The 271780-nt window shown below is 37.7% G+C and overlaps 46 protein-coding genes, 2 long non-coding RNA genes, 3 other non-coding genes and 3 pseudogenes across 60 annotated transcripts in view; 27 read left to right on the forward strand and 27 right to left on the reverse strand.

The window, feature by feature from the left end:
• The window catches only part of LOC141820730 (uncharacterized), a 16502-nt gene extending 14375 nt beyond the window's left edge, over positions 1-2127 (reverse strand). The window contains exons 1-3 of the mRNA XM_074708101.1: positions 1917-2127; positions 1639-1801; positions 1403-1509 (exon numbers count right to left, since the gene is read on the reverse strand). Coding sequence (XP_074564202.1) covers positions 1403-1509; positions 1639-1801; positions 1917-2051 — 405 coding nt within the window. The 5' untranslated portion in view covers positions 2052-2127. The remainder of the gene's footprint in view (positions 1-1402; positions 1510-1638; positions 1802-1916) is intronic.
• Positions 2128-4317: 2190 nt separating this feature from the next.
• On the reverse strand, positions 4318-9024 carry LOC141820707 (autophagy-related protein 18a-like). The gene is made up of 4 exons (XM_074708074.1): positions 7970-9024; positions 5563-5764; positions 5226-5352; positions 4318-4611 (listed from the first exon to the last, which is right to left on the reverse strand). Exons 1-4 carry the CDS (start codon positions 8927-8929, stop codon positions 4521-4523), a joined length of 1380 nt encoding a protein of 459 aa, XP_074564175.1. The 5' UTR covers positions 8930-9024; the 3' UTR covers positions 4318-4520.
• Positions 9025-9212: 188 nt separating this feature from the next.
• LOC141820749 (protein SRC2-like) lies at positions 9213-9765 on the reverse strand (annotated as a pseudogene).
• A 150-nt stretch (positions 9766-9915) lies between these two features.
• Positions 9916-12226, forward strand: LOC141820611 (small ribosomal subunit protein uS4y-like). The gene is made up of 3 exons (XM_074707954.1): positions 9916-10030; positions 10152-10533; positions 11894-12226. The coding sequence occupies exons 1-3, from the start codon at positions 10003-10005 to the stop codon at positions 12075-12077; spliced, it is 594 nt and encodes a 197-aa protein (XP_074564055.1). The 5' UTR covers positions 9916-10002; the 3' UTR covers positions 12078-12226.
• Positions 12227-14046: 1820 nt separating this feature from the next.
• Positions 14047-14159, reverse strand: LOC141820770 (small nucleolar RNA snoR100). Its single transcript, XR_012601161.1, has one exon. It is a non-coding gene; the product is annotated as a small nucleolar RNA snoR100 (small nucleolar RNA).
• An 88-nt stretch (positions 14160-14247) lies between these two features.
• LOC141820767 (small nucleolar RNA Z155) lies at positions 14248-14329 on the reverse strand. The gene has a single exon (XR_012601158.1). It is a non-coding gene; the product is annotated as a small nucleolar RNA Z155 (small nucleolar RNA).
• Positions 14330-14375: 46 nt separating this feature from the next.
• LOC141820765 (small nucleolar RNA R41) lies at positions 14376-14474 on the reverse strand. The gene has a single exon (XR_012601156.1). It is a non-coding gene; the product is annotated as a small nucleolar RNA R41 (small nucleolar RNA).
• Positions 14475-15560: 1086 nt separating this feature from the next.
• On the reverse strand, positions 15561-17820 carry LOC141820516 (uncharacterized). Its single transcript, XR_012601142.1, has 3 exons — positions 17521-17820; positions 16974-17084; positions 15561-15890 (listed from the first exon to the last, which is right to left on the reverse strand). It is a non-coding gene; the product is annotated as an uncharacterized LOC141820516 (long non-coding RNA).
• A 1936-nt stretch (positions 17821-19756) lies between these two features.
• On the forward strand, positions 19757-21799 carry LOC141820621 (zinc finger protein GAI-ASSOCIATED FACTOR 1-like). The gene is made up of 3 exons (XM_074707971.1): positions 19757-20070; positions 20164-20563; positions 20839-21799. The coding sequence occupies exons 1-3, from the start codon at positions 19881-19883 to the stop codon at positions 21626-21628; spliced, it is 1380 nt and encodes a 459-aa protein (XP_074564072.1). The 5' UTR covers positions 19757-19880; the 3' UTR covers positions 21629-21799.
• Positions 21800-22776: 977 nt separating this feature from the next.
• On the forward strand, positions 22777-38357 carry LOC141820623 (sucrose nonfermenting 4-like protein). Of its 3 annotated transcripts, none has more exons than XM_074707973.1 (14): positions 22777-22931; positions 23015-23504; positions 24024-24111; positions 24420-24605; positions 27896-28003; positions 28089-28148; positions 28614-28703; positions 31754-31885; positions 32691-32835; positions 32927-33100; positions 34304-34367; positions 34510-34579; positions 37821-37938; positions 38018-38357. In XM_074707973.1, the coding sequence occupies exons 2-14, from the start codon at positions 23380-23382 to the stop codon at positions 38113-38115; spliced, it is 1458 nt and encodes a 485-aa protein (XP_074564074.1). In that variant the 5' UTR covers positions 22777-22931; positions 23015-23379; the 3' UTR covers positions 38116-38357. The 3 variants fall into 3 exon arrangements, with proteins under 3 accessions (XP_074564074.1, XP_074564075.1, XP_074564076.1); XM_074707974.1 differs by having other exon boundaries at positions 23025-23504; XM_074707975.1 differs by having other exon boundaries at positions 22801-22867; positions 23025-23504.
• Positions 38358-38593: 236 nt separating this feature from the next.
• Positions 38594-39560, forward strand: LOC141820750 (protein ASPARTIC PROTEASE IN GUARD CELL 2-like). Its single transcript, XM_074708115.1, has 2 exons — positions 38594-38672; positions 39079-39560. The coding sequence occupies exons 1-2, from the start codon at positions 38594-38596 to the stop codon at positions 39558-39560; spliced, it is 561 nt and encodes a 186-aa protein (XP_074564216.1).
• Positions 39561-40212: 652 nt separating this feature from the next.
• LOC141820666 (uncharacterized) lies at positions 40213-43458 on the reverse strand. 4 transcript variants are annotated; one of them, XM_074708027.1, is made up of 3 exons: positions 43339-43458; positions 41017-41109; positions 40213-40613 (listed from the first exon to the last, which is right to left on the reverse strand). In XM_074708027.1, the coding sequence occupies exons 2-3, from the start codon at positions 41070-41072 to the stop codon at positions 40406-40408; spliced, it is 264 nt and encodes an 87-aa protein (XP_074564128.1). In that variant the 5' UTR covers positions 41073-41109; positions 43339-43458; the 3' UTR covers positions 40213-40405. The 4 variants fall into 4 exon arrangements, with proteins under 4 accessions (XP_074564128.1, XP_074564127.1, XP_074564126.1 ...); XM_074708026.1 differs by having other exon boundaries at positions 43295-43458; XM_074708025.1 differs by having other exon boundaries at positions 43269-43458.
• Positions 43459-44039: 581 nt separating this feature from the next.
• Positions 44040-49476, reverse strand: LOC141820589 (putative serine/threonine-protein kinase At1g01540). The gene is made up of 7 exons (XM_074707924.1): positions 48315-49476; positions 47968-48200; positions 45366-45492; positions 45204-45275; positions 44898-45075; positions 44664-44796; positions 44040-44536 (listed from the first exon to the last, which is right to left on the reverse strand). Exons 1-7 carry the CDS (start codon positions 48469-48471, stop codon positions 44291-44293), a joined length of 1146 nt encoding a protein of 381 aa, XP_074564025.1. The 5' UTR covers positions 48472-49476; the 3' UTR covers positions 44040-44290.
• Positions 48912-52867, reverse strand: LOC141820751 (uncharacterized; annotated as a pseudogene).
• Positions 52868-54638: 1771 nt separating this feature from the next.
• LOC141820642 (putative glutaredoxin-C14) lies at positions 54639-55184 on the forward strand. The gene has a single exon (XM_074707998.1). The coding sequence runs from the start codon at positions 54682-54684 to the stop codon at positions 54997-54999; it is 318 nt and encodes a 105-aa protein (XP_074564099.1). The 5' UTR covers positions 54639-54681; the 3' UTR covers positions 55000-55184.
• Positions 55185-57881: 2697 nt separating this feature from the next.
• On the forward strand, positions 57882-58453 carry LOC141820752 (putative chromatin-remodeling complex ATPase chain). Its single transcript, XM_074708117.1, has 2 exons — positions 57882-58149; positions 58245-58453. Exons 1-2 carry the CDS (start codon positions 57882-57884, stop codon positions 58451-58453), a joined length of 477 nt encoding a protein of 158 aa, XP_074564218.1.
• A 729-nt stretch (positions 58454-59182) lies between these two features.
• LOC141820717 (putative nucleolar protein 5-2) lies at positions 59183-64089 on the forward strand. The gene is made up of 10 exons (XM_074708085.1): positions 59183-59258; positions 59544-59636; positions 59767-59808; positions 60057-60236; positions 60311-60475; positions 60787-60987; positions 61070-61366; positions 62885-63085; positions 63167-63301; positions 63464-64089. The coding sequence occupies exons 2-10, from the start codon at positions 59559-59561 to the stop codon at positions 63893-63895; spliced, it is 1731 nt and encodes a 576-aa protein (XP_074564186.1). The 5' UTR covers positions 59183-59258; positions 59544-59558; the 3' UTR covers positions 63896-64089.
• A 514-nt stretch (positions 64090-64603) lies between these two features.
• Positions 64604-70980, forward strand: LOC141820718 (secretory carrier-associated membrane protein 3-like). The gene is made up of 12 exons (XM_074708087.1): positions 64604-64783; positions 65863-65979; positions 66281-66343; positions 66630-66663; positions 66781-66903; positions 67209-67280; positions 67376-67469; positions 68492-68537; positions 68616-68683; positions 69811-69859; positions 70212-70277; positions 70640-70980. The coding sequence occupies exons 1-12, from the start codon at positions 64724-64726 to the stop codon at positions 70724-70726; spliced, it is 879 nt and encodes a 292-aa protein (XP_074564188.1). The 5' UTR covers positions 64604-64723; the 3' UTR covers positions 70727-70980.
• Positions 70981-71355: 375 nt separating this feature from the next.
• Positions 71356-74029, forward strand: LOC141820633 (sugar transport protein MST3-like). The gene is made up of 4 exons (XM_074707987.1): positions 71356-71545; positions 71610-71932; positions 72752-73381; positions 73444-74029. Exons 1-4 carry the CDS (start codon positions 71413-71415, stop codon positions 73915-73917), a joined length of 1560 nt encoding a protein of 519 aa, XP_074564088.1. The 5' UTR covers positions 71356-71412; the 3' UTR covers positions 73918-74029.
• A 1320-nt stretch (positions 74030-75349) lies between these two features.
• LOC141820701 (protein THYLAKOID ASSEMBLY 8-like, chloroplastic) lies at positions 75350-78287 on the reverse strand. Its single transcript, XM_074708070.1, has 2 exons — positions 77822-78287; positions 75350-75897 (listed from the first exon to the last, which is right to left on the reverse strand). Exons 1-2 carry the CDS (start codon positions 78233-78235, stop codon positions 75508-75510), a joined length of 804 nt encoding a protein of 267 aa, XP_074564171.1. The 5' UTR covers positions 78236-78287; the 3' UTR covers positions 75350-75507.
• Positions 78288-78756: 469 nt separating this feature from the next.
• Positions 78757-83585, reverse strand: LOC141820634 (RNA-binding protein L-like). Of its 2 annotated transcripts, none has more exons than XM_074707990.1 (7): positions 83230-83585; positions 81641-82118; positions 80102-80157; positions 79879-80009; positions 79691-79787; positions 79457-79606; positions 78757-79005 (listed from the first exon to the last, which is right to left on the reverse strand). In XM_074707990.1, exons 1-7 carry the CDS (start codon positions 83518-83520, stop codon positions 79003-79005), a joined length of 1206 nt encoding a protein of 401 aa, XP_074564091.1. In that variant the 5' UTR covers positions 83521-83585; the 3' UTR covers positions 78757-79002. The 2 variants fall into 2 exon arrangements, with proteins under 2 accessions (XP_074564091.1, XP_074564089.1); XM_074707988.1 differs by having other exon boundaries at positions 79457-79609.
• Positions 83586-85941: 2356 nt separating this feature from the next.
• LOC141820527 (NEP1-interacting protein-like 1) lies at positions 85942-87190 on the forward strand. The gene is made up of 5 exons (XM_074707854.1): positions 85942-86011; positions 86096-86247; positions 86624-86707; positions 86795-86953; positions 87050-87190. Exons 1-5 carry the CDS (start codon positions 85942-85944, stop codon positions 87188-87190), a joined length of 606 nt encoding a protein of 201 aa, XP_074563955.1.
• Positions 87191-90286: 3096 nt separating this feature from the next.
• On the forward strand, positions 90287-91469 carry LOC141820662 (peptidyl-prolyl cis-trans isomerase FKBP17-2, chloroplastic-like). Its single transcript, XM_074708018.1, has 3 exons — positions 90287-90740; positions 90834-90878; positions 90959-91469. Exons 1-3 carry the CDS (start codon positions 90394-90396, stop codon positions 91311-91313), a joined length of 747 nt encoding a protein of 248 aa, XP_074564119.1. The 5' UTR covers positions 90287-90393; the 3' UTR covers positions 91314-91469.
• A 1510-nt stretch (positions 91470-92979) lies between these two features.
• LOC141820693 (uncharacterized) lies at positions 92980-94401 on the forward strand. Its single transcript, XM_074708060.1, has 2 exons — positions 92980-93877; positions 94089-94401. The coding sequence occupies exons 1-2, from the start codon at positions 93089-93091 to the stop codon at positions 94155-94157; spliced, it is 858 nt and encodes a 285-aa protein (XP_074564161.1). The 5' UTR covers positions 92980-93088; the 3' UTR covers positions 94158-94401.
• A 1959-nt stretch (positions 94402-96360) lies between these two features.
• On the forward strand, positions 96361-104489 carry LOC141820672 (uncharacterized). The gene is made up of 9 exons (XM_074708032.1): positions 96361-96722; positions 97765-97999; positions 98101-98267; positions 99439-99581; positions 99752-99929; positions 100064-100631; positions 101601-101713; positions 103837-104080; positions 104178-104489. The coding sequence occupies exons 1-9, from the start codon at positions 96532-96534 to the stop codon at positions 104400-104402; spliced, it is 2064 nt and encodes a 687-aa protein (XP_074564133.1). The 5' UTR covers positions 96361-96531; the 3' UTR covers positions 104403-104489.
• A 717-nt stretch (positions 104490-105206) lies between these two features.
• Positions 105207-107663, forward strand: LOC141820699 (uncharacterized). The gene is made up of 6 exons (XM_074708068.1): positions 105207-105430; positions 105539-105756; positions 105832-106218; positions 106287-106655; positions 106737-106945; positions 107043-107663. Exons 1-6 carry the CDS (start codon positions 105207-105209, stop codon positions 107286-107288), a joined length of 1653 nt encoding a protein of 550 aa, XP_074564169.1. The 3' UTR covers positions 107289-107663.
• Positions 107664-109034: 1371 nt separating this feature from the next.
• On the forward strand, positions 109035-112282 carry LOC141820689 (uncharacterized). Its single transcript, XM_074708056.1, has 3 exons — positions 109035-109336; positions 110025-110254; positions 111826-112282. The coding sequence occupies exons 2-3, from the start codon at positions 110072-110074 to the stop codon at positions 112099-112101; spliced, it is 459 nt and encodes a 152-aa protein (XP_074564157.1). The 5' UTR covers positions 109035-109336; positions 110025-110071; the 3' UTR covers positions 112102-112282.
• Positions 112283-113249: 967 nt separating this feature from the next.
• LOC141820656 (cyclic nucleotide-gated ion channel 1-like) lies at positions 113250-120558 on the forward strand. The gene is made up of 7 exons (XM_074708013.1): positions 113250-113354; positions 114663-115191; positions 116827-117039; positions 117617-117900; positions 118385-118496; positions 118966-119202; positions 119623-120558. The coding sequence occupies exons 1-7, from the start codon at positions 113338-113340 to the stop codon at positions 120301-120303; spliced, it is 2073 nt and encodes a 690-aa protein (XP_074564114.1). The 5' UTR covers positions 113250-113337; the 3' UTR covers positions 120304-120558.
• Positions 120552-122241, reverse strand: LOC141820657 (putative pentatricopeptide repeat-containing protein At5g13230, mitochondrial). The gene has a single exon (XM_074708014.1). It carries the CDS (start codon positions 122134-122136, stop codon positions 120577-120579), a length of 1560 nt encoding a protein of 519 aa, XP_074564115.1. The 5' UTR covers positions 122137-122241; the 3' UTR covers positions 120552-120576.
• LOC141820659 (uncharacterized) lies at positions 122178-123116 on the reverse strand. The gene is made up of 4 exons (XM_074708016.1): positions 123082-123116; positions 122826-122976; positions 122407-122727; positions 122178-122323 (listed from the first exon to the last, which is right to left on the reverse strand). Exons 2-4 carry the CDS (start codon positions 122923-122925, stop codon positions 122241-122243), a joined length of 504 nt encoding a protein of 167 aa, XP_074564117.1. The 5' UTR covers positions 122926-122976; positions 123082-123116; the 3' UTR covers positions 122178-122240.
• Positions 123117-123123: 7 nt separating this feature from the next.
• On the reverse strand, positions 123124-125027 carry LOC141820658 (protein JINGUBANG-like). Its single transcript, XM_074708015.1, has one exon. The coding sequence runs from the start codon at positions 124884-124886 to the stop codon at positions 123573-123575; it is 1314 nt and encodes a 437-aa protein (XP_074564116.1). The 5' UTR covers positions 124887-125027; the 3' UTR covers positions 123124-123572.
• Positions 125028-130529: 5502 nt separating this feature from the next.
• Positions 130530-131297, reverse strand: LOC141820728 (uncharacterized). Its single transcript, XM_074708099.1, has one exon. It carries the CDS (start codon positions 131169-131171, stop codon positions 130650-130652), a length of 522 nt encoding a protein of 173 aa, XP_074564200.1. The 5' UTR covers positions 131172-131297; the 3' UTR covers positions 130530-130649.
• Positions 131298-133239: 1942 nt separating this feature from the next.
• Positions 133240-135330, forward strand: LOC141820569 (protein NDH-DEPENDENT CYCLIC ELECTRON FLOW 5). The gene is made up of 4 exons (XM_074707899.1): positions 133240-133778; positions 133848-134249; positions 134329-134556; positions 134968-135330. Exons 1-3 carry the CDS (start codon positions 133284-133286, stop codon positions 134521-134523), a joined length of 1092 nt encoding a protein of 363 aa, XP_074564000.1. The 5' UTR covers positions 133240-133283; the 3' UTR covers positions 134524-134556; positions 134968-135330.
• LOC141820568 (myosin-12-like) lies at positions 134941-144479 on the reverse strand. Its single transcript, XM_074707898.1, has 37 exons — positions 144387-144479; positions 144158-144303; positions 143922-144078; positions 143763-143821; positions 143518-143677; positions 143218-143367; positions 143012-143148; positions 142787-142933; positions 142601-142702; positions 142442-142499; positions 142257-142358; positions 142118-142155; positions 141829-141955; positions 141574-141744; positions 141372-141503; positions 141195-141301; positions 141032-141092; positions 140751-140928; positions 140469-140674; positions 140251-140370; positions 140075-140173; positions 139778-139990; positions 139452-139600; positions 139232-139333; positions 139003-139117; positions 138712-138777; positions 138161-138331; positions 137898-138053; positions 137393-137599; positions 137172-137318; positions 136982-137052; positions 136806-136905; positions 136628-136684; positions 136488-136544; positions 136337-136417; positions 135166-135251; positions 134941-135070 (listed from the first exon to the last, which is right to left on the reverse strand). Exons 1-37 carry the CDS (start codon positions 144462-144464, stop codon positions 134941-134943), a joined length of 4443 nt encoding a protein of 1480 aa, XP_074563999.1. The 5' UTR covers positions 144465-144479.
• LOC141820570 (uncharacterized) lies at positions 140947-143781 on the forward strand. Its single transcript, XR_012601146.1, has 2 exons — positions 140947-141735; positions 142779-143781. It is a non-coding gene; the product is annotated as an uncharacterized LOC141820570 (long non-coding RNA).
• An 870-nt stretch (positions 144480-145349) lies between the features above and the next one.
• Positions 145350-146298, forward strand: LOC141820653 (non-specific lipid transfer protein GPI-anchored 15-like). Its single transcript, XM_074708009.1, has 2 exons — positions 145350-145798; positions 145899-146298. Exons 1-2 carry the CDS (start codon positions 145468-145470, stop codon positions 146075-146077), a joined length of 510 nt encoding a protein of 169 aa, XP_074564110.1. The 5' UTR covers positions 145350-145467; the 3' UTR covers positions 146078-146298.
• Positions 146299-146977: 679 nt separating this feature from the next.
• Positions 146978-149903, forward strand: LOC141820723 (uncharacterized). The gene is made up of 4 exons (XM_074708093.1): positions 146978-147474; positions 147654-147735; positions 149307-149521; positions 149649-149903. Exons 1-4 carry the CDS (start codon positions 146978-146980, stop codon positions 149767-149769), a joined length of 915 nt encoding a protein of 304 aa, XP_074564194.1. The 3' UTR covers positions 149770-149903.
• An 897-nt stretch (positions 149904-150800) lies between these two features.
• Positions 150801-164372, forward strand: LOC141820712 (uncharacterized). The gene is made up of 11 exons (XM_074708082.1): positions 150801-151114; positions 151990-152033; positions 152333-152447; positions 152555-152676; positions 153331-153332; positions 156461-157113; positions 161198-161459; positions 161540-161816; positions 162609-162767; positions 163428-163895; positions 163972-164372. The coding sequence occupies exons 1-11, from the start codon at positions 150925-150927 to the stop codon at positions 164227-164229; spliced, it is 2550 nt and encodes an 849-aa protein (XP_074564183.1). The 5' UTR covers positions 150801-150924; the 3' UTR covers positions 164230-164372.
• Positions 164373-169198: 4826 nt separating this feature from the next.
• On the reverse strand, positions 169199-171026 carry LOC141820646 (WRKY transcription factor 71-like). The gene is made up of 3 exons (XM_074708002.1): positions 170530-171026; positions 169824-169967; positions 169199-169745 (listed from the first exon to the last, which is right to left on the reverse strand). Exons 1-3 carry the CDS (start codon positions 171015-171017, stop codon positions 169364-169366), a joined length of 1014 nt encoding a protein of 337 aa, XP_074564103.1. The 5' UTR covers positions 171018-171026; the 3' UTR covers positions 169199-169363.
• A 2968-nt stretch (positions 171027-173994) lies between these two features.
• LOC141820678 (uncharacterized protein ycf23-like) lies at positions 173995-175609 on the forward strand. Of its 2 annotated transcripts, none has more exons than XM_074708039.1 (9): positions 173995-174177; positions 174243-174308; positions 174395-174469; positions 174537-174599; positions 174683-174742; positions 174852-174941; positions 175023-175130; positions 175193-175315; positions 175391-175609. In XM_074708039.1, exons 1-9 carry the CDS (start codon positions 173998-174000, stop codon positions 175517-175519), a joined length of 894 nt encoding a protein of 297 aa, XP_074564140.1. In that variant the 5' UTR covers positions 173995-173997; the 3' UTR covers positions 175520-175609. The 2 variants fall into 2 exon arrangements, with proteins under 2 accessions (XP_074564140.1, XP_074564141.1); XM_074708040.1 differs by having other exon boundaries at positions 175193-175310.
• A 477-nt stretch (positions 175610-176086) lies between these two features.
• LOC141820762 (uncharacterized) lies at positions 176087-182476 on the reverse strand. Its single transcript, XM_074708123.1, has 3 exons — positions 182174-182476; positions 181344-181619; positions 176087-177332 (listed from the first exon to the last, which is right to left on the reverse strand). The coding sequence occupies exons 1-3, from the start codon at positions 182315-182317 to the stop codon at positions 176208-176210; spliced, it is 1545 nt and encodes a 514-aa protein (XP_074564224.1). The 5' UTR covers positions 182318-182476; the 3' UTR covers positions 176087-176207.
• Positions 182477-185132: 2656 nt separating this feature from the next.
• Positions 185133-186114, forward strand: LOC141820753 (gibberellin 2-beta-dioxygenase 3-like). The gene is given in 2 exon segments (XM_074708118.1): positions 185133-185807; positions 185809-186114. Coding segments are annotated over 2 exon segments (981 nt in total).
• Positions 186115-186210: 96 nt separating this feature from the next.
• LOC141820763 (interactor of constitutive active ROPs 4-like) lies at positions 186211-187275 on the reverse strand (annotated as a pseudogene).
• A 1490-nt stretch (positions 187276-188765) lies between these two features.
• LOC141820594 (CBL-interacting protein kinase 19-like) lies at positions 188766-191826 on the reverse strand. Its single transcript, XM_074707933.1, has 2 exons — positions 190292-191826; positions 188766-189230 (listed from the first exon to the last, which is right to left on the reverse strand). The coding sequence occupies exon 1, from the start codon at positions 191748-191750 to the stop codon at positions 190299-190301; it is 1452 nt and encodes a 483-aa protein (XP_074564034.1). The 5' UTR covers positions 191751-191826; the 3' UTR covers positions 188766-189230; positions 190292-190298.
• Positions 191827-194816: 2990 nt separating this feature from the next.
• On the forward strand, positions 194817-200200 carry LOC141820616 (shaggy-related protein kinase iota). 2 transcript variants are annotated; one of them, XM_074707961.1, is made up of 12 exons: positions 194817-194990; positions 195909-195996; positions 196083-196142; positions 196222-196494; positions 196574-196648; positions 196732-196788; positions 198064-198204; positions 198315-198365; positions 198456-198551; positions 198753-198836; positions 199109-199210; positions 199781-200200. In XM_074707961.1, the coding sequence occupies exons 1-12, from the start codon at positions 194872-194874 to the stop codon at positions 199838-199840; spliced, it is 1206 nt and encodes a 401-aa protein (XP_074564062.1). In that variant the 5' UTR covers positions 194817-194871; the 3' UTR covers positions 199841-200200. The 2 variants fall into 2 exon arrangements, with proteins under 2 accessions (XP_074564062.1, XP_074564060.1); XM_074707959.1 differs by having other exon boundaries at positions 194893-194976.
• A 2274-nt stretch (positions 200201-202474) lies between these two features.
• Positions 202475-227398, forward strand: LOC141820617 (uncharacterized). The gene is made up of 16 exons (XM_074707962.1): positions 202475-202702; positions 207661-207728; positions 209919-210077; positions 210159-210326; positions 212740-212890; positions 214165-214244; positions 214787-215059; positions 215192-215335; positions 218586-218720; positions 220018-220116; positions 221859-221915; positions 222007-222211; positions 226367-226485; positions 226550-226618; positions 226695-226793; positions 226885-227398. Exons 1-16 carry the CDS (start codon positions 202561-202563, stop codon positions 227122-227124), a joined length of 2208 nt encoding a protein of 735 aa, XP_074564063.1. The 5' UTR covers positions 202475-202560; the 3' UTR covers positions 227125-227398.
• Positions 227399-228040: 642 nt separating this feature from the next.
• LOC141820624 (uncharacterized) lies at positions 228041-233326 on the reverse strand. Of its 2 annotated transcripts, none has more exons than XM_074707976.1 (8): positions 233213-233326; positions 233015-233143; positions 232699-232814; positions 230740-230821; positions 228961-229020; positions 228780-228887; positions 228593-228638; positions 228041-228495 (listed from the first exon to the last, which is right to left on the reverse strand). In XM_074707976.1, exons 1-8 carry the CDS (start codon positions 233279-233281, stop codon positions 228284-228286), a joined length of 822 nt encoding a protein of 273 aa, XP_074564077.1. In that variant the 5' UTR covers positions 233282-233326; the 3' UTR covers positions 228041-228283. The 2 variants fall into 2 exon arrangements, with proteins under 2 accessions (XP_074564077.1, XP_074564078.1); XM_074707977.1 differs by having other exon boundaries at positions 228320-228495; positions 228727-228887.
• Positions 233327-234049: 723 nt separating this feature from the next.
• On the reverse strand, positions 234050-238445 carry LOC141820641 (uncharacterized). Its single transcript, XM_074707997.1, is given in 11 exon segments — positions 234050-234374; positions 234377-234856; positions 234955-235035; positions 235123-235209; positions 236228-236323; positions 236418-236482; positions 237083-237139; positions 237268-237349; positions 237879-237971; positions 238072-238143; positions 238231-238445. Coding segments are annotated over 11 exon segments (1365 nt in total). The 5' UTR covers positions 238327-238445; the 3' UTR covers positions 234050-234218.
• Positions 238446-240502: 2057 nt separating this feature from the next.
• LOC141820667 (heparanase-like protein 3) lies at positions 240503-243024 on the reverse strand. The gene is made up of 9 exons (XM_074708028.1): positions 242580-243024; positions 242461-242497; positions 242209-242392; positions 241973-242121; positions 241671-241904; positions 241400-241589; positions 241206-241331; positions 241017-241122; positions 240503-240948 (listed from the first exon to the last, which is right to left on the reverse strand). Exons 1-9 carry the CDS (start codon positions 242838-242840, stop codon positions 240580-240582), a joined length of 1656 nt encoding a protein of 551 aa, XP_074564129.1. The 5' UTR covers positions 242841-243024; the 3' UTR covers positions 240503-240579.
• Positions 243025-244668: 1644 nt separating this feature from the next.
• LOC141820668 (protein CURVATURE THYLAKOID 1A, chloroplastic) lies at positions 244669-246497 on the forward strand. Its single transcript, XM_074708029.1, has 5 exons — positions 244669-244866; positions 245115-245206; positions 245284-245391; positions 245703-245774; positions 246208-246497. Exons 1-5 carry the CDS (start codon positions 244704-244706, stop codon positions 246274-246276), a joined length of 504 nt encoding a protein of 167 aa, XP_074564130.1. The 5' UTR covers positions 244669-244703; the 3' UTR covers positions 246277-246497.
• A 215-nt stretch (positions 246498-246712) lies between these two features.
• LOC141820692 (protein TRAUCO-like) lies at positions 246713-252804 on the reverse strand. Its single transcript, XM_074708059.1, has 2 exons — positions 251759-252804; positions 246713-247408 (listed from the first exon to the last, which is right to left on the reverse strand). The coding sequence occupies exons 1-2, from the start codon at positions 252795-252797 to the stop codon at positions 247134-247136; spliced, it is 1314 nt and encodes a 437-aa protein (XP_074564160.1). The 5' UTR covers positions 252798-252804; the 3' UTR covers positions 246713-247133.
• A 1365-nt stretch (positions 252805-254169) lies between these two features.
• On the reverse strand, positions 254170-255201 carry LOC141820690 (PRA1 family protein F3-like). The gene has a single exon (XM_074708057.1). The coding sequence runs from the start codon at positions 255110-255112 to the stop codon at positions 254390-254392; it is 723 nt and encodes a 240-aa protein (XP_074564158.1). The 5' UTR covers positions 255113-255201; the 3' UTR covers positions 254170-254389.
• A 1007-nt stretch (positions 255202-256208) lies between these two features.
• Positions 256209-263474, forward strand: LOC141820703 (F-box/kelch-repeat protein OR23). The gene is made up of 2 exons (XM_074708072.1): positions 256209-257261; positions 262924-263474. Exons 1-2 carry the CDS (start codon positions 256270-256272, stop codon positions 263225-263227), a joined length of 1296 nt encoding a protein of 431 aa, XP_074564173.1. The 5' UTR covers positions 256209-256269; the 3' UTR covers positions 263228-263474.
• A 1866-nt stretch (positions 263475-265340) lies between these two features.
• Positions 265341-271780, reverse strand: part of LOC141820679 (endoplasmic reticulum oxidoreductin-1-like) — an 8733-nt gene continuing 2293 nt past the window's right edge. Inside the window, exons 3-9 of the mRNA XM_074708041.1 lie at positions 270372-270627; positions 270168-270278; positions 268956-269074; positions 268749-268853; positions 266354-266556; positions 266159-266279; positions 265341-265843 (exon numbers count right to left, since the gene is read on the reverse strand). Coding sequence (XP_074564142.1) covers positions 265691-265843; positions 266159-266279; positions 266354-266556; positions 268749-268853; positions 268956-269074; positions 270168-270278; positions 270372-270627 — 1068 coding nt within the window. The 3' untranslated portion in view covers positions 265341-265690. The remainder of the gene's footprint in view (positions 265844-266158; positions 266280-266353; positions 266557-268748; positions 268854-268955; positions 269075-270167; positions 270279-270371; positions 270628-271780) is intronic.

The following is a 271780-nucleotide window of genomic DNA, read 5'->3' on the forward strand; positions in this document are numbered from 1 at the left end:
TCTTTCAAAATAAAATCCAATGATCTTTGTGGAAGAAGCAATGTTCCAAGAAAGATTAGGTCAACCTTTGCTGATACTGATCTAGCTTAAGCGATCTGTATCAATATTAGTCGATCTTAATTACAATTGTTCTACACATTACATAAGAGATCATGTGCCTTATTACATTGTGTAAGTAGTTTAGGGTGAACAAAAATCACATAGGTAGCCACTAGTCTATGAGTATGTAGCAGCATAATGCACCATTTAGACAATGTTCCTCCTACAAAGGAAGGAAACAACTAAGCTAAGTAAAGAAAGAAATTATGCAAAATAAAATCACATAAACAGATCATGAAATATTTTTCATCCAATCGTTTCCTTTTACAAGAGGAAAGAAAAAAAGAACATTTTTAGAATTTTATTCACTGATGATAAAACTAGATTTGAAAAGAAAAGATAAATAAAGTTTTAAGTATGAATTCAGCCTCCATAACATGAGAAAGGTTTCCAACCAAACCAAGTGGAAGCAATATAGAGAAAGGCAAGATTTCTCCAATATTTTCCTTTACTCCAACTTTTCCACCAAGGGAAACAAAGGAAAAATGCAACTAAGAAAATTGTTCTTAATTTTATTTCCTTCATAGCTTTCTTCTCTCGTAGGAAATTCACCCTTAGGCTTCAATCTTATTCTTTGAAAATTGTGCCACCTTTGGCAACACAAACAAAAAATATAGCATTTCAATAATAAATGGTAAGTTAGAAAATAACATAATTAGATCTATTGTACAATGAGCATCATATGGGCTTTAAAATTGGATCCTATACACTAGCAAGGTAATAGCTACTAACTCATGCTCCTATAAAAGGCTGATAGAGTAGTATTATTTATAATAATTCTCATGTTCAGAGATAGTTTTTTTACTTTAATGATTAGATTTTGCATAATTGTTACTAATTTCTTAGACTTAAGTATCTTTCTCTGTTAGGCAACTCAGTAAATGCTTGAGCAAAGACATGACCCTGCATCATGAATGCTCTACAACCTTTAATAATACTGGCATATATGGTAAAGAAGAGAAGTTCCTTTTTCATCCAAAGGCATGGTACAATGATTTTCATTAGAAGTTATAGATAAATGTGCACTAAAATGCCACTAACAGGTATATCAAAGGAGATCCATCACTTAAACACAATGAATCTGTCAGTATTTTTATGTAATACAAATAGAAATGATGAATTGACAACCATAACATTTTAAGTGTAAAAGAAATAAGATCATGAGGCAAAATATAAGATTTCATAACATGCAAAGCCATCAGTTACGGAAGCCCAAAACTCATACAGAAACCCTCTAATGAACAGCACAAAATAACTACTATGGCAAGAGCAATCAGAAAGCAAACTTATTAATCATCACGACCTGAGCGAACTGAGATACAAGCTTTCCCCATGCAACGGCCCTTGGTGCTCCTCCTTCTTCCGCATGTTTCGTCAGCAGATCCAACTGCGATGGACACTCTACATGCCCTAGCAAAAATCATTCATAGATGAACAGTTCAGACCCAGCCCCTAAATAAAGGATCGATTCTTGTATAAAACAACAAAAAAAAAATCAGAGGAGCAAAAGCGTGTGGACAAGGCGAGTCGACATCATACCTTGAACGGGCAATTCAATAGGGTTTTCCACTTCCATGTCCACCCTCAGAGCTTCATCAGGCGAGGAAGTATCAGCAATAATCCCATCTTCGCGACCCGACAACACCAGCTCCTCGTGATTCACCTGCTCCTTCTCCCTAGGCGGCAGCGCTTTCGCGTCGACCTAAAAAGATTCCAACAGAAGCCCAATCGAGAACACCCCGGCCGAAGAAGATCAGAATCCGGACACAAGGTCGAGCAGAAAGGAGATCGGCATCGTAAGGGGCCAAAGATCGCACCTTCGAGCGCTTTGCGCTGGGGGGAGCCGCCGCCGACGACGAGGAAGACGACGGGGATGGGCATCGCTTGGCAGCCGACGAGGATGGGCACCGCTTTGCAGCCGACGAGGCTGAGCTCCGTCTCGTCTCGACCATCTCCGCCTCTCGCAAGCCCTCTCCCTAACAGCTCCGATCCAAAAGTTCCACTCCGGAGAGAGAAGAGCAAGCAATAAAGAGGCGGAGAAAGAGAGAAGGGGACGAAACGGAGAAGAGTATTAATATAAACACCGCCATTTAATTAATCAATAAAATTATTTTTCCAGATAATAATAAATAAATATATATATATAATTATTATTGTGAATTAATAATTGTTGGATTTTAATTATATGTGTCGATAAAGTTAAACCAGTTGGTGGTTGGACGTGTATTTAACGCCTAATCGAACTAATTCAATTGGCACAATACAAATCAATTAGCATTTCAAAAATAAAATATCTGAATCATAATTATTATTACTTTCGGTGGAAAAAAATCCATATCTTCCTTTTTTAATATATAATTTCCTCTAATAAAGAACTATTAGTAAAAATCCCAATATTTATTTATGTCCTTTTTAACTCTTTATTTCGTAGAGAGAGAAAATAATATACGGTATGTTTAAGTTAGGTCGTGCGTTTGTTTGATTAGAGTGACCCACCAATCAAGTTGTCGCACTCGTGATTATAATTGGATAAATGGATGGTGATCGTGGATGAATGGATATCGAATATGGTTTCTTATGGCCACCACAAACTTTATAAGAAGGGGAAAAAATCTTTAAAGGGTTGCAGTTGACTTGTCCGAGAGCATTATTTGGTCCACCGTTGACCTGGTCGTTAATGTCAAGAATGAAGTAAAGGTTGTGAGGGCACTGCTCGTGGCAAAGAACTCAAACATTCTTTATTTGGGAAGAAACACTACAAGTCGTTAATGTCAACACCTCTTCTGCACTCTTACGTAAATTGTCATGTCCCTTGTATTATGATAGATGAAGTTTAATCTCGATGTGATTCAGATTGATTCGAATTGAGCTCGATTGGAAGCCGATCGACTCGATCCAAGTTCAAGCGTAAGACACCTAGTTTGACTCGAATTCCATAATGAGTCGGACAAATTGAGGGTCGGACTGAGTCATAACCTTGCCATGTGGTATCATTATCTCAGCCACATGAAATGTGAATAAAAACTATGATAAGTTTAATTATTTTTCTTTTAATTTTTTTTACATTTGAGCTAGTAAGAGTAGATGTCTAAAACTTTTTTTTAATAAAAGATTGTTTTTTCCTGAAATTGATGAACAGAGTTTGAACAAAAAATTACTACAGGAGTTATCATTTAGAAAAAGATGTTGCTCATATTAAATCTGTTCTATAATATATACTAAAAAAGTATGCGATAAATTCCAAATTATCATGCATTTTTCCACCTCATTTTTTAACTATTTTATATCATCATAATGTGCATATTTGCCCACATCCTTTTTTATTAAGGGTGATATGTATTTAGAACATAATAAAATTAATTATGTATGATCAAAACAATTGTTTTAATTCCTTTAAATGAGTTTTACTATTGAATAATCCATAAAAGAGGAAGTAGGAATATCAACGTGTTGGTCTTCCTCTATTTCTGTGCTTCAAATGCCGCACTGTTTTAGTGTTTTATACATTTATTTCTCTTGCCTTATAAAAACGATTCAACTTTATTTATTTTTTATTGATTTTTTCAAAGGTACAACTCCACCCTAATTCAATAAAAAAAAAGTATATATTTTTTGACAGGGGTAAAATAGAAAAAAAAAACCAATTGTTAACAGAGGGATAAAATAAAAATCAGGTGTGTCATTTGAAAAAAAAGAAGTTAAGTACGTCTTTTAAATATTCTTAAACTCTAAGTGTCATTTTAAAATTGTATCAAAAATATATAATGATAATTTTATTGTGTTTAATATAACTTCGATATCTGGATATTAGTTCATTTTCTAAATTTAGTATAAAATAATAAACAATATATGAATACAAAAGAACTATTAGGAATTTCAAACAAGATTTTATGTATTAAGTATCCAACTCTGTCACACCATGCCCCTGAGAGACTTTCACAAAACTACTAATGGTCAAACTAAAACGGATTCAACAAAAAGATTAATTATTATGTTTTCATATCTCGCTCGTATATTATTTTTTGAATATTAGATATTTTGTCTATCAATATAAAATTAGTAAATATCGATTGACTACTTCGTAAATATATAAGAAACAAGGTCAATGATCATAAGATTTAACACGACACAATCGTGACGCACTTTGCTAATGAGAGAATAATAAGCAATCCCAATGTGGCAATTAAACATGAGGTCTAGTAGAACCCTGCAACCATTAATTATTTTTAATTCTCGTCTGTAGGGATCAGTTAGCAACAGAATTTGCATACTAATTTACGGAGCGAACAACGAAACGTTATCTTCTAATATTCACACAAAGTTATGCCAATAGTTCAATCTATGTACAGATTTCTTAAGCCGAGATGAAATTTAGGCATGAAAATCACAGTAAATGAACCATCGAGGTCAGACACGTTCTCCTAATAGAAGGAATCTGACTTGAGGAAGTTATAGCACACCAATTGTTTCATCTCTCCGCTCGCAGCTGGGTCAAATTGGCATTGAAAGAAACTGCATGGGCAATCCAAGAAAACCATATCAAATATAAAAATCCAAGCAAACTAAAACCGACAGACAGCAGAAATAAGCCCCACGGATCAATCTCGCTATTTGTCTGTCTTGCTTCTGGGTGCTGGGTGTTCGACTAAGTGGTGGAAGTCCAGCCTGAGAATCTCAGACCATCTTCCAGGCTAGAAAACCATATCAAATATAAAATCCTAGGCAAACTAAAACCGACAGACAGCAGAAATAAGCCCCATGGGGCATGGATCAATCTCGCTGTCTGACTGTCTTACTTCTGGGTGTTGGGTGATCCACTAGGTGGTGGACGTCCAGCCTGAGAATCTCAGACCATCTTCCGGGCTAGAAAACACACACCAGCACAATCTCCTCGTGATAATTTTCATTTTGTTTTATTCTAGTCATCTTTTTTTTTTCAAACATCATCCCACATATTCAAATGTCATTTAAAATATAAAAAGGTAATATCTGGAGGGAATATTCTAAAAATAATATTAACAAGTGATCAAGTTTAAAAACACTTCATACGTGTTTAGAAATTAAATGGTAAAAATGTGAACAAAACACTCTTATGATTGCAAAGTTTGAGAAACAAGGATTCATACCTTCCATCCATACCAAGAATGATGACAGTATTCTTTTGGTGGCCAAATGCAACAATGTAATGTGTATTTTCATGCAATCGGAACTGTGCCACTGACCATTCCGAGTGGAAATATTTCGGCAACACTCCTAAACAAGGAAACAACATACGATAATGAAAATATTTTTCCAATTTATGGTAGAACCAAAAATGAAACAGATGCTAACTAGCCAAACACATCATATTATTTGTATGACTACCTAACTAGAGGCATCAAACCACTGGGATAACAAATTTGTCTGCAGTTAATAAGGTAATCAATGGTTAATCTGATATGAAATAATTAATATGCAGCTTGCCTTTGATGAAAGAAAGATGTGAACTTTGAGTTGGAGCATTTGAATCTGATGCAGGGCGAGGTTTGTCATTTGCTGTCAATCCAAGATTAACCTTGAGGCTGAAAACATGAACAGTTCCCTTGTCGCTCGAGACAGCTAACCATTGCATGTCAGAAGAGAAAGCCAAACTATATATCTCTGCTCTATCAGCACCTCTTCTTACCTAGTGTCCCAAGAAAGAAGACCATTAAAAAGCATTGAAGTGGAAAACAACGAATAAGCAAACATTGTATAAATGAATGGCATATGCTCCCAGAAACAAGCAAAAAGAAAATTCTGATGCCATACTTCAGGAAGAGAATTCAGTAAGATCCTATTTCTATAATTTAGGTTCCAAAAAAGGAAAAAGGGTTCAAGCAGTAGCTATCTACTGATGAAAACAGTTTCTTGTGCTCATCAACAACAACAATCAAACTTTTATCCCACTAAATGGGGTCGGATATATAGATCAATTTACATCATTAAGCTCGATCCTCTATTATATCCTCATGTAAATTTAAATGAATTTTATTATATTTTATCATTGCTAACCAAGTCTTCTTTTTCAATTAATGCACGTATTTGTTATAAATTCATAATACCTAATTGGGATATTTATCGGTCACCTAAATACATGCTCATACCATCTTAAATGCATTTCTAGGAGTTTTCTCTCAATAGGTGCAACTCTAGCTTTCTTTTTAATGTTCTCATTTCTTATCTTGTTAATCTTCGCATGTCCCCTTAACACATTCATCTTTGTGACTCTCAACTCTAAGTTTCTTGTACTCATCAAGTAAAAAAAAGGAATACCTCAACCATAATAAGACACTGAATTCGACAGCCTCAAGATGACACTCTATTTCCATCCTTCCATGGAATTCAGATAAATTAAGAAAAAGAAAAACCAATGCATACATATTACAGCAAAAGCAACTCCTTGAAACCACCCAAATTATTGATCTCTATTCAGCCAATAAAGGGGAAAAATAACAAATTCATCAGCGATGGAAAGACAAATAGAAATGTTTGATACTATTGATATAGTTGCATTTTTACAGAAAAAGTTGTTCTTATCGAAATGAAGCAAATATTATAGCTGTTACATGGTTACAAATCGTGTTCTTGCATGCGAAGATGGTACAGGAAGTAAACATGCAGTTGCTATGTAGATTCTGTGTAATTACAGGGTGTAGATTGCAGATATCTGTGTGGCTAAAAGTAGAGCTGACAACTTGTATAGTGGTGCGTTAATCATATTATAACTCTTAAGCTGTCATATTATTCTTGTCAATGCACAATCATACAAATAATATAAAACACCATTTTTGAAAAGTAGTAATAATTTATATGACACAAACAATGCAGACTCCTGCCAAATCTTGTTTTGTCAATAACTACTATTACAGACAATAGTCAATTCAAAGGCAATCAAACAATACCGTTGCAAATGCTACTTTGCATAAAGCATTTGCATTGGCCCATGATCAGTGTAAACTGACGACTTTATTTGTCAACACAAAAATAATTAAAAAATGCAAGGATAGGGGGAAATTCATCTTTCCTCCAAGTTAGGATACCACATTCCCAATGATGCTCCACTAAACAGTTTGAACCACAAAGTAAGGCAAATTGGCTTATATACTTCAAATCTTTGGTTGAATCAAATATTTCCTAATATTTTATCACTAATCAGTTTTACAAAATAGATCAAAAACAACTATGACAGCACATTTTATGAAATATTGGCATAAAAATACATCAATGTTATTGACTTAAGTCAATGGATACTGAATCTAGCTATATGAAGTTTTAAGCACAACATATTTTATGAAATATTGGCATAAAAATACATCAGCACTATTGACTTAAGTCAATGGATACTGAATCTGGCTAAGTGAAGTTTGAAACAGGAAACAAGGTCATAACTCATAAGCATTTTCCTTTTGAGCATTACTCATTGTAATAAGATCAAAACTAAAAGCCTTTATCCTCAAATCCTACAGCATTAATATCCATTAACAGTTTCACATTGGATTTGTTGAACCAAAGATACCTCAAGATGATATAAAATGCGAAGTAAAACAATTTACCAGTTTAAAAGAGGAAACTAAAGAGTAAGAGCTCATTTTAAGTGTTTAAACCAGAATAAAGAGAGACATAAGGTAGGCATACTGAAATTCTAATGGAAAAATGGTATAGTAAGATGCAAAAAAATTCAAAGGAACCACAATGAAGCTGCAACACAGAAAATTAATACATTGGAGTCCTTGTCTCTTGTTATATGTAGACAAAGAAAGTAAATTGATGGTAAACAATAGAATAGAACAAAGAAGATAAGGAAAAAAAATCCATATAAATGAGAACTTAATCCAATGCGAGGCCTTACTTCTTGAAGGAGAGTACCATCGACTGTGCTGAATATCCTAACAAGCGTGCCCTTGGAGCTTGCAGTTGCAATCAACCTTCCATCCTGCGACAGAGCAAAACAAGCTATCCTCGAATCGTGTGCCATAATGAACTTCGTTCGCCTCGCTCCATAATGCTCCACCCTGACCTGCCCCTTCTGACCACCTGGGCAGACCAGCACAAGCGACCCCTGTTGCTGTGAAACCGCGCACAACCCCTTGGGATTCGGCACAGTCTCAATCTGATGCATCAACTGAAGGTCCGCGAAATTATAGACGAATATCTTGTTGTCAAGAACCACAATAATTTTGTCCCTCCGGAGCCGGACGGCACGGACCTCCGAACGGAAGGCGAGCTCCCCGATGCACCGGCTCTGGTGATCATCCCAGATCATGACCTGATTGGGCGGGTACTTCGGGTTCGGCCCGCCGCCAACGAGAGCGAGGATGTTGCACCGAAACAGCATCTCCACCACGCCGATGCCCCTTCCATCAAAGTCCCGGCGGAAGATCTCGCGGAAAGGGTCACAGTTGTAGATCCGGAATCCCCTATCCGTGCCGACGGCGAAGCAACCGTGGTCCTGGTTAAAAGACAGGTGGAGAAGCAACAGCGACAGCGCGGCGTCGTTTTCCGCTACCCTAGGCGGCGAGGAGGAGGACGTGGTCGCGGGGACTGGCTGCGGCGAGGAGGAGGACGTGGTCGGCTGGGAGGTCACATCCTCGAAAGATTCATCTAGTTTCGGAGGATCGCCGATATTCGCCTCCTCCTCCTCCTCCTCCTCCTCCTCGGGATCGATCTGCGGAGGCGGGAAGGGGTTAGGGTGGATCACCGGAGAAGGGGCGACCGAAGACGAACCGGGACCGGTCACGAGATCCGAAGCCGAAGCGGAAGCATCTGAGGCGGTGGGCGAAGTAGGAAGAGGGATCGAGACGGAGGCCATGGTCGGAGGAAGGAGGGATTGGAGAAATCAGAAATTTTCACGGAATCGAAAGGGCAGCGGCCTGCGGCGGAGCGCAATGTCAAGTTCTTGCTTAGCGAATTATCTCCACAAATTTATGTTTATATTTCTGTCCAAACTTTTATAGTTTATTAAGATTTCTTTTATAGTTTATCCGTAGATATGCTTGAAAATATTTATATTATTTCAGTTTCATCGAAATTTAATTTTTATCTATTTTAATAAATTTATTTTAAAATAATCAATTGTAGTCCGGGAGTTATTATTACCCGCTGAGGCAGCAAGGCCGTTCGCCGTGGGCGTCCAAGGCCGACGGGTACGCCGGCGCCGGCGCCGCCACGCTCTCGATGAGCTTGTAAGAGAAGTTGAGCACCCCCTTGGGTTTACCCGATCCGACCGGGCAAACCTGGTAGCTGATGTGCCGGACGCTCCGCCGCCGCTCGATGCCTTCCCCGTTGAAGAGATCGGCGAGGGGCACGTGGACCTCACCGACGTCGCGATCGCAAAGCGGGCAGGCAAGCTCGGTGGGAGGAGGATGTGACTGAAGGGAGTGGCCGCCGTCGGCGGGGACAGCGAGGCGGAGAGTGATGTTCCAGCTCGGGTTGCGCCCGCCTTTGAGCGGCGAAGACGACAGTATTGACGGCCATCTTGGAGAAGAGGCTTACCTGCTTGAGGTCCTTGGCCGATCCCAATGTGATCTCGAGCGTGCGGTAATCCATGGCCGACATCAATGGAGCTTCCACGGCTGGTAACCGATCGCATGACCGACCTCGTCGGAGCTTCCAGCCTTCCACCGCCGATCGAAGAGGACAAATTGGGGAAGAGAACTCTTCGAAATCGGACTGGACCGGACAAAGAAGTCCACGTACAAATCGGGGCCCCAATTCGAGCCCGATGTGGGCCAGGACTGAAGGTGACGTCAGGACGGCATTTTTAGGGTTTTATTTTCCCTCGTTGATAAAGTCACGAAGGGAGAACCACACCTTCATTCTCAGTTCTTCGCGGCGGCGTCGTCTCCCGATCTCAGATCTTCCTCGTCTGAGGCAAAGAAGGCCATGGTTCATGTTAGTTTCTACCGCAACTGTAAGATTCTTTTGCTATCGATCTTTTCCATTTGAACTTTCATATTCTATTTTTTTCTTGGTTTTATGATTCGGGTCTGGATCTGCTTCAAAAGATGTAGTTAAAGGCTGATTTTTGACAGATGGGAAGACCTTCAAGAAGCCCCGCCGGCCGTACGAGAAGGAGCGGCTGGACGCGGAGCTGAAGCTAGTGGGCGAGTATGGCCTCCGGTGCAAGCGCGAACTGTGGAGGGTTCAGTACGCACTCAGCCGTATCCGGAACGCCGCTAGGGAACTCCTCACGCTCGACGAGAAAAACCCCCGCCGGATCTTTGAGGGCGAGGCCCTGCTCCGGAGGATGAACCGTTACGGGCTCTTGGAGGAGGGGCAGAACAAGCTCGATTACGTCCTCGCGCTTACTGTGGAGAACTTTCTGGAGCGCCGCCTTCAGACGCTCGTCTTCAAGTCTGGGATGGCCAAGTCGATCCACCATGCTCGTGTCCTGATCAGGCAGCGCCACATCAGGTGAGTTGGCTATTACGATATCCTCGACAGAGCATGTTGATGATTTACCCGATTATTTCTGTGAAAAAGGCCTAACTTTTTGCTATTACTTTCATCTTTACTTCTAGTTGAACATGATCATTTAGAATACTTGTTGGTTTAATTCATTGGATGCTATTTACAAGCGTGTACTTTCTTAAAATTTAATTCAATGAATTGCTGCAATCAATTAGCATGCTTTGAACAGTAAACATAAGTTTTAACGTAGTGAGTTACTTGTGCTACTAGTTGTAGCCAAAAGCTTGTGATCGCTTCCAATTTGCCAGACAGCATTTGAGTTCATGACGTGCTGCGGATTGTATGTTGCATCTTTATCTTAGGGATAAAGGGATTTTTTTTTCTTTGCCTGACCAACTGTTTTCAATTGTTTTTTTTTTCTGTTTCTGTAATATGCTTCTATTCTCATGTCTCGATGTTGGTTGATGAATGATCTTGTTGCTCAAGGGATTAAGAGATATTGTATCATCTATCCTCTTAGCTGAACGTCAGGTAATAAAATAACTTCTGTCCGAACAGTATTGTGGAATCATTTTGTGTTGACTTTTTTGTAAAAGAACTATAAAATTTTGTAAAACCATCTAATTTATCAATCCGACGGTCAGATATATATAATCAAATTTTGCAACAATGGGGTGAAGACAAAGGAGAGGTGTCCCTGGGGGAGGTCAGACAACAAATCATTAACATTGATTGATAAATAACCAATTATCAATTGTGACAAGATCTGCTTTTTTATCTAGTCTTAATCTACATTATTCTATATATTTAGCATCATTGTTAATCTTTTGTGATCTAACTATTTGAGATCAGTTACATCCATAACCTCTATTTTACTCTGCATATGTTTAAATTACTAGTAATGATATTGGTTTTGCATGAAAATCTGTGTTAATGGGATCTTTTGTTCTCTTGCAATTCTAGTGTGCTGGAGACATTAGATATTTAGTTTGCTAACTATTTATATGATGTAGGCTTCTATGTAAACCTATTATCACTCTCAAGGATGAACTTAGTACCATCTCTTTAAGCTATTCTTTGATCATTGCTTCCATTTTCGTGCCTTCCAGCAAGTTTTTCTCGTTTCTTTGAATGATTTTTTCAACTGTTGGTGCAATTTGGAATGCAAATGCTATAATATTGCTTATATGTAAACCTACTATCACTCTCAAGGATGAACTTAGTACCATATTCTTAAGCTTTTCTTCCATTTTTGTGCCTTTGAGCAAGACTTTCTCAATTTTTTTTAATGATTTTTTTCAACTGTTGGTGCAAGTTGGAATGCAAGTGCTATAATATTGTTTTACTTTACCCCTGATTACAGAGTTGGAAGGCAAGTTGTCAACATTCCTTCATTCATGGTTCGACTGGATTCTGCAAAGCACATTGATTTTTCATTAACTAGTCCATTTGGCGGCGGCCGCCCTGGAAGGGTAAAGAGAAAGAACCAGAAAGCTGCTGCAAAGAAGGCAGCTGGGGGAGATGGCGACGAGGATGATGAGGAATAAGCATTGTGTTTTAGTAGCTTCCGACATTTCATTTTCCCATGGAGTTCTATCTATCTATTTATTTGAGATATTCCTTTTAAATTCAGTGGTTTGATCTTACTAAACATGGAGTATGACGAATATGGTTTTGAGATTATATTTTCCTTGTTTATTAGTTTCAACTGAGGATTCTTTGAGATTTTGCCTGAAATAATAGTGGCACCGATAACCTATTATCATAAAATGTCAACCGTACAAATACGGACCCATAATGATAATTTATATAATGTATTTGGGATATTGTTTTTTTTTAAATCATAATAAATGAATTGAACGGTCAACCATATTTATTAATAAAATTTTTATTAATGTATATTAAATAATTAAAAATTTAAAATGAATATATAAATTATATTATTAAATTTAATAATTAATAAATAAATTTAAAATATAAATATTTCAAAATAAAATGGAATTGAAAATTTATAATATTTAAACGTTTGAGTTTGATTTTCAAACTTGTTAGATTGTCATAGCACCGGTTGAATTCCGACTCCAAAAAATAATGACTCACATACTTATATAAAGGATTATAATGATGGATTTAGGGTTGATCATGATTTGTGGTTATAAAAAGTCTCTCTGGATACCCAGAATACCAAAAAAAAACACACAATTAATTATTTGTTCAAAGCGAATTATTTGATCCAGATTGGAACGCACTATATATATAAAAAAGATATTTTGAATAAAATAAAATTTTAAATTTAATCCAAAATGTTGATTTTTCATAATTTTATTTTTTAACTACGATTACATATGGTCGACCAAGTGAACTCTTATTTTGATTAATTTAATATTCGTTCTGAAACATGTTTATCAAACTAAGATAGCGTGATATTAGCTAAGAATAGGCTTTTCATATTAATATCAAAGTGTTACTATTTTTCTCTTACATGACATTTCTTGCATTTATAAGGATTTTTAATGGCAAAATTTCAAAATTATTTTTTTACACTTTTGATAACAAATGTAGGAAAGGGAATTTTATTTTGCTTTTAAAATACAATTATCATTATATTACAAGTTTTTCTTTAGTTATCATCATATAATCAGTGTGGTGGATTAAAATATAATTTTTACTATAATAGAACACGATAAATATATTAACGCCTTTAGTGAAGCAGGAGCAATAACGAGACTTTATAAAAGGAAGATATTTTAATGTGCACCATTCCAATCCTTTTTTATTATAACACTTTAGGATATATTTAATTGTAATACGTAAGTATTAAAGTTAATAAAAATTATATTTTCGAAACAACGAAACTATTAATTTTCTTTTTTATATACTTCTAAAATTCAATATTATTTCATTTTAATAGTAGGGCTTTATAAGTTGTATATTTGAGCCGATATACAAGTACGAAATTAATTGATAAATATTTTTTTAAAAACTTTATATTCAATTTTCAAAAGGATAGTTTTTACTATAAAACTTAATTACGATAATTTCCAAATATAGTAATACAATTATTTCCGATGAAGCATATTAATTGCTAATTTGATTAATTTTATTTGTTGTAGAATTAAATATTCTTAATTACTAAACGAAACATGAACAACTAGTAGGTGCTAAAGTAGTAAATGAACTGGATAAACGATCTAGGGTTTGACTTCTGTGCAGATACACGAGTAGATCTTACGTACAAACCCTTATACAAGGGCGAAGCATATGTTTTTCCCCCTTTATAATCTAATAAAATTGATGATCCTATAAAACAAAGATGAAATAAATATCTTTATTATATAGAAAAATTTTAGTACCCAACTAAAATTGGTAGAGTAGTTAATATTAACAAACAGCAATCGTAGAAACATCGAATTGAAATAACAAATCTAAATTTGCAACGGCTAAAAAAGTAAGGAAATAAAAAAATATTGATCGAAAAAGGAAGCCAAATGTTAATGAAAATAGATGAAGGAAGAGCGATGTGGGTCGAATCCAGGCCCGCGAGATCAAATCCCGAAGGTATCAATGCGAGCAGACATGATGACCATTTTCGTTCGATCTCTGTGCGCCTTACCATGCTTCCTTCCTCCTCCAGTCCAGAGCATCGGCTTATTGCACACAGTTCATCAATCCACCAAAGAAAAACACCAAAACAACAAAAAAAGCGTAGACAGTCGCCGTCGATCAGATAGTTGTAGTCTGATTCATTGTAAGATCGACATGAAAAAAGATTCCGAGAAGAGAAATCATCACATCGACGGCATTTTCAAAAAAAACCGTATAAATGAAAAGAAAAATAAATAAAGAAGAGGCTCAGAAGGATCCATTGGTTCGTTGCTTAATCAGAGAGGAGAGAAGGCTCCGATCTCATATAATAGGTAGGTAATGCACATCACAGCCTCTACTTCGATCTAAACAATGGAGAAGAAGGAAAAGACTATGAAGCGTACCTGGTTCGAAGAACGGTCGGCGAATGAATGATTGAAGGAGGTGGACACAAATATATATAGAGCGGGCGAGGAACAGAGTTAAGATTAGGGTTTGGTGTCCAACATCAAATTACAAAATTAGCCACGGGCGGGTTTTATTGTAATTTCCAATATTTTTCAAAATTTTCTGTAATCCATCTTTTGAAATAATAAAAACTATTTAAAATAATAAACACCATATAATTTTCCTTTAAATATTTGTTTACGGAAATTAATAAATAATTTTATATTTTCATTTTCTAACATTTCCGTTTTGTAATTTTTGCGTTCCTATTGCATGCCATGTCCCAATAATCGACTTGAGGGCGATATAATGCCATTATTATTAATATCAAAATATATTATATAAATTTTAAAAATCATATAAGGATCCTAAACACATATATTATCTAATTTCAGAGAAATGAAAGTATTTTAGAAAATAAATGAATAAAAATTAATGAAAAAGGAGCTTGGATATAAAAACAAAAGATATTTTTTTACAAGTATTATTATCTGATTGTCTCTAAACAATTAAAAAAGAAGGCAAAATTAACTAGTTCAAAGGACCGTTGATAATGTTAAATTAACTAGTGGAAAAATCTAAGTCCTTGAGATGAAGAATCGTTAACTATTTAAATTTAATATCTGAGATATAGTTGAATTGGTTATGATGAAATAAAATTACTAAAATGGACAAGAATCGAATCTCAACAAAATCGAGGTAATGACCTTCTCTGTCATGGTCAATTGTACTTCCTGATTTATCTCCTCACAGATGATCGTAAGATTGAATGTCTAAGACCGTTGGAGTGACGGATTCATTTTTTGCTAAAGTTAACCGTCTAAATTTATCTGATGAATGAATCAGATGAAAAATCATCAGTCTCTAGGATTAATTGTGCACACGGTCTGAATACTTTGATCACAAAAAAAAACAAGTTCGTTACCTTCAAATAGTAGAAAAAACGATCAAAGATAACAGATTTGAATAAATATGTATATGATATGATATGTAGACCAAAACACATCTCATTCTACGATACAAGCATTTCTCAAACTCCCTAAACTGACTATCATCGACTAGGCAGGCGACTATGTTCGTCGAAGACTGAAGGTGCTTCTGATTTGAAGGAATTTGCTCTTTGTTAGCAGCAGCAATTATAGCAGAAGACTTTGAATCACAATCAATGTGTTTACTAACCTTCTGCTCCTGCATTTCTGTATCAGCGGTTGTAGCCTCTGCATCAGTCATTTCTTCGTCACAGTCGCTTGCAGTAGTCTCAACTCCATTTGAGACAGAAATATGTTTTTTCTCTTGGGGTGTATCATTTCCACTGCTGGAGATAGAACCTGTATAATTTGGAAAGAAACATGAACAAATGAACTGTTTCACTCTTAACTATTCCTCTTCTTGCATATTCGTGGCCTTAAGCATCTCTGAACGCCAGAAAGGCATTCTATGATGCCATATTCAATTAAATATTGATTATAGTTACATAAACACCTTGGACATCAGTGAGCTATTTCTAGCAAGTTGGAGGTACTGAGCTTGCATGTTTAAGGATTCAACTGATGTATTCCCAAGAGAAGAATAAGTAATGGAGCAGGATCCAGATTTGTACAAACAAGACTACTTGATTTTTCTAATCCAAAAAGACTCAAATTTTCTCCAAAACTCTGAATTACTATTTCCTTAGGCTTAATTTAGTCAATATATCTGTGAAGCCCATTCTGCATATTCAGCAGTCAGTACTGTTTTCAATAGCTACAAATGTCAAGGAAAAAAGAAAACTTATCAACTAGTGTTCTTCTACCTCAACCAGGTAATTCAGGTTTTAACCCATCAAATTAGCAACTGTGTTAGTTATCTCCATGTCTTTGTATTTTTCTTATGCATTCTTAACCCTTAACTTCTCCATGACTAGCAGCAGCATAGGCCATCCTGACTTAAACTTACTAACTAGAACCTGGTAAATGACATCCCCCAAAACACAAGCAATGATTTCAACAGAGTTACTTGTTGTCCTAAAGTGAATTAGAAGATGAACATGAGAATTTTTTAACTTTTCATCTCTATTTACTCCAGTACTGATATGTCCCTTCCTTTTATTCCATGTTTATTTTACTGAAAGATTATCCTTTCACATGATTTCCTTTCTTCATAGGATAAATTAACTACAAGTCTGCATTCAAACTAAAAGGAACTATGCGACTAGAAATCCTATTGTAACGGAGCACTAAATCTTACAAAAATTACAGAAAAAACATTCCACAGTTGTGAGGGATGAGCACAATAGAGTTAATTAAGGAAACATATAGCCAATGTGCAACATTTATGGATCTTTTGATGCGCAACTATCATGTTGGAAAAAGAGAAGTTTCATGGTAGAAAAAAACACTAAACCAGGTAGATAAGATGTTGCACTTACTCACAATTTGAATTTGGGGTATTCAAATTTTCTGCTGAATGATCCACATTGGCAGAACTAGTTACAAACCGTGAAGTATCTGAAATTCTATCATCCGTTGCAGTATTTGACATGGCTAAGAATAATGATATTGGAACTTGTAAGAATTAGAACAAAATAATAATAATAATAATGATAAACTAAGAAAAACAATGCCCAAACAAAAAAATCTCAATGCACTGAGTCTCGACTTCAGAACAGTCAGAAAAATAATGTATTCCACATGTTAAAAGCATATATGAAACTATCCCTAAGAAATAAGCTCCTTCGTGTACAAACCGCGAAATAATGCAAACGCATGAGTGAGCAGATCAAAAAACCAAAACAAACAAACAAAAAATAATCTTCTTTCTTTGGGTTGGAAAATAAGTCGATCCCGATCCCGACTGGCCGAGTTGAGTTGAATAATACTCGTGAAACTAAAAAAAAAAAAAAAGCAACCTGTGGCGAGATCTGCACGACTAAATCGATAATAAAGGGTATAAAGGGAGACCAAAGGAAGAGCGATTTACCTTCGATTCGAATAACGTCCCGTCCTTCCTAAATTGCACATGGCAGATTTCCTCCAACAGCATCATCAACAACCCGATCCTCCCTGCATCCATTGTCAAACAAAGCCTTATTGAATCAAGAAGTTCTTATTCCACTCTTCATGCCGCTTCTCCTGGTTCACATCGATCTTCTACTCTTTGAAATTCACACTTAGCTACCACAATGACCTCAACTCGGCCTCAACTCTTCAATATCATCCACCATCGTGATCCTTCGTTTACTCAAGAACGATCTGCGAGTTTCCATCGTCGTCGACAAAAATCAAGTATCACTTTTTTGTTCTCTAAGAAATTCCTAGAGATAATCTCGAACTGGGTTTTGAGGCACATGGGCCTCTACTGGACCTGCTCAAAAGGCCCAACACAGGCGTATTATGAATAATTCATAATTTTTTTTTCCATTTTTTAATTAATTATTCAGTAAATAACATCGTTTGTATCGTTCTCATATTTAGAGGATTCGCATCACTTTCAAGCTTGACAAAGTCTCCTAGTAATAAAACTATATGTAAAAAAATAAATAAATTTTTTTTTCTATTTTACGTGTTTGTTTCCATCCATTGATCGAGTGTGACGTGCTATTTTTATGTGAATTACAATTAAAAAAATTACCCGCGATTGACCTCTTTCAATGTCTATTTTTCTTTGTTCCTTTGCAAATTTCATAGTTAGATAACTCACTTGTAATAAGTTATGTCTTACTTAATGCCGCATAGAGAAGAATTATTCTAATTGCTTCTTGGATCTCATCGAAACTTTGTAGACACGAACAAAGAATTCGAACAAACGAGACACCTTATGCTTAGTCGTTGCACCCTCAATTTGTTTAGTAATCTAGAGGATTAACTCATAAAGTTTTTTTTATTTAAAAAAAAAAATAATACGATTGAGTTAAAATCAAATTTTAAACTAAGTGTTTTCATGTGCACAGACTATGTGAGATGTTAATGAATACCGTTTTGTGTTTGTCAAAGGGAATTTGTGTGCAATTATATATAATTATTAATTAATCCCCTTTAACTAACATTTAATTTAAAGTCTTCGATGAAAGCATTATTAGTCAGTGTCATTGTTTGGTGTGCTCCACTAAATTTAACATCACTTATTATATAATTTATTGTTTTAGATTATAGATGGAAGGTGATAGAATTTAGGCTTTGCAATTTAGAAGTCTTATTTATATTTTAAAAATCTAAAAAAATTTGGAACACAAATAAATATCATATTATAATAATTACGAATCATAATTATTATACATAAATATGATTTATTTCTATTCAATATTAATCGATATTATATTATAATAGTTATACGATAATTATTATAGAATGAAGATATTTTTTTTAAAGATTCCAATGAAGGAAGATCGTCAACGATCTATTCTCTGCCCTACAAAATTTTCCATCTCATTTTCCACGCGAAGAATTCATGCTGAACTTCTGCCATTAATGAAGGAGACATCTGAAGAACTGAAGCTCGCTAATTCATGCTTTTCCACTTTAGTTTCTATTTGATTGGTTGGATAGATCATACATCAAGGGCTGGAAATGAGTAATGAAAGAAGAGCAGCTTTTGACTTTTTGGAAACTCATAGCCTTTTAGATTCGTAGCTGAGGATAATAGAAAACATGATGATGAAGTAGATTACTAGAATCTATGAACTCAATGAGTGTTGACTATGACTGCACACCCACTTTTCCCAGGAACAATCTTGATATCATTCCATCTAATCATTCACACCAACAGTCTCAAGACATGTGAGAATATAGAAGATGAAGATTCGACGACGAAGGTGCCGAATGGGCGATGAAAATGATGATGATGATGATGATATAGTCAACATTCAAAGTTCATTGGAGGATGATTGGACAAATTCAGATTTGATCTTCGTGATAATGCCCTATATACAAAAAGTCATATTTTGAATAATTATAGTTATCTCACACATATTTGATAATTGAAGAATAAACTTGAGTGTGACTTAAATTGAATACAAACTAATTAATACATGCCTAATGAGAGAGGAGGTGATAGCAACTCCAAGAGAAATTCCAAACGCAAGAATGCAACACCACAGTTATAGAGTCTGTCTTTGATTTGATCCCTAAACTAAGTGATTAAATAAATAAACATGATTAGGCGAATAAACAAATGGCTAGCTAATCAATAAACAGACAGCTAATATGCCCCTCTTCCCTCGCCTTAAAAGGAATCCCTTTTCTCCTTACTCGAGACCTTCGCCTGCAACAAACTAATTAAAGCAGAGAAGAATTTTGAATGAAGTGTAGTCGTCGATCGATATAGAGAAGTGTATAGCAGCCATGTCGAATATCACAGGAGACGGTGGAAGCTTCTGTTCCGGGAACAAGTCAGCCGGAGAAGATGATGCCCACAAGCAAAGCTACGTGCTGTATGATCAGTCGGCGGCGGTCGCGGATGCAAGCGCCGGCGTCTCCGCGACGCTGCTGCCGCAGACAATGAAGAAGAAGAGGAATCTTCCTGGAACTCCAGGTGAATTGAATTGACAGTTAAATTGTTATATTCTTGCTCACGTACGGTTGTTGAACACCATGAATGAGGACGGCGAGGTTTGTTTAATTGCAGACCCGAACGCTGAGGTGGTCGCGTTGTCGCCGAAGACGCTGATGGCGACGAACCGGTTCGTGTGCGAGATCTGCCACAAGGGGTTTCAGCGGGACCAGAACCTGCAGCTGCACCGGCGGGGGCACAACCTGCCGTGGAAGCTCCGGCAGCGGAGCAGCAGCGAGGTGGCGAGGAAGAGGGTGTACGTGTGCCCGGAGCCGGCGTGCGTGCACCACGACCCCGGCCGGGCCCTCGGCGACCTCACCGGAATCAAGAAGCACTTCTGCCGGAAGCACGGCGAGAAGAAGTGGAAGTGCGACAAGTGCGCCAAGAAGTACGCGGTGCAGTCGGACTGGAAGGCGCACGCCAAGATCTGCGGCACCAGGGAGTACAAGTGCGATTGCGGCACCATCTTCTCCAGGTAACGGATCATCTCCTTCAACCTATCGAACGAAATTCCTTCTTTCTCTATCGTTTGATGCAGATCGAATTGACTAGCAGTAGAATTCTGACTCAAAACCTTTCAACTATGAACTTTGATTCGTAGTCTTTTTGTGCGCGTGTGGAAAAGAGTGCAAGGGAGAGTTGACCGCCGCCAATTTGTCTCCCTTAAGCTTGATGCCATCTCCCAATCCATGCATCGGCTTTCTATGCTTCATCTTCATCTAATTATTTCCTGATTTACGCAATTTCCAGGAGGGACAGCTTCATCACCCACCGGGCCTTCTGCGACGCGTTGGCCCAGGAGAATGCCAACAAGATGAACCAGCCACTCATGGCCACCATGGCGTCCAACCTTCAAGCCCAGGCCTCCTCCACCCTCATGGCCGTTAAGCCTCTCCACCTCCCCGCCGACCTCCTTGCCTACTTCCCCCGCGACTCCAAGGGCAACTCGCCGGAGCTCCGCTCGCTCGCCGACCAATTCATTCCCCCACCCGCCGACATGGCCGCCGGCATGATCTCCAGCTTCCTGCCCAACGTCCCCGGCGCTCCCCCCTCCTGCCTCCCACCCGGCCCGGTGAGCTTCTGCGGGCTGGACGCGACCGCACTCCCGAAGCCTCCGTCGGAGTCCTCGGCCCACATGTCGGCCACGGCGCTGCTGCAGAAGGCTGCCCAGATGGGCGCCACGGTGGCCGGCGGCGGCAACAGGGGCGCCCTGGCGTCGATGATGGCGGGGCCGGACCGAAGGGCGTACGGCAGCCCGATTAAGGCCCACGGGCCGTTCCAGCTCGGCCGCCAGTTCTTCGATCCCTCGGTGAGTGAAATGGTCGGGTTGGTCGCCGGCGACGGGTCGGCTCTGAAGCACATGGCCCGCTGCGGGACTGGAGATGTGACGACGGTCGACTTCCTGGGAGTCGGGGGAGAGAGCAGACTACACATGCAACAGCAGCAGCAGCAGCAGCGTAGGAGGATGGAGACTCTGCGCGGGCTGCAGCAGCAGCAGCAGATGCCTACTGAAATGGAGAACGCTCTGTGGGATCTTTAATCGATCACAAACAACCAAAATGCAATGAATTTGCAACACTGTTGTTGTTGTTGCTGCTGCTGCTTGCTCAACAGGAGAATTGAGCAGATGGACCTGTAAGAGAGAGAGAGATGAAAAACAGTTGCAGAATTGAATAAGAATGGCCATTAGTTGCTAGCTTTCACTCGATTACTTCAGCGTTTAGTTCCTTTAGAGCATCTTCAACCTCTCCGATTGGGCCATGGTGGCCGACCAGTGGTCGACCAGTGATATCTAGGTTGTCACCTAGACATCCGCAATTCATCCTCTAGCTATGACATTAAAAAAATATTTAAAAAAATTTTCCTCCAAATGGGGACTCCTCGCACTCCTCCCTCACTCTTCCACAGGATGTTGAACATCTGCGTTGGCCGAACATGTGTGCGTGTTCCCGATTTACACCTGATGATGCCGATGGAAAATTTCCATGATTTTGAACCGATCACTACAGAAGTGAGTTGAGTCAATACGACATTTTTTTTTAATTTTTAAGATTTATCATTTTTTAGAGTATCTTCAACTGCAAGAGTTCTTGAAGAGATTTTTTGAAATTTAAAAAAAATCTCATTTATTTCTTTATTATAAAAAATCCTCCGAATAACTTTTTTTTATAGATCCAATCATATTTTTTTTTCTAAACTCATTATTAAATTATAAACTAATTTTAATTTAAAAAATAAAAATAAAAAAGAGTCCTTCTAAATGATTTAAGATATCTCCTTCTAAATGATTTTTTTTATATAACCGTGATAATAAAAAAAAAACTCCCAACGAATCTCAAAATTTATTATTAATTACGTCCACGTTGTAGTTCCCGAGTGGTTGTAACGGCCTGCTGTCCGTTAACCTAGACGACCGACCAATCGGATTCTGCCACGTAGAAGACAGATTTAATCGAAGGGAAACTACGGCGGTCATGATAGGAGATGCAATATCCGCCGTACATTCTGATCGTTGCGGTCCAGATCACTCCGACGTGCTCGCGCTCCTTCGCTTTACCATTCTACTTAACTTTCTTTTTTCATCCGGATAAAAATAAATAACAAATTCCAGAAGTGGAATATAATCTTTTTGTTTAAAAAAACTCTTCCCCATTATTCTCTTTCCTACGTCTCCTTTGTTTCCTCCGCTTGCCTTTTGGTTTCCTGCGCTGCTCCGAGCGATTGATGATGGCGTTCGTCTCAGCTGCCCCTGCTTGCTCCCGTGGGAAGCCTTGATTTGGTTGTTGTTGTTGATCTATTTTGGTGGTTCAGTTTTTATTCTGACGGAAAATTAGGGTTTTTTGGTTAGTTCCGACAAAAACTGTGGTTGAATTGGTCGAGGGATTATAGTTGCATTTTTTTGACTGGATTTTTGTTCACTTGTTAGAAAATTGCAGGGTCTGGCGTCGGGTTTACTTCCCACCTGAACAAATTGAGGGTTTTTGTCATTTCTGGTTCCCTGAATTTAAAGCGAACAAAACTGCGCATTTATGGTCGTTCTTTGGCAAACCGGTGGGCAAAAGCTAACTCCGTGACTTACTGGCCATGTGAGATTGGAGGCACCTGTTACAGAAGAAATAAATTGGAGGTTTTGATTTCGATGGAGTATGTATCTGCTTCTTGCTGTATCCGTGATGTTTCTTGCAGAAGAGAAGCACTGGAGGTTAAGGCGGGTTTTCTTGGGTGATAACTTTACTTGAGATTATTCGAGGCATCTTTAACGAGACAGTGTTTTCTGAAAGTTTTAGACGGATGTTTCCTGCTGGAACCGACTGTACACAAGATGCAGGTGGGATTTCTGTTAGCGTGCGAATTCCATGGATCTTTGTTTGGCGTTATGGTGGGAATAGGGTTTCTGTGATTGGCTCATTTACAAGGTGAGCTCCTTCCTCTTGAACACTACTTTTTTTTTCCCAAACATTTTCTTCTGATTATTTGTGTTGTGTAAATCGTAGAAAATAAGAAGTTATTCCATTGACCAATTTTTAAAATTTTGCTAAAAAGATTCTGAACACTGTGCTTGATCACGTAGGGATCTACATTTCTGTCTTAAGCAGTAAACAAGCTCTTTCTTTGAACATACTAATGTTGATTTCTATGAACCATTTATATTCTGTTAAAATGGCCCCTTTGTTTATTCGTTTATTCTATGAAATCTCAAGAGTGTGGATCGTGAAGTGAAATTGTCACTAATCATAATGAACTATAATTATAAATTATATGACCGGGACAGCTAAACTGGTGCATTTATTGATGCACATTTACATGCGTATATAGTTTATTTTATTTTATTTTTTGCAAAACTTTGTAGTACAAAATGCTAAGTACAGAACTTTATCATATATGGAAATTTAGGCATTACTTTCTATTTTATCATTTTTAATTTTCAATCTCAGGTGGACTGAACGGGTAGAAATGGCCCCTGTGGAGGGAGATCCTACTGTATTTCAGGTTACGTGCAGCTTATCACCTGGCATTCATCAGGTCAGTATGAGTTTATTGTTCTTATCACTCAGCGATTTGTAATGAATTTCTTCTTATGAAGGGTAATGTTTCTTTTCTGGTCTCAATTATGTATGACTTGCATGCACCTTGATAAGAAAAACCAATAGTTTACCTTGTGTTACTGATTCTTGATGTTGATTAGTATAAATGTGTTGCACAACATTAAATTCTATGTTGCTTTGGTTATCTGTGCATGATTAAGTCTATTTAAATGCCAATCTTTAGGTGTATGAGATTCTCTTTCAATTTGTGCATTTAGCTCACATCTTTATTACCTTTCTGTGCAGTATATGTTCTTTGTTGATGGTGCATGGCGGCATGATGAACAACAGCCTCATGTGATGAGTGCTTATGGAATAGTTAACACTCTTATTCTTAATCAAGAAGCTAATCCTATACGTGCTCTTTTGCATTCTGAGGTACCTGGTAATAGAATGAACATGGATGTGGACCATGAGAACTCCCCAATTGTGGTAAGTCCACCATCACATGATTAGTATTCTAGCTATTACATCAAGAATCAATTTATGCACTCTGTATTCCAGTAGATTTTAGAGAATAAGCATGTTTAGCTTGGCATCACAAAAGCCTTAAGCAAGTTCTGCAAATCTTGAGGTGATCTATAAGCCCCTCATGAGAGTGGGAGAGTAGAGAAAAGATGATAATTACTGGGCTTTCTATCATTCATATTATATTCTGTTATTTTTATCATGCTCTATACCATCTATATCAGTGTCCCCAGTAGTAGTGTCTCTATGGCCCACAGTGACCTTTGTATGATTGGTATTGAACTTCTACCTATTCCTATCAGGTAACAAGTGCAACACTTGACAATTGCACTATCCAACTACATACCAGTCTTGATGTTTTCTAGGACCTAACTCGCTTTTGTCAAATGATATAAATGAAGAATTTTAACAGTGCCTATGCAAGTTATAATGTATGAGTTAGTGGAGCTGATTACCTTCTGTGTCCTATCCTTTGACTATCATGTGTTTCCTAGTCATATTTTGAATAGGTACTGAATCAATAATAAAAGTAACAACAGTGGAGTTATATTTTAACATAATAGTTGATACAAGATCAGAGGATAATATCTAACATGTAAAATAGATGAAAGGGATAATGCAGATGATAGAGTTGCAATTCTTTTGTCATCTCTGTTTAAGAGTGATATATTGCTTTACAAGATTTTAACTGCATAGTCGAACCTTTTACGTTGATATATTACTTAGGCAATATGAGTTGCTACAAAGTGATAGACAAGTTTCTTAAATGAATAACAATTCACCATTATTTTAAAAAGTGTTTTATGCAGTTGCACATGTCCTCATATACATATGCAATGACTCACATACATCAAGCTATATATATATATATATATATATATATATATATATATATATATATATATATATATATATATATATATATATATATATATATAAGAAGTTCATTGGAATTTAATATCTTCAAGAATAAAGTTGACAAGAAGATGATTGTTCTAATTTAGGTTTAGTTTAATCCAGGTATAAAATGTCATGGTTGTCAAAATATTTTGTTGCCTTAGATAGCCCTAAGTTGGTTTGGTATTGGCAAAGATCTATTCAATTTTTCCTGAATTATTGGGCATCTTATAATGATTAGCGTAGATGGCAAATATCTATTCAATTTGTTCTAAATCAGCAAGAAATGATTTAAATTTCACTAGAAAAGGATTGGCACCATTAAGTTTGGTCAAATCAAGTGAAAAAATGGACAATATCAGTTGAAACTTGGTCAAATTAGGATGATTTTGAAAAACTAGACAGCTCTGAATTTGACAAATTTGCACGAGGAGGAGAGAGTCTTCCTCACTTGAATTTCTTAGCCTTGGTGTATATGTAGATCGACAATTAGTTCAAAGCTCACTTGTCCATTCTTGCCGCTACTAGTATTTCACTACATAACATCTCGCTCACCTCTTTCTTACTGTTGATCACGAGCAACCCTAAAAAACTTCTATTTGAATAAAACCTGATTCAAATGTAATAAGGATCCAACTAAATCCTATGACATGGAACATTAAAGAATACTAGATTTTTATTGAAAAATATAGATGTTATTAGATAAAATTTCATTTGCCCAGGTTTACTTTTTTTTTTCATTTTGTTCCCTATATTTTAGAATATTAAATTTTACTTCTATAGTCTGCAAAATATAAATAAAATATCCCTCTTCCATCAATACTAATGGAGAGGACCTATTTATTTATGTGCAACACATGTGACAAGGCTAGGTGAGAGTTCGAAAAGGCAAAATTGTGATTTCAGTATATATTTCCTTGTTTAATTTTTGTGTGTTTCTTAAACCTTTCAAAATTTCAACTTTCTTCTTCTCAAACTGCTTTAGATCTCATCATAATCTTTTCTCAAACGAGCTGGAATCTAAAAACAACTCCGTTCTCACACATAGTATGTGTGAAAGGGATGCCCACCTTCTCCCTTCTTTTTTTTACTATTGCCATATCAATTGGTTGCATGGCATTTTTTTGTTGCATGGTCCATTAACGATCTCTAATAGAAGAACACCATAGTTGTAAACAACTCATTTCCTTGCTATAAGTGATAAATAACATTTCAAATAAAAGGAACAAATTTCTATAGTGCAAAATGCTAATCTCATTCTATTCGATTAATTAAACCATTTAAACTTAAATTTGTTGGATATGCCTTTAGTTTGTTTTCAAGCTCATGTGCTCGGGAAATCATTGTTTCCACAGGAGAAGAAAAGTAAAGTGTTAAGGTAAGGGATTTCCTTTCTATTTTTAAACTATGGGGACATATGGATGCAAAATGAAAAAGCAGGCAAACAATAAAATGAATTTATCTTATATTAATAATATGGATTTATTTAGTTATTCTTTATAATAAAGGTTAATTATTCATAATGTGATAGATATAATAAGTTATTAAATGATTCTGTCGAATAATAATAAAATTTTATCAGTGATTTCAAATACTTGATATTATGCTGATATATTTATTCTATTAATCAAATTTAATTAATTATATTATTTATTAGTTATATTATTATATTATTATTATTATTTCCATTTAGAATTATTAGTAATTTCACATATAGTGATAAAAAAATGGCTAATTCTTAAAATTGTTGAATATCTTTTGTAATCTCATTTATGGAATAATTTTATACTTTTCTTTATTGTTACTTGCCTACCAATTCTGGTTTCCAATTCTACCTATCTGATACAATGCTACAAAGATTTTTTTGACCATTCTATCTCGATACCTATTGATGACCATGGTAAAAATCAATAGAATGAGAAAGAGATTCTTTGACTAAAAAGAAAGGATGTAAACTAATTAATACAAAGGAATAATTATTTGTAAAAAAATTCTTTTTTTTTTTGCATGTAGACAACAAAAACTTGTATGCTATTTAGTAATCTCTTAATTATTATTTAAATTATATTTTGAAAGTGTAATGCTGGTTATATTTTCTCCTAAGATGCATATGCACCACTTGATAACTTGATTGCAAACCACTTACTTCTCTTTTTTAAAACCTTGTATTTTATAGTAGAAAGAAGAAATACATGCAGAATACATGCTAGGAAAAAAATTCAAAATATGCTTAAACAGGTATAATTACAATAATTAGGAAGAATAAATATCCTTAGTAGATACGAGTCTAGTGAAAGAGGTACCTAATTCTATGCAAATCTAGATCAACCATTTCATGCACAGATACTTCCTTGCAGGTGTCAAATTTGAGGATTTCAGAGGCTGATATTGGAATATCTCGTGATTGCATATCTGAATTCTTGTCCACTCGTGCTGCTTATGAGTTGCTTCCTGATTCAGGGAAGGTATACTATTATACTGTTCACTTCTATGGTGAACAAAATTAGTACACTATCCACTCCTTGATTCAGTAACTATAATATTCTGCAGGTTATAGCTCTTGAAGTCAGTTTGCCAATAAAGCAAGCATTCCATATCCTTTATGAGCAGGTAGTATCCTCTGTAGATGTGGAAACAATTTCAAGCTATAGTTTTATTCATGACTATATTTTTCTTTTTCATTTGATTATATTCATGTAATAGAGAAATCAGTTAATTAATGAGGAAACATGATCACCTGTAAGTCAGTGGTTTATTGTTACCTGAATTCATCACAAAGGTTTGGAAGAAATTAGAGATATAATTCATTGGAGCGTGTATATTCCACCCTCACTCAGAAGATGAGTAAACGGGATTCATGTATATAACTAACCAGTTAACAGAAAAACAGGGACAACCATTTGGTTTCACGCTTTGGAGTTCAAATTACTAGAATTTGCTTTTATGTCATGAACACAATGTGTATAGAGCTTCTTTTGTGGGACTATGAACATTTTTTCCATGATAGATTTGCTTGTTACTCATTGGATGTTCAATTACTGATGCATTTTTTCCTTCAAACTGCATGTTTGTCAGGGTATTCCTGTTGCTCCCTTACTGGATACTTGTAGTGGAGAATTTGTGGGAGTACTCAGTCCGTTGGATTTTATATTAATTCTAAAAGAGGTAGAGTTGAATATTGACAAATCAGGATCGTAATTTTTTCTTTTATCTAAGTGGAGCTACTTCTTGTTGAAGTTAAGTATAAGATTTGTAGGAGTTTTTTTCTTCACTGCATCTTTTTTCACTTGTTTAGGGTTCATAAATGGCATCAGTTCATTTTGGAATATTTGTTAAAACTCTCTGGTTGGATTGGTCTATCTGATTATCTATTTTTGTGTAGATTAGTATTGGCTGTTAGGTTGACTAATAGAACATTTGTCTATCGCTGTGGCAAAATGTAGATTCTAGTTTGTAATCTGCTGTTGGCTCCTTGAGAACTGAATTCCTCAGGTTCATATATATATATATATATATATATTGGAATGATAAAATCATCCATCATCTTTTTCTTTCAAATGCTCTTTCTATGTTGTCTTCTTCTGTTCTGACACTATTACTTCATCATGCACTGATTTTTGATACACCATAAAAATGTGATTCGACTCTGTATCAATGCGTAATTAGTCAGTTCATTTTTCTACCAATACACACTTCTCTGAATCAATAATGAAAATAGTAGAAGGAAAAAGGTCAAGCATTTTAATTTTAATAAATAAAGAGAAGATGTGGCATCTCAATAGTCTTCTCCAAAAAAAGGGAAAAAAAAAGGGGAACAATGTTTTCTGTATCTCTTTCATTTTTCATTTTTCTATTTGTTTTAACAACAATTAAAAAGTTGTAGTTGTTGCCGAAATTCTTGAATGATACTCCTGTTAGCCAATGTTGAAGAACTCTTGCTTTCATAATTTTCAAATTTAGCCTAGGATTATGATGAATTAAGGACAAGCATTTTTGTATACAGGCTATCACCATGATGATGAAACAATATGTGAATAAAAGATGAGAAGGAGCTAAGGACCTGCAGTGGGATAGGATCTATATTTTAATCTGAGATGTGTAGAAGTAACATCTTTTTGGGATGGATGGATTCCTAGAATTAGCATTCCATAGGGTATCTTCTTTTAAAATATTTTATCCCTGTCATATCATCTTTAAGTTTACTTTTTGATTCTTTTCACCTCATAGGCCCAAACACATTTATTACTTTTTATTTTGTGTTGACCAAAATTTATGTTGAACTTATATTGGTAATTTCTTGTATTGCTAGTTTCTCAATTCATATGTTTTTCAGTTAATTGATAAATATTTTATTTTTATATAAATATGTTGGATGCAAAAAAAAAAGAGTGAAGGAAAGACAAGTATCAGAGAACTTTGACATGACAATTCTAAAATCCATTCAATGCATGCATTTTTTAACAAAGAAATGAATTTGTTTTATATATTTATTTATTTGGGATATAATGACCGTGTGCACAAGTTGAGCTTCTAGGATATGGGATACTCGTATTGCCATGGAGCGCTAGAAAGTTGTGCTAGAATAAATATGGTGCCAGCAGTAGATAGACAATCATGGATGGCTTTAAAAGTAGGATCTTGCCATTTAAAGGAATTCTGAACATGATTGTATAATGAGGATATTTAGTTGGAAACAGGAAACTAGATCTGTGACTAAGTAGGAAAAATATTTCCAAATAAAAAAAAAGGCAGCCCGGTGCACGAAGCTCCCGCCATGCGGGGTCCGGGGAAAGGATCCATCGTACGCAGCCTTACCTTGCCTTTGGCAAGAGGCTGTTTCCAGGATTTGAACCCGTGATCTCTAGGTCACATGGCAGCAACCTTACCGTTGCGCCAAGGCTCCCCTTCAGGAAAAATATTTCCAAATATAAAATTGAAAAAGCAGTGGTGGAGATGCAGAATACACAACCTTGCAAAGGTGGATGGATTCATAGCTGAAAACAGTGACGACAGTTGCAGCAGCGGCGGCGGAGGCTGAGGATAAGATTGAGAGAGAGGAGAGGAGAGAGAGAGGGATGTTGCCAGTGGTGCATAGAGGAGGGGAGCGATGACCGGTCAGGTTGCTGGTGCTGGAAGAAGAGGGAAAGAAGAGGAAGAAGAAGGAAGAGGAGGAGGGTGAGGTGTCTAGGAAAAAGGCCGGTGTGTGGCGTGTGGAGGAGGAAGAAGATGTGTGGGAGAGAAATCACGCTATAGAAAGAGAGGAGAGATAACATTATCTCTAAATTCAAAAAATTTGTTAAATCATTATAAACCTCCACTTAAAATTTTTTGGTTCGTCCATAAATTAGCCAAAACAAGTCTAAATTAACCCCCAGTTCAAACCCACGTAACCCTAATTACCACACCTACCTAATGTGTCAATCCAAACCAATGTTCAGAATCTTGAACCTTGTCGAAGTTTCAATTTTTTACTGGAACAATGTTATTTCGGTATCGTGTTAATGTTTTGATGCATGGTATTAGTAATGGATTAGAGTTGAAGAAGGAGATGAATCATAGGAAGTAGTTTGTATCAAGCAGGTTTTAAATCTTATACTATATTGCGAAAAGATCGAAATATATCATTCTGGTAAATTATCGAAATTCGATATCACTCAACATAGATAATGTCTCTTTCTTTTGTTTCATCTCCTTCCTCCTTTAAGTTTCAATTAGTCATTGGCACCATGCATCAGTGCGTCGGCGCGATATTGGAATAATATCTTTCTTATCAAAGACTGAAACTACGACAAAGCTCCAAATTTTGAACTTTGGTGCCAAGCAGTATCGAATTTTGATGATTTACTGGAACGATACATTTCGATCATTTCGCTTAGCATGGTATGAGATTTAAAACAATGATCCAAACCCAATTCGATTTCAACTCAATGGCCAAATCTTATTTTGACAATTTGGTTTGATTTATTTTTTTATTTAACAGTTTTAGAAAAAATAAATTTAGTATGTTATTGATTCGATTTATTATTATTATTATTGTCACGGAAATTTTTTGATAAAAATTCAATATTTAAACAGCATCTATTGGCATGAAACCAATGTACATATCCCACGTGGCATTCTCACAAGTTTAGTCCTTACAGACAATAGCTTTAAAATGTACCAACTAAGATTTGTATTTTGATGTTTCATTTACTTCGTTTTTTTCTTTTTCACAGTTAAGTAGTCATGCTTCAAATTTGACAGAGGAAGAGCTTGAGACACATACTATTTCTGCCTGGAAAGAGGCAAAGCAACAGCTATCGAGTCAAATGGTTTTGCATGGACCGACTCAAAGACAGCTAATCCATGTAACTTTTCTGGCTGCTGTTTTTCTATTATTTGTCCTTTTGACATGGTGCGATAGTTGTTTTTTTAGTTCTATAAAGTAGCTTCTTCTGATTGCAACAGGTGTTCTTAAACTAACTTGAAGTAGTTAGTTTATCTCTATACATTACTAAGAGCCATTTGATTTTCAATTTTTTTTAAAATGAAGTTTCTGACTGTTCTACAAGCACACTGAGACCATTTTATTCCTATTCATAAGGATCATCTTTTCATGAACTTATGTGGAGAAAGATGAAAGACCATTTTAAAATGAGTTTTGACGATCCAATTCGAGTGAACCATAGTGCTGCAATCCAACCGTGCCAACTACGTTAGGAGGCCACGGGTTGGTCATCTACCTTGTCGGTAGTCCCGATAGTCCTTCTTCAAGACCCAAAAGGGAGGTTGGTAGCCTCGAGTTCTTCTCGTCACAGTTCGGAGGGGAATATAACTGTATTGGAGGACATAAACTAATCGTGTTGCTAGATGCTCCTTTATCATTTTCTTTGTTTGCATCACCCTTCCTTTCATGATTATGCCTGATTTTTGTTTCTCCAATCTACTTAGATGTCTTAGTTGGCTGCTTGTTAGAGTTGTTCATTTTATCATTTCACATTTGACTTTTTCTACTCTGAATTTTAGTCCTCCAAGTTGTTCTTTGTGTTATTCTCGTTTCAATCCATATGTAAATGTATTTGTCATTAATTTAGATGTGTTATCAATGTAAGTACAACTGGTTTTCACCATTCAAATTTTGAGATCACCATCAGTTAACGTCTTTTGTTTTAGGCTGGGCCTTATGATTCATTGAAAGAAGTAGCACTGAAAATATTGCAAAATCGCATCGCTACAATTCCAATAGTTCACTCATTGTTGCAAGAGGATTCCTTCCCACATTTGCTTCATCTTGCATCCCTTTCAGGAATATTAAGATGTAAGTTTTAAAATTTATTAACTACCAGAGTAGTTTACCTTAATGACGAGTAACTGATGCTTTCTCAGCAAAATTTGTCTTAAAATTTCAGGTATCTGCAGGCATTTTAGGCAATTTTCTAATTCAGTGCCCATTTTGCAACAAGCAATATGTACTATTCCTTTAGGCACATGGGTTTCAAGAGTTGGTGAATCAAATGGGAATCAGCTGGCAAAGTTGAAACCGAATGAATCACTAAGTCGTGCTTTAACATTGTTGGTGCAAGGTAAACTCAAGTCTTGGATTAAGTTTGTTAGTGGTCCAAGGTAAATTGAGTGTTGGATTAAGTTAGGTCAAGTTGATAGCCAAAGAACTATCTCAACTTTTATATGCTACACAAGTACCATTTATTCTCCCTCTCAAGTTGAAGAATATATATCATTTATTCCCAGTTTGTCACTCCTAGGTTCCACTTGTACTCCTGTGAGTCTTTAATAAGCAATTATAGTAATTGATCATGAGGACCAACAAAGTCTTAATCTCCTTGCTCACCGCCTCCACACATACAAAATGCTGGTCTAGTTCAATATGTTTGTTTCTAATGTGTGGGTACAATAAATTTTGCATTCTGACATGGTTTTAAATATGCCAAAGGGCACATTTTCTCTTGTGTTTTTTTTTCTTTTAGATATTGTAAATGCTAATGTTTTTCTTTTTAGATATTTTTGTGGGTCGAAATGTATCACTGGACAATAAGGGTACCATTAGATTTGTGAGAGTGAGTTATATTTAAATTTTTTTCTGAGTTGTTTCAGGTCATCAACCTGATTTAGCTAATTACCTTTATTGCCTTCTCATGCACAAAGTACAAAAACCTGAGCATGAGGCTTTGATGATCTTATCTAGCTGTTATTTTAACCTTCATAATGCCATAATCATTTTTTAGTATCATTGGATCAGTTTTCTATTTTCAAACTGCACTCCTGTTCCTGCTATGTTCGTAAAGTCTAAATTCTTGACTCTTTTGGATTAATTCACATATCCTCTCATCACCATGCAGGGACGTAGCTAAAATGGAGTCAGTGACCTCACTGAAATTGCCTAACAACTATGTATTAAAGAATTAAAATTATGCATCAACTTCATTTAAGTTTGTCTTTTAATTTTAATGGTCTGATTCTTTCAATCGGTTTGTTATTTTTAATTTCGTTTTTTAAATCTTACTTTACTGTTATGCCAATGTTAAATAATTGACCCATATTTATGAATATCATAAAACAAATTCATAAGTTAGGTTTTGTTATGAGCCTTCATTCATAAATAAATCTTATTCATCTTCTTTTTCATATTTAATCTATTTATTTCAGGAAATTTATGTATTTATTTATGCACATGTTCTTCTCTTTTACTTTATTTATCCCACTCTAATAGTTCTCTCAACTTCATTATCACCAAGTTAGCTTATGTTACATCACCAATTAATATGCAGCTCAAGTTAGTTCGATTCCAATAGTCGATGACAATGACCGCTTGTTGGACACATACTCTAGAAGGTATTCTATTCAAACTCAATACTGCTGTACTCTTTCAATTTATTCCGAAATTTTATACTTAACACACAAGTTAATTACATCTCGTACACCTGCAATCATCCAATTTCTTAATTAATAGTTTTGTTCTATATTGCAACTTCAGCGACATCATATCTTTGGCTAAAGACAAGGTTTATGCACGAATTCACCTGGATGAAACAAGTATTTACCAGGTAAAGTGGAAACTTTCTTGTATTGATTCCTTCTATCTTTGGAATGTCTGAATTATTATATTAATCTGAGATTAATTCAGACTTTTCTTGCAATGTGAATTTTCACTCCTTGCTTTGGAACTTCAAATCGTTACTTGGGTTTGTAGTCAGATCTATTTTTTATTCATAATCTTCTTATTGTATTTGCCCACATGAACGGTGAACATCTTATCTTATTTTTGGAACAGATGTGGTTATGTTGTGATAATATAATTATAATCCTTATGGTCTAAGGTTCCATCGATCACATTCCAAAGAACCTGCTGCTGGATAGTTTGTATGAAACTTGCCATCTGTTCACCTATTATTATTTTGAATTATGAATGCTTACTCAACTTTTCTCTTATTGTTAGGTGCGTGGTTTAAATCCTGGTCAGACTAGTTCTTACTTCTGACTACAGTTCTAACTATTTAACTATTTAGGTTGGCTAAATTGATCCTATTCTGCCATTGGACTCTTCTAGTATTTACTCTCTGTTAATTATTTTGTCCAATGACATCATGCAGTTGAATTTGTATATGATTTAATAGCTCACTACCTTACTGCCCTATAGGTTGCTAATGCCATCCTCATCAAGCTATGTCAGTTCCAACTATTTAGGGTTGGTTATTTGAATTTTTCTCCATGGAGATTTTTTCCATTGAGAGCTGAAAACAACATAGGATAACTCAAATATGTAAACAAGTCAAATAAATTGACCTAATTATTAAGTAAATTAATTTGGAAAATATTCACTGCTTTTGATGCCCCATAACTCTTTAGGAAATTAAATTAGTTTAGATTATGCAAAAAAATATTTTTTAAAAATATTCAGTATTATTATAATTTATATAGTTTTATTAGACATGAATGATATGACACAAATTGATAGTTATAATATTAATATGTTGCTATTTTATCTTTTGTTGAAGTTCTTGTCTTTGCTACATTCAATTTTTGTATATATTGTTATTATCTTATTCGACAAGGGGATGCTGATGAAGATACCATTGTTCATTAATAGGGTAAACAATGAGTGATCAAATGGTTATAAGATTGTAGTATGACCCACTATAGTGTTAGCTATTAGGAAGCAACATGTATAAAATAGTTATTGTTGTAGAGGAGAATGCTAAAATGTGTGAAGTTGTTAGATAGGTAAAACAAAAAACCATAGTTAGAGATATCAGAATATAATACAGTGGGAGATTAGAAGGTGCATGGAACATTAGTCATTGTTATAAAAAAATTGATCATTACTAATATAGCATTCGTTACATGGAGCTCAATGTTGCAATGCAATTTCTATATTTGATCCCAAATAATTAATACATTTATGGTTTTGATGATGATTGTTTCTAATTACCTAACAATTTTTATTAACAAAGTTTGCTTGGTCACATCATAATCTTAACACTGGACCTGTAGGTTGATTCTGGGATCAAGTTATTGTATGAATCAATGGTATCAAAATTGCATATGGGATACGGGTATCAAACATTGCATTTTAAATTACGATATCCTTTTATGGGATTTGTCACTCATTATTGGCAATACAATACTTAATATGGATAGTATTTTTCACCTTTGACCATGGGAAGCCATCTCATCATTTGGATTGCCATATGATGGATTTCCCACCCAATGGAATTTATAACTTGTGGTCATATAGTAGTATTTGACTTCTTTTTTCAAGTATAATCATCTAGGGTAAATTTGTATGCTGTGTATTTTATTGGATTTCCCACCCAATAAAATTAGATTTGTATGCTGTGTATAATAGTTCTTTGTTAAACCTCGGGTGAATTTGTGAACCAATGATGATAATATTATCCACATGGAGAAATCTGTAGTACATTGGTGGTAATTTATATGGTACAACCAATTTAAGAGTGCTATGCTGAGAGCAATCCTTCATACCAGGGATCTTGCATTCAAGTCAAGACTGTTGTTGGTTATACACTTATACTGGCTTATCTTTTAAAATCAGGAGGCATGTCTGTTGAGGCATTGTGTTTGCACTTAGAAATATTCCTTTTTAGATTCTCATTATCTACAACACTTTATTCATCATTATCATCCACTTACAAATGCATGATATTAATATTCTCCAAATTCTCTATGACAATAAAGCACATTGTACTCTTTTGCATCTTATCACTTGCTCTCCCGTTTCACTATTATAACTTGTGATTTTGGTGAAACACAATAGCCACTTCTACAAATCTCACACATAAATAATCTCACTTGAAAGAATCAGTACTATATTTGCAATATATAACAAAAATAGGCAAAAGATTCACATAACGCGAGCCCTTGCACTCAGCTGTGTCAGGATATTTACCTCAATGTACCCATATTGATCTAATGAACCATAATCACTTGGGAGCATGGGGTCAAAGCCCAGATTACATGGCTCAAGGTTTCACCATACCACTTTCTCTATTTCGATATAAGTAATTACACATTATTTTACTCTAGGTGTTTTTGTCTCTTTTAAAAGTTTCAATTGTTGGTTAGTTTGTTATGGAATAGTTATCTAAGGTATAATCTTGAAGAGGAACTTTAAGATAGTTATCACTAAACAAGAGTTACTGAGAAAACAACTCCCCTTGTGTCTGTGTTTCACCTACATGTATAAATCTCCCAGAGCATGATAAGATTAAGATTATATGTAGCAAAAATAGAAAATCAGCTGTGTTCCCTTATATAGCCGCAAATAACATTATTTATATCCCCATTCTAATCATTTGAGGACATTTTAGTTTCTCCTTTTGAACACTAATACAATTTATCTCAAAAGTCATTTCACAAGCTCAATTTTAAGTCATACACAAGGTAAATGACATAGAGAAGCATGTAAGAATACTTGTCTTAATCGAAGAACTCTACCTTAAGTACCTCATGGATGGTTTTACTGGTCCACTTTGAACTAGTGTCATTGGAACAGTATCCTCAAGTTACCCCGTTTATTCTTCTGTTTCTGCATTATCAACTTCACTCTTCTGTGAATATCAAATTCTATTGTTCTTGATAGTTTAAGTCTGCCTTGATATAAAAGGTGGTGACTATATAAATCTTAACAAAGTGGCATGTGGCACAGCCAGTGTGGACTAGAGGTCGTTGCACAAGTGTAAAGTTTCACCATTGTCTAGCTCCCAACAGTCCTCCTAAGCTCACTCTGACAAATGAATTGCATAATCATTTTTCATGAAATTTCAGGCATTGCAGCTCAAAAACAACGCATGTTCATCTCATGGATCTTTAACTGGGCAGCGTTTCCATACATGTCTCCGGTCTGATTCCCTGCAGAAAGTAATGGAACAATTGGCAAATCCTGGTATTTAATCACACTAAAATCTGAATTCTTCATTCTAATCGATGAACTGTGCTTGAACTATTCCTGTCAATTGATCTAGGGGTGCGCCGTGTGATTATTGTGGAAGATGCAACTAACCGCGTAGAAGGCATAATTTCCCTGAGTGATGTATTCAGGTTCTTGTTCAGCATGCCATAAGCGAACGAAGCCATTCATCAGATCATTTAACTCTGCCAAAGTTGTTTAGCCCACGGCTTTTAGAAAAGACTAATGGAATTATTTACATACATGCAGATTTTTTATCTTTTCCTCTTGATTTGTTTATCGATTCAATAGGCCTCATTGTTTAGAGCTTGGCCCCTGTTCATTGGCCACACCGAGATCTGTAGATGAGAGGAACTAATTTTGATCTCGATCTTGAAAATCATTTTCCATTCCAATTGTGCAATGCTAATGGTTCACCATACATATATCAAGAGCACATGAATGAGACAATGGAAAACCATTAATGTTATTGCCAAACAGCATTATGTTCATTATGTTATTCATCTTTTTTTTAAAAAAAAAAAATCTGTTTAAGCTCTATAGGTTGGATATTATTTGAATAATATCATTTCTATTGTGATCAACTGAAGCCTCTTGATTTCATGAAGAGCTTATTGAAGTTTTACACAACATGTCTCTGTTCATCACCTACCAAATCCATCTCTTCCTGTACATTATTATTTCAGCTACCACCTGCCATCTCATCACGGGTATCGTTGCTTCGTCGAAGTAACTTATCTCAAATGGTAAGTATGGGGACATACGTTGCTTGAGGTTTCGGATTCGAGTCATCTTAGCAACATATATTTGTTGACTGAGGTGCTATTTCAATTCAAGTTATCTTAGCAACATGTATTTGTTGGCTGAGGTACTATTTCGACAGTAGGTTCTTATCAATATTATGGTACTGTACCTCCAAAAAATTCTTTAGAGGATTTTTTGAAATGGGACTGTTTCGATGGTGGGATCGGTCACTATAAACAATTTATTCAATATAATTTTTGAGATTGGTTGCAGAGTTGCAGAAGAGGATAAGAGTTCGAATCCTGATATCGTGATCAACTATAATTTCTCGATTTACCTTTTTTAAAGATGGAAATCGTGGACATTTTGCAGAAGGGCATGTGTTCTTCCCCGTCTCCTGCGACGACTCTCTCTGCCTCTCCATCGAGCACCGCTGCGTCTACCGGGAGGAATACGGCGACGGGACCTACACCGCCGGCATCCTAACCCGCGACGAGTTCACCTTCCCCGCGCGCGACGGCGCCTTCTGGGCGTCCGACGCCACCGACCCGGACTTCTTCGATGGCGTGCCCTCCGTCACCGGCCTGCTCAGCATAGGCGGCGGCTCGACGTCGCTGGTGATGCAGTTAGGCGAGTCCGTACGCCACCGCTTCTCGCACTGCCTCATCCCACTGAACCGCGACGGCCACAGCCACCTCCGGTTCGGTGACGACGTCAACTTCGCTGGCGCCGGAGCCGAGACGACCCCGATCGACCGGGACCCCGACTACCCCACCACCTACCGCTACGTCAGACTGGTGGGCCTCAGCGTGCAGGACCGCCGGCTCCCGGTGCCGGCCGAAGCAAAATGGTGAGCGACCAACAATCTAACAGTGCGCCGCCCGGAGGATCTGCAGGGGAATTCTGAAGGATGATTGGTGGACCGTGATCGGGGCGATGCAGCTCATCCGATAGCTGGCAGCTGGCGCGTACGACATGGCAAATCACCAGCTAGCTGGAAGTCGACTGTAGTCACGATTAGAACAAGGATTAAAACCAAGGGAAATCTTTAAAATGCCCTTCGACTACAGTCGACCGTTAGATTCAAAGGGCACCTTCGAGTTTTCATATTGTCAAAACACCCATCTAAGTTCTTGCCATTTCCTTTTAAAATATCCTTATTTTGATTTTTTTAATCATGAAAATTGATTAAAACAATCAAACATGTACAGAAGTTTATTATTATAAATTAATAATAATAATTTTTTATTATTCTATTCAAATTCAGATTTAACAAAAATGTATTACAAAATAAAGAGGGATAACAGAGCCATCAGGCACTCAAAATCCTGATCAAAAATATACAGAGGATCATTAGGGAAATGACAAGATCATCATGTCGGTCCAAATATTTTTATCAGCAACTATGAAATCTGCATGGCATAGGGGCATACATTGTGCTAATTTGTTGTCCAAATTTTGTTTCAGGCAGTCATGACAAATTCTAATGCAGATGAAGAAAAAATCTAACAAGACATTATGAACTTTGATTCCTCGCTTTCTCAGAAGATTTACATGGTTCCATAAGACCATGAAAGAAAACTAGAGAGAGTGATCGAGGCATGCTGATGATACCAACAAATATACTGTAAGGAATCGCATCTAATTAGGACCCAGAGCTCGATGTTGTGGAATTCTTGCAACTATAGGAGCAAGAGACTTATCCGCTGTGTGAAGGTGTACCTCCTGAGCTATGCTGAATAGAAGTAACTTTTTCGAGGGACGAATTCCTTCGCCAGTTCTCAATTGCTCTTCTGACAGTGGCCTTTGCTTCTTGCACCTCTGTCGCTGAGAACTTGTGCTCAAGGATCCCTAAAGGTCCTGGCTGCAGTACGTTGAGGACAGTCTCCACATCTTGCTCCAATAGCCTGTAATATAATGTATCCTTTGGATTAAACTTTGGACCGAGAGAGGAGCGTCGACAAACTCATAAGTTAGGTTTAGCCCATACGGCCATAGGAGTTGTAAAATGAGAATAACAAGGAAAACAAAAGGATGAAACACAGGAATTGAGTTGTGAGAAGTTGAATTTGCAATAACAAGCAATATTTGGTATATGAGTGCAGTTTTATTTGCAAAATTCAGCAAGGGTATATGCTTGCACAACTCAATTGAAATAGTTCAAGTCTTCCAACTATAACTTACATAATAATTCTAATTTAACAATAAAATAAATGAATAGATAGATCCAGTACAGTCAAGAGCCAGAACTAGTCAAAGCTTTTAAACTGATTGCATAAATAGTGTAAATGTTATAGCAATCAACTATACCTGAGAACTCGCGGCAACTGTATGCCCGGGAAGGACCTGAGGAAAGACATAATCATGTACTTCTTTCTGGTAATCTTCACTCAAGAAGGAAACCTGGAAGAAAATGCAAATTTCTATCAAATGCCAAAACATAGATGTAACCTGACAAGAGAAAGAAGGAATACTAGGCCAATATATTAGGAAACATTAGATGTCCTAGAAGTATATAGCGGGCCCCAATTTTACAGAAGAATTCAATCCAAGTTTTAGATACAAAAAGCAGGGAGAAAATTAGATGGCATCGTTCCTGTTATAAGGGTACAATGAAATCAACATTAGAACATTCCCTGTTTCCTGAAGGACTACTAAATATCAGAGATTTCATGCCCACTACAAATAGTTGAAAGCAAAATCATCTCATTTTTCATCAAATTCTTATTCATCTGCATGATGATGACAATCCATGATTTAGCTTTAAAAAATAACTTTTGCTATCTTGTATGATGCTTCAGCAACTTTACATTACTGTAGCAACTCACAAGTGATTAACCCAAGCAGAAAGAGTGGAAAAACAGATATGCTGGATCTCGTCTTTACTGTGCATATATCGTAACAAAGGCATATACTTGAACTAAAAAATTCAAAAGATGACTGTGTAGACTGTACCAACCCTAGTAGGAATAGGATCGATGAAAAATCAGTACAAAACAACTCAAGAACCCTAGCAACAAGAAACCAGAAACCAATGTGGGTCCAGTTGCAATAAAAGAACAGCAGATTGAATGACAACTAAGAACTCGGACAGTTTCACATCAAAGGGATATGAAGGATCCATATATCCCTCATCTGGGGCACCAATGGCCAGTGTACAAACTCATTGGAGCAATATTGAGATTGTTCTATGCCTCCTTCAAACAGAAATTATATAACAGCGTAGAGTGGCTTGTGACAAAATTTTTGTGTTGCCACAAGAAATGGTGGCAAGAGAATAGCTTTCACAATGGTGGAAGGCCTAGAGAAAGAATAATTAGACATCTACGTCAGTTGTTCAATAGTTATTGAATGTAGAACGCCACAAGGAATGATGGTATTTTTGTTCAGAAGGTTTCCACCCTATCAAGGTCACATTCAAACATCAAGCAATATACATGCATAATTGCACCAACTGAAATGAGTACTTTTTTGGTCTGACAAAGTTGTTGTCCAAATAGATTAAATGACATATTGAATAATGTACATTATCATGCCCGAAAATATGGTTTATAGTGCTTCCCTAAGACACTAAGAAGCTATACTAATGTGTGTAATTTTGTTTGTAGGTTAACATTTTTTAAATGAATAAAGTAACCAATTTCAAGGAATCAGGTAACCACAGCAAAACCTAGAGGGTGCTTCGAGCAACAAAATGGGAGCAAACGTTATGCAATTCTTCCACAATGAAGACACAATCAAATGATTTCTTAAAATCACAGATGGAGCTCATGGTCCTAGAAATAACTCTGTTGCTTGAAAATATGAGGTAGAGGTGGACCAGGAAGCGATCATCAATTATCAAGACAACTTTGAAGCAATGACCCGCATAAACAAACAGAAGAGAGATGGAGACGGGCTATGCTCTAGAGAGAGAGAAAAAGAGCCTGTAGGCTACGAATGAGAGGAATATAGAATGATGCACATACTTGTGAGATTGGCAGCCAATGGCACGACCAGGATTTTCTGAAGGGAGGACACCAAACTAATTTAACAAAACAGAATGCATATTATTTCGAACCTCTATTGCTCAGGTTTGATACTAATTTAGCATACATGTTTACAATGTTTAATTGTTGATCTATACAAGTTGATCGACAGCATAAACAGTATAAGATATTATACAGTTAAAACAATAAAAAAAACAGACTTGTGTTATAAAATGCTCTCATAGATTTGCCAATATCCACTGTCATTAATGATCTGCAGAAATAGACTTCACAACGACAAAGAAACATGTGCAATCTCTTTTCATCATTTGTCAAAGAAAAAAAAGAAGCTATCACAGTAACGTGCATTTTCAAGCACGTTTACAGGAAAGACCAGAAATAATCAATTTTTAAGAGTCTTCTCATGACAGAAGGGATCAACACTACTGTAAATTGGTCCGAAATCAAAATCCATTCTCAAAACAAACTCCAGAATTACCACACATGTTCCTCTCGTCTACATTAAAACTATGATTTCACCAACAAAAGATGTGAATACCCCTTTGATCCAAGGTCAGCGTGAATAGGAGAAACCTCGGTGAACTTGGAACCGGAATTACGAGGAGACGATCGTAGATAGGCGGAAGGGGTAGAAGGTCGTGACCTTGCGACGGAACGGAGATTACGGAGTTGCAGGAGGAGGAGGAGGGAGAGCCGTGGTGGCTGTCGCCGATCGAGAAGGGGCCGCGAGCGGAATCGGAGATGCGAATGCTAGGGATCCGAACTGAGGTTCGATTTTCTATGATTTTATTATCATCACTTATCTATCACATTTTTATAAATATTCCTTTTTATTTTATTATTTATCATTTTTATATGTACTTTTAGATATCGAACCGTGGGTCTGTGTCACAATTCGGATGTCCTAATTATTATTTATCATTTTAGCATGTACAGATATTATTGTTTCAGAATAATAATCTAGGGAAAATCAATAACAATAATAAACAATAAAAAATCAATTATCCTCATGAAAGATGGATTGGAAAAGAAAGAAATTCACAGTGGGAAAAAAAATCCGTAGGAAAAAACCTAAAAAAGAGAAAGAAAAAGAAAAGAAAACTAATTGCAAATGTTGAAAATTTCTACAATAACAGGCACCTTTAACAGGCTAAATTATTTTGCAATTGTATGAATCATAATATTTTTTTTGAAAGAGAGTTTTAACGCAAAGATAAAAGTATTACCATGTGACTTTGAAGTCATGAATTCAAATCGCGAAAATAATCTTTTCAAAATATAAGGCTACATTGAATAGATATGATATGATCCGACTTTTCTCTGAGATTCATGCTAACAGAAACTTCATATACCAAACTACCCTTTATGAATCATAATATTTTTGAACAATAAGTAAATCCATACTACAAGAATGGTGAACTTTTGAGTTTTGAGACACAGCAATGTTGCCATGGCTGTCAGAGAGACAAACACAGTTCGGATACACACATAGCAAGAAGTGCTGCTTGGGACAGAGATCTTTAGTGCATTGCATTTAGCTGAAAAGATTGATTCCCTACTGCTTGATCAAATAACTGATTGTTTGTTCTTCGAGCTCAAGTAAATAATTGGCTACCGAGGGTAACAATGGCAGTGCCGTCGCCCATGATTGTTGTCAGCGTCATCTCAGTCTCGAGAATCCCATCGAGCACCGTGACAATCGAGCTCATCAATGGGCGGCTTTGCGCTGATGGATTCAGGCACTGAAGAGTTAGTGTGATTAGCTCTTTCATACCTTGGGAGGTAAAACCGTTACCAAGCCGACGATCAATGAGATCATTTGAACTAACATGAGCTTCCACCTAATGCAGTGAACTTGTAAGTGTCTAGCAGAACTAAAGATCATCAGTTTGAAGATGAATACTTGAAACAACATTTACTTGAAGATGAATACTTGAAACAACATTTTATATGTGCACGATGAATTACCCAATGAGCTAAAATATTGTATGAATCTGGAGAGATGCACTGTGCGATGTCAATTCCGCTTATGAGCTCTAGAAGGAATACTCCAAAGCTATAAACATCACTGGCTTCAGAAAATCTCCCCAACTCTCTAGCACTGGAAAACACATTACCTTAATACAATAGCCAAATAAGTCAATTGTGATATCCAATAACAGGTAGAACACAAGTAACACAAATTGTGAAATTTTGACATACACAGGATCTTGGAAGGCATTTTTACTTCCCTGATGTTGAACTTCCTCACTCCCTTGTAGTAATTTGAGAATGCCTACATCAGCTACCTTCGCAATGAAATTCTCGTCAACCAAGATGTTGCTTGTTTTGAAGTTTTTATGTACCAAAGGAGGTGCAAGACCATGCAGATGGGTTAATCCTGCGATCCAAAGTTATGAAACAGCTCTAATTTTCAGATTATGGAGCGGATAATTTCTGCTCAAAGTGTATGATATATCACTCATTAACTTATTTCCTCATTCAGTTGATATAAGGAATTGAGCCTACCTTTGGCAGCTCCAATAGCCACTGTGAGCCTTTGTTTAAATTCAAGATTTGTTAGTGAATGGTGTTCATTATCTGCCAAAAAAAAGTATACTGTGTTTGAGTAGGCAAAACAGAAAAATAATATCAGAGCCATGAGTCAGTGTTAAGATCAGGTAACCGTACAATATAAGTGCTGAGAGATGCTTCCATTTGGCAAATACTCATAAACTAACATTTGCAAACCGCCTTCCTGGCAATAACCGATAAGAGTAACCAGATTGCGGTGTCTGATTTTTGATAAATTTTTAACCTGTTTAAAAATAAAACAGTTTAGTATGCCTTGCCACCACACAAGCATAATAAAATCATGGTAAATCAAGTGTTGTTCACGACCAAAATTCCTTGAAGGAAGACAATTGTGAGCATAATTCATATAAATGAAAATAACAAATCCTTAAGAAGCATTTATGCATCTGTATCTCAGCTAATTAAATGATATATATTCTGAAATAACAGCTAGAAATAATGCTATCAACCAACTAATATGTGCTCATCCATGCCAAACACAAAAATGGATGTGAATATCTAAATGATGGTTGCACTTATGCAAACAACGATTTGATAATGTTTGTGTTTAGGCCTAAAAACGATTGTGCATCTCTAGCTAAGGATGTTGCATGCATATGTGTTGAACTTGTGGCCTAAGGGCAGCAGCACAATAACCTCTTCCTCAAACTCATGGTATCTGTTCCACTGCCAAGGCCTAGTCCAGCCACCTGCATGTAAGATTGGATCAGATGACATGAGTAGACACAACCAATAGAGTCTTGGTCTTTAGCCCTTATATCACTACAAATATCATCAATCTCTCCATTGATGAAGATTGAATCGAATCATGTACCTTCTTTAATATTTATACATGTTAGATCAGATTGGAGGACCAAGTCGACACAACCATCAGATTCTTGGTCTTTAGCCCTTATATCACTACAAATATCATTTTCCTCTCCATCGTTGAAGATCAAATAGCACCATGTGCCTTAACGTACACACACATCAAAATCTCCAAAACAAATACGTTAGCTGGAGATCTCATAGTTATCATCAATATTTTTTCTTCTTTGCAAATCTCAAAACCTCTTCTATAAGAATAACATAAGTATCCTTGACATCAAGTGTGCCTAAAGATACCAAGGATGCCCTCAATCCAGAACATGTTGGATCCCGACAGAAGTTAGCATGATTTCCCATTTAGTTTCCACCCCAACTACATGATATGCCTTGTCTTCTCCAAACTAGACAAGTTCTCTACTTGGTTTATAGATCATGAAGGTACTTCTCAAAGAAGTCATTTGATGTGAGAATCACTAGTTCATGATCAATTGAGCAAAATCTATCTGAGATTATTTTTTCTTGTCATCAACATTAAACACACTTTCTACCACAGTGGTTTTGCAATGTTTTATAAGTCTCTTCAGCATTTTGATCTCACATTTTGCTTTGCTTTCTAGTTCCAACACATGATATCCTCTACTCCAGTTGTGACCAAAAGTGTCCCTTGGTGTTGGTGTCTTTGAACCATAAGACTCCATCACCAATGCCCTTTTGTCTACCAAGTAACTCCTCTGATTTTGGAGTGGAACATCACGTCATCATTGTAGAAGATCTCATCTTTGTCAGAGATTTATGCCTACCAAAGACAGAAAAGCATGCTGCAAGATGATAGAAGCAAGTATAGGTTAACCATAGCCTTGTCAACTTCTTTGTTTTGACAAATTGAGTTTTTCACTATAACTTTTTTGCATGAGAACGAGATTACTGATAAAGCTATTTTGTCATATAAAGAGTTGTGATTGTCTTGCTCACAGTAGTCATTGTCGATTGACAGATATCTCTCAAAGTTCTTTATCAGATAGAGACTTATTGTAGCCAAAGCATTTTAATCTATTTTCTTTAGCTTAGTTTCTCTATATCAATTCTTCAGCACAATCAATCATTACATAGAGATCAATTTGAACAATCATCGACCTTACCATGCTATGACAAAGTGCAAATCTTTTATTGCAGTCAAATTTTTCAATAACATAGACTTCAAGATTGTTGCCAAATCAAATTGCCCATTCTTGTCAAACCTTGCAGTACCCCTTAATATTTTCTATTTTAAAATGTAATTAAAAATCATTTTTTATTTTTTAAAAAATTTAAAAAAATGAGCTAGCCTGACCGAGCCCAAGCTTGTGTTGGGTGACGGGTGACGGGTGACGGTTAGTGACATCGCAGGCCATGCCCAACATAGCCCGTGACATTTCGTGTCAGTCGAGCCCGACACAAGACCTCAACGGGCCTATTGGGCTAGCTCAGTTGGTCCATTTTAGCACCTCTAAACCCAATCTATCCACCAATATCTTATAAGGAATACTCAAAAACAAAAAAAAAAGGAATCTTGCAAAATGCCAATTGAAACCACCTTCAAATAATGTCATCCACCAACCTTGATCTATAAGTATCTAACAAGCACAAAAAATGGTGTTTATTTCAACAACAATTGCACTTGCTCGAACAAGGATTGCACAATGATAGTGTTTAGATAAACATAAAAAATGGTTTTTCATTAACTATACAATGATGATGCATGCACTCATATTGAACATCCTAAAGGCCATCACACATTCACATAGATAGTAAGCAAGTCTTTTTTGCATTTAAGTTAGCAAATAAGGAGGACTCATGAGAATTGCATTAGAAAAACTTCTTACACTTTTTTAGTTCAGGGAAGCCAATTTACCTCTTCAACAAATGCCAGCCTTGGAACATGTGCATGCCTCTTAATTGCTACAATGGTACCATCAAGAAGCAGACCCTTGTATACTAAACCAAAGCTACCAGTACCAACAAGATTGCTTTGACTAAAGTTCTTAGTAGCTTCTTCCAACTCTTCTAGTGTGAATCTCCTGGCAACATGATGCTCATTTGCAAGACTGTAATCAACGAATGATCTCCTATCTCTCCTACATTCCACTGCCCAAACACAAATACCAAAACATCCAAATATATAAAAAGATTAAAATAAGGAAAGCAGGCAAAATAGTGAAGACAAAAGCCCTCTCAATCATATAGAGTAACTTCAGTTACCAAGATTAGATGGGTCTGAAGAACCAGTCTCAGAACTTCTATTCGCCTCGTTCCTCCTCCAGTAAAATATGTAGAACCACAAAAGCCCGACAACAATAACCAACAATGCAAAGCCACCTGCAGCAGCTCCAACTATTTCTGCAACTGAACCTGACATCTGATAGAGACTTCACTCCAATTATCCAAAACATTGATTCTTAGACGACGAATCAGCGACAGAGGAAACAACAAATTAACAGCAATGCATGACCCAATGAAACCCAAAAGGAAGGAAATTCAATAACCATGCTGCTTTAGCTTGGCCAACCAGTGTACAATATGCTTGACAGCAATTGCCCGACCGTCGCTGAGTCATGCTTCCAAATTGGCTCGATTGATCAATAGCAGCAATTTACTACTGATGAACCCTAACTGGAAGGCATTCAAAATCCACATAGACAGCTGACAAAAATTGAAGCAGAATACAGGCTACAAAAGCCAAACAGCCAATTTCAACCGTCTTACAGCACAACAGCCAGCAGTGTGGCCATTAGATTTCACCCTGCCATTTGCTTCAACATACTACAACCTTTTCCTAAAAGCAATATCATGTACAAGCTAAATGAAACCACAAACTACAAACTTGACACTTTGTCGAGATGCCGTGGGACTCCTATTGTTAGACTCACCTGGTGTGCAGTATCCACAAGAGGGCGCAAAGAAGAAAGGATGAATACGCCCAAAGGATTGGTGAACAAGAGGCAGGAGGGGAGGCTAATAACCCACATGACCAATGGGCGAATGGGGTCTTAATCAGAGATAGTTGGGCGAGGAGCAGAGATCTGCTCGCCATGTGTTTGTGGTATTGTTTAAACCAGTACTTCAGAATCCATCTCAATCTGAGAGAGCTAGGGTAGGTGATTTGAGGTGGGCATGAGCGTTAGAAAATGTAGGGGATCTCCAGGCGGGGTTTAACCAGCAGGCAGCGGACAGGGACAGCACCTGCGATCATCAGACACAAGGGAATGGAGAGGGGTACAAGGTCACCACCCAACATGAGGATTTCTTTTCGCCACCGCCAAGATTCCACCCTGCCATGGCCCATGGTGGCTTGTTGGAGGAGGAGGAGGCCCTCGAGGTACCAAATCAGCAGCCACTCGTGATTGATAATCGTGTGGCCTACCGGAGAGACATGGTCGGGGGCAGAACTCGGACTCCTTGTTCGAATGAATGGAATGGAATGGACGTGGGCGTGACATGACAAGCCAACCCTCTGCGGCTTGTGTGCGTGGCCTGCGTGTCGCTCGCCTGGCTCTATGTGGCCTGCCCAGCTCATAGCGCAGACGGAATCGGAGGGCGGTGGGGCATGACAACGCCTTCCACTGGCTCTTAGCTAGCCCACTACCATGCTGCAGGGCCTCTGGTACAGGCTGGAAAGCCTACTGAAACTCGGTAGGATTGCGAGGCATGAGTTGGAACACGGTGCGTTTGATTGAATCATCGTTGATGCACAAAAGGTCAAATCCGACATTTTCGTCGCTCTACATGATCAGTCCCACAACTATACGTGAATAAGTAAATCGAGAAATTATAGATCACAACGGAATAGAATATTATTTCGACTTCGGCCCCACGATCATAGGAGGTAAATCGAAAAATTACAATTGACCACGACAGAGGAAGGTATTATCTTGATTTCATCGAAATTCGAACCATTATCCTCTTTTACAACTCTGCTCTATCGTAATCAACTCAACTATGCCCCGGGAGCCCTCGTTGATGCCTTCAAAATATGGTTGAGATAATTATTATGGGAAAAACTTATTAAATTGAACAAAAGTCGAATTTCAATGAAATCGAGATAATGTCCTCTTCTTCATAATAGTCAATTGCAGATTCTCAATTTACTTTCTCATAAATGATTATGAGACCAATCATCTAGAGCCGTTGAAGTGACGAATTCTATTTTTACTGAAGAAATCAACATTAATAATTTTAATTATCCATTTAAAATTATATTATTTAATCCTATTTAATTTAAATAATGAGTAATTCTCAATTAATACCTATCACATAATAAACGTCAATAAAATTCAAAATGAAATTATCGTCAAAATATGAGATTTTTGACGAATTCAAAATTAACAAAAAAAAATATTCTCAAAATTATCTTCACGGCTTAATTTAAGTGTGGAGGTAGATGTCTAGGACCAGGGGCGGAGCTAGGTATTGCTCTATTCAGGCTTTAGTCCGGGTCTGACGGAGTTAAAGAGGAATTTGTAATTAAATTTACGGTAGAAAAAATAAAAAATATATGTGAAAGAGGAAGATAGCTCAAGGGTAGTTTCGATATGTTCAAGAAAGGATTGACTATAAAATTCTTGGCTCTGCCGTTGTCTAGGACAAGAAAGGAGGAGGACATCTAGGGCAAGGAAGGAGCGAAGGCGAGGGAGGGAATGCGCGAATGACTTTACTAGTTTACGAGGTGCAACTGGTGGTGATTATTTGTGAGAACGTAGTGAAGATGGCGGGTGAAGGATGACACAGTAAAAAAATACGGCATAATTAAATTTTAGTTTTTTAATTTAAAATTTAATTAATTGATTCAATTAAATTTTAATAAAATGTATAATAATTTAAATCAAACACGTCTGGGAAATCTTAACAAATTCCATGACAGACTGGAATTTGATTAGCGAAAGGGGGAGCAGTTGCTTGGCCCATGGTGCATTAACTTCATCGAAACAGAACTGGCCCGGCCAGTAAACAAACAAGTCAAGGCGGCCCCCTTTAAGTTTCCAATGTTTTTAAGAGAAATTTTGGCTTCGCCCTAAAAGTTCATCAGGATGTTTTGTTCCAGCTCTGACATCCTTTAGAACTGGATCGAGTGGCGATGCCTAATCATTGACTCACTGAGTTGGCCTTCCATTGGACCCTGGATATGGTTGAGTTGCCTAATCATTAACTTCAAAATTAATTATTTTGAATGATTTTCAAATTGTCGATCGGTCAGCTCAAAATTGTTTGAGGCCCTAAGTAAAATTATTTTGACTTTTAATATTTTTTAAAAATAATATAAAAAATTCCTCATCATTTTTTATTCGGACGGGAATCGATTTAATTTTTTTAAATATTAATTTTAGAAATAGGTTTTAATATGAAATTTAATTTTTTAATTTATTGAGATGTAAAATTATTAATTAAATTTTTATATCTAAATTTTAAAAATACTTTTTTTTCAATTGATAAAATTATTAAATTATTTAATATTTTTTGAAATAAATAAAATTTTATTAATTTTAATTTTGAAAAATTTCTAAAGCTATACTAACAAATATGGTTAGTAGTATTTTATATATACTATCCGTGTATTAAGAAAATAATTTAATTTTTTTTTATAAACTTTAATATCTCAAGTCTTATTTTTAATTCTGAATTTATTATTATTTTTTAAAATTTTAATTCTAATAATAAATTTAAATCATCAATATCAAATAACATGTTATTTTAAAATAAACATCATAAAGCATTTTTAACTTTTTAATATCATATAAAAAATTAAAATTATTTTCATATATTCAAACTTATTTTTAAATAAAAAATATAATTAAAATAATTAATTTTAAAAATTTCTTCATATGAAAATTTTATCTCATTAGTGTTATTCTCATCAAATCATTTATTTTCTTTTAAAAGCATGAGGGAAAAAAAGATACGAAATTGTTGATGAGGAAGGAAAAGGACGTAGAATCTTGACGGTTAGAGGAAAAAAATTACAAGATCATTCACGATTAAACTTTTTGAGAGATATTTAAAAAAATTAATAAGATGTTATAGGATATAATTAATAATAATTATTATAAAAATCTATAACAAATGACATAAAAATAATTTAATATTAAAAGTGAATCAACATCAATAATTGAATAAAAGTGAAATGGCATCATTAATTTTTTTAATAAAAGTTGAGATGGTTGCTGAACAAAATTGAATAAAAATAATATTAAAATATTAAAAATAATGGTCCTAAAGCCTTAGATATAGATCTTCATGACCTATGTCGTAAGCCAGGCCTGCAAATAGTTGTTCCATCGTGAGTTATTATATGGATATGCCAATTTATATTTAAATTTATTATATTTAATTTGTGGAAGTCAATTGACTGTGTTACTCGACTATCAATTTTTTCAAATTATCACAATTCACAAATCTATACCAACAGGCCAATTGATTGTTGACTGATGGTTAAATTGAATTTTAAATTCGAGTAAATTAAAATAATTATATACATTTTTAATTCTGATATAATCAAATTAAAATTTTAAATTAAATTGATTCTAATTCATTATTTTAATTGAATAGAGATTTTACGCATCCCTAACTCTAAATCCTAATCTTAAATCTGGTAAAGTAAGTTATCTATTTTGCCCCTTCCTTCCAAACTCTTTTCAATTTCTTATCATTATCGTCATAATTCTTATAATATATCTTAAACACAGCATCTCACTCACCTGCACGAAATCACATGGATTTCTCTGTTTCTCGTTTACCATTTGAAGAAAAGAGATTTTCATGGTGCGTTTGGTTCGATGCTATTCCTTATCGCACGAGTTAACGAAATCCACGTGTAATTCGCGGTTATACTTATTCTGTCCTAACTCCCAAAGGCCGATATAGCAGAGATGCCGCGGCGCTTGCTAGGCTTTCTTTCTTGTCGGCATTTTCTCGAAGGGGGCGCACTTCATTTTTAAAATTTTTTAAATGATCATGATGTACCATATTTTGAAATTTTAAAATAAAAATAAATTTAAGAGATCGAGTTTAATGATCGACATAATTTTTTAGAATGGATTTTTTTAATATTGACTAAAAATATTGAAAAATACGGAAAAGATATTCTAAGAATTAGATGCAATGGTAAATTTTAAAATATAATATGTCCTTTAAAATTAAAAAATGTCCCTCTCTTTTTCTAGCCTTGCTCATCATCTCCACGCGCTGTTGTTGTTTGCCCACGGGTTTAAAACTAGGGAGTAGTAATCGGCTCCTGGTTTTAGGTTTTGTTAATTGCCAAATTAAGTTTAATTATTTTTAATGCAATTTATTTGATTGTTAAACATACCCATATATATTTAAATACGTTTAAATGAATCAGATACCTATTTTTTATATATAAGTACGTGAAATGAAATATCAACGGAGATGATCTAGAATTCTTTCCCCAAGGGAATAAATTAAAATGTCTGTCAATCATCATATAAATCAATTCTTTCGATTAAAGGTGCATCTTTATTTTATTTTATTTTTATTTTAGTCAGAAGAGAACATTGAATCTCACCTCACGTCAAGCACAAACTTACTGGAAGTAAACTTTAAATTAATCAAGAATTTTAAGATTGAGATTCTTAATCACGCTTACCTTTTTAAAAAAAAAATGGAATTTATAAAATTATAAAAATGTTAAATATTATTAAAACATAAAATAACCAATTATATTAATCAATTAATCCCAAATTAAAATGCCCTCACTTTGATGGATTGAAAGACCCCTCCCAAAATAAACTTTGATGCAACAATAAAATTATTGAGCAATGATATGCAACATGAAAAAAATGCAGCATGAAATCAATATGATACTTTGATATGCAGCATAAATGTGGAATCCATAGCCATGGAGTTGAGTGTGTATGTCATGTTAGTTTCATGCTGCATATCATTTCTTAAAATTATTATTATGTGAATTATATTGTTCATTCGCTTTCATCATCGTGCGTGCTTTGTTCTCCCACTAGCTAGAAGTCACTCGAGCCGTGGTATATATATATATATTTATTTATTTGGCTCCGAAAAAGGTTACCATCAGCCACTCAGCAAAAGCTTGGATTCAAAACTTATCAGGGACAGAAAGCATCAGCTTATAATCCAGCTGCCATCAGAATCTTTGCATATATATGAAAGTGGATTGGGTTGGGGCGACACACCAAAGTAAACTCTACATTATCCACATTTACCTTAAATGTTTGTTTAATTTGTTTGTGTATAAATTTAAAAGTGAATTTACACATAATAAATTTATATAAAACATTCTGATTTAGTTGTATTCAATATTCATTTAAAATCCCATTATATTTGATGATAGCAAAACAACTGTTCTACAGTCTGTTTCATAGCAATAATGAGGGGAACACAAAGCATTTTGGTCATTCGACAAAAAAGCACATTCCTTTCCTTTTCCTTCTTCTTATCATCATCATCCATAGCATTTGCATTAATCCGCCGGTACTGTCTCTTCCCAGCAGCTATATAAGCACACCTCACGTTGCAGAGCTCAAACCACCAGCTAGCAACGCTCCGATCTTCTTCGTCTGCTCGGCGGGGATATATATATATGGACAGAGTGCTGCGGTTGTCGTCGCAGAAGGCGGTGGTGATCTTCAGCGTCAGCTCCTGCTGCATGTGCCACACGGTGAAGCGGCTGTTCATGGAGCTGGGGGTGGACGCGGCGGTCCACGAGCTGGACCAGGACCCCAAGGGCAGGGACATGGAGCGCGCGCTCGCCAAGATGCTCGCCCCCGGCCGCACCCCGCCCGTGCCGGCCGTCTTCATCGGCGGCAACCTCGTCGGGCCCACCGACAAGGTCATGTCCCTCCACCTGGGCGGCAAACTCGTGCCGCTACTACGCGACGCCGGCGCGCTCTGGCTCTGACCGCGAAGAACGAAAAAGATCGATTACAGTATTAATTAATACGCTAGTGAATATGGCGATAAGTGTGATCACTCAGTTAATGTGAGTAAGAGTTCTTGTTTTGGCCTTTAAGACACCGCTCGAAGTGTACATTGCATTGGCAATGAGATACTCAAACGAACGCTATCATCTTTCTCTGTGTGTCTAATTCACTTCTCTATTGATCAGTCGTAGATTTGTACATTCTTGTTGTTCATGGCATCAGTCCTGCAAAAGCTGAAAAGAACACAAGAAAGGAGCCAAGAGATTTACATCTGAACAGATTAATTAATTGATTATTATACGGAATATCAACAATTTTTTTGAGCTGTATGCATGCATTTTAAAGATATTAAATTAATTAAGCAAGAATATTCTGGAGTGCCTGCCTTATTACTGATTTAAAACTATTTAATTTGCTGATATTATTCCCTGACCAAACCGTAAGCTTGAAGAGGGAAACACAAGGAATTCCGCTTTTTCTTTTCTTTTTTTGTAAGTTGTGTATATATTCCACCACATCCAAATCTTTGTTGGCCAGTGAATCTCTAGTTTTTATTTATTTAGTAAATCATCCGCCTACAAAATGTTTGGTAATTGCAATTTTTTTTTAATTTGTAGTTTTAAAAAATTAAATAAAATCATTAGATTTAAAAAAATATTTGCCTTTTCAAATTTCAAAAATATTTTTTTAAATAAAAAATATTTTGGTTCTACCCTGAGCCTATGGCCAATAAATATCATAAAAATATTTTTATTTCAGTTAAAACTTTTACATTTAAGTAAACTTGCTAATAATGTTTTTATCATATTGTTCAAAATATTGCTGAACTTGTTTTACTTTATTATGTAATAGCTTTAACTAAAAGGGCTATAATAATATTGAATTAAAGTTATTTTTAAAATAAAATTAGAACTCTTGGACTAGATTCTAACTCTTGGAATCTGATTGATTAGTTTAATTTACTAGGTTTTTAACTGGTGCATGTAATCGTATATATCTAGGTGTTTTTTGGCTCTTGCATTTATGCAGAACTTGTTTTGTGTAGATAACGTTTTTTTTTTTCCTGTCCTTTCACGACTTATCTTGCTTCATTGGAGCGTAACCGCACCTCGTTTATGTTGGCATGAGTGATCTTGTTTTATCTCAAGGATGATGGATTTTTTTTTCTTTTTGGGTCACACGGAGTGTTTACTCGACTTTTTTTCAGGAAAAATTTGAAATTGGGAAGCGTGAAAGAGACAGATTAAGAGAGATGCAGCGGATGAAAAAAAAAAGATTCAAGAGATGCTTGATGATCAGAATGCTAATATTAATTCTGACATGGTAATTGTTCTTAAATAACTAAGATAGTTAATGCACGCTAGCTATTCATTGTTATCTACTACATCTTGATATAGCATTGCTTGACTTTTGACCAACTCCATGGCATGATTGATGAAGAGTGAATGAGTGTTTCCTGAATTGTAAGCCTGACATTGTACCATGAATGAAATGAATGAACTTAGAAATGCTGATAGCAATTTAAAAGGTTTACCAAACTCTATTTGGAATATAACCATGGTAAAAACCATAAACCATTGAAGAAATTTGAAATGTGTTATGACTTTCAAGGTGATTGTAGTTCAGGTACCAAGTTATGGTTTGAAAAAAAAAAATCAGTTGCCGGTAATATATAATTTACAATGGCATTGTTTCCATAGTTTCTATCTTGCAATTATGTTTTAATGTCTCTATGAAAAAATTGGAAACTGACATTGTCTGTTAAAGTGATTGTAGGTAGGGTACCAAGTCGAGTTTAGAAAAATAAGTTGCTGGTGATATTGTTTTTTTTTTTTTTTGCTAAATGAGATGCTATTATTTTCATAACACAATCTTGCAATTTAATTTGAATGTCTATATTACATGCTTAGTTGCCAAAGTTGACTGCATCATTTCTGGATTATTTGCTATTCAAACCACTCAAAGTTTCCATGATAGTGTTTTTTTCCTTTTTTATTCATATGTATGGAAATTAATTTGACTTACTGCTGCTGATTCTATCTTTTACAAAATCAACATAAGCAACTTGACTACATGAAACATCATCCAAACATGCTAAAGAGGACAAGGCCGTTTGAAGTACTTGCTGCAACAGACTGAGATCTTTGCTCATTTTGCAAAGGGTGCTCAATCTGCATCAGAAAAGAAGCCAAGAGGACGTAGGTTGCTAGTGTTATTGTCCATGCTTGTTATTTGTGTGCTGAACCAAAATATTATGAAGTTTTGAAATTCTTAATGACAAGGTCGTGGAAGTGAAGTAGAAGGAACACATTCTTTCTTTGTTAACCAATTTAGGTTATCTTCCTTTTGCTATACTACATTGATTGGATTTGTATCATCTTCAATTACTTGCTATTCACACTACAATATAATTTTGATTTTTTTTATTTGTATCAGCACTTGCATCTAGTTTTTCCTTCCTACCTTGTTTGCCTTGGATTGCTGATTTGGATGATTCCATAGCATTGTGGTTCATATTAGCTTTATTGCCTTGTTAAATCGTTAATTTAGACCCAAGCAATTTCAAGTTGGCTACTTTCTCTTGTTTAGCAATTGTTTGCTTTCTGATAAGTTTGTTCTTGATTCTTCCAGTTTGTTCATATTGCTACTACATGCAAAGGCTGCTATTCTCACTTTTAACCTATTAGAAACTCAATGTAGAAACTTGATATTTCTAATCCTTTTTGTTTTCATATCATGTTCGTCATAATTTAGCTGTGTTTGTCCCAACTTGTTTCACATAGCTGCCTAATATTGCTTGCAGTCAAAAATAAAATATTAGTGTTTTATCAATCTAATACCTGTATGTGTTGTAATTTAGATGACTAGACTATTGGACATATTGGAAGATTATCTGCTATATCGTGGGTACCAATATTGCCGGATTGATGGGAATACTGGAGGAGATGAACGGGATGCTTCAATTGAAGCCTTTAATCAACCTGGAAGCCAAAAGTTAATGATTTCAGAATTATTCGACATGTCTATAATGCAGTATGCTATCGAGGAGAAAGTGATAGAAAGGGCATACAAAAAGCTTGCACTTGATGCCTTAGTTATTCAACAAGGAAGATTAGCAGAACAGAAAAGTAAGTTTCCTTCAAAGAACTTACTGCCTGCTGTTCAAGCAATCCGTCCAGTATCCATTTCTTTTGTTTCTAATCTATAAGCTTCCTTGAAGCAGCTGTTAACAAAGATGAGCTTCTACAAATGGTTAGATTTGGTGCTGAAATGGTCTTTAGCTCCAAGGACAGCACAATTACTGATGAGGACATTGATCGTATCATAGCTAAAGGAGAAGAGACGACTGCAGAACTTGATGCAAAAATGAAAAAGTTTACAGAGGATGCGATAAAGTTTAAGATGGATAACAGTATGTTGATTCCTTCCTGATAGCAATTCTTGGATATTTTCCTTATGATTAGACCTTTATCATTTTTTATTCTCGTACACTTGTTATAAAATCTATTCTTATGCAATGAAGATTGTATTTAATATTTATATTTTAATAAAATATTAAATGTGCAATGCATATTTGACAATGCATTTTAGCTATTTAAATAAATATTTTAAAAATTTATTCAAAAGTAATTGATAGTCGAGACTTGCTCTGGTAAAAAATAACATATTTAGATATTTAATTAAAATCTGAATAAAAATGTTTCAAGGTTAAATATTTATGGATGATAGTAAGCATTCAAACAGTTAAAATTTATGTATTATTTTTTTCTTATATATATGTCTATATATTTGATATGTTAAATATTTATAACTCTCGTTGAGAATTTACATTATTATTATTTTATTTGGATAAATTTAGTTGAGTGCTAAAATATGCTATATATTTTTTTAAAAAAATTTGGCAATAAAAAAAGTTTGTTGTGTGAAGATTTTAGTTTATATAAAACAATATAGATTTTCTAAAGGATTTTAGATAATGCGGATCCGGTTTGATGCGTTTATCCAAATAGGATCCGAATTGCCCACCCTCTGTTCATCGACGATCAAGATTCCTCTAGCACATCTACCAACGGTCGGATTCCTTCTCGTCGCCGCAATGCACCCCTTCTGGTTTCTTTAAGAACCCTTCAAAACCCCTACGACGGTTCTCTTCTTGTTGCTCTCCTCGCCGCCTCCTCATCTCTGTCTCCATCGCCAGGGTTGACGGCGCACCCACGGGAAGCGAAGGTTGGAGAAGGTACGAAAGCCATCGTCTATCCCCCTTCCCTGCCTGGAATTTTTCCTTCTCCCATGTTCCGATCTCTGTTCGATCGAGATGCGTTGCCATTTCGGCTCTTTTTGACAACCCTGCTTGTTTTGCTATGCCCTAATCATTTTTTTTCAGTGGTTCTGGAACCTGAGCCTTTCTTCAACATGTTCTGTTTGGCTAAGATTTCATCTTGCTTATGGGATCCCTTTGTATTCGTTATTTTATTGTTTTGCTTTCTTGTTTGGTAATTGCTTTTTTGCTTTCGTGTTGTAGGTTGGTGCTGCTGCGATGTTGGTGTTGTTTGAAACCCCTGCGGGTTTTGCCCTGTTCAAGGTTTTGGATGAAGGGAAGCTGGACAAAGTCGAGGTATGGATAGACGTGTTTGGCGTTCCTATCTCGTCGTTGCAGATTTGACCTGGGAGAATGTTGATATGTCATGCTTTATCTCAAGTTATTAGTTTTGTTTACTTTATTCGTTTTCCATCTGCTATTTCAGGATTTATGGAAGGAGTTTACAAGTGCGGAGTCTGCTAGAAAGGTTACTTGACATGTTCTTATTTCTGCCGTTTTTCCTCCTGATTGTAAATGTTCATTACTGATTAGGTTGTTTCTGACTTTGTTTGAAATTACTATTGTGAAACAAATGATTCCACATTTCACCTAATTAACTAATTTCATTTTTAGGAAACTCCAGAGCAGCAGAAGCTGCCATATGACACTTGTTATTCAGTTCCTTTTTCTGTCGTCAATATGTTTTTTAAAAACATTCCCCCCTCTTTTTGTCAGATTGTGAAGCTGCAAGCTTTCAATAAATTTGAGAACACTTCAGATGCATTATCTGCTGCAACGTTATTGATTGATAGCAAGCCCAGCAAAGGCCTGAGGAAGTTTTTACGTGCTCACTGTGATGGTGAAACATTGGCCGTGGCTGATTCAAAACTTGGCAATGCAATAAAGGATAAGCTGGTTAGCTAGTTAATGTGCTTTATCATTGTCTGGTATGGTTATATGATCTGAGTTTTGCATTCTATGATCTACAGAAAATTGATTGTCTCCACAATAATGCTGTGATGGAGCTGATGAGGGGGCTTAGGAATCAGTTGACAGAACTCATAGCTGGGTTAGCTGTACAAGATTTAGCTCCAATGAGCTTAGGATTGTCCCACAGCTTATCCAGATACAAGCTAAAGTTCAGCCCTGATAAGGTTACTCCTTTGTAGTTTTGATTCAAAGTGGTTTGGATATGCTCGCAATTGCCTGTCTATATCAATTTCCTAACAAATATTTTGATGTTGAATATACTAACACCATATGGGAAACAAAAAAATCAGTTTTTGTACACATAATTTGATTCCACTTTTAGAAAATGACATTCTTGCTTCTCTTGGTGAGTCTAGTTCCACTGAGACCTATTTTATAAAGAAGGGGTTTTGGAAATTTGTGCATATATAATTTCACCTCTTATAAACTGAACTGCTCTTGTGATTATAAAAGATTTTCTTTTTGATTGTTTTAGGTTGATACAATGATCATTCAAGCCATTGGATTATTAGATGATTTAGACAAAGAGCTCAATACCTATGCCATGAGAGTTCGTGAATGGTATGGATGGCATTTTCCAGAGCTTGCTAAAATTGTGCAAGACAATATTCAGTATGCAAAAGTAGTTAAGCTGATGGGCAACCGCACAAATGCTGTTTCCCTTGATTTTTCTGAGGTAAAACATGAGCTCTCTAGCACAATTATTGGTGGAAATCGTGTTGTTTCCACTGCAAATAATTTGATGTCCATGCTAACAGATACTGTCTGAAGAGAATGAGGCAGAGCTTAAAGAAGCAGCAGTGATATCGATGGGAACTGAAGTTAGTGATCTAGACTTGTTAAACATTAAGGAACTCTGTGATCAGGTTCTAGCTCTTTCAGAGTATAGAGCTCAACTTTATGATTACCTGAAAAGTAGAATGAACACAATTGCACCTAATTTGACTGCTCTTGTTGGGGAGCTTGTTGGAGCACGTCTTATTGCTCATGGTGGTAGTTTACTGAATCTAGCAAAGCAACCTGGGAGCACAGTTCAGATTCTTGGTGCTGAAAAGGTATATCTTCTATTTTTTTGTCCTTGCCTCCAAAAGGGCTTTCCTTTCTGTCACCATAGATGTAAGAGAAAACAATGATGATCAGTATGAGTTTGGTGGCACTGTGCTATTCTTAATGGATAATTTTGTTAAACGCCTGTTTAATAAAAATATAGTTTCAAATGTTCCAGGTTACAATAGAATACTTCTCTCATTTATGTTTCTTTGGGTCCACAATGGTTGCTTTGAGTATAATTTGGTGGCAATAATCTTGTCTTATGCTGTATTGTTGGAATGTGATATTATTTTGTAGGAGATGCATTGTTACTTTTTGGTATATCTCCCAATGTTCTATTTGTAATATTTATCCTTTATTGCTGGTTTAATTCTGTATGTAGCTTATTTTGTTTACCATAACAATGAATTGGTTAAGACTATTCTTAGTTGCAAGTTAAGAAGTCCTATAAATACTTTGCTTATTCAAACTCAGAAGAACTTTTAATGTAGTTTCCCTTCCTAGAGACTTAATGTAGGGAACTAATTTTACTCCTTTGGGGTGAGTATATTGCACATGTTCCTCCCACCAGTCTTGCCTACGTCTGAATGGTACATATGTTCTGAGTTTTCTATTGTACATGAGCTAGAAATGAACTTGATTTTATAGCACTTAAATTATCTTGTGTTCCTTTCTTGGGTATCCTGCAATACCAGATATTTTTGCTAATTTATTGCTCTTAGATTTGTTGTTCTATAAAAACCGATGCATAAGCTACATATGTCATAGAGGTTTATGCAGTGAGGGATCACATCATGTTAACTCGGATCGATGAGGGCAATGTAGGTTAAACCATCACACACTTATTAACTACCAAATCAAGTCAGGGACCACATTATGTTAACACAGATGCATAAGGACAATGTAGGTTAAACTATCATACACTTGTTAAATACCAGCTCATGACACACATGTTAAATATCAAATCATGGCCAACTTAATATTGTTATGATTGAATCATCTTCACCAGATAAACATGCTAGATGCATATCCAATGAAATTATTATTTTTATGGACGTTGTCAATTGGTTGTCTTGTGTCATCTTTGTTTTTCGAACTTAGTAGATATCCCTCATGTATCCATGTCAACATTACACTGCACAAGTATGCACATAAAAAATGAGTCTGAGCAGTTGGATTCGTTTTGTGAGACCACTGGAAGAAGGCTTATGTATAATGGCTTCATAGGCGACAGGAGAGGATTTAAGTAGCATATGCTTTCTTCACACTACGCGCAACAGAGGCATAGTATCAGAGGACCAAAATAGAGTCAAAAAAATTTAAGCTAATGATCATTTTGGTCATCTGCATTAGATTGTTACAACTATCATTTCCATTTAATTGTGCAAGGACCATTAAGTGCATGGCTGTCTCCACTGTCATTATTGAAGGGACAAACTGGATCTGTTTTTGCATATAACTTTAAATTGGTCATTTCTATCTTTTTTATATCCGGTTAGTAATGGTTATTTGGTCACATGCAGGCTTTGTTTAGAGCTTTAAAGACCAAACATGCTACACCAAAGTATGGGCTTATTTTCCATGCATCATTAGTTGGTCAGGCAGCTCCAAAAATCAAAGGGAAAATATCTCGTTCTCTCGCTGCCAAGACTGCTTTGGCTATTAGGTATGATGCTCTGGGTGATGGTCAAGACAACAGTATGGGACTGGAAAATCGAGCTAAGGTAAAAATTATAACGGTTCTCATATCTTTTAGATACATATGGAGCATACATTGAAATATCATTGTTAAAATTATTGAATAGCTTGAAGCCCGCCTCCGTGTACTGGAGGGCAGAGAGTTGGGGCATTCTGCTGGCTCAACCAAAGGAAAGCCTAAGATTGAATTTTATGATAAAGATCGAAAGAAGGGTGCAGGGGCCTTGATTACTCCAGCAAAGGTATGAATGGTCTTGCTGCCTTCACTTCTGTCAATGTTTCTTTTTCATACTACACGTGATCTTTGCGTTTCATCTAGCTGTTTAGATAGGCCGTATATATATACATTGTGTGAAATGTGGGTTTTGAAACTGATCCTGCAAATCCTGTGCTTCTCTATGTAGACGTATAATACATCAGCTGATCTTGTGCTCGGACAAGCAACTGATACAACTATGAAGAAACCTGCTAGTGAACAGGAAGGAGCACTTATAAAGAAAAGGAAGCATGAGGAAATAGAACCAACTTCCACTGAGAAGTCAGCAAATGAAGTTCCTGCAGACCAGGATGAGGGGGAGAAGAAGAGAAAGAAGAAGAAAAAGATGGTCGAGGCAGATGGCAATAGCTTGCAAATTGCTGCGGAAGAGCAGGGTAAAAAGAAGAAGAAAAAGAAGGATGCAAAGCAGGAAGATGAGTTGCCGACCCCCCATCCACTGCCTGAAGAGGAACCCAGGAAAAAGGAAAAGAAGCGAAGGCAAGTTGAGGACGAGCAGGCACCGGACGATACGGCACACAAGAAAAAAGAAAAGAAGAAAAAGGAAAAAGGGGCACGGTAAACCTTTTTGTGTTTTGTTTGAAGCAGGGATGCCAAAATTCCATTGTTCTAGTACTAGGCTTACTGAAACTATGTAAATCGTTCCTTCTCTTGTATCTGCTATGTTGTCTTATCTATTTGCATTGGTCTTTGCGTCGTGATATACAAACTAGAACTATTGTTTTCTGAATGAGAACTTTTGATTCGAGCATTTTATGTTACTCCATTAAGATCTCTTATCTATGGAATGTGGTTTTAAGTTTAACAGATCGATTCATCATTCAAAGTTTTCACCAGTCCGGTTGAACAAAACTTGCAGCTGACTCTTCTTTGTAGATGGATTGTGTTTTTCACGTACATTTTTTTTGTGGCAATGTCTTGCAGATATAAAACTAGGTGAATGGTGGAGGAAGATAAAGACATGGAAAGATAACCCAGAGTTCATTTCATAGTCGCTCTTTATTTATATATATTTAAGGATTTATATTTTAAAATTTTATTAAAGTTAAAATACTTATTATAATTTTATTTTTAGTACTTTTATTTAAAATTGAAATGCCTATTTTACATTTTAAAATCACCACTTAAAATGTTTTTAATTTCATTAAACATGTTTAAAATATATTAAAAAAATATTATTATTTTAAAGAACTATTAAGCATTTTTAAAATTAAAATTTGGTATAACTGCTTAGTCCACACGGCAACTAGAGAAGCTACCAAATCGAGCGAAAAGTCAAAGAAAAGTCGTCAGCGACTTCTTCATTCTTCCTCTCCTATTTTGAAGCTTTTGATCCTCCCTTTGAATTTTTGCTTTTCCTCTCTTTCTCGATAGCTCAGCGATCGTGCTCATGGCGAAGCGCTACGATAGCAACCCTTTCGAGGAGGAAGAGGACGTCAATCCCTTCGCAGTGAGTCAATTCTCCGTAGACATCTTCCCCTTTCTGTTTTTTTTTTTCATTGGGTGTCTATCTGATCGTTCCCGATTATTGTTGCTGTGATGTCTGATTGGTTTTTTGTGGTTGTTTTTCGGGGCGAAACCCTTGACATCTTAGTTTGAGAATTTTGGTATACTCGGTGTTAGGCTCCTGAGTCAAGTCATGCTTATGCACGGTTAAAAAGACACGTCTTTTACCTTCTTTTTTGTTGGTCTTTTTTTCTGTATGATACGAATTTGTAGTTATTATGGTATGCCTTGAGATGCTTTATTCCTTGCTCATCAATTCAGTTGGAGTCGGATATGGTATGCCCTAAAAATCAGGAAATCAGGGATGTACAGTCGGACCTTCCTTTTGTAAGTGAAATAGCACAACGAAGAAAAAAAATCCTGGGAGACTGTTTGATCCGGAATATTATTGGGTTTCTAAAAGCGGTCTATCTATCGATAGTTAACAACTTCCGTTTGTAGTAGAAATTCAAGCTTATTTAGAGATAGAATAAACGTTGAATCACATAAGAAGCACTTTAGTGTCTATTGAACATTTACACATGTGATTGTTCCCCTCTTAACTTAGCAATCTAGTTATGGTGTTCGTTCTTGAAGGCAATGGTTCTTGTATATCTGAAATTAAACAATGGTCAAGTAGAGTTATAAGCTCTGTAGCTAGGAGTGGTAATGATGTTTTATTTGTCCATCTAGTTGATATGCCCACTAAAAAATCAGCAATCAAAGATTGAATACGTGCCACTATTTATATTACTCACTCAGTAAATCTTGTATTTAACTTGTACTATCAATTGTCTAGTCCCGTAACATATGTGCCACAATTTAGATGATTCAAGATATTGCAACTGGCATCTTGAAAGAATTGCTCAAACCAAAGAGTAATAAATATAAGCACTTTCTGTCTGAAACTATTATGTCTTGTTTGTGATAATATGCTCAATTTGTGGTTAACTGAGATGCAAGCCATCTATTCAACACAGAAGAATTTTACCAGAATCAGTCTTACTAATTATTTTATTTATGCAAAATCTATTATGACTGCAGAATCCATCAAGTATTCCTCCTGCGTCAAATTCTAGGCTTTCACCACTTCCTTCAGAACCTGCTGGTTTCTACAATGATTATGGAACAACAGTTGATATTCCACTTGATACATCAAATGTAAGTGCAAATTTCGGGGTACTATATTGTTAATGAAAACCAACATATGAATCAGTAAACTGAGTGTCCATTTGAGGATGACATAAAGTAATTAGGAGTTTGAATGTCCTTTTGTGCTTTTCAAATATATAATTGATGCATGGAAAAGTCATTTGTCATTGATATGTAGATTTGCAGAAACATTTGTTATAAAGATTGTATCTTCTTGATGTCATAATCAGTGCTTGTCTGATGTATCTTTGCAGTTCCTGTTAAGAGTATTTTTTTTGTAATGCTTTCAGAGTTCTGTGTTTTCATATAGGATCTAACGAAAAAGGAGAAGGAACTGAAAATCAAGGAAGAACAGTTAAAGAAGAGGGAAAAGGTATGTTTATGATCTAAATGCCAACACCAGAGAATCATTGATAGGCAGACTACTCAAGTCAATTGATCATCTGCCTCTGTTGCATCTTATTGTGATTTCTGCTCCGTGACAATTTATTCTGTCATCTGTTTTTATTTTTGCCTATTTTAATGAACTATAAAACTTATCATGTTTCGTGTCTATGATAGAGAGGGCCCATTGACTCAGTGTTCACAACTGTTGTTTTCTTTGATAACAATATTTTTGCTACATCCATATATTTGTTTAATTCAGTTTTGTTTTATAGGAACTTAAACGCAGAGAAGACGCAGCAGCACGTGGTATGATCTTCCTGGATCCTAGTTTTCTATTTTTTGACACACTGATGTTGCTTCCTTCTCATTTATCTAATAACCTTGTTCTAGTGATTAAAGCTATGCACCTTTTCATATTTGCAGCTGGTATTATGATAGAGGAAAAGAATTGGCCACCATTTTTTCCTATCATACATCATGATATTGCTAGTGAGATACCCATCCATGTGCAGCGATTGCAGTATGTTGCATTTGCATCATTACTAGGTATGTCTTGAAAAAGAATAAATAAAGCAGAGAATTTCTTAGCAGTGCATTCTTGACTTATTAACGTAGTCAGTCAGATAACCAACTCTTCTTAGTGATATGTTGTGATTGGTGCTGGTAACTTCATTCAGTTTGTTACTTCTGCATCAAATGACATTTATGGATTCAGCCATGCAGATCAAGTCACAGTATTGCTTGTTTTTTCTTCTTTTTTGAAAGGAACCCCAATTATTTTGTCTAACTGTCAATAACTACTTGGATTTGATTGTTTTATGTATTATGCTTTCCATTTTGGAATTTTGCAGGGTTGGTTGCATGTCTCTTTTGGAATTTTATAGCAGTTACCGCAGCTTGGATTGGGGGTGAAGGTGCTAATGGTATTCAACGTTGCTGTATATTTAATTCTATTTTGTCAGACAATGTTAATTTTATTAAACCATGCTGAAGTTGATTTTGCTTGCTTTGTGGCTAGGTGTGAGGATTTGGTTCCTTGCCATCATCTACTTTATTTCAGGTGTCCCTGGAGCTTATTTCTTATGGTATAGACCTCTTTATCGTGCAATGAGGTACTTTTTCTTCTCATATATTGCTTCTCGCGTCTTATTAATTGAACATCAATTATACATCTGAGAATTACACAAATATAAAATGATACATGTTATTCTCATCTCTTCCTATCTTGAAAAATTTGTGGACTGTAAACTGATTAATCCTCCACACCAACCTATCTCAAGTTGTTTTGTGCTTTGTCAGATTGAATTCAGGCACAACACTAGGGTCTATATGGTTGCCTACAACTAGCTGTTTTTATCTTCTGGTCTCTCTCTCTGTTTTGCAGATGCATTTGGTTGCCTGTTCATACAAGTCTTGAATGCTGCATATATTAACGCAGCTTAAAATGGATGCTAATCACATTTGTAGTCTGCTTGCTGCATATATGAATTATATAATGCAGCTTAAAATGGATGCTAATCACATTTGTAGTCTGGTTGCTGCATATATGAATTATGAATGCAGCTTAAAATGGATGCTAATCACATTTGTAGTCTTCAGGTATCATGAAAACTAATATTAAATATATAGATTGTGAAGAAATTAAATTTCCTATTTGTAAGGTTTATAGAGTTGATACCATGAACCACTAATGGAAATATGAAAATTTCTTTAGCTTTTCCATTATGACGTTATAAAATAAGTATTTTGATATAAATTATTAAAAATATTTTTTATATGCTTTATCTTCAAGAAAATGATTTTCTATCACGCTTGTAATTAAATAACTGATGATAACATAAAATAAAATTGTGTCAAATATCCTGCTTTAGTTAAAAAATGTATCTAAACTATTACAAGGGATTTATATTTGTTTTTATTTATATAACTACTATTGCAACGACAATTCATTTGCAAGCAACCTAACAACATAGTGACAAATACCATCTGCAACATTTTCGTTCGCCTGCTATTTTTAATTCAGGCATTACAAATTACCCAACCAAAACATACTGTACATATAATACAGAACAGGAGTCCATTGAACCTAGAATTTTAAAACTCACTTACATGGACTCTGCAATATATCTTGCAGGACTGAAAGTGCTCTGAGGTTTGGATGGTTTTTCTTGTTTTATCTGGTAGGTTCTTTCTCACTTTCTGCATATTGATTCCTATGGTGTTGTAAGGGCATCTACTAACTATTATCTCTGCTGCAGCTACATGTAGCATTTGTGATTTATGCGGCTGTGGCTCCTCCATTTATATTTAAGGGAAAATCTTTGGCGTAAGCTTCTTGTCATGCTTCCTATGTTACTTTTTGTTCTTCTCTGTGTGCTGGTTAGCATAGAGCCTTGCAGATTAATTACTTAAGAGGCTTGTTCATATTCTCGTAATGGACTAATGCTATCTTAGATGCTTTATGTTACACTTAGTTTCTCGGAATGAATTATTGATCATGGAAACAAATAACTCAGTGAACAGTAATATAACTATAGTTGTGATAGAAATTAAATCTGACCCATTAATGTTGAATCCAGTCAATCAGAAATTAAACCTAATTCATTATAACAAGAACTTGAATCTTCAATCATATGTCAAACTGCAGAGGTCGGGAATGGAATGTGAGCCTCTGAATTGACATAGTTGTGATAGAAAAATAACAACTCTTGTTTTGTGGGGACTCAGAGTTGATGGTGAGGATAGAGTCGGTGCAAGGCAACTAGTGAAAAGAGGAACTAGGCTTCAAGGATTAAGAGTTGATGTCAGAAGTGGCTGTGAAAAAGAAGCTGTGCCATATCAATGCTATCTTAATCTTCCTCTTTTCACTTAGCATCAATGTCTACACAAGATTCTGTGTAAAGCAATGGAGCATATAATTTCTTCTTGTCAAATTCGTTTTGATTCTTTTTAAATGAATTTGTCGACGTTTTGTAGTTTTTAGTCATGGTGAGGTATGAATCATCACTGTTTATTATGAAACATATGGTCAGCATCAATCATATTATGCTATCAAAGAGGATACTGTACTATCTTATTTATATTTTAAGGATGAAAATTTTATTCCAAGTTTGGACTTTTTAAATTCCAGACCTTTTAAATCGAGCCTATAAGTTTCTACTGAACCTTACAATTCAAGATGCAAAAATTCACCACGGTGATTCACAATTCCAATTTTGATTCAAGAGTGAGTATTTGCTTGTTACTTGGATGGATAAATACGAGCAATCACATAATTTAGGTTTTTATAATTGTTGTAAACATCAAAATAGCCCCTGGCGTAGCTAATTTTCTATTTTGAGCACCCCATAGAGCAATTTAATTGGTTGGGTTATATATTATGTACTGGAGCTGAATGCTAATGCCAGTATTAACATTTTGCTGCTAACAAATTCTCTCGTGTGTCTGTTGCAGAGGAATCCTTGCAGCTGTGGATGTCATCGGTGATCATCTGATAGTTGGGGTGAGTTCCAAACTATTCTGAAGATCCTCTCACAGTATTCATTTACCTTTGAACGATATTGTTTTAGCATTCAAACACAAAGCAGTTTGAGAAAAACAGTCCTACAGCAAGCCACTATTCGTTTAGGGTTGTTATACCATAGAATTGACTAATACTCAATTTTACTCTGCCCATATCTATGTTGAGCTGGTTTGTCTTTATATTTGTGTAGATTCTGTGATTGTTTTTTACGTGATAGTCAAAAACACAAACTGAGAGAATGCAGGATCATAAAAACTAATTCTGTCCATATCCAAAACATGACTTCTATATATATATTATTCTAACCCAAAGCTCTTCCATTTTTTTGTAGATCTTCTACTTCATTGGTTTTGGAATGTTTGTCCTAGAATCATTAGTCAGCCTCTGGGTCCTTCAGGTAATCCTCAACCTTCATCATATTTGTTACCAGAAAAAAGTTTGTTCTCTGTTTCAACAGAAACTATACGTTGTGTTGAATAGTGCCTATGAAATGAGTGCCTTATGTTTCTATATGAAAAAACTCACCTAGATTTACTCTTTCGGATCTGATACTGACACTGTTTTATGATGATCCACTGCGTGGCTCTTCCAGTTCCCAGTTCTTCAAATTGAATCAGAACAAAAGTCTGTTTCTATCTGAGTTTCTCTATCTATCTATCTATCTATCTATCTATCTATCTAGCTACAGTAGTAGTTTAGTTTCCAATTCAAAAACACTTTCTTCCCTCATTATAGCCTTCTGGGACATTATTTTTGCAGAAAGAATTCAGGTACTTCCGAGGGACTGGTAAAGCTGCAGAGATGAAGCGGGAGGCAGCACGCGGTGCTATGCGAGCAGCAATATGATCGACAGGCTTCGAGATCACGTGTGAGAACTATATTTATAGGTTTGCTATTTGTTCTTCAGTTAATGTGTGATCTATAGTAGGGCCATAGCACATTGAATGACATTTTTTATAGCAGTTGTAAAATTATTTTTGGCCATCAACAGATGGGATCCCATGAATGATCCCAAATACTTTGGTAATATTAATATTTTTTATTCTCTTAATATAATATTGATCAATATTATATTATAATAATATTTCAATTCTAATTCATACTAATAATATTATATCATAACAATTACAGTAAGCATGTGAAAACAGTACACAAAACAACAATTTCGTTGTATAATAATTCCTTCTTTATTGCTTCATTGGACAACAACACCAGGACGGCAAGTTGCTGGCGCACATCACGGCCTCAGATCTCGCATCTCGAAACTCTAATCATATAAATCATTATCAGCAAATAAATTAACAATAAATAAATTAATTAAGAATCTAACATGATTTAATTGCACTCTATATTCAAATTAATATATATATATATATATATATATATTATTTATTTATTTATTTATGTATTTTCCTCCATCGCCATCTATAAAATGTCCGTCCGCCACTTTCTTCTCCTCCAACTCTTTCCTTCCTTATTCTTATCTTCTCTCTCGAGAATACTATTCCGAGCGCGGGAACGAGAACTGAGACATGGCCGGTGGCGCTATCGTCAACTCCGGTTCCGGCAAGGAATACCCCGGCAAACTCACCCTCTACGTCCTCGTCACCTGCGTCGTCGCCGCCACCGGCGGCCTCATCTTCGGCTATGACATCGGCATCTCAGGTACTACCTTGGATATATATATTATTTAATCATTAAATAAATAGTTAAGAATCGGTTGATTAAGGCGGGGTGACGTCGATGGACTCGTTCCTGGAGAAATTCTTCCCGGAGGTTCACCGGAAGCAGCAGGCAGACCGGAGCACGAACCAGTACTGTCAGTTCGACAGCCAGCTGCTTCAGACCTTCACGTCGTCGCTCTACCTCGCGGCCCTAGTCGCCTCCTTCTTCGCCTCCGGCGTGACCAGGGCCTTCGGCCGCAAGTGGTCCATGTTCGGCGGCGGCGTCACCTTCCTCGTCGGCGCCGCCCTCAACGGCGCCGCCAAGGACGTCGCCATGCTCATCATCGGCCGCATCCTCCTCGGCATCGGCGTCGGCTTCGCTAACCAGGTATATATATATCGAATTCTCTGCTTCTTCTTCGCATCGCATCATCGATTTTTTTCCCCTTCAAAAATTCAAAGAACAAATTGAGGCACTAGATTACCGGCGACTTTTAGTCAACTCGTGCTACTGCGATTAGTTGAGCTGTATCCAGACCAACATCATAAGTATAATATTCAGTAAAGAACAAGGATTAACAAACAGAAATTTATTAAAATAAATGATTCGGTAGCTGTCACATGTTATCGTATCCTTCACTTAGTTGACTATAAATATATATAGTTGCTATTGAAAATGAGGGTGGTGGTTCTCGAAAAATAAATAAATAAATAATAATAATAATAAAAGAAAGAAACTGTATTTCAATTGTGTTGAAGAAGTGGCTGTTGGGTAGGCCACTGCATGCATGTTTTGTGGAATAAATCATCCATCACAACTGCATATTTTTCCAAGATGCCTTTTCTTGGTTCTTTCTTAAAGAATAAATTTGTGAATGAAACCTTGTTTTGTGGTCTTATCGATGGAAGTCATCCTACGCAATTAGAAGTCTAGCTAATAACATAATGATGAAGAAAAGTAACGAAGTGAAAGGGATTTTCACGTAGAATCTTATGATGGATAATCTTATTTTGTCACTGAATCTGGAGTTAGTTTAATCAGGAGCCTTCTGCGTGAAGGCTCTTCAATTTATTTATTTTTTCTCAGAAGATAACTCACAGTACAAGAGACAAAGAAATGTCTCAATCTGTTTCAAGATTTTTCACTTTTTTTTTAATTTAACTTTCTAAAGAATTTTTTCCGGTGAAATTCGTTCTGGTGACGCAGTCGGTGCCGGTGTACTTGTCGGAGATGGCGCCGGCGCGACTCCGCGGCATGCTCAACATCGGTTTCCAGCTGATGATCACGATCGGCATCCTCGCCGCGAACCTGATCAACTACGGCACCAACAAGATAAAGGGCGGGTGGGGGTGGCGCGTCAGCCTCGCGCTCGCCGCCGTTCCGGCGGCCATCATCACCGTCGGCTCCCTCTTCCTCCCCGACACCCCCAACTCCCTCCTGGAGCGCGGCTTCCCTGAGCGCGCCCAGCGCATGCTCCGCCGCATCCGCGGCACCGACGACGTCGGCGCGGAGTACGCCGACCTGGTGGCCGCCAGCGAGGAGTCCAAGTTGGTGGAGAATCCGTGGGCCAACATCCTCCAGCGCCGGTACCGCCCCCAGATCACCATGGCCCTGCTCATCCCCTTCTTCCAGCAGCTCACCGGCATAAACGTCATCATGTTCTACGCCCCCGTCCTGTTCCGCACCCTCGGCTTCGGCAGCAACGCCTCCCTCATGTCCTCCGTGATCACCGGCCTCGTCAACGTCTTCGCCACCTTCGTCTCCATCTTCACCGTCGACCGCCTCGGCCGCCGCAAACTCTTCCTCGAGGGCGGCGCTCAAATGATCGTCTGTCAGGTACTGCAACTCAATTAAGATCCACGTTCCATCGGCAAATCTCAATGCACGTTTCCTCATAGATCGTAGTCGGGACATTGATCGCGATCAAATTCGGGACGAGCGGCGACGGCGGCGACTTGTCGAAGGGGTACGCGGCGATCGTGGTGCTGTTCATCTGCGTGTACGTGGCGGGGTTCGCGTGGTCGTGGGGGCCGCTGGGGTGGCTGGTGCCGAGCGAGATCTTTCCGTTGGAGATCCGGTCGGCGGGGCAGAGCATCAACGTGTCGGTGAACATGCTGTTCACCTTCGCCATCGCGCAGGCCTTCCTCACCATGCTCTGCCACATGAAGTTCGGCCTCTTCTACTTCTTCGCCGGCTGGGTCGTCATCATGAGCTTCTTCGTCTTCTTCTTCTTGCCGGAGACCAAGAACGTGCCCATCGAGGAGATGGTGCTCGTGTGGAGGAAGCACTGGTTCTGGGGCAGGTTCATTGCCGCCGACGACGTCAACGGCGTCGAGATGGGCATCGGCAAGCCCAAGTCCGGCGACAAGTAACTGCATGCATGCATGATCATGTACTCTTCGATTTAGCTACAGGTATCGATTAATTAATATGATGAACAATTAGAATGTAATGAGATAATTGCTGTAAATGTTTTATCAGTTATGAACGATTGAATGCTCCAAATTAAAAAAGTTGATGAAATATCAGCAAAAAGGGACAGAGACTTGGCCTTCATCATAATGAAGCAAGTGGCTCAATAATAGATCCTGAGAGAATCCAGTTCTCCTAAATCGCTGTAGCTTTTGTGTGTTCCTGTCGACGAGAATAAGATACTGCCAGCTAGGCAGTCGGCGCTTGCTAAATCTAAGTGGATGAGGGATCTTACGAGCCTTCACTTAGATCTTTGTCGAATTAGAGAACTATCAGATTCTATATATATATACAGAAAAAGTTCAAAATATCAAAGAAGAAATATATTACAACGTAACTTTCTTCACTCTACAAATTCTCCCTTGAGTCAAGGATAAACTTTAATATTTGACAAATTCAATTACAAACTTTATACTGCACGCGGGCACATCAAAAAGGTTGCCCTGTTCATGTTTCCACTCTTGTACATCTGCCTCAACAAACAGACATGACAATGAACAACAAGTGGCAGACACCGGCATCTGACAGGCTCGCGCCCCAATTCTCCATTCAATGCCATTCAAAGCAAAGCCTCTGCCCCTCTGCATCTTCTCTGGTTGGAGTAGAAGCAGAACCAGACAAGTCCAAAGACATCCTGGTGCTCTTTCCGCTCAAAAGGAAGGGAAGATATGTGGTGCTACGTGGGGAAGGCCACCAAGATCTTCTTCCTGGTGGTGGCTGTGCTTCTGGTGGTGGGCCTCGTCCTGGGCTTTGGCATCGTTCGCCACGGCTCGAGCAGCAGCAGCAGCAGCAGTCAGGGGAACAGTGGCTGCGACGACGGCGGCCGCGGCTGCCAACCCGCTCTCCCACAGCAGGCTCCAGCCACCGCCTCCGCCTCGGCGCCGCCGCTCCTCAGCCCCCCGGTTCCTGTCGCCGTCACTCTGCCCCCCGGCTCCTCGGCCTAACGTCGCCGGATTCGGATCGGAAGCTCTTCTTCAGCATTTTTTTCCTTTCTTTCTTTCTTTCTTTAATTTTGTGCCTTGTAACCTTTTTCATTTTTATAGAGTAAAATGCAGAGGTTTTATTGGTCATAATGTTCTTTTTTTTTTAATTTTTTTAGAAGATTTCAATGTACGTATCGAGGAGAAATATCTATAATGAACTCACAATAAGCAAAATTTACAAATGTACTCTCTCTTAATTTTTTGAAATTTTGTGAAGTTATTTTAGACTGATCAAAACTATTTAAATTTCACAAATGAAATATTTCTTGGAACCTTTAAAAAGACATTTATGGAGGTCCTTTTGATTTTTTTTAAAAAGAAAAAACAACAGTTCTCACATTGAAAACTTCTTAAGAACAATCCAACATAACATCAATCACATGCTATTACGGTTAGACATTCTTTTAAGTTACAATGTGTAAATCAGTTGTGCAAAAACAAACATGAAAAAAGCGTTGTTTGGCAATCATGTAGAGAAGAAGGATAAAACTAATGATCTTTTTCACATCATTTCATGCCAAATATCTCTTCTGGTGGATCATAGATATTTTTTTCTGGAAATAGCTCCTCAAAATCTTGTTTTACTTGATTCCGAAGCAAGGGATGCGGTAGAAGCCCCTTCAGCAGTATCCTGAAAGGCAATTCTTCTGGTGGGTCTGGAGATTTCTTCATGTCTTCATAGATGTTCATCGCATCTGCAGGCGATCCAAATCTCAAAAATCCCCTTATTACCTCAGCATATGTCCGGAAATCAGGAAAAAGTTTCTCCTTCCGCATACTCTCCCACATTTCCATGGTCGCCTCCATTTTCTTAGATTTTGCCAGAGAAACAATCAAATCCTTGTACATATACACATCTGGTTTGTACCAATCCTCCTTCTTTATAACATGAAATATCTGTTACATAAAATGCAAACGATCGTTATTGTTCAATTGAATATAGCAGAATGTGAGCCACTACATGATTATAAATTGAATGAACATTTGGTAACATAGTGAAAGAATCAAGACACTGCAATTACAAAACATTTTAAGCTCTAAATTCAAAAAAGAAAATATCAGAATAATAAACAAGTTTATTTGCCTTATAAGAAGAAAGATTGTCCATGACTGTATCTAAAAGCACTAAACAGTATGTCACAGTCTTGGAACATAATTCCTTTGAAAATGCAAACAGTTCAGAACTCTATGCCCTTTTATTTAATACACTAAATTTAGACAAAGTGTTTCCTGCTGGGTTTGAGGATTGCTTTCTTAAAGTATTTTTGAGAGTAAAAGCACTTAGAGAAATGCAAAATAAAACCCAATCTGCAGATGATCATATAAAGTGAAATTTAGTCTCCAGTATTGAATGACAAAAACAGGAATGTCAATAAACTCTGCAATTTTTTATCCAATTCCTGACTAGGAGCATAGAGGTAGAAGAGAAGCGATATAAATCCATTATTGAGAACATTGCAGATGATTCCTCGTTGTTACTTTTACCCCACAACATGGACGTAGATGCTCTTTAAATTAATCCACACAAAATGTAATGACAGAAATGATATGAGTTCATCACTGTTAAGGCACAAGGAGCTCAAAGGTACCAAGAGTCAATGTTTTCTGAGATACTAGATAAGGTGACTCAGCAAAGAAAAATATTATTTCAAAAAAAAAAAAAAAGTATATATAAAAATGTCAACTGAGACAGTAAAAGTATGATATCTTGGAAGATATAAACTATGAAAAATTTAATCTTAAAGCATGTCTAATATTTTTAAAAATGAATACAAGAGAAAATTTGACAGTGAAACAAAGGACCAAGCAGAATGTCAATTTAGGACAGAAAGAGGGGAAAAGAAGATTTGAGATGTTCATGATGAAGAATAAAGTTCCTGATGAAGAATAAATGCTCCAAAAATATCATAGCTTGTACCTATCACCACCTTGACACCTCCATTATGTTGTTCCTCAAATCTAACTGTTGTTTTTTTGTTATTGAACTTTCTTTTCTGAAAACTACCTCATTGGTGTTGTCTCCTTTTTGAGGAAGTGAGCAAAGAGGGAGGGAAGACCAGGCTGCTAAATCATATTCATGACCTCTCTCTCAATCGAGAAATTCTATTGAAAATCCTAGATTCGCTCATTATGATACCAAGTCGAGAGATAAATTATATTATTATAGTGAAAAGAGAACAATTACACCCATATAAATAGGACTCCACCATACCTAATGACTAAATACTTGATGTGAGAATAAATCTCTGTTCTAACACATATAACTATTACTCCACACATATGATAAAACTATAGAAGCCTTATCCCCTATCAAAAATATCAAATGAAATTTATTGACTTATTTACTCATGTATCAGAATTTCAATCACAGTAAATGTCAGCCAGTCAAGAAAGGTGCAGAATCATATTACTATGAACTAAAGCGATTTTTCGTACAACCAACTACATACAGAAAAATATATGATCTTAATGAGCGTTAAATTTGTGTTTCTGGCAAACACAACTGGAATTCAGTGAAATTTAGTATGTTAATTCGCATGATTCCGCAGAGCAACAGAGGCAAAAGCCATGTAAACGAGTGTAGCAAACTTGGAAAGAGTGCTCGAAACTACTGAAGGCTACTACTCGATACATGATTCCAAATGCAACCTACTACTGAAAGCCCAATCATTTTATTATAAATTGAAGATTTTTTTCTAAAAGAAAAATCCAACAGTCTCGATTTGGACAGAAGCCCTCAAAAGCTTTTTACTGCACCGAATCGCGCAAAACCCTAAACCCCTCGAAAGCTATCTGCACGATGAAAGTTAGAATGGCATACCTTGACTGCCAAATCAACCTCCCCCTGGCGCTCGAGCTCGGTGAGGACGGCGATCTTGTCCATCTTAAGCAGCCGAAGGACATGTGTTTTGATGAACTTTTCTAGTTTCTCGTCATCATCTTTGAACCTCTTGAGCCCCAGGATGACGAACAACGCCTCCTTGCCTATCATCTTCTTACCCCTCCAAAGGGGACCTCTCGGCCTCCCGTCGTGGTAGTGGCGCCTCAAACCCAGATCTCCCGCGCCTTCTACAGATAATGCCACCGGCGAATCGATTAACGAAAGACGAGGAAGAAGGCATATCTGTCTCTGCAAGGCACTCGCTGGAAAGATGATTTGCACAAGTATGAAGGGGGAAGAGCACGAGGGAAAAGATGCAATTTTTACGCGAGATAAGGCGGCTCGGATGGCCATCGCACAGGAAGCGACGGAAGCAGCTGGGAGAGGCGGCGGCGGCGATGGGCGATGTTCATGAACTGAGCTAAAGAGACAGACCCACACCCTTGGGCCCCTGGTTCTTGAAGGTGAACGGCCCGATAGCATTCTCGACCGGGCCGGGCCGGGCCGTATGCTTGCCCAGCTTGTTGGGTCAACTGACCAATCCGATCCAATCAGGATGAAGTCTAATCTGGCTAATTGATCCGCTTGGCTTAACTATTGGCTGGACCGGATGGACACTCAGATCGTTTCAGTCCGAGTCATACTCTGTGTAGCTTTCAGACCGAATATGGAAAACAAAAATAAAGAAAATAGAATTTTAAGGGGGAAAAAACACAACGCCTTTAGTTGCGACAAGTATATGACCACAAGAGGGGGAAATAATTTAAATAAACCATGAATTTAAGCAATTCATAAATCTTTTTATGGACAATGACTAATCGCAAAAAAAAAAAACTAATATTCAATCAGCAAGCTGGATATGGAAATTACAATGCTGTACGATTCAGTAATCCCTTATCAATCAACGTAGCTCCGATCCCATAATTATTATTACATTGTCAATAAACATCTAGTGTTCAAACATCTGCAAAAAGCTAGCCGTGCTGCACCTAGACTGCATCTAGATTATGAAAGAATAATAGTTGACAGATCAGACGGTTGATAAATCACAAGACTTATCGGCTAGTGTTGGTTCCCAGACACGGCATGGTTTTTTGAGCGCATTTCGTAGGAGAAATAAATCACTGCAGGGCAAGACAAAAGTTAGTTCCTTCAAGATGAACTTTAAGATGGAAGGCACAGCAAGATCAATTGTCAAAGGAATTCCAAAGAAACCAACTCTTTGTATAAACAAGGAAAACAAGAATGCTCAGTTTATTACGATTAAGAAAAAGCATAAAAAATATTAAAATTTGAATTAGTCATGCCAAAAGAAGAAATCAAGCCCCAAAATGATAAGTTGCGAGTCAAATTAAGCATATGGTGACTCGGAGACCCTTAACAATCTGAGTACAGTATCTGTTTATGGTGTGCATTTGCAAAAGCCTTTTTGAGGATCTGAGAGATGCAATTAGGAACAGCCATATGAATTTTCCACCTACCATGAAATACTATAAGGAAAAATGTTTAAGAGCTACTATGATTGTAATTTATGTTAAGATAAGACGGCAGCAACGATAAAACAAGGAATGCTACCTGTGGCTGTTGTTGCTGATAGTTGTACCCAGGATAGGCAGCATATCCATATGTATTAGGATCTTGAAGCGTAGGGGCATACCCATATGTCTCGTAGTTTTGAGTGTATCCGTAATAGTTTCCATTCCATTGGCTGGGATCTTGTTGTGGCTGCTATCAGAAGCAAGCAAATTTTGATGATTCTATGGTCAAGAATATTCCAAACAATTTTAATCAAGCCAACGACTAATAGACCTGCTTATTTGCGGGACTACGACCCCAAGAAAGCCGGACACTTTGGCCGCCCACAGGTGTTCCATTTAGTTGTCTCAAAGCCTCTTCTGCATTGGGCCTAAAAAAAGAAATCAAGTAACACATAAACATGAATACCAGAGGAACAAAAATGATATGGTAGAATGATAATGTTCATTTTGAAAGCAAACCTGTTGGCAAACTGAACAAACCCACAACGCTTGCCTGCAGGTATCTTAACATATACCAACTCCCCATAAAGGCCAAATGCTTGCCGCAGAATGTCATCTGTGACGTTGGGATCCAATCCACCAACAAATATCTGAAAACCAAGTAGTAATAGTCAAGATTAGTTGCACATTACCTTACCATTATTTGCAAATAATGATAATTAATAAAAACAAAAGCACTTACAGTAGTATTATTTGGATCATTGTCAGATTCAATTCCTTGAAGATTCTGATGAGAACCTACAAGCAAGAACACATGAATTGTTAGGAAAACTACCTGAATGATTTGGGCACACATTATGTGTTTGAACTTCGAAGGAAGTCTGATCTGGAGGAAACCAAACTTGGTGTTAGATTGCTGGATGACGATCAAGATGCATGCAGCACATCTTTCAAGATATGATAATCTTCCCAGATTACAAAGTACACACTAATATTTTGTTACTACTTCAACAAAAGACAGATAACAAGAAAATTCAGACAAGGATGATAAATCATATTAATTAATATTTACATGGACTCAGCATAAAAAGAGAAGTTCAGAAATCTAACTAACCTATATTGTTTTCAATAAATAGACTACAAAGCTCCTCCAAGGTTGCTAATCTACCCTTTATCTGTGATGGTTTAAAATAGCAGTGAGAGTACATATTGGTAATTATTTAATCTTATAATGACACACTGCTTAAATTTTATTCAATGAAATTTACTTCATTTTTATACATGTAAAATCATGCAGTTATGACTGCTTAAATTATAATACTTAGGCAACCATGTCCTATGCCTCAATTAGAGTTGCACTACCACACAAGCTGGGCTGGTATCGGATTAAAAACTTTAACCTGCAAATGAGGGTGGAAGGAAGATTGTGCATTCTGTCTCTCCTTTGCTCCACATAAAATTAAATCTAAAATTAATCTCTTAAAGGCATCAATAAAATTTTACTGTTCTAATATATTATACAACCCCAACCCTACACCTCTCTCCATCATGCCCAACAGGTGAGAATGGCCATATAACCCACAAACTTTATTGCAAAGTGGATTGGAAATTAAATCCCCATTCCTTTTTCATTCGTATTAAGATGTGGAAACTGATATTGTACTCATTTTTTTATCCAAGTCATTTACGTGCAGAATTTGAAGAATGTTTTGAATAAACCACTAGAATTAAAAGAAAATGTAGCACAAGATGCCACGGAATAAGAAACCTGAAGTAAATTGAGAGTGTAGATAACTGTTGGAAAATAACACTCTAACTAGAAGGGAACGTAGCGAAAAATGCCACAAACATAAAAGGACCAAGCTGTTACATAATCAAGAACACTGACCTAACTGGGGAGATATGGATCTCAGCTGAAGTCAATTCCAAGCCCTATATGAAGGCACATGGCGTCCTGCTTTGAGACAACATGAGTCTTTATATAAGTCTTTTCTAGAACTAAGCGTAAAGGAGCCTAAATTTCACAAAAGTGCATGGTTGAAGGAATATCAGTTCCACTATCTTCAAGCGAATAGCAGACGGGAAAATCAAAGAGCAAAGCTCAGAAATTCCCTTTTCCAAACTAGGCACTTTTAAGAGAATTAAGTGTAAATAAGATTGGAACCATCAACAAAACAACATGTCTAAGTCATTAAGGCATAGGAAAATATAGGACAAATAGGCATTTGGATAGAAGAAAATGCAGAAAAAAGTTGTAAGCAATCGCTTCACCTTTACTTACCATCAGAAGAATATTGTTGAGAACCCAAAGTCTTTTTGTTGGCAGCTGGACCAATCCGCATAGGCCTTGTTGAACAATAAGCTCCATTCATCTCAGATAATGCACTTGATTGTTCATTTGGGTCCCCAAATCTAACAAAACCATAGCCTTTAGAGCGCCCAGTAAGCTTATCAGTCACAATTTTTGCACCCCTAACTGATGGATATCGACTCTTGAATGTCTCTTGTAGCAGGTAATCTGTAACATCTGCCGCCAAATCCCCAACAAAAATTGTATAGTCAGAACCATCATCTCCACGCCTGTCACCTGATCCACATGTTGCCCAATTAAGCCTGAAAGTTTGCTCAACGTTCGGCATCATTTGACCATTGTAAGTTTGAAGAACTCGTTCAGCTGCTGCACGGGTTATAAACTCAATAAAACCATAACTCTCAGATTGCCCAGTCTGCTTATTCCGAATAACTTTTACAGAAACAACCTGGAATTAAGTATAGAGTGATTTCAATTAATATTTTTGACAACAAAATTTTAATTAAAAAAAAGATAGCAAAAGACAAGCAGCTTAAAGCAATCACACAGTGGAACAAAATACAAACTAAATCCTTTTCAAAGGAAAAGGTAAATAGGTAAAGAACATATCAAAAGAATGAGGCAAAGAGGAAAAAAATGAAAATCCTAGAACAATACAAGCTTGTACACATTTTGTAGCAACCAAGTTCCCTACTCTTAAACAAACATTCTTGAAAGTACAGTCAGCAAATAGCACAACTAGATGGATATATCACCATCTAGTCATAAAATTGAGAATCATAAACATGTTCTGCCATCTGTAACAGAAAATAGTCCTTTACCAAGAGATAGATCATGATGATTGATTTATGAGTGTTATATGAAGTAAACAATATCTTGTGTAAATTAAAATATTTTTATTGAATTATGGATGAAAATGAATTCCCTGGTGGAGGAAAAGGAAATCTTGGCTTCAAACTCCAGCACACATAAAGCGAGTTTTCCAAGACAATTCATAATTTACGTAATAACAAAAAAAAAAAGCTATTCGATAAATATGGCATAAACAGATCAAACATTTTCACTCACTTATGACCGGGCATGGCATAAATTTATTTTCATCAATTGGCTAGTTCATGAAAGCAAACATGACTATACAATACAAAACCACGAATAACGTGTTGGCTGTGTATCCATAAGCAGGTCTTGTCCAGTTTTAGCATCACCAGTCCGTTAGCTTTTAAAACCATTGGTAACTTATAATAAAATGCAAAAAAGAGAGTGCGAGAGGGAATCAAGCCTATCTCTTAAAATTGTCAAACAGTCCCAGACAAAAGTAAGACAACAAATCAACTATAAATCAAAATCATTCAGATTGTGAAGAAAAAGCAAATCAGAACGTGGAAGCCGCAGAAGGGGAGGGATTAGCTTTTGCCACATCTCGGAATCAAACTCAGTTTAATCTGCAAAGTACGGTGCCAAAGAACCTATCCCTCAAAATTCTCAAACAGGCCCAGACAAAAAAGTTAAAAGTCATAACAACTACACTCAACCAATAAGGAGGGATAAGTTAGTATCACCTCTCCAGTATGGGCAAAGCAGCCATAGAGATAACTCTCATCCATCCAGTACTGCAGGTCGCCCATCCACAGCGTCCGGATCTCATCCGCAGACGCCGGCTGGGCCATCATAGGCACCGACGGAGAAGCCAGGTACGGCACGAGCGAGGGCTGGTTGTTCCACATCGGCGGCGCCTGGTAATACTGCGCCTGCGACGGCGGCTGAGGCAGCGACATCGCGGTCCACTGCTGCCCCTGCGGCTGCTGGTCGCCGATCGGAGCCTGGCCCATCCCTCCCGCCGGCTGCATCATCTCTGGGGAGAATAAGCACGCGATCGAAGCCCAGCAATCGTGGTCCAAACCCTAGAAGCGGGAGGGAAGCTGCAAGAAGGGAAAAGGAGAGGCGATGCGATAAGAGGTTGTTATATAGAAGGAGAAATCTAGCAAAAATACGTGCGAAGGTCACGGAATCTCCCGGTGCGTTTTAATGGGCCCATTAAGAGACGGATCGTACGGACTAAGCCCAACAACGATATGGAATAAACCAATTCACATCACAAAGTTTCTAACAAATAAACAAAGAATTTAGAAGACTGAACTGAATGAAATACTATGTAAGAATTTAGAAGACGAAAAGCTAGAAATAGTGAAATTGAATCTTCTTTGTCGAAGATGTGTTTAGATATTTTCGAAAGTTGAGTATAAATTATCCATATTCTTTTGAAAAAGCTGAATATGATCTCCGATCGGCTAGTTGCCTGGTAGCTCGACCTCGATGAAGGTTAAGTGAAGTTGTAATCTGTTGGTGGACATGAATAAATGCGGTCAGAGAGAATGATGTTGTCTTAAATCCACCTGCATCTGTTTCACCGCCCCAGTGACAAACCAACAGCACTCTTTTGGGTCAGAGAAAAAGGCCGGCAGGCAAGGAGCAGCTTTTATCTCCTATACTGCACAAGGAAGTTGCAGCTCGGGAACAGGAGAAGACCTACATGGGACAGCAGCATCGGAATTCAGATCAGAGCTAGCTGCTGCTGTATGTCTAGGTATCACAATGAACCGTCTCCTTCAACAGCGTTATCCATTCCCTTATAATCTCGAGGAGTTTGAAAATTTACGTTGGATGGTTGGTTATCGACGAGGATTTTTTTATAAAATATTTTAATGAAAATTAACTCATCTTCTTCGATCCGCACCTAAGAGAAACAACGGAGACTTATAACTTTCATAATTATCAAAAAAAATATATTTGTTCTGACTTGGATGCCGTAGACAGTCAAATCATTAGTCAATAAAAATTCAACTCACGCACAGTTGTTCCTGTCAAAGAAAAGACATAAAGAAAGACTAAACATGAGGATTAGATGGGTACCGGAGATTCCCGACAGATCACTTCAACATTCAAATTAGTATTGATAGAAAATGTAAAAAAGAAAGTATGTAAAATTGCCAAGAGAAGTTTTTTATACATGTGAGAGGATTTATATACTTACGAGAAAGGAATCTCTACGTCGACCTACAGACCGAGGAAACCAATTATGCGGATTACTAACATGGGTCCCCACATGAAACGTCTGGGAGATCAAGTCTGTCAACCTCATAACCGTCCTATGATTTGATATTGTTGATTATTCTTACTTTTTGACTGTATGCGCAAACACGAGAGGATCTAAGGGATCAAACTTGACAATCTCGTAACCGCTCTAACCCCTTGGCAGACCTCGCATGCTTAGGGGATTTTGACAGTTTCTGTGTGAGACAGGGGCAATGGCCGAGATGAGGCGTGGAGATCGAGTAGACCCAGAGACCAAGGCAGTTCAGATCAGAATGGCCCAGTGCCCAAGATGACCAAGAGACTGAGACGGTCCTGATCAAGATGACCGAGTGCCCGAGACGACCAAGAGACTGAGATAGTCCAAATCGAGATGGGCGGGTGGCCGAGACGACCGAGAGACCGAGACTATCTAGATCGGGATGGCCGAGTGATCGAAATGACTGCGAGACCGACACAGTCCAGGGCGAAATGAACGATGGGTTGAGAGCCTGAGATGACCGAGAGATCGAGACAGTATAAGTCAGGGGTAACCGAATGATCAAGAAAGATAGAGTAATCAGGAGACCAAGTAGTCGAGATGACTCAGGTCAAGATAACTGAGTGATCAAGATAATCGAGAAATCAAAATGATCTAGATCAGAATAATCAAGTGGTCGAGATGATTAAAAGACTGAGACGATTCTTGAGATTGAGATGGGTACTGACCTGACCATTAACTTTTTTTTTTTTTAATTTTTATTTGACACATCAGTTTACCCACCCTTTTTACCCTTTCTGTCAATTCATTAAAATCTACCACACCAATATTTATTTATCTTTTTTTTACTTATCCTGTTCATTATAACTGTGAAGACCTGACGTGTCTCATTTAATAAGTCTTATACATTGTTGGTACTCGCGTCAGTTTAATACCTGCAGCAACAGTTTCACTTGCAATTCTGCAAAGTCGCATTCAACTTCCCTCTCCACTTAGTAACATCTGTCTGTCACAAATGAGTAATCCCGATGCAGACTAGCACTTGCCTAGTCATGTTTCTCGACGCTAGCTTTTATGTTCGTGTGCCTTAAATGACTTGTTTCTATCTCCATATATCTCTGCTAGTGAATGCTGCCTTTTTTTGTTTATCTTGTTCTTGAAGGTCTCGCGTTTGCAGATCGACTGTAGGACCTCAGTCGCGATGGGGTCTCTCTGCCTCAACCTTGTGAGAAAAGTGGCCTTCGCATGCCTTACTTGCACCATCGCATTGTGTAGGCCTCTCTCCCTGTCTCGCCTTATCAGCTTAATTAGTTGGCTTTCTTTCCAGTTTGAGCTTTTCATTTGTCTGCGTGCAGGTGGATCCATGGTTGGGTTGATTTCAGGAGCTCTCAAGGGCCAAACTACAGAGACAGGCATATTCCGAGGCGCAGGGATCGGTGCCATTGCTGGTGCATTGATTTCTGTCGAGTTCTTGGAGTCCTGCCTTAACGGAGAGGGCTTACCAAAGGTCAGGAATATATGAAGAATCACATCCTTCTCTCTGTTCCCCAGCTATTCTTCTCGAATTTCTGATTCATTCGCATGCAAAAGCAAAATTAAATTTGCTGAAATAAAGTTCTATTAAGATATCCATCTGATAAGGAACAGCCACTGAAACTGACTGGTTAACATACATGCTTTCTCGATGTCATTCTCTGTTTGGAAGAGAGTATTGGTCCACATCAAAGCTGATAAAATATGAAACATGCAGTGAGAAAGACCTCAAACCAATAATCAAGATTTCAGCTTTCTTTCTTTCTTTCTTTCTTTCTTAATTGTAATTAAGCTGAGATATATGAAATTAAAGTCGTCGGATTTATTCTTCCTTGCAATAACGTTTGCAGTTGGCCATCTTCCAGAGCCTCATTGAGGGGAAGATATTTAGAGAATGGGTTAGCCCAGCGTTGCTGAAAGCATACCAATGGCAAGTAAGTAGCTAGCTGGGATAACAAGTCATTGAGAGCATTACGATCATTAACACCCAAGAGTGACTAATAACCGATCCTTAAACTCAGATTAATGCAGCTGAAGGGAGCTACAGAGAGAGCTCAGATATGTTTGATGTCACTAGGGACGAAGGCTTGCTACCTAATGTTATCAAGAGGTTGCCCATGTTTAAGATAAGTGTCATTGATTCATGTCGGAGGAACTTATGCTGTGCCGTCTGCTTGCAGGTACTCTCATTAATTCATGGAATTAATTAACGTTTTTTTTAAGTTTAGACTTTCTTCGATCTTCTTTTTCATGAGCTTGTTTGTTTTCATATGCAGGATTTCATTCATGGAGATACTGCAAGAATGATGCCGATGTGTAACCACATTTTCCATGTGGTGTGCATTGATGTGTGGCTCGTGAAGCATGCTTCCTGCCCTACTTGTAGGCAAGAAGTTCTGCAATTTGAGGTTTCTTGAGTGGATGGTGATATATCTCTCTCTCTTGTCTGAATAAAACTTTACCTAATCCGGAGAAAGAAACAGACTCTTAAAGATATCGCAATTATGTTAAAAGTGTTGCAAATTTGAATGGAAATAATAGAGATGGAAAGGAAAAAAGAAAAAGACTAGTCCATTATCCATTATGAATGAGATTTTAATTTCATATTACAAGTTTCATGGCATTATAGTATAATGTATCATAAACATTGAATGCACGAGGAAACTCTCTCACGTGTGAGCCCACATGGAATGTAAATTCAAAGTCTGGATTGCATCGAATGAAGTTAACTCATCCGTGAACACACCTGCGCACATCGAATGTTGAATCAGTCGAGGTAAAATTTATTTAAGTGAATCAATCAATATTTTACCATCTGAATCAATCATCCTTTTATCAATGTTAAGTGTAATGGATGTATTAATGTGTGATTAATGAAGAATCCGTAATCATCTGAGTAAAATGGTCAATCGTTAATGGTCGACGGTCGATGTTTCAAATTGGATAGGTAAATGACTTTTATTTGGTGATTTAAATGTTACAAGGGTCTGACTCCTATATAAGGAGGTTGTGATCAAAAGTAGAAGGTAGTTGCAAAAGCAAAGAAATCTATCCATTTCATTTCCCTCTTTCTTTTTCTCTGTCATGCATTTTACTTGACAACTTTTTTTGGTGATACTGTTTGGGTACCCATTCGGTTCACCGTGAAAAATCAATGTTTGATTGTGTGTGTGGTTCTTGTGTCATTGTTGTATCTTGGGGATCAGATGTCCAACGTGACCTCAAAGCAAAGTTAGAGGAGAATGATTATGTTTTAAGGAAACTACATCAAATGAAGGTCTCAATATTTCCTTTTCCCGACTTGTTGTCCCTTTCTCGACTTGGAACTTAACAACCCACTCGAGCTCAAGCGACTTGACAGTCATGTAATTTTGGACCTAGCTCTCAACCTCCTGACTCAGCAGCATTTGGCAACAGCACTCGACGTCCATTCGAGAGCACTCGACGTCCTGACTCGACGTATTGCTCGGGAGTACTCGATGTCCCAACTACACTCTCATCTTTCCACTCAGACTCAAGAAGCACTTGAGCTGCTCAGACCTGCCAACGACGATCCACTCGGGCTCAGACAATTCCACTCAGTAGCACAATCGGCTCAAGCACTCAACTACATTGAAAATCTAACAAATTTTTCTTCCCTGTTTAGTAGTTTAAGTCATCTCAAAAGATAAATCTAGATTAATTTTCTTTGTAATTTTAATTTAGACAAAATTTATCTTCGACACTATTTCCTACAAAAAGATCGTTAAAGTTAATGAGTGGATGGTGGATGGTGGATGAATGAACAAATGGATTGATGTTTCTTTTCTTCTGTAAAAAAAGTTAGAATCCGCCACCCCAACTACCTCATACTTTTGGCCCTACGACCATCTATAAGGAGGTAAATCGAGAAACTGCAATTGGTCATGACGGAGGAGGGTACTGCTCGACTTCGTCGAGATTCGAACCCTTGCCTTCTTCTACAAGTCTGCTTCGTTGTAACCAACTCAGCTATGCCCCGGAGATAATGGATTGATGTTTCTGTTTGTTAGTTTGGGTAGATGGATAGAAGTCTTCGGGGCATAATTAAGTTGACTATTGCCAGCATATTTGCTTAAATGGACAAGAATCGAATCTCGATGAAGTCGAGACAATAACCTCTCCGTAGTGACCAACTACAGCTTTCTGATTTACATCCTCACAGATGATCGTGAAATCAACTGCTGGAGTGGTGGATTTTCTCGCTGAAGAAGGGTAGATGGATAGAATGGTTCATTCATTTGTTTGTGTATTTATTTGGAGTGATAAGTCAAAAGAGGAATAATAAATACTATTAACTACTATGCTTCAATAACTCCTTTGGTCTTTTATATCTCATTCCACAATTGTCAATCAATCCTTAATTTTCAATCTATCTTCATATAGTGATGATTAACTATGAAGGGTAACAATCCAAAGGTTTACAATCATTAGATTTAAGAATGCAAGAATTTCTATCACAATTTGAAACTCCAAAAAGGCCTTCTCCTTTATCGTTAATCAAGTATCTGCATCTAATCACCTCCGTTACTCCTTCCTTTTAAAATCTACCTTATCAAAACATGGGTAAGATGCTTGTAGCTAAAGGCCAATTTTTGTTCACTAAGAATAAGCCCTCTAAATTCCCCTTCACTAACTCTTGCTAATATTTTAAATGTGCCTGATCCAGTTTGAAATCAAGAGATCGGTCAACTCTCAATGGATCATCTTCTATTGACTTATTCGGATCTATATTAACCGAGTCAAGAACATACCACTCAAAGCTCATAGTATGTGGAAGTGGGAATAGTGATTAGGAGAGGTTATAGAAAAAGAAACTCTTCTATTTAGAGTTCAAGAATACAACAAGAACGAGCTTAGCTTGACAGGTTCAAAGATTTCATCTATGAGCTGCGGTTGAACTGTAACTATATATTGAAATCCGAGTCAATACAGAAGGATTAGCAATGCAGTAATCACGGATGAAGAAATATGAATCCAGAAAGCCTCGTCGAGATTTCTGTGTCGTGAAATTAAGCGGAGAAGATTTGAATGAGAGCAGAGCAAGTCTGGATTGGAATGGTGGGCTGGTTGCCGGCGTCCAAGAACCGGTCGACGGGGGCCGATGGCCTCCGCTGGAAGTAGACGTTGCCCAGGGTGCACTCGATGCCGAGGGCGGAGAGCTCCGCCATGCGCTGCTCTGCTTTGTGGATGATGCTGTGGTTGAAGGGCCGCCGTCTCCGGTGACGACGACGAGGGCGATCCTGCAGACGAGGCGGACGCGGGCGAGAGAGGCATCCACGTCTTCCGTCTGCAGCAGCTTGTTGTTGTTGTAGAGGACCTCCACGAGGGTCTCAGAGAAGGGGCGGCCGCTGACCACCGCACGGCACCTTGGCGACCTCCACGAGCTTATTGTTGTATCAGCTTATTCGATACACGTATATCTGATTAGATTCTTCTGTCCAATTAGATCTTGTCGTGCAGCTCTCTTCCTGCTTATCCAGTGACTGAGCGAAACCGACCGTATCAAGATAAGGTCAGGATTAGTGGCTCCAGTCGGGCACCGTCTTTGGCCTTGCCACCAGCAGCTCCTCCACTCCTGTCCTCGTCCCACCGGAGTCCCATGGCTTCCATCTTGGGATCGCCAGCTTTCCTCACTCGCCCACTCACAAAGCCACAGCTCGCGTGCTCGCAACCTCCCCGCTCTCAGTCTCAGTCTCAGTCTCAGCCGCCTCCGGTCGAATCCCAATCCCAACCGCCGGCGCAACCTTCGTCGGCTTCTCCACCCCCTCCAGCCCCTCAGCAGAAGCCCAAGGCCGGCGCCGACTCTACCGACTGGATCGCCTCGAGCTTGACCAGGCGGTTCGGCCTCGGTGCCGGCCTCGCGTGGGTCGGATTCCTCGCCGCTGGCGTCGTCTCCGAGCAGATCAAGACGCGCTTCGAGGTCTCTCAAGAGCAAGCCAACACCAAGTAGTTATTACTTCTCCGATTCCTCCGTTTTTCATAATACTTTACAAAAAAAACAAAAAATTTACTGACTTCGACTTTGTTCCATGAGCACAGAATCCTGGACGAGGAGGAGGAAGTGGTGCTACCAAATGGCATCAGGTACAAATCCACCACAAAGAGAACCCAAAATTGAAGCTAGAACTAAAAGAGCGAATTTGATAGATGAATTCTAACTTCAGGTACACTGAACTGAGAATGGGCGGCGGCGGTTCGCCGAGGCCAGGGGACCTGGTGGTGATTGACCTCCAGGGGAAGGTGGTCGGCGCCGGCGAGGCGTTCGTGGATACCTTTGGAGAAGGGAAGAGGCCCCTGGCACTGGTCATGGGCTCCAGGCCTTACACCAAGGGGATGTGCGAGGGTGTCGAGTACGTGCTGAGGTCGATGAAGGCCGGGGGGCAGCGGAGGGTGACTGTGCCGCCGGAACTGGGCTTCGGGGACGACGGCGCCGACTTGGGTTCCGGAGTAAGAATCCCTCCCGCCGCCAAGCTCGAGTTCGTCGTGCAGGTGGATAAGGTGTCCATTGCGCCTTCTTGAGCTCGATATGGCTCTCCTCCATCCATGGCAGGACTGTTCAAATCGTGCTTAGATTAATTGAATATGAATTGCTTGTCGAGTTCATACGTTGTTCGATGAATATGTCATTCAGAGATTGTTTAAGGTATTAAAAAAAAAACATTTTTATATTATTTATTGCTAGTGGAAGTGGACAAAAGTTTTACTATTCTTTTGATGTGCTATATATTTTTATTTATTTTTTGGAATTTTCACTCAAACGAGAGCATTGCAAAGGATTTATTTATTTATATTCGTCAAGTTACCCTAGATCATGAAGATCTAACTGTGATACAGTAGCCATGGGCAGTTGAAAGTTAAATTTTCCAGTTGCACTGGGAGGTTTAAATTCTAGCAATCTATTAATTTTGATTAATTAAGTTCGATCGATTTGATTTTTTCTAAGACTATGGTGGCCGCTACAAATTCTCACAAGCAAACACTATTTTTACGATAATTATTATATAAGCTGAATAAAATAAATAGTCAATTTCGAGTCCCATAAATATACGGGAGAAATTCACTATAAAAATAAATTAATGTTTCTTAAGATTATAATTTTATTTAGCAAATTATGAACATATGTTCCATATATTTGCCACTTTGTAGGCAATTGTTAAGGTGACATAATTGAGTTGGTTACGATAGAAGCAAAGTTGCTGAAGTGGATAAGGGTCGAATTTTGGCGACGTCGAGATAATGTCCTCCTCTGTTATGACTAACTATAGCTTCGATTTATCTCCTCACAAATAATCATGGGACCGATCGTGTGAGATTGTTAGGATGGCGAATTACATCTTTTGCTGAAGTTAAGGTGGAATATATTGATTTACCTCTTCACAAATGATCGTGGAACTGATCATATGAGGTCGTTGGGGTAACAGATTCCATCTATTGTTGAAGTTAAAATGGAATATATTGATTTACCTCCTCATAGAGGATCGTGGGATTGATCGTGTGAGACCGTTGAGATGGCAGATTTCACTTTTGCTGAAGTTAAGGTGGGATATATCTTATTTTCATGAACATGCTATTATTGCTCTCGGGATATGATTGAATTGATTACTCCGAGGACAGACTTATTAAAATGGACAAAGAATCGAATCTCAACGAAGTCAAGATAATACCTCTTCTCTTTGTAGTAACTAATTAAAATTTTTTAATTTACTTCCTCATAGATGATCATAAAATCGATAATGTAAGATCGCTTGAACGACTAATTTTATTTTATTTTTTTAACTGAAGTTAAGGTGGGATATATCTTATTTTCATTTTCATAAACATGCTAGTCGTCCTATTGCAGACTTGTTCCAAATTTTTGCCTCAATTTTTTTTAAAAAAATATTTTTCATTTAATTTACTTATTCTTTCTTTCTTTTTCTCATGAAAAAATAATATTTTTTTCCTAATAAAGACACGTAATGTGTCTTAGGTGCTTTACTGCAAAAATAACGTTCATAATTTTAGGTTTCTATATTTTGCAACTTTACCTTCGTAATAATAAATATTAAATAATAATAATAATTTTTTATCGGGTCAAGAATAATAAATATTAATTAATTAATATATTATTATTTTTATTCCCTTGTGTATATATATTTTCTTGTTAGTAATTGAGGACCTTGTCTGTCGCCCTTTCACCCGCCTCCACTCTCTATTCTCACCCTCACGTTTGAAAACCCTTCCCCGGCCCCTTCCCCTCACCGCCGGTTTCCGTGACCGCCTGCGTTGCGTCAGATCGATCAGGTCACATCCCCATGGTCACCTCCGCCGACAAGTCATCCCGCCCGCCCGATCCTGCACCGGTTCCGGCACCGGCGGCAAGGGAAGCCACGCCGCCTCGAGCGCAGGCGCCGCCGCCGGCGAGTCTCCTCCCGGCCCCCTCTTTTCCGATCTTGAAGTCGTGGGGAAGCCGGCGGGTGCTGCCCTGCGTGAGTGTGGACGGAAAAGGTGAGATCGTCGGCGGCGGCGGCCGACGGAAGACGGCAGAGCACGACGAGGAGAAGGCGGGGCGACGGGTGCCCGTTCCGGAGGACGATGGAGACGACCCGCGGATCGAAGAGGTCAGGGAGAAGCTGCTGCTTCATCTCCGAGAGGCGGCGGACCGCATGAAGCTTGCTCCGTTTTTCCGCATCGGCGGAATGAGCGAGACAGACTCCGACCCGTCGCCGGAGCCAGAGCCGTCCAACGCGGTGGAGGAACCTCCGGCCGCTCCGCGGTGGAACTTGAGGACGAGGCGCAGGGCGCCGAGGTCTCCCACCGAGAACCACCGCCACGTAAGCGGGTCCCTGCCGGCAACAAGAGAGAAGACGACGGCGCCGAGGTCTCCCACCGAGAACCACCGCCACCTATGCGGGTCCCCGCCGGGAACAAGGGAGAAGAGGGCGGTGCGGCTAAGGTCTGAGGAGCAGGAGCGGGCGAAGCGGCCCAAGTTCTCGATCTCCCTTACGAAAGAGGAGATCGACGAGGACCTCTACTCGATAACCGGGTCCAGGGCTCGCCGCCGGCCCAGGCGGCGACCGAGGACTGTCCAAAAGCTGCTCGATGTGAGTTTCCTCTCCCCATCACCGCTTCGATCCATCTTCTCGCATCTCTTCGCGTTTTCGTACGCCCTTTTTTCTCTTCCGAAAATCCCCCAATTTCGATCGATTTCCTTCGTTTCTTTGGTTGCTCTCCCCATTAACAGAAGCATTTTGTTCTTTTTGTTTTTTACTTTCGGAGATTGGATTGATCATGTCGATTTTCCTCTTCCCGCAGTCCTTGTTCCCCGGCTCGTGTCTGTCGGAGATCACCGCCGACTCCTACAAAGTACCCGACGAGAAGTAGGTAAGTTTACCTACCGGTGGCGTGATGCATTCCTCTGCAAAATCCCCCTTTTCCAGATCAGTTTTGGTCTCTGTAAAATCCGCGGCGGCCGTCTCTCTCCTCCAATTCGATCGTCGCAAACAAGAAAATTCCATTATTTGCCTCGAATATGAACCAGTTAATTTCATCGCAGCTTGCTCTGTTCGGAGACTCCGAATCGATTCCTGTTCAAATAGTTCTACTGTTTTCTTGCAATGATCTAATGCAACATCTTCGTCCATGACAATGTAAAGCGTGCTGCTTTTTTTTTTTTTGTTGTCATCTTCGATGAGCGCCTCGATCGCCTTCGTCACGACAAAATCGGGTTCTCTGTTGTTGAAAGCTGTAAACTTTTCTCCGGGGGAAGCACAGACGGTGGCGGCGGCCGCTCTGCTGGGTCAACGTTGCTGCTCCTTCCTCCAGCCGTCGCCGCAGCCGTCATGGTCGCCGTTCGTCCCTAACCTCACGCCGATTTCATCATACAGCATGCCTCGAATCGTGCAGTAAATGCATGGTGTATCTCAAGTCGCAGCATTAGAATCAATGTCGAGATTAAACGTGCATGAACGGTGGCAAGGCGCAGAGAAGCCGGCGTAGAAGAAGAACGCACCATTATTTTGCAGGCAAAATACACGTCTCTCTACCAATCAAGAATTTTAAATTAAAATTTCTTTTTCGATCCATTTTACAAAACAATTATTTTGGCTGAATTTTTATCGAATCTAAAATATTTAATTTTAAATTATAAAGATGTATCTGAGCAAAATAATGGCCATTATACAAGCGTTTTCTTGCTTTAAATCCAACTGCCCTCAAATTTACTTTGATAGTTAATGAAAAATGAATAAATTTAAAAAAATTTATAATGTTCTTTGTAAATTACAAGAACTTGTGGCAACAAGGTATTAATGGAATTGAAAATTTCTAATGGTCTTTTTTATGCTTGTTATTATTTTTCTATATTTAATTCTACATATAACTATGATTTAGGACAGTGTTTCTTCTTGGATTGTGCATCGACCAGTCTAGTTTGGAGGCCCAAACATTTCCATCAACCTTTGTGATTGGAGGCCCAACTCAATATCTTGTAGTTGTACATGGAATTCTAGTGCAAATATATTTGTATACTGTTAAATTCACCGATTATATATATGATTTGAGTGATAATTTTGAAGCTAAGTATTCTTTATTTCTTAGCTAAGTAGTGTTTACTTTTAGATAAATTATCTATTTGGTTCAAAATGGCTGTACATAATTTTTCTACATGAATCGACCAAAACTTTTAATTCCGATCGAAAGCGGGGAAATACTTTGAAGGTGCTAACTGAACTTCTTAAGTTTTGCGATCGAACCCATAGAATTTAAAAAACAAAGTAAGAGGGAATTCATACTTTTTTTTTTGACTACTTTTTTATTATATATTTTTAACAAAATGCGTTTGTAGTCTAATGAAAACTAGCGATCGATTTTTAAATTGTCAAACGTAGTCCTTGTCTCTTCTCTCTCTCGGTCATGCTCTATATATAGCTAGGCCATTGGTCCATCTCCTCCATGAGCCAAGCAGAGGCAGGCAGTTAGCAATTAGCAAGAGGACGCCCTCCTCGTCCACTGCATTGCTTGCCATGACGAAGGGATGGTATATTTTTGATTTACCTCTTCATAGATAGTTGTGGAGCCATATCCCCGATGATAGATTCTAGATCTTATTGTAGAATCTCATTTGATTATATTGGATAATATTGTAATTAAATTAAGAGTTAACCAGCATCATCTTTAGATAATGAAAAAAGCACTAGTTTAATCCCCACTAATCAACATCTTTTTGAACAAACAAAACTTTTTAGCGATGCCTAATTAAGCTGGGATTGGAATCCCATGAAGACATGCATTTGTAGACTTATTTTGCACATTTGTTTAAGAGGTTAGAGAAGATTAGTTTGTTCATGACTTGTTCTTATTGGAATAATTAATTAAAGAAGTCAACGGTCAAAGTTTTGATCAGATATCATAATCATTAATTTGCATATATATTGAAAAATTCAGATTTATGTAATAAGAAATAGGGACTTGGCGAAGAAATCGAGTGTTTCAAGGGCTGAATTGCAATTGGTTAGAATAGAGGGACATTTTTGGAGATGGCGACTGGGCGTTTTCTCGGGAAACAGGATTCCGGCTGTGTGAATGATCTTGTCAGGGCCGGTGCCTGCCTCCGAGGAGGAGTAGAGATCGCATCCCTTTCGCATCGAGAAATGTGTTAGGAAGCGGGAGCATGGTCTTCGAGGTGAATTGTTTACTGCCGCGGAACAGATTTGGGATTCGATAACAGGAGGTTCCTTGATCGATCGTTACGGAAGAGATGGCGATGATGAACAAAACGCGCGACCTGATCGAAGGGATCGTGAGAGAGGCATCGCAAAAATGGGCGCTCAACCGGGAAACCTCCCTGGAGGACGAGGTCGAGGAGATGTGCCGGTCGCCATCCGGTCGGAGGAAGTGGATCTCTCACCTTTCTCCCATTGCCAACGTCGTCGTCGGCCGCTGCTCCCTGTACCTTGACTGTCTTCATCAATGCCTTTCTTGATAAACTCACTCTTTTGCCTTGTTACTGATATTATTGCTCTGAATTAAGTTTCATGACTGCACTGATAGAAAATAAGTAATCTTTGATGCAATTCGAGAAGAGAAAGAAAAATGTTCCCTTTTTTTCATCAACTAAATGAACAGTTAAGGACCTCCTTGGGGTATTCCACGGACAGGAAAGAACACCCATATTAGTTCGGTTGGAACAATGCCAAGGTTAGCAAAGTATCAGAGGGGATGAGGTGCGGAACACACTGGTTCTTATTTGAAAAGGGATCCCCTAAAGCTAACTTTTCATTTTAGGCACGGTTATGGTTGGAGCTTTGGCAAGGGGACAATAACTTATAAATTTGTAAAGGCATGATTGTTCTTGGATGCTGGGATTGTTTGCCCACCAACATTTAATGCATATGAGGGATATATTTGGTGTCACTGTGTTTGGGTTCTGGCACGCCAGTAATTTTGGCTCTCAATTAATTTAAAAGGGGAATCAAATGGTGATATCTCTTAGCATATAATCCTTTGCTAGTATGCTTCTTGGCTGGGTTCTTTCCACTGTAAACAGAACAATTTGAGATAGCGTTTGGTTCTTAATCAACTTTTGTCCAAGCCCAAGTTAGGTCTTACCAAACTTCTTGATGAAGAAATCTGAAATCCACAGTCTTCTTTGCTAGATATGATACCATCTTGTCAACAGTGCTCATCGTGGATATATAATTTTAGTAAATTCATTGTCCTAGCCTCACCATTAGATCTCTGAACCTGACCTGTTTCCCCATTAAAATCACTGCAGTGCCAGACCTAGTCTACTGTTGCTGATTTTTTTTCCTTATTCATTGTCAAGACGGACACTTTGGCTTCATATTAGTAATATTTTGCTACTCAGAAGAATCCCTTTTGGCCTCTTAGTGCCCTAGTTAACAGGAAGATAGAGTATATCATATGATAAGACAATTTACCTTCAGCAGTTTTATTTGTTTATATATTTTTTGCTTCTATCTCGTTGCAGAATTCTCAATGTTACTATGGATGAGCTTCAAAGCAATTTTAATTCAGAAGCATCAGAAACTATAAGGAGTTCCTCAAATTATGCAAGAAACTTCTTGGAATACTCTTGCTTTAGAACCCTTGCTCTGTATACTCAAGTCTCTGGCCACCTGTCAGACAAGGCCTTTCGGCGGTTAGCATTTGATATGATGATAGCCTGGGAAGCTCCTTCAGCGGCAAGTCAGCCCACACTCAAGGTGAAGATCCATTTTCATCTTTCTTATAGTTGTGTGATTGATTATGGCTGGACAAGTGGTTCCTTTTTGGTTGTCAATTCACTGTCTTGGCTTTATCATAGGTGGCTGAGAGAACTACTGGATTTGAAGCCTTTTCTAGGATAGCACCTGCCATTCCTATCATTGCAGATGTAGTTACCTGTACCGATCTCTTTGATGTGCTCACTTCTTCAACTGGAGGTCGACTTACTTTTGCAATCTATGAGAAATATCTAGGTGCATTAGACAGGTACCTTTGCATCTAAAAGGAAGGAATCTGATTTACAAATGCTATCATGCATTGCTGGTGTTTCTTTTGTTTATCATTTGGTTGTTTATGCAGTTAGTTATCACTCCATGTTCATTAATGAGCCATGAACCGACAGTTGGTTTAATAAACTTAAACCAATTCTATGCTTCGATCTATACTAACACACTACATAAACATTTAACGAGATAAGTTATTATGCCTCCCATTGTAAGAGTGGAATGTAAGGATGACACCCACCTCCCCTTAAAATCTGTTTCGAAGGGATTTATCTTGATGAATTATTCTCAGAGATGAACACCGTTAGCTCATCCTGTGATTAAATTTAGTTTATTGTTCTTCTTATTCGCATGCATGATAATATAGAATAAGAAACAAGTCAATGAAACTAACTCAAATAGTAGGATTTAAATAACCCAAACAACAGAGTAAGTACACATAACTACTGAATCTAGCAATCCAATACAGACTAATCCCATTTTTTTTTATTAAAAAAAAAAAAAAAAACTCAAACCTAACATCACGCCAATTGATTAGCTTTCTTTCTTTGGAAGACACTCTTTCTAACTTTCATATTTATCTTTAAGTAACTTCATCAAAAAATTTAGTTGAGATGTCACAAAAATGTGCTTTAATTTAATGAAATATCATTGTCCGGAGTGGAATTTTCTTATTAATGTTCTAACATGTTATTCCTGGTATATCTTTTGGATACTTGGGATGTTGATTTCCTTCTATTTATGATGGAACTATGATCTTCTGTTCTCTATGTATTATTTTTTTCTTATGGAAGAAGTGATATCATTATGAATTAGAAGAAATTATGATTTATGAAATGGTGTTAATCCTATCACAATGATTTTGTTATACCTTCTATCATGTTTTTTCTTTTTTACTTTTTAGAAGAATTATTGCTCCAGGAACTATGACAAACAAAGTTGAATTTCAATGCCATTGTCTGTGTGACAGTAGGAGTAGCTTAATTTAATGTTCGAGTATCTGTATTACATGGTGCCTTGCTCTGCATGTAGTATACATGTCATGGGACCATTTCCCTTTAATTTAAGTTTTACTTATCTATGGCATCTTATACTCTGTTGTAGATTTGAAAATATAATGCACAACTTATCCCTTTTTTCTATTCCTTCTGCAGAGCGATAAAGAAGATGAAAACCCAGTCTGATTCACCTCTTCTTTCAGATCTTCGCCACCGTAGAGAAGAAAGGATACTTGAGGTGGATGGAACATTGACCACGCAACCAGTGCTTGAACACATAGGAACTGCTACAAGGCCTGGTACATCTTCTGATAATCCACTTTGCTTTAGTTAATCTGGAATGTAAAGATATATGGGTTGTCTATGCTCCATCAAGTCAGCTTACTTTAAGCACCTCTTATGATTTTGATTTTTGAGAGTTCCTCATTGTATGATTATGGAAATCTACTGTTTCACTAAATCTGTTCAGGGAGATTAATCCTGACAGACCATGCTCTCTATTTCGAAGCACTACGAGTTGTGACCTTTGATAAACCAAAGGTATATGAGCTTGCAGATGATCTGAAACAGAGTATCAAACCTGAACTGACTGGGCCCTGGGGTTCCCGTCTTTTTGATAAAGCTGTTATGTACAAGTCAATATCTCTGTGAGTCCCTATATCAAGTTGTAATACTGAACTTATTTTGAATATCCCTTTTTTTATTTGACTATGGTATCTATTTAGTTGTTGGAGAATATCTCATTGTAGTAATGTAATACAATTTTCTATCTTCCTTTTAGATTAGAACCTGTGATCATGGAGTTTCCCGAGCTTACAGGTCATTTTCGCCGTGATTACTGGCTAGCTATTATGCGAGAAGTTCTGTATGCACATAGATTTATTGAGAAACATGCAATTGAAGGTGTTGAGAAAGAAGAAACTCTTTCAAAAGCTGTCCTTGGTGTCCTGCGGGTGCAAGCCATTCAAGATTTAGTTTTGTCAGCTCATGTCAAATATGAGACACTTCTGATGTTCAATCTATGTGATCAGTTTCCAGGAGGTGATGTAATATTAGAAACACTAGCTAGTATGATAGCCTCTCGGAGATTGGACCGGACTAATCAATCCAATTCTGGAAATGGAATGTATTCTTTATCTGCTTTGGGAATTTTATCAAATCTAGGGCTTGTGTCACAAATTTCGATGGGAAACAAGCTTCTTGTCGGTGAAATAGTTGTTGGGGAGAGAACTTCTTTAGAAAGGGCTGTCAATGATGCCAGAATTAACTATAAACACTTAGAAAAAGCACAAGCATCAATAAATGGAGTCAAAGTAGATGGTCTTGATGCTAAGTTGGCAGTGATGAAGGTACTACACTTGCTTTTTGTTTGTTGTTGTCTATACAACTTAATGCTGTCAACCAATCATAAATTGATCTTATATATCTTTTTTCCTATCAATCTGTGACCATCTTGAATTCTTGATCTATATGCCAAACATTGGTTGCAAAAGATAGTGAAAGGACATTAGGCTCATATGTAAGTCCCTATCTCCCAATCAGTTATAGTTTCTCTTCTCTTGTATTCTTCCATCTGTCTGGTCCTCATTCAAACAGGTTTTGCTCTTGTAACGTTTTGACTAGTGACAGAAAGATAAAAAATAAATCCTCTTGCTAGATGCTTATTTGTTCATCTCTCCCTTTCTATTTTAACCCATAAACATATTTTTGGGTTGATTTTATAATTTGAAACCTCATACCATGTTGGGCGACATGGTCAAAATAATTATTTTGATAAATTACTAAAATTTGATACCACTCGACGCAAGTAATCTCTCCTGTCTCTATGTTGTTATGTCAATCATGTTGATGAATATCATATCATGCAGACACTTGATACCCCCTGATATACTACAACACACGCCAAGATGAATTGAAATTTGTAGTTTGGATTCATACAACATAATATCAAAACAATACCATTTCAAATGGGACAAAAAAAAATCTGAACTTAGATATATAATTATTATTTTTCTTCATTTTCTTTCTTCTTTTACTTCCAATTTGTCACCTACACTGAGTCAGAATGTCGGCACAATATTGACACCATATCATTTCAGTCAAAAATTGAAACTTTGACACAACTCGAGATTTTAACATTGATTGATTTTGTTTTTATCTTTGTAGAACAAAGTAGTTATTCCTGTATTTATGAATGTTAGTTGAAGCCTATTTGCATGTTAGATGGTGTTAACAATGAGTCTTTTGGATGTCATTTGTGTTATCATTTTAATAATAGTTGCTAATTAGTTAATTCTTTGAATCTTTTAATCTCGCAGGAGCTACTTCAACCCATGATTAAACTGCAGGATTTCCTTATTTCTATGGCGCGTTGGGATGAACCCATTAAGTCCACTATTTTCTGTTCTTTATCTTGTTTCATAATTTTCAGGTTTGATTCTACTACTTTTTCTGGTAATTGATCGATGCTGGATATTTAATACACAAGAATCTGAAATTAGTTTTTTGGCTGTGTTTATGTCCACCACCATCATTATATTTTACAGACATTTAATTTTATAAGTTTATGATCTATGAAAGATCACCTGATTTGCTTTATGAGTTTTTGTTAGCATTTGATATCAGAATAGCTATCTTTTTTGAGAGGAATAATAGAAATATCTACAGAAAGTTTGTTACTATGAATGATCACCAGATTCAGTTTCTGTTAGCATTTGCAGTAATTACTGTAAAATATATATTTAAGACTGAAACCTACTTAAAATATAGATCATGTTGTACTGCTGGAGCCTGCAGCATGATGCTGGTTCATGGCACAATAGCTTTGAGTTAGCCAAGAAATTCGATTTAGTAGGTAAGTGGAACAGTAGATGACTGGCGGTTAAGAGAGTCTTTAGTAGGTCTTGAAGTAGAAGATGTCTCGGTCTACGAATGTACACTTGTAATGAACGTTAACAGAAACCTAGAGTTCAGTAGTAGTAGGTGTGGTAAGTGGTGTAGATATAGGTATATGAAGCACAAGATTACTAATTTGTTAAAAGATGTTAGTATTATAAACTTGCATAGAGATCAACTGATGCATGTAGTAAACTCCAAGTAACTTGGTTTTACACAACTTTGATAATTATGTTGATGGCTACTTAAAGTTTTAGCCAGTGATATATTTTTAGAATTTTGAAAAGTTCCCCAATACTCTCCATGTATTAAAAATTTACCTTAATTTAATTTCAAAATAAGACCAAGATAATAATTTAGAGAATGAAGGATGATGAGGGAAAAGAATAGGAGAACAATGCGGACAAATAAAGTCGAGGAAGAGGGAAATGAGGCAGGGGTGAAGGAGAATGAAGTGAACAAGGTAGAGGAAGAGGAGAATGAGGTAGGGGAAGAGGAGAACGAGGTCAAAGAGGTGGAGGAAGAGAAGAATTGATGCGATTGGGTGAGCAAACGAGGAAGAAGAGTCAGTAGCATACCTCGAAGACGCTTTCTCATTGTAGGAATACTAGCTGAAGGACTTGCAATATTGGGATTCCTTGCTGAAACCTACATTCATTAGCTAAAGGACTCAATTCAACCTTGATCAAACCTGAAACACATCAAAAAGATTTGCCAACCTCATACCACATCAGGGAAGATTTGCTGACCTCATTTCACATTGTGGAAGCTTTGGCACCTCAGAAGAAGCCTCCAGTCTCTGATGCAATGTTCTATTTTTTTTGGGTTGTTTTGTGGGCGAGTTGACTGGAGAACTAGAAGTTTTACCACAACCAGCAAAATAAAATTTTAATCCATCAAATCATAGAATTGTGCCCTCTATCTCCATCAGCATGCACATTGGAAGATCCATACCGGACATCAGATTTAGACAATTATACACCAAAAGTTTTTTGCTGAAATAGGAAAATCTCAGGTTATGGTTCCATATGATGATTCTAAGTGAAGGGGGTGTGTCTTTTGAACAGATTATAATTGGAGTATAATAGAAGGAATGAAGAAAAAACAGAGAAAATTAGATAGTATTTTCAAGCAAAGGAATGAAAAATGAAATGACAGTTCATTTAATATGCTGCTAGAATTATTTGTTTGTTGCTTAGTCCTCTTGGGCAGGCAATCTGCTTCAAATACAAGTTCCAAAAAAGATGACCTTTGGATGTTATTACCAACTAATTGCCTATCAGATGCTTATTCTTATACCAAGTAGAGCCATAGGCTTTTCAGTTTGTTTTAAACCTTGGTTTGGATACCATCTTCATGTAAAAAGGGACATGTGTTTTTTTTGGTCTTGGTTATGAAATCTTGCATCACATGCTATGGACTATATGAAAAATTAATTAAAAAAACATAAATCTATTTTACTATACTACATAGGACCTAAGTACAGTAGACATATCTATGATTTCTGTTCCATGTGTCCCGTTTCTTTTAGATTTTTTCCCTACTTTTACCGCATATTCAATGCAATTTTTTTGACATATTGACAAAATTAAAGCATTGAAGCTACATTTCAGACAGATTACAAATGATCATCATTTGCTTCACATTTGGGTCGTGCAGGGAATGGCTAAGATATGTTCTTGTTCTGCTACTTGTATTTCTTGTTATCTTCATGTTGCTCACTCGAATTAGTAATCAAGGAAAGCCAATCGATGAGCTTATGGTAAAGGCTCCACCTGCTATGAACACAATGGAGCAGATATTGGCAGTTCAGAATGCCATCTCTCAACTCGAAGAGTTGGTCCAGGATGGAAATATTATTCTTTTAAAATTACGAGCTTTGCTACTGGCTGTTCCTACCCAGGTTTCTATTTTCTTCTTCACTGTTTGATAATTTCTATTTATTATTATCTGCATCACCTGGATGCTACCATTCTTAACTGTTTGATTGTCCCTAACAGGCAGCAAATAAAGCCATATTTATTCTGGTTTTAATCGCATTGGCGGTTGCTCTGCTACCTATGAAGCTTATACTCTTAATGGCATTTCTTGAAATATTCACACGGGATTCACCACCAAGAAGGGGGAGCACTGAGAAATTGACAAGAAGATTCAGAGAGTGGTGGTTCAGTGTTCCTGCAGCTCATCTCGTCGTAGAAGCAACCGAGGAAAAGAAAGAGAAGTGAACTGTTCCCTGTAGCAATCCTGGTGTCCTTGCCTTCCAAAGTTGCAAACAATTTGTTTATTCTTTTATTTTTTTTATTTATAAATGTTGAAAGTTAATCACCTTAAAGGCTTCTGTCTCATATAGATGATTAATAAGATCTGATATTTTGTGCGATCTGTACTACACGACCCCGTGCGCGACACAATTGACTCTACCGCCCTTGCCGCGCCGTTCGGCCACTGTCGACCGCCGAACCGGATCGGCGTCGGATTACGATCGAATTGTGGTCGGAATCTGACGCAATTTGATCGGAATGCGTCCGACAGTGGCACGTGCCATTTTTGACTAAATTGCGGTCGGAGACCGGTCGGGGAAGGATCGGCGTGCGATGACGGCCCTTTCTCGGTCGTGATTTGGTTGGAATCCAATCGCGATTTGGTCGGAAATCGACGCGCACCATTGTCGGCCGCATTTTTGATCAAATTGTGTCGGATTTCGATCACAATCCAGTCGGAATCCGATGCCGGATGACGCACCGACGAGTGGCACGTCGATCGGACTCAGACCGACGGCCAACAGTGGCCGGATGGCGCGGTGAGGGCGGCCGAAAGCGGCTGGGGTCGGGGAGGTGGAATACTGTGTATTTTCACATTTGGACGATTAGATCTGGTGCGTGATCGATGGTGTATCTACAAGGAAGTCGTGTAGAATATCAAAATCGTATGACTAATAATATAAGTTCATTCATATTTCTCAAAATTTTCCTTGCATAAAGCAGCAGCAGTAATAGCAATCAGCGGACTTGTTCACACCGCCACAGCAAATGCCACCGTCGTCTCCCGTTAAATGCATGCACAACGTCAGTCTCATACTTTTTGTCTCCGATTCCCATGGCCGAGCCGGCAGCAGCACTAGTACTGTGATGGTTCTCCTCTTCCTCCTCCTCCATGCCTCCACTTTCCTCACCCTCCTCCACCTCCTTGGCTTCCTCCTCACCAAGCTCTTCGTCCATCTCCTCGCCGAGTCATCCACAGCCCGCCACCAAAGGTGCCTAGCTAGCTCGCTAGCTATTTCGTCGGTTCATCATCATCATCATCCCTTTTCCTCTCTCTTTTGTTGTTAGTTTATACTGATCGGCATTAATTCCAGTTGCAGGTGCACCCATCTTGTGGCCGGAGAAGGCGAAGCAGTGATCCACGGATCCTGCTCCGAGAACGAGGAGTTCGACGCTTCCGGCGTCTTTAGCAGTGAAGAAAGCCTGTTCTTTTTTTACGGCGAAGGCTTCGTCAGTGATCCGTTACCTGAAGAAGCAGAAAAGGAAATAGTTGATGGTCACCTCGAAGATCGTGGAGTGATATCTGGGACTGTTAAAGGTGCGTCCTGTAGATTCCTTAAGCAGAAATTTAGTCTTGAATTCTAACTAATTGATCTTCGTTGCGCTGATGAAGATGAAGACCATGTTGAAATTGGAGATTCTTTGTCGGATCATGAAGAGGAAGCTGAGTTTGAGCAGAAGGAGGAGGATGATAAAGAGGAAGAAATGGCAAAGAAGGAGAAAGTGGTGTTCGATGTGAACAAAGCAGAACAGTTTGACAGTAAAAAGTTTAAGCTTGAAGAGCACACGTTGGGTGCTTCTCTTACAAGTGATTCCACTTCAAAGAGCTCCATGGAATGGAGAAGCTCTGCGATCTTCAGCGATTCAGTGACCGAATGCCCCTTTTCATCTTCGTCGCGCAGGAGTTCATCTCACTGGGAAACCTACACATTGTTCCGGAAGTACGACGAGGAGATGATGTTCTTCGATCGAATCTGCGCACAGAAACTCACTGAAGCAGGTATGTTCATCCAGTTTCTTCATGTAGATGCACCAAATATGGATACTTAGGTTTCTGCAAATGTTCAGAAACGTTTAGATCGTTAAAGTACCAAACGAGATCGATATCGCAAAGAATAATTCACAAACAAAACAAGAAGCAGACAAGCCATCGAGATCCTTATCGAGAGTTGGAATGCGTCTACGTGGCTCAGGTTTGCCTAGCTTGGGAAGCTCTCAGCTGGAACTACAACTACTTCCGGCAAAAGAATTCCAAAGGATCAGAAAGCGATCAAAAATCTTGTTGCACTGCGTGGATAGCTGAGCAATTCCAGCAGTTCCAAGTCCTCCTGCAACGATTCATCGAGAATGAGCCTTACGAGCGTGGTCGTAGGCCCGAAGTATTCGCTCGAACGAGGATCTTTTCTCCAAAATTGCTACAAGTTCCTGAATTCCGAGGTACTGTTTCAGAATCTGCAAGCGCTAACTGTGCGTTCATAGTTGCAAGCGTTAACTTGGTTTCCTCGATTAATTATCAAGATACAGAAGCAGATGAATTGGGCAAAGAGGAAATGGTTTCATCCGAAGAGTTCCTACGGATTCTCGAAGACGCGATCCGAACCTTCATGATCTTCCTCAAGGCAGACAAGGAGACACCTTGCCAGATGCTGAAAGCTCTCATCATCAAGAGAAAAACAAGCTCAGCGGACCCAAATCATCTCCATTTCCTCAAGAAAACTAACAAGAATGTGAGCCATCAATCAATCATCTTTCAATTCAGACTGCTTAACTCGCTAACAAAGTCCTTGTAGTGCTGGCTGCTGATGACTCGATATATATTTTCAGAGCAAGATGACGCTCAAAGATATGCTGAGGCCGAGAAGATGCCTGAAAAGGCAGAGGGTGAAAGGGAAACAAGAGATGGACGTGCTCATGGGCTTAACTGACATGAAGATCGTCTCCAGAGTTTTGAGGATGCCTGAGATCAGCCCAGAGCAGCTGCAATGGTGTGAGGAGAAGATGAACAAGGTGAAAGTGTGGGATGGCAGGATCCAAAGAGATTCCTCCCCACTTTTCTTCCCTGTTCACTAACTCCCACGTCACTGCTGCACAATCCACTCTACTTTAGCTGGCCTGGTGACTAGATAAAGCTCATGAAAATATGCATTCCACCTTACTTCTTTCACACAAAGCTCGATCCGGAGAGTCGACATGTCCGAATTGCCGACATTGGAAGCATGTGGAGATGCTTGAATGAAGGACAGAGATCCACGTTGGTGTACAAAAGTCGATAGGTGTGTGTTTTCCTCATGAACAATAATGCAACGCAAAAATAAAGTGAAAGCGAGGGGGAGGATAGAGACGATCGAGCTAGCACAACTTTAGCTTTACTTTGCTTTACTAGTTGAAGGTAGATGACAGACAAGAATTCACAGAATATTATATATGAACGTTCGGTGCTTGTGGCTCATGCACCAACCTTTTAACTCAGCCATTTTTAAACAGGATTATGGCACTAATCATAGCTTATAATATCTGTCTGGTAGATCGGCATGGATTAATGGTTCGATGGTGATGAACTTAATCACTGACTTTTTCAGTGTTTCAGGTGAAAGATTCCTCCTTTTGGATCTAAATATGGTGCTTTTGCATAAGCATCCTTGAAGTGGATGTCTTGCAATCCTATCAATCACGATGATGGATTGTTGGGGAAAAAGAAGTTTAGTAACAAGTTTGGATGCTAAAACAGTTTGTGTAGATCGAAACCATTTCTAGTTGAAAGTTGTGTGTTGTATAGAGAGGTTAATTAAAGGTTTTAGTGGGAATTATGGTTGTTTAGGGTTGAACTGAAATGTTTTGAGGTTAATTCTGTATCACGAACTCTTCTCTCAATATATAAGGGAGATGATGATGTTACTCTATGATCTCATATACTTTATTATATTTTTCCTATCAAATCTAACTTAAGCATCTCAAGGTCTCTGTGGGATAACTCTCGATGAGTTCTTTGACACGTATTATTCTTTACAGAATCGATCACATCACGAGAAGAAAATTTTGATGTCATCACTTTATTATAAAGTTATACTTTTCCTCCTTGCATCATTATTTATTCTACAATTAATAATATAAAAGAAATTGCACTTCAACAAACTTATCTCTAATAAATAGTCGTTATGATACTAAAATAAATGATATCTACCTTGAAAATTTAAAGTCATCTAGCATTTATATAAAAAAAATAAAGATATGTTACTAAATTTTCATAATATTATGTATGAATAATAACAAAAATTACATGATTGAAACTTCGAGTGGTAATTTGATCTAATTTCATAAATAAATAGTCCTATGCATTTAGTAAATCCCTATTTTTTTTAAAAGGGGTAGAATCGGTCAATCAGATCTCAGTCCACATGATCAATCTCATGATTATCTGTGAGGAGGTAAATCAAAAAATTAAATTGATCACGACGGATAGAAGACATTGTCTCGTTAAGAAATTCCTCTGTAATCCTTATATGAGTAGTTTAATATCATATTAGTTTTGGGTAATACTAATTTGAAAAACAATTATAATATATTTTTATTCTTCAATTTAAACTAGTTTAGGGTAATATAACAGTTTTATTTAAAATCATTACAACAAGAACTATTGTATGTTTTTTTGCACCTTCTATAATCTTAATTTATTTATTTATTTATATTAAGATTCTTTTAATATTTATAAGTATAAAAGTGCTTTTTTCAATAAATAGAAACTTCAATATATTATATAAAAAAATAGAAAATAAATAAAAATGAAGTGGCATTTACTAATTAAGTGGAATCGATCTGAGCTCGTAGTTGGGCGTCTTGTGCTTTTGCCCTAATTCAAAACCCTCTTTTCGTTACTCATCGGCCATCGCTCCTGAGCCGCCGCCTGACGCTGCCGCTCCCCGCTGCGTCTTCCGGCGACGCCTCCGACAGCACCTCTCACCTCCTCCCCCTTTTATAGAACTTCCTGTCCCTTCCACCTTCCGTCTCCTGTAGCCGTTCATCGTCGAGAAGCTAACTCGTCCTCTTCTGCTTGACACCAGCATCCTTCCAAGGCCCCTTCTTTTCACCAGCGTGTAGGTTTCCCGAGGTGTCTAGGCATCGTAAGTTTATTTACCTTGCTGTAATTTTCGATTTCCTTGCGTATCTTTATTCGGAAGTATTTTTCGTCGTCGTTTTTCATCTCGAATAGATCCGGTGAGCGACATACCGTGCAGCATGTAGGAGCTTTTTGTTCCTCCCGCAAGTGGTATATTCGACGTTATTTCCATTAATCGTAGGGCGTAGGTAGGTTTCCCTTTTCTTAATCGAGAGTTTAAGAAGATGGTACCCAATGCTTGAAGTAATTAGTCAGATACCCAATGTTTGATGTTTCAGCAATATCTGTACATTAGTCTTCTCTTAGATGTAAGTAGATTTATCAGTTTCTAGTAACAACTAATACATTTTGACAACTCAATAGCACTTATTATTAATTTTGATATAATTTGTTGTTTTTTTAGTCAAAAACCATTGAGCAGACGTGAGATTGCCCTAATGGTTGCTCCCAAATCATCTCCTTGTATAGTTCTTATAGATATATTGAAATTAAGCAAATATAGAGGAAATTACAGTCGTCAATTAAGGATTTTCCATCTTGTGGAACATTTTGTCAAGGGAAATTAGAATTTGACTGGTTATGTACTGAGGTTTATTTAGTGGTTAAATTATAGAGTAGAGTAGTTAATAGGACTTAATCATTATTTTACTTCGCCAATATAATGGTTTCTGGCTGTTTCTCTTTGTATACAGTTCTGTTGAACAGGAAAAGCCAGTAAAAGAGGTGAAAGAACAACATCATGCCCCTGTACGATTGCCTCCTTTTAGCAAAGCCTCTTGTCCCCAAGGAGGCATTGGTTGAGATGGTTGGGCGAATTGGGACTCGGGTCTTCCTCCGGAATGGCGTCATTACCGACATTAAATCTTTTGGCACCATCCAGCTTGCTTATGGCATCAAGAAACTTGACGGACGCCATTACCAGGTTCATTATCCGCTGACCTTATTCTACTCTTCAATTTCCCCATGGGATGCAAAACTAATCTCTCCTGGCTCTGTTTTTAGGCTACTATATTGTAAGGTTCATAAATGGGATCTTTATGTTTTTTACCCTTGTTTTTCCTTTAACTGAAATGATCTAGTAGTTTAGCAAATCTTTGACATGTTTGGAACAATATCAAAAACCCTTTACCTTAGTTCAACTTTGGAGAGATAGAGTAGACTGGCACAACTTGAATTAGAATTCTGGTTTCAAGGTTGGAAGCTCTACTTCCTACTGGTTTCATTATATTCATCAGCCAAATTCATTAGAGCAATTGGCTTTGTCGACCAATGTCTATGATCTATGGTACTAGAATCATGGTTGTTTCTTCTGTGCTAAGGTTGTTCATTTGTTATCAATGTGTCAGCAATGTTGATACCTCACTGACAAGCTACAAGTTAAATGATGGAGCAATTATTGTTTGCTCTAATTGTTTGGAGAATATCCTTATACACTTGAATTTTTGCACTTTTTGAAGGGACAAATCTTCAATACTCTTGATTAGTATTTCTTTCTATTTAAAGGCCGTTTTTAATACCTTTTTTTTTGTGTCAAATGATTGCTTAAACTCCCTCAGTGATCCATCTAAGCACACTGGCATTGATTATAGAGTCTGACTATTTTGCTGATCATAATTGTTGAGGCACCCGAGTATATGTGTTTCTTTGTCCTTGACATTTGTGTTTGTATGATAATGGATTTTCAAGATAGAGACTTCGTTTAGTTAATCGCTGTTGATGTAGGGAGCCTTAAAGGTTACCCAATGAGGTCTTCTAAGTGATAAGTTCATCTTCATGAACACCGTTGGCTGGTTCTTTATGTTAAAGTTTATTTATAAATTTACGTCCATGTTAGGAACACTATTCATGGCAGACCACAATCCAAAGTTTATAAATGATACATGATATTTCATACATGATATCTCCTCAGTTTGAACTTTAGTCTTCCTAAGTCTTACTTTTTCCAACCTCATTCATGCAAATCCTTCCTAGTGTTTTACAAGATTCTCGAGTTGCACATATAGCCTTCTTAGGTTTGTATATACATCTTTGTTCCTTATTTACATTATATTTTTTGTCTTCGTTTCAGAAAAAGGACAGTTGGTATTTTTCTTTCCTTGCAGTAAATATAGAATGTTTTTTGAAATACCCTCCAATATTTACTAGATTTTTTAAGGTAAGGTTGATTAAAACCAAATACCTCAAAGGCTTATATTTCATATTTAAAATGCCCTTTTTATAAGACCAAAATACCTATTTTTCCCTTTTAAATTACCACATGAATTACTCATTTATCAGTAAAGAGGGCATTTTGATAATACCATGAAAACTTTAGAGTACATTTTGACATTGATTAAACCTAGAGGGGCATTTAAAAAAATAGTAGAAAATTATCCATAAACATATACTCAGCAAACTTTATGTAAATTGCATGATAGCACCAAGTAGCTTGTTAATTTTTTTCATTTTTTACCTCTCCTTTATCGATGTGCTCAGACATGATGGTTTCTGCAGGGACAACTGATGCAAATGACCATGATGGTACCGCCCACATTTAACCAGGAGCTACACTACTTGAATAAGGAAGATCGTCTGTTGCGATGGCTCGTAGTGAAACACAGGAATACAATATATGGGCAGGAGTTCATCAACGAGGACGAAGGGAAAAATGAGTTGCTCATGTATCAAAAAGGTAGCTTGTTTAGCAAAGGTACTGATGAAGATGAAGGCGACGACGACGATGATGATGACGACGATGACGACGGTGATGAAGAGTATGATTTGGAGTAGGAAACTTTGTCATGTCACCATAAAGCATATTATCAGTTCAAGTCCATGTATTTGTGAATCGAGAATAACATGATTTGGGCTAAAGTTAATCACTTAGGCGCCTCATGCATGCCTGTTATACTCTGTTTTACATGCAAGAAGGCTTGATTTTGCAGGAAATATTTGGTGTTTTTCTTCTGTATTTTCACTACTTATTCAAAACTTCACTTTGGTTAGAATTCATTGAATCCATATGCCACACTATTGATTTAGTTTTAGAATTTCTGAAGTAAATTCTCCTACAAAAATGTCAAATGCATTAAACAATTTTTTGAAGTTCAGCATCTCCCACAAATTCTACTAGTTTGAACAAACCCATGACAATGATATTTAGTTAAAATTACATAACAAAAATATCTTTTATCATAATAACAAATGATTATTTAGTTTTACATTCACTGTGTTTTTTTCTTCCGTGTAATCATGTTTCTATATAATTTTAATTGTCTTTTCAAACTAAACAAATATGCATCAACGATTTAGTCAACAATATTCATTAAGAGATTAAGATCAGTTAAAAAGACTTTAAAAATATAATATTGTCGATTATAATTATTAAGTTAGTATTTTAGAATGGTATATTTATAAAATTAAAAATTTAAAATAGACAAACTAAAAAAGAATTCTCATTTGAAAAAGGAAACCTGCATTAAACTTTTTAGTCATTTAATTCAATAACGATAATCTGGACTATTAGCCAGTAAACTAGAAGAGGTAGTTTATTTCAAAAGTAAGTGTATTATCTAAATTAATAAATTTATATAAAATGTAAATTCTCTAAAATATAAATATTATTTATACTTTTAAAAATAAACAATTTATATAAATAACCCAATTCATCAACATATACATTTTAAATTATATAAAGTCATTTTTAAACTTAATATTCTCGTCTTTATATATTTAAATTATGTGATGTTTTTATATATATATATATAAATTACGAGTCAACGCCGATAGAAGCATCCGAGCCGAGCGTTTGAAGGTGAACTGCTCCCTCCATCGATGATGGTAGCCCCGCTGCGTTGACTCCAAGGAGAGGCCTACGAGTCAACGCCGACCCGACCGAAGCATCCAAGAACCTTCGCCACTCTTTTGGCATTGGCAGCCATAATTTTGATTTGATGGCTGTGATTCTTCCAATCATTTCTCCAATTCCTCTCCTTTCCGATCCCGAGGACGAGTGATTCCTAATCGATGGCGGAAAGCAGGAGGTATGCCATGCTAGGGTTTTTTTTTATTCCTGATTCGTTTTCAGCTAAGAGTTTCCTTCATTCCGACTTCTAATTCTTCCCAAATTGTGGAGCTGTGCCAAATTTCTCCATTCGAACCGTTTTAGGGCCTGTTCATCGACTGATTTCTTGATATCTTTACTCATCAACTTTATAAAATTGAATATGCGTGTTCGAATATAGGAAACAAGATTGGGTGTGGAAGTGGAACAAATATGTGAAATTGCTATTTCATATTAGTTGCCTTGGTCGAGTTGTCGGAAGTGGGTTAAAGTGGCTTGTCTGGGAGAAATTGCTGATGGTAATTAGAGAAGTATGTACTAACACTAGCGGAAGAAGTAAATTATGACCTGTGGATGTGGAAACCTTTTAAGGCCTAATTAGCTTCTAGATGTTGGGATTTCCAAGTATCACACTGCAATAATTATGACTTGGGTTCGTCTGAGAGTTGTTTTCTACATGCACATGATAGGGCTCATAAACCATATTCATAAATTATTTGACTTGGCTAAATACAAGACACACAGTGAGTCACAGAAATATCTATGCTTTATAAAGGAGAGAAGCCAATTTTTGTGAGCATAATTAAATTCTATACTTCAGATGTTGGTATATGTGACAATATAGTTCAGTTATCTATGGTGGTGCAATGGTGGGCTTTTCAGTTTGCACCACCATCAAGTTAGATCTATGTTTGAATGCAACAATACTTTGTGAGGTCAGTCACTATCCACTTCTTTAAGCTACATTAATCCCTGGTCAAGTTTCTATTGTAAAACTTGTATCTTGGATCTGTTTTTGTTTTTTGGTGGAATCTATCTTGGTTCATTTGAATTGGCTAATGTTCTTCTGTTGCATGCTACAAAGCCATTACTTAAAAACACATTATTGTACTAGGCATCAATCAGAGTCAAAGTTATGAACATTTAGGATGCTTTAAATTCTCAAAAGTTTCTGTTTTGGTGCAATACGAGTGGGTTTATGTTTGTATTGATTAGTGGTATCAGTTTGGAAGTTGGCTTAATTCTTACAAAGAGAAGCTTATTTAGTTACTTGAGAAGATACATGTTATTCAATTTAAACAGCCATTGTAAGTTTGTAACATTGAAACAGCAACTTATGATTACTCATCAGTTGTCTCTAATTTATTAACCTTTGCATATCCTTTCTTTTTGTAAAAAAAATCAAGCCAAATGTATTTTCCTACTTTTAATTAACTTAATTGTCAATCACTTATGGAATTGGTGGCAAATAGATTTTTAATTAGAATTTTGGTTGTGATTTTCTCAGTTACAGGCCTCAGGATTTGTGTTCAGAGAAATCTTGGGGTTCAGAGATGGCTCTTCTGCAAAGCAGAGAAAGAAATTCTAGTTCAGCAAGTGTCCAAAAAGAACTTGGTTGGTTTAGAAACAATACTCTCTTTAAATATATGACAACTTCATCTGTGGAGAAGCCTTCCAAAACAAAAATTCTAGATCCTCAAGGACAATTTCTCCAGAGGTGGAATAAAATATTTGTCATAACTTGTGTGATCGCAGTGTCTGTAGACCCCTTCTTCTTCTACATCCCAGTTATCAAAGATGGCAATAATTGCCTTTATTTACATAAGACGATAAAGATCACTGCAAGTATACTGCGATCTTTCATAGATAGTTTCTACTTACTCCATATCTTATTTCAATTTCGAACTGGTTTCATCGCTCCTTCATCTAGAATATTTGGACGAGGTGTTTTGGTTGAAGATTTGTTCGCTATTGCCAAGAGATATCTATCATCATATTTCATAATCGACATTCTTTCAGTTCTTCCGCTTCCTCAGGTATCATATTAATTTGTGTTCTATAACTTTTGTATTAAACATGACTTAGTTACATATAAATCTTGGTGATACTATATGCTAAAGTGTAAAACTGGTGGGATAGTGAATCACATCTGGTAGTTTGCATTGTATGTTATAAAGATAAAGTATAAAATACTAACATGATTTTTGGTGATTCTTGTTTCTTCTTTTAATTTATGTCAGATTTAATGACTTTGGATCTTATTTTCCCCCATATTGTTATCTTCATTGACAGAGAGAATAAATCCATCCTATTGTTATTGTTTAATTATTTCTCTCCTTTGTTCAACAGACATCTTGATGAAATGCATAGCCTTGATTGCTTTCAATTAGCATCCTTAGTTTCATGTGGATAGGGGCATATGACTTAAGAAAGAGCATAATTTTGGAAATTTCTTGTTCTCATTAAGATAAAGGTCTCATTTGTTTTTTATACTTTCCTCATATAGCTGCTTCTATCGCTTGTTTCTTGCTTATGGAGGCATGACCTGTTGCGCAATTAAATGTTTACCTACTCCTGTGGATGACGGCTGAACTTATATGTGAACCACATAAATCCAATCTCAATATTCATGTACAAGAAACCATAGGGTGACTCCTGGTGTTAGTAACCTCCCGGCCTTGTGCATGCTTGCTAAGTTGTGAATTCTGATATCCCTAAAGGACTATTCTGCAAATTTTAAGTTCATTATAGTTTCTTATTTATTTTTTTTGCAAAAGAGTGGGCACCTTGTTTTTAGATAAGTCAATTGAGGCCCTTATTTTCAAATTTTTTTTACTTGTTTTGTTGCTATTGCTCTTTGTTATTGCTAACTAAGAATGCACTTGTATACTCCATGCATAGAAATAATAGAAATCTGAAAATAGTTAACAATATCGTGGAAGTAAACTTTATGGTAAATCAATGAGGGATAGCTTTGAATCACAACATGAGGTTGTGTTGGTTTGATGGAATAGAAGGAAATAGAATAAGGGATGAAATGACACGAAAAAACAGGAGGAATGCTTGTTTCCATCTTGTACTTGATTTAACTAGTTTTGAGTGATTTTAGAGAATGAAATCAAAGCATAATTGGCCCAAAGCACCCTAAACTTCTAAAAAAGTTCTTTTGCGCACTGTATAATTTATTTTCCATTTGCCACTAATACCAGATCTCAAGTAAATTAGTAGCTAGTGCCATTTAGTGAGCAAGTTGAGCATGGAAGCAGACTAAAAACATTCTGAAAGTATGGCAGGCAAGTAACATTTGTGGTCATTTTGCAAAAGGTGAAATGCATGGCAAAATGAAACTTTATTATTAAATGGTTTTAATTAAAAAATATCCTAAATTATTAGAAAAATATTAAGTTATTAGAAACATTGATAGTAAAATATCTTCACAAAATTAGAACAATTGGTATATAGACGGATGCAATTTTTGAAACTACCAACATCATATAAATATTTGTGTGCAAATGTTTTCTGAACTTTGATATTTTTTCTATTTTTGCTAAAATATATAACATCATTAGTTTAACTCATCAAATTTCTTACTGTTTCTGTTTATTTTTTTAACATAACAAATTTACGCTTTGATTCATTTGACAATTGATCACATGTTTTTATCTGCACAGATGATGATCCTGATCATAATGCCCAAGCTTGAAGGAATAGAACTCTTGAATGCAACACATGCATTAATGCGTATTGTTGTATTACAATATATTCCACGACTTCTTAGGATCAGACCATTGTTTCTTGAATTCACTAGGTCTGCTGGTATAATTACAGAGACAGCATGGGCTGGAGCTGCTCTTAACCTTTTCCTTTATATGCTTGCAAGCCATGTAAGTTAACAGAAAGTGTTGAATTTTGTCGTCAACTTTTGGATGATGCTTAAAGAGTAATTTTTGAGGGAACAGCAATTCAATGTGACTTTACACTGCCTTCCAGTTTTACTGTTTTAGTTAACTTTGCTGCATGATGGTTGAGTCTAAGTTTTCTCCTCTAACCATGCTTTTTTGTCATTTCATTCTGGATAAGTTCAGAGATTTAGTGAACTTGTTGTAGACCAATGAAACAGGAGAATTGAAGGAATTTTTACCAAATAACCTGAGCAGTATTGTATGCCATGCTATTTCTAAATGATTAGAGCAACATGTGGCATTATCAGTGGGTTAACAAGGTGCAACGCACCTTGAGGAGCAAAACAAGTGTGATGATGGTGAAATTTTTCTTGAAACTAGCATTTTTTCACTATCATTGGAAATAATTGTACTCCTATTTCATGTTTTCGTACATGATTTATTTGGGAATAGTAAAAATTCTTTGAATATTTGGTCCATCTATTCTTTCTAGAGTTATATTAAGTTATTTTTTGCTGATTCTCCTTGATTGCAACATGGTGTTGTATTTTGTTTTAAGGTCCTGGGAGCTTCATGGTATTTGCTTTCTATTGAACGTGAAGATGCATGTTGGAGAAAAGCTTGTCGCCGTAATAATGGTTGCGAAATTGATTCTTTAGTCTGCAGGCAACAGAACACCCAGAACAATAATTTTTTGGCAACTGATTGCCCTATTAGCAGTACTCAAAATTCCACTTCCTTTGACTTTGGAATTTTTCTACCAGCTCTCCAAAATGTTGTTCATTCAGAGAAATTCTTGGAAAAGTTCTTTTATTGCTTTTGGTGGGGACTTCAAAATTTAAGGCAATATACAACTTTCCCTATTTTGATATGCGAAATCCTGTGTTGCTTCTGCAATTTCACATATATCTACCATCTGTCCATGACTATCGTGTTAATCATCTATTTATGCATATGGCATAATGTGTGAATTTCTTCTTACATAACCATACAATGTTTTCGACCTCAGTCATTCAAACTTGGAGTATTATAGATCATTTCAATTATGCAACAAAATTGGTTCTTATTTATTTACTTTACCCAATTTGGTTTCATGGTACCTCAGAAATTGCATTTGACATTCAGATAACAGATATGTTGTATTTTTTTTATGTTTAATTAATATCATACATTACCATCACTAACTGAACCTAATTGTCATGCTGTCTTCTTCATATCTAGTTAATCTTTCATATATTTGGATTCATTTTTCACGGTAAGTCACAATGCATTATTTTAGGTTTATCATATTTCATTATTTTGTGTCTAAAATGTTGCTAAACTGCAGTTCTCTTGGGCAAAACCTCAAGACAAGCACTTTCATTTGGGAGAATTTGTTTGCAATTTTCGTTTCCACCTCCGGTTTGGTTCTGTTTGCACTTCTGATAGGAAACATGCAGGTATAACATTTAGGCATTTACTTACTCGATCTTAGTGCACTTATTGATTTTGATCTGTATCTTCTGTTTCCATGTCCCATCAAGCAACTTCCAATGTGGCGTTGTTCTATAGTCATGAATTTCAATGATTTTATTGGATAGTTGTAGATTCAATATCAATTTCATTTAATCAATTAATTTAGTCTTTCAATACCTTGCTCTACAATGAGATATAGAACAGGGTTTACTTCTATGAACTTCTCGGACAGCATGATCTACATTCAATTTCACAGGAGTTCTTGAAAAGATGAGGTTACTAAGGCTGATTATATTTCACTTGTTTGAGTGAGTTGAGTATCCAAATAAATTGCTGTAGACTAGCTTCCTATCAAAAATACTTTCCTATATGTTGATTGGACTTGTTTTTGTTCAATGTAAGTTGACAATTGTCATCCCATTCAGCAAATTCACAATCACCTTTATTTTCCAGACGTATTTGCAATCTACCACTTTGAGAATAGAAGAGATGAGAGTGAAAAGGAGCGATGCAGAACAATGGATGTCACACCGGTTGCTTCCTGAGGATCTAAGAGAGCGAATACGCCGTCATGAGCAATACAAATGGCAAGAAACAGGAGGGGTAGATGAAGAGTGCCTTATTTCTAACCTTCCTAAAGACCTTCGAAGAGATATAAAGCACCACCTCTGCATAGCACTTCTCAAGCGGGTAGGATGACTTATGTGGAATGTCTCTCTATTCCCTCTAAGAGTTTTTTCTCTCTTTCATTTCTATTTATTGAGTCCTCATCTAGATTTTTTTTTTTCACTTCACTGCATGCTTGATATACAGCCTAAAGAGATCAAAATTAACTTTACTAGCTTATAACTGATACATATTATCCATCTGTCAATTCATTGCAGCATATACTGAGTAACTAGTAACAGAAACAGAGAAGCTAGTGAATTGAAATAGTCTAAAGAAATCAAAAACAACTTAGTGACTTATAACCAATACATATATCCTGTATCCATCTGTCAATTCATTGTGTGATTTGGGAAGTAGGGAAAAACGATTATTGTTCAAATTAGTGAGTGTAAAGTGTTTTCTTCCTAAAATTATATTATGCTTACTATGCCTTTGTTGTAGGTTCCGATGTTTGAGATAATGGACGATCAACTGATGGATGCCATGTCAAGCTGCCTCAAACCAGTTCTCTTCACTGAAAACAGCTGCATTGTCCGCGAAGGAGACCCGGTCAATGAAATGCTATTCGTCATGCGTGGAAAGCTAGAGAGCACAACCACAAATGGCGGGAGAACTGGCTTCTTCAATTCAGACATTCTCAAGGCCGGAGACTTTTGTGGAGATGAGCTTCTCACCTGGGCTCTCGACCCCAACATCCACACCAGCTTCCCAATATCCACCAGGACAGTAAAAGCGCTCACTGATGTTGAAGCTTTTGCCCTGTTAGCCGACGATCTGAAATTTGTTGCTTCCCAATTCAGAAGGCTGCACAGCAAGCAGCTGCAGCATACGTTTAGATTCCACTCACAGCAGTGGAGGACATGGGCTGCTTGTTTCATTCAGATAGCTTGGCGCAGATACGCAAGAAAGAAGCTCGAGGACGCTCTACATGAAAAGGAGAAGTTGCTGCAATCAGTAATGGTGAGTGATGGTGTTTACTCATCCAGTCTTGGTGCTGCATTATACGCTTCGAGGTTTGCTGCAAACATGCTGCGGGGATTGCGACGAAATACGAGCAAAGCTCGTCCCATGATGTTAATTCCAAAGCCAGCGGAGCCAGATTTTTCTGTGGAAGAACGTTAGTGCCTAGTCTTGAATTCCACTCTGCTGCATTTTGAAGAGTGTAGCAAATTCTGCTGTATATAACTGATTTGAATAGGCTAGTGTAAGATATTCAATTCCATCGTGTGGCGAAGTATCTGTACAGGTAGTCAGGTTATTTAGCTGTTAAAAGAAATGCAACTGTAGATGTGGGGTGGGTTCTTGTTTGGCTTCTTGTATATACAGAATTCTGTGAAACTGCTTGTTTTAGATTATCTATAGATCTTGCATGAGAAATCATACTTTTCATTCTCATTACAACTGCTGCAACTGTGTGGAAGCAGATTCGATCCAACTTACTGCCCTTTGCTTCCTCAATCTCTTGCACTGCATCTTCTCCTTCAGCTCATCGAACCTAGTCCATACGCCTCTTTCTCCGTAAACCTTCAGCATCATTGAGTAGACGACTGGATGGTCCTTGTGCAATCTTTGCATCGCCTTCGCTGCAGATAACCCATGCTCCAAACTGGAATGCCAGCCGCACGCAGTGAGAAATGCTCCCCACACTGCGATATCGGCTTCGAATGGCATTCTCTCGATCAGGTTCTCTGCTTTCTCGATGTTCCCTGAACGCCCAAACAAGTCCACCATGCATCCATAATGCTCCAACCGTGGCTCGATGCAAAACTTCCTTTCCATAGAATTGAAGTAATGCACACCTTCATCTACCAGTCCACCGTGCACGCAAGCCGTCAGCAGGCATACAAAGGTGATGGGATCAGGTCGAACTCCTTCCTCGATCATCTTTTCGAACTCTTCCAATGCTCTCGTAGATAGGCCATTCTTGGCGTAGCATCCGATCATGGAGTTCCATGAAGCCACAGTTCGGGTTTCGCACGAGTCGAAGGATCGAGCCGCATAGCTCACATCACCACACTTGCCATACATCTCGACCAGGGAGGTGGACAAGACGACGTCCCACTGTGATAAAGACCTTGAGATTTGCCCATGGATTGATTGCCCGAAATGGAGGGAGCCTACCATGGCACAGGCGGCAAGCACCGTGGAGTATGTGAATTGGTTGGGGCAGACATCCGATCGCCTACGCATGCGAATGAACAAATTTAGAGCTTCTTCATGCTGGTTGTTTCTCTGGTATCCTTTGATCATCGATGTCCAGGTGATGACGTTCCTCTGCGGCATCTGGTCGAAGTATCTTCGGGCCTCGTTCAGCTTGCCATTGTCGATGCATCCGTTGATCATGGTAGTCCAAGCGACAACATTTCTCACTGGCATTGTCTCGAACACGTTCTCTGCATCCCTGAGCTTTCCGAGCTCCATGTATCCCAAGATCAGCGAAGTCCACGACACTGGATTCTTGACCGGAATGTCTCCAAATGCTCGGCGCATGGAAACTGGGTCCTCCAGACTCGCATAGCCACCGACCAGGGCAGTCCCAAGAATGGAATTGAGGGTGAGGCCGGCGCGAATAGCCATCGAATGGAGTTGAGGAATGAGGTTGCTGGATGGAACGGCCGCAACCATGGTCGTCAGCGTCGCCCCATTCGGACTAACACCAGCACGTAGCATCCGTAGGAAATGCTGGAAGGCCAGCAATGGACGCCCGGTGCGCCTGAAGGCGGAAAGAATGGTGTTCCACGAGACGATGTCTCGGTGTGGCATTTCATCGAACATCTTGTGGGCGCACTGGGGACGACCGTGTGTGACGTAACCGGAGAGCATGAGGTTCCATGAGGTGGTGTCTGTGAGGTGAGAGTTGCTGCGAAATGCTTCGACGGCGTCGGTCAGCCGGCGGCGGCGTAGATGGTGGAGCAGGACGGAGTTCAACTGGGCGGAGGAGTGGAGGGGAAACATAGGTTTCTGTAAGAGGCGATCAAGTTGATTCGACAGTCAGATTCAGGAAAGAAAGCAGGATTGGATTATCATAGTCGATCGACTAGCATTTTTGGTACAGATGATCACGACTTTTTCATGTGTTCAACGACATCAGTGAAGAAGTGCAGGCTGAGGGCGATGCTGACGGCCACAAGGGCTACAATTCCTGCAAAAACAATCGATTTTCAGATCTCAGCGAACTATTTTCTCTTGCGAATGATCCATGAGTTTGATCTGGTTTGAACTCACCAGATTCAGCGAGTCTCGCTGAGCTTTGCCTTTCTTCTACCTTGCCCTCGTCGGAAGAAACTTTGAGCTGCAAGCTCATGGACAAAACCACCAGTCCACTCCCAAGCTTCTCCCTCACGACCCTCTCGCGCATGTCCAGCGACAAAAGCCCACAACCTCCACCACCGACATAATCCTCCACCACCACCTTCACGAGAAGGAGAACGCCGCCGCAAAGCACCAGCGAGGCCACCTGACGCAGCCTTCTTGATGCAGCGAACCCAACGTAAAGGAGATCGACACCGGATGCAAAGGCATAGAAAGGCAACCACAAATACCAATCTGAAAAAAAAAAAAAAAAAAAAAGGGACGAGTTTCCTGAAGCTATAATCTGGATCTGACGAGGAGGAGCAATTAGAAGGGGGCATGAATTTGCTTGCCTGGATCGTTAAGCTGAACAGATGCAGAGTAAGCAAAGAGGATGCTCATGAAGATGGAGCAAGCGGAGAGAACGGGAGGCTGCAGGGCGATCCTTGTCATTCTCGTGGCGATGTTTTTGCCTTGCACCAGTCGCTGCAAGCAAATTGTTGTCTGAAATTGGACGAACAGCGAGATCAATGAGTCAACGGAGAAGGGGAAAAAATTTTGATATCAAAAATGTTAATAAAAAATTCATGATGGTGACTCGAGAACAACAGCAGCAGCAGCAGCTCAGCTTCTGGTCCGATCGAGCAGAATTGGTGGCGAGGTTGGACGCGGTCAGACGGAGTGCGGTGGTGGAATTGGTGGTCACGCGCCGTGCTCCGCTGCCGTTGGCGGCGAGGTCACCAGCATCTTCGGATTTTGACGCCGTCTCGACATCGATGAATTTGTATCTAGGGTTTCTTGGATCGCGCAAGAAATTTGGGAAAATCGTTGAGAAATGTCAACTGCGGCTAACTAATCGCTGCCTTCCTCGTTGTTCTTGTACGAAAATTTAAGAGAAATACAACAGAAACAGTTCGAGTTTGTACAAGCTTTGACCACGAGAGCAGATCATTCACCATCGCTCGAAGGTTAACTAGCTTTTACGGAAGCTTCCATGAAACTGACACTGGGAATTAATGATCTCGGATAAGCCACCAACAATCTGTCGGTGCGCCGCCGCCGCCGCCTAGGGGTTCTCTGGCATGCTCATCGGGGCGTCCTCAGCAGATATCTGGCGGTTGCTCCGACACCCGCCACACCTTCACCGACTTATCCAGACTGCCGCTGTACACGATCCAGCTTCTGACCGCCGCTCCGCCTTCGACCTCCTTGTCCTGGCCGTTGGCAACTACCGCCAGGCACTTCACCGGCCCCGTGTGGCCGCTGAGCACCAAGAGGCAGCTGTGCGCCCCGCCGTCCCGCCGCCAGACGCAGATGTTCTTGTCGGCGGATCCGCTCACCAGGAGGCTTCCGGCCGCCACGAGGCAGAGCACCGCCATCTTGTGGCCGCCGAGCACCCCGCCGTGCGCCAGCTCAGCTTCCCCCTCCCAGAAGTTGACGAGTCCGTCGGAGGAGCCGCAGTAGACCACGGGCGCCGAGGAGCTGACAGCGAGAGACGTCACGGCGCATTCCCGCTTCAGCAGCGTCTTCACAGGCGAGTGTTTGGTGGTCTTCGCTAACAGCTCCCGCCGCCACACCTTCACGGTGCCATCGGCGGAGCCGGTGAAGACTATCCCGCCGAAGGCGACCACCACGGAATTGACGGCGTCGTCGTGAGCGATGACGGACTCGAGGCACCGGGAGTCGGCTATGCGCCACACCTTGAAGGTCTTGTCCCAGGAGCCGGAGTAGAGCAGGCCCTTCTCCTGGTCGAGGCTGAGGCAGGAGATGGCGTCGGAGTGGCGGATCCAGAGGGCGCTCCGGTGGCGGCGGACTTCGATGTAATTGGAAGGCTTCAGCGAGCTCCGGAGAACGTCCTTGAGGCGGGGGAGGTTCCCGATCCGCTTGTGAACGGTCGGATTCTTAGGGGACACCCGCCACACCCGGATCTTTCCGTCCTGGTGTCCAGTAAAGATGCGGTCGGCGGCGGCGACGATGGACTTGACGAGGCCGCTGCTGGACTTGAACCCGGCGAAGTCCTTTTGGTTCTTCCAGACGCGGATGTTCTTGCTGTCGGAGCCAGTGTAGAGGACGTCGCCCACGGCAGCGAGGGAGTAGATGTGGCCCTCCTCCCGGAACAGGGAGGTGATGAGGCCATTGCCGGCGGTAGCTCCGGCGAGGTCGGGAGGGTCAGCCGATGCCGACTGGTGCCAAGGGGACATGACGAAAGGTGAGCCCTCGCTGCTCATGGCCATGGGGTAGTCACCGGCGGAGCTCGCAGAGGTGCAGGAGCTGCTGTGGCGGAGGAACTCGTCGTCGTCGTCGTCGTCGTCGGCCGAGGGGCGCGTCAGGGTATCGGAGTGCATGTTGCTGCTTCTGCTTCTACCACTGCTGCTGCTGCTGCCGTCGCCGTCGCCGTCGCCGTCCTCTCTCATCAACCGATGTCCTGTTCTTGCAGGTGATTCATTCGAGGTAAATCGAGGAGAAGGTCGAATGAAGAGAGGTGGTGGCGGAGCGTTAGTCTCTGGCTCCCGGCGAACGCGCGCGGCCGCAACTCCGCGGTATCCCCTCCGACCGCTCGGTTATGTAACCAGTGGCTCGTTTTAGAAATCGAACCGGATTGTAATTTTGTTGGGTCAAAGATTCTTCTGGACCGATTCGGCGCCCGACTCGCGTGGGAATGACTCCGTGGACCACGTTTCGGACCAACTCGGTCAACACTGACGACTAAGGAAGCATCCCACCGTTTCCTGTGGTTCGTTTCTTCCTCTCTCTCTCTCTCTCTCTCTTTGTCTGATTAGTTTAATTTCAACTATGATAATTATTATTTTATGACTAATGACGAAAAACTGTCATGTGATTGCCTAATTGATATATTTAGGCTGTCAGACTGGCTATTTATATTTGTATTTATATTGTTGTGATTTTAAATTTGTACGGTTTCTGTTAATCTTAGTGGAATATATATATATATATATACTCTTCCATCCAAATAATCAAGTCATTTACGTTTGATTATTTTAATCTTAAAACTTAAATTAACTTCTTTGGTCCCGGGCTTTGGTGTTGCACAGCTTCGGCAGCTATTCAAGAATTTATATCGAATCAGTGGTTGAAGTCGCAAACCAAGGACTGATTCAGATTATCTGTCAAGTCGGCTGCTAAGGAGCCGACATGAGTTCGGGAATCGGATCTGGTAGGATATCGAATCCTAAGTCTTCCACTCGGTCTACTCCTCACGGCCTTAACAGGAATGCTAAATCGAAGATGTTGAGATCATTTTTCACTTCGGAACTTAATTCTCGCACGGTAGGATTTAATCGGTTCAGAGAATCAGATATGCGTCATTAACAAAATTTAACTTCTTGGAATCCTACTCGTTACTAATCGAACTTTAAAATTCATTTGTGAGTACTCAACAAATTTAACACTGTATTTCAGTCTGAAAAGACGACGCCCTATATATACAAAATCAAACTAATATAATGGACTTGTAATTGCATGGTTGTGGGAAGCTTGAATTGCTCATCGTTCAAATATTAGCAAATCGATCCATGAGCATGAAGACGGAGGCCTCGGAGAAGCCGACGCCATGCTCGAACGACGACATCAACTTCTCTTCCTTCATCCTCAACGCCGCCGCCGCCGGCGCCGCCGCCGGCGCATCATCCTTCGCCTTCTCATCGCTTCCTCGCCGCTGCCGTACTGCTGCTGCAGATGAGTTGCGATTGAACTCGGCCTCTTTGGCTCTCATTCTGGCCAACTCCCACGTCCAAATGTCCACCAGGCTCGACATCTCGATCGATCTGATCCTTGATTCTCTGCAACAACTGATCCTCCAAACTAATTAATTCTGCGACGAGGAGGAGGAGGAGGAAGAGGGAGTATAATGAGCGGGCGGTGGCCGGCTGGAGACTGAATTCAGCGGCTGGTGCTATTGGTTTTGGGGATTCAGTGGGTTCATCCTTCGCGTCCAATTTTGCAGAGCACACAGAAATTAAGCAGGAGAAGGAACCGGCGGCGGCCGGCCGCCGCCTGCTTAATTTATTAATGCAAAGAGGGGCAGAAATGAATTGTGGGGAATGGATAAGATAGAAGTGGATCCAGCAATGCAATTAGAAAAGCAATCCTGACAGCTGATGGATCTGATAATTAATGGGACTAATTAAAATTTATCTCTAGAAAAAACAAACTTTAATTTTTAGTTTATATTAAAATATTATATATATAATATATATATTCTTATGTGTATATATTATTATCAATCGATCTTACAAGATAAGCTGTTGGGCAATTTTAAAAATTGCTCTTTTATATTTTTTTTTCTGGAATCACTTGAGCTATTATCTTTGTTATTTCTAGCATGATGAAGGTTTTTCTTAAATTGTTTTTAGAATAAACTTATTTTTTTACAAAAACAATATATTATTCGAGATAATTTAGATTTTTTTTAAAGGTAAAATGAATGGTTAAGGCACTATTGAAAGATTCATCAAATTGCATTATCTTGAGTAAAAAAAGTTTAATGAGCCCATTTTATTTCAAAACATACAAATGGTCAAAAGACTTATCTAATGTTTTAATAAAACTGATAACTTTTTGAAAACCTCATCGCTATTCTTTTATTTAATTTAAAGGATTCTTAACGATTTTCTTTCTTTATTTTTTTAAAATAAACTTTAAATTTCTTACTCAAGTTTTATAGTTCTATAATGTACATGATATAAAATTAATATTCCATAATAAAAAAAATACTTCTAAGCATATATACAATATCTCATAATAATATATGATTAAAAGAGTCAGAATTTAAAATAGCCCTAAAAGCTGAGGTATATCGGACCAAACCAATTCAAATTTGAACAAATCAAATGGTGCTGCTTGAGGTTCAAGAATCGAGCTCGAATCAAATGATGCTCAACATTAGAGAATTGGACCGAAACGATATTCTCTGACTACGTGTTAATTTTAAAAAAAAAATATTCATCTGAGTTTGATCGTAAGTATCTAAATTCTACCGTATCAATATCAACATATATACACTAAGAAATATACAAATACGGTGAAATTAGTACACAAGGCAGAGAGCTTCCACTCAAAATATACAGGACAGTAACCCGATTACTTAAACCGGCCGGCGATCGGCAGAGCGTGACCTCTTGCCCGGCTCAGCCTCGGCCGCCGCCGCACGCCATCGCATCTCACGGGCTGAAGCAGTGGAGGAGCACGGAGACGCCGGCGTCAGCGGAAGGCGGCAGGTGCACCAACGGACGGCTGCTGCGGCGGCGCCGGTGGTTCTCCATTCGCGTGCCCCGCCGGCTCACCGCGGCGGCGTAATCCAGAGAGAGCTCCTCCGGTTCGGTGGGCAGCGAAAGCGCATCCACCTCCGCCGCCGCAATCCTCGAGAGAGCCGCGCGACCCTTCTCCCGCAGATTCGCCAGCGCCGCCGTCCACACCGCCAAGAACTTCGACATAACTCAATTAATTTTCTGGATCGGAGATCGATCGAAGGAATTAGCCACAGTGTTAATTAGCGCACACGACTTTAACCGCTCGATCGGGGCTTATCCACTCCGAAACCAGGGAGGGAAAGCCACGCCGTTGGTTGAGTGGCAGTAGTTTTCAGTGGGAGCCCGCAGGCTCGCAGGAGTAGACGACGATGACGATGACGATGACGACGACAGTAGGAGACGACTCGACAAATTAAGGTGGATAAGATTCCCAAAATTTTATTATCTACTGTTTTGCCACTGGCAGGCCATCTAAAGTCAAACAACTCTATCCGTAACAGGACCACTTCGATCAAAGGCTTCCTCTGTGTTGACATTGAAGATCTGTTTCAGAAATCTTAATGTTATGGTCGTATAGATTGGGTGCGGTTAGTCGAATCCAACGGAAGGTGTCGGGTGTGACGCCTTATGGTCAGAAGCATGGACTGAGCCGAGTCCCCCGAAACCGCCTAGCCGAGCCTCCAGAAACCTCCTTAAAACCCTGACGTGCAGATCGAATCGGGATGGGCAAGCTTGAAACCCCGAAACGATTCTCAACTCGGTCCCGAACCCTCCTCAATATGGCCCCGCCCTGTTAAGTCCAACGAACCGAGTTCTCTCACGACTAGGCGACGGGTTCGGCTTAGCTGATACCTTAGAAACGGAGCTACCCCGCGTTGCCCGAATGGATCCAGTCGGTCCGGGCCCCCTTTATGGGAGCCACTACCTCAGCGTTCGAAGGGGCCCAGTCGAATCGAGCTTTCGTAAGGGCGGGTGTCCCCTAGAACCGGACCGAGTCGCCAGTCAGGAGATCCCTCTGGTCGGTTCGGTCTCGCATTGACCCTAGCCGAGTTGATTCTTAAAGGCTCTCAATGTCCCTGTTCTAGTCTTTGAAAAGACTACTCCCCTATCGCACAGTTGTGAATGTTCTTCTGACACTTCTGCATAGCATCATGGTAAATCTTCGATAGATAGTGGAACATACCTCCTTAAATGCAAATCAGCGATGGGACATCATTGCTGACTATACACCACTCTCTGACACATTCATAACGGCGATGGAACTTTAGTCACATTCTTGATGTGACCTGACATCTTCAAATTATATAAAAGGGCAGTTTGTTGCTAAAGAGAGGTATGCAATCTCAGACCCTTAGACACTGATTCTTACTTTCTTCTTCTTCTCTCACGAACTGACTTAAATATCAGAGTGGTCGCGTCAGGACACTCCTGACCTTCCTTCTCACGATCTTAGTGTTGCAGGTGATTCCCCATAGCTCTTCACCTCACATCCTGCTCAGTCCTCTAGTACATTGGTGCTGAAGAAGACGGTCGAAATTTCCGAGAGCAGATCTCAACAAGAACACTTAATTAGTCTGATTCACCATGCAAATATTTGAAAATCAACACATAATAGTCACGAATCGTATAAATCAACACCATGATATTATGATTTCTTTAACATAGTAATATTAATATTTGAATAACAACATCATAATAATCTTGATCCTTCGAAACTAGTATTATTATCGTTGTGATTTTGTCAACAGGTTTTGATCTTTGAACAATAGCACCATACTTGTTGGAAAAATTACAATATTATGATGTTGATTTTTAAGATTTGAGATCATTTTAGTACTCATTTTAAAAATCAACACTAAAATGGTAATACTTTTAAGAATCAATATCAAAATGATAATATTTTGATGGAATAAGTACTAAAGAGATATGCTTTTGGATGAGCAGTGTCTTTTTCAGCACCTCACTTGAGCTACCTTGAGTGGTGACGAGAGTAGAAAGCTTCCGGATCTTACGAGCACAAGGAGTTGGAAACCTTCTCCTACCTTCTAGACATTACGATTTCAAAGACAGTTCGTTGGTCATTTTCGACTTTCACATCAACCTATTGATTTTTGTTGTTTTCCTTTGAATTGGAATAAAATTTAACTTTATTCAAGGGCAGAAGAAAATCATTTTCATCTTTTATTTATTTAAGTTGATATCATATATTTAATTTTTTAAATCAATTAATTCTAGGTAATTAATCCGGCTTCATTAAAAAAATTTATTAATTTTTAAAATAAATCGAAGAAGTTACTTACCCAATCTAACGTCAACCTAGCTTCTAAATTTATTATTAGAAATTTCTTATAAATTTGTTCAAATTATAAATATCTAATCTGTCGTATTTCGTTCATCATGTGATTTAGTTATGTGAAAACAGGTACATCAAATCAAATGGATTAAAATAGAGATACTTGAAGTACCTATAGAACTTCAGCAAAGTTCTATAGAACAAAATAAAGAAAGTGTTCCTTGAAACTCCAAGCAAGAAATGAAAACATAACTGATGCTATTTAAGTTTTCTTTTTTTTCCTTTTTCTTTTTCGTATCTGGATAAGGATCTGAAAGAGTGAAAGTTTTTAACTGCTGTGTTCTGGGAATATGCACATTCATTTGTAAAAGAAGAAAATATTTGCATTGATTGTTCTGGTTTCCAGTCCTCAAGAACTCGAAGAGTGAAAAGGATTTTTCTTGGCTATTTTTTTTTTCTTTTTAATGTATATTATAAGATCGAAATGTGTGAGCTTTGACGAAAAGTTCATAGATATGAAAGTTTCTTTAATTTAACAAGAAAATATGTACATTAGCCTCGTCTCCTGATCTGAGGGAGAGGAAGAGGAAGAGGAAGATCGTTGTGCTGTCTCATCACTCCCTTTGGCTGCGCGACAGGCTCCGCCAGAATCCGGCGCTGCGGAACTTGCTCAGCATTTCCTTTTCCAGCTCCGCTGTCTCCCGGCTCTGCGAGATCGCCGGCCAAGTCGTCCCCTCGCTACTGAGGCCCCAATCACGCCGTCTGAGATCGTCGTCGTCGTCGTCGCGAAATGCGCCGCCTTTCGCCTTCCGAGCGCCGGCTCTGGCCCAGCGCTTCCTCCGCCGACGCGTCAGCGACCGCCGCAATAGCGCCGCCGGCAGCTTCAGCGCGACGGCGAAGAGGAGGTTCAGGAGGCCGCAGGGGCAGCAGCAGCAGAGCGCGGCGCATCCCGCCGCCGCGGCTCCGGCGGCTTCCGCGAGCGCCGGATCACTGGCGCCACCCGGGCGGCGGCGACGGCTGAGATCGTCGGAAGGCAGGCGCCGTTTCCCTGGGGGTGAGGAAGGAGGAGCGGCCGCCCTCCCCTCCCGGCGAACCCGCTTCCGCAACATCGCGGATGAAAGCTCGATGGACGACATGCGGCGATCGTGGAGGAGCGTCGATCTTCGATAAAGATCTCAACTTTACGAAGCTTGATTCCAAACTTCAGAATAATCCGGCGGCGAGCGAGCGAGCTCTCGATGGATGCGCGAGGATCGAGGAAGATGAGTGGATCCAGGAGCATCGCAGAGGGCGAAATGGGTCATTTAATAGCAGCAATCAAGTGAAGTAGCGATGGAATATTCCTGCGAGACAGCGTGGATAGCGTATGCCGCGACGACCGCTCGTCCACGTGGAATTTTCTTCGGCCCAGAACCATCTGTTTGACTACGGGAACGAATTTATTCACGAACTGCGTGACGTGGCCGGAACAGTGCAGCCTGACAAGATGAGAGAGAGAGAGAGAGTCGATGAAGACAAAAACTTTGTATATTTAAAACAGAAATATCTTTTCTACTAATGAAGCAATAAGCATCAATTAGTAATGCTGATAATTAATCTTTTCCACTAATTCAAAATTAATCCACATCACCGGTCGCGGAATGGGAAAGTTTCCCGGTCAAGCCGAAGTCGCCGAAGAGGACGTCGGCGACGCCTTGGCCCTCGGAGCCCGGCAGCCACAAGTGCGTCCATCGCCAGGACGTAAGACTGGATGACGACCGGCCTGCCGGGACGATGACTACGACGCATTTCACCACGCCGCACTGCCGGAGACGATGACTACGACGCATTTCACCACGCCGCACACGGTCTGGATTGTGCTCGGTCCGGACTTGGGAATGGTGAGGTTGAGGCTGTCTTGGATCTCTCTTTTATCATCAGCCGTCAAATTTAGATCCATTCGATTTGACGTTTTAGATCAAGCACTATCACCAACGGTCAAATCGTGACTCTTCACGATTCAACGTTCTAGATCGCGTCACATGCACTATCACGATCTAGATTGTGCTCGATCCGGGCTTGGGAATGGTGAGGTTGAGGTTGTCTCATATCTCTCTTTTGTCATCAGTCATCAAATCTAGATCTATTCGATTTGACGTTTCAGATAAAGCACTATCACCAGCGGTGAGATCGTGAATCTTCACGATGCAACATTCTAGATCGCGTCACATGCGATTTATCACACCTCTTTGATCAACGGTTGTCATCTGTTCGCCTAGTCAGCAATATAGTCATTTGTATCTGTCATCGCGGATGCCACATAGGCATTGTCACGTCATATGTAAGTCGATACGTCACCCAAGTGCGCTAACAAAGCACCCATTACGCGCATACGTGCATAGCGGGCCGTAGGCTCACAGATGCTCGCCCGTGAGAAGAGAACACGTGAGTTTTTTTATGTTAATTTCATTAACACAGCAATATTAATAAGGGAAATCCATCGAAATTATCTGACGTGGGACTATTCTCCATGCACTTTTTTATATAATATTAATTAATAATTAATGTTATTCCGGACCGACTTTAAATAATTAATTTCTCATTCATCCTTAATCGATTTTGAGCAAATTAATAGTCTAAATCTATTTACGTGAAACACGTAGATTTCGATTTTGAAGTCAATTTTGACTTTCATCAATTGATGACATTTCGATTTTCCATAAAACTATATTGATTATTTAAGATCTTAATATCCAACCATAGCTTCCAGGATTGTGGTGCCTGCAAAGAATGTAAAGATTCAAGTTCTAAATTTTCACTGTCTTTAGCAGTGGAGATGGAACGAGGCACAATTGGTCTGTTTGCAAGGAGAAATAGAGATCGAATAGTTAAATTAGTCTATTAATTTGGACTTACCGCCAGTGATTCTTCCACTGCCTCCTTGCCACTCGATTGTCCAACCACCACACTGGTAGCCCAAGTTATCAGCATGACTTCCAGCAACGAGAATTTTAGCAGCAGTGGGGAAAGCCGTAGTATCTGGGTTCAGCTATCAGATAGTGAAGATTCTAGTGGGAAAAGCCAGAGGGTAAGGCCTTGGACTGATACTGGATAAAAGCTCATTAGCCATCAACTTAGATATTTCTGGCAGTCAGCTTCAACTCACAAGAAACGTCACTGGCCCAAAGAGAGGCTCCAGGATAAGGGAAGCTATTTCTTCTTGTTGGCTCTGCCTCTCGCTTAATCGAAGCAAGCATCAAGCATTTGCAATGGCTGTCACTGCTTCCATCTTCTCCACTCCGACTCCGACTCCTCCTGTCCCCCTCATACACCCACTGAAGCACCTCAAGGCCTCCCACAAATCTGCCTCTGTTTCTCACAGGAGGCAGCTCTCCGTGCTAGCCATGACCTCCATCTCCCTACCAATCAACGTGGACTACTTGGAGACGGAGTTCAGCGGCCACGGCGTGAGCTTCCGGGGCGTCGGCGACAGCTGCGCCGTCAAGATGGTCATGGAGAATGGCAGCGTGGCCACGCTCATGCTGCCCAGTGGTCTCGTCACGTCTTACAAGCCCATCATGTGGCACGGCGCCACCTTCGAAGTGCTGCACACTACTGTTTCGGAGGGAGAGTCAGGGGAGGCAGTGGTTCGCGGAGGAGTCTCCATGGATTTCAAGATCCATGCAGGTGGATGCTCGATTCCATGGTCTTCCAACCACTGGTCTCTTCAAAGTGTCAGAGGGAGCTCGGAAAATTCCATTCAGGCATGCAATGATATTCTCATGTTCAGTTCTTTTCATCCTCAACGTATGCAAATTTCTGCATAATTCCAGGTCGAGCTGCTATCGCTTTCTCCACACAACATGGTCGAAGCCAAATGCTTGGTGACACTCGATCAGGACTCCATTAGCTCCGAACTGATCGTCGCTAACTCAAAGTCGTCGGCGGCGATCGAAATGTCGGGCTCCTTCATCAGCCATTTGAAGGTGAGCACACCTGACGCAACATATGCAGTTGGGCTGCAAGGCTCAAATTACCACAGCAAGAAGCCGATATCATCCGAGTTCAGCATCATTCCTCCTTCAGCGTCTACCAGAAGAGGTTATTCAGATTCTTTGTCGACGCCGAACGAGAAAGAAGAGGAAGGAGAGGAAGATGATGATTATGCACACATGACAGAGAAGATGAGCAGAATATACACCAGTGCACCAAGGCAGTTCACAATCATTGATAGGGTAATCATCACCCATTTGGATTTACATTGACTTCTTGCTTCTAAGCTTGACTTGGGGTATTTCTTCTGTGATGATTCAGGGAAGAAGAAACTCAGTTGTGATACGGAGGAGTGGATTGGAAGAGGTATACATGTACAGTCCAGGATCAGAGCATGACTGGTATGGTAACTATGCGTACGTTTGTGTTGGACCATCTGCCAAGCTGAGACCTCTCGTCGTGGCTCCTGGAGGCATTTGGAGAGGGTCACAGTGCATCCACAACCCGAACCTCTAAGACAAGAACCTACAGGCTTCATTTCTTGCCACTGTAAGTAATATAGAGGTTGATGTTAGATTTGGTCCTGATGACCTTGGAAGTTCATCTTGGTTCTTCTGTGAAGTTATTCCAATAATTTTCCAGTAGTATAAATAAAAATTTGAAAATTGCACCAACTCTGAATGACAAGTTACTTTGGATGAACTCAGAGATTAAAATTCACCTAAATCCATGGTTACATAACCAAATGCCTCCATTATCGTAAAATTTATTCCACAAACGATCATCATACACTTCTCTGTATTTGTACATGATAATTTGTTCCAAAATCCCTCAAACACCTCGTGAAGTGTGGTTTCCAATAATAAAATAAACAATGAATAAAGAATGCTTTCTTAAACACCAAAAACATTGCTTCCATCCTTTGTTAGCTCCTCAATCTTTGGAGTGGCGTTGCAACAGGAAATGGAACTCGGAGTTCTGCTGGAGATGAGGCGGCAGCTCCACGTCGTCAAGGTTGATTTCGAAGCCCAATCGCAATATGTCGCCCAAAGAGAACGGTATGCTACAAACAGTAGAATATACTCAACCCGTCATGTTTACTCCATGTGAAACTCTTCTTTTAGAACATCCAGGGAGAGATATATGTACTTTGCTTACCTCGAATCATCATCCAGTAAGAAACAATTGTTTGGTGTGTTGTTGCTCGTCTCATCTGTCACTGTGGTTCTCATTTCGGAAATGACCTGAAATTTAACCATGAAGTTCGAGCAGTGGGGAAAAGACTTCGGGGCATTTTATCAATTCAGGCCTCTCATATTCGATTTTGATTAAACTAGTATTCTTCTTGTTTACCTTTGATTTTTAAATTCTCTCCAAAACTCAAATGAAAGTTGGTTTGTAAATCAATCTATCGTGTGGTTTCTAAAATTTTTTTGATATTTTAGTTCCTTTCAACCTAAGATTCATTAAGCATTCGTTACATTTTAGTTTTACATAGACTTGACATTTGACCCTGCAAGCTGATGCTTGCACGGTGAAAAATTAGTGAAATCTAAAATTTGCATGGTTTTTAAATATATAAGTTCATTCCAATCTAAGATAGTCTCGTACACCTTACTTTTACATGAAATTTGATTCACAAGCTAATATGCAAATTAGTTTGTGTCAAGATTTCCAGAGAAAGGCTAGATATTTAAGATCCTTCTCATCTAAAATGACCAATAAGGAGGGTCTCACACCTCTAATTTACATAGAATTAGGGTTTGAGCTCGTAAGTTATTGCAAATCAACTTGCATGATGAACAATAGTATAAAATGGCTGGTAAGCTAAGTTGGAAATCAATCTGCAGCATGGATTGTAGACCAAAAAAAAAATGATCCTATGATAACCGTTTTGGGATTTCTGGTCTGGCACCCTAATTTTTTACAAACTTGAGATATTTAAACAAGTTGAATCTCAAGTTTATACAGAAGGAAGGCATAATTTAAAAGTATCTTAGGTTGAAAAAAATTCAAATATCTCAAAAAGCATACTGTAATTTGATTTATATATATGCTTGCATTTAGGTTCTGGAAAGAACTTGAAAACAAGGGTAATTGGAAAAATTTATATAAGGGGCAGGGTTTGGTAAACATGAATACCAGGATATGGTTAGTAAAATGCATCTTTTGTGTGTGTGTGTGTGTGTGTGTGTTCGATGATAGTTCATTCAGTGAGATATAACAATAGCACTTACCCAACAGATAAAATCTGGGCTTTCCTTTTCTTTTGATTAGTATAAGCAAAGGAAAAGTTCATGAGGGGAATCAGTAGGTTAATTATACTTACTTCTTGTGGTAATCCTTGCGTGCCATATTTGTCATCCCAAAACATTGTACCGATCCTATAAATTTGGGGAATGCTCAAAACCTGGAATAAAATTGATTGGGTTACGGCTTGAAAATATACTTTTGTTTATAAAATTCAATGTCTGGCTTACTGGGCAAATGCCATCTCTGATATCTTCCAAGGATTTTTGGGACTTCTGATGCAAAACCTGTTAGCAATCTATGTGTTTAGGTCAACTGCAATGAACTTATACTATAGTTGAGGTTTGAGAATGACAAGTAATGCACTTACTAGAAATCCAACTGCTTGTCTTATATGCTGGAGTTCATCCCATGATGTCCCAGCAAACTGTTAGTAGAAAATTGATATTAGCAGGCTTATTAGTAGTCAGGCTTATTAGTAGTCTACCATTATTCTTCTGTGTTCATTTGTGACAGTATTTAGTATGTGATCTTTATAAATAACTGACCTGTTCTGTTGTTCTAGTGCACCATTGTTCCAACTCTTGCAAGCCAGCCTTGACAAATTCTGCGTTGCTAAATGAACAACATTCTCGCCGGAGGAGTAAGCTGTATGTCAATTGCAGCATACATGTATAAAATGCAAAATGCAAGTTCTTAATAAAAGAGATAGAAAAAGGCATACCTATTAAATAATTGTACATTTATGAATGCAAACACTTGGCTGAAAGTCTTCCTTATTATCATAGGAGGCACCTGAAAAAAAATTACGAAGATGAATGATGTCTTTACATGTCTTAAATTGTGATACTCATATTTATGTAGTAAGATTTATTTGGTAAAACATAAAAAAAATAAAATAAAAGCCAGCTTACATAATTTTCATTAAAAATATTCAAAATACAATCCAAACTGTGGACAACACTTTGCCAGTGAACGCTTGATGCTTGCTTTGCTACAATATTGGAAAGAATGCTCTTAGATGCTCCCCTAATTGATCTAGCTCTAGCAAACCTTGGTGCCTGTGGTTAAGAATTCTTATAAACCTCAGCACCTAAATAAATGATAGTCGTCACAATTATTCATGTAGTCAAACCTGTATGCACATAGTTAATGATGGACTAATCTCTTTCTTCAAACTGTCCCGTATCATTCCATATATCTTCTCAACATAAGCTGTTAGTTGTTGCTTGAAAAGCAGTGCTGGGTATTTGGCTTCTATCCTTGATGGGCCTTCTGATTTAGGTAGCAGTCCACTGTATCCGCTCGAAATGCCCAATATAGATGAAGATGAACGGGCATTCTGAAAATATATTTACCCATTGGTATGTTGAAATTGTATGAACGAAACAAACATTGAGAATTTGATCACATATCCTTCATCGATAGTTAGTTAGTTAATGGTAAAAGAATGATAGAAAGTATGACATGTATCTAATTCTGATCCAACAATTTTGGAAAGTTTGGATATACAAGAGTACATACTGTTGGTTTGGACAATAAGATCTTTTTACTGAAAAGAAAATTCAAACTTCTATTTTATCCTACACTGTTTACCACTATTGTTGGAAAATATCCAATTACTAGATCAAATAACTTACTCTTGCCATTCTACTGAATAATGTTTCTGCTGTTGCTCGACTGCGATGTGATCCAGTAACCGATGCATTACTTGCTTTAAGATTTTTTTGCAAAAGAAATAGAAGGGTAGAGGTTGTTGAAAGCCAATATGCGAGGTCACCGATACTCTTCTGGTTCTGTGCATAGAAACCTTAAGATTTAGTCACATATTGAAATTAGAGTATGCTATCTGACAGAAATGAAGAGATTTATGAAGTTTCAAACAATAAAGTCGGCTAGCAACCTCAACAGATGACCTGATTGTTCGTATGATCCTGTCAAATATGTATGTCTTCTCTGCTTCAAATGAGTGCCAATGAACCAGTGATTTGTAGACAATGCATGCTACAGAAGGTGTCTTATTCTCAAACATTTTATATTCCACTAGACATTTCATAAGTGCTTCATGATTTTCCTGTGGAAAAAGAATAATGTAATGATGAATTTAGAAATGGAATATTTAATGAATTCCTGAATGGAAATATTTTATAGGGTGGTGTCCATGAATTTTACTGTTCTAAATGGGAAAAGGAACCCACCCAACTTATCATCTAATTCATACATGCAAAATCATTCTTATGCCAACCTGTGCCTTTGTTTCTACAGGAACAAGGCATGATAGGCATTTATGTGTGACTTCCTTTTAGAAGTGGTATATTACATTCTGACCTTGATGAGTTAATCTGACATTTTTTATTTGTTCAGCATCTTGTTAAAATTTACTTTTCGATTACATGTTGTTGAGGAATTTTCATTTTATGATATGTTACAAAGTTTGAGATTTGAAGTACATACTTGTTGCCGATCAATTAGAGACTTCTGTTTCCTTAAAACTGGTGCAAGGAATGCAGATGTTGGCTCCTGCAATTTAGCTTATGTTGGTGAATTTTTCTGCACTAAATTTCATTTTGGTATCTTCATGTAAAGGGAGCATTCAAGTATTTGACAGCATACTCTGACAAACCTTTTTTCTTGTCTTTGGTTCTTCATCAATATCTTTGTTGTCCAGCACCTGCATCATTAAAACACCATATGATTCTCAATGGATTAGCATAATTTTATATATTTATGTTTCTGAGTGATTACCTTGATTGTTGGTGGCTCAACCGACTCAGATATGCTATTTGACTGAAGAACTACCCCACGCTCATTTTGGAGCAACTGATTTTCTGACTCCAATGTGTTGGTTTTGGTTTCAAGGCTGAAAAAAAAAGAATTATATTTCTACACATAATCAACCTCTTTAGGAAGTCAACTGCAGATAAAAAATATATGTTTGTAATATGGACATATCGTCTTCCCTTTCAGTTAATACCTTTTGACTTGCTCTGAGAAATCTTCATTTGTAGAAATAACTAGAGCTTGCTGTCTTAGGACCTTGTTTTCAGATTCTAGGCCAGACAAGTTCATTTCGAGTCTGCACAATTAAATATATATTTAGATATTTCTAGCAAATTTTAATTTTCTTGTTTGATATATTCATATTTGTTAAAATCCAACAAAAGCTAAATGAGAAGACAAACATCATGTGTTACCTCTCTATCAGGTCTTGCAGTTGACTGATTTTTGAGCTGTATTCTTCTTTGTCTTTGAGTAATGCTTCTACATTTTTCTGAGCCTCAGCATGTTTCAATTCAAACTCGTCAGCCTTACTCTTGAATATTGTTAATTGCCTTACTTCATCCTGTAAGTTAACCTTTAACGATAAGCATATTCTGTGTGTGGTTCCATTTGACATTCTTCAACTTGGATGAGCTAACTGGTTGGTTTATTCTTTGTCCTTGAAATTCATTCTTATAGGAGCTCACGAAAAATGTCTAGTCCTGTTACTATATTATAAAATATATCATGCCTTTTTTACCTCTAACTGTTTATTGTGGCTTGTCAACAACTCTAATGTTGCATTGTCCATCGCTGGGATCTCATTATCAATTGTTGGCGCTTGTTCTATTACTATTCTAGCAGCTTCTTTTTCACAGATTGTTTTGTGGGCTTCATCAAGCTTTTCTTGCATTTCTTGTAGTGCAGTTTGCAACTTTGCAATTTCTTGCCCTTTGACTTGTTCGAGTTCATTCTGCATTACAAATTGCAAGTTCATCTTTATTTTTGATGATTGCTAGGACACTACATATATTGCCTGTTTAAGATGAGAATGTACCCTCATATGCTTTTCAACTTCTAATCTCCAAGTGAGTTCTTCAACTTTCTTTTCTAGCTTGTCTTTTGCTTCTCTGAGTGCTCCTGTCTCTCTTGCAGCCTAAACATATATAAAGTACTTTACTTCCTATAAAATCCAAAAATATCTAAGCACAAGTATGAATAAGATCAGCATACCATTCTTAGCTTCCGAAGTTCCTTTCTGCCAAGACGACCTCTCCAGAGGCACTGAAATATCAAAGTTGCCTTCTTTTGCACATGATATGCTGAACGAGCTTTATAAAAACGCCAATGAGTCTGCAGGACATAATATCCATAGTTTAGACTGCTAAAACAATTTTTTAATACTTATTAACAAAAAACTCAGAATCTTCTTCTTGTAGATATCTACATACTTGTATGAATATAGCAGCATTGGTTCTTCTCCTGTATTGATAGTCATTACGAGCAACCATGGCTCTGAGTCCTGTTTGTATTATTGAGGCAGATGACTGCAATTTTGTGTATCTTTTTCTAGCAGCATAAGAACGTGTGTGTTTTTGTATGCAGATTGAGGCATTTTCTCTTCGCATGCTTTTGTACAACTTTCGTGCAAGATAAGCTGCAAGGTAAGGGAGAAATACCTCAACTATCTGTAGATTTAACCTACTATTCTGTAAACAAGTATCGATGGGAACCTCTCCAGAACTTTTGAATTTGAATTGAAGCTTTTCGCTTTTTGATGAATTCCTTTCTTGTGAGATGTGTGAGAATCTGTCTCTGTATAAGTTTTGCAGCATTAGCTAAGACTTCCATTCGACGGGCATCTAACTCAGCCATCTGGCCTGCTCTCAGAAATACCTTTGCCTTTCCTAACTAGTAACCAAATTTAACAATGGTGTTCAGATTAGGAAATTTACTTTCAAAAAGAAAGTTTGTATTTATAGTGAAAATTTTCTTTGTTCATGTTTCTTCTGACCTGATAGCCTTTTAAGCCCATTCTGTTACATATAGCTGCACAAGTAGCTTTTTCATCAGCACTGCATAATTCAATATGCAATGATCAGATTCAAAACCTGAACCCATGGCTTGTCACTCTATTAGAAAGTTTATGTTGACTTTCTTATAAAGATATCAAATACCCGTCTACAAGATCTGGTGCGAGAATTCCAAACCGATCGACAAATTCATCAAATGTCCTTTTTGTTGGATATCCAGCACAGCTAATACGGATTGCCTCCAGTACACCCTACAAGCGAAGAGAATGTGTGAAACAGGAGTTGATGACATTTCAATCCATGTATTGATGTTTCACTGACCCCACATCTCAGTTGGTTTAGGACATTGTTATTTTCGAAGATGCCCGGTTGTAGCACTGGATTGGGCTTCACACATCTGATATAATGTGGTTCCGTCGTGTTCAGAGATTCCATAAGGGCTTGGAGTTGTTGCTGCAAATTTCACCTAAAGAATTATTGCCTAATTGAAGAAGCAATAGATAATATTCATTTTAGTTCATACCTTGAAACGAGTACCTATGGAGGAGAATTTGGACTGCTTTGAAGTTTCCTCAGCAATCGGAGGAAAGAGATTTGCTACAAAAGGGCATTTTGAAGCATTTAGTAGAGCTTGATGCTCCGCAACAACATAATCTTTGTTCTTGTCGAGGAACTGATCAGCTAGGTATGTAACCTGTTTAACAACCAATTCATGCTGTTGTTTCCAAATATTGATAATTCAGTTTAGTTTTAATAATTTTGATCTTCTTTTACTTACATCTCCAGCATAGTGATTGATGGTGAAGGCAGTGTGAGCAAGCTTTGGCTTGCTAAAACGTTTGTGACTCTTGTATGTTTGGTACATTTTCTGAGAAAATGTTTCATGAGTTGATTTTGGAAACATGCTGCAATAGATTTTATGAGTTGATTCCCATCCATAAATTGTAGGAAACAAAGCAAGTATGAATTTTTCATGTCCTATTCTTGTAGGTAGTTCTTATCTTCAATAGAAGAATGAATTTAATTATTTTGGCATGAATTTTACAGTATCGAAAACAGATATATACCATGCTTCATCAAGTAGTGCAATAATGCCTCCAGGTTTCTGCAATCACAAATGGTTATAAAACACTCATCAACTTTCAGTTTCATCACTAATAGCAGTACCTAATCGGGTAGTTTCTTTACTAATTGTGCTTATCTCACCTTTTCTATGAGATCCAGAACATCTTGGTTATCCACAAAGTCGACATAACTCCAATCTATTTCTTCCTTTGTGTACTCTTCTTGCTCCATCTTGAATACATGCTGTAGTTTTCATTATAAGCAGTGTTAGATATGATGCATCAATGAATCCACACACATCGAATCTAAGGCAGTTTTTCGCATACTTGATTAAAATGTTGTTGCAATTTCTCATTAGTTAAGTTTATACATAGCTGCTCAAAACTGCCATAAAAAATCACATAGTCAATTAAGCATTAATTTATACTGAAAAATCACTATCATGCAACTGGATTTTTAACTGGGAAACTAGGTTAGAAGCTTACCTATTGACTTTGAAACTCTCAAAACCATAAATATCAAGTACTCCAATTATGCTTTTGGCTAATGGATCTTGCCCAATTGAGCTGTTGATCTTGTCTACAATCCTGCCAGGATATTTAGCAAACATTTCCTCAATAACTCTGTTCTTCTTGCTAACCAGAAATATGGTATAATCATCAGGTTCTTACCAGTCAAATAACCTTGAGTACACTATCTTTGCTAAGGCATCGCGACTTAATGCAGCAGCTTCTGGATCAAGAGGCTTTGTGATGTTGCCATCCGGTGTAACGATCAAACGCTTGCAAAGAGAGTTCTCGAGTGTTTTCTCGTCGCACCTGAGGTAGCACATGGAAGAAGAATGAACATGAGACCATAGAGAGAATCTACAATGAACAAAAGTCTCTGTATGGTACATTAGCAGTTCTGCTGCTGTGGTAAGATGGTAACACGATTTCTGATCTTTCAACTGTGATGAATCAATATCGTTTCCTTTGTCGAAGTTTATGTTTCCCAGGTGAAGAATTGCAGCTACCACACGAAAGATGGCTTCCTGCAAATGCAGAATTCAAATTCCACAACTTGGTTTAGTAAGAATCAACTCGAACGAAGCTCAACTGACCTGTTCTTCCACATTGATTCCGACAATATCCAAGGCATTTCTAGTCTCCAAGTACTCCCTAGCATCATCCACATTTGCAACTTCATAGCAGTTGGTTTGATTTAGATAATGGAATGTTCTTGGGTCAGCAACCTTAAACTTCTTTGCATCCTGACAATACAAGGTCACAGGAAAGCCCTCCTTTTAATTTCTTACAATCATAGAATTGTTATCTTGAGGTTTAAATCATAGCAAAGTGAGTGTAACATGCTCCAGTTAATATAAGCTTTGCAGAAGAAGGAAGAAGGAGAAAACAATCACCTCCGGCGGTGCAGCGCAGAGCATGTAAAAGCAATGGTAGTTTCTTTCTGGGTCAGATAGTTGACAAACTCTGGAGCGCTCGAGAAGATATGTGCGGATTGCAGCTCCAGAAATCTTCCCATACTTATCGAATTGAATCTCAACGAATTTACCAAAACGGCTGTAAGATGTTGTTGTTTTTCCTTCTCTGCATTAGAGCTCAACATCGAATTGCTTAGTATACAACAAGTAATCTACTTACTCACCTCGAGTTGTTGTTTTTCACTGTCTTGGCATTCCCGAATGCTTCGAGCACTGGATTAGACTGCAGAATACAATATTCATCCATCAAAACCTATATACTTTCTGTCTTCCCATCACTCTTAGGTAGTTGTATGAATGCCGAAGAGATGTAGATAGTTTACCTCCAAGACTTGCTGTTCTACCGTTCGGCCCTCTGTGCATGACCTCCCACCCATGAAAGCTAGATACCTCATGAGCATCTTGGTCGTCTCCGTTTTACCAGCTCCACTCTCTCCACTAACCAGAATCGATTGGCTTCCCTGTTCATTTATGATTGCCCTGGTACAACCTCAACAGAGTTACTAACCTCCATTTAGCTTTAATCTCGATGCTATGCTGCCAAAATCAGCTAGAGTACCTGTAGCAAGCATCCGCGACTGCAAAAAGATGTGGCCTTAGCTCGCCAAAAGCGGCACCTTTGTACTGCTCCATCACGTCGAGATCATACAAGTGTGGAAGCCTCCGGAATGGGTTTACGGCGATCAAAATATTCCCAGTGTATGTCTGCCAAACGTAAAAGATTGATGGCTTCAGCACTTCACCTCTGTGTTTCTGACTGGTAGATTGGAAAGATGAAACATACATACATATATTTCATTCAGTGCATAGCGCGTAGAGAGATTGTGGAGAACTCCTGGTTCATGGAGGTAAGCTAACTTGGTCATATCATCCACCCCAGCTTGAAGAGTCTCTGTATCTTTAGGGTATAGATTTGACAGACTAACCACAACCTATGCGGATAGTAAAAAACAAAAACTTTAGCTGCTAATGCAAGATGATCTCGAAAATGATTCGTTAGATCCACAATATAATCCTACAGCATGTTCAATGTGCAATATGTAAAATCAAATAGTCGAAGGACAATCCATATATCGATGAATTCATATAAAACTCGGGACATTGATGGAGAAGGTGACGTACAGTCTTGGTGTCCTCGCCATTAGTGATGACGACGGTGGCATTGGTGTCTGTAATCGCAGTAACCTCTCCATCGATCCATGCGACGTTGGGATCCTCCACCCACACATGAGAACCCACGACGATGTTCACTGGAGTCCCCTGATCAACATGCAGCAATGGAGCCTTATCGATAAATGCCCATTTTTCTTTTCTTTTTGTCTGTGATTAATCAACCCAATAGATCGAGAAGCACTTACCATGTCTCCGCAAGCTCTGTTTACGTACGGGTCATTCAATACCGATCGAACAGGTGGGGAAGAAGAAGAAACTGGGAGATCTGGAAAGGCCAAAACATGAGGTTAATTTTCTATATATATATATATATATATATATATATATATAAATATATAAAGAAAATGGTGATTTATTTTAGGCTTTTTATGTTGTTATAAAGAAAATGGATGAATCTTTTTTGAGGAAAAACACAAACAAATACTGATGACAAATGCTTTTGAGAAGCATAAAATGTTGACAAAATCGCCATTAATCCAACAACTCTGCCAATTCATCATCACAACCATAATGGTCAACGAGAGAAATATCTATGAGAGGTTCGTTAGAGAGTAGGAAGAGTGGCTCACCTACGCCGATGGCCAGCCAGTTTCCACTCTGTTCCTTGCTTTCAGGCTCGTTTCAGCATAAAAGACTGCTCTCCCTTCCCCAATTCAATCTCAACGAGCCATTTTCTCTGTTTCAGCTGCTTCTGCAATGGCCGGAGCTAGAACTATGCACGCAATCCTTATGATCGCAGTGGTCGCGTCGGTGCTGTCGGCCGGCGCGGAGGCCCAGTCGTCTAATTCCTGCACGTCAGTCATCGCTAGCTTGTCGCCGTGCCTGGACTACATCACCGGCAACGCCTCCTCCCCGTCGAGATCCTGCTGCTCGCAGCTCGCCTCCGTGGTGCAATCGGAGCCGCAGTGCATCTGTACCATCATCAGCGGCGGCGCGTCCTCGGCCTCCGCCCTCGGGATCAACCAGACCCTGGCGATGGCCCTCCCCGGCGCTTGCAACGTCGAGCTTCCCCTCAGCCAGTGCAACTGTAAGCTCACGCTTTAGCTTTTTAATTAGTTTCTTCCGCTCTTCGGATGCTCGATGATCACTGAACTTGTTGCGGCGTTCCATGGATTAAACTCCTGCAGCTAGCGACCCGACGGCTTCTCCGGCGAGACCACTGACACCCCCATCAGGCGTCGGAACAAGGACCCAGGGCTCGAACTCCTCGAGCGGGAACTCTGTTCGAGTGCTTACTCTGCTGCCTCTTGTGGTCGCTCTGTTCGTGGCGGCGGTGTTTCCTTTAGCGTCGTCGGTGTTTCTCTGAAACTACTGCACCAGATGATTAACTGTTCTTGGGGTTGGAGAAGATTGAATTCTTCTCCCTTCTCGCCTTGATCGAAATTTCATTCTTTTGGAGTAAATATATATGTAATTTTGTGGGTCAAATTCGATGTGTTTAGCATGTGTATGTCATGGTAATGCTGGAAACTATCCATTGTCGTCGTCTTTGTAATGCTTCAAACTTTATCAGTACTCAGTTTATCATGTATTTTATTTTCCATATATATATATATATATATATATATATATATATATGTATATATACACAGTTTGATATTCTGTGCGATTCTCTTGTACGTGTCCGTGAGCGCCACGCGATTCACTGTCTATCACATGATTACATATCAGATTTAACCGTCCAAATATAAGAATACATAGTGTTCTGCCTCAACCCCGCTGCTGCCGCCGCCTTCGCCCTCGCCCTCACCGTGTCGTCTGACCATCGTCGGCCGTCGGCCCGAGCGCGATCGACGCGTCGCTCGTCGACACGTCGACCGACATCGAATTCCGATCGGATTGTGGCTGGAATCCGATGAATTTGGCCGGAAACACAGCTGACAGTGGCGCATGTCGATTTTCAATCAAATCGCGATCAAATTACGCCAGATTCCGACCACAAACCGGCCGGAATCCAACACCGACCGAAGCACCAGCGAACAACGCGTCGATTGTGCCCAGGCCAACGGCCAATGGTGGTCGGATGGCGTGACGAGGGCGCCGCGATGGATCGGCTATATCACTCACGGGATCGCGAAATGCGGATGGCGCAAATTATCACATCTATATATATCGTTAATTACCAAATCTGCCACGTATATATATATATATCGTTAATTACCAAATCTGCCACGAGTATATCCAGAAATAGAAAATTGCGGAAACGATGCTGAGCTCAAGCGCCTCATCTTCCAGTTCCACCGCATCTGCTGCTTCCCTTCCCTTCCTCTCTCGTCCCCACAAATCCGATCACCACTGCCCCGACCATCACCGGCAGCTCCTCCTCCTCGCCGTCCGCCGCCGCCGTATCCTCCTTGCCGTGCTTACGGCCCCGCTCCTCCATCGCGCACTCGTACCCCGTTCCCCGGCCCGCGCCCGTGGCCTCTTCCGCATGCCCCCTCCCCGCCTAGCGAACCGCTACTTCCTCGTGCGCGCCGGGGAGTCGGTCTACGAGAGCCACGGCGTCCTGCGCACCAACCCGGTCGCCAAGACGTCCGTCGACAGCGGCCTTTCGGTCGAGGGCGCCAGGCAGGCCGCCCGGGCCGCGCTCGAGCTGAATCGACTGGGCGCCTGCGACGAGAGCTGCTGGATCTGGCCCTCCATCACCCAGCGAGCCTATCAAGCCGCCGAAATCATCGCTTCAGCCAACGGCGTCGATCGCAGGTTCGCCCATCTTTTGGTAATTTTCATAGAGCCATTCTCTAAATCTCCCAAATAAATGCCACAATGCTCCTGATCATACACTTCGATGTTCTTTTAGGAAATAGTTAATCTCAGTTGTTGACGACCTCTATCAATAAATAGATAATTGAAGATTTTACTCCCTTGATTCTTGAATGTAGCCGGATCGTACCAGAGTTCAGTTTTCTTGATGCTAGGGGTCTGGGAGCATTTGAAGGAAGGAGTTTAGGTTCTATCAATAAGGTACCGAATCTAAATCGCAGATACACAATTGTATGCAATTTTTAAATTATGGCGTTACAGTATCTGTTGTTTTTCTCTTCCTATTTTGCTTTTAACTCTGGATCCTCCTGCTCGGGTTTGTGAAGAATTCCATTGCTAAGATGCTCGGGTTCCATATGGTTTTAGACGTAATCTGGGTATTTCTGTGCTAAAAAATCGTAAATAAGTAAGAATTTGTGAAGAACTGATGCAGAACACCCCAAATGACAGAGAATTTATACTCTTACTGCATAATGCTTTTGTATGTTTTTATTGAAGTGAATCATGCTTTAAAGCTGCTTGAATTTACAAAAGAGATTCTAGCTTATTTGCAGCAAATTAGGAAGATCGTTCTTTACTGCATGTCAAGTTGGATAAGGTTTGATTCATGATTTAGGGTGTTTCTTAAACTAGACTTGACCGACTGGTTAAATCAGGAACCAAAGGCCAATTTGATATGGTTGGATCAGTAGGACTTGAGATTCTGATTGATTCAACCCCCAGTGTGGATTTGAAAACACTGATGACCTAAGAGAGCACAGAGTATACTCAGGAGCAAGACAATAAAAATATGAAAAGTAATTGATGGATTCTCTGATGCATGTCCATGAAATAGGGAAAATAACTGATAGGAGGTTTTCTTATGCTGTAGCATAACTTATAAGCAAGTCTAGTGTTAGTGTTACTAGTAAAATGAGTTATATTTTCTCTCCACTGGTGATTGAGTTTTATTTCCTAGTAATTGTTGGCATGCAATTAGTATTGTAATTGACAAATCCTTGTAATCTTTATGCATATTTTTTGGCTAAAAACTGTTACCCTTCACTATTCTTGCTAAGGCTCATGATTCTGAAATTGGGCATTTAGTTCAGTGTGTTAAGTGGGATACGTAATTTCTGTTGGAAATTGAAGAGGTCTCTTGAAAGTCAATAGATAGTATGAAAGGAAGACGTTTCTTTCACTTGATTATCCTCGGAATGAATTATCTTCTTTTTTATGCTACACTCTGTTAGAGTAAGGCTTTGACTTTTGCACTTGGGCTAGTATACAACGAACACTGTTTATTAGCACTGTGACCAGACCAGATATTCAACATCATTTAAGAGTTATGAACACTGTTTATTATAGCAAATATTATGACAACTAAATAGCAAAGTGTTTTGAGATATTTTCTTTAGTCAAGTTGAGAAAAAAAGGAAAGATTAGTCATTACATAGCTGACAACCAGCGTGCCATTTTATCTTTTTTTTTTGGAAAATAAAAATGAATAGATAAGTAAACAACCTAATAATCTTATATTATCTAGCATACTTCCAGTTAACTTTTAGCATGGAATTGGTCGTCGTCCAAAGTGGAGAACTAGTTGACTGATGTTATTGCTCTATGCTGAACTTTGTGATAATTAACTAACATAGCCAACCATAAATAGCTTTAACTTTTAACTTCACTTGTTGTCATGAAGTGAACTACATCAATAGAACAAACAAGAGCATAATAACATAACGAATAATAGATATAGCATTCATCATTTAACTTGACAGTTGTTCTTACAGGTTTATGAATCAGATAACATTTCTCCTGATAATAAACCACCTCCAGTTGATGATGGCACACCAAATGAGAGTGTTGCAGATGTGTTTGTGAGGGTAACACAACTCATGTCAATATTAGAAACACAGTATTCTGCAGATACAGTAATTATTGTTTCACCAGATTCAGATAATTTGTCAGTTTTGCAAGCCGGTTTGATAGGACTCGATTTGCGAAGGTAAACAAATAGCGACTTAATTCATAATGCTTTCTAATTATGCTCTTAGACTTTCTTTGAACATGGCATTCTGGTGATGCACAGTCACAGACATGCTGATAATGGTCTTCTCTTATTCATCATGCAGGCACAGTGATTTGTCCTTTAGTCCAGGCGAGGTGAGGCTCGTCGATCCAAGTAGCATACCTGACTACAAACAACCAGCTTCTGCTGTTTACAAGTGCGCAAACCCTCCAAGTTGCAAATAGTTAACTGCTCATGAGATTCGATATCTTCCATTTGATAGTGAATTCTAGTGTATATGTGACAATCCTGCTGAATGGTTACTTACTTCCTTAACCCTTCCTCTTACTAATACTACATAATGTTCTTGTAAATGATTTCAAATGTAAAGGTTAATTGTACTCTGGCAACTTTATACAAGACAGAGTTTGGTTTTTTAGGGATGATAATGGAAAAGTTGATAGATAAGTCACCCTTACTGTCACTCTACAAAATAGTACATGAGGTTTTCTACCTCATACGACTCCTAGATAGTTTTTTCTATCGATATACTGATTTTTAAAATTCTGTTAATTTTTTTGAATTAACTGAACTGATCAAAATTTTAAATAAAAATTAAAAAATTAAATTGATAAAATCTTGATTAATTTAATTTTTGATCGAATTAATTGAAATAATTAAAAATTTTATGAGATTTATAAATTTAGAAATTATTTTTTTATTTTGATTAATTCAATTTAATCAAATAAAAAATTTTAAAATTGAAAATGAATCGAATTAATTAATTTAAAAAAATAATTAAAATTTTAAAATAATCAAATTATATTTTTAAATTTAATCAATTTAATCAGTTTATTCAATTTAATCGAATTTTTATTCATTCTTAAATTTAATTTTGTGTCTCATAAATAGTAAAAATGAAAGTTAAAATGCGATTCTCTCTCTCTTTTTCTACTTATAATTTGTTGATGGAAATCTTGCATTACTTCCTAATTAATTAGTGATTAGAACGTTATAAAATATAATTCCAATTAATCCTTATGGTACCGATGATTTAGACGTGCCACGCGGATTATGCTTTTCTCTTAACATTTGAGGGCGTTTTAGGATTTTCTGAAATTGTTAGGAAAATTTCGAACTTTGAGAAGATTCAGGGGTGTTTTGAAATTTCCCCAAAATATAATAATAATATTAGAATAAATTTCCTATCTTGATCTCGTTGTGAGACGGACATCATTTGACATTAAAACTTTTTAGGGCGGGATATATGCTCGAAAATATACGCGGTGAGGGAAGGAGCAGAAAAGGGTTTTCGCCGCCGGCCTAAGTCCTCAGGCGTTACGAGGTCGCGCTTTCACTTTGCTCCTCGCTCTGCTAGCGGAACAAGGACGGAGGAGAGGATGAGCGGTGCCGGAAGCGGAGGCAGCAGGGGAAACGGCCCGTCGTCAGCGATCACGATTCCGTCCGGGTCGAGGAAGCTGGTGCATAGCCTCAAAGAGATCGTGAACTGCTCGGAGGCGGAGATCTACGCCATGCTCTGCGAGTGCGACATGGATCCTGATGAGGCTGTCAACCGACTCCTCTCGCAAGGTGCCCGTCCCCTCAAAATTTCCTCTTCTCTCTCTCTCGGTTGGTTCTGTCGGTGATGTTTCTGTTCTCGACATCAAATTGTGTGATTGAGGCGATGTACGTGATTTTGGGGGCTCACTACTAATGGTTTGAGATGAGAGGGACAGTGACGGTGGCGGTTTTGCATATCTGTATTTGTCTCGCCTTGGATCCGAGGAAAAAGTAAATCATGTTTTGCTTGCCTAAATGTTTACCTCACTGAAAGAAAAACGTCTGATCGAGGATTTCTACTTTTGTCTACGGAACAAAGGAAGAAGTAGTTTTTTTTCATGTCTAGTTTACTTGAATTTTGGATACTCGGCCTCAATATCTCACCTCAAAACATAGGAAACCTCACGGAAGTCATTTAATTCGTGAAGCAACTGTTGCTTAACTTTCGCTACTTCGAGTATTTATCTTGCAATACCTGCACCTGCAGGATGCCACCTCTCGTCTGCCTTTGCTTAGCTTATTGTTGAAAAGGAAAAAAAATGAGGGGAAGTGAGAAATATATTACAAACGTTTGTTTATCCTACTCCATGGATGCAATGTGTCACAGATCGTTTTATTTCCTTTTTGTGCTCAAGTATGTTCATTTTTGTAGAGAGAGACATTGCTATTCACTTTATATACACTTCATATACTCGTACTCAATTGCCCTTCAGTAGTACTCCCTGTTATATATATGTATATACAATAGTTCATTTGATTTTCCTCCCCATCACTTTTTCGGCCATTGAGTTACCTAATTGATGCTGTGAAATAGTGTGGCTGATGAAATGTTTCTGAAAATTGCGAAATAGTAATCAAGTTCTCAAAGGAGGCATACATCTACTTACTGTTCATTCACAATGCAGATACTTTTCATGAAGTGAAGAATAAGCGCGATAAGAAAAAGGAGGTTAGTGAATGCATTGTTACACAATTTTTTGGTAGATTTCACAGCTTTGGACATGCTTTAAGGTGTTTAGTAATTATAGGTTGTGTGACCATTAAATTGATCAGACTGTCATCATCTTGATGCCTTTGTTTCTATAGATCCTTGAGGTGATCAAACATTCTTTTTCAACTACTAATTGAAAACGGATATTAGTTATGTGTTCAGTTAGTTATTGTTTCTAGACTTAAAATGTTCTATTGGTAATTTTGTTAGTCAAGGTAGAAATTTAACCCAACTTTTCCCTCTCGTTCTCCTTCTAGACCAGAGAATTTCCAGAAACAAAGTCTCGAACTGGGAACAACATCTCAGGAAGAGGAGCTAGAGGGAGCACAGACCGTGGCAGTCGTAATACTTCTTCCCAATCTAGTTCTACTGGTACGTTGCTATACTATTTTGGCTTCTATATCTTAGTTTGAGATTGTATATTATATGCATTTTTTCTATTTGATTGTAAATTTCTGTTCATCTATTTGTCCTTATAGAACATGGCGCTGGTAAAGTCACATACAGTAAAGAAAATGGTGCTAAGACTATTCCAGTGTCACCTTGTTTGGAATCTTCCACAGTATCAACTAATCCTCCTCAAACACAAACAATTCGCAAGGTGATCACTAATTTAATTTCATTGGACTGGCAGTTTGTTGGATATTTACATTGGAAGTAGTTTGTTGTAATGGCCAGATAAATATTCTACCTCTAGCATTTGGTGATTTTTGTGTGTGTGGGGGGGGGGGGGGGGGGGGGGGTTAGATGCTTTGGATATGTTTAGGCAATTGTAATTTAAAAGGATGGTGAAGTTGCAAGTTTAAATTTCTCGATAAGTTTTTCCTGACCTTGGGTTTGATAAAAGGATTTTTTGTTCTTTCTATGCTCTTTAGCTCTACAAGTATGTATTGCCTATAGTTCCAAATGCTTGGATTGTTACACCATACTTTGATTCAATGCTTCAGTACCTTAGGAGGGCATATATGGTACAAAGTCACTGGCAGAGTGTTCAACATAACTACTTCTTAAAATCTTTACAACATGAGGGATAGCATATATATGATGTCCATTCAAAGTGAGTGTCTAAGTGTCAATATCCTATACAAGTACGGAAGGAGTAGATGTTGGCTGGTCCTTTATGATTACTTCAATATGTATAGGAAATTATGTAGAACACTTAGTGTAGAAGATTCCTGATGTTGTTGTGAAGAGCCATACTACTAGCATAATTTGGTTAGTATTTAACTTTGGACAAGCTATGATGTCTTAGCAGAAGTAAACAATTTTTGGATTTAGAGAAATAATTACTTATTTTTTGCAAGACTATATGAGTTCTCCTTGCCTTCTTTTCAATATTCATTGGTGTTGCTTAGCTGACTAGTTATATTCTAGATTTCTTCAATCAGATCAAATGCCAGTTGAATGTGTGCTGTGTCTCATCCTTTTTTGGAGAATATCTAAACAATAGAAATGCTATTTTGTGCTTATTATGCCTAGTGGATGGAGCTGCATGTTGTTTCACTCATATAAAATTATTTAAATGAATATGGCTTGACATCATAAGTGGAGCTATATTTTGGATGGTATCATAATTATCTTCGTCTCTAATGATGATGCTCCTTACCTTCTTATCTCGATCAATCATGAAGCATGATATTGCAATTACTAGTTGGTAAGAAGTGTCACAGGTGGCAAAATTGATCTGTTAATTTGTCAAGTCTAACCTCTAGTCCAAATAATAGCTCACCATCTATGGTTACAAATCCATATTCATTAGTTCACAACTGAGAATTTATCCATTAACTTATTAGGCCCAACCATTTGCCTAAAATACTTAAGACTAAGTTACTAATACTCACTCATGTAAGCTTATAAATCCTCTTCATGCCTATAGCTACCATGTAAGATTATACTATGGTGGCAAAAGAAGAATTCTGCTCTGTTTGGGTTAGCCAAGTTTCTTTGCACATGTCAGAGATTGACCCCTTCAACTACTTTTTAATTTTTCCCTCTACCATTGAAATGTAACATTACAAGAAAAATAATCATTGAGCTAATGTTCATCAAATATTCCCTTATTTTCAAGAGATTTCTGAATCATATCATTCCAAAAATCCAAGATCTTACAGAAATAAGGCGATCCAGCTATCAGAAGATTTTCAGATCTTGGTACTTACAGTTAATTGGATAGGCATGTAGCTATCCATGTTTGGATCTGACTCATGCCTTCTATTGATGGACCTTGTATCTATCCTATTGTTAGTCTTGTTGCTAGGAATTGCTTGGATCTGAATAGGCATGATTCAGGTGTATTATTTGCAGCGATTCTTTCCACTTTATCACACATTGCACTATGATGTTGTTAGGAAAGTGAAGGGACAGGTCTCTGTGATGCATGATCTTCCAAGTGTGATGGATTTTATCTTCCTCCTCTTATGATTGACAATGATAATGCTATAAGGGGGCGTTTGGTTGGGGGTTATCGTCGATAACCTTGGTTATCTGTCCAAGGTTTATTGGTTCAGGTTATCAACGATTCTCAAGTAATACAGCATCACCGTCACATCAGTAAAACGTCAGCAAATGGGTTATAAACCTAGAATGTGATTACCTTGACAGCTTAACGTTTTTGTGATTTCGGATGTTAATGAATTTTTTTTTCCATAATTACCCTCTAATTTTAAAATTGAATTAATTGAAATGTACAGTGAAACCTAATTGAAACTGAGTTAATTAATTCAATAAATTTTAATTTAAATATTTATAAATTTAAAGAATTATATTTATTAATTTAACAATAAATTAACGAATTATATTTATTAATTTAACAAATTATTTTATTAAATAATTATTTTAATGAATTATTTTATTAAAATATATATAAATTTATTTTAAAATTTAAAAATCATAAATAAATTATATTTATTTATTTATTTTATATATTATTAATTTATTATTATCATTAATATTATTAATTTAATTTAAGTTAATTTTTTTAAAAATAAATTGAATCAAGGGTAATATAGTAACTATTAAATTGGTTATGTTTTATTTTCTCCAAATAAATAAGTTGAACTAAATAACAGTAGATTATGTTTTATACCATATAACCTTGATCATGTGATTACCTAGTAATTATATAACCAAGGTTATGTATGATAACTTGAATCAAACACACCCTAAGGGATCAATTTTATAGCAAGAGTAAAGTCATAACAAAGTAGAATGATCATGAGTATAAATTATCCTTCTTCAGTTTGCCGAATGCTATTTCTTGGACTGCCGAACTTGAACTGTTGCAATTTATTCATAGTCATTTACTACCTACCTGGTAGTTGGACAATCCAGGGCAGAATTTTGGTTCTTGTTGGTCAATGCTACTATAACATTGCATTAATTTCTAGCTCTGTGGGTCTATGCTTTTATTTCTAGTTGAAATGAAGTGACACAGTAAAGTTTTGATGAAAGGAATACCTACTCATTCATTTGGTTAAATGATCACTTATTCAAATAACATAAACCCTCAGGAAAGCCTTGTTCTTTACTTTAATATATGCACTTAACAGGTTACTTTTGCAACAAGGCATAGTTGTGTGAGGTTCAGTTATAGTTCTTTGTTTTCAATCTATGTTGTCAATGTTATGAAAGAAGAATGGATCCTTGATCTTGTTAAATATTCATAGCAAATGGAAGGTCAGCTGTATTTCTGGAGTAACTATCACAGTTGCTTGCTTGATGCTCTCAGGCAGGATAGGAACGGATTGTTGCATTCCCTTGTTTATGCTTTCTCTGACATAGGATCTATTGAGGACATCATTCATTCAGGGTCATGATCAAAGGACTCAAAATAAACTTGGGGATATGTGGAATGAGTGACCATTACGGCAAAAAGAGTTGAACAATAGATGAAGATCATTTGGTCGATGAAATGTAGGCACTGGAATAGATTGTCTGCGAACTAGAGATCCTAGTATGAGCAAGAACTTCCGAAGAGAATATGATAGCTCCTAAGGATTCCTTGATAAATGGATATATAGAGTTTCTTTACTGCTTGTAGATATAAAATGAAACCTTGAATAAGAATAACAATGTGAACTATTGGTCATGATTTTAGTACCAGCTTTGTTTTAATAGCTTGTAAAGAAACATCTTTAAAGCCTCTTTATAGTTGTTGGAAAAAATGATTCCCAGCAATTGATTTAAAGCATGATTTATACGTCTATTATTTCTTTTGACCAACTTGTAAAACTCTTTGATCTTATTTAAAAATTTTGCTACTTGTGTTGAATTATTTGTGAGCGGATCCTACAGTTTGGTTGTCCTCTAGTTTTTTGCTACTTGTAATTAATTGGTTGTGACTACTATGCTTATCAAATTTCCTTTCTTTCCTCATGTTTTTGCAGCAATTTGTCTTTTGGAAATGCAACACAACCAACAAGTGTTGCTGAAGGCATTTCTATGCCAATGCAATCCTTATCTGGCTTCCATAACAGCTGGTTAGGCAAGCAGGGACAGATGTCTATGGCTGACATTGTTAAAATGGGGAGACCTCAAGCTAGACCTAGCATACCTGCCATGGAAACTGAAAGGTCTGACTTGACAAAAAATGCAGCGATGTCAAATGTATCAAATCTGGGTTTCGAGGAATCCTCGACTGAAGTCTTTCAAACAGATTCAGAAGAAATTTCAGAATCATTTCAGGAATATGATAATGTTTATGAGCATGGAGTTGATGACAAGATTGCTGAAAATTGGCATATCTCTCAAGATGGATGGTTTGAGCAACCTATGGAAACTGCATCAACCGCACCTGGAATATCTGGCGTCAGTGCTTTTTATGAAAACACTTCAGATTTGTCATCATCTGCATTGGTTTATAGAACTAACTACCAGATAGATTCTCACGTGGAAGGCATTCATCTGGAGCAAAAACTTAATATTGAGACATTGCCAGCTAAATGCAGATCTTCAGCAGATGTTCCACATTTAGATGAGGGTGCAGTGGGAAATTCAAATTCCCACCTATCCCAAAGGCATGTGTTAGATCATTGTGAAGGTAAATTTCACCTTTCCTATGTTCTTCCTATATTTCTTTATTCTTCATGATGGATATTTGCTCTTCCATTGTGCACTGATTCAAGAACCATTAATTTTTTGTTCTAAACATTGAAAATATGGAATTATTATTTACTGCTGGTTCAGATCCTTGTAATCACTAGCAATTATCGGTTTATAGTACCTAACAAACTTGCTGGTTATAAAGATTATCAGTTTATCAGGTTATCGCAGACTCAATATCTTTGTTATTTTTAATTTGTCATTACCTATTACTTTTGTTTATGTATGTTGCATTGAGATTTGATATGCCGTACTAGACCCTTGAATCTTTCTTTCGGGTTTAATTTGTGGCAAGAAAACCTAAGAAATTAAAGATTTTTAGTTAAGCGAAACTAAATTAAATATGTAAATGTAATTTCACTAACATTAAAGAAATCAAGCAATAAGCAAGATAGATGAAAATGGAATTTTTGTAAATCATATATCTTGGGTTTTTTTATTTAATAAAAAGGGTTGAACGGAGAGGAGCTTGTAGAGTCTTGTGGGATTTTCCTATGTCACTTTAGGCTAAAAGGGAAATTATATAAGACTGATAAGCTGAAATATTCAATTGTTCAGATTAGAAGCTCCGGGAGGGTAGAGGGAGATTACCCTTACATTAATGTAATAAAAAATGCTTTAATTGATTTCAATATTACCAGTGGCATAACATTGCATGTATAAATTGTATTGACAGAAAATGTTCCTTGTGTGTTTTATCTCATTACATCCCACTTAACTTCCGCCTAGAAGTTAAGGTTGAGTTTCTTTTTCGAGTTTGTTATATATTTGTTTCAAACATTTTAGAAGTTACCAATTGCATAAAATGTTCAAGCGTGAAAACTTTTTCTCGGAGTTTTTAATTTGGACCATGGTCCAGAAATTAACAAGTTTAGCTTATGAGATTTTAATAAATGGTGTATAGTCAACAACTTTTTAAGTTAAAAATCATTAGGACAAATATGTAAATGAACAGTTTGGTATATTTACATATGTGATTGTCAAAATGTTCAGGATTAAGCATCAAAAATCCTAAGCTTCAGCCATATTGAATCAGTAGGACTAATTGGAAAGGAATTAATAGAAACATTTTAAAAACAGCAAAAAACAAACAAATTTCAATAGTATTCCGATTAAGAGAATTTATATGATACTTTAAATTGACTTAATTAATTCATTCAAATAGTGCATTAATTTTTGGGTAATTAGCTTACCCCATAAGTAATTAAGTTAATTAAATACAATCAAACACCTTTCCTTCAAGTTAATTGATATCAACAACAACAACAACAACAACCAAATCTTATCCCACTAGGTGAGATCGACTATATGAATCCTTTTACGCCATTGGACTCTATCCCCTATTATATCATCATTTATATTTAAATAAATTTTATCTTATTTTATTATTGTTAACCAAGTCTTTTTTTTTCTCTTCTTCGTTTGATATGCATATTTGTCATAGTTTCAAATCGCCTAACTATCATCTTAAATATGTCTTTTGGAGTTTTCCCTCAATAGATGCAATTTTGATTTTTTTTCTTTAATATTTTCATTTGTTATTCTGTTCATCCTTGTATGTTCGTACATCCACATTAACATCCTCATCTCTACAACTTGCTTCTTTTGCTCATGTGTTCGAGTTATAGTCTAACATTCAACTCCATATAGTATAGCAAGTTTAATCGTCATTTTGTCCAAATTGTAGAGGTACTTTACAATTACAAAAAACATCTGACATTTTCCTTCATTTCAACTATCTCATTTGTATTCTATGTAAGACATCTCTCTCAATCCTTCTATCCTTTTACAAACATGATCCTAAATACTTAAAACTTTCAATTACAGACAACTCGTCATTTCTTATCTTAATAATTATCTCATTACGTTTAATATTATTAAATTTAAATTTCATATATTTTATCTTTACTCTACTGAATCTAAAATCTTTCACTTCTGGTATCAAGATTCGAATTTATCATTTACTTTTTACGTGCCTCATCTACCAAAATAATATCATCTACAAACAACATGCATCGCAGTATCGTATTTTGGATGTGTCTAGTGAGTTCGTCCATGATTAATGTAAAAAGATAGAATCTTATTTTTATGGAAAACGCTTCAGTTAATCCGTCTGAAGTCTTCATTCTTATTATTATATCCTCATATTTATCCTTAATTAGTTCAATATACACTGTGCTAACATCTTTTTTTTAGAATTCTCCATATAATTTCCCTTAAGATTCTATTATAAGATTTTTCCACGAATACCATATGTAAGTCTTGTTTTTGTTCCTGATACTTTTTCAATCAGTTAAATAATATCAATTTTTATTAAATATTTATTTTTATTGTAACACTAATTTTTTTGATTAATTAATACATCAATTAGCAGAATTTATTTATTTATTAATATTTTAATAATCATCACCATATTAAAGAAGGCCACTATTGTTATTGGTTTGGTTTGTTTTCTTCCTCTCCTTATCATGCCACTCATGGTTCTGGGATCTGATGGACTACAGCATGTATGCCTTTTAATAATCATCACCATATATTGTAATGTATGCTAGCTTGTCTAAGGGCCCATGAGGATGGATCATCCTTGCAAAAAATGTAGGAAGGATGATTCTCTTTGAAGGAGAATGCCTTTGGACTTTATTTGATGTGGATTCTTTTGCAGCTTTCTGCAAGTTTGCATGTAAACTCTATTATCAAGCATCCATGCTGAATGCACTTCGCTCAAGTAAGTCATGCTGAGTGGATAATTAGACACCATTCTCTATTCCTATATTATTGTCCATGTGAATATCCATCTTGATAGGAAGTGGCTTCACTCCTCATTGTCTGATCTGTTGGAAACTATACCCTAGAGAGAAATGTGCTGTTGGAGCTGAGTGATTTTTTTGGTGGCAAATCCTTGACTTGTTTGCAGGTTTGAGTAGCAGTTCAACGTGGCGTGAGGATGTATCATAGTTTTGGCACAGGAGTACATTGATATCTGATGAATTATACCCTATTTTCCTCAGTAGGAAGCTTTCAGCTAAAGCACTTGACTATCTAAAGGCCTATTTGGTGAGGTTTTCATTGTATAAAGTAGGCATGGTGTTTCAAAAGGGGAATGCCTCTAGACCTTGTTTGATGCAGATCCTTTAATAGCTAGGTGCTGGAGGACACACATACTTTTTGAAAGTGTCAATGCTAAGGATCATTTGATTGAGCAGATACTCGTCTGGATTGTGCTACCTGGACGACAAAGTTTCCCAACTGTATAGTAATCTGTGGGTGTCTGCTTAAGAGTGTTGAACTTGCTTTCATAGTTTGAGCCTTTGAGGTTCAATGGAACAGTGACCCATGATAACCCACTTGCCTCTTGCATTTGCTAACACCTTGTTTTGATTCAATTGCTAAGATTTGCTATCACCCAATGTTATAAGATTTTCTCACATGTCTAACCAAGATCCATCAATTTGTTGCTTGGGTTTGCCACCCTCAATTTACCTTTCATCACTCTCTCTTCCCTCATGATCAAGCTAGAGCAATTTTTTTTCCAATTTACTCTTGATCTGACCTTGTTTAATAAAATGATTGCAGACCCACTTTCTGAAAATGTTTTTTTCATTGGCTTATTTCTTTGCTTCTTTTCCCACTTTATTGATCTCCTTCAAAAAACTGATTTCGCATGAAAAATCACGTGGATCCTAATCAGGACCAACCATTTTTAACAAGCATGCTGATGTCCAGCTCTTGGTTCTACTCGTGGAAGGTCTGATCTTGATTTGTTTCCTTTTTTGTTTAACACATTACCAAAAAGGGCACTTGAAATTTGCCATAGCATCTATTTTGCACCTTGTTCTTAGTTGGTAGAGTTGAGGATTTGATATCATGACAATACTGTTGAACATAATTTATTTTTCCTTCTTCCAGTATACAATGTTTCTTTTCCTTTCCAAGGTACTCATGCAATGCTGTGAACATGATCATTTTGTCATTTTGAGAATATCTACCTTTCTCTCCATGACTGAGTTTTTTTCCTGCTGCAGATGTCAGGATTGAAATTTCATCAGCTGCTGCAAACTTGGGACGGCTAAGTTTGCAAGAGGAAACAAGTCCTATTGAGCCCAATCCTGCAGTGATAATTCCTGAGCATTTAAGGGTTACAAATTCAGAATGCACACGTTTGAGCTTTGGCAGTTTTGTTTCTGGTGCATTTTGTGGATCTTTAAAGTTGAATCCACTAAAAATCAACTCTGAAATGCCTCCTGTTTTGAATGATGCTCCCAGAGTTGATGGTCCTTATGTGAGGTAGCTTTTTATGTTTTTTGTTTTTCTTTGTAAAACATTGCCGTTTGATTTCATTCTAATAAAGGGTGTCTTTTTAATAGAAATCATGACCACCATGATGTGCAGCTCAAGACCACTCTAACTGAGAACTTAGCTTCCATATCTGCATCTGGTCCAGAGAACCTTATCATGCCCTCGGTTTCACAAGCTGAAATAACGAGGAAAGACCCATTGGATGATGAACATGGACTTCACTACAACCATCCATCTGCTTCTAATTATGAATCTTCAACCTCTATGGAACCAAATACTACAGCTTATGCTTTCTCACATGAAAATGCACAAATGCAAAGTCTTTCAGCTTTATCAAGTTTGATGGTAATGAACAATCTATAATAGTCTGGTATGGGGATGATTTTATGGTGTTTATTTTTCCTAACATTCACCCTGGTAGGGTCTGGCTATACTCACTGGAAAGTATAAGGTAGTTAATCTAATATTCATTGTGCCATCTAAAAGGCTTAGGCTTGGTGCATGGCCGTGCTTTTCTTGAAAATTATCTGCTTACTGTTTTGTACCTATGCACATTTAGTTTGGTAATTTCTGATAGTTTTCCCCAATGTCTTATGCCAACCCAAATTTGACACCTCTCTTGACCAATTGAATAAAGTGATTTTGATTCATAATGCAAATGGCATCTTAATTAATATTCATTCACAAGGATAACATGCAATTTAGGAAACAGATCTCATGAGTTGGTTTATGCATTTTTTGGTGCTTATATGATTAATTCACATTTCAAGTGGCCAGCATGTTCTTCACCTTAGAATAACTGGCATACGGTCCATATATTCACGTATTTAAATTTTTTGATGGCTTACGAATAATTAATCCAATGTTGCTGCTATGAATTAAGCTCACTTATTTTTAAAAGAGGCAAGTTCTTGTAGTAAGATTTCTACTTGCTTCAGATGTTTATATATTTTAAAAACAGAGTTCTTTGGAATGAATATGTGACCTCTTGATTGCCAAAAAAAAAAAAATCCTTGACTTAGATTGTATTTATTTCTACTTTTGATTCATGGAGGTTGAGGTGTTGTCACTTTTGATGGCTTGTATAAAATAAGTTTGATTGCATGGAATTTTTCACCATCAATTTCCACCGTGCAGCAGCCAAGTGACCTACAAAATAGAATATCACCAGCAAGCGTTCCTCCTATTTGGGAGTTTGATCTTCCTTTGTCTACATTGTTGACCACCCAGTCAATGCCTACGAGGTATAGCTCAACAATATCATCTGATAGTGGGCCAACCGTGTCCGTGCCTCAGGTAATTGCTAGCTTCTTAAATTCTAATATACATTATTTTTTTAACTGCTCGGAATTAGGTTTTCAAATTGGCAAAGCATCTGCTGATTTTTATGGTCATTCCAACCTGGATTATCTTTATTGATTTTTTTAAAAACAAATCAGAAGCAAATGTCTGAGGATCATGGCAGACATTTTTATCATGTTCAGTGCATAGTTGGAGAGAAAAAGAACGACGTGTTCATGTTAAGTTCTTTGGCTCTTTTTCATTGATTTCATGATAGCAGCTTTCTCAGTTGTAGTAGCATCACATCTTATTGTTTCTTTTTTTTTCCAAACCAAAAGCCTAGTGCTGTGCCAGTCCTTAGGTCACCTAAAACTGGTCTCCGACTGGCATTTAGCTACTCTTATATCACATTTATTTGGGCATCTACTTTAGCCATGGACAATATACAGTAACATTAGAGGTTGGTGATCGGCTTGAATGTCAATATGTATGTCTTGCTAGTTACAAATAACGTAGCACGATGAATTTGAATGCATTTGCCACCAATTTGTTATTTCTTCTGTCCTTATGGTTCATATGCAAACATGAAACGTCAATTGTTTTAATTGATACCTACTGCATTAAGAATTGAAGGAATCTTTTTTTTTATTCTCAAATAAGAAATGCTTTTTGCAGGCTTTGAACCCAGGGGTGTTTTCAAACCATCATTCTACTCTGCAATCCTTGCCAAGCACCACTATGCTTGCAAGTCCTGCATTCCAACACCTTCCTCTCCACCATTACTCTCAGCCATCCCTTCCAATAGGCCAATTTTCCAATATGATAAGGTACCCTTTCCTACCACAAAGCTATTACCTGCCTTCTTACCAACAAACATATGCGGCAAACAGTCCGTTCCACCAAACAACTCTGGTTCCTGCTGCGAATTCCAAATATCCACAGCCTCAATATAGAAGTAGCCTGCCTCTGACAAGCTTACCACAGGCTTATACCATTTCCACTCCTTATGGAGAGTTTGGAAACTCATCATCCCTTCCAGGGAGCTTCAACCTCAACCACACGTCTCCATCTTCTGCTGCAACAATTGGGCTTGATGAAGCTTTGAGATTGCACTACAAAGAAGGTTACACGTCCAGTCAGCAGGTATTAGTGATTTCTCCTTGGATGCTAATCATTTTAACATGATAATCTGAATTAACTATGAGATTGGGATTGCCAGAGTGAGAACCCTGCGATGCGGATTCATGGTGCTGGTTCTGCTCTTCCAGCCAGCGACTACTATGATTATCAAAGTCAGAATCAAATCGCTGGAGTTCATCAAAATCAACTGGCTACGCTCGGAGCTTTGGGGTACCAAGACATGCACCATACACAGGCAGGCTCCTCGAGCCAACCTAACCATAGGGAAGGGAATTTGAATGACTCTCAGACCATGCAATCACAGTCGACAAACCATATCTGGCAGCGTGGTTACTAAGCCCTTGCTGATGACTCCTCCCTTTTTTATGGGTCCTTTAAAGATTGTGTGTGTTTGATCAGATGTATACGCCATTTGATGATGCTTTCTAAACTGACCAGGACTCAACTGGTTGCTAATTTTATTGGACAGTTTTTTGAGTGTGCCTTGCTTTTAGTAATTAACGTGAATTCTTGTAGACTCTGATCTTGTTTGAAGAAAACATTTACAACTTACTTTCAACTTGAGGCATCTAACAAAGTTTTGTTATTTGGTTCTCCTTCCTATGGAATTGTCTTACCATTTTATGAATTTTCTATTCGTCACCTTCCAATGTGATACTATATTTTAAAAAATAAAAGTTGAATAAAATAAAATAAACACTTAAAATTAGTTTTGTAACATATTGAAAGTTTATTTTAAATTTAAATGTTTATTTGATTATAGGTTTAAAATAATAAATTAATGATAAAAAAAGTTATCTAACAGACCTTGGCTCCAAATTTACCTTTGTTAAAAATTATAGTTTGCCAGCCTTATTACATGTTATATAAAAGGGAAACACTTGATCAACGTTCGACCTACGAATTTTGTCATCTCTCTTAGTTCTTGCAATAGCATGAAATTGATTCTTATTTTTTCTTTTTTTTTCTCCCAAGAAATTAAGGCCGATCAAAACGTTGACCTTCGAATACTGCATTATTATTTTTCTGATCATTTAATCTCTTTTAAAAAAAATGTTCAAGAAATTAGCTCGATCCTCCTCTCGTCCTTTGGAATCCATGGAGCAAGCACGCCAGCGCCCGCATTGCACTCACCTGCTCCTGCAGCGCCTCGATGTAGTCGGCCGTCTCCTCGAATAACCGCTCCACTCCCATGATCTCCTCGCCGCCGGGGACCAGTCGCTGCAGGGTCCTCACCCTGGCCTCCAACATCTCCTCCTCTGTCTCTTCCACCCCCAACTTCTCCACTTCCGCCGTCTTCGTCGTCGTCGTCGTCGTCGTCATCGTTTCCTCTTGGCTGATCAAGAGACGGCGGCGGCGGAGGAGGGCGCGGCTCCAGTGTCGACCTCGAGAGGAGCGGGCGAGGCCCACTTCGGCCGCCGTCTTGATACGACGGCTCCGCTCGAGGAGGCCGGGTCGTCGGCTTTCCCATCGGTATCCATGGATATAACTGATCGATCAAGGAGGAGGCCAATTCTATATATAGCTAGTTGGGGAAATTGGTGCTCGGCGACTATTGCAGGCTAAGCTATGGCCGCGCGCGAGGCACAATTATGGATGTAGAGACGGCAATGAAAGATGGTGGCGAGAAATGTGAGAAAGCTAGATGACATGCAGCGAGCGAGGAAATTAAGGGGCTACGGCGAATGGCAGGAACAGATTGGTTCAGTGATTGACGTTTTGTTGGGGGTGTTGAATGCAGTGCAGGGGCCGGCTCGGGCAAAGTAAAGTAAAGTAAAATGCTTTGTCTACCCTCTCGGCTCGGCTCATAATTCTAGCTAGGCTCACCAGCATGCAGAGGGACAGAGCACGTAGATGCATGTGCTTCAGACGGCCGAGGAACACTAGCTAGCTAGGCGCGGACGTCACTGACAAAGAAGAAAGCTAGCGGATGGGAGGTAGAAGCAATTACAGCATGCAGCGGAGAAGGCAGGCAATTGCACCGATCGAGGTCCCATCCATGTCCATGCTTCTTCTGTAACATCTAAATCTGATCCTCTACTGTCTCTGTCTCTGCCATCACTCGCTCTCGCTTTCCATGTGCCTGCAACGCCATGACATCCTCCATGTGCTGCCCAGAAAGCAACCTGGTCGGGTAGCTAGCTCTTGTCTCGCTCCCCTGCCTCGTTCTGTTTTTTTTTTTTTGCCCTACAGCAGAACAGCTATAACAGTGCGCGCGCGGCTCCTACTACTCCCAGTTCACGCCTCCGCGCCCGCGCCAGCGCCAGGGCCGGCTGAACGAGGTGGTGGCCACATGGTTTCACATGCATGGGAACCTACTGCCCATGTGCACGCCCTCGGAGTCGGCGCTCCACCTCCCCCACCGCCGCCCCGGCCGGCCCCATGCAGCCGACACAGGACCCGGCGGTGGGCCACGCTCGCGAACAGCGACGACAGGGCGATCCAGTCCTTGTCGCGCGCTCGTGTTGCATCGGCGGGCGAAGAAGCATTGAATAGTTGAACCGCTGTTGGCTCCGTGGATCTGCAGGCGCACTCCGAGAGGCGATCACCGGAGTGGCGCACTCAGAACTTGCAGAGCTTCCTCCACGGAGTGGAGATCAAACGCGAGTTTAATTTCTGTTGAAACAGAGCCGAGCCGAGCCCTGCCCTGCAGAGCAACAATTTCATTAATTATTGTCAGCAAATTGTGGATCGCGCAGGAGGGCAATTCTTTCCTTATTCTATTGCAACAGCTAGCACTTTAATGAACATGCATGGTTGAGAATCTAGCTATATTGACACGCAAAATAGGGTCAAATCAATTAGAAAAACTTCCTAATGTGGCATCTCACTAGGTTAGATTATTAGATTGTATAAAGTACGTACGTCTCAACTACAAAACACCCAGGGAGTTTGCTGTTAGTTTATGGTATTCTTTTACCAATTAAGTTCTTTCTCACGTGAGTAATAGCTGCATAATCCGATTTTAACTGCTCATAAGCGAATTAACATTAATAAGTACGTAGCATGAGCCTCGACTAGTACGTAATGTATATGGTATATTCACAAACTTTCTCCTATATATATATATACATGTACGTAGCTGAGTAACAGCATGTCTTAATTCTATCTGTTAAAGCAGCAGTATCTTAGCTTCGTGCTGTTAATTTGTGTATGATTTATTTGCTGTACTGTACGTCTAAAACAAGATATAAATTAGTTTTTATATATTTCGTTTGCAGGCATCAAGTGTTGTCTCATTGCTTGTTTGTGATGCACTAGTGTTGGTGAATCACATACTGCCTACAATTAACTGTTCCTTGCTCCTGCAAAATGTTAGCATTAAAAATGGATCAGGATGGGAATTATAGTGAAAATTTTATCTTCATGATCTGCAGCATGCAACAGAGCAAATTAAACCGGCAATAGACTTTGCATTACAGGCCTAAAGTAGTTTAATTTCTTTTATTGGGACATATATAAAAAGTCCATATGTTCTTAATTCATTGTTGTAACACAAAAAACAGAGAGGGCATTGCTAGCTGCAGCGAGTTGTGAGACTCTTTCAACCAAACAGATCAATCTTTTACCTCCAGAGATCAGGAATATAAGGTCCCCAACTTAATTCTGGACAGCTAATAAGAAAAACAACCAGCCACAACTTTAGTACCCCTCCATAACCTTGTTTCCTTTCAAGCAGTGAACTAATTGCGTTCCCTTTATGTAGCAGTATTTATCCCTATTAGAGGAGAGCTTTATATAACATTTATTGTCCCTAAGAGTCACTTTGACCTGCAATAAGGGTGATCTTTATTAAACCAAACCGAATTAACTGACCAAATTTAAAAATTCATGATTGATGAAGTCATCAATTGATCGATTTTATATCAATTCAACTTATTCAGTTTTGATGGTAAAGTTCGGTCGATTCGGTTTGTCAAAAAAAATTAGTTTAATCGGTTTCGATTTGTTCGGTTTGATTTTGAATGGATTTCTCACCCCTAAATCTAACTAATTGTGTGGACGTCGTAGAGGTTTGAAGAACTTTGTGCCTAATGAGTTATTAATTATACACTCAGAATAATTGTTCGAGGACATTTCAGTAGAAGTAGAGAATGCAAACAACAAGAAAAATAACGCTTACAAAAAAATAAAGCTCAGCATTCGGTTGGAAAGAGATAGAACAGTGAAGATTTATTAATTACCTTCATCAGGATTCATTTTGTCGATAAAATTTTTGAGAATAATTAATTATATTTTTTCGATAAAATTAATTTGTTGGCCATTGAGGATTCATTTTCTACAACTAATTTGGAGATTGATGGCTCATGTCTATAATGAGACTTTATGAAATTTGATGGGTTGTTCAACCAAAACAAACTTTTCCATTGATGTTCTCCTTTAATAAACTCTCAAACTACAAAAAGAGTTATCACACGGTAATTATAAATTATCAAAAAGGATCTTTCATTCTAAAAATACCTCTCTAGATTAGCAAAAACATGCTCTAATTAACATTGGTTAAAATTATTTTGATATTGCTCAAAATTATACTAATGTTGGTTAAAATTATTTTAATTTTAATCAAAATTACTCTAATAACAGTCAAACCTACATCAAATTGACTAAAAATTGCTACAAATGGAATTAAAACTTCTATAATATTTGTCAAAATTAATCCCATGTTAGTTAAAATTGCTATAATTTTAGTTAGAGTTACTTCATAATTGATCAATTTTATTTTAATATTAATCAAAGTTGTGCTAATTAAATAGATCAATTTTTTATATATATAATAGACAAATGGCTTTTAATTCCCCCCTAGTTCAAGCACACAGTCAGAAACTAATGTAGTTTTGACTACATTAGAATAATTTTGATCACATTGTTTATATGTTGTATTAATTTTAGCAAAAATACTACAATAATAGTCAAGTAAAAGGATAATTTAAAAAGAAAATTTAGCATGAGAAACTCTTTTAATACGTATTTTATGATAATTAAAAATAAATGGTGCCTTTTGATTTTTACAAGATCTTATATATCTTCTCCTCTTTCCATTTTTAAAATCTTCAAAGAAATATTCACTCATTCTCCTACCCATGAAAAAGGAGCTAATTATGATTTCTAAAATTTGATTCTCAAACTCTTAATTTCCTAATAACGATGTGATCCAAGAATTATACATATGACAATGTTTCTACATTACATTAAATTAAAGCATTGCGAGGATCATTAAAAAAAATTAATTAAACATAAACTGGACAAACTGCAAAACTAAAACTCAAATTTATTTTCAGTAGTGAATTTTGCCAATATATAGCCTTACTACCATGTTCACTCACATCGTTAATTGTACAATATTCTAGCTCCTTCATATATATATATATATATAACTCAGGATTAGATTGCTTGAAAATATTAATGTCTCAAGTGAAATACGTACACTTAGTGAATTGTGAACGTATATTGAGTACAATATATGTAAAATATCATGGTAATTGGCTTTCATTCACCATGGAAGAAACCACGTCTTGCAAGAGACCATAGTCCTGAAACTGCAGCTGCTGGAGAGAAGGCGGCAGGTTCTGCAGAAACACATTAGGGTTAATGAAGTTCCCTCGCTGGCCAAATTTGTTATCGCCGGCGTTGCTGTTCAGTCGTTGCACAGCTTGCTGCATCATGAGATTCTGGCAAAAGCTCGCAGACATGGCCGGCGGCGGCGGCAACAGGTGTGTGCTTCCCCTTAGGGTTATGGGGCAGTGATGAGTGTGCTTTCCCTCGTAGGTGGTTATCACAATCATCGGATTTTGGTAGCATCTCTCCACCCTCTTCTTTACCGGGCATTTCTGCGACGTGCAACGGTAGTAGCTCCTGAAATTGTGAAGGTGATCGATCAATATACATATAAAAAAAAATCAGAATTAAATGAATATATATTGGATGACTAACCTTGGATAAGGGCTGTTCTTGACTGCTTTCTGGCCATACTTCCTCCATCGATAGCCGTCTTCAAGATGATCGATTTCGCTTTTAGTAACGAAAGCAACGCGAGGTTCTCTTGCTCGCTTCTCTCCCTTCTTCTTCGGTTTATTCCTGATTCCAAATATCGATCGATCAGTGAAAATTATGAAGCTTCAAGAGAACTGATTGCATGCAACCATATGTCGGTTTGATTTCGAGATAATTTAAGAGTTATATATTTTTATCAACTGATACGTGGATGTTTAATTAATGTCTTTCTTTTGGAATAAAACTACTACTTCTGTTTGCAGTCAACTGAATCAAATTTTCAGTTATCAATGAAGAAAAAGAGAGAGATTTAATCAGTGATGTGTGTTTTTAATTTCTAGCTAACTCCATTATGAAAAAATTGATTATACTTCTGGATTGATCAGATCCAAGCATATGTATCAAATATATACATCTATATAACTGATTTGAACTAAGAAATCCTAGAAAGCGATTCTTGTTTTTGTTGTTTAATTTATCAGACAAGGTAGGTGTGAAAGCCTAGAAAATTGCGTGCTGAATATATATAGTTAATTATTTAGCTGTTTCAGTCAAATTAAACGCCTACAATTCATGAAGAAAATTTAAGCTTCAATTCACACGAAGCAAATTAAGGAAGAATTGGAAAAGGAAGAGAGAAACTCACACTTCCTTAGACACATCGCCCACTTTATCGGCCTCCTCAGGTCGTTGCTTCTCCACCTCCTCTTCCTCCTTCAGCTGCTCCTCCTTGCACCGTCGGAGCGCATCCTCCTCCCCGGCGGCCTCGGTAGACGACGAACAATTCGAAGAATTAGGCGTGACCGGAGGATTATTTCCAGTACTCAAGCTGTTAACATCCAACATCAGCTCAGAACCGACCGTCCCCGCCGCCGCCGCCGCCGGCACTTGCGAAGAGGACGAGGACGACAATCCAAAAGCCTTATCCACCGCAGCGTAGTCAACCATCGAGCTCCGCAACAAGTCGGTGATGCTCAAGAACGTCGTCGTCGTCGGTGGCGCCGCCGGGGAATGGTGGTCATAGGCAATATCTGCACTGGCACTTCCGGCCGCCGGCTTCTGGGGGAAGAGCGGCGCCAATTCATCGTGGAAGATGAAATTGTAGAGCTCCCTGTGATCCTGATCCCCAGACATGGAACCTAACAGCCGTGCACTGGAACCAGAGGCGAGCTTGTGTCCTTATATAAATCTGGTTATTTTTTTTCACCGTACGTACAGGGCGTGCAGCACGTCAACCGGCGAGCGCACCCTCGACCAACCGGCAACTGTCGGTCGTTCGCGATCAGGTCCAGCAAACATGCGTCAGCGCAGCATTGGACCGACCCTACCGACACGCGGACCTACCTGGCGCCTTCTCGCTCCGTCGGATTCCGATCGGACGGCTCCAATATGCCGAAAGAGAGAAGTGTGCTAAATACGTACGTACGTATTTATGCGACGCAATTTATGCAGTAACTCGTTGAGCTACGTAACGTAAAAATATTATTATTAGTTTTCTGGCATCTGGAACAAAAGTCAATGGCAGCCCTCATGCGGTACAAATACAGAAGCTTTCTATTTATACAAAAAAATTAAAGACTACTGCACTGAGGTTGACTTGTCTTCATGGGGAGCCATTTTCAACGGGTGATGACGCGTGCACCTAATCCCGTCACTGTAATTGACCAAACGACATGCATGTTCCACTAGTGTTTAAATAATAAGTTGGCCTTTTAAATGGTGGCACTTTTCAGTGGAGTGTGGCTGATTAAAGAAAGAGTTGAACAGAGGACGGCTCATGCATGACCAATTCAATGCGTTGTGTGCGTTGGACAGTAAATATTTCTTTGTGTGTGTGTGTGAATATTAAGTTGCCTAGCTTCTTCCTCACTCACCACGTGTAGTATACACAGTTGGTCCATTGACACACACAATTAGTCAAGATGAGGTATGTGATGTTTAACTAATTACTCGTACCAAACTAGGTTTTTGTTTTCCATGGCCCCATCATTAACTTTAACATAAGTGAATCAATTACAAGCAACAATATTTTTTATAACTTTATGTTTTCAATTCCAAAGGACTGCTCCAAGTCCTTAATTTCATCAGATTTTAACAGCCCAATATATATCAGGCAAAACCTAGCTAGCTACAACCAGTTAATGTGACGGCGCCCGGCAGGGACGACGACGACGCATTAATATTGATCTATATATATATACTTATATCGATCGATCGATCTATCTATCTATATATCTCATGTGTATGTATGTATGTATAGGGTACGCTTTCTGGCACAAACGTTTTTTCTCTTTCTAAAGCTGCAGACATGAAAAGGATATGAGGAGACAGGGAGAGCTCGAGGGGGACTGCCCGGCCTGATATTGTTGACTGGTTTAATTTCTAAAGGAAACTGGAAGAGGGCGATTTCACGGTGTTAATTGTCGACGTCAGAAGTGAGGCCTGAGCTAAGCTTGTGCATGCTCGACCAAACGACGATATATAGATGCTTGACAGATGTAGGCCTGATCGTATGAACCGTTAGAATGACGAATTTCATCTTTTATCAAAGGATTGATAGATGCAGGCCGATTGGTGTGGCCAGCCTTGACGACGTACGCCCAGCGTTACTTTGTGCTTATTCTTGTTGAGCTTTGCTTTGCTTCACCATTGATGCCTGTAACATGCAGTCTGAAGCTGTTGAATATATATATATATATATATATATATATATATATATATATATATATATATATATATATTGCCGCTTGACCGGATGTCAAAAGAAAAAGATCGAATCTAAATTATTTTATTGGAATATATAATTGACAACTATAGTTTTTTTTTTCTTTAGTTTATAAAAGGGGCACACTTAATTTTTCTCTTATCTAAAGGGCACATCGATCCAACAACATTATATTGCCCTACACCTATGATCTCCTAAATTCATCCTTTGCCAAACCCACTTTGTTATTATAGGTGATCCACTAATTGATTGATTGAAAGTGATGCTATATGTTTATTTGGCATGAATATGAGGGCTCTAAGAATGCAATAGTGTTCATTTGACCATGATCAATCTATTGCCAAGCATTTTTGGCCAAAGGTACGTACTTGACAACGACCAATTATCGATTAGAATTATTATATACATTCAATTAACTAGTATTTGTAGAATGCTTTTGACCAAAAATATTTAATCATCCTATATGATTATTGAAAATCATAGAAATTAAATACGGACCCATTCAAAGGGCCTAAGAGTATACAATATATATGGTGCATGCTCATCCCATGCATTAATTTTCCTTTTAAAAATAATATAAACAAACTTAATTAGAAGAACCCTAATAATGCAATTATCTTAAATTTATATATATATATATATATATATATATATAATTAGGAAAATTGAACATAAACAAATTTAGAAGACCATAAAAATACAAGGGGTGCACATTTAACATGAATACTTTTAAGCTTCTTTCACTATCAAATATTTTTGACTAAAAATGTTTGATAACGACCATTCCTCTAACAAAAAAATTATCAATATCTACCAGTTTGATTGGCCTGAAATAAGTTTTAAATTGGAATATCAAACTGTTAATTAGTTCGAGCCGTAAACATGACAAAGGTCAGTTTGTCTGATTCCTTCCAAGTCAAGCGTTCTTCCTCAGCCAGACGATCGATCGATCGATCAACAATTTGCCCCATGTGAAAATTTAATATTAAAAAGTACCCATCCGAGTGTTTCGCAAACTGTCACAATACAAGTCAAAGATCGTTAAGCATAAACAACACAAAGCGTAGCAGGTGGCTCATCCATCCCCGTGATAAATGCCTTTGACTTTACTAAATCTCCTCTTTATTCTTGTGGTACGAATGTGATCCACAACTAGATTTTCTTTGGACGTGCCAACTCATTTCACATTGAATCGACCACTCCAATGATTAGATTACATATATTATGACGCAAATATATGCGATTATGACGATTAATACCTAGAGACCATGAAGTTTCAGGCCCAATTATTTTGGCCCATTATGGCCCAATTTATTCAATAATTTTAAAATTTTGAAAATACTTTAAAATAAAATTGGTGGCTCAATCTTATCTCCAAGTGCAGTAGCGATGGCAGTCGTCCTCCCAGTTCGATCCTTGCCTAAGGTTGCCTCTCATCTCCCCCATGGCAGCGCCGATACTGGCGGCCGCCGGCCGTCGAAGCGTCGGCTTTGTGCGGCCCCGAGAGCCTCGCTTTCGGCCACCAAGGAATCCGTTCTCAGGGACTTCCGCGAGAGGAGAGCACTCAAGGTTAGGTTCTGCGTTAAGTTGGCAGAGATGAGTAGTTTCCGTTGATTGGTCATGCCATTTTGCAGATCATTTCAGGACTTGGAAATTTCGACAAGGATAAGGTTGCCTCCGTAGTCATAGCTGCAGAGAAGGTTTGCGTTTAATTACCCATCTTTTAGGAATATTTGCTTTTTAATGGCTAGCGAGATGCTTCATTGTGTTGCGTAATGAATGACAGGGAGGTGCAACGCATGTTGATATAGCTTGTGACCGGGAATTGGTAGAGCTTTCTCTGGGTTTGACGTCTCTACCGGTGAGTTGTTGCTTCACTTGAACCGCTACCACAGTTCTTCATTCTTATGATGATATTGTTTCTGCAGATTTGTGTTTCCTCTGTAGACCCTTTGGCATTTCCTTCTGCAGTGGAAGCAGGTGCCCAAATGGTTAGGATGCGATGAACTTGACTGGTTTCGATCAGATAGATTGTTTGCCTATACCAACATTAAATGCCTTCTGCAAAATGCAGGTGGAAATTGGAAATTATGATTCTTTCTACGAGATGGGAATTCAGTTTTCCCCTGAACAGGTATATGATGATGCTTTTCTTTGCAGTTCCTCGAGTAATGTGCATCTTTCCTTTCCTATTTATTTTCAGCTATTTCTATCTCGTCACTATTTTGTGGTGCAATTGTCAGATTCTAAAGCTCACTAGAGAAACTAGAAGGATTCTTCCATCCATTACACTGTCTGTAACCGTGCCCCACATGCTTAGTCTCCCTGATCAGGTAGCTCATTTATATCCTCGTAAACTGAGATTTGTCACTAACACAATCTCTCGTTGTTTTTTTTTTTGTCAATTTAAAAAGGTGAAGCTAGCGGAATTGCTGGAACAGGAAGGTGCTGATATAATCCAAACTGAAGGAGGAAAATACTCAAGTCCATCAAAACCTGGTGTCCTTGGTTTGATCGAGAAGGTAACAACAGTATGAAATTCTTGTGATGAAAAATGGTAATATTTTTCCTCTTTAAAATGTAGGCGACACCAACGCTAGCAGCTGCATACTCCATTTCCCGAGCAGTTCAGATTCCAGTTATGTGCTCATCTGGATTAAGCGCTGTTACTGCACCTATGGCTTTAACAGCAGGAGCAGCTGGTGTGGTATGCGTTCTGTTTTCTTTCTAATCGGTCTTTATCAGATTCTTTTGTGTTCTTGATTATCTGAATTGATCGCAGGGCGTGGGTTCTGCTGTGAATCGGCTTAATGACGTGGTCGCCATGATCGCACAAGTCAAAACCATTGCTGAGTCACTTGGTCTACCCACGAGATTATCATCTGAACAAGTGCAGCCTGCTCGACAATAGCTCCTGAATATCTGCAGATGCATTTCATTTCTCCATCAGTCGGACAATGTATGATTTTGTTTAGACTTGGAATAACCGGTTCTCTAATTACATATCGTCGTTTCTCTCTTCTTGTTTTCGAAAAACTCTATCGATGTTGATCGCGGTGCACAATTAACCACTCGGGCACTCTTTTGACGGTTTGAGAGTAGGACTAACTTCATTTTTTTGAGTACCCATGTCTAAAAAGAGAAGAATCATCCAGCCACGAGAAGGAAAAATTGATACTGACTTAAATCAGAAAAACATGATTTCAACTCTAAAAAGAGAAGAATCATAAAGAAGACGGATTGCAGGAGCCAAGTACGACTTCCTGCTACTCCATGCCAATTCGGACAGCCAAGTCCGCCCAGAATAAAACTCTATCCCGACTATGTTCCGGACGCCCCCTTTACAAATTAACTCAAAGCTCCAACAAATTACTTGATAGGATGTTGAACTCTAGACATTGCATGCGGCAATTGACAAAGGTCCAGGCATAAAAAATAAAAGAAGAATCAGTAAATTACTCTATATGATGTTTAACTCTCACGTGGCAAATTGATAAAGGTCCAGACATTAAGAATAGAAATTGTATCAGAAAGATTATTAATGTACAGGAGACATTGATAGGAAAAAAAAAACAGAAGCAAGCACCTACCATTTATTCTCACCATGCTCTTGAAGAAATGCCACCAGACTGTCCATTCAATCTATCGAGCAAAGCATTAAAATCCATCGGCTGCCCACTGTCGCTCATCCGCTGGACAACATTTATAACCTGAATCTTATCGAATCCCATGTTTATAGCTTTCTCAATCATTTCTCCATAGGGGTGATTGCGGATGAACTGGGAGTCGTACTGGTTCCTAGCAGCTGGAAGGTTGCTTGGTGGATAGCTGTAGGCTGTGTTGTAGCCTTGTATATTGTGGGATGGCAGTGGATAAGGTGCATTGCCCATGTACCCACCACCCTTGCCTAGCTGTGGCCCAAAGGAGCTCTGGCTAACTGGAGGCTGCATTGGCTGCTGTATGCCATGATGCAAAGGTGGAGATGGCTGTGACACCGAATTACCTGTCCCTCCGTAACCATATGCAAAAGCTTCGGGGCGTATCCCTCCAGACTGTGGAATTGCTGGATTAGGAGCCTGCATAGGCATGCTGCTAGGAAACATTTCAGAAGCAGGATTCACAGGCTGAGATGGGTAAGGGGTATATGATGGTGGAGGTGGTCTGATTTGAGCCTGTGCAGCAGTTTGTTGTGGCAGCTGCTGATCTGTCTGTGGAGGCAGTTGTTGGAAGTATTGAGGAAAAGATGGAGGTTGGTTCTGATTTACTGGCAGCTGTGGCGGTGCCTGAATTGGTCTGTCCTGAAGCTGGGATCTCGGCTGCATGTACTGCTGCTCAGGCTGGACAGGTTGATTGCGTTGATCTTGCAGAACTGTTGGATGCTGACCATAGTAATTGGCAGCTTGGCTAGTCATAATTTGGTCCTGTTGAATATTGGGGAGCACAGGTGCTTGCTGGGGTATAGCTAGTTCTTTGTATTGCTGGACTGGCTGAGAATTTCCAGCAGGAAGCACTGTTGGAACAGTTTGACGAGGTAAAGTAAGTGCCAGTTGTTGGTTTCCAGTGTCAAGTTTGTCATTCTGGCTTTTTGGCTCTGACGCTGCTCGTGCATTAGCATTCTCATTCTTCTCTGTAGATTCTTTCTGCACTTGTTGAAGTTTGGCTAGTTCCTTTTGAGTTTCAACAAGTTCTTGCTTATCTCTCAGAATTTGAACAGATCTATGCACCTGAACAGGAAAGTATAAAGAAATCAGATCTGCTAAAATGGAACAGATGAAAGAATGAAAAGAACTAAAGAGCATTCTCAGAATTAAAGACTTAATATTTATCCGTGAACATGGTAGAAAGCATTGCAAAAATGGATTAAACAGGTACAGGAATCAAGTTTCCTGTTATGCTTCACTGCATGGAATGAGACAGAAATTAATGAATTTCAAGGGTATTCATAGGAGGGCATGCATGTTAATCACTTAATACCTTGAAAGTTAGGCAGATAAAAAATATGGCAAATTCTGCATACAATGTCAGACTTGTCCACTGAAAAGCATCATTTTTCACACTTTTGTGCTTGAGAATACAGACAAGTGTAAGAGCATTTTATGTTTGTATATATAAGTCATTCTCATTGAGTTAAAAAAAAAAACCCTATTCCTATTTGCAGGAGAAAAAGAGGTATTGTGCATATATCGAGGGCCTCTGTTTTGCAACTTTTATCAGGCAAAAGCAACAGAAATTCCAACAGAATCAAAAGTTTATTTATCATCTGTTGACGACACCCAGATAGATGTGAAAGAACAGAATACGTAATGATTAAATAAACATTCAATTAGGCTATCTTCAATAGAGAATGAAGTGAGAGAATGTATGTCAAGTTTGGAGTTCAAGAGGCTGAAGCTTCAGTTCCCCCACTTTATGAACCAAGCTTAATGGTGCATGGAGTTATAGTCAAGGCCAGAGATGTTCAAGGAGAGGGGAAAGGAGTTTGCATTACCTTGATACAAATGATGAGATGGTCAATGGCTCAGCAGACTAGGCAATCCATGTAGTCAACCCAGAACTTCATCAAAGACCATATAAATGGACTTTTCAGCTTAATTCCATCTAGCCAATCCCTAATAACATGCAACTTATGACTTTTGGATGTATTTATAGTAATAAGCCTCATCAAAGAGCATATAAATGGTCTCTACTGCTTTCCAAGGATCCCTCTTGATATAACCTTTACAAAAATCTCATTTTCACGGACAGAATGGCAAAGAATATCGTGTGACCAGGATAAATGTTTATCACAAAATATTGGTTAACTAAGTTATTATTTTAAGAATGAAGAAAATGACAGAGAAATGGAGGAAAAGTTGTTTAGTATCAATTTATTAAAAAATGTCATATAAAAATATTGTTCTAATTCTAAAGGGATGAAGTTGAGTTATACCATCAAACTTTAGGGAGCATCTAATAAGAGGAGCATAGGAGATGAAACAGACATTTCAGAAAAACAATTTAGTTTATACTCAGATGATTAAACCCAGATGCTACCTCTTTAATAAGATAGTTAATGAAAAAATATTGAAAAGAAGAAAAAATTGCATATGATAAATGTTGATCTAGAAAAATAATATGTTAGTCCCAATTCCCTAGATAATTATTGTGGTGGGTTTTAGAAAGAAAAAAAAAAAGAATATCAATAATAATATTAATATGATAAAGGATATGTATGATAATAGGCTACTAGTGTGTTAGAACTATTGGTAATGTTGCAAAATAACTTTCTATAATTGTTGGTTGAACATCAAGGGTTAGCTCTAAATTTATATCTTTTTGTGTATGTACAAGATGATCTCACTAATAACATTTAAGATAATTAGTGTATTTTATTAGCATAAATATCCCTTCTAATTGATGGAAGTGTAAATAAACTAAACTTGAACCTTTATGGAAAAAAATTTAGAAACTAGAGGTTTTGGTAATGTGGAATTGAAATTAAATGTATGAAATCAAATGTTAATGACAAGAAAATAATTGAGGGAGTAACTTAGATAAACAAGCATTAACTTCTATAAGAGTTGCAAATATCTTTTGATTTATTATTTAAGGATATTTTAATGAATGTATCATTAATCAGGATAAAGAGTGTGTTTGTAATGGAGAGTTCCTAGAGTCTTATGTAATTGACGTGTAACATTTATGGTTAAAAGAGAGTTTTATAGGATTGTTGTAAGACCCACTCTACTGATTAGAGTGTTATTAATAGAAAATAATACATATAAAATTTTTTTGAGGAAATAGATATGACCATGTTAAAATGGATATTTGAGGTTTTATCAAAATGGATAGAATGAAAACGTATTACATCTTGGAGCAATCACATGTGACTCCAATCTATGATAAAATGAGAGAAAATAGATTCTGATGATGTACATGTTTAAAGGTAAGAATTATATTCTATTGTTAAACCATCAATTAGAGTACAAGAAATAGAGAGATTAAAATTCAAAAAACTCTAGTGAATGTGCTAAAGAAAATTTAAATAATTTGAAAACTAATGCCGTAGCTTTGCATAGATCTCAATAAAGTACATACAATTTGTTTGCGAACCTAAATAGTGTTGCAATGATGATGATGGTGACAATCACAAAATATTAGTTCGCTCGTCCTTCAACTTGAGATGCCATTGTCCAGCTAGTCATAAATCCCTTATCTTGTATCAATTTAGTCATTATACTATTGACTGGTAACAAATCAAGCTTTTCTATAATTTGTCTGTCTTATCAGTTATTGGCATAGGCTCAAAGCTGACTGATATAACCATGGTAAAAGCCCAATTGAACTATGGAAAATATCAAGCAACAAACACTGCAGGCAGCAAATTTAATAGGCCTTAATCTAAAGTAATAATAAGTCCCAAGTGATGAATAGATCTTAAGAGTGAGATTTTGGCATGAACTGGAAGGATATTTTGAATCAATTTAGTATTTGAAGTAGTAGAAAACCCAATGGAATCAAAGAATGTGATCATATTACTCAAAGAATAGTGCAATATTGATGAAAAGCTTTAGATGAGAACAGAAAATCTAGAATATATCAAATAGAAAAACTTGTGCATTATGAAGAAACACTATATAGCTATCCTAGAAAGTAGATTTCCCATCCTGTAGAGCTGATAAAATGTATTAAATGCATAGTTGAGGCTTTCCGACTATAATTTGATGGTTTGTATAAAAGATGTATCATATGCTCATTAATTATTGTAGAAGTAAAGCCTAAAAAGAATCATAGCTGAATCAATTTAGTATTTGAAGTAGTAGAAAACCCAATGGAATCAAAGAATGTGATCATATTACTCAAAGAATAGTGCAATATTGATGAAAAGCTTTAGATGAGAACAGAAAATCTAGAATATATCAAATAGAAAAACTTGTGCATTATGAAGAAACACTATATAGCTATCCTAGCAAGTAGATTTCCCACCCTGTAGAGCTGATAAAATGTATTAAATGCATAGTTGAGGCTTTCCGACTATAATTTGATGGTTTGTATAAAAGATGTATCATATGCTCATTAATTATTGTAGAAGTAAAGCCTAAAAAAATCATAGCTGAATAAGCTGGACTGTTATATCAACCAAAGAAATATTATGAGGAAGGCAGAGAACCACGTGGATCCCTAATGTTATACATAAATATACTTCAGCAATGAGGCAGATAGACATACTGACTTAAGAAATTATCATGCCAAATAATGCCAAGATACATCAATATGATCCAACAAGAATTTGAAATTTCTACTGTATCATAATGGGCAGCTTGTCACAGATTTCAGTAAGAGAAAACTTTCAAGAAGAAAAAGCATTATCCAGTTGAGTTTATGAAAGATATTACGTGATCCTGATAAGGCCAAATTATAAATACCTTTTGGAGTTTAGGAGTCTTAGGAGTATTCTATGTGCCTTCTTAAGTTCCAAAGGCTGTGCAACCTAAATCCCTTTGTTGACCCCATGTGGAAAATTTAAGAGAGAATAGAAAATAAAACAAAGAAAGAATTTCTTGTTTTCGTACATGATTTTTTTTAAAAAAACAGCATTTATCATGACATTTATTTTTATTGAAAAAAGTTAATTTGATTGCCATGAACCACTTCTTTTGGGAATTGAAAAAAGAATAAATGTACCCACAAACTAAGGGGTACATATTTATCACCATAATAGTAATGAACAATATTTGATCTCAGGTCTAACTTACTTCTTGAAGATGCTTCTCCAGAGACTTGAATTTCACATCTTTTTCACTTTGATCGTGAATAAAATCAGCTCGAAGCTCACTGACAGATCGTTCAAGTTTGTAGCAAACAATCTCCAACTGTGACAAACGACCGCTAACACCATCAAGAGATCGGAGTAGATTATCAGCATATTTTTTCATGCATTTCTCGACAGAAGATAATACACCTTCCCTGGAATACTCGTCTTGTTCATAGATACTGAGTAATGGTCTTCCCATGCTATTCTCATGGAGATCCTGTTCAGCAATGATAATGGAGTTTTTTTTTAAATAAAAAAAAGAGGTATGTTGGAAGATCAAGGACTAAAACAAAATGAGATATAATAGCTACTATTATCACCATAAGTCCTACACAAGGAGTTAACATGACATGACAATCCATCAAAACACAATCATACATAGCGGATTACCATCTAAAATTACATGGAAGAAGTGAGATAAAGACATCATAATGTCCAAATTATTCCATGGTGATAATGTATATGCAAAGGTGATCCACAGCAAACCATGAAACCGGGATCAATCAAATTCGAAGAAAATAGTGAATAGGATGAAAAGGAAAACGAAACCCTATTTATTCCCTTTCCCTTAACAAACAATCGCATTAAACTTGACGCAAGATGCAAATTACAGGTAAACATAGAATCCTCCTTCCACTCCGAGACTCTAAACATCTACTTCTATTGACAAGTATGACATATTAGGGATCATCCAAACTAACCAACACCACGACATCGAAACCGTCACATCAATAAGTGAAATACGAAAACGTAAAGAAGAGCGACACTAACCTTCCCAGGGGGATCCGATCGCTTCCCAATCGAAGTGTCCTGGGCGGCGAAATCGTCGTAGGAGCACAGGATGTCATCGGAGCCGAAATCGAACGATCTGGAGCCCGATGCGGCTGCCCGTCCAGAGGATCCACCCGATGCCATGAAAAACGGGACAGAGAAGGGAGGAAGGAGAGGAGGAAGGCAGTTGCTTGCCTTCGGCAGCAAGTAGGTTTATGAGCAGGCGACGACGCCGAGGCGCAGACCGCAAGCCGTAGACCGTGAGGCGGTGAAGGTAGGGGGGCGCTTGAGCTCACCGAATCGAGGGGTACGATGTCGTCGCGAGACGTTTTCGTCGGCCACCTTCCGCCAATGAGAGTGGGTGAAAGCGAAAGGATAAAGGCAAAGGCCCTGAGGAAGGTTGATCAGTACCGACGGTGTCGGTTAAGGTACATGGTGCCGAAGACACATCCATTCGAACTGCGAATAATCTTTTTATTTATTATTATTATATTTTATTTTTGCATATTGTTTTCATTTTAAGGGTCGGCGAGGATAAGGATGGATATGTAAAGTGAGCAATCCAGCTAAAAGAGGTAAAATATAAATAAATAGGCCAATTAATTAAGCCAAGCAAATAAATCAGAATTAAATAAATTCAAATGAATATTAGTTGAACAATTCATTTGAATAATAATTTCCATTGGCCAAACTATATTCATATCATATTCATTTGTATTTTTATTATTTTCTGTTCCATTCACTGTGCCAAACACACCTATAATATATCACCATTGTTAAATAAGAGAGGACAACAAAACCATATATAAATATTATTCTACCATCATTTAATTAGTCAATTAAATAGCAACGATACCGAACATTTCCGGTCACAGTACCGGAACCACATCAATTCGATCCAACCATTGGCTATTTCATGAGTACTCAAGCATTCGATCGGCTTCAAAACTATATATGTTTAATTTCATTGAAATAAACTATCCAACTAGCCAACTTTAATTTACTTAAAGCCTATTGTCCAAAGTTTTTTACTTAAAAGTTTCTTTGTTTTCTAATGTTATTAATACCAAATTAGGTATGCACATTAATGTTACTATATGATAGTTTCAAAGTCCAAATGCTGATTAAGGTAAGCTCTTCCGTCACTATTAAAGTCATGTTGCTTTTTCCCCCTTTTCTGACCCACAAAAACAAAAACAAAAGAGTCGAAAAGTAATCTTAGTGATCGAGTCACAATACAAAGGTGAGTGAACAAACCTAATCAGTTGATGGATTGTTTATTTCATAGCGTAAAGATTCATTTGCTTATTGCGCAGAGCTCTTTTAGTTCGAAACCAAATTCCTGAACAATACATGAATGTTCACTGGTTCTACGCCAGTAGTATTCGAATTACTGAAACAGTTAGACTGTTATGTCAGAAGCTGTTTATTCGACCATTCATCTTCAGGATTAGTTGGAGGAAGCACAGCTAGTGATGCATAGGGTCTGGTCCTCCAGGGCTGATCCTCTTTGTCTCGTAGGCACGCTCAGAAGCCCCTTTCTCTCTCGCTCTCCCCGGGAACTCGGCGCTCGTCCCCGCTGGATGCCTCGTCGGAGTCCTCGCAGCATAACCGAGAACTCGAGCCTCAGAGCTCCAGATCAAGAATAATGCGATCAACAGGAACTGCAAGCAGCATCTCAATTGGGCGCTCATGGTCAGTTTCCGGTTGGCGATCAGTTACTAAGTGTCGAAGGCTATATATACACACGAAGTGAGGAAGGCTATACCTCCGTGCCATCAGCTAGCTCGCACCCAACTATTGAACCTCGGATACTTGAACTTTTGGATTAATCTTTGCGTAGTGCAAACCAGTGTTTGATGTGTGTGACCCTTAATGCTGTTCGGGCACAAATGGAGGACTATTGGATGCTTATTTAGGTAGCCTAATCCTGTAGTTGGAAGAGGTGCTGGAAGCCATCGAGGTAAAGCCTTATCAGTATAATTAATTAAAAACCTGTGGATCTTCCTTTGGAAGAAGACAATATTAATGGTGCATGCGTGCGTACGTGATTTTTCCTGCAAATCGATCGACGTTTGTTCTGCCAAGGAATCGTCGTAGCATAATTATCAATTTGCAAGAAACATGATATATAGATTGTGTTCTTTGCTTTATTTGCAAAAGCACGCCGACGACAGTCACATCTTGAAACAGTGCAGCTAGCGTAAGGAATTGAAGAAAGTTCAAAACTCAGAGGTTACGAGAGTTGTGCAAGACGAAGGCCTTTTCAGGCCGGCTTTTGTTTGTAGTTTTGGCTTGTAGTTTTCTATCTTTCCCAAGAGACTAAACAACAAATTAAATTTAGGAATTAATGAAAGGACACGCTTGCTTATGTATATCTTTTATGCGTCTCGATATTGTGCTGCTGACTTACGTAAATCTCACTCGTCGTACGTAGATCACCTGCAGCCGGCTGCAATTAACTACCTCATCGTAATGGAGAATTACGTACGTGATATGAACATGCACAAGGAAAAAAGAAGTACATTTAGATCGGTATTTAGCATGACAATTACATGCACGTTGTGTTTGACTATGCACTAAAACTGCAGGCCTCAGATCTTCTAATATATTAAAACGCAGTCCATTGCAGAAATCAATCATGAGATTAACGTTTAGGCTTGATGGATCGAAGAAGTGGTAGTTAAGAGGTCAAGCTTTGATATCGATCAAAAAGAATTACGAGAGCACATCGTTGAATTCCCCTGTTGAACGATACAATGGCGACACTTGGCTGCAGGGCATGGAGTTTCTACAAGAATTAGGTCGTCGATCGATTTCGACGTTAGTTTTGCAGGTTCATTCAGGAGTAAAAAAGTAGTAAAAGATTTCGATCAGTAGTGTCTATATAAGGCGCCTTGCGAATTCCAATTTTACTCGCACCCTTCCTCTGTTTTGCTCTGTTCTCCATCCTACAACAATGGTGGTCTTGTCCGTTCCAGAACTGGATCGTATCTCACTCATCAGGGCCCCCAATGCCGCCGCCAGCTTCGAGGCGCTCCCCGTCGTCGATCTCCTGAGTCCCGACGCAGCCGCCACCCTCATCGAGGCCTGCGAGGAGTTCGGGTTCTTCAAGCTGACTAACCATGGGATCCCCATTGATCTCATGCGGAGACTGGAGGCAGAGGCCGTGGAGTTCTTCTCTTTGCCTCCGGCCGAGAAGGAGAAGTCAGGGCCTGCCAATCCGTTTGGCTACGGTAACAAAAGGATCGGTTCTAATGGCGACATGGGCTGGGTGGAATACCTCCTCTTCTCGCTCGCCTCCAAGCCATCCTCTCATGCTTCAGTGAGCCATTCGTTTCGCGACAGCTCTGCTCTGAATGCGTACTTATCGGCGATCAGAGAGCTTGCATCTCGAGTGCTGGAGCTCATGGCGTTGGGCCTGGAAATGGAGCCGAGAGATGCGATAAGCAAGCTAGTCACGGACGAGACGAGCGACGGCATATTTCGGCTCAATAACTACCCTACGTGCCCAGTCCTGCAAGGGCTTAATTGCAGCTTGACCGGCTTCGGGGAGCACACGGATCCCCAAATCATCTCTGTTCTAAGGTCCAACAACTGCGCGGGCTTGCAGATAGCTCTGAAAGATGAGAAGATGGGTCTCTGTTCCTCCAGACGAAGACTCTTTCTTCGTCAACGTCGGAGATTCTCTGCAGGTGTTGACGAATGGGAGGTTTAGGAGCGTGAGACACAGAGTGGTGGCCAATGGCTCGGAGTCGAGGATGTCGATGATCTATTTCTTCGGGCCTCCCATGGCGGAGAAGATTGCTCCGATGCGGCAGCTGATGAGGGAGGGGGAGCAGAGCATGTACAAGGAGTTCACGTGGAGCGAGTACAAGAAGGCTGCCTACAAGTCGAGGCTGGCCGATAACAGGCTCAGGTTGTTTGAGAAATCCAAGTGATCGATCGATTTCGACTTCTCCATCTACTTCGATTAAAATCAATGTCGATATTCGAGTGAAGTGAGCAATTTAAAAGCATAATAATTTAGAAAAAAGTTATTTTTGGTGGGCTTTCTTCTTCCAGAGATCGCCGAACACCCAAGCTCCCGCCGAATTCCGCCTCCCCTCCTCCTCCCCAGCCATCGACACCGGGCCCCATTCGCCCGGCTCCGCCAGTGCCTCGGCAGCCGCCTCGGCTGCCTTCCTCCACTGCTCATTCTGAGTCCTCAGCCGCTTCATCTCGGCTTCCGCCGCCGTTTTCTCCCGTTCGGCCGAGCGCAGCTGATCGGTTCAGCAGCTCCGCCTTCGCCGCTCTCTGTTTCAGCTCCTCTTCCGCCGATTTGAGCTTCGCCATCAGCGCCCCCTCCGTCGCAAGCGCTGCGGCGAGGGTGACGGCCATCTCTGCCGCTGCTCTCGCTCGGAAAAACGCAGTTTCTTGTCGAAGAATTCCGAGCTCTTTCTCCTTCTCGAGCAGCAAAGCGTTGAGCGCCACCATCGCCTCTTCCTCTTCTTGCTGTTCTGCCACTGCGTGTTCGGACTTCGCCTCGTCGTCTTTCTCTTCTTCCATGAGCTCCGCTGCGGCCACCGGTTGAACTTTGTCCTCTGCAGCCGTCACCTCCTTCGAGCCATGCGAAGCAACAGCGAGTTCATCTTTTCCCGCCGATTTCATGGCAAGAGCTCGCTCGGCATCGAGCTTCGCGGCTACTGCGGAAGACAATTGAGCTCTCAGTTTCTTAAGCTCCTCCTCTGCTTCGCCAACCTTCTGTTCCAGTACTTCCACAGCTCTGGTACTGCGCTTCTTCTGGATCTACAAAACAGTACCCTCGTAGTTCAGTTACAACAGAACAACCGTTTCAGTTTGGATCAGAGAAGTTTACCTCATGCAAGCGGCCGCGAGGGGACAAACGGTCACCGGACTTAGGGGCGGCGCCGGCCGCCGCGGCTACTGGGCGGTGGAGGACGTTGGCCTCGGAGCCGGTCTGAAGGCGGAGCGGCGCCCGCTTCGGTAATTCGAACGCTCTGTTTCCTCGGAAAAGATTAGCGAAAGAAAGACGAAAGGATTAATTATGAAACTGAGCAAAGTGGAGGAGTTCGAACTCTGCGTTACCTCGACCTCGACATTGGAGAAGCTCGAGCTCGACTTGATACAGCAGATCATTCGCAGCCTCTTTAATAGTCGGATCGAGTTCGGCAGCAAGATCAAGAGTAAGAAATTTCAAATTTTGAATCAGAAAAATCAGCGACAGAAGTACGGACCAGATCTGACAAAATTATTGTAGGTTATACAGTTAGATTTTGACCAAGGGTGGGTACAAGAAAAAATTTATTAAATTAAATCGATGAGAAATTCTTAATTGGATATTTAAATAAATGATACTTTTGTTTTTTAAAATAATAATAAAAAAGAACAAACGGCTTCTTCTATCTACCTCTTGCCTTGACTTGCATTTTGAGATCTTCCAACAAGGCAACGTGTCTGACGTCATAACCGTCAGTTGCTGTCCGCTGCGCGTTGGATTTCGAATTTCAACGAACAGGCGGCTCCTTATCCTTTCTCGTAATGCTGACGTCGCTATGACGTCACGCATTCAATTTTCGTGTCGAACGCACCCGGCCGCGTAGAGACGAATCGTGCCATGCCTAGCTCCGAATAGAAACACACGTGCAGGGACAGGCTGGATTGGCAGTCACTTACTTGGCTCGCTAGATTCGTCGTATCTTTTTTGGTGTGCCGGATCTATGTCCCGATACGCTTTAGTAAATTTTTTTAGGCAAAATAGACTAAAATTTAAGATTAATATACAAAGATTTGATATTTTACGTGATCCGTGCTGCGCGACTCTGTGTGTGACATAGCCGATCTATCGCCATTGTTGCAGCCCTTGCCGCGCCGTCCGACCACTGCCGGCCGCTGGCCTGAACACGATCGACACGCCGCTCACCGGCGCTTCGACCGGCGTCGGATTCCGGTCAGAATCCGACGCAATTTGGTCAGAACGCGGCCGGCAATGGCATGCGCCGTTTCCGACCAAATCGTGGTCGGAGACCGGCCGAGGAAGGACCGACGTGCGATGGCGATCCTTCCTCGATCGGTCTCCGGTCGCGATTTGGCCGAAAACCGACACGCGCCACTTTGGCCACGTTTCGACCAAATTGCGCCGGATTCCGATCGAAATTCGACGCCGACCGACACGCCAACGAGCGGCGCGTCGATCGTGCCCGAGCCGGCGACTGACAGTGGCCGGATGGCGCAGCGAGGGTGATCGGAAGCGACAAGAGTCGAGGGGCGAAACACTGTACATTTCCCACATTTGGACGGACGTGCGATCGCGTGATGGACGGTGGATCACGTGTCGTGCACGGGCGTGCATGAGGGAGTCGCGCAGAATATCAAAATCTTAATATACAATATACATTTTTTTTTATTTTTCTTTAGCATAATTTATATCAAATAAGATATTCATTAAATTAACATCCACACATATTGTATCAACTTATTCAAGTGCATTTTTAAAGTTTATCTAAATCACACTAAACAATTCGTTTATGAAACTTTTAATATTAATTTGAGTAGGATGTTATAGCTATGGGATCGATGAGTTTTAGTATTTAATTTTTCTGACTACTGTACTGAACAACAGCAAGACTAAGATCCAGAATCAAGCAAAAATGCAGGAATATCAGGCACTGAGTGTGATCTTTACAGTGATCTTGTTGACTATTCAAGACCTTTAATTTGTATGCATACAGAAAATAATAGGTAACCATGCTACACAACAGGAAACCAAAATGGCCTAATCAAAGAATAAGGTAATAATCGAATACAGAGAACAAATGTCTGACAAACCTTGCTGATGCCAGTTTGATGGGTGCTAGTCAGAGGTTCAGCATGGTCAACTGTATTTATAAACACTAGAAAAGAATAGGGAAAATCAGCTGCATTTGAAGTAGAATGAGAAGAAATGATTTGTCCACCGAATAACTATAGCATCTGAAGACAAATCCCTCTACTCCAGTGTCCCAACAGACAACCAACCAGCCAATGCTTTGAGTTGAACTGCTCAACACAAGTAGACCTAATCACAAGAAAATTTGTAAATTGTAACCAAGTATAAGAATTAAGATACATTGTTTTTTAAAAAATATAGAGAGAGAAGTGACAGAGACAAAGGATATGAAGTGTGGACATAGATAGCCATGGCACCATGAAGAACAAGATAGATAACTAGTTTGAGAAACTTCTATAATATGAGAAGAAAAAATAATATGGAACTGCACAGTACTTCCTGTTAAGAGCCAGACTGCATGCATATCAAATGCAGAAACTAAAAGCATAGTATATTGCCCTTACAAGATGATTCAAGCCCAACAAGGAATTCACCAGCTTCTGCCTAATAATGCCTTCTTCATCAATCAAAATCCCTCAAATAAGGCATTCTTAGGCTCTTGGAACTATGATCAAGGAGTGGAAAGACAGCATGATCCATTTTTCACGTTTATAAATAAAACAAGCAAATGCAATAAATCCCCATGTAAAGAAAATGAAAAGTTGGTTAAATAAAGTGAACATGGCAAGCTGCAAGCTTAAACAACAAAGTAAATTCCTAATGATGCAGTTTTTTGATTGAAATTGGACAGCATTCCCATCATGAAATTAAAGAACATGGATAGAGTTATTTAAGTGAAGTGCCAGGACTTTTGTTACTTGTGTCAGGTTATTAATTGGTTTTTCCAGTCTTCTCTAGTTATATCGATCGGCGATTAAAGAATGGTGGTCGCTTGCTACTTGTTCATAATTTCTGAATTTGTGAAATCTTAAACGGAAAACTATGTGATGGAGGTAGATTATCCAACAATCTTATGATAACCAGGATAAAATTGCCCATACTTGGTCAGATCTTAGATATCTGAATGTAAATGTTCACAAAAAGCAATGATTTTAGACCATTCAAACAAATGATTGATCAGATTCTCTTAGCAGTGACATTATCTAATTAATGGGACATAAGATTTTCAGGTTCATAACAATGCAGTTCATGTTATATCCATGAAAGTTAAAATTCAAGAACATGCAATTGATAGGCCACTCTGATTTTGATAACTCGTGAAGATTCATAAGAAAAGTGGAAGAAATTACCTGTTTTTTATTCAGTATTACGTGCAATGTGGGTGGACACATAGACAAGGTGTTGTAAGCCTGGCTTGAGCTCCTTGTTGCAGAACTCTTCATACTCCCCTCCGTCACCTGCCTTCTTCTTCACCTCGACCACAACCATGGATGGTGTAAGTTCATATACATCCACGCCGATTGTCAACGGGCCCTTCTCACCCTCTCTAGTTCCTTCCAAGCTGATTCGGCATCCATTCTTCCGGACCTTAAAGCTCACGCCCTTTGCAATGTCTTCCAATTTCGACACTATTGCTTCGACAGGCTCCTTGGACAGGAACCTGGTCATCTCCCCTTTTTCTTCAAACAAACCTGAGAGGTCAAAGCCACTGGAGAAAGATATGATATCAAATGCGGTAAGGCTTGGTGGCCTTAACAATGGATGGCATTGGTACGGCTCGTCAGAGAATGATGCTGGACAGGATGCCACAGAGCTATCTGATTCTGACCCTGATTCGTATGTCTCATCCGGCTTTGGTTGATTACTCTGGGATTGTTCATCTTCTGAGTCTGAATCGTTAAAGCTATGTAATTGGTTGTCTTCGATATAAAATCGGATGTGTCGGAACCCTTTTCTGAACCAAGGATTCTCCATGATCTCCGGAATGGTGGCTCGCGATTGAGGATTGACATCAAGGAGGCGATGGAGGAGATGGACGAGGTCCTGCGAGAACCACCGTGGGCATCGGAAGGATCCTTTGTGGATCTTCCGGTACATGGCCACGATGCTGCGGTCGTGGAAGGGGAGGTAGCCAGCCATGAGCACGAAGAGGATGACACCACAGGACCAGACGTCGACCTTGGCGCCATCGTAGCCCCTGCGGGATAGCACTTCAGGCGCGACGTATGCGGGCGTGCCGCAGAAGGTATGCAAGAGGCCATCGACGTGCATCTGCTCAGCCACGGCTGACAGCCCGAAGTCGGAGACCTTGAGGTCGCCGTTATCGTCGAGGAGGAGGTTCTCCGGCTTGAGGTCCCGGTGGAAGACGCCTCTGGCGTGGCAAAAGGATACAGCGGAGATCAGCTGCTGGAAGTAGCGGCGGGCGGTGTCCTCGAGGAGCCGCCCCTTGGCGACGCCGCCGAACAGCTCGCCGCCTCGGACGTACTCCATGACGAAATAGATCTTAGTCTTGGTAGCCATGACTTCGAAAAGCTGCACGATGTAGGGATGGCGCACGCGGCGGAGGATGGCGATCTCGCGCTTGATGTGCGCGGCGAATCCTCCCTTAACGATCTTCTCCTTGTCGAGCGCCTTGATGGCCATGAGTTCGTCGGTGCGCACGTCGCGAGCGACGTAGACCTTGGCGAAGGAGCCGGCGCCGAGGAGCCTGCCCACGTCAAACCGCCCGAGGAGGAGGCCGCCTCCTCCGGTATCCTTATTCCTCCTCTTCTCCGTCAAGCTCATATCCGGCGAGGCTGCCTCTGCCATTGGCTACGATCGGATCCCTAATCCCTATTCCGATCTCAAATCTCAAACGAGCAAACTCGATCGCTCCGTTTCTCTCGTCAATATTATCCGAGGAACGACGAGTGCAGCGCTAATGTCGAGAGATATATAAGCGAATCGGCCTCGGCCGGGCGCGGTGGAAGGAGAGGGCGTCACCACGCTGCCACATTCGACAGCTGGCGAACCGACCATCTTATCTGAGTTGCCTGTTCTACTGGTACAAACCCAACACGTGTCAGTAACCAACTCCTGCGGCTGACGTCGTCAGCCATGTGGCAAATCTGAGTTACGGATGACGCGGCACGATCCTGAAGGTGTGGGACCCTCTCGGGAAGACGTCGGTCGTGACGGTTGAATCGACCACCAACGCGGGCGGTGGTTCGACGCGACGCCACATGTCGTATGACTACTGGCCCACTTTTTTCTGCAACGTAGAACTGAGTTTGTCATCGGACAGAAAAAACATTAGAAAATGCAAACGTAAAATTTTAACGATCGCGTGGGCCCAGATCGGCCTGGTGCTACTGCGCTTGGGCGGGCCAACAGTTTTTCTAGTATCTCCATGGCACCTTGTTATAATTGGATGTTATGGACGGTTAAATTATCAATTAAGGATATGTCATCTCAATTTTTATTGGTTCCACCGACCAGAGAACCTCTAAAGAAGGAACTAATTAAGCGAAGGGGTAAGGAAGGCATCAGAATTTTTCGACAAATCATTCCGACGTTCAAGTCAACATAGAACACGAAAGAAGAAAGAAGAAATAGTATAGCAAGTGTAGAGAATTCTTCTGAGAGCTCTTCATACCTGTGGGATGTTTATATAGTAGCTGAAGGGAACGTTTCCTCTGTCAGATGAGTAGATTATGCAACGTTTTAGGAAATAAATTTTGTGATCCGCTGTCACATGAGCTGGTAATGTGCCATTAAGGATACCATATCTGACAGTCTCTAACCACCCAGCGGCTTGACAGAGCTGATTGTTATCATCTGACGATTGTAGGTATGTGTGTGCGGGGATCTAAGGGATCAGATTTGGAAACCTAGTAGTCGTCCTTATCCTTTTGGTAGAGTTCACACGCTTGTCTGTCTTCTAGTACTAAATGTGACCGAAAGAGAAACCGATCCCAAGTCGAGGAGATGGGTTGGACTGTTTAGGAATGAGTAGCCAAGTTATATAACTGAGTGGCTGAGCTGTTGGAGCACGTAGTCAAGCTGTGTGGTCCAACTGAACGAGCATGTGGTCAGAGGGTTGAGTCTAAGCTAACTGATCATAGGGCCAAATGTGGCCATAACTGAGCGGTCGAGCATGTGGCCGAGTTGTGTAACTTAGCGGCCGAGCAGAATATGTGGCCGAGCTATGTAACTGAGCGACTGAGCTGTGAGAGTATGTGGTCAAGCTGTATGACTAAACTGAGCAAGCATGTGGTTGAAAGGCTGAGTTCGAGCCGATTGAGCATGAGGCCAAATGTTACTGTAATTGGGACGTCCAAGGCGTTACTGAGCCAGTCAAAGTATGGTTTGACCATTGTCTATTGATATGCTAGGTTGGATTGGTTATTGACCCTTTTTTATCATGTCAAACCAACAAAGATCCACCATATCACACTTGAAGACCGATCCACGAGCAATTCCAGAGACGTAGGAGATTTTGCATTACATTTTGCGAACTGCATGCTACTAACACGACTGCAGTTTCCAGAGGTTTTCGTCTTGGAATCCTGATTTGAATCAGACTAATAAAAGTTTCCAGAAGTTCGAGCAGCAAGAATTCAAGGGGGTTAAAAAAGGATCAAAAAGTAAAAATAGTTTAAATCGGATCGCCAATCTGCTGCATCTGTTTGTTCTCGCTGAAGAACTCTTCTTCTCTCTCTCTCTCTTTGCTACCTACCTAATAATCTCCTGTCTCCAGACTGATGTTGATTTTGGATGAAAGGCCAGGCCAACAACTGTTGCAGTTGGCCGCCATTAATTTGCCTCATGTGCAAGCAAATATTTCCTGGCTGGCCATGGATCAACGTATAATTAAGCTAGCTGGAACCTGGGTTTGCTTGCAGAATCCACAAGTGTGTTTTCCTTTGTTTCATTCATTCCCTGGTCAAACTTCTGATCTGTTTGACAGCTCAATGCTGCATGCATTACATTACTTTTCGAGCTAGTCTATGATCAATATATATACAGTCAGTCAAACCCTGTTTAATGAGCCTTGAAGGTCATGCTGCATGGGACCTGCATGCCCCAGCCCAGTTTGATAGATACGATTGTTATCATGAGCAGCAGCCAGCAGGAAGGAAATCTGTACAAAGTCCACATCTCTGCTCTAGCTTTTGTGCAGCAGTGGGACAAAGCTTCACGGGCCAAAGCTCAAAAGGGTCTTGTGTGTATCCTATTCCTATTAATAATACCCTGCCTGCCTTCTTTATGCTCAATCATTTTGCTCTCCATTAATGGGGTTTTTATGCACAGATTAAGTTATAAAACTGTACGTTTGTTCTAAATTCATTAAAGAGCAATTTGTTCTAAATTGCTCGATCTTTTAAGATTTTGACAGTGGGAAGATTAAACATCCATTCATAAACCTCTAGAGATTTTTGTGTTGAATGTGATAAGGTTGAAATAGGTTGCATAGTTGAATCAAAGCTCTTGAATCTTCAAAACTCTTTCCTATTATAAACCACATGCTTTTTCTTCATCGAACGTAATTTTTCCAATTTTTTTCAATTAGTCAACATAAACAGCTATAAGACTAGAAGATTAGTTTTTCTTGAACCAATAACAATATTTTAATTAATTAGCTTCGAATTTTGACATATCATTTATTATAGTTAATTAAAAAAAGCTTTAATGCAATAAGTTTGACCAGTCAAATTTTTTATCCGGACTTTATAATAATTTCTGAAAATGAAACGAATAAAGTCAAATTTTATGGTAAAAGTTTTGAATTTTTTTATTTACTTTTATAACATCCAATTTTTTAATAATTTTTTTTTTTAAAATATCGAAATAACTCTGTAAACAGCACACAGAAGGCATTTATCAGCCGGAGTCCCTTCCTTCCCTTTCGTTGCTCTTTCTTCTCCCTTTCCCTTCCCTACCACCTCACATGGCCTCACTGCCACTTGGGCCCCATCATCCGCCTCCGCAGCCGGAGCACGACGACTTCAATCCCGCCGCCCCTCCCCGGAGCTCTCAGATGGATGAGGACAAGGTATTATCCTCTAAGTCCTCCTTTTTCTTCTTCCCCTTTTGCTATTCTTCACCTTGTCCGTCCTTGGTTTTCCTGCCTCCGTTTCCGCTTGTGGGGTTAGTGAAGAAGTGGCTGGTCTAGGCAATTCGAACTGTTTCCTTGATATCTCCGAGCAACTTTTCAGATGTGTGCTCCTCCTGTCCCGGTTGAAGAAAAAAAAAACCTTTTTTTTTTTATTTATGTGAATGATTTACTCCTTTGTGTGATATAGGGTGGATCTTAGATATTCTCGTTCTTTCTGTCTGATTTGTTCTCTAAAACAATCGCAGTTATTTCTGGTAAATTTTTAGAGAAAGTAATTTTACTTGTTCTTCTCGATCTATTCATCAATTATTTGTAGTTGTGGATAAAGCTTACCTGTTCGTTCCCCATGATTTTCAGCTTTTATTAGTTTTTTTTCCTTTCAAAGATCTGACGGTTTTTATTCTCTCTTGGTCGCGGGGTTCATCTCTAGTCCTGATTAAGGAGAAATCACCTTTTACTTTCAAGACAATTCTTTGTTGGGTTGATGTTTTAAGAACTACTCGTTTTTCGAACTTCTTTTTCTAGATTTCTCAAGGTGAATTGTGAGATACTATACACTCTTGTGGTCCTTTCTGTATGATATGGAACCTTAAACTATTTGATGCCGTCCCCGAGGTCTTGTTTTACCTTTCAGGTTATGTACATAAATCGTATTTATTTGTGTCACTCGCCAGGGATTCGTTTTCTCTCAGCTTTCTGAGTTTCCCGTGTTAGTTGCTAAATCATGCCTGCTTGCAAGTATTCATGGTCCTTGAGTTATTCCGTGCATTTGATCTTTACATCTATTGCTTTACTGTTTCCAGTTGTTTTTTTCATATATACAAGTACCAAATGTGTAAATCAAACTTCTTGTTCATTATGAATCTCAGCGAGTTTTTAGTTCCTGAGGGAAATGATGCAGTCACTGGTCATATAATCTCCACCACCATCGGAGGCAAGAATGGTGAACCTAAGCAGGTTGGCAGCTGCTAAACAATTGTGTATGGAGGCAAATTTTAAGCCATACTCTCTTCATGTTTTCAGTCCTTTTATTTGGTATGCAGACCATTAGTTACATGGCAGAGCGTGTTGTTGGAACTGGCTCATTTGGGATTGTATTTCAGGTAATTTTTGTTTGCTCTACATTTCCAATAATATGGGTCTATATGGTGCTTTGACTTCAAATTATTTGTATTTTGGCAGGCCAAATGTCTGGAAACAGGAGAAACTGTTGCTATAAAGAAGGTTTTGCAGGATCGTAAATACAAAAATCGTGAGTTGCAGTTGATGCGCTCAATGGATCATTCAAATGTGATAGCTTTGAAGCATTGTTTTTTCTCCACCACAAGTAAAGATGAACTTTTTCTCAATCTGGTAATGGAATATGTACCAGAAACTTTATATCGGGTTCTAAGACGTTACAGTAGTGTGAATCAAAGGATGCCACTTTTCTATGTGAAGCTATATACGTATCAGGTAAATTTGTCTCTTTCTTCTGTAATTCCTGATACACAGAACTATGTTTGTATGTATTAACCTTGATATTTTTTTCCAGTTATTTAGAGGTTTGGCTTATATCCATACAGTTCCTGGTATCTGTCACAGAGATGTAAAACCACAAAATGTTTTGGTAGGTTTTTGTACTTGTAAAAGTGCAATATTTCATAAACCATGACTGCTTCAAACTTTAGTGAATAGTTGAGCTTTCTGCAGGTAGATCCACATACTCACCAAGTCAAGCTATGTGATTTTGGAAGTGCAAAGGTTTTGGTATGTGTTATTCAGAATAAAACTGTGGATGTGTATTTTAGTATGGCAGATTGGTTGTTTGATTTTTTGAAAAAAAAAAACTATTTGGGAGAGTATTAGCTGAAAGATCCTTCAATTAGGTTTTGTATGTGTTTTTTGGAATACGACTGTAGATGCCTATTTTATACATGGCCTAATTTTGTTCTATAAAAAGGATTGCTTTTTTTAAAAACTATTTGGGAACATTAGTTATCTGTATTTAGCCAAAAGATTCCTCAGTTAGTTGGCATGTTACTTTTACAATGCAGGATTCTTGCAGCATCTTTATTGTGATTCTGTTAATTTTATCTGATCTTGGGCTGAAAGGTTTGAGAATTTATAACACTCAGAATGTCAGCTACTTAGTCTATTTAGTCAGTTTCTAAGATATGTAGAATTAGGAAGAACTAGTTTCTTGTTTAAACTTTTAGCAGATGTGAAGGATCATCGTAAATAGATCATGTTTCCTTTGAAGGTACAAGGCGGTGGGAGTGAGGCTGCGTACGTGGAAGAGAATAAAAAGAAAAGAGAATAAGTTTTCTCAAAAATTTCCTAACTTATTTTAAAACGATTGAACTGATTTAACTCAATTAAATTCAGTTTGGCCATAACTTGGCTAAATCAAGTCCAAATCAATCCTGATTTGGACCAACATACTCCTTATCTCCACACTTGATGGATTTTGTTCGATCCCAATCCAATTTTAATTCAACACTTTCACTTTGTGTCCAGTTTGTATTTAACAAAATTTATATAGATAATAATAAAAAAGGGCTGGGCTATAGCCCGGGATAGCCCATACGTGCATCCGTCCCATATGAAGGTCTGGGTGTCCCCTGAGAGATGATTGAAGTCTTAATTACATATACACCAAGGAAATAGGGATATCTTAGAATAGGCTATTCTTTCCATATTTTGATAGAACTATTCTATTAGTTATACAGGCTAGTGTTTCATGGTAAATATCTCCTAGAAGTGACGAAGGAACATGGATTCAAAATTGTTACTGGGAAATGCCTAGTGAACCAGAGAAGATTATATATTGATATTGTGACTGGAATCTTAAGAATTAAGCCATGAAGATAATTGCCCTAGTTGCTTATTAAGTATGTTTACACAATTTTTATTTTAGTTTCTTTGTCCTCAACGCCTCTTTTTCTCTTTCTCCAACAAAAGGATACTAAATTCATTATTTATTGGTGTTGATTTGTTTTTCATTATTGTCTTTGCCTTTTTATAATTCATTTGCCCGATCAGGTCAAGGGCGAACCCAATGTTTCATACATTTGCTCTCGTTATTATCGTGCTCCAGAGCTTATTTTTGGAGCAATAGAATATGAAACATCTATTGATATTTGGTCAGCAGGATGTGTCCTTGCTGAATTGCTCCTTGGTCAGGTATGTTTTTTCATCCATTGTTACTTCTTTGGTAATCCTTCAAGGAGGACCCTCTTTTTTGGATTGTACTAGGTGGCAATTTATCATGAATTTATTTTATATATGGTCAGCCATTGTTTCCGGGAGAAAGTGCAGTAGATCAGCTTGTGGAAGTAATTAAGGTATAGATTTGCTGCATTTATCATATTGGTTCTTGTGGTTTTAAAAAGTAAGGTTGCATGTCATGAGTATAACATTCCTTTTTCATGCAGGTTCTTGGAACTCCAACTCGGGAGGAAATCCGGTGCATGAATCCTAACTATACAGACTTTAGGTTTCCACAGATAAAAGCTCATCCATGGCATAAGGTTAGTTATTTCCACTTTTTTCACGTCAACTTTGAATCTTAAGCTAGTTATGGGACTTCATAATACAAGCAAGGAATGAGGGAACTTCAATGCTAACTTTTGATTCTCTCACTGATTCATATAATCTGATTGACATAAGGTTATTATTTTCATATTATTGGTTTCTTTCACGAATCTGATAGTTGCTTTTAATTACTACAGATATTCCATAAAAGAATGCCTCCAGAGGCAATCGACCTTACATCTCGCCTTCTCCAATACTCTCCAAATTTTCGCTGTACCGCTGTAAGTTCTCCACCAAGTATAACTTAAAATGATACATTGACAGAATATCAACTAGATTAAGCTCCTATGTCATGTATTAGTAAATTTATGTAATATTTTGGAACTTTAATGTTTACTACGTCCCTGCACTAAAAAAAAGTTAAAAAAAAGGAGTAAAAATGCTGTTCACTTGTGAGGGCTCAGCTTCCTCTATGTATATTTGCTTGGAATTTATATTTAGCCTAATGTTGCTCAGTGGAGTTATTTAGTTGAATTTTATTTTATTTTTACAGTTGGAAGCATGTGCTCATCCTTTTTTTGATGAACTAAGAGAACCAAATGCAAGGCTGCCAAATGGTCGTCCTCTGCCTCCTCTTTTCGACTTCAAGCAGGAGGTAAGCTTAACATCTTCTGAAGCTGTGTGGACCTAGCATGAATGCTTTGCTGGAAAGCTCTTCACTGATTAAGATAATTTTTATTCATTAGCAACTCTGATTCAGCAATTTACCTCCTACCTTATTTGCTTATACCCGGCAAAAGTACCATATCAGTTTGTCTTATTTTAAAGAGAAAACATCGAATTGCGAGTCTCAGATATTTTCTGTAGGTTACATGAATTTTCTACTGGCATAAACTTTATGCAAGTATCTACATATCAATAATGGATGACAAGTTGAACTTTTAACAAATGTGATTTAAGGTTTATACTCATGCGGTCGTTGATATAGTTTCATGTCCTTCCACAAAAAGGAAGATTGTCTGTTAGTTGAAAATTTACAATGTCTTTGTGGATTAGAGCTACTGGCCAAATTCCAAAAGGTGGAAATGAGACAGGAAATTTTGCCATCTTGTTAGGCAATGATTGCGCTTCCAGAATACTCTCAATAATCTAAATATTCTTCTGTGTACCAACAGGATTTTCTTGATAAGATTGATGGATTTTGTCTCTACCATGTTTTCTGCAGTTAGCAAGTGCATCCCCAGAGCTCATCAACAAATTGATTCCAGAACATATGAGGCGGTAACCTGGTTTCAGTTTCTAGCGGTCGCCTGGGAGATATTAAAATGATCTCCGTTGTATGTTCTTATCGAAAGCAAGTAATCGATGATGCAGTATTCGTACTATGGTGAAAGTCCAGTAAGAATACTCAGTACTGTGAGCTGCAAAACTGGAGCTGCTGCTGGGTTGTATGATGGATTCCGATATCTTATCCCTGCTTTTCATTCTTTTGTAGTATGTACAATGGTAGTTAATAGAATGAATATAATGATGTAGCTTATGTTGGCTTGTAAATTATCTCTCCCTTGTAGATTATCCAATGGAAGCTTAAACCCTGTTTATTTGATAATGTCAAGTGTTCCTGTTTCCTACTGTTTTTTTTAAATTCTTTTTGGTATCGTGTAAAATGTATAAACGCAAGTTTGAGATTTTCTGTAATGGCATGCTGATGGAAAATTAATATTTGCTTTACCATGTGGTGTTGGGCATTATTTCATGATAAGTTACTATTATTTTTTTAATTTAATTGATTTAAAATAAAATATAGAAGTAAACTAAAATTATCAAACATTTTAATATTAATAGAATCTTTTAAAAAGAGAGATAATTAAATATGAAGAAATTTTAACAATTATCGATAATATTTGATAACAAAATAATTTAATAGCATTTATGATATGATTTAATGTTACCTGTAAAGTATATGATGTAATTTATATTAAATGAACTAAATAGACCCTTAAAATTAAGAAGCACCTTCATGTATTTTGATTTATCTAGATTGGTCGAGTAACTTACTCAAAATTGATCAAATATAGAGTCCAAGTAAATCACTTAGTGTTTGGAAGTAAATGAGGAGTCGTTGTTGTGAGTTAGACAATGGAAGACCTAGTTGAGAATTAGACGGTGAAAGTCCAAGAAGATTAGTTAAAAGTTGAGGTTTTAACAATAGAAGACCTAGTTGAGAACTAAGTGGTGAAGTCTCGATGAGTCAATTTGGAGCTGAACACTTTGTAAAGGGAGAAGTCTTGAAGGAGTGAACCTCAAACATAGTAAGTTAGGGAGACTAAGCATTAGATTTGTATGTTTGTTTCGTAGGAAGTTACAACTGAATGAAAGTTCAGAAAATCGGAGTGTGTCTAAAGGCCAGATCAGTTGTGAACTGGTTCGTCGACCAGAACAGTCCAATCGACCGAAACAAATTCGATTGATCGGAAAGCTCAAGTTTGATTAGGGTTTGAGTGATTCATTTTTTTGATGACTTTTGACTAAGTTACAAACGATTGAAGGATGTTCCAAGCGATTAGATGGTTAAAACTTAACTTTAAAAGGATTGATTTTGCAACTGAGTCAGCGGAGGTCCAAATGATCAAAAGAGTGTCAATCAAATTTTATAAAAGAAGAGTTGAAACATATGCTTCCATCATCAAGTTGATTTAGTTCAACCGTTATTTTTAATTGTTACCGCCTAACTTAGCTTAGCCATGCACACCCTCCCACCGACAAAGTGCGAGAAGGCATAGGTTCTCCGTTTATACGTGCGCCCGTACAAAAATTACTCTATTAGAGCATCCACAACGAATCGCGCGTTAATAGGGTGATATAAAAGAAAGAGGAAAGGACGTGGAAGAGTGAGAGAGGAGAGAGATATTTAACACGTTCAGAATATTGAACGTGTTAATCGGGACAGTGGGTGGGTCCCACGTTACGTGCGCAGTTGAATTTTTACACGGGGGTCGATCAGTTGATCGACCACATGTGGTGGTGGTCGATCAGGTGGTCAACCATGTGGTCGACCACTACCATGTGGTCGACCACCAAAGTGACGTGGGCGTTATAACGCCACGTCCATTGCAATTGCTCTTACTCCATAAAAATTAATTAGCACTCTATTGTGCCAAATATGCTATGATTTTCATTTATTATTATTATGTCAAATTGTCAAGTTGGATCTCACGGGATAAGATGTGCACTTATGAATAACTAAATTTATATGAACAGAAATGCTATGTTGCGCGATAGGGAAATACGCGACCCGTGCACGATATCGCGACTCCACCCGTGCACGACATCGCGACCCCCCGCCGTTGTCGCCACCGTCGCCGTGCCGTCCGGCCATTGCCGGCCGCTGGCTCGGTCGCGATCGACGCGTCACTTGACGACGCACCGATCGGCGTCGGATTCCGACTGAATAGTGGTCAGAATCCGATGAATTCGGTCGGAAACCATCGAATCCGGCGCGCGACCACTGGCGGCCAAATCGCGGCTGGAGAATCCGACGCCGACCGCTACGCCGACAAGCGACGTGTCGATCGCGATCGAGCCGGTGGCCGACAGTGGCCGGACGGTGCGGGGGGAGGGTTGGGGCCGGATCACTGTACATTCCCAAATTTAGACAGTCAGATGTAACGCGCGATCATACGATGAACAGTGGATTTGATGTCACCCACAAGCCCACAAGAAACAGGCACACAACATAAGAGGACTCTCTCTCTCTCTCTCTCTATATATTATATTTTTTTGAAGTCATGATTCTTGGTTAGGTTCACCGAGTGGTAGGGTGCGTGGGCTGGGCCAAAACCGCATTCATTGACCGCAGTAATATATCTTTTTCTTGTGTGGGAGGCCCTCGATCTGCCACTCTAGTCCTTGCCTGCCTTCGATCGCTCACCGTTACGCCGTTGTCTCCCGATCAATCTCCTACGCCTCCCCAAAATCCTAAACCTCCGGAACGCTCCCTCGCCGATGGCTAGGCGACTTGTACAAGGACAAGAAGGAGAAACAGGAGGGCGTCTCGCCGACCAATCTATTTCTTATCCTGTCATCCCTGCCGGCGAGCAGACTGTCTGGGCCGACGTCGGTCCCCTCATCGCCTCCGCCTGCAATGGTGATCATCCTGCTCGCCTATTTCTTTTACGCTCTCCAAATGTCCTATTTATTATGCCGATCAAAAATACTTCTTGAATAACTTTGATAGTTTTCCTTATTATTCCTGAAAATATGGTTTTTGTTGATGTTTTCCTCAAATTCTTGGTGGGAACTGTTAATGACATACAAAGAATTTGCAGTCGTTGACATGGTCCTCATTTGATCTATCAGCGTTTTGGAGTATCGGTACTATAGCAGTCCATTTTCTGCTCCTTTATTCTTGTTATGGTTCTTTAATAACTGAAAAATTGACCAAAGGAAAATAAATGTTAAAAAGGAAGACAGCTGATATGAGTTGGAAAATGAATTATTTTAATCTAGTTAAAACATTTAAAGTAAGTTGTATTTTTGATGCGGTTGAATCTTCTGTCAGCCTTTTTTAAATTCTGAAGTTTGTTATTCCCAAAAACGAATAAAGTAGTGGTCATAAGTCATGTCCATGGTCCCCCTGCATCATTTCTATAACGACAGATGTAGCATAATGCATAGTATGTCTAGTTAAATGATGCACTCATCACTTAATCCTATATTGACATATCTGTTGTTGCTCTAAATTATTCCTTTAGAAACTTGCTGTGGTTTCATATGCTTAATGCACACTTATCTATTTTTAATTACTAGATTGTTGTGAGGAGAGGTAGTGGATGAGTTAAGAAATTATAATACCAGCAATAAATATATGAATGCAATCCAAACAAAGAAAAAGGAACCATTCTAATTTGCTAGGAGAAATTCAGGCCTTTGTCCTTTCATAGCAACTTTGTCATAGGTTGTATCTTTATGAATTCATCCTCAACATTCTACCTTCATGCCCAAGACTACTATGAAGATGAGGACATCATCCTTGCCCAATGATAAATTGATGTTTTCTTACTCATTGGAAGGAGTGACCAAAGAGGAAGGAAATGAAGTTAAAGCTCTGGAGAGTAATAAACTATACTGATTTTTTACTCACTAGAAGGGATGCCTAAAGATTCATAATGAAGATATTATGGTACCTAAATCACAAGACATAAATGATGCTATTATATTATTTTCATATTGGAAAGGACAACCTAATTCAAGTTTGAAGATGCTTACAACTCCCTGAGAGTTGAGTACTCTCTAGTGGGAATAATTCAAAAAAGAAAAAAAAAGAAATTAATTTGAATTTAATTTAATTTGTTAATTGTTCAATTTTGGTGTGATGAAGTGTAATTTCTTTTCATTTTGTAGTAGTTTAACAAATTAATGGATTTTTTTTTCTAACTTAAGGTTGGGTATCTAAAAATTGTTGTGGCAATGTATTGGGTATATTTTAGTTCAGTTTGATTTATCTCTCTTTGTGTCAGATAATTATCCTCATGCTTCATTGAATTCATCCGAATTCTAGTTTTGGTTATAATTGGTGTTCCACTAGAATGACTTAGATCCTTCTACTTTAACTACTAAAATTGCCTAAAATATATAACATATCCAAGTTGGTGGGAATAGTATGTCTTTTTGTTGTATTCAATATGTGTTCTCGCCTAGATCTTTGACGCTTGCCCATGTTACATTGTCATAGCACATATGCACTATAATTGATATGAAATGATTGTCAATCTATTTATATTGTCTCTGCTGAGATCCATTTTCCTATAACCTTGTGCACGATATGCCTACAACCACAACCAAGCCTTGTGCATGATTTGCCTTTTAGTGAAAATTTAAGAGGAAGCAGTTGTGCAGAGGGAGAGTTTCATCATGCCTTTCCCCTGCATATCAAGTTAAAACCTTTTCAAATTGAGAAAATTCAACTACTTTCGAGCCCATGATTTAAGATATAACTTGAAGCAATACCAATCCATGCTTGAAAAAGAAAGTAGAGGAGAACAAACATGGGGTATTATTCTGTATGATATCCTAACCACTTGTTATGAATCAGAATTGGTGGATCTTGTATGGTGGTATTTTTTGAGTGTCATTTTCAACCCAAGTGGATGCTTATTTTCCTCATCTCTAGTAATAAATTATAGCATGAACTCTTATGGTTATGACAGGGATATCATGCACTTAAGGTGGGGGGAAAAAATTGCTAGAGTAAATTAAGGTTGATCCCAACTTTGTATTGTGAAGGTCAGCAAGATGTATTCCCTGGAGAAAGGTTGAGCTACTGATATACAAATGATGTAGCAAGGAACATGTTGGTAGGAGGAAGGATTAATGTTGATTTTCTCAGCATGATCAAGTACTCTTGGCAAAAGAATATGCTAATCTTCATGATTAGCAATTTGTGGTTTTGCCACCATGGAATGATGAAAGTGATATTGGCAATGGGATATAGCTGTATCTATTTTTGCCATATTGTTTGGAGATTTGCTACCCATTCCTAAATCTTCTTGCCTTTGATACAATACTATTCCCACTCCCCACTGTAAACCAACTCAGATCAAAATTTCCCTGTCATGTCTTGCCATGCACCAATTCTATTAAATAAAATACCACTGCAGCTTCAATTAGAAATCAATTTCATCATTTTTCCACAATTTTATCTACTCACCCTTTATAACTTTATGGGTCTGTTAATGATATTTAAATAATAATTAAACTAAATGGAAAAAAGTGATTTAGAGATTAAGAAAGGTTTACCTTGCATTGCGAGAGGTTGTTTCCATGACTCGAACCCGTGATCACTAGGTAACACAACAGTAACTTTACCGTTGCATTAATGCAGGGTAAAGTTGTGTACAATAGATCCTTCTCCAGGATTCGCATTGACGGGAGTTCGTGCACCGAACTGTCTGTTTTTTTTAGAAATTAAGAAAGGCTTAAACCAAATCCCATTAAATTGCACCACTATTTAGATTTTATCACTGGAAACAATATCATTACAGGAAGTCTGTCAATTTTAGAAATAAGTTAAAATAACACCAGCAGTTTTATCCTATTCAGTGTAAACTAAGATAGAAGATAATTTAATTAGAAACAAACACTAACTTCATTTTATCTTCACTGTGACTTTATGCAATTTAATATGTATTATACTAATGAATTGCAACAGTAGGGTCAATTTTCTTGGACAAGGATGAGGAATCCCAAGCCTTGCCTCGTCACCAACTGGGTTTCTGAAATTTCATATCGACCGCATGTTATAACATGATCATCTTTGGCCAATCACATTCCCACTCCAATCAGACCTGGGCACTAAGGCTTGTTTGAAATTGTCATCCCTTGATGAAAGCCACAGAATTCAAAAATGCACTAAGAGTTTTGATCCTTGGATATATATATACAAGTTTATATCCTCTGAAATGGGAGGTGAAGGTGCTCTTGTAAACCTAAAACAACCTATATCAGAAAAAAACAGCTATGTTAGTCAATCATTGCAGTTTGTTGCATGGCCCAATGCTATAGTTTTACAAAGAGTTATGAGCGGTATGCAGGGTGCTTACCAGTATTGGCAGTCTCAAAACTTTTTTGGACAATTACATATTGCCACTTATGATTTGGAATTTTAAACCTTGGTTGAAAGTTTTGATAGGGACTAAATCTTTTCTATTTCAATTGAAATTCATCTAAATTTTCTTTGATAACATAAAATGTTTCTCCATCAGTTAATGGGAAAAGATTTGTCCTACCTTTGTTAATCATTTGGATATTGAAAAAAGGTAGATGCCTTATAAACCAATGAAAAGACAAAAAACTAATCTGCTCTTACATAATAACTTTTTTGATTTCATTATGGAGCTTCTCCCCTTGTTGACCTTGAGTTCCCTTGGTTCTTGCTCCTCAAATTGTTAGAATGATTGCTAAGAGCTTCCTCTTTCCCAAGGTTTTGCAAAAATGCCTAGTATACAAAGTTGTTGTTTATGAAAAAAAAAAACATCAGCTGTCTTCTTAATCTACATAACATAGCAAACTATTATTTCCCTGACTCTGGTGCCTTATATGGCTTCTAAACCATCACCTTATCAGCTTTAAACTAATGGAGTAAATTACCAAGAGACTTGAGTATAGTATTTTAGTTGTATCAGTTTTCAGCATATACTTCCTACCGAATAACCATCAGGTTTATTGGTGGGGCTAACTAACCAGACTTTCACACAAGTTAAAGAAGATTCAGCTCAATGAAACCATGCTAAACTTGTGTCTCTTTCTTTGATTGACATGCAAATGTTTATACGTCCATTGATCTGTGAATTTCAATGGAGCGTTTGCATTTTCCTCTTTCCATATGAGATGCTTAATATCTAAGGCATACTTATCAACTATGATGTTGAATTTTTCTGGCTACAATTAGTATGTAGAGTATTAAATCTTAGTGGTTCAACAATGCTTTATTTTCTTTGGTTTGATATTTACTATTTGAGGGTTGTGTGTGTTCATCCATATCTATATACTTACATATGAATAAGGATTAAACAATTTGTATTATAATCTGCTGGTGGGCCTCTAGCAAGTAAGGACAATATCTAATATTGTTTTGATGCAAACTGCAAGTTTAAGTTTGTACAGAAGATTCTAACTGCATGACAATTCCTATACAGCTAGTCAGCTGATGAAATATTTTCAAGCAAGAATTTTCTGTTAAAACTTTGAAGAGCAATGAAAGTTTTTGATACATCGATATTATTTTTGTATGTGGTAAGCATCTTTATTGCCTGCCATTGTGCGTCCAAGCTAATTACAATGTAACAAGAATCTGCTTTCATACCATTTGTAACTTATAATTTGGTGCATTTGATGACTATGCAATATTGTTAGACCAAAGAACATAACTTTGACAATGTTATGCCTATATGTTCAGATATGGCATATGGTGTACTAAATTGTTGATTCAAAATTTGTCTTTCTTGTTTGTAAAAATACATCATTGTCAGGTCATGTGATTGACTCTACCTCTTTATATCTATAATATTTTGCGAACTTATATTATCTTGTGTCTTTTGTTTACAGATCTTCAAGATGGTCAGCTCATACATGGAGAAAATTTTAGCCTTTTTGCAGCAATGTCTGCCCTGGAGGTCTGAGGCTCTGAGCCACATTCCTGTTTGCTTTCCTTCATTTCCATGATAACATACGGTTTACATGTGTATAATCCATGCAGTTTGTTTATGTGCAATACTGAGAAATTTAACTCTATTTTATAGAGAATGAATCTATGAGAAAACTCAGTCTGATTATATTTTAGATAGTAAGATTAAAATTAACGTACAATAGTTTGTGCAGCAAAATCTTGATGTTTTACATGTAGGGATGGGTTGGAACTTCCTGCTGAAGAAAAATTTCTTTATCAAAGTTACCTTGTTGTCACCCTCAAGACCTTGTATTAGTATGTATCTGAAGCTTTATTATATGCACCTGAGAGTCTTTTGTCCCAGGAGTTGCATTGGAGTAATACACAAACACAGGCTGCACAGTGAGGCTGACATATGCATACAGATGATTAATGTAAGGAAAATTCAAAATGGGTAGGAAGAGGGCAAGACTAGGTTGAGGAAGTGTTGAGGAGAAAACTTACACTTGCTACTATAACCTTTGTTGTTGCTGTTTGCTGTTTATCATCGTTGGTTACTGAAATTCCTATGTTTCAGTTTTGCATGTTGATGATCTTGGTGTCTTGATGACACAATGCATGATCATTTGCGAGAATCGACAACAAGAGAGAAGAGCAGAGTAGTTCAAGGGGTTATTAAGCAATAATTTAATTCATAACTAATTCAATATTAAGTATCTTACTAATTTGTCTATATATAGGATTTTGATTCAAAGATAAAAGGGATAATAATGAACTATTAAGTTAGCCAATAGACTAATATAAAAAATAACTATTGATTGAATCAAGAAAAATGTAAATATAGGTTTTTCCTCCCATGATATAAGGATAGTAATAAACTATTGTGCTGACTCAGCTAATAGAATAATTTTATATCCATTGTATTAAATAAGATATCAAATCTAGGAAGGCCAAATCTTGAAAGCTTCTATGCCATTCTTTTCTAATAATGATAACCACACGAGTTAGACAATAAAGGTGTAGATGGAGTGTGATAAGTGAGATCAATAAGGTGTATGATGAAGGACAAATGGAACGCCGGTGTCTTAGTTTCTGTCAGAGTGAGGAGTCTGTATGCCTTGGTCAGTGAATCTTGTAATAAGGGCACCCTCATAATAAATCACTTGCCTTCCTACCCCATCATCACGCAGGAGTGCATGTATGACTCTGACATCAATGTGGCTGCGCAAGGATGCATGCATCAGTTGATCTCATGATGAGAGAAAAGACAAGGGGGTACTACAGAAGATAAAAAAAATAGTTTACTTCATTTAATACTTCACAGCTATGTGCATCACTTGGCTCAATTCAGTTTCTTAACCATCTTCATTACTGGAATAATACTGTAGTTTATTTGTATGCTCTATGTTGTCTATGAAAAATAAGGACAAAGGAGTGCAGAGTGCTCAATGTCTTGCTGAATAGGGATTCTTTATATACTTCTACACTTAAATCACCTTCTCATGTAATGTTATGGGGTGTATTCTGTTTGTCCGAGTGAGTGTTATTGCTAAATGAAATTTGATAATATGGGATCAAAAGAGAAAAGAAAGGAGAAGAGCAATATTGTGAGATCTGTGGTGTATATGGATGTTGAGAAAAAGGAAGTTGACTCAACTAGTTGAAGTTTAACACTGAAAAATGATTTAATTCGGTATAGTAGCGACTTATATTCTTTCTGATAATGCACATATCCAATGAAAAACATTTTATGAAATATGCATTAGACTTTTCTAAATCTGGAGACATGTTTTCAACAGAAAAAATGCATTAAAAAAAAATGTGAAGAGCACCATGAGGAAAAGCAATATTGACTTTGCCTACTTCTAACAGAAGAAGGCAATAAACCATAAAACAACATCCCCAGAAACGAATGGAGCATTCATATGAAGAATCATAGTCACTGCAGTTTCAATCAAATATTTTTGTTTCATTCCAAAATTCAGGCATGAGGAAGTGTGAACAATGTCATGAGTACTTATAAAAGAATTGAAGTACAAAAATCATCATAAGGATTATCAATGCATGTGTAACAAAACCAATTTGAGTTGAATTTCAGCAATGACAGAATGAACATCAGAATGGTCATTCATCAAGCTACCAAAGATGAATGCTGGTGTTTAACTCCTCAAATTTGACTACTTGCATATTGTTTTAGATAATGGATCCAAAGATGGATGCTGGAGTTGAAAAATGTGGATACTACTCGATCGAGGAAGCTATAGAAAATAATGTTGCTCCAGTTCCTCTCAGCCTGAACCCGACTGTTGATGTTCAACATGTGATTGATGTCATTGACCATCTTTTTTCTTGTGAGGTATTGAAAGCAGTTTTGTTTTCTTTAAATCTATTTAGGTATATAGAACTTCTACATTTATTTGACATATTTGTTTGACAGGCCACTTGGTACAAGGGTCATACATTGGCACAGACTGTTTTTTCATGCATATATCTCTTGAGGATTGAACGGACATCTTCACATGCATTGCTGCATTCATATTGCAGAATTATGCGAGCTACTTGTAATGCTGTTATCTCTGTTGTTTCTGATTCACGTACACATGAGGTATTTTCATATCTAAACCTTTTCTGAGTTAACATGGCATTCACTGGATCAAAGTTGTATTCATTTTGATAGTCATGGGCCATTGATTTCATAAAGTTATTTTTTCATCATCATATTCTTGAATCCTTGTCCTATGAAAAGTTTGGATATCCCACTGTTGTCTAGTCTGCTTATAATATCAGGCTATTTGACGTTAAAAAATAGCATTGTATTAATAGTTATGTGTGCATAGTTACATGATTAACAGATAAGAATAGTAAAAGAACCTTCGTACACCCACATATTTCTTATTCAGTCTTTAAACCTTAGTAGAAGTTGCCCTTTTCCTGGGACTCATTGGTTCAATGGTTTCTGAAAGATTGTATGACACTCCATAAGATAGATCTATTTGCCTCAGTTGGCAGTCCTGTGAAAGATAAGAGAGAATCTTAAAACAGGGATTTTATTTTAGCTTGAATATTCAGATCAGTGAGATTAAAACATTTTTTTATAGGCTTTACAATAAATTGTTCTCATCGAAATCTGATAAATAAACTAGATTTACTACAAATAGAAATAATACAAATTTGTAGAGCTAACTCTTGAGGCTCAAACTTAATTGAGTTAGGGGGGTTGGCTTTTATCTCCTAGGATATTAAGGCCAGCTTCAAATTTGGAAAATTTCATTTTCTCTTGTTGAGTTCAGGTTGGGAAGGTATGACAATTGCTTTCTAGTTTCTATTTTAAGTTTGCTAAGTTTAATAGGATTATGGATTTACAAATTGTTCTGTGCCAAGTGGCAAGAGCAAAATATCACATTTTGGTTGTTGACTGATGGGCAAAGTTGGGTTGAGATCTTGAAACCCTCATCGTGTTGTTTGATTAATTCTTTTCTCATTTGAAAGGTTCTGTTCCATGCAACAATGATGAGAGGTGAGAAACTTCAATAATGTCACAACACAAGTGAGGTAAGCAACCTCTTATGTGACAATCTAGTGACATAGTATAGGCAAAGGGCATCTTCTTTGGTGATCAAGTTACACACAATGTGACACAAGTGAAGCAAGAGGCAAGCAACTTCTTCTCCCTCTCTTCCTTCCCTTAAAGTGTGGATGACTGATGGTGGAGGGAAAGGGATCACAGGTGAAAAAAATCTCCAGTGGAAAGGAAGAGAAAGAAGATAGAGGAAAAGGAGAAACATGGGGTGGGAAAAAAGGGAAGAACGACATACGACATAGTCGTTGTGGCCGCGAATCACAGCCTTTGTGGTTGTGAATCGTGGCCTCTGTGGCTGCAAATCATGACCTCTGTGGTTGTCAATCGCGCCTCAGCGACTGCAAGTTGCGGCCAGGCCGTGAACTTGTGGTCTCTGTGGTTGTGATTTCGTTAGGCGACATGGTTACCGGAGCTTGTTAGGGAGTTGTGAGGGCTGCAATCTGGCCCTGAGCTCGTGGTCTTTATGGTTGTGATTTCGTTGGGTGACTTGGTTATCGGAGTTTGTCGGGGAATGGTAAGGGCTGTGATCTTGCTGTTGGTTATTGGAGTTCGTTGGGAAGTTGTTGTGAGAAGGATGTAAAATCCGTTCTGCCTGATTTCGAGTGGACAAAAAAATAAGTAAAAAATGATTGGCTGACAAATTATGAATTCGTCCCCAGATCATTTTTAAGCTCAGTATATGAGGGATTCTGTCTTGATTCTATCTAATTAATCTCTTCATTTGCCCTCCGAAGTAAACAAGGCATTAGGGTTGCTACTTGTGTGTGCTATAACTTGCAAAATAGACATGCCATGTCTCTTTCTGTTTGAGTTGGGAACTGAAACTCTACTTTGGCTTTGAATGAGATTCTAAACCTAGAATAGGAATACGTTTAAAATTTAGGTGACAAGGGAAAGAAAAGAAAGTATGCAATGGAGGAGAACCTGGCTAGTTGCGGTAGACAATGAAAAATGGATGACTGATGGCAATAGAGGAATACAACTACAAAAAGGTGTTGAGGTGGGTGGGTGGATCCCAAATTACACATGGTCAATTGATGTAGCACAGGACAAATCCGTTTGCCTTGGCAATCTCATTTGAAGAATGTCAAAATAGAATTTGCATTATTGATCAAATGTCTAGAACAATGAGATAGATATTTGTCTACGAAGGTCCATAAGTTTTCTAGAAATAGTAAAATAGAATTAGTGTAAAATAGAAATTTAGACCCAGAACTAATTTGATTTTTTAGATTGATTTAATGTTTTTTGGAAGAATTTATTTTTATTTTATTTGTATTTTTAAAACCTTATTTTTTTCCCTTTTGGTTCAAAATTCAAACTCTAGATTAGTTACCACATTTCCATTGGTTGTTTAACTTCCATTTTTTATGTCTAAATTCTTTTTCCTTTTTTTGTTCCAATGTCTTTGAATCATATTTTAAAATTTCCTTGATAGGAGGAGGACCTTTTCACAATGGCTTATGGGCTTCCTCTGAAAGGAGAAGGTGATGAAAAATGCTTATCAATTCTAAATTCAGTTGAGGAAACAATTTCTCGCCAACTTCGAGCTTGCAAAGCCCAGTCATTAAAGAAGAAGCAATTAGAAGGTACATAAACTTTATCTCATTCTCACCTGCACTTATGACTTTCTTTTTAAGCTGGTTAAGACTACCTTCAAAGAGTAATTTACTAGTTCTGGTTGATGCTTATTCTCAGCTGGAAGGGCAAGTAGATAATTAATCTGCAAATATCAGCACAAAATTAACTCACAAAATTCTTGTAATGCTGAAATAGTGGCTTACATTTTTGCTGGACACTTGAAAATGTAATATAGTTCTGGGTGGGGAGTATTGCTAGTTTGTTATATCCAGCAAGATTGGCTGGGCTGCAGCGTGAAGTATGGTTTAATGGTGTTATGGGCTTAGTTGTTTAGGTGCGTAGGGAATGGAACAACCATGCAAAGTAACCTTCAAAAATATATCACTTTTGTAGAAATTAATTGCTCTCTTCTTAATGACTTTCACTCCTTTCTGGTCATCCACCTATTGATGTAATCCAGGTTTGCAATAGAAAATTCTTGAACTATGGTATGTTTCTTTCTAATTTACACATAGAAACAATGTTTTATGTGGATAATTAGGAAAAGAATACTATTTAGTGAGAGTGATTGACCATTAATGTGGTTGATGTTGGTATATATGTTTTGTTTCTGAGTGATGTTTATTGAATTTCCTTATAGAACAGAGAATTATTTCTTGTCTCTACTAGTTAAATAGCTTAGCTTGTTGTTCTTGTTTGGATTATTTTCTTGTGACAACTTTTCCATGATAACTAAATAGTTATTGATTATATATAAAAAAGGTTTGGTAATCATGTTTCTGAAACCAACATGCATTATATTGGTGGTTGATGTCTGTTTCTATATAAACTCATGGACACAAAAAATCAGTCATCTTAATTTGATTAAATAGGAAAACAGGAGTGTATAACAAATAGGAATGTAAAATCAGGATTTCAGTTTCTTTGTGGTGAAGAGAACACCAACTATACACCATGACAAAAAAGAGATACACAACCTATTTTGGTCATTTTACGAATTGCCAATTTATAGTTTGATTACTTCCACCTTTCATGGAGTTTGGGCAACTCATATGGCATGTCTTGAATTAATGAAGATTTGCACCTTCAGGCAAAACTTGAGTATGCCAAAATTAAGGTAGCTACCTGATGTGTGATATGGGTGGCCAATAAAATCTATTTATCACACAGTCTATTCTTGATCTTTCATGGGTATGCATTCCTTATTGCTAGATATTTTATTTTATTTTTATACTTTATTCTCTGCAAGATTGTTAACACTAATTCCCTTTTCCCCCTGTAGATATCGAGCCTCTACAAAGTAATCCTGATTTGGAAGAAGGCTATTGCAGAGCTCTTCTTTGTCGTTTACGTTTTCGTAAGGTCTTAGCCCGTGTTTCCTGAGTTTTCAAATATACTATGATGTTACATAAAAATTCATTTAGGATTGCCATGGTTTTCTGTCATAAAATTTGACCTATATGTTACCTAGTTTTGTCTCTTTCAAGTTGTTGATATTAGAGATGCTACCTTTGGTAATTCATGTAGGTTCCTTGATTTTTACACTTTGTAGTCAATTTCTCTCTGTTGTAGTTTGATGTTATTTCGACTAGTAGTATTTGTCATGCATGTGGATTCAAGGGTCTGACATTCTGTTTCTAAAAAAAAAAATTACACGTAATCAATAGAAATGTCAAGTGTTAACTTGGAGTACCAACATCGGGCACATGTATGTAGAGAATAGATGAAAGAACCATATATCAAAGTTGTAGATCACATTTTAATAATACTTGATAAATTTGTGATCAACTTGATAGTCATAATGCTGTTAATGGTTCTATTTATTTTGTTGTATTACTAATTGCTAATACGTTTTTATGCTTCCCTCCTGCCAATCTGTTACTAAATTATGAAACCTTTTTCAGCACTATTACCTTGTTCTCATGAGTATGAAGAAACCCCAAGGAAAGGGTTTGGAGTTGGCTCGTAAACATGTGGCATTATGCTTGTCTGAATTAACTCACATCACTAAGTCACAAGAATTCCTCAGAGCCTTGTCATATGGATTTCATCAAGATGATATTCAAAGTAGCACCACTGCCTCAGGTTGTAGGCCCATTGGTTTTGATGCTAGCTTAAACAACAGATTCTCTGCTCCAACTCCACCACGGGCAACACATATCCTTAGTTGGAAAGAAGTGAGATTTTGGAACACCTTAGGGATATCTTTGCATCGTTTTATTGATTGGAAATGTTCAATCCCTAAACTAACTATATCGTTGCATGTGCTGTTTTAATACAAATTAAACACTTTCTTATCTGATTTCCAGGCTATCAGTTATTTTCAGAAGCTTCTGAGTGATTTAGATTTCGTATGTTCCTTAAACACGGAGTCAGTGCTTGATGATCTCTTCTGCTTTGTTGTCCAGTTCCAGAAACCTCAACCTGATCTGGTGGCTAGAGCTCATCTCCAGGTAGTTCATTGAGAATGTTGAATAATATACCTGTATCTATCAATATTATTATTTTTAACAATATAGATATCAATATTTTAGTGCTATTCAGCTTTGTAGCAATAACTAAAGACCTATCAGAATAATAATAGTTTTCTCTCTCTTTTTAAAAACAAGGTATTAGTGTTGAAGTTTCAATATATGAATGAAACAATATTATTTTGGTATCGTACCAATGTTTCGATGCATAGTGTCAGTAATGGATTGGATTTGAAGGAAGGAAATGAAATATAAAAAGGAGACATTATCTGTCCCGAATATGATTTTAAATTTCCGAAATATAACATTCCGATCCATGCATATCTTTCTAGTCAAAGATTGAAACTCAACACAATGCCTCCTTCCCTTGCTTAATCTCCTTTCTCCTTCAACCTCCAATCTATCACTGGCACCGTGTATATCTTTTCAGTCAAAAACTGAAACTATGATAGTTGGAGATTTTGAACCTTGGTGCTAAGTGGTATTAAGTTTTGGTGATTTACCAGAATGATACATTTCAATCATTTCATTGGTATGGTATGAGATTTCGAACCATGGATCATACCTTCGTATACAAAATTCAAAGAGATCAAGTAGGAAATGATAGTGAATCATACAATGAGTTGGTTAAATTCAACATTTGTTTGTATGAATGTCTAAAGATTTTAATTTGAGGGCTCACCAGACAAAAATGAGGCAGTTGGAAGTTTGAAGCCAAGAAAGGAAGAGATTACACTCGAATGCTTATATACCTTGAGTTCCATATTTTCTTGTAGGGGACAGTATACAGAAAGCTAAGGAGGAGAATTCAAGAATGGCAAAGGAATTGAATTTGACATAATTTTTTTATCCCTGAAGATCTATGACAATGTTACTTTTGCTTATCCCTTGCGCTCTATGAGAATGTTACTGTTTGCTTATATTCTGGTAAGTATGGGTTAGGTTGTTAATTTGGAGAGGACTTAATTGCCAATTTGTTTATGTGCACGGATTATATTAGAGGAATTGTGAATTTGCACAAATTTTTATGTGTAGGGAGGGAAAACTCTAATTTGGATTGGAAATGTGTAGAAGAAATATGATCTTTATGGGATTTTTCATTGGAAAACTCTAATTTGGATTGGAAATGTGTAGAAGAAATAAAATCAGAATAGTTGACTCGTTGATGGTTCTCCATGTCTATTTGGTCTATAGGGTAGTCCACTAGTTGCACATGATCAACTGTGTATTTGGGGTGTGCTTATATCAATGGGCATCACCACTAGTTGAAACCTCTGTGTGCTTCCATAATCCTGCAGACATGCCGTAAGACTGTGTCCTTTTTGGAAACTTGAGAGCCCACAGATGCTAACATCCATCAGACATCCAACTGCTCCATTAGATCCACCAAGGAGGAAGTGGAATACAAGCACACGAAGAGAGGGAAAGACACCCAGGATAACACCTCTATATCTTCACTCAGTTGCCCACCTTCATGAGCTTCATCACTGCATCACCTGCCAACTCTACCATTGGCCGGCCATGCTATGCCATTTGGACTGCTCAAAGTCTAGCCGCAATATCTCTCCCACCTTGTTTGCACAAGCAAAGGAACCTTGCTGCCTATAAAATTGGGACAACTCCTTTGCTTTCCCACCACACCACCAGACTTGAAATATGGTAATTTTACATATTGGTCCAACAAATTTGAAAATTGCAGATTAGTCTGCTGCTTTGAAAAGAAAAGAAAAATTCAATTACAACATTGAGAATTTTGAGCGCTTCAAGGAAGACATCATCTCTCATTATTGTGACACTTGTATGACAAACTTCAACAGAATAGGCTTGCATTACCCTAGTTAAATCTTCTTCATTGAAAATTACTTCTATGACGAACTTCAAGGATTCTTTGCTAATTTAAGAATGCTCTAAAGAAGGGTCTCCTATATCATGATTGAGATCATCTTTAGATTACAAGATATACCCGTAGGGCAAGTTCTTTCACAATGGCGATCCACATCCAAATATTGTATTTCACTAGGAGATACCCTTTTATCTTGTAAAAGAAAAAACAAGCTAACTTTAGTGGCTAGATCAAGTGGAGAGGTGGAATCAAGTTCAGAGACAAAGTACAAGGCTATAGATCTTGCCACATATTAGGTTATTTGGTTTATGGCTCAAAACTTGATGATTAAACTGGACAATTCTCCTACTAAGCTGAAGAACTTTATTGTGATATCATGCTACAATGCACATTGCGTTTATCCAATTGAAACTCATTCCATTCCAAAAGTGACAAGTAGTGGCTTAAAATCAGAAGGATAGAAAGCAGATTCAACCAAGGAGAGATCAATTTGAAAGGAAAAAAAGGAGTATTAGATTAGGGGACCAAGGATTAGCCTTTTGAATTTAGAAATTCCCCAACTTGATGTTTACCTATGTGTAAATGTATTTAATGTGACAAGGGGGTGACATATATGGCACTGGAGTTTCTCCTCTAGGAGGTTTAGTTGCTGTTTGAGAACTCCCTGTATTACCAAGTAGAAGTGGATAAACTAATGTTATACAATCAATAAGAGGTGTAATGTCACACCTTTAATAGTTGTGGAATACTAGAAAAGAAACAAAATAGCACTTACGAGGTTATTATTATATGACTGCTAAAAAAGGATAGTTCCAAACTCAAGGTAAGTTCTGAGCTTGATATAAATTTGTACACATTGCAGCCGCTTTTACTGGTTTACTGCCAGTGCGATAATATTCATGTATATGGTATGCACTTAAGTGCCTGATGATAAATCTTCTATCTTTATCCTAATTTCTCCCCACAAAGTCTGTCTTTTTATTGGAACTCATGTGTTGGAGAATGCTTGTCATTCAGTGAAGCTCCGTCTCCTTTCCTTGTGGAAAGATATATAAACATCAAGTTTCTCTCTGCGAAATGCAACCTATATAATAGTCTTGTTGATTAACTAGCTTTATCATCTGTAGCTAGATTAGTCATTTAAGTATTTACTGATGATGAGTCTATTTTTTTGCTTATATATGCTCTTTGGATTTTAAAAAAATAAATACCTGGTGTACTTGGCCGAATTCCTTTTTCCTTAGGTAATTTACCATGCTGGAGTACCTAGATCCTTTAGCAATAATAATCTAGCTTTCTCATGAATCTACACCTTTTGCCTTGTCAACTAGATTATTATTTTTCCTCAATACCATTTATCTCATTTTTCTTGTTTGGAGACGTTTCCAGATTTTATTGATTCAAGATGGAAAGCTTTACGGAAAAGAATTCTTTCATGATATTATCGCAAGAGAATTAGGGCTACCAGAACTTACAAAGGGTAAAGAACTTCAGAAAAATGAGTTCATAGTACAGTTAGGCCAGGTGAGAATTGATAATTCTTAAAATGGGTAAGGGTAATATCTAAATATAGCCACAACTATAGGGGAATGTTTTATAACATAACATGTTTCCAATTTATATCTTATGCATGCAAACTTCTAGACTTGTTTTTGTTGTGGCAGGCTGCCATCCTTATTTTTAATGGGTATCTAAATTTGATTACGCAAAATAACGAATGGTTGCTTTTCCAGTCATCAAACAATATGGTATATATATATATATATATATATATATATATATATATATATATATATATATATATATATATATATATATATATATATATATATATATATATATATATATATATATATATATATATATATATATATATATATATATATATATATATATATATATATATATATATATATATATATATATATATATATATATATATATATATATATATATATATATATATATATATATATATATATATATATATATATATATATATATATATATATATATATATATATATATATATATATATATATATATATATATATATATATATATATATATATATATATATATATATATATATATATATATATATATATATATATATATATATATATATATATATATATATATATATTCACATGTCACTTAATATATATATATATATATATATATATATATATAATTTGTGAAATATAAAGTCTGACATGACAAACAAATCCATATTAACTGGCATGTTATGTTTGTGATATAATGTATACATGTGTGTATATTGGTGACATAATGTATACATGTATATATATTGGTGACAATACATGTAGATATATATATATGTGGTATAATATATACATGTATATAATTTGTGACAATGTTTCTTCCCGTTACATGCATACCTCTTGCTGCATATTTTTTGTGAATGTGATATTCCACTTTTATTGATAGAGCAAATAGATGTTTGGTGTCCATGTCATCAGGCTAAATGATTCATTAATCTGAGGACAACTTCATGACAAGTTATGCAGAATCGACACAGTGATACTCCACCTTGTCATAGAGGAATCAAATGTTTGGTGTCCATTTCATCAAGCTAACTGATTCATTAATCTGAGGATAATAACTTTATGACAAGTTATGCACAATTGATACATAGTGAAAAAAAAAGTTATTATAAACAATCCTATATTGTTATAGTTGAGGCTATATTTAGATATGAACCCATAAAAACATCATTGGTGCTGTGAATCCTCTTACATCATTCCATACTGCTTCCATTCAATTTTGATGACTTTTTCTATTCTTTACAAATATACAGTTGATTATCAATTTGCTTAAGATACTTTGTGCAAACACTGCATGGCAACGCCGCAAGCTTGGGAAAATATTGCAGGACTGGAGTGTCCTTTCATTACAGGTTCATGCCTAAGGCTAATGAGCATTAAATTCCTCTCCTAGCTGTTATTGCTTTTCTGAAATATCTGGATTCAACCTCCACTTCTTAGCATTCTTTAGTTCTTCATGTCATGGAATTATTTACATTTTCCATTATATTATATGCTCAATACAAGTGCTATTTTTTTCGTAATTACAGATAATCTACTTTGTTAACAACTGTTCTGCTAATGATTGCAAAATAATCTATCTTGTTAGCAATTATTATCAAACTGCTACTAGTACCTTTAGATCATGTAGAGGCATTTTGAGGCAACGATTAAGGATTCATTCCATGCTCTCTAGAAGGGATGACACATACTAATCCGTCCTTATGTTAAATATAGCCTGTCACTATGTATACAAGAAGATTTAGGATTTATCTTGTTCACACATTTAAGCTTGAAACACAAAACAATGATGAAAGTGACTTATATGAGTGGATTATTATAAAAGAAAATGGATATCCCACTTTTATAGTTTTAACTTCATTTTTTCGGCAGAATCCGCCACCCCAGGGCCTCTCACGGTCGACCCCACGACCATCTATAAGGAGGTAAATCGAAAAACTACAGTTGGCCACGACGGAAGAGGACATTGCCGAGATTCGACCCTTGTCTACTTCAGCAACTCTGCTCCGTCGTAACCAACTCAACTATGCCCTGAGGGTGGTCAAATTGTTGGTTGGCGTGGTCTCATGTCATCATTTTACCATTGTCGGACCCGCGCGACGCCTCCATCCTGACCGGAACGCTGTGTCTGTGCCGGTCCGCTAGCGGAAAGAAAATTTTTGCCGGTATCAAACGAAACGGCTCGAGATTTCAAACCTTGGTACTACTAACGGCATGTGTATTTTGGTGTTTTAGCCGTGACTCTTGGCAATATGACAAGTTCTGCATCTTTAATGTATTTTTTTACATCTCGGTCCATTCGGGGCCAATAAAAATTTTCCTAAACAAGTATAAGAGTTTTGTCCCTGTCAAAATGTCCAGCACGATAGACCTCTGCTATGAGCTTCATTGATAATTGCATTCCTTAGAGAACAATCGGGAACACAGATATTTGTCTTTGAAGAGAAATCCATTGTGAATTAAGAAAAGTTTGAATGGAGCTTTCATGCATTCTTCCCAAATCTTACCAAAATATGAATCATTCCTGTAGAGATCTTTAATCACCTCAAACCACAATCGGGAACAAGTGTGTCATTGGCTAAGAGCGTTTTGATGACAACGTTGAAGGCTTGTAGAAACTCAACCCATTTAGCATGACGAAGGTTCAATTTCTGTTGAGTGTTCAAATACTTCAAAGCTTCATGATCCGAGAAAAGAACAAACTCCTTGTGTAGGAGATAATGTTGCTAATTATCTAGTGCATGAACAATAGCAAGGAATTCCTTGTCACATGTAGAATAGTTGCGTCGAGAATGATTCAACATCTCATTAAAGAAAACAATGGGCTTACCTTCTTGGCTAAGAATACCTCCAATTCCCGCATTTGAAGCATCACAATTCACTTCAAAAACTATTAAAATCTGGTAGTTGCAATATTGGAGCTTCTATAACCTTTCTTTTAAAAAGCTCAAAGCTTTGTCTTACATTATTCAATTATCAATGTTCAGATTAATTGGAATTTCTTAACATACAGATTTATAATATGTAAATTAAAATTGCACAACTCATTTGTGGAGGAAATAACGATACTGATAAAACAGATTTTCTCCCACAGTTGGAGATGGCCTTCAAAAGAGAGATTGGAGAGACATTAAATGTCATGGTTGATGAGGTACATTGTATTTTTAATATTTATTGAGAACAAGTCTTTAATGATTATCCTGTGGATTACACATTTCAGTGGATGTTAAACTGATTTTCAGAACATGTGCATGAAAGTCTCGAGGCATCTCCTTAGATGGACAGAGGAGAGGACCTACTGGATTGCTTCTCGATTTCTTACGTTGGGGTTTGAACTAGAGTTGTATTCGCCGTATGATTACTGCATGGTCTATTGGTTTATGTACCTGGTTTTCATGAAATTATTGGAGAAGATTCAGTTGCGAACTGCTGCCAACAATGAAAACTGTAAGTAACATCTACTCTTTGAACGCCATTGGTAAATACCTGGAGGCAAACCACTATCAGAATGCCACCAAGAGTGCGAGTTTTGGTCATTTTACTTCTCGATGATGTCTTTTCTTTTGACAATTCTCTTCAACACACCCTAATTGGAATTGGGCAAAAATCAAAAGACCATCCCTTTTTTTTTGGAATCATGAAGGTGATGCCCCTTGTTGATTTTTAATCAAAAGGGCAGCACACCCCCAACCAACCCCCTCTAAAATGACACAGCAGCCCTTAGTACAATGTTCGACATTATTATCTCCTGCCACATGCATTAAATTCTGAACCAGTTAGGTGGATTTGACCTGTTCAATAACATTCACATTATAGTAGTTACGATTTCGTAGCTGCTACAATTTACGTTGTAGTTGCTATGATATTGTAGCAGCTATAATTTTATAGCTGCTACATCATAACAGTTAAGATTTCGTAGTTGCTACAATGCGGATTTATTCTATCCAAGATTTATGTGACAGGAGGTAATAATGTCGAATAGTGTACTCGACGGTAGCTGTGTCATTTTAAAGGGGATTGGTGGGGTGGGCACCTTTTTGATTAAAAATAAAAAAGGGGCGCCCCTTTGATTAGAAATAAAAAGGTGGGCGCCCTTTTGATGATTCCAATAAAATGGGGTGTCCTTTTGATATTTGCCCATTGGAATTTGTTACTGTTATACTGCAAGTTTCTTTGGTAGGAAAGAGTTTAATTAGGTAGTTTAATTTCATATATGGCCTTCATGAACACTGTCAAATGACAGAAAAGGCCCTAGTGTCAATGACAATATGGTATATTCAGCATGAAGCTTGATTCTCCTTTGAGGGTGAGGAAGTATGTGTTGGCCAGCTGTTGATTATGGTGTTTGGCCCTGTGCTATTGGAAAGACGATGGCAAGCCTCGGCCCACTGGTTGATCTCCTGCAAACTTAGGAGATTTGCAAACATGCTTTATTACATAAAAGTAAGTTGGTGTTGCCATTCTCACAAATTTAGCACTGGCAACAACCACTTATTACAATGTGAAAGAATTGAGTCATACAAGTGAATTGTGTGACGTAGCTAAACAACTTATGTTATAAATTGATGCAACTTTAGTAAAGACTTGGAAGATCAGTAAATTGATTTGCTGGTTGAGCTAGTCTGTGCCTAAGTGTAATACAATTTATGCAATATTATCTATGTCAAGCAAATGCAAGATGTTGCCTTTGCAATTATATAGAGCATGTATACTAACTCAACGATCAAGTGACCCAATGGATGACCAGAGATTTGATTCATGAGTTTATTTTTTTTTCATTTGAATAGCAATTTCAATGAGCCTATTGATAGTTAGCTCACTAAGTATACTTGCAACTTGAAAGATGATAATTGAAAATTTAAAGATGAGGTTCATATACATCACTCACTAAGTACACTTACAACCTACACTAAAATTTCTAGGTGTAAGGATCTGACAGTATGGCTAAAAGGATATCATACTAAGAATAGTAGGTCTATTTTGGAGAATATTGTGGTATTATGGCACTACTTCAGGCATCTGTAGGCAAGGAGGTGAAATGTTCACAGTGATGTACCTCCATAGAAAACATCTAAGGTTTTTATCCAGTCATGATAGAGAGATCACATGGGTTTATAGTGCATCTTCTAGGTTACAGTGTTTTCAAGTGCTGCAAAGAACAATGTTTTGTAGAGTGCTTTTCTAATTAATTTGTCATTCTAAATGATAAATTTATGCTAGTTTTGCATCAATCTTGGCTTGCTACTCTAAGCTTTGGTGGTGATCATGGTATAAGCTTTTTTTGTGTGTCGGTTGGCATAGGCAAAACATTTTGTTTTGCCCATTGACTAACATGCAGAATAGCTCAAGGTGAGTGACCTGCAACCCACTCGAAAAAGATGCATCGTTGCATCGCAAATATGCATCTGTACATACATAGATAGGGTGAACGATCCGCAATTCACCTAAAAGAGATGTATCGTATATACAAGGAGTGAACGACCTGCAATCCACTTATTACAAAATATATAATGTGAATGTACATATACAAATACATATATAGGGTGAATGATCCGCAATTCACACAAAAAGTACCTCACATAAAAATAGGATGAACGACTTGCAATCCTTCTCGTGAGGTGCCTCGCATAAGAATAGGGTAAACGACTTACAATCTACCTCGTGAGAAAAAATCATCTTAATTTGGTTGAAGTTTACGCACACACAAAAGACTTGAAAGTTCTTTTTAAATCATGGAGCAAAAAACTCTATATTTATAGAGATTTATTTCATTATTACTTTGATATAAATAATATCATGTCTTTTATAACTAATAGAACTGGAGTTCCATGGCACGAGGGTTACATTCACTTCTTATTTAACTTGGTTGAGAAGTTATATAACTTCTTACGAGCATTGAGCCGAAACTCTCTCATATGATTATATTGCTTATTTCGGTTATAAGAACTGCATGGACATAATTTATTTATGATATTCATCTACTCTTTATTTTCTCATAATAATTCAGGTTATCCTTTTTTAAGTTTCATTATTCAATTTTGGAAGAGCAACAATATATAGTATATGAAAAGGGTGCAAATATGAATGATAAAATCAAACGATAAGGATATATAAAAACATGCAATCTATTATTATTTTCTAACAGAATGAAATTATTGCTTATTTATTATCATAAAACAGTAAGTTGACTTATAGCAGTAATTTGCATATGAAATAACATTTTAATAAGAACAAACAAAAATAAAAGAATTCTATTTCCCTTATATTGGAATCCAAATAAAATCAACAACATTTTATACGCTACATGTAATTGATTTATATCATATAATATGAAAGAAAATAACAACCGAGAGGAGCTAAGGAATTCTCGATTGTTGGTTGAGTACCGAATCAACAGAAAGATCAAGCAAAAGGGATTCAAATTGTTTAATCATGCACGTAAGGTAATCGAAAGAGTTCAAGTAAGAAAACTCCACCTCAAATCGAAGGGTCTTCGTTGTAGAGTGTCGGCAATGCGATGACGGTAGTGTGACGACGATGGCGCTAGCAGCAAAGGCGTTTAGTGACAATGACGTGCGACGGAGGGTTTGAGGGTGAGCAAATGTCGATTCGGAAAAATTAGGGTTAGGGAAAGCAAAAAAAGGGAGGAAGAAGAAAAGGTCAGCCATGGTAAAAGAAAGGTTCGTCTGTTGCTTTTTAATTGGCCTTTTTGCGAAAAGTCTAACCAGTTTCAAAATTTATAACTAGGCCCTTTTTTCCCAATGATATAACATAAATATATATATATATATATATATATATATATATATATATATATCAATTAAATATATAATTTTTGCATATTTATGTTTTATAATTTCAAACATGGTGGGGAATGATTGGTTCAACAACTAATTGGAGGTGATCCTAGACATCAGCCTCGACATCGACACTAATTAGGCTTCCTCATTGTTACTAGAGGAGAAGGGGAACTCCAATCCTATCTGCTACTTTGTGGAGTAGGCCATTACCAACTTTGACATTTGATTTGCTTATAAAGGCGACAAGTTAGTGAATGGATTTTTCTTTTCTTACAAAGAAAAATTCTTACGAAAAGAAAGGAAGTCAAAACAAGTTGCAATAATTTCATTTCTCCTTTTTTAGCCTAATTAAATTAAACAACAGAACTTTATTAGATTTTTTAGCCTTTTAAAGTTGTTATTAACAAAAATTGATATATAGAAAGTTAAATAGATATTAGTCTTTGTACTTTGTCAAATGACAACAATGACTTGACAAGTAAGCAACATCAGTAAAATAGTTACAATATATTTTTTACTTGAATTTTAAAAAAGAAATAATTTAATTTTTGTTCTCATTTGGATGAAAAAGATTACAATAAATATTCGATCTCATTTTGACAATTCTCAACTTGCAAAAATAAATTGTTGCTAGTGCAAGAACTGAACTGGATATGGCATTTTGTGATTATAGTTGCCCATTAAACTGCTCAAAACATTAAATGGTTGAACAAAATTTGTCTGATGTTGTGAATGACTGAAGCTTAGCTAGTAATGCAACTTAATATTTGATAATAAATTGACATCTTCTTTAACCAATCAGCCCAAAGAAAAGTCAAGAAGAAGAAGGATCATGGCAAGGATCAAATAAGAGATGCTTCCTTTTCTTCCTCTACCTTATTAATCCACTGTTATATTTGTCTCTCAGAAGGATTAGCTATGGTGAGTTTACCTTAACTATCTCCCAAGATTGCAAAGAATTTGAAAAACTTTTCTTTTATTGTAGATGCTAGCAGCATTGCGCAATGAATCTAAGGCTTTCCATATGGTTGGTCCTTTCAATGGTGAAGAAGAGGTATGTCTGTAAACTTGTTACTCAGAAAATTGTGATGGTGGAAACCAATCAACATTTTTACTCGTTCTTTAATCAGAGATTTATTCAGCACTTCGACCTCCTTCTGAAGGCACATGTTCCTGAACATGCTTCATACTACCTTTTCAAAGAATCGACAGGTCATGCACGAATATCTGTAAGTGACTTAGGCTTGTAAGGATTAGTTTCTTTTTATATTAATCTTGTCGTATCTCCATTTCATTATTTCATTTATATCCATGTTTCAGAGTATCATCAAAGACAACTGCTTTCGGGAAGCTCAGAAAATTATTACATCCCTAAGGGGAAGTTACGCTGGTAATTCTGACAAGCTGATTGAGCTTCAGCAACTTGAACAAGTTGCAGAGCGTAATCGGGTTGCTTTGAGTGTCATAGACCAAATTGGTGCCCGGGATCCATCCCTCACGGTCTCATTTGAATTTACTCACCATCCACACTTTGCCATAGCAGTGATCAAGAGATCATAGTCATTTCATTCACCCCAGTTTTCGTCGACTGCTGATGTCAAACCAGTCATGAAGTAGCTCGACTAATGTCATTCTGGCACAAGATTTAGTGGAGGAATGCAGAATGTTGGTTCTAGCCATTTCTATGCAACCATTTCGTCGGTTGCCATCATTCAATTGATAGTCAGTCAGTTTTGCTTATAATATGTACCATTATTCATACAATTGTATGCTTATTATAAGTTGCTCAACAAACTATATTTTGTTTAAACTCATCAATCATGCTCACATTTGCTTCCAGTAAACTGCCTTTGATGATTCTTGGCCACTGATTGAAGTGTGATATTGTCTGTTTTAATTGTTGTAAGAGTAAATTTCTCTATTTTAGAAGTAAAGAGTTTTTATTCTTGGCCATTCAATGTTTGAAGGGAATGTTTGCTTTAAATTATCAAATAAGTCTAGCAAATCAATTCTTATCTTATCAAATTAGTTTTGTCTAACTTAAGCATCATGTCTCTGGTTCAGCTAGCCATATCAAAACTAAGACAACTCAAGTATTATTACATCAACATCCTCCTGCTTAAGTCAAACTTTTAGAAATCGATTGCACTCACATTTTCCCCTCATTACGTTAATAGATTGCATGTAGTGGCATGATCTAGTCGCATCACCCAATTAGGGCTTGTAGACTACATGTGGTCGTGCATCTTGTGTAGTGTCCTGGGACACCATGCTTTCAGGCATCTACATCTAGCATCAAACCTTGACTTTCTCCAAGGTTGAGGACTCGGAAAATCCTTATCCTCTTTTTTACTTTTGAAGATTATTATATTGTAAGTATTCTTTCAAACCTATGCCTATTTTAAAAATAAAAAATAAAAAATAAAAGGGGACACTTCAGAGCAGAAGTGTACATCAATTCAATTATGTACCCCTCCATTAAATCATGGTAAATACATCATAATAATTATTTCGTTGACATAACAATCTAAATTTTGTCCAAGCCTAGTTTGCAATGATTCAACTATCAGCCAAACCGGTAGTAGGCATCAATCTTTCAAAGAACATGCAGATGCAATATACAATATTACCTGCATATGTGGTCATATATGATCCATGACAACATTTATTTATATTAAAAATCTTTTTGAACAAATGCTCTAATCCGAAAGGCCTCTAGCTAGGTTGTCTTTTGCAGAAGTTTCTCATCTTCAGCAAGCCTTTTCAGCCAGTGGAGACCAAGGTCACAACCAGCACCAGCAGCAACTTGAAACTGTTCCTTTGCCATTGCAAGTGGATCAACACTCTTTTTCTGTCCTTTATTCCTGAGACCACCAGTAGAAGGGTTTCTTTTAGAATCAAACTTGGTTATAGCCTCTGGTAGTTCATAACCTGCAATTGGTGTCTTTGTTTTGGTTAAAATCATTGCTATATTTACATGTGGAGAGAATACTGTAGTTATGCACAAAAAAGCATACAGCTGAATTACCTTGAAGCAAAAGAGATCCATAAGCAATTGCTGCTCCTGTATGACCCTGTCATGGATTAAATCAAAATGTTACAGTTGCCGATTTAGAATATTTCAGTCTAATTAGTATCAATGATCAAAATTTGAAAGCTTGCATCATCGGATGAGAGTTAATGATGCAGATGAATGATAGCAAAGAACACAATGCCTTCTCTGATGCTCTGTGAAAGCACCACATAGCTGAAGCAACATCTTTTTTTACACACTCTCCGGTTAAATATACTGCGCCTAACAGATAAAGAGCACCTGGATGCAACTGGAGCAAAAACTAACCACAGTTAGAATGCTTGAATATCAGGAAAGACTACTACATGTTGCAGCAAGAATACCTGGTCAACTGCCTTTTCAATGTAGTAGAAAGCTTGTTGATCTGACTGAACATTCTCATTCTGCAACAAGAAAAATATTAGTTTGTGGAAAACAAATCCTGAGAGAACTAATAACTTTAAGAATATAATAGTCAACACAATAATATATGAAATATCCAGCAGCATAAAATTTTCAATGATGCATAATTCTCACGGTTATTGGATAATATAGAAATACCTAATATTTATAAAAAAAATCAATATGATTGGAAACTGATGAATGAATTTTGGTTTAGCATCATGCCATACGTCCCTTATCAACTAAAGGAAAATGGTCAAGTTGCTAAAAAAAATAAGATTCAAATTTATAGCCGAAGCCTGATGCTTCAATCTCTAAGTAACTATAGTAATTACATATTCAGCCCCTTGGACTACGGTGCAACAGGAATGCACTTCCGCAATTAACCATGCACTCACGGATTGATTCTTAGCTGCAGTGCACTGCAGATTAATTTCCTCCAGTGGGAAGACAAACCTAGGACGTTGGCTGTGGAGCGATGCACTGTTCACACTTCCAGATTTATCCCCACAGTTCAGAATGTGAGGCAATTTTCCAGCCCAGGTGAGAAGGTTGGGCTAGTCCCTGTTTGGCGCAGTCAGATATCAAAAGGGCAGCTGCATATTTTGGATAAATTACACAGTTCACAACTGTCAAATAAGATGATTGAAAAATAATTCTTCATTAAATATTTTTTTTGTTATCATGGATATTGCAACCTAGCATAAGAGGAAATACATATGTAGAAATGAGTAACAAAAATATATCAGATGCATATAATAAAAACAAACATAATTCTGAATGGAATTACTGCAAATTGGTAAAAATTATTAGATAATCTCTCTCATTTAACAAGGGTCACCCACTACCAATTTTCTAGTGTTCTTGGAGAACCTAAGAGATGAAAAGTGGAGACCAGGAGTGTGACCATCTAACTTGGGAAGACTTTTCTAGCCATGTAAAGGGTGAGGAAGGTGGATCAAGGCAAGACTTTGGTTGAGGTATCCCTCATGTTCTCTCAACCATACACTACGGTATGTTTAGATTTACTCTAGTTCCAAGTAGACTGTGATAAACATTGTGATACTCATTGTTGGTTATTAGTGGATTTCCTCTTCAGGGGGTTTTTTACCCTCTGTTTTGCAAGGGGTTTTTTAACATGTAAAAATGAGTGTTATTGCTGTCATTTTCTGAATTGATGCATCCTTGAAGAATTGACTCAGAGTTTATATGCTAGCTTATTATTTCATTATATATTTGCTACATTGGTTTCTTGAGATAACCAAGATTTGGGCCCTACAAGGTTATTAGCTCCATGTGTAGTGCTCATCTAAGGCATTTGGAACTTACTAATATGGAGATGTATTTGAAAAGTTTGAAAAAACCTACTAATATGAAAACATTGTATTTGTAAGACTTGGAAAAAGCCCAGGTATGAAGCCAATGTGATGGTGCTATGAACTAGCTCAAATCTCACTTGATGGCTAATGGATACACTCATAGTGCAAATTATCTTGGCACTTTGTCTCTTACTGACTCGTCTACATTCATAATGATCTTACTAAGATCTTGAATCCACATCCAGAGTTTGTTGCTAAGTGACCAACCTAGTGTTCAATCTGAAGACATTGTTGTACGGTTTGTAGTAATCTCTGAGCATAACAGAAAATGTTGCTTCTGCTCAAAGAAATTCATCAAAATTATCCTCAAGTAAAATTTTTCAAAAATTAACAAAGCCTTACTTCGACTCGAAGACGACAACCAAGTTCATATTGTGCATCTGCATCACCCATATTCGCAGCCTCCACCAATAAAGCAGCTCCGCTGCAAATAAAATAAGAAGGATGTCAAACAAAATTTATTTATTTTTCTTGGGATACAACAATGGAAGATACAAAGAATTAGACATTTCACACTTTTAGGATTTCAACAATGGGCATTTAATTTATAAAAAAATCTTGTATTAAAGCTTCTAAATAGACTGGTTAATTCAATCAATTAAGCTGGAAAGAAGAGGTAAATATGGCTTCAAGATCTTTCACCTATATTTCACACACATTTTAGAATTTTTTTAATTAAAACTTTGATGTCTTTACACATCTTATAAAACAAAACAATTTTATTATAGAGACTATTTTAGCGACTCAAACCCGCGACCTCAAAGTCACATAGTAGCAATTTTACCATTGCGCCAAGGTTCTCTTTCATTTAAAAGGTAGCCCGGTGCACGAAGCTCCCGCCAATACGGAGTCCCGGAAAAGGGTTTATGCATGCAATCTTACCCTACTTTGCAAGAGGTTATTTCCAAGACTCGAACCCATGACCTCTAGGTCACACATCAACTTTACCATTGCGCCAAGGCTCCCTTTCATTTCTACTATAAAATTTTTCTACTTACTATTTCTACTTCTGAAAATAGAAATTATAATAATGATGTCAGTATCAAGGTCAACAAGTTCTACCATTTGAGCCATCAAATTGGTAGTCCCACACATTCATTCTCCAGTCTAGTTTACAAAACATTATTAATTAGATGGCTTGCCCATGTGGGTAGCATGGTTCAAAATCACATTTTGTGTGGGCACCTAACATTTCTATCTATTGATGACATGTAAAGTTTTTCGGAAACAAACTTGTCACACATTTGAGATTCATCCTTATGTCAGATACTTGTACCAAGTCTGAGTAACATAGTAACTTCATATCCTCCATCTCTTTGTATATCAAAACCAAAGACCACAACTTCCTACAAGCAATATCTCATCAAGCATGAAATCTACACCATTTTAAGAAAAACACCACAAGACTAAGGAACCTAAAATAGGACTGGTTAAGTTACATTGAATAAATTCACTGGCAAAGTCAGATGAATATGCTTCCCCAAATGTTAAAAGAGAACAATAAATACAGAATCCATAGCAGAACTTCATCATATAAACTGACAAGAGCTAACAACAAGAAACAGCAAATCAAGAAATCATGTCACCGTGGTGTAAATAGCAACTAAATGTTTTCAACTTGATGAAAGGCACAACAGAGTAGTGTTTTGAAACTCAGACCAGAGCAGTCAGTTCAACTAGTTACACTGGAAACTACATGGAAAATCAGGTTTTATTTATTCCCAAAAAAAATGTACAGTAAAAGAAAGGGTAAAAACTGCAATAAAAGTGTTTGGGTTAGTAGTTAGGAGTTTATGGGTCTAACAACAGGTTACAATCATGTGGACTAATTTGATCAGTCAAACCATTGACCCGTTTATTTTGCCAGTTCAATGTCTTTGGTTTTCAAGGCTTTGCTGCAGTGCGGCAATCTCCATGGCCACATTTTTGTATTTCTTTATTCTCATAAAGAAATTACGATCACAATTATTCTTTTGAAAGAGAAAAGTTGATTCCGTATCAAATGACGAGTCAACCAAAATACCAAGTAGAAAACATCAATGTTAGATATAATCTTAGTCTTTGTAACATGTATATCTAGGTTTTTATGATAAACAACCATAAAAAGATAAATGGAATCGAGCAATTTCATTTAGTTCTATCCACCAATGTTCTTAATTTCTGGAAGAAAAAAAAGTTGGCTTTAGATTTTATATTTATTGAAGTAATAAAAGGGAGAAACATTTGCACTGTTGCATGGAGAACGCCCAAGTTATGAACATCATATACTATAATTTGAAATTAGGGAAGTCAATAACTCACATTGCTTTACAAGCCCCAGGAACATGATACTTAAAGTGCATCCTAGCCAACCAGTATCGTGCATGAGTATTCATGTTGTCAATCTCGAGAGCCAATTCAAAGTTCTCCTTTGCACCCTATTGGCAACAAGAACATACCACGGAAATGAACCTATCTCAGTTATTCCGGTTTTCTCTTCAAAAGTTTTTAAAAAAAACAGCTTTCTATTAAAAATTCGATAGGAAAGAAGAGGAAAACGAGTGTGTGCTCGTGATGGATACAAGAAAAGCATTCGATTAGAAACAAAGATTTATTCAGTTAGTTTGTGAGCCCATACTCTGAGTTGTGGGATGAGGCGCGTGTCATTCCGATCGGCATGGTCGATAACCCTATCTACTTCCTGTAGAGCACTCCACCCTTTTGCCACTAGTTCCATTGCCTTTTTGTTACGACTATGAATCCCTCTCTGTAGGGCGAAATAGAAAATCAACATATGCAGCGCGTTAAAATGGGGCAAAGCAAAGGAAGAAACGACCTTGTGCATAAAAGAGGACAGTGGCTTCCACACTTGTTTGGCAACTCTAGAGCATTGTTGCTGAATCATTTTTCAGATATCTTGGTTGCACAACCTACCGATTTTGTCACCGCAAAACGCACGTGAGGAGAGGAGTCGAGAGACAAAGGGACCAACACCTCTAGAGGAGCCGGACTTCCAGAGTCGATCAAAAACCGTTTATCGTTAGAGTTTCCGACCATCCGGCGACAACGTGAGGAATGGAGAGGAGAGGTAGTGCCTTCAGGATGACGGGTTTGCGGTGAGTTCGCCGCGAGAAGGGCCGTGGCTGCCGCATCAGGTTCCCATCGCCTTTTTAACCTCAACCGTTCGATTTGTTTACGTTACAAACGATCTCACCGGCGGCTGGCAGCGGCGGGTGAGGGAGCGGCGGCGGCGATTGCGCGGGTGAGGGGAGCAGCGCCGGTACGATCTCACCGGCGGCCCGCAGCGGTGCCCGGTGGGTGAGGGGCTCAGCGGCGGCGTGCGGCACAAGAAAGTGAACTTTAGGTTTTTCGTTAATCGATTTAATCAACTCGTTTAAACGAATTATCCTATTAATATATATATATACACATATATATATTTATTTATTTTAAATTTTATAAATAAATTATATTTATTATATATATTTTCAATCTATTATTATTATTAATATATTAATAATAATATTTGCCAAAATGTGAGAATAGAAACCTTGGGAAAGAAAAAGAAGAAAAATCATTTGCTTTTCAAGTAAAAAGAACAATATCCAAGAAAACTTCAAAGATCACGTGAACATGTCAAACTTAACTTGCAATAAGAAAAAGTAGTGAATTTCTTCTCCAAACTCAAATGGTTACAGATCACAGTAACGGTGAGGTAACCATCATTCATGGTTATAGAATTATAGCAGAATAAATGGAATCAAATGTCTTGAGCTTAATAATTCACTACCTTCCAGTGCAAAATCCAAAATTGGAATAGATGAGTTCGATTGTAAGATTAACTAATCATCCCATGCTGATGGCCCTCCCATTCCCACCTCTGAAGGGGTGGACAAGAGCTGTAAGGCTAAAGCGCCTGATGTGCCTCTTGACCTTTTCCTTCTTTTAGCATGATCCAGAATCACTGCCGCCACTTCTCCATCTGTTTCCAGTTCTCTCTCGCTTTTCTGTTTCCTTCAGAATGTCGAGCTGCAAGGTCGACAAATTGTGTTTCTGTATCATCAGCACCCGCATGGTCCTTTCGTTCTTTGTTCAAATATTTCTCTCCTTTCAGTTTTTTCCCTTGGAGTTCGAGTATCTTGGAAGAATCCTTCATAGGATCATTATCCATCACTACTTCAGTCTTGATTTTCGGCTTCAATCTCAACTTTTTCAACTCACTTACCTTACCTACTTCAACATCCTTTGAAGCCTGAACTACAGCATCGCCTTTACCGGATTTATTGGCGTTGATAGAGGTGTTATCTAGTTTCATCCTTTTCTTGGTGACTTTGGCTGCTGCCCCATGGTCACTGGCATGAGATGGAAGATCATCCTTGCTGGGATTTGATCTTTCTGTTCTATCTGCAGTTTTGCTTTTAGCAATCCTTTCTAATGGTTTAGCATTAAATATCTGCAAGTTCGGTGCCAATTCTTTGACCTGATGTGGCATTAAAAACACATGAGATACAAACTTGTTTACCGGATTAAAAAGTTTGGATCAATAAAAAAAAAATACAACGGTGGAGGATATTTCACCTTCTTGGTTAATTTATCTTTCTCAGCAATAGGATTTCCTTGCAGATTGAGGTTCTTTAAATTGTGCAATGCAGAAAGGACCTGTCAAATAAAAATAGTTAACGTAGGATATTAATGGAACACATAAGGCAAACAAAGAATAACAGATCAGCATGATTACTTCCTGACCTTTATGTCTGACCAATTCTCGATTAAATTATTTCCTACATCCAAGTTTTGAAGTCTCGAGTTCCTAGCCAACTCAGCAGGGAGAATCTGTAAAATTGTCGAAGTCATTATCATGGAAATTCTAGTTGACTGAATAGATAGCACAGTTACATAATCACTTGTACTAGTAACCAAACAGTCTGAAGTTATGGAACCAAGACAAAAACAATTGTGCCAAGAACAATTGTCGATAGTCATTGTAGTAGGAACAATAACAAGAACATAGAAGGGAGAAAAGAAACTTGGGATTGACTCCTCGTGGCTCTGATATAAGTTAGAACTTCAATGGCCTAGTTCATCTTATATATATCTAGATATAAAATTTACAATCGCATAATTAACATTCTCAATATTGACAGTACAACCTGAAAGCGCTGAGATGTTCCCGCTCCAGTCTCTCGATCTACTTATCCCCTTGTGGTCATAGGTTCAAGTAGTAAAACAAATCTTTTGCAATGCAGGATAAGACTGCGTATAATACATCCAATGTAGCCCAACACTTCTCCGGGACCCACATTGGCAAGAGCTTTGTGTACCGGGCTGTTTTTTTTTTTCTTCTACTAAATATTGTATCACTGTCTAGTTGTCAACTACAAAATAAAGCAAAATGGCCAAACTAATTGCCGCTTGATTTCATCAACAAGCTTAATGATGAATTCAATTTTATCCTCTTTCCTAATAGCTTTCAGAATAAGTAATTGTCTAGCCAAAGTTAACACAACGGGGAAACAAGAGACCTTTTGTTCAAATCTTTCTATTAATAATAGCTTTAAAATAATAATTAAGCCTTAGTCAATGTGTCGAGCTTCGGTCTAGCCAGCCTAGTAGCTCACCAATATGTTGGGGAAATGTTAAGATTATAAAGAAGACCTTGACCAACTACCCAAGTTTCTGAGATAGGCTGTAACTACTACATAACATCACTCAAATATTTGTGAGCGATGTGAGAGCAGCATATATATTATAAAAGCAAAAGAAAGATAGTTGCCATCTACGAATTTTACACAATTAAATGCAAGATATAATAAATTTGAACAATAATAATATAAGTGAGAAAAGAACATACCGTTATCATGTTATGAGAAAATCTAGCTTCCTTCAGGTTTACACATGAGGCAAGGGAAGATCCAATGTTCTCAATTTGGCAGTGAGAAAAAGAGAGCTGGAATAAGTTACAAGATAACTCTAGTTAAATCGTTCAGTTGCGTATCGGTTAAACATTGACACTGTAATCAGTTCATGCAAAAACATCATACTTTTGTGATAGATGTCGCCTTCTTCAAAGAGTGACCAATATCGTGAATTGGGTTCCGAGAAAGAACTGATAATAAGATAACATAAAGTTATATAAATTTCCATAGTCTCTGAAACACTATCTCCACATTTGTGGATTTTTCTACTAAAGAAACTTAATAACATACAGCAGAGGGACTAGTGTGAAAGGATATTCAAAGGATAACTATAAACATATTAATGATGTTCAACATTGCAATATGTTCACAAGTTTTTCATGACATTCTACAGATATTCATTCCAATTTCCCCCTTCATTCATTCTTTATGTATTTAAATCTACTATCAAATGACTATGCAATATTATAGCTGCATTTTTAAACGAAACAACACAATATATGGATTCCAGAATTGAGGTATCACTGATAAGATTATAAAATCTTGCAGGAATGAAATGAAATTCTTAAATAATACATGTAATGGTAAACAGCATACAAATGCAAAAAAAATCGTGACAGTAAGAAAGTCATTAACATATTTATAAGAAGGCTAAACAACTTCATATACAGACCAAGAATATATTGACTGAACTTTTCAAAGCGAGTATCAATGAATCACTAAATGAAATAGGCAAGTCTCATCATGAATGAATGGGGTACAGGAACTATAGAAATTGAGTGAAAACATACCAAGCGTATTTAAAAAGCTCAGTTGATCAAGCTCGCAAATCGAAGATATCCTGTTATCTGTATAAAATATTGTGCCATAAAGAATCTATATACAGATAAAGCTAGGAGATTCAGTTCTGCATGATTATCGCCAACAGACAGCTACCATGCTAAAGTTTGATTTTAGTAAATACGAGATACGGTACCATTCAGGATTAGAGCATGAAGACTAGTTACAGATTCAATCCCACCCATTCTCTGTAGCATATTCTTGCCAGCATTCAGCACCTAAGTCATAAGGAGAACACAAGTAAAAACTTAATGAAATACCTATTTTGCGATCTAAACACAATTCTAAAATATTCGAATTGAAAATCTAAAATATGATTTATTATAATGCTAGGTCAGATCAGTTCAGCCCAGTGGCGTGGTGAATGGACTAGTTCTCAACCCTCAACAATGTCATAAATTGATTTGCTAGAGAAAACAAATTTACTGAGATTATTATAGTGGTAGTTTCTTCACTTCACTACTTTATCCAATTTATGCTAGTATTAGCTCCACATTAATTATATCAGAAAAGATAGAAATGGTCCAGGAGTATTGAGGATCCATTTGGATGCAACATTTTTTTTTTTGGACAATGCCTCTTAGCCATTTAAAATAGCGCAAACCAAGAAATAGTTAGAAGATTACTTATAACATCAGTCTGATTGAAGCAAAATAAACCACACGGCTGCCTAAATAGGAAAAAATAAACACAAATGGTACTTAATTAGTCCTATCTCATGATAGCACCCTGGACTATACTACTCACCGTTAGCTTAGAGAGACCTTCAACTCCTTCCAAGGTTTCGAGCTTATTTTCCACCACAGACAGCCATTTCAAGTTGACGCAAGATGCAAGATCCTGTGTTACCAACATGAAGCAAAAAAACAGAAAAGACAACTTTTGAACTCTAAACGTTTGCACTAAACCATAAACTTGCCTGGACAAAAAAAAAACCCACCTTGAGAGACGAGAGGCAGTTGCCACTCAGATCAAGTTTCTCCAAGTTCCGGAATTTGCTCAAACAAGATACCTACGAGGCACAAGTCACGATATGTTGATCAAAAGCTTTGCAAAAACTCTTGAGCGAGTCGGTGGTAGGAAAGACGAATCAGCTCACATCAGTAAGAACTCGGTAAGAGAGTTTGAGGGTGGTGGTAGCGGCGGCATCATTCTTTGTCTCTCGGCACGCTTGCTCCAGAGTGAGGTACACCATGGCCGTCGGTCGGAGAACTAAGATCCAGCTACTTTAAAATTGGAGCACTTATTTACCGAAACCCTAGAATTGAAGCTCGGAAACAAAACCCGACGACGCGTGGTGCTTCCTCACAGGGAGACGGGCCATGCTTTGGGCCGACCTGGGCCTCATGCCTTGAAAATACGAAATTAAAATTCTAAAAATTAATTAGAACCGACTAATTTCATGTTACATTAGCTTTTTATGCTCGTTAAATTAATTATGATACTGCTTTTTCTTTTTAAGAAACTGAATTTTTAATTACAATTAATTAGTGATTAAAAGAATCAATTAGGATAGAATTTTTTTTATTCATCTTTTATAATAGATTTTGATTACATACTGTGTATTTGTAATTGTCTCCCGCGTGAATTTTTTCCATTCATTTTTTTTACTATTATATTATTCATATAATCATAACATTTAAAGATCTTAAAAATTACTTATTATTATCCATTCATTTTATTAATTCAGGTATCCAATCGTCGAATCGATTAATCTTAAATGTGACAAATCTAGTCCCATGAAAATTTATCATCGGCTACCAAGATGAATCAAAAAATACATATGTTCTAACAGACGGCTGGCTCAACATCACGAGTGGTTTGAGCATCACGAGTGTAAAAAATTACATACTATTTTTTTATATAATTTATGTGTCTAAGTCTTACGATCTGATTAATTTTAAAGGTGACCGATCCGATTCTATAGAAAATTTCACTGAATATATCAGGGTAAATTTAGAAACATAAGTAGCAGTCTACGTTATAGCGATCAGATTAATCCTAAAAGTGACTAGTTCAGTCCTATAAAAATTTTTTTATCGACTATTAAGATAAATTCGAAAAATAAGTAACAATTTACATAATGACCTAGCAGTCTCAATGGTTTAAACACAGAAGATGAATTTTTAACATTCTCTGAGTTTTGAACCCTAGGTGCATAGGACACCCAAGGTGTATTTACCACTACCTGGGGAATGGTTGAATTGGTTACTGTAGGATAAACTTACTGAAGTGGACAAGAGTCAAATCTCGACAAAGCTGAGGTATATAGCCAACTACAGTTTCTCGATTTACTTCCTCACAGAGTGGTTGTAAGACCAACTATGTGAGATCGCTAGGGTGACAAATTCCACCTTATTGCTAAAGGGGTAAAAAAAATAACATACTATTGAAATAATGGGAGAAGAAAGTTCAAAACAATCAATTAAAATTATGTTATCTTCCAGTATTCTAATGATCCTAGTTTGGGGTTGGTAGCTAAATTACTCAAGATTGAAAATAATTATGAACAATGGAGTCACGTGATGCAAATAGCTCCTTTAATGAAGTAACAATTCCTTTAATAGATAAGTTGTATATAATAATTATTTATTTAACTAATAAGTTAGTTAAATCTAACGAATGAGTTAGATTACTTCATAAAAAGGTAAAAGATCGATCAATTTTAATTCTTCAACTAACTGAAAAAATTTCAATTCAAATTTAAAAATTTAGAAAGAGAATTCTTATGTAATAAAAGCTTAAGGTAATGTTGAAAAGTTTACTTTAAACTCATGATACTTGAATTTCAACTAGTTATGTACAATAAATTCAAACTTGAATACGAGTCAAAAACTTATAATAAATCTTATATTTCCCTACTAAATAAATAAGTTATTAAAAAAAGTCAAGTTTGGATTCCTAAGTCATACTTGATCAATCAAATATGACATAATTAATAAATATTAGATTTTTAAAGAATAAATTTATAAAAAATATATCAAAAAATTGTGATCTAGGAGAGAATGTGTCAAAATAAAACAGGGAACATTTATTTTTGTGCATAGTAGTCAATCGATACCGACTCGATTTAATTGATTTATCAAATTTTTAAATTTCAAAATCAAGACCGATCTGAACTTTTATTTTTGAGATCGTTTTTTGTTTCAAATAACTTTTGGATGAAGTGATCATCCACTGATGTATCAAATATCCAATCTGCATGTAATTTCTGAAGCATCAGTTGTAGTTCAACCTGAATTTATACTACTCCATCGCTTTTAATTTCTGAAATTTTGGACTCATTAAAAGAATATATAGATGCAGTTTCAATACATAATTGCTTACTTATTTCAATCGGTTTCACAAAGAATACCATGATTAAAAAAAAACCTCCTAGCAGTTTCTGATCATCTACTGTTCTTATTTTAGTTCCTACTCCAACTTTCTACTGAACACTACGAAAACACTATCTACATGCCGGAGGTTGAAAGGAAGGAATATGCGCGAAGACGATGGAGAACGGAGCGAGTACAATCGGCTGCGATCCGTCAACTTTAATAGGATCCAGCGCCGGAATATTCCCATCTGCATCTACATCCAACGCATTGCCATTCAGCAGCATTGTCTGGCTGTGGAGGTCACCGTCCTTGGCAGTCAGGTGGTACTCTTCCCTTGTGTCCTCTACCGACAGACTAGAATTCTTTGGTCGGAATCCTGATCTAGCAGCCCCCGGATGATGCTTCCGGCCGAGCGAATAATCAGTCGTAATGCTTATGATCGGAAGCTGAGCCGTGGTGTTGCCACTGAGATTGATCAACAGCAGAGTGATTCCTTTCTGCAAATGCCATTTCCATCAACATTAATTATCAATTCCATTAAGTACTCATAGTGATCTCTACTTACTGATTCTTTTGCGCAGTGAGCATATGCTCTTATCAAACTGGGCTTTTTCCCGATTAAACTTGTCGCCAAAACCCGCGTCCCCATCAATCGATGCCACAACAGAGCACTGCATGAAGCAGAGCAAAGCAGAGTAATCGTCGTTACGTTTGTTTCTTCAACAAGTAGCTAGTTGTGCCATTACGCAATTACCTGTAATAGTCAGGATTTGGACGGAAGGTGGTCGTGTTGAGAAGGCCGTAGTTTCCGCCCACCAACGACTGCCGGCAATACGTCTTGGTGTCGAAGGTGGCGGACATGGCGAGTTGGTCCAGGAACCTAATTACAACAAACAAACGCTAGATCAGTCAGTCAACCAGCGTCGTCCTTAAATGGCGTTTGCTCACCAGAAGCTGAAAACGAATGCGTCAGTCACAAGATGGTGGCCACTGTTGTAAGCCCCTCCAGCTTCGCCAACCCAACCGGTCACGTTCGTCCCACTAGTCCTGAGAAGCAGTTGCAGATCTTTGAATGTGCTCGCTTCGCCGTCCAGGTAAGTCGGGTCCAGAATTTTCTCAACCAAATGCTTGTCCACACCTGATCAAATCCAGCACTTGATTACTCTACAACAAAGGCAATGGAATTCATAGAGGAGATCGATCGGTGCTAATGCTGGACCTGCGCCGAGGTTGTAAATATGGTGAGTGAGCACGTCCAATGAGTTGGGTTTCGTTTTGTCGACGAGCTCAGCGAACCAGATGGCATCGAAGAAGCCCCCTGGTGCTAACACCAGTGGTTTTACCGGGAAGCTTTGGTAGATGTCGTCGACGATCCCTTTGAGGTTGACAACATCTGCAGCGTATTGATCGGCGTCGACTCTAGTTCCCACTCCCGATCCACTTAACTCGTTTCCTAAGAGGCAACAAGAGTCATTCAATGAACAAGCTGCAAGTTAGTCTTGATTGCAGGTGCAAACTCACCGAGCTCCCAGCCGTAAATTGGGTAACCCTTATCGACTGTGTAACGAATGAGAGAAGCAGCGTTGGTGTAGTCCCAAGGTCCTCCAAATGAGCCATCACTCTGATTAACTCTTCCATTTAGTGCATTCAAGCCAAAAATTATGATCGCCCTGCAGCAAGGTTCAGTTCAGTTGTGGACGTGCATTAAATCACTCGAGAAAGTTCAAAGATTGCTACGAAGAAGAACTTGTACCCACCCTGCTTTCTTGAAGAACTCGTTTAGTTCATCCCATCTGGCCAAAGGTAAGCAACCTTGAGTGAAACTAAACATCTCCGACGCGTTGAATGCGAAAGGCGTGCATGGCTGCTTAGGGTCTGATGTCTCATATATCACCTTATCTTGCAAGGAACCCCCCAGCCGAAGCTTCAGTGGCGACAAAGCTGGACCAATTTTATATATCGTCAGATTTCAAGAACTGGTATTGAAGATTTAAGCAATTGGCTTTCACCTTTTACAGCATTCAACAAAATTGGACTGGAAAGATTCTGCATGGAGCAAAGCAAAAAGGCAAACGGATCAGCTATGGCATCAGATAACCACCAAACTAGAAGCTGAGAATAAACTCACCAGATTGAGCATGGATGCCAATCCCCAGCTGCATGTTCCATAGTCGCATTTCTCCGGCGGCCACCAGTCCAGAGTAGCGCAGATGAAATCTTCATCAGTCACGGCGATAGGAGATGCAGCGTCGACAACAACAGCATTGCTGTATACCCCTGCTTCTGCGTCCGATATGCCGGAGTACGCTCCGACATGTCCTGCGAGAAACAGAAATAGACAGTACCCCAGCAGCCGAGGAAGAACACCACCACTACGAATCCTGCTCATGCTTTCGGGCCTTCCCTTCACGCAAAGAAAAGTTTCAGTTTCTTCAGAATGAGATCAGAGTGACAAAAACTAACGGGGAGTGAGGTAAGAAGGGAATTGAGTTGTTGTCACTTCTCGGTTTTGGTAGAGAAGATTAAGCTGGTTGCCACAGTCTTCGTCCCTAACCAATCCATTTCACTTTGTAATAGAAGAATCGACCTTGTTCATGACAAGGGAGGGAAAAAGAAAAGAAATCAACAGTGGAGAGCTGTTTGTGTAACTTGTGAATTGGTTTGACACAAGAGACTTCTCACCATCAGATTGTTGCATGCAAGCAAAGTCGATGCTTTCCTGCACTCTTCTCAAATGGATTTCTTTGTTTTGTTCTTCCTGGAGCGTTCTTGCTTAGGAAACAAGTAGGGGAATTGAAGATGTGGACTGCAGAGGCAAGTTGTGCATTCAAGTATCCGGCTTTTCTCGTCTGTAACGCACATCTCAAGGTAAAAAACACACACCAACTACAAATCTACAAGGGCCCAAAGAAGAGGAGAAGAGTGCAACCACCACCACAGATGAGCTGTCTTGTGGGGACGTCCCTGAAAAGGGTGAGCAGGCGAACGAGATGACACAAGAAAGAGGTTCTTATTTCTAGATCCGGTGAAGGTTTTTCTTCCTTTCACAGTATATTAATCTTTTTAAACTGATTATAAAAAGTTTACGATGAAGGTGGTACTGTTTGATACCTGTTTAAACTAAATGATGAAGAAACATACCTAAAACTCACCTATGACATTCATAAATTGAAAGAACAATTAATATATACAAAAGGGATGACACTTACAAGTAGCCAATTAATATACAGTAAAAGGAAAACAATGAAATAACTACTACCTTTTCGAAAGGAGAAGAAAAGAGAAGATACAGTGGATATCATAAGCGAGAGTTAACTGTTCTATTTATACTGTCAATGTGCATATTAATCTCCTATTATCTTATCTTATCGTTGACCAAATCTATTATTACTTTTAACTTATCTCTAACTAAAATTTTCAAATTATATTATTTTTAGTCAATGTTATCTATATATTTTGATTCATTGTTTTATTTGATCAATAAATCTTTTCCACGTTATAATTTTGAATGTTTTAGGATTTACTTTCCTATGAAATATACCGAATTAGGTTATATATATATATATATAAACTTAAAATTATTTGTCCATAAATATTCTACAATATATCTCTTAATTGTTATATTTTAAAGGATTCATTATTACCCATACATATATAACTATGGATATGTTGTGTTAAAGAAATCCTTGAGTAGAAAAAAATCTAAGTGTACTCAATAAGAAATAAATATCAATAGATATTTATCTATTTATCTAATCATTAATCTCAACATCAAATGTTCATTTGACATCTTATAATGAACAAGTAAATGTCTCTTACGTGAATAACTTTGAGAACATAATAAATAATAAAATAATTTAAATTAATATTTAAGAATTAAGTTATATTGTACCGTGCACAAAAAAAAAATTTAAATTAGGTATAAGTGATATAAAGTCAAAAGAAAATAAATGATAAAAAAGTTACCTATCTATTAGAAAAATAAAATAAAATTTTTTAAAAAATGTTTCCAAATTTTTATTAATTTACCCTTTTCAATTTTTTATTATATATTTTCTCTGAATTGTTTTTTTGAGTAAATTGAATTTTCTTCGTTTGTCCGTGTCCCAAAAGAGATAACGATAGAAACGCAGCCAATGAGAGTGAACCTATCTGCCACGTGTCCAATTTATAGTAGTCAGCAGGCGGGCGGCTGAATCTCGCTGTGTTTTAGCCGTCAGAAGCTCCGGTGTCTAACAAATTTCGCACCTTTATGGCGGCGACGGCATCTGCAGCGTCATGCCCCGCGGCGGTTTTCGCCGGAGCTCGCATTCCCTCGCCGGTCGCTGTCACTGCTCGACCCACCGTCCGCTTCTTCTCTCCGCCTCGACTTTATTTTTCGTCCAAACTCCTCCATCTTGACTCCCAATCGCAAGGTATCCTTCTCCCTTATTTGGGTCAACTAACTGTGGATACTTGTGAAAAAGTTGGAATTTTGATATCAATCAAGCTTGAATTCCCCTAATTATTGCGTATTTAATTTAGTTTACTGCAATTACGACTAGCCGAAGATGAAATTTTTAGCAACAATCTGTTTCTTTCACTTTATAAATTAGCTAGTTTGTTAGGTTTTCAACGTTAGGTAAACCAATAGGTGGTGCCTGATTAAGATCTTTAAGAGCAGATGTTTGCAGATTCTCTTCACTCCGTGCAAGAGCTTCTTCAGATGAGTCCTCTTCCTCTGTTGATGATGTCATTGCAGATTTGAAGGCGAAAGTATGCCCACCAAAGTTCTCCATGTTTGAATTTGAATGTGCACTACTACTCATTTCATTCTGTCATTGTAACAACAGTGGGATTCACTGGAGGACAAATCCACTGTGCTCTTATATGGAGGTGGTGCTCTTGTTGCGGTGTGGCTTTCATCGGTTGTTGTCGGGGCAATCAACTCAGTTCCTCTGGTATTACCATCATCTTAGCACATGTTCCTCTGAATTCACTGAGTTTATTATGTGATTTACTGGTTGATACTTGTGATTTAGGGAGTCCTTTGGTACTGAATTTTTATATGCTAATAATTTAACATAAATGCTTGAGTTGTCTTAAATCCTTTTTTCAGAATCATTCTTGCTGATTTGAACTCAGAAATTCAGATGACTAATAACAAACCAGCTGTTCTTTTACCATGCAAAATATTGAGCTTAACTTTACAGTTTGCAGAAGAGTGTTATGTCTTCTTTGATGTGCTCAAACCTCCCCTTTATATTTACAGCTTCCAAAACTCCTGGAGTTAGTAGGTCTTGGATATACTGGATGGTTTGTGTATCGCTACCTGCTTTTTAAGGTAAATCTTATGTGGCAACTCTATGTTCACAAGAATTTCCAGTTTAATTCTTACAGTTTCTTATGATACGCATAATAAGAACTTCTATTTCACAGAAACTTGTTAACTGTGTAAATTTTATTGTTTATATAGGACTTGAAAACATCTTCTAATTGTTGAAAGAAGTAGTCCTATCATTCTGTATAAGATAGAGGCATCCAATCTTTTATATACATATAAATAAATTGTGTATGCTATAAAACCCAACTGAGTTTGGATAATTGCTTGTGCACTCTTCGATCCCAAGATGTAAGATTATGCACATACTTATACATTCATTGTAACTTTGTTTTGGAAGGTAGATAGGTAGATCAACGTATTAAATTAAATCAGTTCAATCAATTTCTCTCTAGATCTCTGCTCTCTTTCTTGACATGTTGAACATCATTCATAGGAAAGGAGAAAAGAGCTTGCCAGTGACATTGAAGATTTGAAGAAAAAGATTGCTGGATCAGGCGAATGACTTCAGTTAGCTGAGAATTCAAGGAGTTCCAGTGTTTTATTATTAGCTAGACCTTTGTTGGGAGATGTTTATGAAATTGTTGATTAATTCGTTAGCGCAATCCAAAGATTATGGTTTATTGTACGAGACAAATAACTAGTATTCTCCGATCCCTTGTGTTCTATGATAAGATTTTCTGGTATCTTTAAATCACAATCAGATAATGAGACCTACTTAGTATAGCTCAGTATTGCTGGCTAGTGCACAGAGAAAATAGATGGTACCTGACGTTGATTCTTTTGGCTTCATGGCAAAGAGTTAGATTCAGTCAGATTGAATACCAATTACACAAACAGAATACACGATATTACAAGATAGCTTATGCCTAAGCCTGAAAGAAACTTGAAATATTGTTTTAATGAGAGAAAAAAAAACCACATTTTGATCCCGAGTTACATTCCATCTATATAGTTCCATTACAACAGCTGAAAAGAAAAGGGAAATCGTAAATCTTAACTTATCTTGATTCTCAAAAGGGCAAAAACCCCTTGTTTAGTACACGTTTTAATTTGGATATGAACTCTATGTACAAAAACTAGTCCGCGCTGATAGGCCGAATCATTCGACCATTGGACTGAAACAGATGTTAAAATCTTGAAACTATTGGAACAGATGATGTTTGCTGATCATTCTGGATCAAGTAGCATGAGTATTGAAGGAACAAGAATGCAAACCACAAAATAAACAGAATAAGCAATTAGAAGTAAGATGGTAAGTATTCAGCTTCTGAATCAGCAATAGCGACACATCAGACCTACACATCTCCAAAATCATGAAACTTACATCTTGTGAAAACTGAAAAAAAAAAGAGAAAGCAGTTAACTTGTTTTCTCTGAGAAGCCATTTTCAACAGGACCTTCAACCTTGCAATCAAGTCCATGGTAAGCAACCTCACTCATTGGTCGAGGAGTTGCACAGCCACCAAAATCTTGTGGGAACATATCAAAGTCTGGCCCAAAGTTGAAATGAACTTCACAGTTAGGCTGGTTAGGAAGTGTGTACATTGAGGCGGCAGGGTAATATCGGCCTCCAAAAAGGTTAGTGAAAGCTACACCCTGCCACACACCATTCCTGAAGAATGATATTTCACTCCCTGCAAAGTTGTGTATATTAGTAAATCATCAAAGGGTGCACAGAGAAGCCAGTGATTTCTGAATAGAGAATAATTAGAGAAATAGAAAATGTTTGTTTTAAATTTGGTACAATGGAAAAGTTGTAAGTAAAATGGAGTAAGATTTATGTAAAACATTAGAATATCCAATTATTGGTTGCAAGTTAGTTTTAGAAAATAAGTATCAAATGTAATAAATTGATGTTATATCGACACATGAGAATAAAGGTGATGCACAATGTTATTCAAATTATATAGATATCAAGTTGATTAGTCATACCATACCATGAACGTTTGGGGACAAAATTTCTTAGATAGAAAAATAAGCAATGAGACAACTATTTCTGAAAATGATTTAATCTCTAGAAGATCAATTGTGGATATGGGTGTTATTTATTTAATGAGACTGCTACAAAAAATATAGAGAAAAGAAAATAACTTTTTTTTGTTAATTTATAGAGTGCTTATGATAGCCCATGTTAAGGGGAGCCTTAGCGCAACAGTAAAATTATTACCGTATCACCTCGAGTCTTTGAACAGTCTCTTGCAAATCACGATAAGGTTGCATACAATTGACCATTCCTTGGGATTCCACATTGATTGAAGCTTTGTGCACCAGACTATCATTTTTTTATGATAGCCCTGGACAAATATTATGGTGAATTTGAGAAAAGAAATATCTAGTATATATATATATTATGTGTGTGTGTGTGTGTGTGTGTGTCTGTGACATAATTTTTCTTATAATTATAGATTTATATAAGAATTTACTCAAAAGCTCTATCTTTTCACAGTAGTCCTAGATGAAATAACTAATTATGTATGATGTCTCATACAATGTCTCCTTAATGTATATTTTTTGATATGATAATTGTTTAAATTCTTAAGAATATAATTAAATGAGATTTGAAATTTAACTGTGAATAAAGACTTTTGAAACCGAAACTTCTCAGTAGAAAATTTTGAATGTAAAAAATATAGTTTTACAACAAGATTTAAGAGAATAGAATAGTTAAAATGAATATTTATTATTGAGCAAAGCCAAGCCAAATATTGATAAGATATTAATAGGATAAAGAGATATATCTTAGGTATTAAAAAGTGATTCAAATGATAAGCAATCAATAGTGCCTAGGCAGTGGACAAACGCCTAAGTGGTAGATGGACGTCTAAGTAATTGATATTAAAATAGACAAACGCCTTTATTCTTGATTTTTCCCTTTACTAGCTATGATTCCTTCTACCAGCCTTTATAGCTGGATTTTTCCTTTTTGCTCAGCCTTCATAGTTAATTTCTCCTTTTACCGACCTTCATAGTTGGATTTTTCATTGCTGCTCAGCATTTTTTTATTGATTTTTTCTTATTTTCTTTTATCAACCTTCATATCTAAATTTTTTGAAGTAACTAGGCCTTCATTACTATTTTTTCCACTATTACCAATCTTTATAAATAGAATTCTTTTACTAGCCTTCATATTAAAATTTCTTTTCCTAGCTGAATTTCTTTTACCAACCTTCGTTGCTGAATTTTTCTATTACTCAACCTTCATTGCTAATTTGTCCTTGTCTCTTCATTTATTTCTACAAGTTTTTGATATACAAATGTCAGCTACAACAAGGTCGAAAGGCTGAGATTTCTTATTGAAACATTGGCAAGCTTTCAAGTACTTGTTCATTAGCGTACTTACTCATTCACTTATAAATTGTTTGCTTTTCAAAATCTTAGGGTTCAAGAGTCCAATGAAAATGGTCTCACCATTCTTTCCAAACATATACACTATAAATAATATTGTCACTGGGATATTTGGGTTATTCCACAACTTAGAAAGCGTACAAGTATTATCATCCTCCATCAAAGAAGTTCTTTGTGTCAGCAAACATTATTTTCATTGAGCAAGCGTTTAACTTCACCACACCTTATCTGATCTTAAAAGGGAGAATTTCATAGTAGAACATACGGATAGGCATTTCTTACTACTACTATCTAAATCACCATTTAAATCCATGCCAAAACCTATGTCCAAACGGATGCATGAAAATTCCAACTATGTACTTAATAAGGCATACTTGAGGAAGAAGATACTTGTTCCTAAACTAACACAAATTCAAAAAACCAACCCAGATCCTAAGCATGAGTTTAGTATCAAGAGTGCATTTTTGCATGTTAAACTAAAGAAAAAAATTTATATGGAAGTCCTACCAGAATATGAGAATAATTTGGCTATTCACAAAGTATTATAGTATCTCAAAGGAACACTAGGAAAAGGTATTATATTTAAAAGACACAGAGGAGCAAGAAACAACATATGGTAGCGCGGTCTAGTATAGAATTCCGAGCAATGGCTCAAAGTATAACTTCTTTAGTTAAAGATCATCTTAGAAGACTTGAAGATCAAGTGAGACGACCTAATTATACTTTATTGTGATAATAAATTTGCGATTAGCATATCTCACAGACCGGTACAAAATAATCAAACAAAGCATATTGAAATTGACAACCACATCATCAAGGAAACCACATAGCGTGCTAATTTATACCCCTTATATGCCTACACATTGACAACTTGCAGGATATAGTAAAGGGTTAAGTAATTCAGTGTTCCAAAGTACTGTATCTAAGTCGAGAATAATAAATATTTATTCACCAACTTGAAGAAGAGTGTAGGAGAAGATGATTTTGTAACAAATTTTAGAATATGACAGCGTAACTAATTTACATAAAAGTCTTTTTTTTAGAAAAGTCTATTAGAGTTTTTATTAGGAAGCTTAGGGGGCGTTTGGTATGTCCGTTTTCCATTCTCATTTTCTGTTTTTCAGAAAATGAAAATGGAAAACCTGTTTGTTTAGCATTTTCATTTTCTATTTCTGGAAAATGAAAAGGAAAACACAGGGAAAATAGAAAATGATAAAATGTCGTTTTCCAAATCTGTAGCGCAAGATGGAAAACGGGAAAACGCGGCGCTTTCCACTTCTCCTCGTCTTTTTCGTCCGAAAACACGGAAACCGCCCTAGGCGGCAGATAGAGGAGGCGAAGGCGTTGAGATTCCCGCACCCCGTGCAGCGCCGCGCGCAACGCACCCACAGCGGCCGACGCCGCGGCCTGATCGCGTGAAGCCGCTCGCCCCGCTCCGGATCCCGAACAGCGGACGAAAATTTGACAGAGCCCGACGCCGCTGCAGGAAGCCCCCAAAAACCTTCTGAAATCGCCCAGTAATCTCTCGAAATCAGTCCTAAAACTGCCCAAATACCCAGCAATGGTCAGCGCCACTGCTGGGGGATGCAACGGCGGCCAGCACCGCCGCCGGAGCTCGAGCAGGAGGGGCGCCGCTGGCAAGATCGCCGAAAAATCGCCCAAATTGCCCAAGAATCGCCCAAGAGGAGCAAATAAATTAATTCCAGTAGAAAAACGGTGGGATCAATTAATTAATTTGATTAATTTGAAGAAGACAAAAAAAAAGGAATTAATTAATTCTAGTAGAAATAGGTATTTAATATTAGTCACCATTTCCTAATTTATTCGAGTGCAAATAAATTGTAATTTGATTTTTATATTTTTATTTGTGTCAATAGGGTAATTAATTCCTAGTTTAGGATAGGCTTTATTTTTAATTAAAAAATAAAAAAATATAATTAATAAAACCAGTTAATTCTAATTTATTAAACCAAATGCATTTTCTAATTTTCTTTTCTAGAAAACAGAAAACAGTATATCATACCAAACACATTTTCTGTTTTCTGAAAACTAGATCAGAAAATGGAAAACTGGAAATAGAAAATGGAAAACAGAAAATGGAAAACATTTTCCAAACCAAACGCTCCCTTATTATTTTATAAAGAACAAGACATGTTATCAATCTATAAAAAGGGTTAGTATCTCATGCATTAGATAAGTTTTCAGTTAACACAATTTTTAATTTTCAAAAAACTGCACATAATCTAGGAAGATATTAACAAATAACTAAAAGCCTAACATCATAATTGAACTCAGAGAGAAGCACTAATATTCTGAATACAAGAAGTTGAAAGGAAAAAAAAACAGCTTTTTGGTTAGGAAGGAGCACTTCGACAGCAATCATTTATAAGACTTGACGACAAGTTCGAGAGCAAAATCAACACTAGAATATAATGTACTGGAACAAGTGGGAATCAGTGAAAAAAACAACTAAACCATAGTACAACTAATTGGTCAATTGAAACACAAAACCTATCTTTCACTTCTACAAATCTTTCATCCAAAGTAGGTAATCAAACTAGCAAAACGAAATACAAGAAAATAAAAAAGTAAAGCTAAACATTCAGTGTAAAGAACCCTAGTGTTTGAGAGGAGCTAACCTGGCACGACTTTGGGAGGGTCATCTTTCCCATCAGCTGAGTAGAAGTACCTCTGCCCCTTGTACCAGATTAAATGAGGTGGCTTTGGTGCATATGAAGCTCCACTGGGAAGATTAATGTAGAAACCAATCACATCCCCTTCAGAATACCCCCCTTCTCCATACCTCTCCCTCAGGGCCTTGTGTATCTTGCAGCCGTCAATGTCCCTATACCCAAAGCTATTCCCGTCGTAACCCACCGGAGCCTGCAGGTCCCCTTTATCCGTCGTCCACCCAAGTCTAGTGTGCCCCGTCTCGCCAAGCCTAACGACTTTAATCTCGAAGTACCAGGCGCCCTCCTGCACGCCCCTTGTCGCCCTCACCATGCGGTACCCCTTTGTGCTGCCTGCCGTCAGCCGGTCGTCGCTGAGCTCCACCTTCTCCGCTTTGTACACCCTCGAGAGGCAGATCTTGGAGTCGGGAGTGTCATCAGTCCTGTCCGGAAACCGCGGCATCGGGGTCATCACGACAGTTTCCTCCACCGCAGAACCGTGGTGGTTATTGCCGGATTTCCCCTTCTTTTTGCCTTTTCGCGAGGTGGATTTCGTCCACACGTTGCTGCCCTTCTTCTTAGGCTTCTTCGCCACAGCGGTGCCAGAAGAAGGCGGCGGAGGAAGCTGAGAGGCGGTGGAAGGAGCGGAGACCGGAGAGGGGGAAACAAAGGAGGACAAAGACCGCTGCTTTTTCCGGGCAGAAGCTTCATCGTCGGAGGAGGAGGAGGCGGAGGTGGAGGGAGGCAGTTCGTCGGCGGTGGCCAAGACGACGGAGTGGGTTTCTGACATGGGGGCTTGCAGGGACGAGGATTCGACGAAGTCGGGATTAGGTTCGCGTGCTTCCGCGTCTTCCGGCTGCGGTAAGTCGACTGATTGCGGAGGGGAGGCGAGGTGGACAGGCAGCGATGGGGCTGATTCCGGGGAGTGAGGGGAAGGAGTGCGATTGAGCGCCGCGCCCCACCGTTCGTTGGCTTCGTCGCCCTTGGAAGAGGAGCTGCGGTTCTCCATTGCCGGGCAGAGAGCGCCAAACAGAGCGAAAAGAGAGATCACTGAGGAGAGCGAGAGCCGACGGTGACCAATATTGGCGTTTGGAGATCAAATGGGCCGACTAATATTCCAATTCCCTTTTGTGGAGAGTTTAGGGTTTTTTCAATTGGGCTAACTTAAAAGGCCGAAAATAAATCAGATAGTCATCAGAAAAATAATAATAATTAATTAAAAAATAAATCAGATAGTCATCAGATTTTTTTTTTTTTAAAAAGAATTATATTCAATTTTTCTCTCAATACGATCAAATAAAGTAGATATTAAAGGACTCGTGTCTAGTGATTTGTAAAATTTTGTCAATTGTTATCTTCCATTACTAGACTCAATGTTTGTTCTTTTTAATTTCCTCATTTGAGTTATTTTGAAATCTAAATCACACATATCTAATGGTTGCAGCTACGGTGCTTTCTCTTATCATATTAATCTAAAATTGATAATGCAAGTAAACATGATGTTAGATTGTATTTTTTATGAATGATGATAGAATTGGATATCATTTTTTATTTTTATAAATGATGTGATAATATGTATGAAATTATGAGAAAAACAATAGCAAGAAACAAACAAGAAAGCAGACTAATGATAGGAAAAAAGAAAAAAGATAAGAGTGATAGCTTCTACATGAAGGAAGCCTTTCCTAAACTAATTTGATGTTTGATACCAAATTGCCATCACTTCACCATCATCACTGATAAGGACTTACCCCAGTCACAAGTTAAAGATGATCATACAAATATTATGTTGTTCACACAATCAACATGAGATTAATTTTGAAGCATTAACAAATCAAACATACTCCATCATCAAGGGCATACTCACCATCTTATAGAAAGGCAATCAAGTGATAATATGACTATATGAGTAACAAACACAATTTTTTTATCTTGTATCAATGAGCTTCCAGTAGGAAACATCATTTTTGTCTATACAAGTAGACAGAGGGTTCCAAGTTCTAGTAGCTACAAGGAAGCACTGGTGTGCGAAACTGAAGTTGCTCAACACTATACAGTCAACAGCAACAACCACCAAAGTTCCAAAACGAGAATTATGAATCTTGAGCAACATCAATCAATGATAAGATAGTAGTTTGTTCTATCATACACATGCAACCGTGCTTCAATAAGTTATGAATCAGCTATGCAAAGTTCACCACCAAGCTAACACAAACAGAAATCATGATATCAATCGAAGACATGCAGCAATCTTCTAAATGAGAGTAGATCATGTTGATGAGAAAAAAAGTGGGGAAGTAAACAATATAAATTCCATACATTTGCACCAGGAAATACACGACAAATTTATAGAAACAAAGAATATGATCTGCAACAATAAATTTGCAGGTAAAGAAATGAACAGATTCATAAGAAGGCATGATCTGATAACTATGCACTATGAGCAGCTCGAGTACTGCTACAGAGCATTATGTATCACCACAAACCAAACAATCAACATAAACAATCGCGGCATACAGAAATATAAAACATTAATTATCCACATAAACATTCAAAATGCATGCCATACCGACAGCCAAGAAAGCCCCACTTCAAGCGTGATCACAGAATCCTAACAAAGGACTGTTGCTGCTGCTGCTGCTGTTGCACCGGAATCACGAAGGAAGGCACAACCAATCCTCCGCTTGTTGCCTCTGTCTCATCCAGAAACAGATCATCCGTTTTCCTGAACACCGCGTGTAGACAGACTAGGGCCAAGGCGACCAAGATTGCCCCGAATACGGTCGATCCCACATCGGAGAACAAGAGGGCAAAGACCGTGGCGACGGAGAGGACGCCGAGGACGGTTCCGTCGTCGATCGTACGGCCAAATAGAACGAGCGGTTGATCTCGGGAGAAGTAGAGGAAAAACCAGGCAGCGAGGAGGGCGACGAAGGCGAAGAGCGAGCCGAGGTGCCAAATAAGGGAGACGGATAGGACGGCAAGGGATAAGAGAATATAATTGGATCGGAAATACGAGACGTTGCGCTGGAGGCGAACGAGGGCCTCGCCGGCGTTGAAAGGGCGGGAGAGGGCGGTGACGTCGACGAGCTGCGGCCAGGGGCGCTGCGAAGCGATCAGGGCCTTGCCCTGATCCTTGAAGCGGGAGACCAGTTGGGCAGTGCGCTCGGCGGGGGTTGGAGTGGTCAAGGGTGGCGATCTGGTCGGCGGCGGTGGTGGACGAGCCTCCGTCGCCGTGGTCGAACCCGAGGGTGAGGAGATGGTGGATGGAGGGGGATAGGTAGGAATCGGTTCGTAGGAATAGGGCGAGGAGGTCTTCTGCATCTTGGGAGTTCCGGCGGTGGCGGTGGCGGCGGCGATGAATTTCTTCGATGGGAAGGCAAAATCGAAGGGGAAGACAACTTGCAGAAGAGACTTTCTCAACCTCTTCTTTCTCAATCTCAATTTCAATATCGACTGCGTAATTTAAAGGTAAATTAAGAAAGGGCAAAAATTAAATCAATATGAAAAAAAATATTCCGTTCTTTAATATTTGAAATATTTTTTCCGTGTCAGTCCAGCTGTTCCTTTAACAGCTAAAAGTTTATAATTTAATTGAGATACAAATAAAAAAAAAACCCTTTTATTGAATTGTCAAAAGGATTTTTTTTGACACTCCATTTTATTTTTATTACCTAAATTATCTTATTTTTTTTACTTGAATTATTCCCTCTCAATAGCGATCCAAATGTATTATAGTTCGCAATTATTGTAATATGGTATTAATCATCTGTACATATATTATAATAGAAAAATGATATGTAACATAAAAAAATATAACATGAAATTAACATGACTACAACTAAACTACAAATTAGATAAGCACTTTATGGTTATAGTAATTATAAATTTCCATTGCATGAATGTGAGACCCATTTATATACAGTGTATCATATTGATTTCATGCTCATTATAATAATTATTAAGTTATAGATCTGTCATCATAAATAAAATTCACACGATCAGTTCTATAATTATTTATGCTATTAAAAAAATAAATCAAAAAACTATAATTAACTATAATATAAAAAAAATATTACCTAAACTTAGTTAAAATTTGATCTTATGGATGAGATCATCTTCAAAATGGGATGGAATGTCTTTTCATTAACTAAAAAGAAATATCCTTTGATTATTCTAATAAAAGGCATTTTTTTGATTTTTTTTCCATTTAATTTAGGTCATTTTCATCTAGCTTTTCTTAGATTTCTGCACTTTTAGCTGGTCATCGTTGTCATTTCTCTTTCTCTTTTTTTTTTAAAAAAAAAAAATAAAGGTCAAAGTCGGTGAAGACATTAATAAAAAAATTACGAATTAATTGGCAATGAAGAAGTAAATAGGCACCCGCGACGAACGAAAGCGTGGCAGAACTACGGTTCTCAATTCTCACGCAACGAACAAATCTCCTCCCGTCTTTTTCCTTTTCCTCCTTCCTCGTCGCCATGGCGTTTTCCTCTCCGGTCGCCACCAAAACCCTAATCCCAAACACTACTGACGGAGAAACGCTCATCCCTGGGCTCCCCGACGACATCGCCGCTGTGATTCTCGCCTCCCTCCCCTACTCCCACCAGTCCGTCCTCCGAGCCACCTCCCGGTCTTGGCGTGCCTTCCTCGCCCCCATCGCCATCCTCCCACTCCGCCGCAGCCTCCGCCTCCCCTGTCGCCATCTCCTAGCTCTCTTCCCTTCCGACCCTTCAATCACGCCGCCCTGCCTCTTCGACCCCGCCGCCTCCGCCTGGGTCCTCCTCCCGTGCATACCTTGTAGCTATCACCTCTACGGCCTCTCCAACTTTGTGCCCGTCGCTCTAGGCCACCACCTCTACGTCCTCGGCGGGTCGCAGTTCGACGCTCGCTCCTACCCCATCGGTCACCCGATCGCCTCTGCTGCCGCCTACCGACTGGACCTCTCCTCCATGCCGCCTCTTTCGTGGGACCGCCTCGCCAACATGATATTCCCCCGTGGTAGCTTCGCCTGCTCGAGTTTGCGCGGGTCCAGACTTGGGGACGTGAAGGATGAGGGCAAGATCATCGTCGCTGGTGGCGGCTCGCGTCACTCGATGTTCCCATTGGAAGGCAGCCGGATGAGCTCAGCAGAGTGCTACGACGTGGAGTCGGGCCAGTGGAGTATGCATAAAGGTCTTCCGAGGGACAGGGCGGGGTGCGTTGGATTGGTGATTGCAAGGCCTGATAGCGAGGAGGATGAATTTTGGGTGATGGGAGGATACGGTGACTATAGGACGGTCTCAGGCGTTGTTCCTGCAGATGTTTACCACAAGGACGCAGTGGTGCTGGGCCTGAAGAGTGGGAGATGGAGGGAGGTTGAGGACATGTGGGAGGAGGGGGAGAGGAGACGGCTAGGGGCAGTGACGGCACTTGATGGAGATGATGGTCAGGGGAAGGATATTTTCATGCTCGATTCAAATGAGATATTCAGGTAATCCTTTTGATTTTTTTATTAACTGATACTGATTTTTAGCTAGGTTTTTATGCATTTTTGGAATACATCTCCATGTTTCTTCTGTTGGAACACTGTTCTGCAATATTCAAAGGTAATGAGAGTTATCTTAATAAATATAGGCTTCACTTTTCCGGTATTCATGTCCCATCCACTCAACTACATTGCTTATATGTTTGAATCTTCTAATCTTCCTAAATGAAAAACTTAAGTATTTTGGTGAAGTATTAGTGTTGTGTTGTTATCTGAAATTTGATTTATGCCCATAAATTTTACTCATAATACTAACATGGGGAGCTATTCTATTTCCAAGATTGCAGGTGCTTAAAATTACTAAATAATTTATTGCTGGAAGTTTGGAAACTATCATTTTGAGTAATCATATCTTTGTTATCTGTGTTTATTTCACTTCGAATTTGACTCATTCTCTTATGTGACTTTCCTGATTTTTCCTTGAAAAAAAAGAGAGAAATGACAAGAGACCTTCCTGCCATGTTAACATCATTAAATATAATGTTTAACTGCATACCTTCTTGTGAAATTGGATGTCCTCCCCAACTAGGATGTTCTCCCACTTGGGATATAAAATTATCCCTAACCTATTTTGACACTCATTATAACAATAGAACAGTATCACAAAGACAACATGTCACTACCTACAACATCCTAATCTATTCTCTTATGACTTGATATATGTCTTTGTATTTTCTTTTTAAAACTCATACTTTATGTTTCTAGATAATCTTAATCATGGCATAAGATTATGAACTTTGTTAGTCAAACACTCAATGCACAATGTTTTAGCATCATGTAACTTCCTTGAACCATTAGAATATCAAGGTCTTCATGATCTTCCAGTTAGAAACTAAGTGAAATACATCTTCAGCTTCATATAACTTGGTTACAAGATGAGGAGGTTGAACTGGAAAAATCACTTTGGTAAAATACCTTAAAATATCATGTTTTCTAATTAGGTCTACAAAGAAATCCTATCAATAGTTATGATCTTTAGTGAAGCTTTTCTAGCAATCAATGTGTAACACTCAAGGAATGTAACATCCTAATTAGGCAAAGCACGAAGTTTGCTTCTAAGTAGGTCTATACACAACTTTGGTTCTTTATTTAAGGAGCATGAAGTTTTCACTAATTTGATCCTAGAACGAGAGAGTGGATATGTAACATTCAAGGTATTAATAGGTAGTCATAATTAGTAGGCGATTGATCCATTGCATAGCGGCACATAGTAGGGGTGCTGTGGTTGATATTAAAATAATATTAGAACAGAAAAAGAATTAAAAATGCTTTATACACACATGCATATAATAAATTTATCTTTAGTGAATTGAAATATGATTACAATCACAAATAAACAAGTGATAATTAGTAAGCATGAATTAAAGACAACAATATAAGACATTTCATATTTTACATTGCAATCGAGAAAAAAAAGATCACCAACGCAACAAAAATTCAATAATTTTTAATTATAAGTCCACAACAATCAAAATAGAATGACACTCGGGCTGGGTTATTGGAAAGTTATTGTTCATTTCTATTCTTGAGTGAAACAAAATCTTATAAAAAAACAAATGTTTTTTTTTTGACTAGACTTGACTGGGCCTGCTTAGGTGGTTCACCTTGGTTGATTTTTAAAATGTTTGCATAATAGGGCCCACCTACCCACTAGGAGAAAGTGCCTAGGTGGTACTTATGCTGATATTAAAAACATGGTAAATTCCTTTTTAATATCCTGCTACTTAGAGAATAGTTAGCAATGATGCTTTCTTTCAAAGAACTCTTGATGACGTGTGAAGCACTACTATCACTTTTAGGTTCCAAATTCAAGTCATTTCTGCTGAATGCCAAATTGAAGTTTGTAAAAGTGTGAAGGTGAACCTTTTTACTAAATATTTGCTTGCTGATATTATTATGACCTTTCTTCTTATCCATGCTATACATACTTTTCCTTTGACTAACACATGTAAGCTTCTATGCAGCTAAATATGATAATTTGTTTCATCGTATAAGTAGCAGACAGAAGTTAGAGAATAAACTAGTAGAACTCATAGGATGTTGGCATTCAAGAATATTACTAGATTCTTGAGCATTTGCAATATTCTAGGCAAGGTTGAAGTCTAGAGGAGTTAACTCGATGTAAGTGGAAATCTTAGTAGGTCAAGGTTAACTTAAGGCTAGACAAGTGGGAAGTTGTGATAGGTTGAGCTTAATTAGATATTGGGTAGAGATTGATATGTACTAGGCAAATGAGGAAATTCCAAAGACATGGATTTTCTTGCCACGATATAGATTCAGCTTTGGTGTGGCTGGAATAAGAGTGCTAATCGACTGTTGAAGTAGAGCATTCAATTGATAAAATCTAAAATCAAAAGTTATGATTTTGTTGGATTTGGAATTAAAGTAGCCGACTGATGTGAATTGAAAGTTGAATCCAGTGACAGTGCAATTAGTAAAAGATTCTGTTAGCAAATAAGACATGCCTTAGACTCAGATTCAGTCTAGTGTTGGTGAACTACCTTAACTGATTGATAAATAGGTCCAAATTTAGGTAAAACAGATGATGTGTCACAGTTGAATCGATTGATGGTAAGAAGCCAGTCCATTGATGAACTAGTTAGTGGATGAACATGTCCCAGTTTAGATGAAATAGAGGAACAGTTGTGAGTCGACTGATAACGAGTAGTCGATTGATATGGTAAAATTAGTATCAATAATTTCTAGATTCGAGCAGGAGGCTTTTAAAAGTAGGTTTCTAGGAGCTTTTGAAGATAACACTCGATAATTTCCAAATTTGAGCAAGAGGCTTATGCAACCAAGTTTTGAGGAGCTTTTGAAGATAACGCTTGTGATCTGTTCTAGGGAACATGTTGTTGCTGGGCACGATTGTGAGTAATCCACAACAACAAAAAGCAAACAAACGAATCATCTTTTGTATTGTTTTTATTTCTTTTATTATCTTTGTCATTTGATTGTATTTTGTATTCTATTTGTTGTAAGATAGTAACTATAAGAGGTTTCTTCACCTCCAGAAGATTTTGAAAAGTAGAAAATATAATGGTGATTCCAGAATGATCCACTGATGGATTATATGCCGTAGAGTAGGAACCCGAGGTTGCATGGGTTTCACACCCCCTAATTGGTTTGTGTTTTTATGTATTTTTGTTCGAATGTTTGTTTATATTTTATATTTCCGTTGTACAACTAATAAATTGTAGAAACGAGCATGATTGAATGACAAATGATATGCGCTTGAGGTTGCATGGGTTCACACCACATAAATTGGTTTGTGTTTTTGTGTGCTTTTGTTCAAATGTATTTTTTATATTTCCGTTGTGCAACTAATAAATTGTAGAAACGAGCATGATTGAATGATAAATGATATGCACCTATTCACCCCTCCCTTTAGCCACGACATATGATCCAATAGAGTTTGGGTGAGGAGCTCAAGAATCCCTAACCAAACAAGTATTAATTAATTGACATAATTATATGCCTATATTTTTTTACCAAATTGGTCTTGTGTATGCTTATTTAACAACTTGGCTCAGCTTGTTTTTGGGTCTACTTGGTCTAAATTGAACCAATATTGAACCTCTACACCGCATGTACATATTGCATTTATTAGAGATTCAGTTGGGCATTATCTGGAGTCAACTAGGTCAAAATTTAACCTTAGGTCCACTTGATTGAACCTAAAACACCATGTAATATTGATTCCACTTGTTAGAGATCTATTAGACCTTAAATGAAGCCAATTAGGTCCAAGTTTAATTCTAGATCACTCACTAAGACCTAGGTTGGTGTCGATGTATGCAGTCTCAACATGTATTGGTGTCTAAACGATATCATTCTGGACAACTTACATTGGTATTAAAACTGAGGTAGAATTGAACTCACTTTGAAGCAAACATCTATTCCAGGCCCCTAGATTATCAGTTAGATGTGCTGTCTAACTTATGGGCATCTGAATCACACTAATCAAGTTAATCCTGTTACGTCCTCATCCTTTGTTTCATCAACTGGAGTGGTCAAGAGGAAAAAGGGAGAAGCGGGAAATAGAGGAAGGTTTAACATGTTTGTGCTCTACCTACTAATAAAGGAGAGAGTGGAGATATGGAAAAATTTGGGAATTGAGAGAAATCCAGAGAATTCAGAACAACAGCATAAAGCTTTCTTCATTACATATGCATATTTCATCCTTGTTTAGGCATTAAACAAAACTTCTTTCAAATAGAAAATTATGCAGTAAATCCACTAGATACGGTAAATACACCATCTAGGTTACAACCAATAACTAGTCCTAATAATTAACTATCTATATTGCAAGAAATACCAAAGAAGACCGTGCCTGTCATCATGTAGAATAAATTCCATGAGTTTGAACTAGATGTCTTTTACAATAAGTGTTACATCCCAATTAGTTAAGAGTAGTTTTGTAGATCTTGCCATTGAACTAAACAAGTTTACTTTACTAATAAATGCTGTCTTACACCAAAAATACATTAAGATCATTGTCCATAACATTTCTAATGCAAACCTCTATTTGCCAGTTGAACTTGAAAATGGCATTGGCTGCGATATACTATTACACAGTCATCAAATAGCGATTGACTGCCAAAACAGAGTCATTATAGTCACTGAAAAAAAAACATCTATATTACAACACTTAAAGTGCCTCTAATAAATTAATAATCAATTAATTTCTTATTATATAATTGAGTGACAAGAAGTGTAACCTGCAATTCTAATTGTCAATAAGTACACTACTGTGAACAAGCACCATTTGCTGCTGTGTTCATTGATTCACTTAGGTAGAGCATTCAAGGACGTTTAGATTCCTATCTCCAGATGAGAACTTCCGATTTTAGATGTTTGTGCGCTATTTCAAAAGAGCTATTGATTGTGAAGTGTTTTTTATTTTTATTTTTTCAGTAATCGTGCATGTTACACTACTATTTTCCTTCAATCTGTAGCTCTTTGAACTACATTATCTCATATCAATATTAAGCATCATCAATTGTATTCTAGTGTTAGAAACATCATACATAATAGTATAATAGTAGAATTTAGGTTGAATTCTATAGGTAACAAAATCAAAACATGGATGACCTTTTCTATATTGATAGAGAAATTAAAGCAACTTTTGTGATTTGCTGTGCTTGATATTTCTTTTGGAGGGGATTGGCTGAAGTTGAAAATGCACTATTCAATGAGTAGCATTCACTTGTATTCAGTTGGGTGGTATCAACAAAATCCAGTGCTATGTCTCGCAGCTGCTGTCTTCGGCAAATGGTTTGAATTTTAGGTTTCATGGATAAATTCCATTCGAGGTAGATGTGTTGTGATTGTTTGCTTGATTAATTGGAGTGTTATTATTACATCAATTCTATCCTTTGCTCTTAGTGCAATCGCTTAGCACGTAGCTGCTACAGGGAAAAAACAGTGATATTATCAAATGCTCCAGCTTTAACTTAAAATTGTAGATTTTCCATATTGCATCTAAGGTAAATGTCTCCATTTTGCAGGAGAGATGATATGTTACTAAATTCTAGGACTCTTTCCTATTTATTTACATACTGCATCATATTTTGCTAGAATCACCTCGAAAGATTTTGAATTGCAGATATGACTTTGTTTTAAACCGATGGATTAAGGAATCTTGCTTGCGAAGAAAGATTCCTGATAATGGCTCATGTGGCTTTGTAGCGATGAATGGGGAGATATATGTTCTTACGACCTCAATCCAAAGCTTAGATCCATCAGATACACGGAGAGTGACTAAGAGAAGATTGACCTTAGAGATCCAAATCTACAATCCTCAAAGGAAGAAATGGAGATTCCTGACAACGAGCCCACCTTTTAACCACACTATTTTTCACCACCTGATTGACTTTAAAACTGCTGTCACATGCACCGTTAGAGTATAATGGTTTATGGTTGTGTATGCCATGCTTCTGTAAGTAGCTAGCAAGATATTTCATGACCTGAACTCTGACAATAAAATCATCAGACAATACCATTTCTCATTCGAGTATCGATGTATAGACTTGCCATGTAGCTCTATGGTGCTTGCCTTGGCGCCACACTATTGTAAAAATTGGCAGGAGTTGATCTTGTACATATAATTTAGCGTTGGATGGAAATAACAATAATTAGCTTTCATGAACTATACTATATCCCTTCCTTTATAGTGTCTTTCATGAACTTCTGGTGTGTAAAATATATTGAATTTGGCAACAAGCTCATTTACCGTGACTTGAAGAAATCTCTAGTCTCTAGCAGGAACACAGGAATCTGAAACCTATATCTTCATCTAATGCTAACAATTGCTCTCCTCTTCCTCATTTATTTATTGTATTCTCATGCGCCACTAAAGAGACTGTACCTGTCTACGGGTGATTCCTTTACCTTCATCTTATATCGTATACTGAAATGAGTATTATAGAGTAGCAAGGATATTGTAGTTATTAGTCGAGCACGACTTAGAAAGATCAATTGTTGCATTTTGTTCAATTTAGTATTTTTGCTAAATCTATTGTGTTATGTTAATAAATTTACAATGAACTTTTAAAATCAATTAACCTACCATGTAGATCATTGAAATCGTAACATATATGTGTCTGATTAAAAAATATCAAGTTTTGATAAATCAAATAGTTTAGTGATGGAGCACCAAAATTGAATTGTTGAATATGAACCATCTAGGAACTAGAAGCGGATGAAGCATAAAAAGCAATAATCTCTTTTCAATCTCTTATCAATTTCTTTCCTTTTATCACGGATGAACAATCTAAATTTTTGCTTCAATTTATTTTGTTCTCGTAATATTTATTTTTTTGTCTGTATTATTTTTTTTCCTTATTTGTATTATCCTCCTTTACTAAGAAAAATTTAACTCTAATAAGTTGTCGACTTCTCTTTTTAAATCTTCATTTTAAGTATAAGAAATAATTACTTCAATAACTCTATTTAGCAATGTTTTTTCATTATTTTTCTTTTTTTTGGATGTGAAAAAATTGATGTATTTTATTTTATTTTTTACACTTTGACTATTAAATATTCTATTTTGGTTGTCCTTTTCGATGAGAAAGAAAATATCTGAGTTTATTGTATAGCGAGAATAATATACCTTCCTTGAACTCATGTGGTGTGACGAGAATAATGATAATTCCACAATACCTATAACAAAATCAATATTTGAAAGCAAATGTTCAAAACTCTCTCAGTAAATTAGTATATTTTCTAATTTAAAAATTAAAGTTGTATTTAAATAAGTTGAAATATTAAATTAACATGTATTTTAATCTATCTTTCTCACATTATGATAATAAAATAGATATGAATAATATAAAAGTCTAATAACAAAACAAAATCTATATAACCAACCTCATCTAATAGAATAAACATTTGATTGTTATTATAGTATATACTCGAGTTAAGCTTTATACAAACTTGCATCTTCGTCCGATCATAAATTATTTAAACAAAATTAAGGATGTGTATTTTTTTTATTCATCTTATTTTAGATATTAATTTTTTATTTATTTGAAAATTTAATTTTACAATAATATATTTATAAAATAAATTCTTGGTTTCTTGCTGAGCTACTGAATGGCAACTTATTATGTAAACTTAGTTCTTTATAAAATTGTTGGGTAGATAACCGAAAACCAATATCTTGTTACATTATCCTGTATTTACATTGTTCTTCCATTTCACATGGCCAAAACAAAAAAGCTCACTCGAATTGTTTGCTAAAAACAGCTTAATTAAATGCATTATTTTTGGTGCCAAATCCAATCAAGAACAAACATAAGCATACTAAATTTTCCATATGAATATAAATCTCACATATTATCTTGATAAAAAAATACAGAGGCCAATGCCTTAACATGAGATCAAGTGTGTCAATTAAGAATAGTAATATTACCACTTAGCCAGATATTATCCTCTCTAACATTCCTGATTTTTTTCATCTAAATATTGTTCGCCATGTAAAGCTAAGAACTTGTTTCTCACATAAAATCCACAGGAAAAATGTTTATTCCCAACAAAATAGTAACAATATACTCGTTCATGACGTATGAAAATCAACTCTGTCATCTCACTTGTATTCGTAAAGAAACTATCAATCTTTGTCATATTTATTTAAAGAGTCACATCCAACACCTATTTCTACTTGTGCTCCAATTCCAGAAACATGGATCAATAAATTGAGCTGTGAAACCAGATAAAGCTGTTCTTCAAATTCTGTCATGATATCAAGATCATAAAAAGCTAAGATGATTCTAAATCACTACTAAAACAACTTGAAGTGTTTATGTACTGGTTCTTCTTCCTGAACCATCATGTTGAATCAAGTAGAACTTTTAAAGTATGAGAGGCCATGCTCATTGCGACCATGTAGTTTTGCCTCCAGAGGAAGTGCCTTGTCTTTCCATCTTCTCCATGGAAGCTCCCATGTCATGAACAAACTTTAAGGACTCTGAGAGTCGATTTAGAAGGTTAAATAGTGCAATGACTTCATTTCTTTGCAGCTGCAGCTGAAAATCCAGAGATTGTGTTACATTATGAAAGTAACCATAAACCTGTAAATCTTTGTAGAGTTCAGATCAAATATATGTGGCTCATATCATATCACTATTATATGCAATTTGTTCTCGAAAGATTTCTTGCATGTAACAGTTGTTGATCAATGGATATTCTGAAAAAAGTAACCACACATGTAAGATAAAAATCTATGAAAACTGACATGTTAAATGCAAAATCTAAATTTTCCATAAGAAAACATGAAGAGAATCTGAAGGTGGTCATATTTTGATTTATGTAAAAAAAAAAAAAAAGAGAGACTAGCATACATGCTGAGTGGGCTTATTTCCATTGACAGAGAATAGAACTTTCAAAGCTGTTGCTAGACCATTGACTTGAAGTTTTCCCCACAAGCGGCATTTCTCGCATGCGACACAGTTCATAATAGCACTGAACATGCAATTATCTTTGGTTAGTCGAAATATATTCCTGCCACTAAGCATGTCATATACACTAATACAAACCTGATATTCCTGAATTGCTTCATAACCTGCTCCTTTAGCTCAGGCCCATTTGTGCCTTGCCAAAGCTTAGCTTCATCGAAAGGCAAAGGGCAAGAAGAATGAATTTTTGGATTGTAGACAAGCTGTCTCACCAATGATTGCGTTTTCAAATCCTCTATTGGATTGCCAGTGTTGTATTCTGCCTGCTCCAGATAATCTGCAGCCTGAAGCAAATCAATTAGGAGAATGTTAATAGGAGTAAAATAAATAACAAAGGGAACATAAAACTTAGTTCAGATACTTTGCAACATCATAGAAGAATTGAAATCAAAACTTTATGTTTTTGCATTCAGTGAATCAAGGCAACAATAAAAAATTGACCAAAGCTAAAAAAGGTGCCTCTAACAATCTTTGAATGGGATTATTGTAAAAGGGAATCCCATCACCTTTAATATGGTTATTATAATTTGCAGGTCATTTTTGTCGACAGTTTCGATAAAGTTGTTCACTTTTATTAAATTAAAGAACGAAAACTTATAATTTCTCCTATAAATGTACTCTAGACCTACTAAAAGAGAATATTGACACCAAACGTGATTGGACAAGAATGCTTGCAATTTACATTAGAAACTTTCAACCTAATAATAGTGAATAATTCGAATGAAATAATTCACTTTTATTAATTTAAGGCAGCAACATTCATAACTCCGCTTGTGCATAGTCAACAATTTAGATTATAAACATGTCCCTGCATTTTTCGTCAGAATTAAGATTATCTTTCCCTAAATTGATAAAAATGAACAGTTTCAATAGCATATTCACTTGTCAATAAATCAAAGTAGAGTAGGGTTTCATGCGAGATATTAGTGGTGATGGGGCCCCATTGCCAATAATCTAAATAGAGGCACACTAGTGGAAATTTTAAAAATGAAGGGGACCTTTCGATTTTTGTCCCACTACCTTAGGAGGTTCATTTGGTATTTAGTAAATAGGCTAATTCAATTTCTTAGAACTACAATTACAAGTTTTACTCAAAAAAGACATCAAAAATTATTCTTGCACATTTAACAGAATCCACCCTTAATCCTAATGTGCACTAGATTAGTAGTATAATAAAAGAAACAAACAATGGGAAGCTTTCTCATATTTAAATACAGGCTTCAATACTTCGCCACAGTTACAGCCAAAGAAGGGATCTTAAGGTTAAATCAGTTCATCAGTTTAGCAGCACAATGAGGGATGCAGGACCAACAGAAGCATAGCCTAGCTCAAACATATTGAAGAATGGCTACAATATTTGCAGTCAAACAAATGTTTAACTAATTATTTGGTTGGGCAATTTCAAACCCCCTAAGGTTTATCTATTTTTCAAAATGACCCCCCCCCCCCCCTCAGTTTCAAGATCATTAAAATCCTTCAAAAGTTTGAAAACTCTTGTTATTTTAGCCCTCAACCATTAACATCATTACATTACTTGACGGAGAGATGATGTGGCAAACATGTATCATTTTATTAGAGTTGAAAACTGTCATCATCATTCCATTGACTTAATGGTGTTAGTGGTTGGAGGAGGGGAGATGACAGTAGTTTTCAAACACATCTTGATCATCGTAAAATTCTGAGAGGCATTTTGAAAAAGGAAGTACTGAATCTATCATTATTAGGAATGCATCTGCATCTCATTGCCAAACTGCAGATGAAATAAGATTTTGAGCCAACATTTTCATGAGGATCACCAACACTTTCAGCTAAAAAAATGAGATTTTGAATCAGCAGACAGTCTTAACTTAAATAAAGTCAACTAGAACCAATTTATAGAAGGATTCAATCATCCTAACCAGGATGGAGCCATATCACACAGCAGCAAAACACAAGCTATGAGAAACAAAATTCTAACACCACCAAAAATGAACAGCAACATTCCTGCTAATAAATTTTAATTATCATCAAGGAAAACTTTGAATTGTCTTAGATTACAATGCCCCTATATATAAAAAGAGAAGTAACCCTCTTATATGCCAACTATGGTATAATAATTCTACCAATCTGCAAAAATCACGTCCATCTAGTAGAGTGGATCTGTGCTATGTATCACAATGGCATTAAATGAACTCAAATTCCAGAAACATTGTTACAGAAATAGACAGGATGCACCCACCTGAATTTTTGATGGCTCAAGCCTCTTGATATGGAGACCAACCCAAACAGAAAAAATATTGCCTTTTATATTTTTTAAAATATTGTTTCACATTTCATATGTTCTTCCTATCAAAGATCGAGATTCATTGGTATTAATGAAGAAATACCGAAGAAGCAAGGATATTTCAGTTTTCCTTAAATTTCATAACTACAACATTGCCCAAAAATTTTAAAGATAGAGCATTGAATTAAAAAACAACAAAATTAGATTACTTACCTTTGTCACTGCTCTCATCACAAATAGAAAGATGAAATACAAATTTCTGACACGATCTGGATGTTTCCATATTCGATCATAAAACAACTCAACATTTGGCCCCCACTGGATATATAGAGGAAATCAGACAAGAAATTTATTACCAAATAAAAGCACAAGACTTGTAATGGAAGATTGAGGTCAAGTTGTAGCTGTTTAGGAACATACCAAATTGGTAGATACATCTAGGAGATAATCGGAAGCTATATGAACTGAAATTGAAGAATGCAACCCAGAGATCAATTTGTACATCACTGTCTTCTCATCACACAGTTCTTCATCAGGATCTGAAAAAAGATGGACATAAGAAACATATAAGATAACATTGTGGTCCCAGTTTGTCAATTGAAATACTGGCTTTGTTTGTTTTTCTGTGTTTGGTTATGCATATCAAAATAATTTGAAAATACTCTGAAGAACCAAACATGACTCAGTATCCATGAGGCTGATAATGCATCCTCTAACATTTTCAAGAATTCATTTCTCTAATCTTAGTAAGATTAAGATATATGAATTAGTTAAGATGCAGAAAATTAAAGGTAAATTTTAATATGACAAAAACAAAATAATTAGAAATAAAAAAAAACACATATTATTAGTAAATATAAGCATATAGAATCTACAATCAGTACTCACGTTGAACTGCGTGTTTTTTCCTATAGTTGATTGCACATTCATGGACATGGTTGTACTACAAATAAATGTATATGATCTAAAATATTAGAATTACTAAAAGCTACCACACGTTTTGAATGAATTAATGAAATATTAAGATTACAGATAAATTGCAGTTGAACATATTTTAAAAAGGGATGTACTTAAGTCTTCTCGCATGTTGGGCCATGCTTGGCGGCCCACGTATTGAGTATCCACTTCTCAAACAATCATGGAACATAGTTCTCATTTTCATATGCATAAATGAACAAAATTGGTGATCCCCAAATCATTTTAGCATGCATGACAAAATAAAAATAAAGTATTTTCCTCAAAAAAATTATCTCATGTAAAACATCTTCTGTAGAAAATATTTGTGTGAAAATGAATATAAGGTATAGATTGAAAAAAGTAATCCAGGAATTAATTGAACAAGCAACACAAAAAGTCATCATGTTGTTACTACAAATGCACAAAGTTATATACATACAATAACGATTGAAATCATGATGATTTTCAAAAACTTAAATATTCAAAATTATGATGCTTTTCAGAAACTTAAATAAGTAAAATTATTGGTTGTCCCCTAGGCTACGATATAAACAATGTCAAACATGTATTGTTAGAATACAATAACAAGAGATACTAATAGCACATATAGCCATGGTAGTATAGCATATCAAAAACTTCAGAAGGAAATGAATAAAGAAAGCAAAGACAACTAACATTTTGGACAATTATCCTTGTAAACAGATGTCCATATCCTTTGAGCTGATGCGCCTGTATAGCCAGTGTATCTCTCAGGGTTTAGTTGGAGATTGACATATGTCATTTCAACTGCATAAAAATAAAACGTACCATCAAAATCTAAAAGAGAAACTAATGCTAAATCAAGGTTGAAGAGTACAATTATCAGTTTCATTGTCATACAATTATCAGTTTCATCATCATACGTCCAGGGATTATCAATCTCAATCCACTCCTTGAAAACTTTATCATCAAGGGTTTTATCCACAGCAGCATGTTCTTTTCCCTCCTGGCAAATTGCCTCATCAACAGAGCGTACTCCGGATGATTTCTTAAATGGCTCTGGAAATTCACTTTCTGGACACTCACAGACAGAACAATCTCGCAGATGGCACATCCCATCATCAGGCCAGAATGGGCAATCACACCACAATTTAACCTATCATAGCAACTATAACCAAATTATTGAAGAAACAAGACAATTAAGTAGAAAGATGAAATTCCATTATTTAATAAGCAAAAGTAGAAGCTGCATAACAAGTTCTTGGTATGCAACAAAATACCACAAAATAGGACACCATCCATGCTAGAGATCACGAATGAGGTTAAAGACCCCACTTCTGTTTGGAAAATAAAAAAAACAATGGGTCGTCTTTTGTGATTGTCCTTCCCAAATCTTCTTGATACCAAATTATTGAATAACCTTATAATTAACAACTTAATCTTTTTTTAATGACACATGGAGCATCAAAAATGTACATCACACAAACTACTCCTACTCTCTTAGACTGGCACAGAAATTGTCATGACCTGAGTGAGCCCTTTCCCATGGCTAGGAATAGCCCACATCCACAATAGGACAATTCCACCAGCATATCCCTTGTGCTAGTCAGATTTTATGCACTGAGTCATAAGCTAAAGCTCATAACACAATTGCATACACACTCAAAGGATATAGAAGCATTACCATGAAAATAACTCCTCTTGAAAAAATAATAAAGTGCATGTTAGGCTAAGCAAGTTTTTATAATAGTTTAATTTCATAAATACAAGTATCAAAATAATAAGAGAGTGGAAGAATAAAAGTAAACTGAATGGAGGATCTGTAAAACAATTTAACTCTGATCCAAATGTGGTTATCACATAAAACTAGTAGCACGGTTAATGCAATAGCTCAAATTCTCTAGAAGCCTTTGGTTGATTAAAGGTCGAAAGAAAGAAAACTTCCAAGCAAGAAAGCCAACCAAAAAAAAAAAAGCAATGTAAGAGGAAAGCTACACATATGTTACGAGCCCCAACACAAAACAATATGATACAAAATCATGGAACATAAAGGGAACCTTAATCATAATCATGGATTAGACCTCTCTCGATCTAAGAGGCTTGACTCAAAAAATTTCTATCGACCAAAACGGTCATATTAGCTGTTAGACCTAGAAAAACTCTCTCATCCCTAAAAGATTATATTTGCATAAATTCAGTCACTTCAGAGGCTGAACTCTTCAAATAGGTGTCCACAATACCTGTTATGAGGCGAAAATCATTATGAGGTGTCATGTGATAAAATAGCAACAATACATTACTCGAGATAG

Source organism: Curcuma longa, unplaced genomic scaffold, assembly GCF_044706935.1.
Source record: "Curcuma longa cultivar G26 ecotype Majalengka, Jawa Barat unplaced genomic scaffold, ITB_CL_G26_1.1 utg509_np1212_2302976_RagTag, whole genome shotgun sequence".
NCBI classification, from domain to species: Eukaryota; Viridiplantae; Streptophyta; class Magnoliopsida; order Zingiberales; family Zingiberaceae; genus Curcuma; species Curcuma longa.

What these genes read in the sequence shown, in the direction of transcription:
- LOC141820617 (XM_074707962.1), top strand. Translation starts at nt 202,561, where the DNA reads ATGGCTAGGCGACTTGTACAAGGACAAGAAGGAGAAACAGGAGGGCGT. An exon ending in CATCGCCTCCGCCTGCAATG is followed by an intron (nt 202,703 to 207,660) that starts GTGATCATCCTG and finishes TTTTGTTTACAG; the next exon opens with ATCTTCAAGATGGTCAGCTC. An exon ending in AAAGAAGAAGCAATTAGAAG is followed by an intron (nt 212,891 to 214,164) that starts GTACATAAACTT and finishes TTCCCCCTGTAG; the next exon opens with ATATCGAGCCTCTACAAAGT.
- LOC141820728 (XM_074708099.1), bottom strand. Translation starts at nt 131,171, where the DNA reads ATGTCGTCCATCGAGCTTTCATCCGCGATGTTGCGGAAGCGGGTTCGC.
- LOC141820658 (XM_074708015.1), bottom strand. Translation starts at nt 124,886, where the DNA reads ATGAGAGAGGACGGCGACGGCGACGGCGACGGCAGCAGCAGCAGCAGT.
- LOC141820750 (XM_074708115.1), top strand. Translation starts at nt 38,594, where the DNA reads ATGTCTCTGTTCATCACCTACCAAATCCATCTCTTCCTGTACATTATT. An exon ending in CACCTGCCATCTCATCACGG is followed by an intron (nt 38,673 to 39,078) that starts GTATCGTTGCTT and finishes GACATTTTGCAG; the next exon opens with AAGGGCATGTGTTCTTCCCC.
- LOC141820594 (XM_074707933.1), bottom strand. Translation starts at nt 191,750, where the DNA reads ATGGCAGAGGCAGCCTCGCCGGATATGAGCTTGACGGAGAAGAGGAGG.
- LOC141820699 (XM_074708068.1), top strand. Translation starts at nt 105,207, where the DNA reads ATGCCACCGTCGTCTCCCGTTAAATGCATGCACAACGTCAGTCTCATA. An exon ending in GATATCTGGGACTGTTAAAG is followed by an intron (nt 105,757 to 105,831) that starts GTGCGTCCTGTA and finishes GCGCTGATGAAG; the next exon opens with ATGAAGACCATGTTGAAATT. An exon ending in ACAAGTTCCTGAATTCCGAG is followed by an intron (nt 106,656 to 106,736) that starts GTACTGTTTCAG and finishes TTAATTATCAAG; the next exon opens with ATACAGAAGCAGATGAATTG.
- LOC141820568 (XM_074707898.1), bottom strand. Translation starts at nt 144,464, where the DNA reads ATGACCAAGTTAGCTTACCTCCATGAACCAGGAGTTCTCCACAATCTC. An exon ending in AATGTACAATTATTTAATAG is followed by an intron (nt 136,906 to 136,981) that starts GTATGCCTTTTT and finishes ATTGACATACAG; the next exon opens with CTTACTCCTCCGGCGAGAAT. An exon ending in TCAGAGATGGCATTTGCCCA is followed by an intron (nt 136,418 to 136,487) that starts GTAAGCCAGACA and finishes ATTTTATTCCAG; the next exon opens with GTTTTGAGCATTCCCCAAAT.
- LOC141820621 (XM_074707971.1), top strand. Translation starts at nt 19,881, where the DNA reads ATGTCGAATATCACAGGAGACGGTGGAAGCTTCTGTTCCGGGAACAAG. An exon ending in GAATCTTCCTGGAACTCCAG is followed by an intron (nt 20,071 to 20,163) that starts GTGAATTGAATT and finishes GTTTAATTGCAG; the next exon opens with ACCCGAACGCTGAGGTGGTC. An exon ending in TGCGGCACCATCTTCTCCAG is followed by an intron (nt 20,564 to 20,838) that starts GTAACGGATCAT and finishes CGCAATTTCCAG; the next exon opens with GAGGGACAGCTTCATCACCC.
- LOC141820717 (XM_074708085.1), top strand. Translation starts at nt 59,559, where the DNA reads ATGTTGGTGTTGTTTGAAACCCCTGCGGGTTTTGCCCTGTTCAAGGTT. An exon ending in GTGCGGAGTCTGCTAGAAAG is followed by an intron (nt 59,809 to 60,056) that starts GTTACTTGACAT and finishes TCTTTTTGTCAG; the next exon opens with ATTGTGAAGCTGCAAGCTTT. An exon ending in AGATTCTTGGTGCTGAAAAG is followed by an intron (nt 61,367 to 62,884) that starts GTATATCTTCTA and finishes GGTCACATGCAG; the next exon opens with GCTTTGTTTAGAGCTTTAAA.
- LOC141820656 (XM_074708013.1), top strand. An exon ending in CAGTTCTTCCGCTTCCTCAG is followed by an intron (nt 115,192 to 116,826) that starts GTATCATATTAA and finishes TTATCTGCACAG; the next exon opens with ATGATGATCCTGATCATAAT. An exon ending in TGGGGACTTCAAAATTTAAG is followed by an intron (nt 117,901 to 118,384) that starts GCAATATACAAC and finishes GCTAAACTGCAG; the next exon opens with TTCTCTTGGGCAAAACCTCA.
- LOC141820624 (XM_074707976.1), bottom strand. Translation starts at nt 233,281, where the DNA reads ATGATTCAGCAACAATGCTCTAGAGTTGCCAAACAAGTGTGGAAGCCA. An exon ending in TTCACAGAGCATCAGAGAAG is followed by an intron (nt 228,639 to 228,779) that starts GCATTGTGTTCT and finishes AATCCATGACAG; the next exon opens with GGTCATACAGGAGCAGCAAT. An exon ending in TGGATCTCTTTTGCTTCAAG is followed by an intron (nt 228,496 to 228,592) that starts GTAATTCAGCTG and finishes CACCAATTGCAG; the next exon opens with GTTATGAACTACCAGAGGCT.
- LOC141820589 (XM_074707924.1), bottom strand. Translation starts at nt 48,471, where the DNA reads ATGTCAGGTTCAGTTGCAGAAATAGTTGGAGCTGCTGCAGGTGGCTTT. An exon ending in CATCTCTCAGCACTTATATT is followed by an intron (nt 45,276 to 45,365) that starts GTACGGTTACCT and finishes TTTTTTTGGCAG; the next exon opens with ATAATGAACACCATTCACTA. An exon ending in GGCTATTGGAGCTGCCAAAG is followed by an intron (nt 45,076 to 45,203) that starts GTAGGCTCAATT and finishes TTTGGATCGCAG; the next exon opens with GATTAACCCATCTGCATGGT.
- LOC141820569 (XM_074707899.1), top strand. Translation starts at nt 133,284, where the DNA reads ATGGCTGTCACTGCTTCCATCTTCTCCACTCCGACTCCGACTCCTCCT. An exon ending in GCTCGGAAAATTCCATTCAG is followed by an intron (nt 133,779 to 133,847) that starts GCATGCAATGAT and finishes GCATAATTCCAG; the next exon opens with GTCGAGCTGCTATCGCTTTC. An exon ending in AGTTCACAATCATTGATAGG is followed by an intron (nt 134,250 to 134,328) that starts GTAATCATCACC and finishes GTGATGATTCAG; the next exon opens with GGAAGAAGAAACTCAGTTGT.
- LOC141820634 (XM_074707988.1), bottom strand. Translation starts at nt 83,520, where the DNA reads ATGATGCAGCCGGCGGGAGGGATGGGCCAGGCTCCGATCGGCGACCAG. An exon ending in GCTTTGCCCATACTGGAGAG is followed by an intron (nt 82,119 to 83,229) that starts GTGATACTAACT and finishes ACTTAATTCCAG; the next exon opens with GTTGTTTCTGTAAAAGTTAT. An exon ending in TCAACAATATTCTTCTGATG is followed by an intron (nt 80,158 to 81,640) that starts GTAAGTAAAGGT and finishes TCTTGCTTGTAG; the next exon opens with GTTCTCATCAGAATCTTCAA.
- LOC141820659 (XM_074708016.1), bottom strand. Translation starts at nt 122,925, where the DNA reads ATGACAAGGATCGCCCTGCAGCCTCCCGTTCTCTCCGCTTGCTCCATC. An exon ending in TGTTCAGCTTAACGATCCAG is followed by an intron (nt 122,728 to 122,825) that starts GCAAGCAAATTC and finishes TTTTTTTTTCAG; the next exon opens with ATTGGTATTTGTGGTTGCCT. An exon ending in AGCGAGACTCGCTGAATCTG is followed by an intron (nt 122,324 to 122,406) that starts GTGAGTTCAAAC and finishes TTGTTTTTGCAG; the next exon opens with GAATTGTAGCCCTTGTGGCC.
- LOC141820616 (XM_074707961.1), top strand. Translation starts at nt 194,872, where the DNA reads ATGGCCTCACTGCCACTTGGGCCCCATCATCCGCCTCCGCAGCCGGAG. An exon ending in CTGAATTGCTCCTTGGTCAG is followed by an intron (nt 198,205 to 198,314) that starts GTATGTTTTTTC and finishes ATATATGGTCAG; the next exon opens with CCATTGTTTCCGGGAGAAAG. An exon ending in CAAATTTTCGCTGTACCGCT is followed by an intron (nt 198,837 to 199,108) that starts GTAAGTTCTCCA and finishes TTATTTTTACAG; the next exon opens with TTGGAAGCATGTGCTCATCC.
- LOC141820623 (XM_074707973.1), top strand. Translation starts at nt 23,380, where the DNA reads ATGTTTCCTGCTGGAACCGACTGTACACAAGATGCAGGTGGGATTTCT. An exon ending in CTCAAAGACAGCTAATCCAT is followed by an intron (nt 31,886 to 32,690) that starts GTAACTTTTCTG and finishes CTTTTGTTTTAG; the next exon opens with GCTGGGCCTTATGATTCATT. An exon ending in TTTAACATTGTTGGTGCAAG is followed by an intron (nt 33,101 to 34,303) that starts GTAAACTCAAGT and finishes ATTAATATGCAG; the next exon opens with CTCAAGTTAGTTCGATTCCA.
- LOC141820718 (XM_074708087.1), top strand. Translation starts at nt 64,724, where the DNA reads ATGGCGAAGCGCTACGATAGCAACCCTTTCGAGGAGGAAGAGGACGTC. An exon ending in TTCCACTTGATACATCAAAT is followed by an intron (nt 65,980 to 66,280) that starts GTAAGTGCAAAT and finishes GTTTTCATATAG; the next exon opens with GATCTAACGAAAAAGGAGAA. An exon ending in AGTTAAAGAAGAGGGAAAAG is followed by an intron (nt 66,344 to 66,629) that starts GTATGTTTATGA and finishes TTTGTTTTATAG; the next exon opens with GAACTTAAACGCAGAGAAGA.
- LOC141820666 (XM_074708027.1), bottom strand. Translation starts at nt 41,072, where the DNA reads ATGATTATGTCTTTCCTCAGGTCCTTCCCGGGCATACAGTTGCCGCGA. An exon ending in CAGTTGCCGCGAGTTCTCAG is followed by an intron (nt 40,614 to 41,016) that starts GTATAGTTGATT and finishes ATTATATTACAG; the next exon opens with GCTATTGGAGCAAGATGTGG.
- LOC141820527 (XM_074707854.1), top strand. Translation starts at nt 85,942, where the DNA reads ATGGGGTCTCTCTGCCTCAACCTTGTGAGAAAAGTGGCCTTCGCATGC. An exon ending in TACTTGCACCATCGCATTGT is followed by an intron (nt 86,012 to 86,095) that starts GTAGGCCTCTCT and finishes GTCTGCGTGCAG; the next exon opens with GTGGATCCATGGTTGGGTTG. An exon ending in ACGGAGAGGGCTTACCAAAG is followed by an intron (nt 86,248 to 86,623) that starts GTCAGGAATATA and finishes TAACGTTTGCAG; the next exon opens with TTGGCCATCTTCCAGAGCCT.
- LOC141820672 (XM_074708032.1), top strand. Translation starts at nt 96,532, where the DNA reads ATGGCGATGATGAACAAAACGCGCGACCTGATCGAAGGGATCGTGAGA. An exon ending in ATGTACAAGTCAATATCTCT is followed by an intron (nt 99,930 to 100,063) that starts GTGAGTCCCTAT and finishes TCTTCCTTTTAG; the next exon opens with ATTAGAACCTGTGATCATGG. An exon ending in CTAAGTTGGCAGTGATGAAG is followed by an intron (nt 100,632 to 101,600) that starts GTACTACACTTG and finishes TTAATCTCGCAG; the next exon opens with GAGCTACTTCAACCCATGAT.
- LOC141820690 (XM_074708057.1), bottom strand. Translation starts at nt 255,112, where the DNA reads ATGCAGAAGACCTCCTCGCCCTATTCCTACGAACCGATTCCTACCTAT.
- LOC141820653 (XM_074708009.1), top strand. Translation starts at nt 145,468, where the DNA reads ATGGCCGGAGCTAGAACTATGCACGCAATCCTTATGATCGCAGTGGTC. An exon ending in TCCCCTCAGCCAGTGCAACT is followed by an intron (nt 145,799 to 145,898) that starts GTAAGCTCACGC and finishes AAACTCCTGCAG; the next exon opens with CTAGCGACCCGACGGCTTCT.
- LOC141820693 (XM_074708060.1), top strand. Translation starts at nt 93,089, where the DNA reads ATGGTCACCTCCGCCGACAAGTCATCCCGCCCGCCCGATCCTGCACCG. An exon ending in CTGTCCAAAAGCTGCTCGAT is followed by an intron (nt 93,878 to 94,088) that starts GTGAGTTTCCTC and finishes CTCTTCCCGCAG; the next exon opens with TCCTTGTTCCCCGGCTCGTG.
- LOC141820701 (XM_074708070.1), bottom strand. Translation starts at nt 78,235, where the DNA reads ATGGCCATCCGAGCCGCCTTATCTCGCGTAAAAATTGCATCTTTTCCC. An exon ending in AGGTTGATTTGGCAGTCAAG is followed by an intron (nt 75,898 to 77,821) that starts GTATGCCATTCT and finishes TTTATGTAACAG; the next exon opens with ATATTTCATGTTATAAAGAA.
- LOC141820667 (XM_074708028.1), bottom strand. Translation starts at nt 242,840, where the DNA reads ATGAGCAGGATTCGTAGTGGTGGTGTTCTTCCTCGGCTGCTGGGGTAC. An exon ending in GCATTCGTTTTCAGCTTCTG is followed by an intron (nt 241,332 to 241,399) that starts GTGAGCAAACGC and finishes TGTTGTAATTAG; the next exon opens with GTTCCTGGACCAACTCGCCA. An exon ending in CTCACTGCGCAAAAGAATCA is followed by an intron (nt 240,949 to 241,016) that starts GTAAGTAGAGAT and finishes TGGCATTTGCAG; the next exon opens with AAAGGAATCACTCTGCTGTT.
- LOC141820703 (XM_074708072.1), top strand. Translation starts at nt 256,270, where the DNA reads ATGGCGTTTTCCTCTCCGGTCGCCACCAAAACCCTAATCCCAAACACT. An exon ending in GATTCAAATGAGATATTCAG is followed by an intron (nt 257,262 to 262,923) that starts GTAATCCTTTTG and finishes TTTGAATTGCAG; the next exon opens with ATATGACTTTGTTTTAAACC.
- LOC141820678 (XM_074708039.1), top strand. Translation starts at nt 173,998, where the DNA reads ATGGCAGTCGTCCTCCCAGTTCGATCCTTGCCTAAGGTTGCCTCTCAT. An exon ending in TGCTTAGTCTCCCTGATCAG is followed by an intron (nt 174,942 to 175,022) that starts GTAGCTCATTTA and finishes CAATTTAAAAAG; the next exon opens with GTGAAGCTAGCGGAATTGCT. An exon ending in CAGCAGGAGCAGCTGGTGTG is followed by an intron (nt 175,316 to 175,390) that starts GTATGCGTTCTG and finishes AATTGATCGCAG; the next exon opens with GGCGTGGGTTCTGCTGTGAA.
- LOC141820633 (XM_074707987.1), top strand. Translation starts at nt 71,413, where the DNA reads ATGGCCGGTGGCGCTATCGTCAACTCCGGTTCCGGCAAGGAATACCCC. An exon ending in CTATGACATCGGCATCTCAG is followed by an intron (nt 71,546 to 71,609) that starts GTACTACCTTGG and finishes CGGTTGATTAAG; the next exon opens with GCGGGGTGACGTCGATGGAC. An exon ending in CTCAAATGATCGTCTGTCAG is followed by an intron (nt 73,382 to 73,443) that starts GTACTGCAACTC and finishes GTTTCCTCATAG; the next exon opens with ATCGTAGTCGGGACATTGAT.
- LOC141820723 (XM_074708093.1), top strand. Translation starts at nt 146,978, where the DNA reads ATGCTGAGCTCAAGCGCCTCATCTTCCAGTTCCACCGCATCTGCTGCT. An exon ending in GTTTAGGTTCTATCAATAAG is followed by an intron (nt 147,736 to 149,306) that starts GTACCGAATCTA and finishes TTGTTCTTACAG; the next exon opens with GTTTATGAATCAGATAACAT. An exon ending in ATAGGACTCGATTTGCGAAG is followed by an intron (nt 149,522 to 149,648) that starts GTAAACAAATAG and finishes TTCATCATGCAG; the next exon opens with GCACAGTGATTTGTCCTTTA.
- LOC141820692 (XM_074708059.1), bottom strand. Translation starts at nt 252,797, where the DNA reads ATGGAGAACCGCAGCTCCTCTTCCAAGGGCGACGAAGCCAACGAACGG. An exon ending in CCCTCCCAAAGTCGTGCCAG is followed by an intron (nt 247,409 to 251,758) that starts GTTAGCTCCTCT and finishes ACAACTTTGCAG; the next exon opens with GGAGTGAAATATCATTCTTC.
- LOC141820707 (XM_074708074.1), bottom strand. Translation starts at nt 8,929, where the DNA reads ATGGCCTCCGTCTCGATCCCTCTTCCTACTTCGCCCACCGCCTCAGAT. An exon ending in ACATCTTTCTTTCATCAAAG is followed by an intron (nt 5,353 to 5,562) that starts GCAAGCTGCATA and finishes TTCCTTGTTTAG; the next exon opens with GAGTGTTGCCGAAATATTTC. An exon ending in ATTCTTGGTATGGATGGAAG is followed by an intron (nt 4,612 to 5,225) that starts GTATGAATCCTT and finishes TTGCCCATGCAG; the next exon opens with TTTCTTTCAATGCCAATTTG.
- LOC141820689 (XM_074708056.1), top strand. Translation starts at nt 110,072, where the DNA reads ATGCCCCTGTACGATTGCCTCCTTTTAGCAAAGCCTCTTGTCCCCAAG. An exon ending in TTGACGGACGCCATTACCAG is followed by an intron (nt 110,255 to 111,825) that starts GTTCATTATCCG and finishes TGGTTTCTGCAG; the next exon opens with GGACAACTGATGCAAATGAC.
- LOC141820657 (XM_074708014.1), bottom strand. Translation starts at nt 122,136, where the DNA reads ATGTTTCCCCTCCACTCCTCCGCCCAGTTGAACTCCGTCCTGCTCCAC.
- LOC141820642 (XM_074707998.1), top strand. Translation starts at nt 54,682, where the DNA reads ATGGACAGAGTGCTGCGGTTGTCGTCGCAGAAGGCGGTGGTGATCTTC.
- LOC141820668 (XM_074708029.1), top strand. Translation starts at nt 244,704, where the DNA reads ATGGCGGCGACGGCATCTGCAGCGTCATGCCCCGCGGCGGTTTTCGCC. An exon ending in TTGCAGATTTGAAGGCGAAA is followed by an intron (nt 245,207 to 245,283) that starts GTATGCCCACCA and finishes TTGTAACAACAG; the next exon opens with TGGGATTCACTGGAGGACAA. An exon ending in ATCGCTACCTGCTTTTTAAG is followed by an intron (nt 245,775 to 246,207) that starts GTAAATCTTATG and finishes CATCATTCATAG; the next exon opens with GAAAGGAGAAAAGAGCTTGC.
- LOC141820712 (XM_074708082.1), top strand. Translation starts at nt 150,925, where the DNA reads ATGAGCGGTGCCGGAAGCGGAGGCAGCAGGGGAAACGGCCCGTCGTCA. An exon ending in AGCGCGATAAGAAAAAGGAG is followed by an intron (nt 152,034 to 152,332) that starts GTTAGTGAATGC and finishes TTCTCCTTCTAG; the next exon opens with ACCAGAGAATTTCCAGAAAC. An exon ending in GTTGATGGTCCTTATGTGAG is followed by an intron (nt 161,460 to 161,539) that starts GTAGCTTTTTAT and finishes TCTTTTTAATAG; the next exon opens with AAATCATGACCACCATGATG.
- LOC141820752 (XM_074708117.1), top strand. Translation starts at nt 57,882, where the DNA reads ATGACTAGACTATTGGACATATTGGAAGATTATCTGCTATATCGTGGG. An exon ending in AAGATTAGCAGAACAGAAAA is followed by an intron (nt 58,150 to 58,244) that starts GTAAGTTTCCTT and finishes TCCTTGAAGCAG; the next exon opens with CTGTTAACAAAGATGAGCTT.
- LOC141820762 (XM_074708123.1), bottom strand. Translation starts at nt 182,317, where the DNA reads ATGGCATCGGGTGGATCCTCTGGACGGGCAGCCGCATCGGGCTCCAGA. An exon ending in GATCGGATCCCCCTGGGAAG is followed by an intron (nt 181,620 to 182,173) that starts GTTAGTGTCGCT and finishes ATTGCTGAACAG; the next exon opens with GATCTCCATGAGAATAGCAT. An exon ending in TGGAGAAGCATCTTCAAGAA is followed by an intron (nt 177,333 to 181,343) that starts GTAAGTTAGACC and finishes TTTCCTGTTCAG; the next exon opens with GTGCATAGATCTGTTCAAAT.
- LOC141820611 (XM_074707954.1), top strand. Translation starts at nt 10,003, where the DNA reads ATGGTTCATGTTAGTTTCTACCGCAACT. An exon ending in TGTTAGTTTCTACCGCAACT is followed by an intron (nt 10,031 to 10,151) that starts GTAAGATTCTTT and finishes GATTTTTGACAG; the next exon opens with ATGGGAAGACCTTCAAGAAG. An exon ending in ATCAGGCAGCGCCACATCAG is followed by an intron (nt 10,534 to 11,893) that starts GTGAGTTGGCTA and finishes CCCTGATTACAG; the next exon opens with AGTTGGAAGGCAAGTTGTCA.
- LOC141820646 (XM_074708002.1), bottom strand. Translation starts at nt 171,017, where the DNA reads ATGTCTGGGGATCAGGATCACAGGGAGCTCTACAATTTCATCTTCCAC. An exon ending in GGCGATGTGTCTAAGGAAGT is followed by an intron (nt 169,968 to 170,529) that starts GTGAGTTTCTCT and finishes ATTTGGAATCAG; the next exon opens with GAATAAACCGAAGAAGAAGG. An exon ending in AAGAACAGCCCTTATCCAAG is followed by an intron (nt 169,746 to 169,823) that starts GTTAGTCATCCA and finishes TCACAATTTCAG; the next exon opens with GAGCTACTACCGTTGCACGT.
- LOC141820662 (XM_074708018.1), top strand. Translation starts at nt 90,394, where the DNA reads ATGGCTTCCATCTTGGGATCGCCAGCTTTCCTCACTCGCCCACTCACA. An exon ending in CAAGAGCAAGCCAACACCAA is followed by an intron (nt 90,741 to 90,833) that starts GTAGTTATTACT and finishes CCATGAGCACAG; the next exon opens with AATCCTGGACGAGGAGGAGG. An exon ending in GTGCTACCAAATGGCATCAG is followed by an intron (nt 90,879 to 90,958) that starts GTACAAATCCAC and finishes TTCTAACTTCAG; the next exon opens with GTACACTGAACTGAGAATGG.